General features: G+C 36.4%; 1 protein-coding gene and 2 non-coding genes across 9 annotated transcripts; 2 read left to right on the top strand and 1 right to left on the bottom strand.

Moving 5' to 3' along the window:
- The first annotated feature begins 104,533 nt into the window (after positions 1-104,533).
- LOC118893751 lies at positions 104,534-104,640 on the top strand. Its single transcript, XR_005019592.1, has one exon. It is a non-coding gene; the product is annotated as a U6 spliceosomal RNA (small nuclear RNA).
- Positions 104,641-155,439: 50,799 nt separating this feature from the next.
- Positions 155,440-283,753, bottom strand: CSNK1G3 (casein kinase 1 gamma 3). Of its 7 annotated transcripts, none has more exons than XM_036847133.1 (14): positions 283,406-283,750; positions 245,441-245,866; positions 236,848-236,888; positions 225,884-225,953; positions 205,217-205,365; positions 203,450-203,684; positions 186,876-186,961; positions 186,674-186,758; positions 184,288-184,436; positions 181,257-181,352; positions 177,476-177,571; positions 167,671-167,777; positions 167,119-167,142; positions 155,440-157,117 (listed from the first exon to the last, which is right to left on the bottom strand). In XM_036847133.1, exons 2-14 carry the CDS (start codon positions 245,616-245,618, stop codon positions 157,063-157,065), a joined length of 1,371 nt encoding a protein of 456 aa, XP_036703028.1. In that variant the 5' UTR covers positions 245,619-245,866; positions 283,406-283,750; the 3' UTR covers positions 155,440-157,062. The 7 variants fall into 7 exon arrangements, with proteins under 7 accessions (XP_036703028.1, XP_036703030.1, XP_036703029.1 ...); XM_036847135.1 differs by having other exon boundaries at positions 184,288-184,433; XM_036847134.1 differs by having other exon boundaries at positions 283,636-283,748.
- Positions 218,363-218,469, top strand: LOC118893752. The gene has a single exon (XR_005019593.1). It is a non-coding gene; the product is annotated as a U6 spliceosomal RNA (small nuclear RNA).
- Positions 283,754-288,358: the final 4,605 nt, after the last annotated feature.

The following is a 288,358-nucleotide window of genomic DNA, read 5'->3' as shown; positions in this document are numbered from 1 at the left end:
TGTCTATTACAGCTGAGCAATGAGCGTTCCTGTATGCTGTAAGTCACCTAAAATACCCACATCACGAGTATGCCAAATAATGAAATTTCCAGAGTATGCAAATTTAGCAATTTTAACAAGTACCGGCAGATCCTATTCCTCAGTAACCTGATGCAGTGTGAGAAGACAACACAACCATAAAAGAGAGACATTCAGGCAGTGCCTAAATGGATTAGGAGCAGTGGCAGAGCTACACTGGTCTCTCTCTTTAGTCAAAAACTCTCATTAAAATAAATGAGCCTGCTCACTTGAGAAGGAAAAAGAAAAGGTTTGGGGCATCGAGTTGGAAGAGCAGTTCAATTCCTGCTCATCAAAAGGAACAGAAATCCTTATCCTCCAACATCCACAGCTGCAGATCAGATTCAACCCATCTCTCCTTAACGTTCTTATTAAATGTATTCTGTCCCTCTGTGTTCAAGCTCATCTTTTCCATTCTGAAACATGATTTTCCTTTTCAGGTATGAAATAATTAAATTTGTTTACCTCTGGCTAACGCCAAACTGAGCTGAAAGCAGAGAATAAAGATTTTGGTGATTGTGGTCAACTAGTAAATTTAAAATTCTCATACACTGAACGTTCTGGCTGTCTGTTGCTCTTCCTTTATTTCCAATTCCAAAGCTCCCGGTACTGCTTGTATGATCTGATGCACTGCCAAGCACCACCTAAGATCTGCTTGCAATGTAAGAACATGTGGAGAAATTATGTGTTTTTGTCACACCCTATTAAATGGTATTCAAAACACAATGCCCCAGAAACTAAATTGATTGTAGGTTTTATAACCCTTTTCAGGGTAATGGAAACAATTCAGGACCATGAAAGAAAGCATAGCTAGTGCAGCTGTGGGAATCTCAGACTGCTCAGCTCAGCAGTCCTGTCTTGGCTTTGGTAGTTAAAGTTCAGTTGGATTCCATTCTTCTGGATCTTTGACAGATCATTCCGCATTAATAGCTACAAAGTTTTCCACATTTCTGATGAAATAAGTGTTTCTTTTGACTGATTCTGAATTGTGTTTGACTCTGGAAAATGTCCACAGGTATGAAGACAGTTGCAAACCACTATGATATTATTACATGTGTAACGTTTTTCTGCTCTTTTTACGTTCCCAGCTCCAGAGTTATGGTCAAAGCTCAAAAATCAAGAAGCACCGAGTTAAGGGAAACACTACTTTTACATTCCTCTAGGTCTCATACCGGTGTGACTCTTCCAGCTGTGGATATAAGGAACTACTTAAGCTGCAAGCCCATGACTCAGAGGCAATGGAATCACAGGGCTGGTTTAATGTTTTAAAAACAAAAAGGAGCATGTTCTCTCTCTGGGTGACCAGTAACCCCCCAACTCCTGAGCAGCCTGGCAAGGCAATGCCTTGATCCCGTCACCTATCATAAATGATCACTCACTCAGTCATTACCTGCACTGCATGCTGCTCCATCAGAAAAACATCTGTGAACATTATTTGACAAATTGATTGCTAAATGAGCCATTAGCTGAAGGGGCTTTCGGATTGCCTCTAGGAAGCCAAGTGAGGCTGCAGAAGAAAAATGCTTACAGATGCAAAGCAGTAATTACAAAGGGAGAAAGAACCCTTGTTATCAGTGCTCCTGGGAGGGTGAGGGGACCAGTGTGGGAAAGGGGGTGGAGAGGTGGCCATAAACCACATCCTGCAAGAAAATCCACCTTGTCTAAAGGAAGCTGTTTATTAGAAGCGGTAGTAAAACTGCTTAATTCCTCCCAGTGCCTCAAGGGAGAAATCTAAGCCTTTGTGAACTGAAGGAGAGAGAAATGTAGCCAGTGGTGTGCTTGTCAAGAAGAGAGAGCTAGGAAAACAACGTTAGTCATTTTACCAGCCCTGCTTGCCAAGAGCTGACAGGTGTGCAGTTTCCTATTGTTCTGACAGGCAGCCAGATACCACAGTTTAGTATTCATCCTCTCCTCCCATGTTCGGGAGAAAACAGCTGTCTCCCTGGCTCAGGATACAAGGAGTGGAGAGAGAGTCTGGAGAGACAGAGGGAGATGGCTCCTTCCTCATTAGCATAAGGGGCAAGGCTTTGTTTGATTCAACACTGAAAACACATGGTCTTCCTGAGAAATGCATTCCATATGAGTAGTTTCCTCACAGTGGCTCCAAAAATAGCCTAGGCACAATATATTGAAACTTAAAAGTAAATAAACGCAGAAAGATGCCTCGGTTAAATTATGTCAGACCAATAAGGAGTCATCACACACAACAGCCCTTAAGGAAATGCCTTTTATAAATTCTGCGGGTTTCATATTGCTGACAGATGTTTGTGATTTAAAAAATATATAATAATCCTTGACAAAAGAAAGCAAGTTATTCTGATCCAAAATGATGTGTTTTCCTGTCTGGCATGGAATGGAAGCTATTTCAGTGCCAAATTCCCTCGAGACGAGAAGGAAAAGCCCACAGGACTTAAGGAGTGCCAGATGCAGTAGCTGGGAGACTTTTAGACTGCAGTACTAAGTTTCCTTTCGGGGTGAGGTATTAAAGGCTCATGGTAACTGGATGATGCCGTGTCACCTGGTACACTCCCGTGACAGTCATAAGAACCAGACATCTGTGCTGAATCCAGGGCTCTCTGGATTGAAAAGTTGGTGAATACCAATAAAATCTATGCCGCTGATATTTACAAGGGAGAAAATGCGTCCATTACAACAACACATGAAACTTGAGAAATGCTGGCTCTCTCCCAAAGCCCAGGTATTTTTCTAATAAAATAAGCCGTGAACTTCAAACAACTCTAAACTCATGACATTAGGGTACAATCACAGACATAACCCCTTAGGCTTACACTGTAACACACTAACCCAATCCCGTAATAATAGCATAAGCCAGAGAGGTTGAATTACCCGCCAAACCAAGCCAATTTCAAGTTAAGAGCAGAGGGTCTTCCATCCGACAGCCTACCTTAGGAGCAACAAAGTTTAATCCACTTACTTCCTTACCAAACCGAGACATTACAATTCACATGCCTGATAAATATATTCTTATCATTTCACCTACTTTTTTCCATGTTCCGTGAGAGAGCGGAGGCTGGTCCTTCCACCGTTCACACAGAAAGGGCTCAACTGGCTCTTTCTAGCATTGTTTTCCAAGTCAATAAAGCACCAGGTGAGATGAGGAGAAAGGAGAAGGGAGGAAGCATGAGGGGCAGCACAAGCAAATCTTTTTCTGTTGTTGAAATAACTTCCTAGGCCCAAGATGGAGCGGCTTCTGCCCGTGGTGCCGCGTCAGCAAACACTTCCCTGTGCTTGTAAACGCTTCACGCGACCGGAAACGCAGTGTATGCCTTCAGCCAATCCCCAAACGCCAAGCCAACTCTGGGCGTTCTCACCTCAAACAAGGTTGACTACGTGGTCCCAGCCAATCAGATATTTTCTATCTGTCTCTTCCTTATTTTAAATTCCTTATCCTGTAAAAGTCTCCTGCTTTCCTCTCCATTTTGCAGTTCTCTGAAAAAAGATTGTCCACTTCATGAAGTGTTAAATAAAAAATTTTTGTATCACCTAAATTGTCTTCCTTAATCTTTTTTTTTTTTTTTTTTTAAACCACGGTAGAATGTTTAGTTATTCTATGTCTGCCTTGAATCTTTGGGGGCATTCTTTGTTTTCCTGATGTAAAGGGAAAGAAAATCTTTCTACATAATGTTTTCTCAGATGGAATTATTAGATTAGTTAAGAGAATGTAAATTATAAAAAGAAATAAATTGGGATAATTGCTAAATAAGCCATTGAATTGTATGTAATACTCTTTTAAATGGAAGCATTTACATGCTTTAAAACATTATCAGACATTTCTGCTCTGGGCCAACGTGGAATAACAGGGACCAGATACCCTATGTTACAATTAAATACAAAATGGAGATCGGACTTGAAAATTCCCGGAGCAGACAAAACCATTTAACCCATGTAAACAAAACTAAACCTATCTTATTGCATGAACATAAGTGAAACTTAGGTTATTTTTATAAATGTCTCTGACAATCATAAAAGAAATTTAAGTCATCTTCCTAAAAATGATTCGAGGTAATCACTTTTAACCTATCCCCTGCTGTCTGGAAACCCTCGTCGTAATAACCAATCATTGGAAAGGGTAAACAGCTTCCTCATTTTCACTTTATAAACCATCCTGTTACTTCAAGCCCCTGAGCTTCATATCAGTCTTTGAATTTGAAGGCTCCCAGTTTACAAAATTTTCTTATATGGACAATAAATTCTTACTAAATACTATTTATTGATTTGGTGGGTTTAATTTTGCTATTCCTGTATTTTTACAGTTTCTGGCATCAGAAGGAGGACCTGAAGGAAATTCCCAACGATTCTGAGGCCAGTCAACAACCAGGTGTCAGTACCCAATGAGCCCATTGACTCACTGCTTTCTCACAGACCCGGGAGTTAGAGGCTCTCTTGGATCTGAGCTCCACTGTCTTTGTGGGTTTTTTTCGGGGGGGGGTGGAGGGGTATTGTACTGCATTTTTATTTATTTATTTATTTAACATCTTTGTTGGAGTATAATTGCTTTACAATGGTGTGTTAGTTTCTGCTTTATAACAAAATGAGTCAGCTATACATATACATATATCCCCATTTCCCCTCCCTTTTGAGTCTCCCTCCCACCCTCCCTATCCCACCCCTCTAGGCGGTCACAAAACACTGAGCTGATCTCCCTGTGCTATGCAGCTGCTTCCCACTAGGTATCTATTTTACATTTCGTACTGTATACATGTCAATGCCACTCTCTCACTTCATCCCAGCTTACCCTTCCCCCTCCCCGTATCCTCAAGTCCATTCTCTATGTCTGTGTCTTTATTGTATCCTGCCCCTAGGTTCTTCAAAACCAATTTTTTTAATATAGATTCCATATATATGTGTTAGCATATGGTATTTGTTTTTCTCTTTCTGACTTATTTCACTCTGTATGACAGACTCTAGGTCCACCCACCTTCACTACAAATAACTCAATTTCATTTCTTTTTATGGCTGAGTAATATTCCATTTTATACATGTGCCACATCTTCTTTATCCATTCATCTGTCGATGGACACTTAGGTTGCTTCCATGTCCTGGCTACTGTAAATAGAGCGGCAATGAACATTGTGGTACATGTCTCTTTTTGAATTATGGTTTTCTCAGGGTATATGCCAAGTAGTGGGATAGCTGGGTTGTATGGTAGTTCTATTTATAGTTTTTTAAGGAACCTCCATACTGTTCTCCATAGTGGCTGTATCAATTTACATTCCCACCAACAGTGCAAGAGGGTTCCCTTTTCTCTCCACACCCTCTCCAGCATTTATTGTTTGTAGATTTTTTGTTGATGGCCATTCTGACTGGTGTGAGGTGATACCTCATTGTAGTTTTGATTTGCATTATCTAATGATTAGTGATATTGACCATCCTTTCATGTATTTGTTGGCAATTGGTATATCTTCTTTGGAGAAATGTCTATTTAGATCTTCTGCCCATTTTTGGATTGGGTTGTTTGTCTTCTTGATATTGAGCTGCATGAGCTGCTTGTATATCTTGGAGATTAATCCTTTGTCAGTTTCTTAGTTTGCAAATATTTTCTCCCATTCTGAGGATTGTCTTTTCGTCTTGTTTATGGTTTCCTTTGCTGTGCAAAAGCTTTTAAGTTTCATTAGGTCCCATTTATTTATTTTTGTTTTTATTTCCATTTCTCTAGGAGGTGGGTCAAAAAGGATCTTGCTATGATTTATATCATAGAGTGGTCTGCCTATGTTTTCCTCTAAGAGATTTATAGTGTCTGGCCTTACATTTAGGTCTTTAATCCATTTTGAGTTTATTTTTGTGTATGGTGTTAGGGAGTGTTCTAATTTCATTCTTTTACATGTAGCTGTCCATTTCCCAGCACCACTTATTGAAGAGGCTATCTTTTCTCCATTGAATATTCTTGCCTCTTTCATGAAAGATAAGGTGGCCATACGTGAGTGGGTTTATCTCTAGGCTTTCTATCCTGTTCCATTGATCTATATTTCTGTTTTTGTGCCAGTACCATACTGTCTTGATTATTGTAGCTTTGTAGTATAGTCTGAAGTCTGGGGCCTGATTCCTCCAGCTCTGTTTTTTTTCTCAAGAGTGCTTTGGCTATTCAGGGTCTTTTGTGTTTCCATACAAATTGTGAAATTTTATGTTCTAGTTCTGTGAAAAGTGCCATTGGTAGTTTGATAGGGATTGCATTGAATCTGTAGATTGCTTTGGGAAGTATACCCTTTTTCACAATGTTGATTCTGCCAATCCAAGAATATGGTGTATCTCTCCATCTGTTTGTATCATCTTTAATTTCTTTCATCAGCATCTTATAGTTTTCTGCATACAGGTCTTTTGTCTCCTTATGTAGGTTTATTCCTAGGTATTTTATTCTTTTTGTTGCAATGGTAAATGGGAGTGTTTCCTTAATTTCTCTTTCAGATTTTTCATCATTAGTGTATAGGAATGCAAGGGATTTCTGTGCATTAATTTTGTATCCTGCTACTTTACCAAATTCATTGATTAGCTCTAGTAGTTTTCTGGTAGCATCTTTAGGATTTTCTGTGTATTGTACCATGTTATCTGCAAACATTGACAGTTTTACCTCTTCTTTTCCAATTTGGACTCCTTTTATTTCTTTCTCTTCTCTGATTGCTGTGGCTAAAACTTCCAAAACTATGTTGAATAATATTGGTGAGAGTGGGCAACCTTGTCTTGTTCCTGATCTTAGTGGAAATGGTTTCAGTTTTTCACCTTTGACAATGATGTTGGCTGTGGGTTTGTCATACATGGCCTTTATTATGTTGAAGTGAGATCCCTCTATGCCTTCTTTCTGGAGAGTTTTTTTTAAATGGGTGTTGAATTTTGTCAAGAGCTTTTTCTGCATCTATTGAGATCATCATATGGTTTTTCTCCTTCAATTTGTTAATATGGTGTATCACATTGATTGATTTGCATATATTGAAGAATCCTTGCATTCCTGGGATAAACCCCACTTGATCATGGTGTATCATCCTCTTAATGTGTTGTTGGATTATGTTTGCTAGTATTTTGTTGAGTATTTTTGCATCTATGTTCATCAGTGATATTGGCCTGTAACTTTCTTTTTCTGTGACATCTGTGTCTGGTTTTGGTATCAGGGTGATGGTGGCTTCGTAGAATGTGTTTGGGAGTGTTCCTCCCTCTGCTATATTTTGGAAGAGTTTGAGAAGGAGAGGTGTTAGCTCTTCTCTAAATGTTTGATAGAATTCGCCTGGGAAGCCATCTGGTCCTGGGCTTTTGTTTGTTGGAAGGTTTTTAATCACAGTTTCATTTTCAGTGCTTGTGATTGGTCTGTTTATATTTTCTATTTCTTCCTGGTTCAGTCTTGGCAGTTTGTGCATTTCTAAGAATCTGTCCATTTCTTCCAGGTTGTCCATTTTATTGGCATATAGTTGCTTGTAGTAATCTCTCATGATCCTTTGTATTTCTGCAGTGTCAGTTGTTACTTCTCCTTTTTCATTTCTAATTCTGTTGATTTGAGTCTTCTCGCTTGTTTTCTTGATGAGTCTGGCTAATGGTTTATCAATCTTGTTTATCTTCTCAAAGAACCAGCTTTTAGTTTTATTGATCTTTGCTATTGTTTCCTTCATTTCTTTTTCATTTATTTCTGATCTGATCTTTATGATTTCTTTCCTTCTGCTAACTTTGGGAGGTTTTTGTTCTTCTTTCTCTAATTGCTTTAGGTGTAAGGTTAGGTTGTTTATTTGAGATTTTTTTGTTTCTTCAGGTAGGATTTTTTTTGCTATAAACTGCCCTCTTAGAACTGCTTTTGCTGCATTCCCATAGGTTTTGGGGCATCATGTTTTCATTGTCATTTGTTTCTATGTATTTTTGGATTTCCTCTTGGATTTCTTCAGTGATCTCTTGGTTATTTAGTATTGTATTGTTTAGCCTCCATGTGTTTGTATTTTTTACAGTTTTTTTCCTGTAATGGATATCTAGTCTTATAGCGCTGTGGTTGGAAAAGATACTTGATAAGATTTCAACTTTCTTAAATTTACCAAGGCTTGATTTGTGACCCAAGATATGATCTATCCTGGAGAATGTTCCATGAGCACTTGAGAAGAAAGTGTATTCTGTTGGTTTTGGATGGAATGTCCTATAATATTAAGTCCATCTTGTTTAATGTGTCATTTAAAGCTTGTGTTTCCTTATTTATTTTCATTTTGGATGATCTGTCCATTGGTGAAAGTGGGGTGTTAAAGTCCCCTACTATGATTGTGCTACTGTTGATTTCCCCTTTTATGGCTGTTAGCATTTGCCTTATGTATTGAGGTGCTCCTATGTTGGGTGCATAAATATTTACAATTGTTATGTCTTCTTCTTGGATTGATCCCTTGATCATTATGTAGTGTCCTTCTTTGTCTCCTGTATTAGTCTTTCTTTTAAAGTCTATTTTGTCTGATATGAGAATTTCTACTGCAGCTTTCTTTTGATTTCCATTTTCATGCAATATCTTTTTCCATCCTCTCACTTTCCGTCGGAATGTCTCCCTAAGTCTAAAGTGGGTCTCTTGTAGACAGCATATATACGGGTCTTGTTTCTGTATCCATTCAGCCAGTCTATGTCTTTTGGTTGGAGCATTTAATCCATTTACATTTAAGGTAATTATCGATATGTATGTTCCTATTACCATTTTCTCAATTGTTTTGGGTTTGTTTTTGTAGGTCTTTTCCTTCTCTTGTGTTTCCTGCCTAGAGAAGTTCCTTTAGCATTTGTTGTAATGGTGGTTTGGTGGTGCTGAATTCTGTTAGCTTTTGCTTGTCTGTAAAGTTTGTAATTTCTCCATCGAATATGAATGAGTTCCTTGCTGGGTAGAGTAATCTTGGTTGTAGGTTTTTCTCTTTCATCACTTTAAATATGTCCTGCCACTCCCTTCTGGCTTGCAGAGTTTCTGCTGAAAAATCAGCTGTTAACCTTATGGGGATTCCCTTGTATGTTATTTGTTGCTTTTCCCTTGCTGCTTTTAAAATTTTTCCTTTGTATTTAATTTTTGATAGTTTGATTAATATGTGTCTTGGTGTGTTTCTCTTTGGATTTATCCTGTATGGGACTCCCTGTGCTTCCTGGACGTGATTGACTATTTCGTTTCCATATTAGAGAAGTTTTCAACTATAATCTCTTCAAATATTTTCTCAGTCCCTTTCTTTTTCTCTTCTTCTTCTGGGACCCCTATAATTCGAATGTTGGTGCATTTAATGTTGTCTCAGAGGTCTCTGAGACTGTTCTCAATTCTTTTCATTCTTTTTTCTTTATTCTGCTCTGCGGCAGTTATTTCCACTATCTTATCTTCCGGGTCACTTATCCATTCTTCTGCCTCAGTTATTCTGCTATTAATTCCTTCTAGAGAATTTTTAATTTCATTTATTGTGTTGTTCATCATTGTTTGTTGCTCTTTAGTTCTTCTAGGTCCTTGTTAAATGTTTCTTTTATTTTCTCCATTCTATTTCCAAGATTTTGGATCATCTTTACTGTCATTACTCTGAATTATTTTTCAGGTAGACTGCCTATTTCCTCTTCATTTGTTTGGTCTGGTGGGTTTTTACCTTGCTCCTTCATCTGCTGCATATTTCCCTGTCTTATTTTGCTTTACTTACTGTGTTTGGGATCTCCTCTTCTCTGGCTGCAGGTTCGTAGTTCCCGCTGCTTTTGGTGTCTGCCCCCAGTGGGTAAGGCTGGTTCAGTGCCTTGTTTAGTCTTCCTGGTGGAGGGTGCCTGTGTTCTGGTGGATTAGGTTGGATCTTTTCTTTTTGGTGGGTAGGACCACGTCCAGTGGTGTGTTTTGGTGTGTCTGTGACCTTATTATGATTTTAGGCAGCCTCTCTGCTAATGGGTGGGGTTGTGTTCTTGTCTTGCTAGTTGTTTGGCATGGGGTATCCAGCACTGTAGCTTCCTGGTTGTTCAGTGGAGCTGTGTCTTAGTGTTGAGACGGAGATCTCTGGGAGAGCTCTCACCGACTGATATTACAAGGGGGTCAGAGCTCTCTGGTGGACCAATGTCCTGAACTCGGCTCTCCCACCTCAGAGACTTAGGCCTGACACCTGGCTAGAGCACCAAGACCCTGTCAGCCACATGGCTCAGAAGAAAAGGGTGAAAAGAAAAAAAATGAAAGAAAGAAAAAAATAATAAAATAATGTTATTAAAATAAAAAATAAAAAAATATTATTAAAATAAAAAAATTAAACAGTAACTTAAAAAAAAAGAGAGGGAGCAACAAAACCAATAAAGAAATCCACCAATGATAACAAGCACTAAAAACTGTACTAAAAATACAGACAGACAGAACCTTAGGACAAATGGTAAAAAACAAACCTATACAGACAAACTCACACAAAGAAGCATACACATACACACTCACAAAAAGGAAAAAGGAAAAAATATATATAAATATATATATATATATATATATAAAGGAAGAGAGCATCCAAATCAATAAACAAATCTACCAATGATAATAAGCTCTAAATACTAAACTGAGATAAACATAAAACTAGAAACAAATTAGACGCAGAAAGCAAACCCCTAGTCTACAGTTGCTCCCAAAGTACACCGCCTCAATTTTGGGATGATTCATTGTCTATTCAGCTATTCCATAGATGCAGGGTACATCAAGTTGATTGTGGAGATTTAATCTGCTGCTCCTGAGGCTCACAGAGAAATTTTCCTTTCTCTTCTTTGTTCACACAGCTCCTGGGGTTCAGCTTTGGATTTGGCCCCGTCTCTGCATGTAGGTCACCCTCTGGCATCTGTTCTTCACCCAGACAGGAGGGGGTTAAAGGAGTGGCTGATTTGGGGGCTCTGGTTCACTCATGCAAGGGGGGAGGAAGGGGTACAGAATGCGGGGCAAGCCTGAGGCGGCAGAGGTCAGCATGATGTTGCAATAGCCTGAGGCATGCCATGTGTTCTCCCAGGGAAGTTGTCCCTGGATCATGGGACGCTGGCTGTGGCGGGCTGCACAGACCCCCGGGAGGGGTGGTGTGGACTGTGACCTGTGCTTGCACACAAGATTCTTGGTGGCTGCAGCAGCAGCGTTAGCATTTCATGACCGTCTCTGGTGTCTGCGCTGATAGCCGTGGCTCGCGACTGTCTCTGTAGCTCGTTATGCGGTGCTCTGAATCCCCTCTCCTCGCACACCCCAAAACAATGGTCTCTTGACTCTTAGGCAGTTCCAGGCTTTTTCCCAGACTCCCTCCTGGCTAGCTGTGGCACACTAGCCCCCTTCAGGCTGTGTTTACACAGCCAACCCCAGTCCTCTCCCTGGGATCCTACCTCTGAAGCTGAAGCCTCAACTCCCAGCCTCCATCCGTCCCGGCAGGTGATCAGACAAGCCTCTCGGGCTGGTGAGTGCTGGTTGGCACTGATCCTCTGTGTGGGAATCTCTCCGCTTTGCCCTCTACACCCCTGTTGCTGCGCTCTCCTCCGTGGCTCTGAAGCTTCACCCCCCAGCCCATCCCCCATCTCCACCAGTGAAGGGGCTTCCTAGTGTGTGGAAACTTTTCCTCCTTCACAGCTCCCTCCCAGAGGTGCAGGTCCCATCCCTATTCTTTTGTCTCTGTTTTTCCTTTTTTCTTTTGCCCTACCCAGGTACGTGGGGAGTTTCTTTCCTTTTCAGAAGTCTGAGGTCTTCTGCCAGCATTCAGTAGGTGTTGTGTAGGAGTTGTTCCACATGTAGATGTATATTTGATGTACTTGTGGGGAGGAAGTGATCTCCACATCTTACTCCTCCGCCATCTTGAAGGTCCTCTCTGTCTTTGTGTTTTGAGCTCTCTGACTTTATTGTAAATTCCCATATTTTGTTTGGTGATACTTCTTGGTAAGTCATCCTATTCTGTTCAAAAGAGGAGAAAACATCTGATTCCCTGTGGTTGGGAACAGCTGTTGGAAAACTGGGCCCCTTATAGTTAAGACGTCTTAGGGAATTCTAAAGGCAAAATGGGTTCCACCTGGTCAAAAACTCTTTCTCCACCTCCCTCAAAACTCCTGCTTCCTATAGGTATAGCCACTAAGGACCAGGATATTGTGTTTTCTTGGAAAATGGGTAAACTTTTGGATCATTTGGAATTGCAGCAGCCACTTCGGGGAAACTTTGACTTAGATAAACCTACCTTAAGGAGCACCCATGAAAAGAGAAGATCTTAAACCCCTCGGACACAATGGAATGCCTTATTTGATTGGTATACAGATGCTTCCAAAAGAAAAATGACACCAAACATAGCTTATCTAAAAGAAGTGTGCCTGAGGTCTTGGACCCCACTGTATCAGTTAACCAGATAGTTTATACTAAAATGTGAATGCCTCTTTCTCTGGGCTTGAGGCCTTAGGCCATGCTATATCAGTTTGACCTGGGGGTGTGGGAGGGAGGAATGGGGGCAGGAGGACTAAGTAGCTAAGGTAAGTCACACAGGTGCTACATGCCTATGTGATTGACCCCCAATAAAATACCTGGACACCAAGGCTTAGGTGAGCTTCCCCAACTAGCAACACTTCACACATGTTGTCACACATCATTGCTGGGAGAATCAAGCATGTCCCTATGCAACTCCACTAGGAGCAGACACCTGGAAGCTTGTGCCTGGTTTCTCCTGGACATCATCCATGTGCTTTTCCCCTTTGCTGATTTTGATCTGTATCTTTTCTCTGTAATACATCACAACTATGAGTATAACAGCCTTTCTGAGTCCTGTGAGTCCTAGTGAGTCATCGAGCATGAGGCTGGTCCTGAGACTCCAAACTTTTGGAGGTCTATAGCCCTCCAAAAGTTTGTTCTTTAATTGGTTACTCATTCTTTAGAAAATACTTAAAGAAACAACAATACAGAGTGGTTGATTTTTCAGTAGAAAAAGAAAAACATTTAAATCATCATGAAGTAGAAATTAATTTAGTACACACTTATTTTTTGAACTGATCCACTTGCCTTTTAACACTTATGTTCTTACACTTCTTACACTTTGTTCCCTAAAAAAAAATATGTTTTGGCTACACCAGGGATTAACAATGCAATGTTGGCAAGCTGGTCTGGGGCCCTAAGCTCCTTTTTTTAATCTTCTTTACAACATGATTTCTTTGGGAAAATACATCCTGTAACAGAGAGGGAGAAAGGAATACAACAGGTCAAAGAACACTTATCTCCACGCACCTCCTCCCATTACAAATCTAGTAACTATTAGCCACCCAGCATCCATCAAAAAATAACTCTCTCACTTTTGGAGGAGGACTCTGATGCCACCCATTAAGGCTGCTGACCACCACATATTAGCCTGCCCAACATCACAGATGATCAGCCAGCAAGAAACAGAACTGTTTCTCTACATCCTTCTTCTTCTTCATGCCTCCAAAACATACTCCTTGCTTCCCAGTTCCGGGTGGGCCTAGGTCAGTCATTTCTATGTGTAGGTCAGATATGTGAAACTCAGATTTACTTTGAAATGCATGTCGAGCTAAACTTAATTTCAAAATATATATACAATGCACAGCAAAGGAAACCATAAACAAGAGAAAAAGACAATCCTCAGAATGGGAGAAAATATTTGCAAATGAAGCGACGGACAAAGGATTAATCTTCAAAATATACAAGCAGCTCATACAGCTCAATATCAAAAAAACAAACAACCTAATCAAATAATGGGCAGAAGACCTAAATAGACATTTCTCCAAAGAAGACATACGGATGGTCAACAAACACATGAAAAGATGCTCAACATCACTAATTATTAGAGAAATGCAAATCAAAACTACAATGAGGTATCACCTCACACTGGTCAGAATGGCCATCATCAAAAAATCTACAAGCAATAAATGCTGGAGAGGGTGTGGAGAAAAGGGAACCCTTATATGCTGTTGGTGGGAATGTAAATTGATACAGCCACTATGGAAAACAGTATGGAGGTTCCTTAAAAAACTAAAACTAGAATTACCATATGACCCAACAATCCCACTACTGGGCATACACCCAGAGAAAACCATATTCAAAAAAACACATGCACCCCAGTGTTCATAGCAGCACTATTTACAATAGCCAGGACATGGAAGCAACCTAAATGTCCATCAACAGAGGAATGGATAAAGAAGATGTAGTACATATATACAATGTAATATTACTCAGCCATAAAAAGGAACAAAATTGGGTCATTTGTAGAGACATGGATGGACCTAGAGAGTGTCATAGAGAGTGAAGGAAGTCAGAAAGAGAAAAGCAAATATCGTATAATAACACATATATGTGGAATCTAGAAAAATGATATAGATGATCTTATTTGCAAAGCAGAAATAGAGACATAGACATAGAGAACAAGTGCATGGATACCAAGGGGGAAAGGGGAGGGGGAGGGAGGAATTGGGAGACTGGGATTGACACATATACATAATTGATACTATATATAAAATAGACAACTGATGGGAACATACTGTATAGCACAGGGAACTCTACCTAATGCACTGTGGTAACCTAAATGGGAGGGAAGTCCAAAAGGGAGGGGATATCTGTATGTGTATGGCTGATTTATTTTGTTGTGCAGTGGAGGCTAACACAACATTACAAAGCAACCATACTCCAATAAAAATTAATTAAAAAATTTAAAAATATATATACAATGGAATATTATTCAGCCATAAAAAAGAACGAAATAATGCCATTGGCAGCAACATAGATAGACCTAGAGATTATCATACTAAGTGAAGTAAGTCAAACAGAGAAAGATAAATATCATATGATATCACTTATATGTGGAATCTAATTTTTAAAAATGATACAAATGTACTTATTTATAAAACAGATTCACAGACTTCAAAAACAAACTTATGGTTACCACAGGGGAAACATGGGGGGGGAGGGAGAGATAAATTAGGAGCTTGGGATTAACATACACACACTACTATATATAAAATAGATAACCAACAAGGACCTACTGTATAGCACAGGGAATTCTCCTCAATATTCTGTAATAACCTATATGGGAAAAGAATCTGAAAAACAATGAATATATGTATATGTATAACTGAATCACTTTGCTGTACACCTGAAACTAACACAACATTGTAAATCAACTATACTCCAATTTAAATATTTATATAGTACATATACATTCCCTCTGAGGGTTTTTCTTGCAACTAATTGACAACGCTGAAGAAAACTGAAGTCCATGTCCAGCTTTTGAGGCATGCCAACTTCTGAAGTTTCCCTTTCATTCTCCTCCAGCATTATCACTCAGGATCCGTAAGAGTTCATACCCTAGTCAATTAAAGATATTTTTCATACTATCTCCCTATGAAATGCTTATTACTCCATTATCCTCTAATGGAAGCAGAGATTGGATTGATGTGCTTTGGAGATGGAGGAAACGACCTTAAGCCAAGGAACAGAGGCAGCTACTAGGAGCTGAAAAAGGCAAGGAAACCTATTCTCCCCTCAGAGCCTCCAGAAGGAACCAGCCCTGCTGACACTTTTGACATTAGCCCAGTGAAACTGATTTCAGACTTCCGACTTCCAGAACCTCAAGAGAACAAATTTATCGTGTTGTAAGCAACTAAGTTTGTGGTAATTTGTTACAGCAACTGTAGAAAATGTACCATATTTATGGACCAAAATGTTCTTCTCTGTGGGAAGAAGCACAAAATTCTGTTGGGGGTAGGGGGCGGGGCTCCTCTGCAAGCACGTACATTAACTTCATTCAAAAGCTATTTTACACACAGCCTTCCTTTCTGAGTGCTTATCTTAAATTAGAGCTAAACTATCACAGGAAGGAAAAAAATAGCATTTGGTGAATTTTTAAAATTATAACTTATCTTAAAGATATTTGCCATGGCTAGAGACAGTCTTTGTGGGGCAATTGGCCTTTAAACAGAGAAAATAATGATCCAAGTTTCAGATTCCTGCATTAAGGTTTATTACATGCGATGTCTGGGTTATATTAAACTCCTGGAAATCAGGGTTTATAATGGAATGGCTGACATACCCTTAACTTTAATAGCCTTTCCAAGTACTGCAATAGTGAGCATTACTTTTTAATGTCATAAAATGATGGTTAAAACACTACAGAATTTTCTCAAGACAGATAAGCAGGTGTTCAAGAGAGCAGAACTATTTAAACTTCATTGATTTATGGTCTTTCTTATATTGAAGGCCAAAAGTTTTATTGAATTCCCACAGTAGATACTCTGAACTTAATTTTCTAAAATAGTAGGACTATTTCAGGGTTCCCCATATATATTAACTTCTTCTCTTTAACACTTGTGCTTCTGTATTTTTAAAGTTACTAGGCATAATGAAATAGAAGCTATAGCCAAAAGTGTCAGTTATTCTACGTTTTCTTTTTATTGGTTGACTTTTCAAAGTACATTGTATGTAGTAAAACCCAATGCATGGCTACTAAATCATATAATCTAGGAACACAAGCCCCTGACTAATCATTTAAGCTGCACAATATTTCTGTCACCCTTTAGCATTGTGAATATGACATAACTTCTTATTTAGCGTGAAAGAATGTCAAGGCATTTATCATCACTCCTTCCCTCCCAGTTGCTCTTTCAACCCACCCCTAACCCGATATCTCCAATCTTTATGCTGCCTGCCAGAAAGTAAAGTGGCTATCAGAAAAGCCCCAATAAACTATCAAACATTTTATATGATTTGTTAGCATTTTCTGCTGGTTTACATAAAAATCAATACTTTTATAACTCTAGGACACAACCCTAACGATTTGGTGAAACTGATGTTTACTGTGGAATAAAATAGAAATACCATTAGCTCTCAAAACCAAATAACATTAGAGAAAGCTAGAAGCAAAATAATTACTATTATTTAGATATGTGGATACCAAAGTATCTGAAACCCCAACTTGTTTTAGTACTGACTGTAATAGCAATAAATCCCTCTTGGGAGAGGAATAGTTGGAGGGTGAGTCAGGCAGTGTATGAATAAACTCACAGCTTATAATGCATTAACTCCTTTGCTTTCCTCTCTACGTTCCCAGGCTCTGATAACAAAATGAGTCAAAGCTAGGAAATAAAACAGTGTTAGAACTATGTCAAGAAGAAAATGGCAACACATTATCAAAAAATTTAAAACTTAGCCAGTAACAGTTCAGGGAACCTTAGAACCCACCTGGTTTAATCAACATATCTATGTAACTTCTACTCATGTGAACAATTTTGTTATAATCCAAGAACATACCAAAAACATGTCCCTTTAAAAATAGATATGGGGGAGAGATAAATTAGGAGTTTGGCATTAGCATATACACACTACTGTATATAAAATAGATAACCAACAAGAACCTACTGTATAGCACAGGGAACTATACTCCATATTTTGAATTAACCTATAAGGGAAAAGAATCTGAAAAAGAATAGATACATATATGTGTAAAACTGAATCACTTTGCTATACACCTGAAACTAACACAACATTGTAAATCAACTATACTTCAATTAATTTCTTTAATTAAAAAAATAAAAATAGATATCAATATGAGGTTGTTTTAAAATGATGGGTCCAACGCCAGAGCATACTCTGATATTCTTTCAACAAAATCGTTTTTATTATTTAGTCAAAATCAGTCTGCTTCACTGAAATTTCTCATGGCTCATTCAATTCCAAATACCAAGCAATTGGATTGAAAGGGAAGCCTTCATTTTTGAATAAATAAGAGATGCACAGAACAGTTTAAGTTTCTTCTTGGTCGAATCTGTAAAACATAAAGATTGTTAACTTATACACAGTTATTTTCATTGTTTATAAGATTGTGTCTTTGTTTTGTTTAAAAACATCATTCAAACAGAAGTATAATCAAATGGAACTTTCCTCCCATAAAAATGGTCAGGTATTTGAACAAATTCCCCTGTGCTTATTTCTCATCTGCTTTGTCAAGCAGAAGGTATGGAGCAGTGAGAAGACTAAAGGTCAGAGAAGCTGGAATTCTAACCCTCTTCTGTTATTGGAAAACTCTGCCAGAGGGCCAGTATCACTTTGCCACATAACAACATTCACTGTGCCCTGACTTGAGTTATAACAATTTTTCCCATTTTAACACCCCTTTCTTCTACAGGTAATTCCTATATTCAAATTTCCTAAAATAATCCTCCAGGTTCCGAATTGTTTTTGGACACTTTGTGACAATAGGGAGTTTTCTAGTTTAGAGAACTTTCAACATGCCTTTCCTCTGAAATGAAATTTCAGACTTTGATCGTATAAAGTCTCTTATTTCTTTAAGTTTATTGTGGCGTTATTAGGGATGGGAGAAGGGTTAACTTACCATTTTATTTTGAAAATATATATGAGAAAATAATGAATAGCCACATCTGGAATTTTTTTTAATTTGAGGAAGTCAGGTAATTATGTAATAATTCTAAAATTAACTAGTGAAATTATATGCATGTGCTTTTAAAGATTCTAATTATAATGTTGTCCCAGCTGATCTGTATTAATTAAAGTAAATTTTAATAGTAAGTACACAACAAGGATGACTTTCTTCTTTGGTATCCTTACCTAATATTTCCAAGATCGATAGATGGATGGATAGATAGATAGAAAGAAATATATGTATAGATACAAAAATGTTATTATTAACTATGGCTGTCATTTGAATCAATTGGCTGAGAAAGACTATGGTATTCCTCTAAGAGCGACAACTACTTTTCTGAATCAATTGGCTGAGAAAGACTATGGTATTCCTCTAAGAGAGACAACTACTTTTCTTTAGGAAACTACCTTAATAGACTATTAGCATCTGAAATATGGGCCTGCTATGCAGATGGAAGAAGTTTAGAAAAGGAAGACTTAAGTTACTCTGTGTGATGTAGTAGAGTATTTGGAGGTATCCACCAGTGCTTTAGGAAAGGAATTGGGACCCTGAAAGGGAAACTGGAAGAAGTGTCAAGAAAGAGGGAACCCAACAACATGGCAGGGCCAGATTACACAGCAGGGCATGGTCTTGCAGGAACTGTAGATACATTTCCAAGAATAATGTTAATAGATGTTTGCTATCTATGGGGTATGGACTCTCTACTATCCCCAAACCTTTAGCTAAAATCTATTTTAAGTAGGGACACTGGCAAAGCAAGCTGAGACCCAAGTGATGAATCCAGGAGAGTGGGAAAGGTAACGGAGTAAAGCAAGTGATGACCAGATGGAAGACAATCCCTCACTTCCCACATGGACAACAGGAATTTGACTCCTGCAGGGAGTGCATGAAGAGGAGGAGGAGGCTACATCCTGCCATCCAGAGCTGAGGTCCATTAAGTCAGCAGAAATGTAAGCGATGTTAGGGGAGAAGAAGGTCCCAACAAGAACCTACACTATGCCTCTCCCTGGAGTTGAGAAGTCTCTGGGTGTGTCTGGAAAACTGGGAATACAGGCATAAAGGAGTCAATCTGAGGATCTAGCATGCCTTTGACTTCTTGTCAGCATATAAACACATCTATACCGCCTTAACACACACACACACACACACACAGATACACATACACAATAAACACTCTATCTGGACTTTAATCACCATCTTGTTTCATTCCTTCTCACCAGAGTCCTATACATTAGAAGAGTTGTCTACAAAAGCTATCTCCACCTCCTCACCTTACATCCTCTTTTTAATCCATACCAATCTGCTTCCATTATCATTGCTTTCACAAAATTGATTTCAATAAGTTCACAAAATGACCATCTTTTAATTTTACAGTTAGTGAATACCATTTAGTAATTGTCTATTTTCAAATAAAGACAATTACTAAATGATATTCACTACAGTTAGTGAATACCATTTAGTAATTTTCTATTTCAAACAGAGACTCTAACAATTAATTTGAAAATGAAAGAGTTACTGATCAGTGGTTCCAGTTTAACAAGTAAAGACAATTTCTTATTTCACAGTGGGTTTCTTCTTGTAAAAACTAACTGGCACTTTTTCATCCTTATCTTACTTGCCCTCTCTGCTTCATTTGGCGCTCATGATCCCTCTACCCTATTTTGAAACTCTCTCTTCAACTTCCTCTTGTAACTTTGGGCTTTTCTTTTCAATTTCATAAGCCCCACTTCCACTGTACAGCTCTTGAATAATGGTATCAGAGTAAGAGAGAGCAAAATGCATTCTGAGTCCTGCAAGAGGCTCGGTACGACTAGATTACAGAAGGTGAGGTAGGGTATAGTGAAAGATCAACCGGCTAGGTGACGAGGGGTCAGATCATCAAGGGGTTTACAAGCCAGAGTAAGATGCTCAAGTTTTACCCTCAGATCAATAGACAGTCATTGAAATGGGTTATGATAAGTTTGGAATGATAAATGAGATTTTTCATCTTAGAAGGTCACTCTGGAGAAAGAACTGAGTATATAAAGACTGGAAGGAGGAAGACCAGGTAAAGAGATGCTGTGATCATTCAAATGGGTAATTATAGTGGTCAGGATGTACACATGTCTTATGGGAAATGGAGATAAAAGAAGTGGACAGATTCAAGAGGTATTCAGGAAGCTGAATTGATAGAACTGGATGGCTGATTGAATGAAGAGAAAAGAGTTGAGAATGACACCCAGGTTTTTGGCTTGGAACACCAAGTGGATGGTCAGGCCACGCACTGAGATAACATATATGGGAGGAAGAAGAGAAGGAGACTGGGAGAGGTGGGCTGATGATTAATTAAGTCTTGGCAGGTTAAATTTAAGGTCTCTCCACCCAAGTGGAAATGTCCAGTACACAATTGATATATACATCAGAATCTCAGCAGAGAGATTTGGACTGAAATATAATTTTGGAAATCATGAGAGTATAGAAAACAATTGGAGACATGAGTTTGATCATTGAGCCCCTCCTCTCCTGTATTTACCTCTTTCACATCAAACTGTAAGAACATAGCCATGGACTGATCAAACAGCTGGGCTGAGAGCTCTAACGCTTGATGAGAAATTAATTAAAGGGGCCCAACTGGAGGTTCAGAAGCTAAATCTAGGTTTTTTGATGTCTTCTACCTGGATCTGTAAACATTAGAAGAGAGAAGGGCCAGGATGAACAAAGAGAACAAGTGACCTCAGAAGAACCAAAGACAGTTCACAGTACAAAAGAGAATTGTTTAAAAACTCTCATTGGGAACAGCAGGGATTTGAGAGAACGTTATATCCATTACAAATGAAATAAAATAAAAGCAGAAGCTGCTATGATAGGAAATATCAGAGAACAAGAAAATAGTCCTCAAAATCAAAAATATTAGCTTCAAAATAAAAAATTGACAGAAATTATAGAAGAAAAATTTAAGTAAATGTCCCAGGGTGTAGAATAAAAAGGCAAAAATGGGATATATGAGAAAAAGCATTTAGAAGACACAGAATCAATTCAGGATTCAATCCAACATCCAGTTAGTTTACTCAAAGTGCATTCAGATGCTCAAAGCAGCTTCTTTATTTCTTATAGATAGGTAATCCCATGATCCTCCTGCATCCCCACCTGGTCAGCGGCAGAACCTGTATATTAGTCCAAAACAGTAAATTCAACCCAGTGCAATAATTTTAAAGCTCCTTTAGTAAAACTTCACCCTTTTGATTTCCTCTCCTTTCCTCTGCTTCTCCAAGATGGCAGGCAGTTAGGGAAAAGAAAAGTGTGACATCTGTACTTCAAGGCAATGTGATGGAGGGCAAAATAGAGTCCTTGGATCCACCAGCATTCCCCTGTTGTTCATCTCAACTACTGAGTACCAGGGTTGGGAGAGCCTGGGACTGCTAGTTGCAGTAGATCACCTCTTTCTGTCTCCAGGTGCTCTAGAATCTGCTCCCATTGTCTGTGCCTGGTATCTTTTGGCTGGATGAGGGCCAGCCCTGCTGGTGCTCCTGACTAGTGTGGCCTTACCCCAGTTGTTAAATGGCATGAGGAACTCTCTGATCCTCTTCTTTGTGCCCCACTTGGGTCCTAGCCATCATAGCTTCTGAACACCATGGCTTCTGCTGCTGGGGCACCTCACCACTTGCCACAATAGGCCAGAGCCCACTGCCTTTCAGCTCAACCAGCTTCCGTATCTCTTCTGGGAACTCAGGAGTGCTTGGAAAATAAACTCTGACTTCTTCTTCCTAACCAGGCTGGGCCACTGAATTTATCTTGGTGTCACCATAACCCAAATTGGTTCATGAGGCTTACAAACACCTTCTTCTACTGCCCCAGTCAAGGAACAAGCATTCCCCTTAACCTATTCAGCATGATCTCCGCACTGCAGTGGAAAGCCCAGAGAGTAGAGATCAAGTCACATCTGCCACTTTGGTCTCCTGTATCCAGCAACCACCCCACAGGAAGAAGAGGAGCAGGTTTGGAACATTTGCTCTCTCTGCTCTGGTCCTCCTTTGCACTACTTTAGGTATATAATTTGCTATGGTCTTATCCACTAAGCCTGCCTTTTGATGTGTTAGAGAGGTAAGTGAAGGAATTTGGGAAGTTTCTGTCTCTCTCAGAGATCGCTAGATTCCACGTCTATCACTTTGCTTTGAACTCAAGCATCCCTTGTAAGTATCAGAAGCTGAATATAGACTCTTTGAATTGCTACTGTAAAAATTCTAACCCTACTCCTTAAAGCAAAGTGATGCTTCAAGTTAACCAGAGAAAAGTCCATGTACACAGAACAGCAAAAGAAGAGGGAATATTAATATCTTTTAATATACTCTCCTGCATTAACCTACTCTCTTGAGAATCTAACATACTTTCTTGAGCTTTAATGGCTACCTCTGGGAGCATGGCTGTGGGAGTAGGAAGGAATGGGGAGCTAGACAGTTGGAATTTTTCCTATGTCTCATAATATGCATTATTTTAGTATTTTAATTAAGACTTTTGTACCATGGGGAATTACAAAAATACTTTTGCCCGTACTTTGGGAAGGAATATCTCTTTGTCCAACAGTGTCACCTCGCTCATACCAGAAAGACGGTGATAGCAGTAGAGACTGGCAAACAACCTCTGTGTTTAGTGGAATGTCAGTTGCAGGGGGCAATGAAATAGCGTGACGAGCAGGCCCAAGCTAAGCCCCACGGAGCCTCTGCTTGAGCACATATAATGTAATATCCTAGCCTCATAAATAGCTATGGGACAAATCTCAGATAAGTGTTTCTAACGTTCAAGCGGATCCGAGTTGGGGCTTCTGTAGTTTGACTTACACTTACACTCTTCCTCCTAGACAGCTCTTGAAGCCCCTTACTTCTCCTCTCCTTTGCCCTTATCATCATCCAACCCTTTATCATTTCTCACCTTAATCAATGGGCTTTTGCCATTTCATACCTTGTCCTCAGCTCTATGCCTGCTACCCTCGATAACTGTTTATTACAGTGAATGAATAAATGGATGAATGCCTGATTTTGAGTCACTGAAATCTAGTTGGCATCCTCCATGCTCGCTACCCTCCTAGTTATTTAATAAAGAAAAATAATTTTTGTTATAAAGCATTCCTTCAGTACTTGAAATGTTTCCCTTTTACAAAGGGAAATTTCTACTTAATTGATAAGATGTATATTTTAAATCATGATAGTATATTTTTGAGCCATATATGTGACATTAAAATATTTACTTAAGTACATAGATGTTTCTGCACCCTTTTCCTAATCATTAATTTCCCCAAATAATTCATTTGACCAATGAATACACAATTTTAATAAAGCAAAAAATATATTGATCTGATTTTTTAAATGTTGTGATAAATAAAACAGCTGCTCCTGAAGAATTGTAGGTAGTATATATAGGCTGCTATCTTGTTTTGAAATAAAATTATCCTTAAGTCCTTGTTAAATAGTAATGCTTTACAAGAATAGAAAGGAAATACTTTATAATAGAACTAGAAATAACTCAGTAGACTTCTGAATAAAAATTTACTTTGAAGGTGGCTTTGAAATTATTAAACTATATCCTGCTCCTCCCCACAGGCACATACATCACATAGAAAATCTCTCTCTCTCTCTCACTCTCACTCTCGCTCTCTCTATAACTTTTTAAGGTTCATAATTTGAAAACTGAAATTTCTCTGTGACCTTGAAAAAGAATTCTTGCCAAACCAAGGAGAAGGGTGGATTTGGGGAGTTGAGATTATTAATAATATTACAGGATGAAACATATAGAGATGCTTTCAGAGCTTAATCAGGCTGCAAAGTTAGTCACTAGACTTGCTGGCAAATTATGAAATCACTAAAGTCCTGATTCCAGTACACAAATATGACCTTATTCAATCATTATTCACAGAAAAGGGAGGGGCAGATGCTTTAAATTGCACTGGTGGGAAGTTTTCCTGTACTCTATTTAGTCTCAAAACAATACTTGGCCAACTGATCTTTTTAAATCTGCTAGTGTGATAGTTCTTATTTTTACAGGCCACTCTAATCATCTTTTTTGCCAGCCTGGGGATTAATCCCAAACAATTATCCCAAACAATCAGGATAGCTGACAATAACTTCAGGGTAATTTAGATGCCTTGAAATCTCTGACTTGTAAAACCATCAGTTCATCCAACTCTGACATCATTCAGATTATTCTTTTTATCAGTGAAATCACTTGGTTCTTTCCAAGCTCTGCCCTCCCAAGTTCTGCATAAAGTATTATTTAAAATGTATAAATTATTACCATGGGATATTACGAACAAATAATTAGAAGAACAAGCAGACTCTTATGCTCTGCCATGCCATGACTTACCCATTTTTGAATTAAGTATTGAGTCTTGTCACCTTCTTGGATTAGCTTTATATGAAGCAGCCTCTTCTTCAGAGAGGAAAATCTATTTTAGACAATGATATTTGCTCATCAATATGTGGCTTAAAAAAAAAAAAAGAAAGAAAGCACCTGAACCTTCAAATATAACTAAATAAGCTGAAGCCTGAAATGGAATCACCTAAAAGTAGGAATACTAATTCGTATTAAAATCCACTATGTTTAAAATTTGAGCTGAATCAGGTACATTGTTGTAATTTCCTGAGCATTTGTCTTGAAAACTAATTAGAAAATCTGGAGATAGTACTTGGTATTCCTAACATGTCCCAGAAGCCTTTGTGTTCATTCTTTCGATTCCAACCACCCATTTGGAAGCAATCCAGAATCTAACAATAAGACAAGCTTGACTCACCAAGATTCACTTTCTCAATGTATATCAGTCAGGGAGACTATGGGAACAATTACTTGGTGTATGAGTGAGAGACAAAAAGTAAGAAAAGGTCTTCTATTACAATGACATACAAAACAGCTCTCCATCAAGAGTACATTTAGCTCCTTATAAAACAAATGTGTTGTTTCTTTGCTTTTGTACACAGTTATGTCTTTAAACATGCAAGAGAAACCACACAGAATGAGGAACTGGAAATCAATCTTGTCAACATTATGCTCTGCTTATTTCTAAACCATAGGCTGGAATTGAGCTAACCTAAACTTCACTGAATGTTAATATAACAGCTGGCAACATGCTTTCTTAAAAAAGGACTCCAAGAGTAATGAAAATGAAAATATAGCCCATGACATTGATCTAAGTTTTGACAGACGTTTTTGGTCAGCATAACATATGAGCTCAGAAATGAAGTTCCAGCCATGTACGTTTCAGAAAAGACTTCCTCTATAAATAAAGTTGTTATAGGAAATGACTAGCAGCATCATACCCTAAGCATCTTGGCCAATAATAAATTGAACATTAATGGAAACTGACTATTCCTTACATGTCCCCATAAGCTAACAGACTAAACATCCAAGGCATCTGGAATTACTTGCCCTGTTATGGGCTGTCATACAGTTTATCATCTCAGGGCCTATTTGACTGGCTGGTGTTCTTAAAAGCCCCAGTAATTCTGCTGCAGAACTAAAATTCCATTTTGAGTAGCCACAGGATTTGTTGATCAACAGGACAGGTGGAAAGAGAAGGGGCTTGATGAGAAGGACTTATCACCCTCTAATAATATGCACACAAGAGAACGACGGGATGGATGCATTATTTTTAAATTGTGTCTGGCCAGCATGTCAGGACTGATTGAAGAATCCAGCAACAGTGAAAAGAGTCATGTCTGCCTTCAGACACGAAGAGCCAGTTATCCACTCTTATTTCTTGTCAACGGCTTAGATCAGTCTCTCATTTTTAGGACAAATAATAAGAAAAATCGTAAAGAAAATGTCAATTCCACCCCGCCATAAACTGAAGCAAAAATTTTTTTAACTAATAGCCTTCTTCCCCTTTCTGTAGAAAGGCAATATGGTGTGAAAATGTTTTCTCCTAAGTGATGGAATGTACAGTCATGCACCAGCAGCTCAACTGGGTGCTGAATATCAACGTGCCTGTTCTGGAAGAAACCGCTCTGGGGTTACAGGGAGCACACTGTTGGAAAGAGAGGCACTTCAATGCAGGAGGGGAGGCCGTGCATCTATTTCAGAAGATGGAGGTTTATCTTCCAGTGGAGGGCTTTGATACTATTCATAAGCTAACAATATCACCATTTCCTCACGGCACTCAATACACAGGGAATAAAAGACGTCATTTGCTGACATGGGGTGCAACACTTTCTGTCCAGCATACTGATCAAAAAATCTGCATTCAGCTTCCAAGGCGAAGCCACCACATAACCTTTAAATTGTTCTTTGAACACTTTAAATTTCCGGTCAAAATAATTTCCCATTTTAGAGAATAAAATGATGAAACAAAGAACTCTAACTGTATTTTCCCTCCGCTCCTAACACGTAGTTTTAGTGCCCCGAGGGCTCCTTTCATCTGGTCTAAGTGCTGGCATATGATGTGATTGTTAACAGAGCTGGCCACCAGATGAAGTGAATTATCTCAACTGCCAAAGCTCCCACTTTCTTTCCAATTTAAACATCAATTTAACACAGAAACTGAAGGGTATTATGAAAGCTTTAATATGAACCATTTCAGACATGAGAAAAAAAATACTGGAACGTTTTTTCAAACTACCAAACAAATACGTAATTTTTTGAACCTGAAGATGAGTCAGGAAAACGAGTGTAACAGCAGAACACACAGGATACGCGCTTTAACCGACAGCAAGGGAGAAGGACCTCTCTGTCTTAAATAAACATGCTTTTCAGAACAGGGAGGATTTTACTAAAGAAAATGAAATCGTGAGGTCATTAACTGAACACAGCGATCAACAGCAAAGAGAAGACTTCTGATTTAAAACATTTCAAAATGCATATCATCAACCTGGATGATCTGGGATGTTTTTAGTGGTCTCCTCTGGATTATTAGGGTCCTTTTCATTATACAACTTGCCTTTCTCATGGAAATTTTTTCTCCATTTGGATCACTAGCTGGTAACAGAATGTGCCAGCATATGTCCCAAATATCTCTTTGAAAATGAGACCACTTCATAGCTAATTCATAACAATAAAACTTGATGCTTTCTCACACAGCATAGAGCTCTTCCTAGTATATGCCACAAAAATTAAAACATATACATTTAAGTCAAAAGAATATGAATTATTATTTATCTTTAATCTTTTTTAAGCCTTCATAATGAAAATGGTATTAATATGCAAAATGTGTAAATAACTGTGTTCACAATTAGAAAAATTTGCCCTTGTGAAAATATGAGATTTGAAGAATTGAAATAAGATTTGAAGAGTCATATTTAAATAAGATTTAATAATATACAAGTTAAATACATATGATTTTGCTAAACATTTTGCTAGCCAAAAACATTCTTAAAAGTTAATAACATTATTACAGATTTTCCGCTGAAAAATACTCCTTAGAGTCAATTAACTACATAAATAAATAAATAAATAAATAAAGTTAGCCTTTTTACTATACAGAACTCTTCTAATCATCATTTCCATCTTAAAAGTATAATTTGGGAAGGTGCAAGACTAGGAAATATGTGTGCATTGATTGTACCATATAAGGATCGCATGACTGTTCGCATATGGAATGCACACAGAACATTATTGACAAATTCAGAACAACCATATGCAATGCTCAATGGCACTTCCAAATATAAAATACAAATACAGTATGTAATACACTGAGAGCATGCTGCATACCAAATGATCAAGCAATTTACTGAAGATTAGCCTTTAAGAAACAAATAACACTACAAATACCATATGCACCTGTTAATGATTTATTTTTCACATTGGTGATATTCATCAGATTGAGCTTAAGTTAAAAACAAGTTTTCACAGAATATTCCGGCCGAGCACTCTTTGTGGTAAATTAAAGGAGAATTATAGAACCAGTTTGCCAAAAGGGACCTTAGAGATCACGTAATCTTATTTTTAAATAGAAAACTTGAAACCTCAAAACGTTAAGTTGCTCACCCAAGATTACAAAGTCCATTAATGGCAGACTTCCAGGTCTCCTGGCTCTCAGGCCTGGCCCCAAATGAAAGCTACCCTAATTCGTTCATATTTACTCAAAACACATATATATTTGTAAATCTGCATAGGCTCATCTGGTTGTCCAGCACATCATCTGCAGGAACACCCAACTCTGGGGTCTGACAGGGCAACACTGTTCTATTCCCAGAGTGATTTCATTGACGATGACTCATACTTCCCTTGGATTTGCTGGGGAACAGAAGGAGATGCTGACCTCAGTAGAAAAACAGACATAGCTGCATGAAAGTCATAACAGAGCCTCAAATTATTTAATTCTGAAATGCGCTCTGCAGAGAATGCCTTCAAGGGGATGTTTTACTCTTCCTCCAGAATGCTTTAGGAAGCACACCAAATGTGTGTCAAACTTCCTCCCCCACTGCCATCAGCCAGAACTGGAAGGCAGAGAAAAAGCCTGAAAATTAAAGCAGAATATGTGGCCCCCAACTGCACACTTCAGCATTACACAGCTTTCCACCCCACCTCCCTCTACAGCCTATCTCCTTCAGGCACAGCAGAGAATAGCCTCCCCCAGACCTCACCACCCAGGAAAAGTGTTCAACCAAATCACTCAAGTGAACTTCCAGAAGTATACCTAGGTATAAAATACCAGCTGTAAGGAGATGTGGTCAATCACTCAGCAGCCACTATTTTCCCCAACAGAACCTTGGGAAATGTCTTAACACCGAAATATCAAACATCCAGACAGATTCTTAGTAAATTAAAACAGTGCAAAAAAAACAAAAAACAAACAAACAAACAAAAAACAGTGCAATAACTGTTTCTTCCTGAACATTATCTTTTTCACTTCCAGGCAAACACAGCTCCAGCCTAGACCATTCCCTCAAAACCAGGATTATAACAGGAATTCAGTGAGTTCCAACACAACACACTTGAACAATCATGCCAGAAAACCTCCAGTGTATATATGGGGGGGGGGGAGTTAATTTTTAAGACATTACCAAAACATACCATTTTTATGTCAATCACGGAAGTACTTGGTCTTTTATGGGTTGCAGAAATTGGGGATCCCTTATAAGACTTAAGAAGACTTGTTAAGTTTTAAAATCTTTCCCCAACCATCAAATTTAATAATTCAATGTCCAACATTGTTCATAAGGTTCTGAGCACTGTCATTAACCAGACATGATAGAACTCTCCTCCCAAGTTAATCACGCTACTTCCTTCCCAGGCTCAATAAACCCTCGCTCTTGCATCAATCCAATCATAGTAGAAATTACTGTGTGTTATTTTAACTTTCCATAAAACTTATTTTTAAATAGAGTAAATGCAGTACATGGAAATAGCTTTATGAAACAAACTATTTACTATCCATGTTGTCTTTTATCATCAGTTTCCTTAAAAAAAACAATAAACCTGGAGGTGTAGCAATTATATGACTAAAATATGTACCCACCTTACTGACTAATACAGTGCAATAGCTACACAAAACAAATTTAACATTACTCATTAGTAATGAGAGATCAGCTTACACGACAGTGGCACTGCCAAAAGTCACTGCAGTCTAGGTCCAAAGGTTTCACTGACTACTGATAGCTGTTACATCTATTTTTGATTTTGTATATGGTTAGTCACACTCTGGATTCTTTAGAATCAAAGTCCATAAGGTAACAGTGCAACTAAAGGTCTGCATTTAGCCACTCTGAGTAGAGCAGGTCAAGCAGTGTAGATGACATCATCCCTGATGGAGCTACTTCTTGGAGTCAGACACCTGGGGAATGGGAGAGAACCATGCTTTCATTAAAATGTGGTTACAAATATCTTCACAGTGCATTCTCCAGATTAGTTTTGACGCTCCTTCAGATTAACGATACTAAGGATTTCCTTGAAGAAGTATTGACCAATGATTACTGCCTCGGCACGGAGAATTGGCAGTTTAGAAACCTCCTCTGAAATAAGATCCAAGAAGAGAGCTGTTGTAGATGAACATTGATTCCCACCCATCATGTTTATCATCAATCTCTACTATGGTTTGATTGACATCATATTGCCTCGAGATAATTCATTCTGCATATTGTTATAATAATCGAACTTTTATTTCTGTAGACTATCATGGAATATAGAGAAGAGAATTTTTTTTGATTCAACAAATTTCTTAGCAAAAGAGAAAAATACTAGTTAACCCGGGTGGGCTGTATATAATTATCTAGCTCCTTGCTACTTGAAGTGTGTGTCCAGGGATCAGCACTGTGGCCATCACTGGGAATATGTTAGAAATGCAGACCCTCAGATGTCACTGGACCTCTTAGAGCAGAATCCATATTTTAACAAGATCCTCAGGGGATTTAGATGGACATTAAATTCTGAGAAGCACTAATATAGTTATGTTTATGATATTAGAACCATAGAGAAGAATCAAACCCAATGTATTCCCTATATATCTTTTCTGTAGCCCACGGAAAATGTCAACTTGCATTTGATATATACTGTATAAAGTCTCAGGGCTAAACAAGTAAAGGCCAATGAATCTCCTTGACCCCACTTGGGAAACATGATTTCTCAAATCTTTCAATCATCAAATATTTTGGAACAAAAAAATAGAAGGACGGGAGTCAACAGATCCAAACACTAGGTCTTTCTTGCCTGTGTTTGTGTGTCCTTTGGTAAATGAGTTTACATCTCTGTATTCATTCTACGCTCAACACTGTGGTGGGTTCTTGGGAGTCAACACTGGACAAAACAGACATGGTCTCTTTACTTCAGTTTCCTATGGATAAGTGGAAGAGCATTTTAGTCAAAAAGTAACACAGACATATAAAATTTCAAGCTAATTTTAAAGAACAGTGAGAGTGAGCAGTTTGTTCAGTGTAGGGGCGGACATGTGGATATGCTGGGAATAGAACATGACATGAGAAGAGCTATATGCTTTGTTTTAGAGTTTGGACTGAAGCAAAGGGGAGCCATCACAAGAGTTGGGAATGGGAATGACATGAGCAATGAATTTCAGAACTACTTCCCTGCCATCGATTGGAAGGATGGATTTAAGAGAGAAGGGGCTGAACACAGGGGCTCCTGTTAGGAGAATACTGAGTTCATCCAGTGAAGAGATGATAAGAACCTGAAATGGTAGAAGAGAGCACAGACAGAACTGGTATGACTTCAAAACTAAGGGAAGCGTGAGTGTGCCTGGGGGTGGGAGCGGGGGAGAAATAGACAGAAGTGTGACCAAGTCCAAAGTGTCTAGTAGGACAGTTGTTAAAAGCGATGAGGCTTTTAACTGAGAGAGGCAACATAGTGGGAGGAGTGAGTTTGGAACAAGGAAAGGAAAGAGATCATGAGTTTTATTTTGAGTTTATTGGGCTTGAGAGGTCTGAGGATATCTAAGTGGTGACACCAACTGACAGGAAGGAATGAGAATCTGTTCTTTGGACAAGATGACAGATTAAGGGCAAACTAGTAAACCCCTAGTATCAAAATGGAATGTGCTGACATTTTGAAGGACATACACATCCAAGGAGAGACTTCTGATGATAGTGTATGTGCGCAGACACTTCAGAAAGAACATTTAGAGGTGCAATCAGCATGGATTATTTTAATTCTAAAAACAAAAAACTATGGATCATTAAAACAGGGGAGACAGAGGAGACAAAATTGGAAGTATAGGGACAATTGCAGCGGCAGCAAGTAACTACTCAACAAACCGTAATAGAACAAAAAAATGTTTCATGGATATAAAGAGGGGTTTATAGAGAGGTTTTCATATATCTATAATCAGTTTGATAGAGATCTGTGGTTTTGTAATTTCTAGACTTAAGTGGTAATAATCGCAATGTGTCTCACCCTTACATGTTTTTATAAGTGATAAAACATGTTCAGAATACCTCAAACTCTTGTTCCCCAATAAAGTGCCCTGTTCGTTAGCTCTCACTATATTGATGGCCATATGTCCCTATGAACATTAAACACACATGGACCTCAGTGCATATCAATTACTGAAGGAGAAATGGGAGAGAACTGCAAAGTGAAGTGAGATAGGAATCCCTTCCATCTCTGGTCCAGACATGAACTTCTCCCTCACTATGTAGCTATGATAGGAGAGCAGAATATTAGAATAATTTACCTATTGGATTTGGAGATTCAAAGGTAAACCCACTTTAGATAAACCTGATGTTCTTTCTAGCTGCTAATTGCCTCTTTAGTCACAATCTTATGGTGAATAATTAAAAGTATGGCAGAGGACTAGAGCTGATAAAGCATTAAATGTACATTTTAATTTAAAACTAGCACTATAATCAGTGATCGAGAGTGTGTTTGCCTTTATAAATCAACTATCTAAATATGCTTGCCTCTGTTTGAAGCAGCACTGGACTCCCCGCTCCTCAGAGAGTGTAATGCACTCTCCTTAGACATCAAATCCTGACTTCAAAGACTTGTTAGAAATAAATGGCTTAAGTGGACTTTGAGAACTATGCCATGATTTTATCTCTTGCTTACCATCATTCAGGGCCTGCTTGGATTCCCAAGTAAGAAATGGATATGTTGTCACTCACCACAGAAGCACTGAGTATATTTCTGGTGGGTAATCTAAAGAAAGGACAGTGCAGTTCCTCTCTCTCTCTCTCTCTCTCTTTCTCTCTCTCTCTCTCTCCCCCTCCCCCCGTCTCTCTCTCTCTTTCTCTCTCTCTCTATCTCTCCCCCTCCCCCAGTCTCTCTCTCTCTTTCTCTCTCTATATGTCTCCCCCTCCCCCCAGTCTCTCTCTCTTTCTCTCTCTATATCTCTATCTCTCCCCCTCCCCCCAGTCTCTCTCTCTCTTACACACACACACACACACACACACACACAAAATAAAGAGGGGAACCACGGGAAATTCTGAGGGTACAACGGGAAATTCTGAGGGTACAACGTAAGCCAGAGTTAGCTGCTTTCACCTTTTATTCCTGAGAAGGAGCAGAGACAGTGAAGAGAGATAAGAGAAGAAAAGCAGGTTGAAAAGGTAACAAACAGTGCTGTGAAAGCGTGTGAGAAAAGAAGGAATGTAGCAATACTGGCAACCTGAACTGTAATTAATTCAGAAGCAAGGTCAACATGGATTAATGTAGAAGAAGAAAGGAACTGGAACCCGTTTAGATAAACACTGACTAAACGTGAAACAAATGCCAAAGTCAGCAATGAAACTGGTGGAAATCAATTCAACGGAGTATTTCTCAGAGTCTGACATCAAGCTAAGCAAAGGAGCCTCCCTCCTCACTCCGTCTGCCTTTGTCTTCCAGCAAACCTTGCAGGCTGGTCTGCTTCCAGCAGAGCCCTGAGAGAGAGGGTGGGGTGAGAATCAACAGTGGAAGGACGGCAGGCATGCAGAACTGGCCTGGGGTCCTGTCCAGCTCCTAACTAACTGCCAGACCATAGGGAACTAGCTCAGCCCTCAGCCTCATTTCCTCACTTGTAAAATGGACATGATTATGGTACGTTCGTTGTAGATTTATTGTGATATTTTCACAAGATAATGTAAATAATATTCAGTCCATTTTAACTACTCAAGCATCAATAGATATTATTGTTAAATATTGTTAATTATTATTAAAGCCACAGAAGGCAGAATCAGAATAATAATAGTTTACATTTACAGAATTCATCCTGGCAGAGTACTGTATACTGTACAGACCAGCGCTTTTGATCCTTAGAATGACCTTATCACAGATGAGAACTCTGAGGCACAGAGTGGGTAAGTGACGGTTCCAAGAATTTGAACATCAAGCAGAATCTTTGCTCTAAAAACTATGCTATATTATCAAAGTGTCCTTGGAACAAATCTGTTCAACTTTTGCATTTTACAGATGAGAAAACTGAGGCTTACAAAGGTGATGTCACCTATTTTATACTATACAGCCAGTCAGGCAATCAGCCCATTATAGGAATCTGAGAGCCTGTTTCAATGGGCAACACTCTCCAACCCCAAATGAATAATCCAGAGCCTTCTCTGAAGGTTGAAATGCTGATCATATTTCATCCAGTCACCTTCCTCTACAGAAAATGCAATGAATCACGTTATTTATTCATATCAGATTCCTAGTGGGAAAGGCATCTTTGTAACAAAACTTGATAAATTTGCAACTGGTGGTATTTGTTTGTACGATGAATGTAAAAGAATAGGGAAGAGAAGAACAGAACCAACTTTTATTAAGTAATCACTATGCTTGGCACTCCACACACTATGAAAATTGACAAGCAACATCTGATCCACACAGATACAGGATGGGCCCTATGGCCAGAATAATAATAGTTAGTAAGAATAAGATTCTTATTTTAGAAGCTATAAATAAAACATAAGCAATTGTACTGTTTAGCAACATTCAATGGGCAAGAGGGAGCTAAGATGAACCTTGATGTTGAAGTAGAACTCTGACTACCACAGCCTTTGGAATTCACTCAGAATTTGTTGGTATTAATTGATCTGGTAGTGATGAAGAGCAAGCTTCCTTGGTACATGGGCAAGTTTCTTCAGACTGAGCATCCTACCTCAAGCTATAGGAGCCCTACCTCAGACTGGCATGCCCCACCCAGGAGGTTCTCAACTTCAGCAGGAGAATTTGCCTCAGGTCTCAATGTAGGCAAAAGGACAGAAAGAGGAAACAGCTCCATATAAAGAGTTATCTGTCCTAAAACTACCCTTGGACAAACAATTCCAAATAAAGGATTGTCCTCTTCTTTAAGCCTCTTCTTCCCCCACGTCAATATAAATCAAGACCCCAGAAGAGTAGTGGTGAACTCTTTAAAATAAAAATAAGGATTCCACAAGACAGAGGCACCAAAATCCAACTTCAGAACTTCAAGTGATACGTCCTAAAATAAAGACTCCATGCTCCCTGAACAAATCTTTGTGGTGTCTTCACACTCAATAACCCAATCTCACCATTCATCTTCATCTGGGTCTTAAAAGTGTCACAATGTTGCAATACCATTTCTCTCTTTTTTTTCACTTAAAAAAAACATGAAGTATACTTGATTTACAATGTTGCATTAGTTTCTGGTGTATAGCAAAGTGATTCATATATATATATATATTATTTTTCATATTCTTTTCCATTATAAGATATTGAATATAGTTCCCTGTGCTATAGGTCCTTGTCGTTTATCTATTTTATGTACAGCAGTTTGTGTCTGCTAATCCCAAAATGCTAATTTATCCCTGCCCCTCCCCTTTCCCCTTTGGTAATCATAAGTTTGTTTTCTATGTCTGTAAGTCTGTTTCTGTTTTGTAAATAAGTTAATTTGTATCATATTTTAGATTCCACATGTAAGTAATGTTGCTCTGTCTTGTCCATTCACCTCAAGCGGACACTTACCCTCCACTAAGCTATCCATTAAAGCTTCTAGATTCCAGCTTCTGGGTAACAGTTGGGGTATGGTGGAAGCAAGATTATAGGAATATGATTCACCAATGCTCTAGGTCTCTACTAATACAGAGGTAACCAGTAGGGACCTCAGCAAGGAGGCCCAGCCGGGGTAAAAACAACAGGACAGCCTGATGGTGTGCTGTCTTTTGCACTCTTGGACCCTGTGTCTCCTACCATGACTGTTTGTAGTGTTTCCAAGTGCTGACTCTGCTGAAACTGAAGACCTCAGCAGGACAAGTGTTATGGAGAGTGATTGATTGAAATTCAGAGCACTTTGCAGAATGATTTGTTTGACATTCCCAGTAGGAAACTCTTGTTTGTTGAACTTATTATTCATTCATGTATTCATGAAAAAAATACAATAAATGCATAATCTCTGCATAGTGCCTCAATGATCACATTGAAATGAGCCCAGAGCTTTGCAGTGCTAAGCAAGGTCTTTAGTTTGCAACAGAACAGTTTTACATGGCAATATCATTAACTGTGTCTAGAGTTTACATTATGCTTATAAATCAGCCAGGGAAATTTAACCTGCATTGTAATTTAAGGTTATACAGAGAAACAGACATTAAAAATGCATATGCATAACAATAACTCCTTGTGTGACTTCGTTTTTTTTTTTTGGTTTTCTTCCTACTGAGTGATTTAACAATTACCATGTTGAGATGTAACTGAGTCTGTTCAGTTAGTATTTGTGTTTTGACTTTTTGACAACTAGAATATAAGCCAGGGGAAATGCAGAAATTATTTCCAACATCCCTGGGTAACTTGGGAAAATAGCTCTTTAAATAAGCTATTAGAGTAGGGGAAAACATGTTACATTATTTGGAAAACAACTGCTGTTAAATGCTGTTTTAAAACAACAGCTCTTACTAGGCTTAAAACAGGGAGGTCAGAGTGTTATAATGGCACAGCCTCGGACTGGACCTTAATGTTTACATTTACAGCTGCTACACAGTGATAGTCTCTGGCCTTCCTAGACCAAGGGCAGGGAATACAAGAAAGGACCATCATAGCATGGTGCCCTCCCTTCAAAATTGAATGTTACTGTTGATTATCAAAAAACAAAGGAATTCAAGAGCTATATCATTATTCTCTTGCCCCAGAGTTTTCCCTCATAAAGATGTCCTTTATTCTCAGATATCCCTAAGTAAAGCATATTAATCTCCCAGCATATTAAAAAAATTTTATTTACCTGACCTTTCTCCCACTCATATGGTAAGAATCTCCTGTAAACAACAGGACTCACTCTAATTTCAGGGTAGAAAGAAACTGAGAGGGGGAGGAGAGAAGATGGCGGAAGAGTAAGACGCGGAGATCACCTTCCTTCCCACAGATACAGTAGAAATACATCTACACGTGGAACTGCTCCTACAGAACACCCACTGAACGCTGGCAGAAGACGTCAGACCTCCCAAAAGGCAAGAAACTCCCCCCGTACTTGGGTAGAGCAAAAGAAAAAAGAAATAACAGAGACAAAAGAATAGGGACGGCACCTGCACCAGTGGGAGGGAGCTGTGAAGGAGGAAAGATTTCCACGCACTAGGAAGCCCCTTCGCGGGCAGAGACTGCGGGTGGCAGAGGGGGGAAGCTTCGGAGCCACAGAGGAGAGCGCAGCCACAGGGGTGCGGAGGGCAAAGCGGAGAGATTCCCGCACAGAGGCTCGGTGCCGACCAGCGCTCACCAGCCCAAGAGGCTTGTCTGCTCAGCCGCCGGGGCGGGCGGGGCTGGGAGCTGGGGCTCAGCTTCGGTCGGATCACAGGGAGAGGACTGGGGTTGGTGGCGTGAACACAGCCTGAAGGGGTTAGCACACCACAGCTAGCCGGGAGGGAGACCGGGAAAAAGTCTGCAGCTGCCGAAGAGGCAAGAGACTTTTTCTTGCCTCTTTGTTTCGTGGCGCGCAAGGAGAGGGGATTCAGAGCGCCGCCTAAACGAACTCCAGAGACTGGCGCGAGCCGCGGCGATCAGCGCGGACCCCAGAGACGGGCGTGAGACGCTGGGGCTGCTGCTGCCGCCTCCAAAAATCCTGTGTGCGAGCACAGGTCACTCTCCACACCGCCCCTCCCGGGAGCCTGTGCAGCCCGCCACTGCCAGGGTCCCGTGAGCCAGGGACAACTTCCCCGGGAGAATGCACTGCGCGCCTCAGGCTGGTGCAACGTCACGCCGGCCTCTGACGCCGCAGGCTCGCCCCGCCTCCTCCGTACCCCTCCCTCCCCGCGGCCTGGGTGAGCCAGAGCCCCCGAAGCAGCTGCTCCTTTAACCCCGTCCTGTCTGGGCGGGGAACAGACGCCCTCAGGCGACCTACACGCAGAGGCGGGTCCAAATCCAAAGCTGATCCCCAGGAGCTGTTCGAACAGAGAAGAGAAGGGGAAATCTCTCCCAGCAGCCTCAGAAGCAGCGGATTAAAACTCCACAAACAACTTGATGTGCCTGCATCTGTTGAATACCTGAATAGACAACAAATCATCCCAAATTCAGGAGGTGGACTTTGGGAGCAGGATATATTAATTTTTCCCCTTTTCTTTTTTTTTGTGAGTGTATATGTATATGCTTCTGGGTGAGATTTTGTCTGTATAGCTTTGCTTTATAATAGCTTTATTTTACTTCACTATATTATAGCCTCTTTCTTTCTTTCTTTCTATTTTTTCTCCCTTTTACTTTGAGCCGTGTGGACGAAAGGCTCTTGGTGCTCCAGCCAGGCATCAGGGCTGTACCTCTGAGGTGGGAGAGCCAACTTCAGGACACTGGTCCACACTTCCCAGCTCCACGTAATACCAAACGGCAAAAATCTCTCAGAGATCTCCATCTCAACATCAAGACCCAGCATCACTCAATGACCAGCAAGCTACAGTGCTGAACACCCTATGCCAAACAACTAGCAAGACAGGAACACAGCCCCATCCATTAGCAGAGAGGCTGCCTAAAATCATAATAAGGCCACAGACACCGCAAAATACACCACCAGACGTGGACGTGCCCACCAGAAAGACAAGATCCAGCCTCATCCACCAGAACTCAGTCACTAGTTCCCTCCACCAGGAAGCCTACACAACCCACTGAACCAACCTTAGCCACTGGGGACAGATACCAAAAACAACGGGAACTACGAACCTGCAACCTGTGAAAAGGAGACCCCAAACACAGTAAGATAAGGAAAATGAGACGACAGAAAAACACACAGCAGATGAAGGAGCAGGGTCAAAACACACCAGACTTAACAAATGAAGAGGAAATAGGTAGTCTACCTGAAAAAGAATTCAGAATAATGATAGTAAGGATGATCCAAAATCTTGGAAATAGAATAGACAAAATGCAAGAAACATTTAACAAGGACGTAGAAGAACTAAAGAGGAACCAAGCCATGATGAAAAACACAATAAATGAAATTAAAAATACTCTAGATGGGATCAATAGCAGAATAACTGAGGCAGAAGAAAGGATAAGTGACCTGGAAGATAAAATGGTGGAAATAACTACTGCAGAGCAGGATAAAGAGAAAAGAATGAAAAGAACTGAGGACAGTCTCAGCGACCTCTGGGACAACATTAAACGCACCAACATTCGAATTATAGGGGTCCCAGAAGAAGAAGAGGAAAAGAAAGGGACTGAGAAAATATTTGAAGAGATTATAGTTGAAAACTTCCCTAATATGGGAAAGGAAATAGTTAACCAAGTCCTGGAAGCACAGAGAGTCCCATATAGGATAAACCCAAGGAGAAACACACCAAGACACATATTAATCAAACTGTCAAAAATTAAATATAAGGAAAACATATTAAAGGCAGCAAGGGAAAAACAACAAATAACACACAAGGGAATCCCCATAAGGTTAACATCTGATCTTTCAGCAGAAACTCTGCAAGCCAGAAGGGAGTGGCAGGATATACTTAAAGTGATGAAGGAGAAAAACCTACAACCAAGATTACTCTACCCAGCAAGGATCTCATTCAGATGTGATGGAGAAATTAAAACCTTTACAGACAAGCAAAAGCTGAGAGAGTTCAGCACCACCAAACCAGCTTTACAACAAATGCTAAAGGAACTTCTCTAGGCAAGAAACACAAGAGAAGGAAAACACCTACAATAACAAACCCAAAACATTTAAGAAAATGGGAATAGGAACATACATATCGATAATTACCTTGAATGTAAATGGATTAAATGCTCCCACCAAAAGACACAGGCTGGCTGAATGGATACAAAAACAAGACCCATATATATGCTGTCTACAAGAGACCCACTTCAGACCTAGAGACACATACAGACTGAAAGTGAGGGAATGGAAAAAGATATTCCATGCAAATGGAAATCAAAAGAAAGCTGGAGTAGCAATTCTCATATCAGATAAAATAGACTTTAAAATAAAGACTATTACAAGAGACAAAGAAGGACACTATATAATGATCAAGGGATCGATCCAAGAGGAAGGTATAACAATTGTAAATATTTATGCACCCAACATAGGAGCACCTCAATATATAAGGCAAATACTAACAGCCATAAAAGGGGAAATCGACAGCAACACAATCATAGTAGGGGACTTTAACACCCCACTTTCACCAATGGACAGATCATCCAAAATGAAAATAAATAAGGAAAAACAAGCTTTAAATGATACATTAAACAAGATGGACTTAATTGATATTTATAGGACATTCCACCCAAAAACAACAGAATACACATTTTTCTCAAGTGCGCATGGAACATTCTCCAGGATAGATCATATCTTGGGTCACAAATCAAGCCTTGGTAAATTTAAGAAAATTGAAATCATATCAAGTATCTTTTCCGACCACAACGCTATGAGACTAGATATCAATTACAGGAAAAGATCTGTAAAAAATACAAACACATGGAGGCTACACAATACACTACTTAATAACGAAGTGATCACTGAAGAAATCAAAGGGGAAATCAAAAAATACCTAGAAACAAATGACAATGGAGATACGACGACCCAAAACCTATGGGACGCAGCAAAAGCAGTGCTAAGAGGGAAGTTTATAGCAATACAAGCCTACCTCAAGAAACAGGAAACATCTCGAATAAACAACCTAACCTTGCACCTAAAGCAATTAGAGAAAGAAGAACAAAAAAACCCCAAAGCCAGCAGAAGGAAAGAAAGTATAAAGATCAGGTCAGAAATAAATGAAAAAGAAATGAAGGAAACAATAGCAAAAATCGATGAAACTAAAAGCTGGTTCTTTGAGAAGATAAACAAAATTGATAAACCATTAGCCAGACTCATCAAGAGAAAAAGGGAGAAGACTCAGATCAATAGAATTAGAAATGAAAAAGGAGAAGTAACCACTGACACTGCAGAAATACAAAAGATCATGAGAGATTACTACAAGCAACTCTATGCCAATAAAATGGACAACCTGGAAGAAATGGACAGATTCTTAGAAATGCACAAACTGCCAAGACTGAACCAGGAAGAAATAGAAAATATGAACAGACCAATCACAAGCACTGAAATTGAAACTGTGATTAAAAACCTTCCAACAAACAAAAGCCCAGGACCAGATGGCTTCACAGGTGAATTCTACCAAACATTTAGAGAAGAGCTAACACCTATCCTTCTCAAACTCTTCCAAAATATTGCAGAGGGAGGAACACTCCCAAACTCATTCTACGAGGCCACCATCACCCTGATACCAAAACCAGACAAAGATGTCACAAAGAAAGAAAACTACAGGCCAATATCACTGATGAACATAGATGCAAAAATCCTCAACAAAACACTAGCAAACAGAATCCAACAGCACATTAAAAGGATCATACACCATGATCAAGTGGGGTTTATCCCAGGAATGCAAGGATTCTTCAATATACGCAAATCAATCAATGTGATACACCATATTAACAAATTGAAGGAGAAAAACCATATGATCATCTCAATAGATGCAGAGAAAGCTTTCGACAAAATTCAACACCCATTTATGATAAAAGCCCTGCAGAAAGTAGGCATAGAGGGAACTTTCCTCAACATAATAAAGGCCATATAGGACAAACCCACAGCCAACATTGTCCTCAATGGTGAAAAACTGAAACCATTTCCACTAAGATCAGGAACAAGACAAGGTTGCCCACTCTCACCACTATTATTCAACATAGTTTTGGAAGTGTTAGCCACAGCAATCAGAGAAGACAAAGAAATAAAAGGAAACCAAATCGGAAAAGAAGAAGTAAAGCTGTCACTATTTGCAGATGACATGATACTATACATAGAGAATCCTAAATATGCTACCAGAAAACTCCTAGAGCTAATCAAAGAATTTGGTAAAGTAGCAGGATACAAAATTAATGCACAGAAATCTCTTGCATTTCTATACACTAATGACGAAAAATCTGAAAGTGAAATTAAGAAAACACTCCCGTTTACCATTGCAACAAAAAGAATAAAATATCTAGGAATAAACCTACCTAAGGAGACAAAAGATCTGTATGGAGAAAATTATAAGACACTGATGAAAGAAATTAAAGATGATACAAATAGATGGAGAGATATACCATGTTCCTGGATTGGAAGAATCAACATTGTGAAAATGACTCTACTACCCAAAGCAATCTACAGACTCAATGCAATCCCTATCAAACCACCACTGGCATTTTTCACAGAACTAGAACAAAAAATTTCACAATTTGTATGGAAACACAAAAGACCCCGAATAGCCAAAGCAATCTTGAGAACGAAAAATGGAGCTGGGGGAATCAGGCTCCCTGACTTCAGACGATATTACAAAGCTTCAGTAACCAAGACAGTTTGGTACTGGCACAAAAACAGAAATATAGATCAATGGAACAGGATAGAAAGCCCAGAGATAAACCCACACACATATGGTCACCTTATCTTTGATAAAGGAGGCAAGCATATACAGTGGAGAAAAGACAGCCTCTTCAATAAGTGGTGCTGGGAAAATTGGACAGGTACATGTAAAAGTATGAAATTAGAACACTCCCTGACACCATGCACAAAAATAAACTCAAAATGGATTAAAGACCTAAGTGTAAGGGCAGACACTATCAAACTCTTAGAGGAAAACATAGGCAGAACACTCTATGACATACATCACAGCAAGGTTCTTTTTGACCCAGCTCCCAGAGAAATGGAAATAAGAACACAAATAAACAAATGGGACCTAAAGAAACTTAAAAGCTTTTGCACAGCAAAGGAAACCATAAACAAGACCAAAAGACAACCATCAGAATTTGAGAAAATATTTGCAAATGAAGCAACTGACAAAGGATTAATCTCCAAGATTTACAAGCAGCTCATGCAGCTCAATAACAAAAAAACCAACAACCCAATCCAAAAATGGGCAGAAGACCTAAATAGACACTTCTCCAAAGAAGATATACAGATGGCCTACAGACACATGAAAGAATGCTCAACATCATTAATCATTAGAGAAATGCAAATCAAAACTACAATGAGATATCATCTCACACCGGTCAGAATGGCCATCATCAAAAAATCTAGAAACAATAAATGCTGGAGAGGGTGTGGAGGAAAGGGAACACTCTTGCACTGTTGGTGGGAATGTAAATTGATACAGCCACTATGGAGAACAGTATGGAGGTTCCTTAAAAAACTACAAATAGAACTACCATACGACCCAGCAATCCCACTACTGGGCATATACCCTGAGAAAACCATAATTCAAAAAGAGTCATGTACCACAATGTTCACTGCAGCTCTATTTACAATAGCCAGGACATGGAAGCAACCTAAATGTCCATCGACAGATGAATGGATAAAGAAGATGTGGCACATATATACAATGGAATATTACTCAGCCATAAAAAGAAATGAAATGGAGGTATTTGTAATGAGGTGGATGGAGTTAGAGTCTGTCATACAGAGTGAAGTAAGTCAGAAAGAGAAAAACAAATACAGTATGCTAACACATATATACGGAATCTAAGGGGGAAAAAAAAGGCCATGAAGAACCTAGTGGCAAGACGGGAATAAAGACACAGACCTACTAGAGAATGGACTTGAGGATATGGGGAGGGGGTGGGGTGAGATGTGACAGGGTAAGAGAGTGTCATGGACATATATACACTACCAAATGTAAAATAGATAACCAGTGGGAAGCAGCCGCATAGCACAGGGAGATCAGCTCGGTGCTTTGTGACCACCTACAGGGGTGGGATGGGGAGGGTGGGAGGGAGGGAGATGCAAGAGGGAAGAGAAATGGGAACATATTGTATATGTATAACTGATTCATTTTGTTATAAAGCAGAAGCTAACACACCATTGTAAAGCAATTATATTTCAATAAAGATGTTTAAAAAAAAAAAAGAAAAAGAAAGAAAGAAGCTGAGAAAGCTATCACCTGAAAGTGCTTTCTGAAGCCTAGGGTAGCCAGACTCCTGAGGTCATTGGTGACCCTGATCATGGTCCAATATTTTATCCATGTCTCTAGAACATCTGTAGAACTTCTACACTTAAATATGTCACACTGACTATGCATCCTGAGCTGGTTCCATCCAGCCCCTCACAACATCCATTAGGCACCTCTACCCAATTTCATTATCACTATTAATTATACCACTTTCCAGTTCTCAAAGTCTTACCACTTTGTAATATTCTCTTTTTTAAAATTTCTCTTCCCCACCACTAAAACCACACACATATATTCACACATATATGCACCATATGCCTCTCAATAATCATTTTGGGTCTGTTATTCCATTTTCAAAACAACGCAGCAGACAATGTCTCACCAGACGTTCTGCAGCAACACTCCAAGAAGACGTCTCTCTCTTCAATATCTGCACATGTTAATATACACAAAGTTGATAAAAAAAATTTTCTTCAGAGTCTAGTTATTCTATACGCTCTGAAGCTTATAATCATTGCATTGTTTCTCATCATATACTGTTTCAACTCAGAAGTTTCTTGCCTAATCTTTACGATGTTTCTCAAAATTCTTCACCTCACCCCTTTCTATCTCATTATCCCACACAACTTCCTATTCTTGCCAGCATGTTTTTGCATGTGTTGTCCCTCTCTGCATATAATGCCATCTTCTTCCCTCAGCCCTCTCATTTTCCTAACTTTCACTAAAAATATTCACCTACTTTGAAAATATCAAAATGTATTATATAAAGACAAAATACGCAAAAATTCAGCAAATGTAACAAAAAAAGTTAAATTTTAAAACATTAGAAATGAGAAAGGATCATAAATGAGAAGTGGGGAAATTTTCCAAATGAGAGGGAATTATAGATATAAATACATAATGAGTATGCTTTAAAATATAGATGAAATGGAAAATATTTAGTAAAATAAAACTTAAAAAGAAGCTAGAAAATCCAAATATCATAATAATAAAATAATATATTTAAAAAGTAGTTCAATATGAAAAAGAATATATATATAATAGAATCACTTTGCTGTATACCAGAAACTAACAAAACATTGTAAATTAACTATACTTCAAATTAAAAAAAGTTTTTTTTAAGTCAATCCAAAATATCAAACCCCCTCTCTCTACCTCCTAAAAAAAGCATCTGGTACAGATATTTTCTTGGGAACTTAAGATACAATTATAAATTCAATGTTTTTAAAACTACTCAAGAGCATGGGAAAAAAAATTATACGTCCTAAATACATTTGCAAATTACCAGAACTGATACTAAAGTCAAAGTAAAAAAGGATTAAAGGAGGATTCAAGATGGCAGTGTGGGAAGACGTGGAGCTAGCATCTCCCCACAACTAGGGCACCTCCCGGCCACTGTTGGGGGACTCTGACCCCCAAGGAGACAGGAGGAACCCCAGCATGAACAGCTTGCAGGATCTTGATTCGCAAGCCCAGGGTCGGATGGAAGCTCCTGTGGTGGGAGCTCCAAGTCCGAACCACTGGACTAACAGAGAACCTCAGACCCCCAGGAATATTCATCAGAGTGAGGACTCACAGAGTTTCTCATCTCAGCACCAAGACCCAGCTCTACCCAATAGCCTACAAACTCCAGTGTTGGAACCCTCAGGACAAAGAACCAGTAAAACAGGAACACAATCCCACTCATAACAAAAAAAATGAGACGTCAAAAAAATATGTCACAGATGAAGGAGCAAGGTAAAAACCTACAAAACCAAATAAATGAAGAGGAAATAGGCAATCTTCCTGTAAAAGAATTCAGAGAAATGATAGTAAAGATGATTCAGAATCTAAGAAATAGAATGGAAGCACAGATTGAGAAAATACAAGAAATATTTAACAAAGATCTAGAAGAAATAAAGAACAAACAAACAGAGATGAACAACACAATAACTGAATTGAAAAATAGAAGGAATCAATAACAGAATAACTGAGGCAGAAGAACGAATAAATAAGCAGGAAGACAAAATGGTGGAAATAACTGCCGAGGAGCAGAATAAAGAAAAAAGAATGAAAAAAAGTGAAGACAATCTCAGAGACTTCTGGGACAACACTAAACGTGCCAACATTCGAATTATAGGGGTCCCAAAAGAAGAAGAGAAAAAGAAAGGGTCTGAGAAAATATTTGATGAGATTATAGTGGAAAACTTCCCTAACATGGGAAAGGAAATAGTCAGCCTAGTCCATGAAGCACACAGAGTCCTATACAGGATAAACCATAGGAAAAACACACAAAGACACATATTAATCAAACTAACAAAAACTAAATTCAAAGAAAAAATATTAAAGCAGCAAGGGAAAAACAAAAAATAACATACAAAGGACTCCCCATAAGGTTATCAGCTGATTTCTCAGTGGAAACTCGGCAGACCAGAAGGGAGTGACAATATACTTAAAGTGATGAAAGAGAAAAACCTACAACCAAGATCACTCTACCCAGCAAGGATCTCATTCAGATTTGATGGAGAGGTCAAAAGATTTTCAGGCAAGTAAAAGCTAAGAGAATTCAGCACCACCAAACGAGCTTTACAACAAATGCTAAAGAAACTTCTCTAAGCGGGAAACACAAGAGAAGAAAAAGACCCACAAAGACAAACCCAAAGAAATTAAGAAAATGGTAATGGGAATATACATATTGATAAGAACCTTGAATATAAACGGATTAAACGCCCCCACCAAAAGACACAGACTGGCGGAATGGATACAAAAACAAGACCGATATATATGCTGTCTACAGGAGACCCACTTCAGACCTAGGGACACATACAGACTGAAAGTGAGGGGATGGAAAAAGATATTCCATGCAAATGGAAATCAAAAGAAAGGCGGAGTAGCAATATTCATATCAGATAAAACAAACTTTAAAATAAAGACTGTTACAAGAAATAAGGAGGGACACTGCATAATGATCAAAGAATCAATCCAAGAAGATAAAACAATTATAAATGTTTATGCACCAAACAGAGGAGCACCTCAATACATAAGGCTAACACCCCACTTACACCAATGGACAGATCATCCAAACAGAAAATAAATAAGGAAACACAAGCTTTAAATGACACCATAGGCCAGATAGATCTAATTGATATTTATAGAACATTCCACCTAAAAGTGGCAGAATACACTTTCTTCTCAAGTGCACATGGAACATTCTCCAGGATAGATCACATCTCGGGTCACAAATCAAGCCTCGGAAAATTTTAAAAAATTGAAATCATATCAAGCATCTTTTCTGACCACAGCACTATGAGATTGGAAATCAATTACAGAAAAAAAACTGTAAAAAACACAAATACATGGAGGCTAAACAGTGTGCTACTAAATAACCAAGAGATCACTGAAGAAATCAAAGAACAAGTAAAAAAATACATAGAAACAAATGACAATGAAAACACAACGACCCAAAACCTATGGGACTCACAAAAGCAGTTCTAAGAGGAAAGTTTATAGCAATTAAATCTCACCTCAAGAAACAGGAAAAATCTCAAATAAACAACTTAACCCTACACTTAAAAGAACAAGAGAAGAAAGAACAAAAGAAAACCCAAAGTCAGTAGAAGGAAAGAAATCATAAAGATCAGTGCAGAAATAAATGGTATAGAAACAAAGAAAACAATAGCAAAGATCAATAAAACTAAAAGCTGGTTTTTTGAGAAGATAAACAAAACTGATCAACCCTTGGCCAGACTCATCAAGAAAAAAAGGGAGAGGATGCAAATCAATAAAATTAGAAATGAACAAGGAGAACTCACAACTGACACTGCAGAAATACAAAGGATTATAAGAGACTAGTACAGGGCTTCCCTGGTGGCGCAGTGGTTGAGAATCTGCCTGCCAATGCAGGGGACACGGGTTCAAGCCCTGGTCTGGGAAGATCCCACATGGTGCAGAGCAACTGGGCCCGTGAGCCACAATTACTGAGCCTGCGTGTCTGGAGCCTGTGCTCCGCAAGAAGTGAGGCCGCGATAGTGAGAGGCCCGCGCACCGCGATGAAGAGTGGCCCCCACTTGCCACAACTAGAGAAAGCCCTTGCACAGAAATGAAGACCCAACACAACCAAAAATAAATAAATAAATAAGAGACTAGTACAAACAACTATATGCCAATAAAATGGACAACCATGAAGAAATGGACAAATTCTTGGAAAGGTAGAATTTTCCAAGACTGAACCAGGAAGAATTAGAAAATATAAACAGACCTATCACAAGAAATGAAATTGAAACCATTATTTAAAATCTTCCAAAAAACAAAAGTCCAGGACCAGATGGCTTCACAGGCATCAAACATTTAGAGAAGAGCTAACACCAATCTTTCTCAAACTCTTCCAAAAAATTGCAGAGGGAGAAACATTCCCAAATTCATTCTACAAAGCCACCATCACCCTGATACCAAAACCAGACAAAGATATAACAAAGAAAGAAAATTATAGCCCAATATCACTGATAAACATAGATGCAAAAATCCTGAACAAAATACTAGCAAACAGAATCCAACAGCACATTAAAAGGATCATACACCATGATCAAGTGGGATTTATCCCAGGGATGCAAGGATTCTTTAATATACGCAAATCAATCAATGTGATACACCATATTAACAAACTGAAGATAAAAACCATATGATCATCTCAATAGATGCAGAAAAAGCCTTTGACAAAACTCAACACCCATTTATGATAAAAACTCTCCAGAAATTGGGCATAGAGGGAAGCTAACTCAACATAATAAAGGCCATATATGACAAATCCACAGCAAGCATCATATTCAATGGTGAAAGACTGAAAGCATTTCCACTAGGATCAGGAACAAGACAAGGATGTCCACTCTTGCCACTCTTATTCAACATAGTTTTGGAAGTCCTAGCCACAGTAATCAGAGAAGAAAAAGAAAGAAAAGGAAAAGGAATTGGAAAGGAAGAAGTAAAGCTGTCACTATTTGCCGATGACATGATACTATACATAGAAAATCCTAAAGATGCCACCAGAAAACTACTAGAACTAATCAATGAATTTGGTAAGGTTGCAGGATACAAATTAATGCACAGAAATATCTGGCATTCCTATACACCAACAACAAAAATTCAGAAAGAGAAATTAAGGAAACACTCCCATTTACCATTGCAAAAAGAAGAATAAAATACCTAGGAATAAACCTGCCTAAGGAGGAGAAAAACTTGTACTCAGAAAAATATAAAACACTGATGAAAGAAATCAAAGATGACATAAACAGATGGAGAAATAGACCATGTTCTTGGATTGGAAGAATCAATATTGTGAAAATGACTCTACTACCCAAAGCAATCTACAGATTCAATTCAATGCCTATCAAACTACCAATGGCATTCTTTACAGAATTAGAACAAAAAATCTTACAATTTGTATGGAAACACAAAAGGCCACAAATAGCCAAAGCAATCTTGAGAAAGAAAAACAGAGTTGGAGGAATCAGGTTCCCTGACTTCAAAATATACTACAAAGCTACAGTAATCAAGATAGTATGGTACTGTTTTTCTTGACAGCCACAAGAAATCCAAGGTTTCAGGACTTTTTTTCTTGTCTTCAATATATGAACTTTTTCATTTGAGTTTTTTTTTCTATGTTCCACAACAATACATTTGCAAGCCTTTGAGTATGTTTTTGCCTTGTGTTCCTCTTCTCATGGTTACCCCTGAAAACATAGCTTAGAACCATAGTATTCGACTATAGTCTTGATTTAAGACTGTTTAAAGCACTTTCTATACCCTGAGCAGACACATTTCTTCAGTGGGTTTGAGTAGGACTGACCAAAAGTTTGTGCCAGTTGACTATTCTTTTTTGAGATCCACTTTGTCTAGCCAGATACAGGCTTCGCCAATCAAGGTCTTTTTCATAAACTTCCCTCCATTGGAAAAAAGTAAAATCTAGAAAGAAAAAAAAAGATAGTATGGTACTGGCACAAAAACAGAAATATAGATCAATGGTACAGGATAGAATGCCCAGAGATAAACCCATGCACATATGTGCACCTAATTTATGATGAAGGAGGCAAGAACATACAATGGAGAAAAGACAGCCTCTTCAATAAGTGGTGCTGGAAAAACTGGACAGGTACATGTAAAAAAAATGAAATTAGAACACTACCTAACACCATACACAAAAATAAACTCAAAATGGATTAAAGACTTAAATGTAAGACCAGATACTATAAAATTCTTAGAGAAAAACATAGGAAAAACACTCTTTGACATTAACCACAGCAAGATCTTTTTTGACCCACCTCCTAGAGTAACAGAAATAAAAGCAAAACTAAACAAATGGACTTAATTAAACTTAAAAGCTTTTGCACAGCAAAGGAAACCATTAACAAGATGAAAAGACAACCCTCAGAATGGGAGAAAATATTTGCAAACAAAGCAACTGACAAAGGATTAATCTCCAAAATATACAAACAGCTCATAGAGCTCAATATCAAACAAACAAACAATCCTGTTAAAAATGGGCGGAAGACCTAAATAGACATTTCACCAAAGAAGACATACAGATGGCCAAGAGGCACATGCAAACATGCTCAACATCACTAATTATTAGAGAAATGCAAATCAAAACTACAATGAGGTATCACCTCATGCCGGTCAGAATGGCCATTATCAAAAAAGCTAGAAACAATAAATGCTGGAAAGGGTGTGGTGAAAAGGGAACCCTCCTGCACCATTGGTGGGAATGTAAATTGACACAACCACTATGGAAAACAGTACGGAGGTTCCTTAAAAAACTAAAAATAGAATTACCATATGACCCAGCAATCCCACTACTGGGCATATACCCTGAGAAAACCATAATTCAAAAAGAGACATGCACCACAATGTTCATTGCAGCACTATTTAGAATAGCCAGGACATGGAACCAACCTAAATGTCCATTGACAGATGAATGGATAAAGAAGATGTGGCACATATATACAATGGAATATTACTCAGCCATAAAAAGAAATGAAATTGAGTTATTTTGTGAGGTGATGGACCTAGAGTCTGTCATACACGAGTGAAGTAAGTCAGAAAGAGAAAAACAAATACCGTATGCTAACGCATATATATGGAATCTAAAAAAAAAAAAAAGGTACTGATGAATGTAGTTGCAGGGCAGGAATAAAGAGGTAGACATAGAGAATGGACTTGATGACATGGGGTGGGAGGGTGAAGCTGGGGCAAAGTGAGAGTAGCATTGACATATATACACTACCAAATTTAAAATAGTTGGCTGGTGGGAAGCAGCAGCATAGCACAGGGAGATTGGCTTGGTGCTTTGCGATGACCTAGAGGGGTGGGATAAGGAGGATGGGAGGGAGGCTCAAGAGGGAATAGATAGGGGACACATGTATGCATATGGCTGATTCACTTTGTTGTGCAACTGAAACTAACATGGTATTGTGAAGCAATTATACTCCAATAAAGACCTATTAAAAAAAAAAGACAAGATGTTGATAAAGGTAAAAAAAAAAATTAAAACATTATAAGCCAACCTCACTTGAGTACAAATACAAAATTCCTAATTAAAATATTAGTAAAAATTATCCAAAAATGTATTAAATGAGTAATATAAAATAGGGTTTTAAATATCAATGTTTGATGAAATGGGAGATTGGGACTGACGTATATACACTAATATGTATAAAATGAATAACTAATAAGAACCTGCTGTATAAAATAAATAAAATAAAACTCAAAAATTCAATAAAATAATATCAATGTAACTATGAGTAATGAAATTCAATACATCAACAGAATTAAAAACTACGAAGAGAATTTCCACTTCTGCAATGAAGGAATAAATGGTACCAGACCCGTTCTCACCACCATAAATAAATAGAAAACTGGATATATTACAAGAAACAACTGTTTTCAGACATTGGGTACCAGGCAGCATGTGATCCCTGAAGAGAGGGAAACAACTGAAGCAAGCCCTCTGGTCATACTGTCTTTCTGAAGGTATTTTTTTTGAGTCATAGTTCAGAGAGTGGGAATCCAAGCAAATCACAGTTAATGAGTAACTGGAACCTCTACAAAGCCAGGCGGCAAAGTACTGTAGGTGAATTCTAATCTAAACAGTCCCCAAGTTCACACAGAGCTGAAAGATACACATGTTCTGAAAAGTTATAGTAAAGAGACCTCATTGAGAGCCCAAGATATTGAAGAAAGATCTCAGAAGGGTTGTGCTTGAATAGCAGAGCCAAATCAGCTAAATAAAGACTACTGCAGGCCCATAATAACAAAGCATAAAATAAGCCTGGAAAAGATCAGGATGAAAACAAAAGTCCATACTTTTTAAAGGAAAACAAGAAAACCAACAACCTCAACAAAATTTCTAATATCCAATAAAAAATTACTGTACATATGAAGAAGAAACATGTGACAAATAACCAGGGGAAAAGATGTTCAATAAAAATAGGACCAAAGTGGCAGACATTACAGAATTATCAGACAAGGACTTTAAAACAGCTAGAATAAATATATTCAAGGATTTAAAGGAATATAAGAATATATGAAGAGAAAATAGAAACTATAAAATAAAATGACTAAATGAAGCTAGTACAAGTAAAAAGGATGATACCTGAAATAAAAACTTTAGTAGATAAAATTAGCAGCAATTTAGACACTACAAAAGAAAAGATCAGGAAACTTGAAAACATGGCATTGCTAATTATCCAAACTGAAGCACAGATGAAAAGTCATAGCCAATTATATACAGTCTATTTAAAATGATGACATTAAATAAAGTTATAGAATGATTAAAAATAAAACAATGGAAATAAATACATCAAACTTTACTAAAAAACAAAGCTAGAGTAGTAATATTAGACAAAATAAATTTCAGAGCAAAGGGTATTACCAGGGATAAAAAACATCATTTCAAAAGATAAAGTAGACAAAAATCAACAGGAATAACAATCCTAAATTTTCATGTCCCTGATAACAGAGATTCAAAATATATGAGCAAACATACATAGAAATGAAAGGAGAAATAGAAAAATTCAAAACTATAGACAGAGATCTCAACACCTTTTTCTCAATGACTGCTAGAATAAGTAGACAGAAAATCAGTAAGGATATAGGAGACCTGAATACGACTATCAATAAACTCAAACTAACTGATATTTAAGGAACCTTTCACCTAATAGCAGCAGAATATACATAGTAACCAATTGCACACAGAATACTTATTAAGATAGACCATATTCTAGACCACAAAATGAGTCTCAGAAATTTAAAAGGATTCAAGTCATACAAAGTATGTTTTCTGGCAACATGGAATTATATTAGAAATTGATAAGAAGAAATTCCAAAGTATTTGGAAATGTAATGACACATTGCTAAATAATCCATGTGTCAAAAAAGAAATCACAAGGGAAATTGAAAAGTATCTTTAACTGGATGAAAATGAAAACACAACATATCAAAATTTGTATACTGCAACTACAGCAGTGCTTAAAAAGTAGTTTATAGGGACTTCTCTGGTGGCACAGACTCCACGCTCCCAATGCAGGGGGCCCAGGTTCGACCCCTGGTCAGGAAACTAGATCCCACATGCGTGCTGCAACTAAGAGTTTGCATGCCACAGCTAAGGAGCTGGTGAGCTGCAACTAAGGAGCCTGTGAGCCACAACTAAGGAGCCCGCCTGCCACAACTAAGTAGCCAGTGAGCTGCAACTAAGGAGCCCACGAGCCACAACTAAGGAGCCTGTGAGCCACAACTAAGGAACCCATGAGCCACAACTAAGGAGCCTGCCAGCAGCAACTAAGGAGCACATGTGCCGCAATTAAGGAGCAGGTGAGCTGCAACTAAGGAGACTGTGAGCCACAACTAAGGAGCCCTCCTGCCGCAACTAAGACCCGGCACAACCAAATAAATAAATTTTTTTTTAAAAAGTAACTTATAGACATAAATGCTTTTATCAGAAATGAACTACTTTAAGAAAATAAAGAAGAATAAATCCAACACAATGTAAGCAGGAAAATGGAAATTACAAAGATAAAAGCAAAAATGAATGAATTAGAAAACAGAAAAACATAATAGAGAAAAATGAATGAAACAAAGAGCTGTTTCTTTGAGAAAATCAATAGAATTAATAAACCTTTAGCCAGGCTGATCAGGAAAAAAAAAAGAGAGAAAGCAAAAACTATCTATAGCAGGAAGAGAGAGGGGACATACCTACTGACATTAAAAAGGTAATAAAGGAATACTATAAAGAACTTTATGTCACTAAATTTGACAATCTACATAAAACGTACAAATTCATTGAAAACAAAAACTATGAAAGCTCACTTAAAAAAGAATAGATAAGTCAAATAGTCCTATATGTATTTTTTAAAATCAATTTGTAGTTAAGAACATCTTACAAAGAAAATCCCAGGCTTAGGTGGCTTCACTGATGCAGTCTACCAAACTTTTAATGAAGAAATAATATCAATTTCTTGTAAACTCTTAGAAAAATAAGAGGAGGTAACACTTTCCAACTCATTGTGTGAGTCCAGCAGTACTTTATTACTAAAACCAGACAACAATATTAAAAGAAAGGACAGTTACTGAGCAATAACCCTCATGAACATAGAAACAATTATTCTTAACAAAAACTTCGTAAGTTGAATTCAACAGTATATAAAAATAATAAGAAATCATAACCAAATGAGATTTATCATGGGAATGTAGAGTTGGTTTAACTAAATAAAATTAATCAATGTGCCTCACCATATTAACAAATCAAAACAAACATTATGTGATAATCTAAATGCATGAAAAGCATTTGACAAAATTCAAAATTCATTCAGGATAAAAACCCTCCAAAAATTAGGAATAGATGGGAACTTTTTCAACCTGATAAAGAGTAACTACTGAAAATTTAGAGTGAACATCACACATGATGGTGAAATATTGAACTATTTGCCCCTAAAAAGAAAGGTGTCCATATTTTATTAGAGGTCTCAACAAGATAATAAGGCCAGAAAAAAGAAATAATATGCATGGATAGGAAAGGAAACAAGTAAAATTATCTTTCTTAGCAAATAACATGTTATCTATATAGAAAATTCTAAGTAATCTCCCAATAATCGCATGAATGAAATACGGAATAATCATGCTAAGAGATAGCACCCTGAAGGAAGTAGAATGGAGTGCAAGAGATGAACAGGATGAGAGTGAGGAAGAAGGGCAGTGCTACTGCCTGAGTAACCAAGAAGACAGTCTCTGAGAAAGTGAAACCTGAAGTGAGATCTAAAGGATGAGACGAGACTTCTGGAAGAGGCTGGTGGAAAGTGTTCTAGGACGGAACAGCAAGCACAATGCCCTGAAGCAATATGAAAACCAAAGACACAGCAGAATAAAGATTTTCAACGGAAGAATAAATATTGCTGTGATTAGCATATTATGTGGTTTCTACCTGGTTAACCCAAGACAAACAACTTTAAAAAAATGATTAGAAGTTCTAAAAGGATTTAGGAAGATGCCCAGGGACATGACCATTGCACAGCTTAATAGTATAGTGGTTCAAGAGCACAGACCGTGGAGAAAGTCTTGGCCTTGGTTTAAACTGGTTCCACTTCTTCCTGGATCTATTATAGCTGTGGTATAGTTATTTACCTTCTCTATGCCTCAGTATCTTCATCTATAAAATGGGATTAATAATGGCACCCACCTCAGAGTTGGTTTGAGGATTAAATGTTTTAATATGTGTTAAGTACTATGCCTGGCATATGGTGAAGTCTATCTGAGTGTTAGCTATTTTCTCCTGAGTGTCAGCCCAAGGAATCAACAATTCAAAGATATTATGAAGAAAGCTACACTTTACAATGCCAACAAATACTGTATCATGATTTAACCCTAAATGCTAGAAATATGTGAAGAAAATTATAAAATATATAAGGAAAACTGTAACAATTTATGGAAGTTCATGAAGTAAAAACTGATTAAATTGGTAACTATATTTTAGATTTCAAATCTCAGCCTTCCAAAACTGTTAGTTTTCATCCAAATTTCTACAGCTCAGTGCAAGCCCAATCATAATCCCACAAGAATATTTTATAGGACTTGATACATTGATCCTAAAGTTCATCAAGAGGAGGAATGAAAAGAAACTTGCCCTACCAGATACTGTAATTATGACAATATTGTAGTAATGAAAACAGCATGAAATTGGCTCAGGAATGGAAAAATAAAATAATAAAACTAAATAGAGTGTAGAAACAGAGCTAGTATTAATGGTACATAAAAACATTTAAAATGTCAGAAAAACTCAATAGAGTTTGAGCTATCCACTTGAAAAAGAATTACATTAAATTTCTATCTCACATTATTCACAAAAATAAATTACAAATAGATCACTTAACAATGAATTATATACATACATATGAAAATAATATAATGAATTCACATATATTATATATTGAATTATATATAAATATTATCTAAATATATATTATTTATAAAATATGTGATATTTTATATATTATAATTATAATGAATATATTATTTATAAGTAATTTAATATATGAAAATACAAAGTGTTTTAATATTCTTGTGGTAGTAAAAGTTTTTGTAAGCAACACATAAAATCTAGAAAATTTAAAGGAAAGAGAGAGCTTTGACTACTTAACTTTTTAAAAATTTATCTAATAAGGGTGTGAGCAAATGGGCATTTCCATAGACCCTGAGTGAAGACATAAATTGGTACTGTTTAAAGATTAATCTGGGGGACTTCCCTGGTGGTCCAGTGGTAAAGAAGCCGCCTTCCAATGCAGGGGACGCGAGTTCAATCCCTGGTCAGGGAATTAAGATCCCACATGCCGCAGGGCAACTAAGCCCACGCACCACAACTGCTGAGCTTGCACAGCACAACTAGAGAGCCCACATGCTGCAACTACAGAGCCCACGCTCTCTGGAGCCTGCATGCTGCAACAAAAGATCCCAAGTGCTGCAACGAAAGATCCCATGTACCACAACTAAGACCCAACTCAGCCAAAAAAATAAATAAAATAACATAAAATAAAATTTTAAAAATATATTAAAAAAAAAAAGATTAGTTTGGTAGTGTCTACAAACATTTTAAAATGTGTATGCACTTTGAGCCAACTATTATACTTCCAGGAATCAATAATACAGAAATATTGATAGTTTAACATGTACACAATAAGGAGGGATTAAATTGAGGTCAATTATACCCAAGGACCTGCAGTATGAAAATTTTAGGTTCAAATCCTACTTCCAACTCTTGTTAGCTGTGGGATTCTGAGCAAGATGCAAAATCTCTGAACCTCGATTTTCTCATCTACAAAATAGAAATAATAATAGGATCTAGTTTACAAGTTCATTGGAAAGAAAGAATCAAATAATTCATGTGAATTGGCATGGCACCACATAAGCTTTCAATTAAAAAACTTTTCTTCATTCTCTGCTGTATTTCCCAGAACTTAAGACAGTGCCCATTATATCATAGGAGCTTCATAAAATACTTGTTGAATGAATTTCACATTATGATTTCGCCAGCAGGCCTCATTTCCTCTGGGAAATGTCTGTGATGGACCCTGTCATCTCTGTGATGTGTCTCTCAGGCCCCCCTTCAAGAATGAAGGACTTATTACTCCAGCATTGGGAGTGCCGCCAGCAGCCAGCACTCCACTGTCAACCCCCTTGGAAACTGCCTTAAATGAAGAGAGCCACCTGGTCCAAGAACACACCCCCCCCTCCCAGAGCAGTCTACATCAAGTGACTTGCTGACGTGGGGACTTAAAAGCCCAGACCCCGCAACCAAACTTAGTGGAGCTTTGAGGAGTCATCCCATCTTCAGAATTCCCGAAAGGATAACCTGAGGTTTCCACTGAGACAGCATTGCAACCTCTCACCCTGCCAAACCCCGCTTCTTTTCCTTCCTTCTTGGGTGTTCATCCCAAGAACATGCCTTAATAAATCCCCTAAATGCTAATCTTTGAAATGGCTTCTCAAGCAACCCAATCTGTGACAGTCTCTGAAACCTAAATATAAATTAGCACAAAATCATCTCTTGTAATACTCTATTTTTTATCACAATTTGTAAATAACAGTAATAATAATAATTTTGTGATTATTACTATCTCCATAACTAGACTGTAAGCTAAGCACAGTCTTAGTTATGTCTGCTTTTGCTTAAAATGTTCATATTTTATTCATCATGGAATTTTAAAATTAATTTTTATTTTTAAAAAATTATATTAAAATATTATTTATCCTGGTTACTCAGCTTTTTGGTATTGTCTTAAATTTTGTGCCTAAAGTAAGTGGCTCACTCACCTCATCCTGGTTCCAAATCTGGCAGGAACTATATATTTTTATTATTGTTTATTTTGTGTTTTGTGTTCATTTTTGCCACACCTAAGGCAATATCTGACATGTAGTAATCATAATAAATATCAGGTAAATAAATGAATGAATTATCTATAAGGATTTTCATTGCAGTTCTGTTTGTGACAGAAAAAAAATGTATCAGTAAATGAAAGTTTAAATTATGATACATCCTTGCTATGTAAAAATTTTCAAAAGTATAAGACACACATATATATATGCTAACATGAAAAGATCTCTAATACATATTGACAAGTTAAAAGCAAGATTCAAAATAATGTATATGGTATATCATACAAACATAGATGATAGATAAAGAGATATCTGAAGAGATAAATAGGGCATTACATAGTAAATGCTAACAGAAGTTATCTTTAGATAAGTTAGTGGACTTGTGTGTTGGAGGAAGGCTATGAAGGAAAATTTATATCCAGCACTGTATGTAATTCTGAATTATTTAAACTTTCAGAGCACTTGCAATCATGTAATAGTTTTTTAAGCTTTTTAAAAAATTTTTCAAAAAGGTTTACCACCTCTAGGAAACCTTCCTTAATGGAGTAGTATACTATTGAATACCGCTTTTCTGTGAGCTTCCTTAGCCTGGCGCACTGGGTCTCCACTTGTTTGCAGGGTGAACCATAAAGTTCCAGTAACTCACATCTACTTATATTCTACCTCACCCACCAGATTGAAAACTCCTTTGAGGATGAGCTGATACTTCTGTTTCTGATGCCTTTCCAATAATATAACTCAATAGTATTCTATCCAGAGTTGTATCTGACTACCTCAAAAATGTGAGGCCATGTGGGTCTTACTCATTGTATTTGTATATGGCATACAAATCTACTACTATGGGATTTCCTTTTATATACATTCAAGAAACTAGAATGAATACACAGGTGAACCAAAGCTATAAAAAACAGTTAACAAGCCATACTTAGACATTCTGAAGGTTACCTTCCCACAGAAGTTTCTATGCACCAATACTATTATACGTATGCTAAAACTAATACACTATCATAGGATACCAACTTAATGCCAAGCTTTAAGAGAAATGCTTCTGACACAACATTCAATCAAATAGGTTGTCAAACAATCTCTATTACTTATAAAATGTTCCGAAAAGTACTGAGTCAGATTAAAGAGACAACAATAACCAATGACAGATTTTTAGTGAGGTGTCTTATACAAAGATTTAATCTTTCTTCTTCTAATTCCTGACTCTGGAGATCATTTGACATGTTCCCTGGGATCCTGGAATTCCCACGGGGAGTGGATAAATTGACACCAATAAGCATGACTGTGAAGATTTTGAGAAGACAAAATTACCAAATGACCTGCAAAGAACCAAGTCCATGGAGGTTTACCATTACCTTTCTCTTTGTAAATTTCCTGCAGCTTCTACCTATATTGGATTACATTACAACATATTCAAAGTTGACTTAAGTTTGTGTACAGCCTGAAATGGATAGAGTAGGTCCTGACATGAGTTTAAATCTCTGAATGCAGAGAGATTCAATGTCAGTCTTACTATAATATTACCTGCTGACACTGCACTGAATTTAGAGATCAGTTGCATTTAAAATTTCACTGTTCTCATGCTTGCATTCAGATTTAGAGCCTAGTTTTCTTATCTACAGATTTCAAAACTATTTGGATTCTAAAATTTGGATTGGAGGAGGGGGAGGAGGAGGAGCATATTTAGAAAAAGTAAATGGATGTGAAGGAGGTTTGGGAATCTGACATCTGATAGTTATAAATTTTAAAAGCTCTTCTTAACTTCCAGCTAAAACTAATCATCTTTATTTAGTGTTCATATTAAAAATAAATGTGATGTAACTGCAAACATGTTAAGATTAACAGATACCTAGGAGACAAAAGACACAGTCACAGTTTTCTGGTTTACAACAAAATAAGGATGCTTCAAAGTCTTCTTTTTTTTTTTTTTTTTTTTTTTATTCACACACACACACACTGTATTTTATTTTTACAAGACATAAATAGACTGACACCAAGCATTGTACATGGATGACCACAACAAAAGCAACAATGATTGCAATTACCAAACATGAAACACACTCATACTATGTCATAATATTGACATTCAGTCCAGTAATCCTCCACTGTAACAGCTCCTTTACTTTGCAGTGAAAATTCATTTGTATATTCTTTGCCTCTGAGTCCTTGTGGGATTTTTTTTTTTTTTTAAATTCAGACAGAAAGTCACAAAAATTATACTCATCCTCATCAGTTCACTCAGTCCCATGTAATTAATTTTTTTTTCATCTTGATCTTTTGTTAGCACTTTTATGAGTTCATCAGTTTTTCATTAGAGTTCTGAAAATGCTTATTCATTCAGTTCAGCAGTACAGTCAGTTACCAGAAACCTGTACTTCTCAGAGTCTTTTCCATGAATTTCTTGAAGATGAAACCCTTTTATAGGAACATATTTGCAAAATCATCAGAGTACACCCAGAACTGTCTGTAAATGACAAAAGACTTAAAAATGACCACGGTTAAAGATTTGATGAAAGTTCATAATAATGCAGTTGACAAGAAAATTAGTTATTTCTGAGATATACATTTTAAAGTAATAACTAGGATTATTACTTATAACATTATACCAGAACATATAAGATTTTTAGAAATTTCATGTAATGTCTGAAACATTTATATTAACATATTTCCATACATATTTCCATACAAATACAAATATAAGATTTTTAGAAATTTCATGTAATGTCTGAAACATTTATATTAACATATTTCCATACAAATAACCCAATGAAAGTTTAGTATTAGTTGTTTTGTTTGTTTTTTTATACTGCAGGTTCTTATTAGGCATCAGTTTCATACACATCAGTGTATACATGTCAATCCCAATTGCCCAATCCAGCACACCACCATCCCCACCTCACCGCAGTTTTCCCCCCTTGGTGTCCATATGACCATTCTCTACATTTGTGTCTCAACTTCTGCCCTGCAAACTGGCTCATCTGTACCATTTTTCTAGGTTCCGCATACATGCATTAATATACGATATTTGTTTTTCTCTTTCTGACTTACTTCACTCTGTATGACAGTCTCTAGATCCATCCATGTCTCAACAAATGACTCAATTTCGTTCCTTTTTATGGCTGAGTAATATTCCATTGTATATATGTACCACAACTTCTTTATCCATTCGTCTGTTGATGGGCATTTAGGTTGCTTCCATGACCTGGCTATTGTAAATAGTGCTGCAATGAACATTCGGGTGCATGTGTCTTTTTGAATTACGGTTTTCTCTGGGTATATGCCCAGTAGTGGGATTGCTGGGTCATATGGTAATTCTATTTTTAGTTTTTTAAGGAACCTCCATACTGTTCTCCATAGTGGCTGTATCAATTTACATTCCCACCAACAGTGCAAGAGGGTTCCCTTTTCTCCACACCCTCTCCAGCATTTGTTGTTTGTAGATTTTCTGATGATGCCCATTCTAACAGGAGTGAGGTGATACCTCATTGTAGTTTTGATTTGCATTTCTCTAATAATTAGTGATGTTGAGCATCTTTTCATGTGCTTCGTGGCCATCTGTATGTCTTCTTTGGAGAAATGTCTATTTAGGTCTTCTGCCCATTTTTGGATTGGGGTGTTTGTTTCTTTGATATTGAGCTGAATGAGCTGTTTATATATTTTGGAGATTAATCCTTTGTCCGTTGATTCATTTGCAAATATTTTCTCCCATTCTGAGGGTTGTCTTTTCGTCTTGTTTATGGTTTCCTTTGCTGTGCAAAAGCTTTGAAGTTTCATTAGGTCCCATTTGTTTATTTTTGTTTTTATTTCCATTACTCTAGGAGGTGGATCAAAAAAGATCTTGCTGTGATTTATGTCAAAGAGTGTTCTTCCTATGTTTTCCTCTAAGAGTTTTATAGTGTCCAGTCTTATATTTAGGTCTCTAATCCATTTTGAGTTTATTTTTGTGTATGGTGTTAGGGAGTATTCTAATTTCATTCTTTTACATGTAGCTGTCCAGTTTTCCCAGCACCACTTAGTGAAGAGACTGTCTTTTCTCCATTGTATATCTTTGCCTCCTTTGTCATAGATTAGTTGACCATAGGTGCGTGGGTTAATCTCTGGGCTTTCTATCTTGTTCCATTGATCTATGTTTCTGTTTTTGTGCCAGTAGCATACTGTCTTGATTACTGTAGCTTTGTAGTATAGTCTGAAGTCTGGGAGTCTGATTCCTCCAGCTCCATTTTTTTCCCTCAAGACTGCTTTGGCTATTCGGGGTCTTTTGTGTCTCCATACAAATTTTAAGATGATTTGTTCTAGCTCCGTAAAAAATGCCATTGGTAATTTGATAGGGATTGCATTGAATCTGTAGATTGCTTTGGGTAGTATACTCATTTTCACAATGTTGATTCTTCCAATCCAAGAACATGGTATATCTCTCCATCTGTTGGTATCATCTTTAATTTCTTTCATCAGTGTCTTATAGTTTTCTGCATACAGGTCTTTCGTCTCCCTAGGTAGGTTTATTCCTAGGTATTTTATTCTTTTTGTTGCAATGGTAAATGGGAGTGTTTCCATAATTTCTCTTTCAGATTTTTCATCATTAGTGTATAGGAATGCAAGAGATTTCTGTGCATTAATTTTGTATCCTGCAACTTTACCATATTCATTAATCAGCTCTAGCAGTTTTCTGGTGGCAGTTTTAGGATTCTCTATGTATAGTATCATGTCATCCGCAAACAGTGACAGTTTTACTTCTTCTTTTCCAATTTGTATTCCTTTTATTTCTTTTTCTTCTCTGATTGCCGTGGCTAGGACTTCCAGAACTATGTTGAATAATAGTGGTGAGAGTGGACATCCTTGTCTTGTTCCTGATCTTAGAGGAAATGCTTTCAGTTTTTCACCATTGAGAATGATGTTTGCTGTGGGTTTGTCATATATGGCCTTTATTATGTTGAGGTAGGTTCCCTCTATGCCCACTTTCTGGAGAGTTTTTATCAGAAATGGGTGTTGAATTTTGTCAAAAGCTTTTTCTGCATCTATTGAGATGATCATATGGTTTTTATTCTTCAATTTGTTAATATGGTGTATCACATTGATTGATTTGCGTATATTGAAGAATCCTTGCATCCCTGGGATAAATCCCACTTGATCGTGGTGTATGATCCTTTTAATGTGTTGTTGGATTCTGTTTGCTAGTATTTTGTTGAGGATTTTTGCATCTATATTCATCAGTGATATTGGTCTGTAATTTTCTTTTTTTGTAGTGTCTTTGTCTGGTTTTGGTATCAGGGTGATGGTGGCCTCATAGAATGAGTTTGGGAGTGTTCCTTCCTCTGCAATTTTTTGGAAGAGTTTGAGAAGGATGGGTGTTAGCTCTTCTCTAAATGTTTGATAGAATTCACCTGTGAAGCCATCTGGTCCTGGACTTTTGTTTGTTGGAAGATTTTTAATCACAGTTTCAATTTCATTACTTGTGATTGGTCTGTTCATATTTTCTGTTTCTTCCTGATTCAGTCTGGGAAGGTTATACCTTTCTAAGAATTTGTCCATTTCTTCCAGGTTGTCCATTTTATTGGCATAAAGTTGCTTGTAGTAGTCTCTTAGGATGCTTTGTATTTCTGTGGTGTCTGTTGTAACTTCTCCTTTTTCATTTCTGATTTTATTGATTTGAGTCCTCTCCCTCTTTTTCTTGATGAGTCTGGCTAATGGCTTATCAATTTTGTTTATCTTCTCAAAGAACCAACTTTTAGTTTTATTGATCTTTGCTATTGTTTTCTTTGTTTCTATTTCATTTATTTCTGCTCTGATCTTTATGATTTCTTTCCTTCTGCTAACTTTGGGTTTTGTTTGTTCTTCTTTCTCTAGTTTCTTTAGGTGTAAGGTTAGATTGTTTACTTGAGATTTTTCTTGTTTCTTTAGGTAGGCTTGTATAGCTATAAACTTTCCTCTTAGAACCGCTTTTGCTGCATCCCATAGGTTTTGGGTCGTCGTGTTTTCATTGTCATTTGTCTCTAGGTATTTTTTGATTTCCTCTTTGATTTCTTCAGTGATCTCTTGGTTATTTAGTAACGTATTGTTTAGCCTCCATGTGTTTGTCCTTTTTACGTTTTTTTCCCTGTAATTCATTTCTAATCTCATAGCGTTGTGGTCAGAAAAGATGCTTGATATGATTTCAATTTTCTTAAATTTACTGAGGCTTGATTTGTGACCCAAGATGTGATCTATCCTGGAGAATGTTCCGTGCGCACTTGAGAAGAAGGTGTAATCTGCTGTTTTTGGATGGAATGTCCTATATATATCAATTAAATCTATCTGGTCTATTGTGTCATTTAAAGCTTCTGTTTCCTTATTTATTTTCATTTTGGATGATCTATCCATTGGTGTAAGTGAGGTGTTAAAGTCCCCCACTATTATTGTGTTACTGTCGATTTCCTCTTTTAGAGCTGTTAGCAGTTGCCTTATGTATTGAGGTGCTCCTATGTTGGGTGCATATATATTTATAATTGTTATATCTTCTTCTTGGATTGATCCCTGGATCATTATGTAGTGTCCTTCCTTGTCTCTTGTAACATTCTTTATTTTAAAGTCTATTTTATCTGATATGAGTATAGCTACTCCAGCTTTCTTTTGATTTCCATTTGCATGGAATATCTTTTTCCATCCCCTCACTTTCAGTCTGTATGTGTCCCTAGGTCTAAAGTGGGTCTCTTGTAGACAGCATATATATGGGTCTTGTTTTTGTATCCATTCAGCCAGTCTATGTCTTTTGGTTGGGGCATTTAATCCATTCACGTTTAAGGTAATTACCGATATGTATGTTCCTATGACCATTTTCTTAATTGTTTTGGGTTTGTCTTTGTAGGTCCTTTTCTTCTCTTGTGTTTCCCACTTAGAGAAGTTCCTTTAGCATTTGTTGTAGAGCTGGTTTGGTGGTGCTGAATTCTCTTAGCTTTTGCTTGTCTGCAAAGCTTTTGATTTGTCCATCAAATCTAAATGAGATCCTTGCCGGGTAGAGTAATCTTGGTTGTAGGTTCTTCCCTTTCATCACTTTAAGTATATCATGCCACTCCCTTCTGGCTTGCAGAGTTTCTGCTGAGAAATCAGCTGTTAACCTTATGGGAGTTCCCTTGTATGTTATTTGTCGTTTTTCCCTTGCTGCTTTCAATAATTTTTCTTTGTCTTTAATTTTTGCCACTTTGATTACTATGTGTCTCGGCGTGTTTCTCCTTGGGTTTATTCTGTATGGGACTCTCTGCGCTTCCTGGACTTGGGTGGCTATTTCCTTTCCCATGTTAGGGAAGTTTTCGACTATAATCTCTTCAAATATTTTCTCTGGTCCTTTCTCTCTCTCTTCTCCTTCTGGGACCCCTATAATGCGAATGTTGTTGCGTTTAATGTTGTCCCAGAGGTCTCTTAGGCTGTCTTCATTTCTTTTCATTCTTTTTTCTTTAGTCTGTTCCGCAGCAGTGAATTCCACCATTCTGTCTTCCAGGTCACTTATCCGTTCTTCTGCCTCAGTTATTCTGCTATTGATTCCTTCTAGTGTAGTTTTCATTTCAGTTATTGTATTGGTGATCTCTGTTTGTTTGTTCTTTAATTCTTCTAGGTCTTTGTTAATCATTTCTTGCATCTTCTCAATCTTTGCCTCCATTCTTATTCCGAGGTCCTGGATCATCTTCACTATCATTATTCTGAATTCTTTTTCTGGAAGGTTGCCTATCTCCACTTCATTTAGTTGTTTTTCTGGGGTTTTTTCTTGTTCCTTCATCTGGTGCATAGCCCTCTGCCTTTTCATCTTCTCTATCTTTCTGTAACTGTGGTTTTTGGTCCACAGGCTGCAGGATCGTAGTTTTTCTTGCTTCTGTTGTCTGCCCTCTAGTGGTTGAGGCTATCTAAGAGGCTTGATGGGAGGCTCTGGTGGTGGGTAGAGCTGACTGTTGCTGTGGCGGTCAGAGCTCAGTAAAACCTTAATCCACTTGACTGTTGATGGGTGGGGCTGGGTTCCCTCCCTGTTGCTGTGGCTGTCAGAGCTCAGTAAAACCTTAATCCACTTGACTGTTGATGGGTGGGGCTGGGTTCCCTCCCTGTTGGTTGTTTTGCCTGAGGCAACCCAACACTGGAGCCTACCGGTGCTCTTTGGTGGGGTCAATGGCAGACTCTGGGAGGGCTCACGCCAAGGAGAACTTCCCAGAGCCTCTGCTGCCAGTGTCCTTATCCCCACGGTGAAACAGAGCCACCACTCGCCTCTGCAGGAGACCCCCCAACACCAGCAGGTAGGTCCGGTTCAGTCTCCCCCAGGGTCACTGCTCCTTCCCCTGGGTCCCGATGCACACATTACTTTGTGTGTGCCCTCCAAGAGTGGGTCTCTGTTTCCCCCAGTCCTGTCAAAGTCCTGCAATCAATTCCCTCTAGGCTTCAAAGTCTGATTCTCTAGGAATTCCTCCTCCCGTTGCCGGACCCCCAGGTTGGGAAGCCTGACGTGGGGCTCAGAACCTTCACTCCAGTGGGTGGAATTCTGTGGTATAAGTGTTCGCCAGTCTGTGAGTCACCCACCCAGCAGTTATGGGATTTGATTTTACTCTGATTGCGCCCCTCCTACCGTCTCACTGTGGCTTCTCCTCTGTCCTTGGACGCGGGGTATCCTCCTTGGTGAAGTCCAGGGTCTTCCTGTCAATGATTGTCCAGCAGCCAGTGGTGATTCTGGTGCTCTCACAAGAGGGAGTGAGAGCACGTCCTTCTACTCCGCCATCTTGGTTAATCAAAGTCTTCTTTTAAAAAAGAAAAGTGATCCCTTGGCACTTACCATTTATTCATTATCCATCTGTCACTACTTCACTTACTATTTCTCAAATAACCATAATTTCTTGGTGCATTTTACATTCTTTTCCTGAAGGTCATTGACAGTACAGATGATAAGTCAATACACGCATTAAAAGCATAAAGAGACCAGATAGCATCTAACGTACTATTGAATCACCCAGGCCCAGTTTTACTTGGGACCCTTCAGACCTAATGTCAGCTCAGAGAAATGCTGATTCATTTTAATAAGATTCAGTGCATAATCAGGCTGGAAAGACAGAGGAATCATACCAAAAATAAGTGCCATATTAATTAACAAACTGAAGAAACTCATATCATCAAACACAAAGGCTGAAAGGACATGTTTTGGATGAATTCTGTTTTATAGGAGAATATTAAATTATTTAATTAAGGCTAGAGTCCTAGTTTAAGATTGAGGATCATTTCAAGTGTCTTTTTCCCTAGAAAATTTAAACTAACAACTGAGATATTGAAGCTCTCCACACATTGGGAAGATAATGAAGCCAATAAACAGATTTATAAATAATACAGCCTAGAAAATATTTGTGAAAACTTCTTCCTCCCTCCTTTCCTACGGAACCCTCAACTTAAATCCAGAGGAGTAAGGAGCGACATCCATCACATCACCAGAAATGAATTCTAAATGCAAAATAGTGTGTTTCTTGAACAGCAGTTCTCCCCCTCCACTTACGGAATTTGTTCTGGAAGCATGATGGCATCAGAAAAACATAATTCTTTTCTTTTCGTCTTCCTATTCTTCAGCCAATGATTTACCTCTGTTGAGCCTCAATTTCCTCATCTGTAAAATGGGGACAATAACACTTTGCTTAGGACATTTGAGGCTTAAATGAGATGCCTACACAGTAAAGCACATAACACATTGACCCTGTACATGAGGTTGCTCAGAAGGCCTACTTCTTCCTATTCTTTTCCTTTTGTATGATTGTGTCTTTCCACAATGTGGCATACTTTCTTCAAAACGAGGGCACCAGCAGTGTCTGCCATACTGGGAAAGTTTCACAGGCACTAAGCAGCATCTCAGATTACTACATTAATGAATTATAACTCTGAATTACCAAAGAGATGAACAAAATCATTCACTTAGTGAGGACTCAAGTCTTTGAGACCAAATTAATATTTATGTCTTTTAAGTAACTAATTGGGTAAATTGTCTGGGAATGTTGAAAGAAAAGAAATTGCTATTAAACAAATATAATTTGGATCAAATGAGCTAAGCTTTTATGATTTTTACTTTATGATTTATACAGAAATATACATGTCAGTGAATTAGTGCTAGGCTCCTTAACGTTCTATTTTGGAGACTTTTTTTCAAGTGTTCCTTCTTCACAAAACTCTGACTGATTTAAGCTTGGTGCTTAGAATGAAATATCAGAATGACAGTTAAAATATTGAAACTCTTCATATATTAGGAAGATAATAACTACCACCAACAAATGTATAAATAATACAACCCAGAAAACATTTCTGTATATTTCTTCCTCTTCCCATTCACACCGAACCATCAACTTACTTCCCTGAGGCATTTGAAAGAGTGATCAGAGTAGTAAAAATGAAAGTGTAGCACGGTAAGCAAAAAAGAGACAGCTGATTCCTCTGGAAGAAAAAAAGGTGTCAGCACTTACCAAAATATGTATCCCAATGTGTGCTCACAAAAGCAAACTTTTACAGGGTTCTTGGCTTTATAAACACTAAAGAAAGGAGGGAAAGTGCATATTAACCACAGTCCCCTCATTAAAAGCAGTTTGGCATAGAAAAGATGAGTTGCTGCTAAAATAGCAAATAAGACCTTTTCGGCTCAACACCCAAAGTCTATCTGACATGAGGGGCGACAGTATGCCACTTAAAATGATGTGCTTCCTGTCTAGGAAATGATATGGATGGCAGTACCTGACTGAGTGTAGCAGTAGTATAATGGCAGCCTCTGAAGGCTGCTTTATTTGGTAATTGTTTGGGAATAGGTCTCTATACTAGCTACATAATTTCTCACAGGGATGCTATATCATCTGAGGGCTTCAAGTTGTATTCACCTGGAAAAGGTAATCTACAATGAGGGGAAAAAGTATATAACAGCATGACTATGATGTCTCTACAAGGTGAAAATGCCTGCAGTAAAGAACAGCACACTGATTTAAGAGCTGCTGTCAACATGTGCTTCCCGTAGGCCCCAAGGACTAATACACTCTTGTAAGGAAGCAAATTTGGATCTTAGAGACAGACAAAGCTCCTAGAACTGATTATTCAGTCAAGTCCCTAGGAACTTTTAACACATTTCATATTTTTCAGGTTGAAAGAATGGTACTACTTATCTAGAAACCTCCTTTCTCCCAGAAATATTATCCATCAACAAAAATATGACATAAGCAAAAAAAAGAAAACAGAATTAGATGTCTTCTTATTTACTGTTTCCTTTACAGCATCCTATACACAAATATATGTCTAATATCCAGCAGCCTGTCAGAAAAATTATTACTCAGCCAAACTATTCGTGCTCATCCCAGTGAATGACTCAGTAAAATGTTGCTGAGTCGGGTCTCAAATTCTACCAATTCTGATGACCAGCTTCACAACAGAGTTCATCCCTGGACGTTTTGCTTTTAGAAAACTGATCAAAGAAAAATGCACTAAGAGAGATGGACATAAAAATTCGAGTTGTTAAGGTGGGTTTTAGCTCTGGTCACAAGTTCTGATATATTGGTAAATTTATAGTTTTCACCATGTCATTTGATATTATCACTAGTAATTTAACACTTGTTTTAATGTTATAAATTGTCCTGTTACTCTTAGCCAATGACTCAGACCAGGCCAGAGCTAGAAAGAGCCTTAAATAAATTGTCACTCTTTAAAACTGACATATATACCTAAATCTACCAATTTCTATAAAAATTCAAAATTCTGAAGCAGATAAACAAAAATGAAAAATTACACACACAAAGTGAGGTAAACCATACAAAGACAAATATATGATATCACTTATATGTGGAGTCTGAAAAAAGGATACAAATGAAATTATTTACAAAACAGAAATAAACCCACAGATATAGAAAACAAACTTATGGTTACCAAAGGGGAAAAGGTGGGGGGGAGTGATAAATTAGGAATTTGGGATTAACAGAAACACACTACTATATATAAAATAGATAAAGAACAAGGACTTACTGTATAGCACAGGGAACTAACTTCATTTTCTTGTAATAACCTATAATGGAAAAGAATCTGAAAAAGAATATATATTATATATATATATTATATATATATATATAATATATATATATATATAATACATATATAACTGAATCACTTTGCTGTACACCTGAAACTAACATAACATTGTAAATCAACTATATCCCAATTTTTAAAAAAAATTTAAAAACCCTACACATACAAATTGAAGTGAAAGGAAGTTGATGAATCATAGAACACTAGTCTGGATCATGAGAAAGTTGGTGTAGCCCAGCTGATTCAGTAGATCGAGGCAAGCTTCTATTCTATCTCATTTCACCCCACACTCTCTGCTCCATTGAAGCTCCAGATATTGTCCTAGGCCCACAGCTACAAGAGTGAATAACACAAACTCCTTATTCTCAAAGACCTCTCCATTTACTAACAGAGGAGATAAAACACAAACCTTTACATAATTCATAATAAGGGTACTAAGAAAGAAGCATCTGAGTAGATAGGGATGGAGAGAGGCAAGAAACCTGACTCTTCCTCCATATGACCCTGGAATGGTATGAAGATTTAAAGAAGTCTCAAGCACAGAGGAACTTGCACTTCTCATGTCATGTGATAAGTGAAGGTTCTGGCCTCAGAAAATTGATCAGGGGATCAAATGATGTCATTTGTTACAACAGATAGATAAATCGCTCATTGTTGACTTAAAACTTGTGAACACTTTAACACTATAACATGATCAGATTGCCTGGGAACAGGATAATTCATCCCAATCTGTCCTCTTCCTACTAGGTGGCCCCTCAAACAGGTGCATCACCATGTGTGGTCACCTTGTAATAAGGTGCCTCCTTTTATGCCACAGTGTACATGGAGGATGTACGTCTATGTGAACTCAGGGAAATGGAGGGTTCTATTGGCCAATCCAAAATGCCACTGAGAATATGATGCTGCAGGCATTAGACTCCTCATGAGATGCTGATTTCTCAGACGTCACAGCAGTAATCTCACAGGGTAGAGATGTGCAATGAAAGCAACTCCTTCCAACTGAAGTTATTGTTTAAGTTATTTATGACAAAACTTTCTTTTTGACTCTCCTCGATGAATGGCATTATCTGAACCCATCATTACTTTCCGTTCCTCCCTATGATTTTACACCAGTCAAAGAAGCCCTTATCAAATCATGAGCAGCAGAGTGTAACTCAAGAAAACCTTCAGTTCTAGACCTGAATGAAATCCCGAAGGACAATGTCCGTGACCTATAGGATTGTGACTGCTGCCATGGAGCACACTCATCACCCTACACTTCCCTCCCCACCTGCCAATCACTCCCTTCCAAGACAACCCCTGTAGTATTATGATCAATTACATTCCTTAAAAAATGAAACAGGAGGTGGGAGTAAAAGTCACATGATATACTCAACCAATCAAATTTCATCCTTTCTTTCTCCTCTCCCATTCACACTTGAATGTTATCACATAATACTTATATTTAATGGTCTATGTAATAGTTCCTCTGGTATCTATTACTGAAGTGGAACAATTTTTTCTTTTGACTAGAAAAGATTCATAAGGTTATTGTTTTCAAATGAGGTATTATAAAGTATCTGAGACCCTTCAGAGACATGGGCTGGGCTGCCTCTCAGAAAGAAGAGAGGAAAACACTAAAACACTCTTAAATCCCCTAATTAAAGTCCCTTTGTTGAGAAATCATGCTTGCTTATGTTCTACACCAGAAATGCCATTTGAATATTCATTCATTTACCAATAAATTTAAATAGCTACTATGTGCCAGGCACTGTCCTAGATGTTTAGGATACATCAGTGAACAAAAATGACCAAGATCTTTGCCATCATAGATCTTACATTCTAGCAGAGTGATACTGGGTTTAGGATAAAAGTGGCATTACAAAGAGAAGAATGGATAAACCTGTCAGTAGTGTTGGGACCATTGTGCCTCCATTTGGAATAAAATGAAACTAGATCTCTAGCTCACACTGGACATGAAAATCAATAATAGGTAGAAATATTTAGAATAAAATACAAAAAAACATCGGTAGGAACTTAAAGCAGAAAAGAATTTCATAAACAGGACACAAAGTAAAATCCATTTTGTTATATTTGGTTATATAATAAGTAAAAGCTTCTGCAAACAACAAAAATGAAGCCACAGTTTGGGAGAAGGCACACAACCAGGAAAGAATTTGTACCCAGGATTCACAGAACATTCCAACAAATTGATGGGAAACAAAGATTGAAAGCCTAGTTTTAAAAATGGGTGAAGAATATGACCAGCAATTCATAGAAGGGAAAATCTGGATAGCCAATAAACTAATGAAAGGTGTTCAACCCCTAAAGTTACAAGGAAAATGCAAATTAAAATATCAATGAGATACAATTTTATGCCCATTAAAGTAGCAAATATTTTAAAGTCAAACAATACCAGGTGTTGATGAAGTAGTGTAGCACTAGGACTTCTCATTCACTGCTGAGGAGAGAGGAGTTTGGTACTCATGCATTATAGAGCAACTTGGTAATACCTAGGAAACTTAGCTTGCATGCTTGCACAAGGAGACCTGCATGAGAATGTTCCTCATACTACTATGTGCAAGAGCAAAAGTTCAGAAACAAATTCAATGGCCCATTACAGGGGACTAGATAGATTGCAGCATATTCAACAATGGAAAACTGCAGCTATTAAAATGAATGCACTGGGGCCACATATAATTAACATAGAGAGTCTTCAGAAAGAACGTTGAAAGAAAAAAATGAGTTGCAGAAGGAAACACACAGTGTAATAATACATAGTTTCAAAATCCACAAGTATTTGTTAAACGTTTATGGAGGTTTAGATTTGTACAGAAAGTATTTTAAAAACCATCAACATGAAAGACATTAAATTCATGATGGTAGTTATTTTTGGAGCAGGGGCAGGGGAATAGAGTTAGGGAGGTGGATACTGTACCCTCAACTCTAACTAATTTTTTTTAATATGTCCAGTGAAGATGGCAAAAATCTTATGATTTAATAAATGTGACTGATAGACATGTAAGTGTTCACAACATTAACCGCTACAATTATCTACAAATGTAAAATATTTCATAATAACTGTTGATTTTTAAATAAGAGAAAAAAATAAAATAAAATTAGATGAAATTTTTTCCTTTGTACCTAATTAAGGCAAAAAGGATTTGAGACCATGGGCTCACATTATCTTCTCTGAAAAAAAAAAAAATTTAAAGAATGGGGCCATGCTCCTGCCATTTTCCGCTTCCCCCCTCCAAAGTGACAAAGGGACCTAGCTGTCCCTGCAGTGGTTGGCTGCTGGCTGCCAATTGTATGCAAAATCCCTTTGCCATTGCCCCCATATGTCACACCCTAGGATTGTTTGAAGCTGTGGAGAAGCCCACCTTCAGGAAGAGTCTGGAAGCAGGACAGGAAATACTCAGCCTTGCAATCAATAGGGAATAAACTGACAAAATTCATTGATCAATTTCCACCTTTTGGTATCTTTTTAAATTTCCACCTTTTTGCAATTAGAAAAAAAAAGGAATCAAAGTGTGATTTTGTCCAGAGAGAATAGACATCACTAATTTTGGCAGGCCATAGAATAGAAACACAAAGTAATAATATTAAATTATTATTCCCCCAACTTCTTCCTCTCAGGGATGTTTTTAAACCCTACCTTAAAGGTTTTTTTAAAACAATGGTTTAATTTATTCACTTGTAATTTCCATAGCTAATAAATTCATCTGTCATCTTGTTTTAGGCACTTCACACTGCTTCCATTGTGAAATGACCCCATCCTCACAGAGGCAAAGAATTTAGCACAATCTTATTTCCCACATTATACTGATCTTAGCCAATATAACCTAAGGGTTTAAACATAAATTGTTTTATTATACTTTTACATTATAGATCATATATTTCAAAGATGATTTTTAATGCTTAAGGATTATCTAGACAGCTCTATATGTTTAAATTGTATTAATGGATAATATAGTCTTTTTATAGTCAGACTTCCTCATTTTTTTACTTCTTATTTTTGAATTTTGATCAGTAAGAGCTGTGCTTTCCAAACTTTAATGTGCATATCAATCACCTAGGGATCTTGTTAAAATGCAGGTTCTAACTTCTGTAGTTCTGGGGAGGGGCTTGAGACTCTGCATTACTAACAAGCTCCCAGGTGATGCTGATGCACTACCTTTGATTAGCAAAGAGCTCAAGAAAATTTTTCAATGTTGTATGAGTAGTACTTTTTCTGTGTCTTAGCATATTTGAGAATGTTTTTCTATTGTCTATACATGTGAATAACATCTTCACTAGGAAGAGAACACTTGAAACACAGACATTTCTCACAAATCTCTTTGCTAGATGCTCTACTATCTTCCAGCACTTCTCATTTCAGGGAATATTGAGTTTCACCTTATTTCAGCCCCTTGAAATACAGCAACAATTTTTTTCATGCCAGGAAGTTTGCAAGAGATTTTCAATATCACATAAGTTCAAACTTTTGCCAAGAAAAAGTCTAGATGTATTTGTATTTATATTTAATTTGGTTAAAAAAAAAGTAAGCACTTTTCATTGGAAATTAAGAAGTTTTCCAAGCTTGTGAAAAATATTTTCTTTATCTTTGATTATGACATTTGCCCTATATTCTTATATTTATTTATCAAGAATTTTTATTTTCCTTAAATTGGATCATCTCCTTAATTCTCAATACCTACTTATTTCATCAGTTATAGTTGGAGATTTTAATACCCCACTTTCAATAACTGGTAGAACTACATAGAAAAATAGTAAGGATACAATGACTTGAACACTATCAACCAACTTGATGTAACTGACATTTATACAATGGAATACTTTACAACAATGAAAATGAAAGAACTATGGCTAAACTTGTCCATATCAATGAATCTTAGAAACAAGGTTGAGGGAGAGGAAGGCATTTTATAAAATAATACCTTCACTATAATACTATTTCTGTAAAAACAAGCAAAAGTAAATAATATGTTGTTTGAGGGATATGTGTATATATATACATATATCTATACATATCTATCTATCTATATATATAGATAGGTATGGATATAGATAGCTCATGAGAAACAAACAAAAGAGGAATACAACAAAATTCAGTTTACTTCTACTTCTTGGGGAAATGAATACACATACATTTAAAGTTCTTGAATGTTCTACTTCTTAAAATAGATAATAGATCTATTGTTTTATTTCATTATTATCATAATCATAATCAAATATTTAAAATTCCAATCACAGAACCAGCTCCTACTGAGGCTCAGAAACAGGTGGAGGGAATGATGGAGTGAGGACCTCTATAAATCTGTTCCTACATAAATGCAGTAAAAACCTAGCAAAATTTATGTGAATTAATTCAAGAATTAAAAAATAATAATAATAAATTCAGAACTCTAAAATTTAACCAAAGATTCTCAACAATCTTGGGAATCTTCATTAAAGAAATAATGCAGAATCTCAGTAAGAACTTTTGGCATTTTAACTTGACCTACTCCCAACCCCCTTCCCCAGCTCCATGGGAGCCTTGAAGACCAGCAGTCTTTCAACCACCAAGAGCCAACAATAGTCTTACAAAAACAAGAGAAGGAACACTAGGTTTGAAGAGCCTCAAAAAGCTACAGCCCCAGAGCATTGACACTATTTGACCTATTGCACAGCAAGTTGAAAAAGTGCCAAGTTGCAGTATTTTTAAATTATTTGACCTAATTAGGAGTTCATTCCAAAGAAAAAGGTCTATCCTGATAGTGTCTGTCAAAAACAATCAGTGACAACTGTTTACCATCACAGCTTCCTGGGGCTCTGATACCACTTTGGGCAACCAAGAGCCTGGCCAAAATTTTAAAAAGAAGATCTTGGGAATGAGATGTCCAGAGGGGAGGCACAAAAAGGCTCTGATATATTTCTGAGGATTTAGAAGAACCACGTCATGTGCAGGACTATGCACAAGCCCAGGAAAGACCTGTTCATGCACCTATCTCTTGCCTCTGGTTGACCTTGAGGGCTCTGTAAGCAGAAAATGAAGGCTAGGGTGAGAGTTGTAAGTTGAATAAGGCTGATGGTGTGGTCCAACACACATAGAACACCTCAGCAAAGGGTGGAAGACTTATTGCTCTAAGCCATTTAAGGAAATCTCTAACCAAACATTACCTGATTACTAAGTTAACCAAGCAAAGACTTCAGCACTTGCATAAAATAGGGAGTACATACTTTACAGAATTAGTCTAAGAAAGTCACTAAACAAACATATAAGCAACAACAAAAAACAAACAGCAAGGACCAGAGGGCAGACAGCAGAAGCAAGAAGAACTACAATCCTGCAGCCTGTGGAACAAAAAACAAATTCACAGAAAGACAGACAAGATGAAAAGGCAGAGGGCTATGTACCAGATGAAGGAACAAGAAAAAACCCCAGAAAAACAACTAAATGAAGTGGAGATAGGCAACTTTCCAGAAAAAGAATTCAGAATAATGATAGTGAAGATGATCCAGGACCTCGGAAAAAGAAGGGAGGCAAAGATCGAGAAGATGCAAGAAATGTTTAACAAAGACCTAGAAGAATCAAAGAACAAACAAACAGAGATGAACAATACAATAACTGAAATGAAAAATACACTAGAAGGAATCAATAGCAGAATAACTGAGGCAGAAGAATGCATAAGTGACCTGGAAGACAGAATGGTGGAATTCACTGCTGAGGAACAGACTAAAGAAAAAAGAATGAAAAGAAATGAAGACAGCCTAAGAGACCTCTGAAACAACATTGAACATAACAACATTCACATTATAGGGGTCCCAGAAGGAGAAGAGAGAGAGAAAGGACCCGAGAAAACATTTGAAGAGATTATAGTTGAAAACTTCCCTAACATGGGAAAGGAAATAGCCACCCAAGTGCAGGAAGCCCAGAGTCCCATACAGGATAAACCCAAGGAGAAACACTCCGAGACACATAGTAATCAAATTGGCAAAAATTAAAGACAAAGAAAAATTATTGAAAACAGCAAGGGAAAAACAACAAATAACATACAAGGGAACTCCCATAAGGATAACAGCTGATTTCTCAGCAGAAACTCTACAAGTCAGAAGGGAGTGGCATGACATATTTAAAGTGATGAAAGGGAAGAACCTACAACCAAGATTACTCTACCCCTCAAGTATCTCATTCAGATTCGATGGAGAAATCAAAAGCTTTACAGACAAGCAAAAGCTAAGAGAATTCAGCACCACCAAACCACCTCTACAACAAATGCTAAAGGAACTTCTCTAAGTGGGAAACACAAGAGAAGAAAAGCACCTACAAAAACAAACCCAAAACAAATAAGAAAATGTTAATAGGAACATACATATTGCTAATTACCTTAAACGTGAATGGATTAAACGCTCCAACCAAAAGACACAGGTTCAATGAATGGATACAAAAACAAGACCCATATATATGCTGTCTACAAGAGACCCACTTCAGACCTAGGGACACATACAGACTGAAAGTGAGGGGATGGAAAAAGATATTCCATGCAAATGGAAATCAAAAGAAAGCTGGAGTAGCAATACTCATATCAGATAAAATAGACTTTAAATAAAGAATGTTACAAGAGACAAAGAAGGACACTACATAATGATCAAGGGATCAATCTAAGAAGAAGATATAACAATTATAAATATATATGCTCCCAACATACGAGCACCTCAATACATAAGGCAACTGCTAACAGCTGTAAAAGAGGAAATCGACAGTAACACATAATAGTGGGGGACTTTAACACCTCACTTACACCAATGGACAGATCATCCAAACAGAAAATTACCAAGGAAACACAAGCTTTAAATGACACAACAGACCAGACAGATTTAATTGATATTTATAGGACATTCCATCCAAAAACAGCAGATTACACTTTCTTCTCAAGTGTGCACAGAACATTCTCCAGGATAGATCACATCTTGGGTCACAAATCAAGCCTCAGTAAATTTAAGAAAATTTAAATCATATCAAGCATCTTTTCTGACCACAATGTTATGAGATTAGAAATCAATTACAGGGAAAAAAATGTAAAAAACACAAATACATGGAGGCTAAACAATATGTTACTAAATAACCAAGAGATCACTGAAGAAATCAAAAAGGAAATCAAAAAATACCTAGAGACAAATTACAATGAAAACACGACAATCCAATACCAATGGGATGCAGTAAAAGCAGTTCTAAGAGGGAAATTTACAGCAATACAAGCCTACCCCAAGAAACAAGAAAAATCTCAAATAAACAATATAACCTCAAACCTAAAGGAACTAGAGAAAGAAGAACAAACAAAACCCAGAGTTAGTAGAAGGAAAGAAATCATAAAGATCAGAGCATAAATAAATGAAATAGAAACAAAGAAAACAATAGCAAAGATCAATAAAACTAAAGGCTGATTCCTTGAGAAGACAAACAAACTTGATAAACCTTAACCAGACTCATCAAGAAAAAGAGGCAGAAGACTCAAATCAATAAAATTAGAAATGAAAAAGGAAAAGTTACAACAGACACTGCAGAAATACAAAGCATCATAAGAGACTACTACAAGCAACTCTATGCCAATAAAATGGACAACCTGGAAGAAATCGACAAATTCTTAGAAAGGTATAACGTTCCAAGACTGAACCAGGAAGAAATAGAAAATATGAACAGACCAATCACAAGTAATGAAATTGAAACTGTGATTAAAAATCTTCCAACAAACAGAAGTCCAGGACCAGATGGCTTCACAGGTGAATTCTATAGAACATTTAGAGAAGAGCTAACATTCATCCTTCTTAAACTCTTCCAAAAAATTGCAGAGGAAGGAACACTCCCAAACTCATTCTACGAGGCCACCATCACCCTGATACCAAAACCAGACAAAGATACTACAAAAAAAGAAAATTACAGACCAATATCACTGATGAATATAGATGCAAAAATCCTCAACAAAATACTAGCAAACAGAATCCAACAACACATTAAAAGGATCATACACCATGATCAAGTGGGATTTATCCCAGGGATGCAAGGATTCTTCAATATGTGCAAATCAATCAATGTGATACACCATATTAACAAACTGAAGAATAAAAACCATATGATCATCTCAATAGATGCAGAAAAAGATTTTGGCAAAATTCAACACCCATTTATGATAAAAATCTCTCCAGAAAGTGGGCATAGAGGGAACCTACTGCAACATAATAAAGGCCATATACAACAAACTCACAGCAAACATCATTCTCAATGGTGAAAAACTGAAAACATTTCCTCTAAGATCAGGAACAAGACAAGGATGTCCACTCTCACCACTATTATTCAACATAGTTTTGGAAGTGTTAGCCACAGCAATCAGAGAAGACAAAGAAATAAAAGGAATCCAAATCGGAAAAGAAGAAGTAAAACTGTCACTGTTTGCAGATGACATGATACTATACATAGAGAATCCTAAAGATGCCACCAGAAAACTACTAGAGCTAATCAATGAATTTGGTAAAGTTGCAGGATACAAAATTAATGCACAGAAATCTCTTGCATTCCTATACACTAATGATGAAAAATCAGAAAGAGAATTTAAGGAAACACTTCCATTTACCATTGAAACAAAAAGAATAAAATACCTAGGAATAAACCTATCTAGGGAGACAAAAGACCTGTATGCAGAAAACTATAAGACACTGATGAAAGAAATTAAAGGTGATACCAACAGATGGAAAGATATACCATGTTCTTGGATTGGAAGAATCAATATTGTGAAAATGACTCTACTACCGAAAGCAATCTACAGATTGAATGCAATCCCTATCAAATTACCAATGGCATTTTTTACAGAACTAGAACAAAAAAATCTTAAAATTTGTATGGAGACACAAAAGACCCTGAATAGCCAAAGCAGTCTTAGGGAAAAAAACGGAGCTGGAGGAATCAGACTCCCTGACTTCAGACTATACTACAAAGTTACAGTAATCAAGACAATATGGTACTGGCACAAAAACAGACATATAGATTAATGGAACAGGATAGAAATCCCAGAAATAAACCCATGCACCTATGGTCAACTAATCTATGACAAAGGAAGCAAGGATATACAGTGGATAAAAGACAGTCTCTTCAATAAGTGGTGCTGGGAAAATTGGACAACTACATGTAAAAGAATGAAATTAGAACACTTCCTAACACCATACACAAAAATAAAGTCAAAATGGATTAGAGACCTCAATGTAAGACCACACAGTATAAAACTCTTAGAGGAAAACTTAGGAAGAATACTCTTTGACATAAATCCCAGCAAGATCTTTTTTGATCCACCTCCTAGAGTAATGGAAATAAAAACAAAAATAAACAAATGGGACCTAATGAAACTTAAAAGCTTTTGCAAAGCAAAGGAAACTACAAACAAGACGAAAAGACAACCCTCAGAATGGGAGAAAATATTTGCAAACAAATCAACAGAGAAAGGATTAATCTCCAAAATATATAAACAGCTCATGCAGCTCAATATTAAAAAAACAAACAACCCAATCCAAAAATGGGCAGAAGACCTAAATAGACATTTTTTCAAAGAAGACATACAGATGGCCAAGAAGCACATGAAAAGCTGCTCAGCATCACTAATTATTAGAGAAATGCAAATCAATACTACAATGAGGTATCACCTCACACCAGTTAGAATGGGCATCATCAGAAAATCTACAAGCAACAAATGCTGGAGAGGGTGTGGAGAAAAGGAACCCTCTTGCACTATTGGTGGGAATGTAAATTGATAGTCACTATGGAGAACAGTATGGCGGTTCCTTAAAAAACTAAAAATAGAGTTACCATATGACCCAGCAATCCCACTGCTGGACATATACCCAGAGAAAACCATAATTCAAAAAGACACATGCACCCCAATGTTCACTGCAGAATCATTTAGAATAGCCAAGTCATGGAAGCAACCTAAATTGCCACCGACAGATGAATGGATAAAGAAGATGTGGTACATGTATACAATGGAATATTACTCAGCCATAAAAAGGAACAAAATTGGTCATTTGTAGAGATGTGGATGAATCTAGAGACTGTCATACAGAGTGAAGTAAGTCAGAAAGAGAAAAACAAGTATCGTACATTAACACATATATATGGAACCTAGAAAAATGGTACAGATGAACTGGTTTGCAGGGCAGAAATTGAGACACAGATGTAGAGAACAAACGTATGGACACCAAGGGGGGAAACCGACAGGGGGTGGTGGTGGTGCTGTGATGAATTGGGAGATTGGGATTGACATATATACAGTAATATGTATAAAATGGATAACTATTAAGAACCTGCTGTATAAAAAAATAAATTAAATAAAATTTAAAAAAACCCCAAACAAACAGCAAGAAAAACCCTTGGGGTGGCAGTGGATGGGAATGGGGATCTGATTTCCAGAGTTACCACATTATATTATCTAAAATATCCAGTTTTTAACAACAAGGACAACAACAAAAATAGTAAGGCTTGCAGTGAAGCAGAAAAGTATGGTCTGTACACAAGAAAAATAGCAGTCATCAGAAATTTATCTGAAGGGCACCAAATGTTGGACTTATTTTATGAAACCTTTTATTATTATTATTATTATTAATTATTATAAGTAGTTCAAAAAATTTTAATCCCGGTATAAAGAATGATCAAGAGAATACAAACCAAAGACTAGGAGAAAATATTTACAAAAGACATATCTGATAAAGGAAATATATATCTGATAAAGGAATATATCCAAAATATACCAAGAACATTTAAAACTCAACAATGAGAAAATGAACATTCCAATTGCGATCAACAGCTGATTTCTACCAGAAATCAGGGAGACCTCAAGACATTGGGTTGACATAAATAACATGCTAATAAAAAGATTTTAACCAAGAATTCTATATCCTGAAAAACTATCCTTCAAAAATGAAGGAGAAACAAGACATTCCCAAATAGACAAAAAACTGAAAGAATTCATCACTAACAGACCTGCCCTATAAGAAATAGTAAAGGGATTCATTCAAGTTAAATGAAAAAACACAGGAGAGTACTTGAATCCAGGTGAAGAAATAAAGAAACACTGATAAAGATAATTATATAGATAAATACAAGAAGTACAACTGTATTTTTTTGTAACACTTCGCCTATCTGATTTATAAGAAAACCTCATAAAGTAATAATTATGAAACCATGTTGAAGCACTTACAATATGCTGAAGATGTAGTTTGTTTACCAGTAATCACACAAAGGAGTGGGGAGAGAATGAAATTATGCTAGAGCAAAGTTTTGTGTTCTACTAAAATTAAGTTGGTACTAAGGTAAACTAGATTGTTTTCAGTTAGGATATTAATTTTATTCCTAGGACAACCACTTAAAAATGCAAAAAATATATTAAAAGAAATAGCAAGGTTAGAAATTGTAGAATGGATTTTAAAAATAGTCTCTATATGCAACACACTTTAGACTTAAAAGACACAAAAAGTTGAAAGTAAAGTGGTGGGAAATAATACCATGCAAACAGGAACCAAAAGAGAACTAGAGTGGCTATACTAATATCAGACAAAATATACTTTAAGACAAAAATTGTTAACAAAGAACAACATTTATAATGATAAAATGGTCAGTCCATCCGTAAAATGTAACAATAATAAATACACATGCACCTTACAAAAGAAACTCAAACTATATGAAGCAAAACCGACAGAATTGAAAGGACAAACAGAGTTCAAGAATAATAGTTGAAGACTTCATACCCCACTTTCAATAATAGATAGAACAACTGATCAGAATATCAATAAGGCTATTAAATAGTTGAAAAACACTATAAGCCAATTAGACCTAACAGACATCTCTAGACCACTTCACCCAACAACAGCAGAATACACATTCTTCTCAAGTACCTGTGGAACATTCTCTAAGATAGATCATGTGCTAGGTCATAAAACAAGTTTAAATAAATTTAAAAGGATTGAAATTATACAAAGTAGATTCCCTGATCAAAATGAAATTAAATATAAATCAACAGCAGAAGAAAATTGGGAGAATTCACAAATATATTGAAACAACATACTCCTAAATAACCAATGTATTAAAGAAGAAATCACAATAGAAATTAGAAAATATTTTGAGATGACTTAAAACAAAACTATAATGTACAAAAACTTATAGGATATAGGCAAAACAGTTCTTAGAGGTAAATTTATAACTGTAAATTCCTATGTTGAAGAAAAATAACTACGTTAATATTTATGAAATATTAATCCTTGGATTGCTCTTAGTTTTTACTTTCTCCTTGGGTTTCCCACCACCCATTCCTCAAGGTAACCAGGCCATTCTGAATTCATCACCTTATCCTTATGAAATCATTTCATTATCACAACAACCCTAAGCTATAAGTACTATTATTAGTTCCAATTAATGAGTTATGGAACTAAATCACAGGGAAGTTAGGTAATTTGCCCAAGGTCGCAGAACTTATAACTGAGAGATGGGGAATGAAACTTCAAAGTCTGGCATCCAGAGATAGGCTGAAGTCAGAGAAAGGACTCAATTCTTGGCTACTGAGTTTCAAAATGAATATTTAAACTTCATGGTATATACCAGGACTTGGGAAATATCAGCCCATGGCCTGTTTTTGTATGACCTATGAGTTGAGAATGATTCTTAAATTTTTAAATGTTATAAAAATTTGAAGAAGAATATTTCATAACACATGAAAACTATATGAAACTATTTTCAATTCTTTGCATTTTGTCAGAATAGAAGCTGAATATACTCACTTGTCATATCATACAGCAGTTCCATGGCTTAGCAAGATAAAGTTTTATTGCTATTTTTTGAGCTCAAGGCCAAGATTGAAATTTTTCTAAATGAGAAGAATTGCCTTCAACTATGATTATCCAACACTGAATGGCTTTTGAAATTAGTTTTGCTGAAGACTCAATAATGTTTCTAGACTTAAAAGCTTTCCTTCAGATTTCTAGCTCTGGCCATGACAATGTAGACAGTACTGGACTAAACCTCCTGCTTAACATTGTTATGAAAGCTGGACAACATACTTTACAAATAGTTGAAGGCATATAGAGAAGCCAATGCAAGCAGTATATAAGAGGCTTTGTGTTTCTTCAGAAAAGGGAAACAGAGGAAATGAACTTTACAATCACCTTGGCTTTTTTTCCCTAAGAATATTTCCCAATTTACAGAGCTCAGGAATGAAGCAAGCCTAAACAAAAACAGTGGTCCTGCTGGGCTGGCAAGGCAGAGGTCCAAGTCTGGGCAGCCAAAGAGGCTAAAATGTAAGGGGCAAAGTCTCAGAGAGCAAGGAACCACAGTTCTTCTAAAAGATTTGCCAACAAATTCCTTTTTGGTAGTCAGCTGACAGCAAGGCTCTATGTGCACAGGATTGTAGTACACACACAAAAACAAACCCACAAACAAAGACAGCAGCTAGGAGGCTAGAAAGCTAAGCATAGAAGTGAGCAGCCTCCTGGTGCTAGGGAGACAGGGGTTGGAGTTCAAGGTCCTAGCCAAGTGAGAAGGGCTGGAATTTCTGCGTATTTGGAGAACTGCACTCAAGGTCTAAGGACTAACCTTAGGATTAAGGGAAAAAACTTGAGCCCTAACAAACAGCCATTTCTAAGATCAAAATGATTTGCTATACTCATCTCTCTGCCAAGAATATTAACCCTCTTTGGTTCATTTTTTAGCCCATGGTCTATTAACAATTGTGTGCAGGTAAATGTTTCACAGCTGGCTCTCCAAGTCCTGATTTATAGCATTTGCTTGTTTACATTGTGAACTTACTCCCACCATGGCCAATTTCAAGCTACCAGTGTGATATCACTGAACACAGATCCGTAAAGAGATGTGCTCGATTGACTCTCACCAGCTGGTGTAAGCCAGCCCCAGCACACTCCAGGAATCATGCAGCCCAAATCCTACCCTTTACACCTTCAAACTCAACAGAAAGGAAAGAATGACTTTAAAAACTCCAATACATGTCATAATTTAGCATTTGTTTTAGTATTTGAAAATGTTGAATTTATTTGAATAATTACCTGTTTTTAGAGATTTTCTTTTCTGTTAAGGTAAGACTTATAAGACGATATTATTCCTGAACATAATTTCTCTTTTGGGCTACAGCATGAGTCTCTCTCATTCAAAGACAAACAAAAGAAGTGGCTTGGACACCAATGAATAATTTTCCCATTGATATGCCTTAAACAGTTGTTGATTAAACATTGTTCGATTCAACAAATATTTATGGAGTGTGTACTCTATTTAAGGCACTCTGCAATGTAATGAAGGGTTTCTCCTGCCTTCAATGATTCTTATCAAAACAAATACTCAACAGCCTAAAAGAAAACTTATTGTAAGGGAGTACTTCTCAAGATTGAAGTGGGGTGGGGAGGGAAATACCCAAAGCAAAGAGCAGGAATATAACAGCACACATGAGATTGAAAGATTAGAAAATGAAAATACTATGATTCCAAGTCTCCATTACGTGTCCTTTTAGTGGTGTGGGAACTCAGTTTGAAGTCATCCCCACAATAACCCATGATGGAAAGGCACAAATTTCCATTCTGACTCCATAAATTTGGGATCTTATCACCTTTTTTTGTGGCTCTCCTTCTCTGTCAAGAGTCAGCCAAGTTCTTCTGGGCTGTTCACATATGTCTAAATCACCTGTTTTCTAGCACTTAGGAAAAGCATTCTTTTTCTTCCTAAAACCCTGGTCTGTTAATGAATTTACTCCACAACATAGTATCTCTTTGAGGAGGAAAAAACATATTTGATTCTCTAGAGGTGATGGTTTGACTTTCCTTTGCATCTTGATATATAAAAACATACATTCTAATATTGCATTATCTATCCTGCTGAAATGCAGTATTATGCTTGCCTTGGCTTATTTGATCCCACTTGTGCCCCCTTCTGCTTAGCTTTGTTAAGCTTAGTTTATCTGACCTAGTAATGTGGGAAGGTATATTAGTTTCCTACTGTTGCTGTAACAAACTACCACAAATTTAGTGACTTAAACAATACAAGTTCATTATCTTACAGTTCTGGACATCAGAAGTCTGAATTGGTCTCACTGGGCTAAGACTGAGGTGTCAGCATGGCTGAATTCTTTCTGGATGCTCTAAGGGAGAATTGTTCCTTATTTTTCCAGCTTCTAGAGGGTGTCTGCATTATTTGGATCCTCCCTCTTCAAAGCCATCAAAGACCAGTCAAGTCTTTCTCACCTCATATCTCTCTAACAATGATTCCCTTGGCTCCCTCTCTCACATATAAGGACCCCTGTGATTACACTGGCCCCATCAGGATAAACCAAGATAATCTCCCCATCTCAGAGTCATTTGGTCAGCAGCCTTAATTCTATCTGCACCTTAATCCCCCCTTGCTATGTGACATAACATATTCCCAAATATCAGGGATTAAGACATGCACATTTTGGGAGGGCCATTATTCTGCCTACTGCAGAAGAGGAGGGAGTAACAGAGAAAGGTCAAAGAGTATGCAAAACATTTTTACAAGTCCACTTGTTCTCAAAAAAAGCACTGGCACATTGTCATTCTAAAACTAAAATACATAATTTATAATGATCAATCCCTCTATCCTGTGTATGTGTGGTTGAAGCCCAAAGTTGAAGCATGAAAGCCACTCATTTCACAGTTTAAAAACTGAGGTCCAAAGAGGTGATATAATTCACCTACATTTTCACAGTAGGCAAACAAAAGACAGACTTAGAAACCAGGTCACTTGACTCCCAATTCACGACTCTTTTCCTACACAAGGCTACATACCAGTGACTGAAGGTCCTTGATAACTTTCTTATTGTCAGCATTAGGGAGAAGTTAATTGTAGAACTCATCACTCTAGGAAATGAAAATGAACCCAATCTCTCTGGTGATGAAAACCCATCACACTACCATCTGAATGGTAGTGTAAGTGCAGATACAATTTATTGCTGCAAGGAGACCAAGTGGACCATAACTTAGCTCCCAATGTTCCTCTGGCAGGCAACGGTGATTGGCTGACTCCACAGTTATTTCAAATCTTCTCACAAGAGTGAGATTAAAACATATAAATATTCATTTTTTCCCCCTAGCATCCAATGAGAAACAAGAACTCTGCAAAAGAGACAAAAGGTTTTCTGAGAAAGATTTTGCCTTCATGATAAGTGGACAGTAAGACCTAGGTTGTATCTTCCTTTTTATTCCTACCTGGGGAACAAGAACTTTTTTGTTTGCTGCTCTATCTCAATAAGAACAGTGCCTGTTTTCACAGAACTAGAACAAATAATCTAAAATTTATATGGAACCATAAAAGACCCAGAATTGCCAAAGCAATCCTGAGGAAAAAGAACAAAGCAGGAGGCAGAACCCTCCCTGACTTCAAACTATATTACAAAGCTACAGTAATCAAAACAGCATGGTATTGGCACAAAAACAGACATATAAATCAATGGAACAGAGTAGAAAGCCTAGAAATAAACCCACACACCTATGGTCAATTAATCTTCAGCAAAGGAGACAAGAATATAATATGGGAAAAAGACAGTCTCTTCAGCAAGTGGTGCTGGGAAAGGTGGACAGCCACATGTAAATCAATGAAGTTAGAACACTCCCTCACACCATATATAAGAATAAACTCAAAATGGCTTAAAGACTTAAATATAAGACAAGACACCATAAAACTCCTAGAAGAGAGCAGAGGCCAAACATTCTCTGACATAAGTCGTACCAATGTCTTTTAGGTCAGTTTCCCAAGGCAATAGAAATAAAAACAAAAATAAACAAATGGGACATCAAACTTACAAGCTTTTGCACAGCAAAGGAAACCTTAAACAAAATGAAAAGACAACTTACAGAAGGGAAAAAATATTTGCAAATGATGCAACTGACAAGGGCTTAATTTCCAAAATATACAAACAGCTAATACAACGCAACAACAAAAAAACAAACAACCCAATCAAAAAATGGGCAGAAGACCTAAATAGACATTTCTTCAAAGAAGACGTACAGATGGCCAGTAGGCACATGAAAAGATGCTCAAAATCGCTAATTATTAGAGAAATGCAAATCAAAACTACCATGAGTTACCACCACACACTGGTCAGAATGGCTATAATTTAAAAGTCTATGAATAACAAATGCTGGAGGGGGTGTGGAGAAAAGGGAACCCTCCTATACTGTTGGTGGGAATGTAATTTGTTTCAGGCACTATGGAAAACAGTATGGAGTTTCCTCAGAAAACTAAAAATAGAGTTACCATAAGATCCAGCAATCCCACTCCTGGGCATATATCTGGACAAAATTATAATTCAAAAAGATACATGCACCCCTATGTTCATAGCAGCACTACTCACAATAGCCAAGACATGGAAACAACCTAAATGTCCATCAACAGATGAATGGAAAAAGAAGATGTGGTACCTATATACAATGGAATATTACTCAGCCATACAAAAGAACGAAATAATGCCATTTGCAGCAACGTGGATGGACTTGGAGATTGTCATACTGAGTGAAGTAAGTCAGACACAGACAAATACCATATGATATCACCTATATGTGGAATCTAAAATATGACACAAATGAACCTATCTACAAAACAGAAACAGACTCACAGACATAGAGAACAAACTGGTGGTTGCCAGAGGGTGGGGGTGGGGGGCTGGTGAGGAATGGACTGTTGAGTTTGGGGTTAGTAGATGCAAACTATTACACATAGAATGGGTGGACAACAAGGTCCTACTCTATAGCACAGGGAGCTATATTCAATGTCCTGGGATAAACCATAATGGAAAAGAATATAAAAAGAATATATATATATATGTATGTGTATGTATACATGTATGTATAACTGAGTCACTCTGCTGTAGAGCAAAAATTAACATGACATTGTAAATCAACTATATTTCAATAAAAAATAAAGTAAAAATAAATAAAAAATTAAAAAACAAAAAAAGAACAGTACCTGCAATATACATAAATATTTATTGAATAAATAAATATTGTTGAATGATGCCAGGAGTTACAACAGCCACTTGAAACTTAAAGGTAAAATCAGGAGAATTCCAGAGACATCATCCTTGATATCATTGTGTCACTGAATTAATACCAACAGCTTCCTCCCTCCAGACACATTATGTGACAACATTTAACTCTACTTGATATTTACTGTGTGTCAGGTTTTCTGTTATTTGCAGCCAAAAGCAGTACTTACCTATAGAGTTGCTTTGTGCACTATGACTTTGTAAATCAGACATACAAAAAGAGCCCCCTCTCATATAGGGAAAATTTATAGGGTGGTGGTAATATTTAATATCTTGATAGGAGTGGTAATGTTCAGTATCTTGGTAGAGGTTCAAGCAAGCATTCTTCAAAACTCAGTAAATGTACACATTTGTTTGTGCATTTAATTATATCTAAATTTTAACTAAAAGAATAAAAGAACAAATATTGAACTCTAGTTAATGATTGATATGCATGCTTAAGTTTTCTTAAGGAAGAATGCTGATATCTGAAATTTACTTTGAAATGCAAAATATAAGATATGGATTGCAGAAGGATTAATAGATACATGATAAAGCAAGTATAATAGAATGTTTGAGGTGAGGAGGGTGACACATGGCGGTCATCTTCAAATATTTTTCAACTTTTCTGTAAATTTTCTGTAAAATAGAAAATGTTTATAGTAGTCCCATCTTATAAATATATACGCCAGACCTGGAGGAAATGATGGCTTTGAAATTTTTATTTATGTTAGAAAGAGTAGCTCTGTAGGGGAAATGGCTGGAAGACATCTCCTTAAACTGTGTAGCAATCATAGTACTAATCCACACATAATGAAATTCTCAGTGGCACTTTCTTTTGAACTTGACAAAATTAATATTAAATTTCCTTGAAAAAATGAACAGACAGTAACAGTTAAGAATTAAGAAAAAATGAGTAATAAGGAGGAATTTATTCAGCTGCATAGTAAACCAAAATAGGAAGGTAATAAGAAAGCATTTTCCCTGATTGAAATGTAATAACTCCATTTCTGGAATTATAGTATATATGATACATTTTTTCAAAACCTCCTGGAAATACTGGATTAAATATAACTAACATTCTTTTGCAGGGATAGTTGAGATGTGAAAAAAGTAAGGGAAGTCTCCAGAGGTCAAAACCCCAGACTTGAACTAAGAATCATTTGCCAACTACCCCCCGTCTGACATAGCAGAACACACTTGACTACGATAAAGTGTGAGAAAAGAGACAGCAAAAAGAGGAATTATAAAGACAAATAATTTCATTACGTAAGTACTATACCAAACATTTGAAAAACAAGGACAGCTTTATGGGCAAGTGTACAGATGATCATCTAAATAAGTAATCTCCAAAATATTTGCCATTATAGTTTGATCAGGAAAAAAACAACTGTTGATCATGATATCTGTGTTTGTCAGGGTTCTCCAAGGAAACAGAACAAATAGGATATATACAGATACATAGAAAGAGATTTATTATGAGGGATTGGCTTATGCAACTATGGAGGCTGAGAAATGATACAACCTGCCACCTACAAGCTGGAGGCCCAGGAAAGCCAGGAGTGTAACTCCAGCCCAAACCCTAAGGCCTGAGAACTGGGGGGCCAATGGTCTCCCAGTCCTGGTCCAAGTCTGAAGTCCCAAGAACTAGGAGCACAAATGTCCAATGGTAGGATAGCACGGATGTTCCAGCTCCAGCAGAGAGCAAATTGATCCTTTTTCTGCCTCTGTATTCTATTCAGGCCCTCAGAGGCTTGAAGATGCCCACCCACACTGGTGACAGCATCTTCTTTACTCAATCTAACAACACAAATGTTAACCTCTTCTGGAAACACTCTCACAGACACACCCCAAAATAATATTTTGCCAGTTATCTGGGCATCCCTTAGCCCAGTCTAGTTGACACATACATCCATCAAAAATCCCTATATGTTTATTTGTATATTATATACATGTAATAAGTGCTAGCATATTATGTGTATTATAAAACCATACACAGAAATGTGAATTTAAAATATGAGTTTGAGTGTGTGTGTGTGCATGTGTATGCATGTTCTAATATAGATTACCTTGAGTACCTCCTGAAATGCTCACCCACCTCCCTCACTTTGGAAACAAATGGTCTGTATGAGTCTATATCATATAAAGTGAGGACGAGGTGGTTAGAAAGTCCCACATCCTTCCTCTACCTCCTGGCGGATGACTGAATGTTTACTCATTTCTTTAGTTTTAGCCTTTAGCATAAATAGCTTCCAGATCCCTTCCTGAGAACACATTTAATTACAGAAAGTGGAGAGAGAGCATGAAGGCAGCAGCTAACTCAGGGGGAAACAGATCAATATGGAAGGCAGAGGGGAGGGCCAGAAGTCACAGAGGCTCAGATAGCAAACGTCCCTCTAAGTGACATGAAGCCATTTACTCAGAAAGAATTCACTGCACATACTTAATAAAACTGGAATATTCTTCAGTTCTTACAAATTTTGTATTTAAATGAAATGTTTAACAAACAGCCCACTTTCTTATTCCGGACAGATAAGCAACAAGCCACACTGTCTTCCACCCCATCAATCTGCGTGGCAGGATCTATGCAGCTGGCTGGCGTGACCAGCCACCTCCCACCCTCACCACTCACATTCTCCTCACACTGCACGCCTGGTCAAAGAGAGCAGGCCCCAGATGAAGGAAGAGGTTCTTTGGTAAAGAACTTCTGAGTATGATGCTTCTTTCATTCTAGTTGAATTGAGGACCTGGAATTTTTTTAATTCTGGAATTTTCCATGCTTCTAATCCTAATTATTAGAAGCAATCCTTTTTTAAAAAAAAATCTTTGGATCATTTCAAATCTATACTCTTGCAACTGTTTTAGTTACCTTCCACCCATTTTCTCTTGAAGGTATAGCTACTTTAGTGTTGAGTAAATGTCTTAAATAAAACTGAAAGTAAAACCCAATAATTTTTCTTAGCTTTTACAGAAAATGAAATTCTAGCTAACTGAATGAGGAAAGAAACTGGGGTGGTTTGGGTTTTTATCTAGCTATTTGTTTGTGAATATATAGAAAACTTCCATTCCTCTTTTCATGTGTGATCCTAAAGCTGTCTTCTTGCCCCACTGGCACAGGTCTGGGCTGGAGTTGGAGAGAGTGACAAACTCAAAGCTTCCATTCCAATGAATCCACACATCTGTAGATCAAATATGGCCCATGAGTTACAGTTTCCAATCTCCTCCTTAAGAAGAAAAAGCTGCTCAGGAAGCTAAGTTTTGCAGATAAAGGAGAATATAAAGCTTTGTATATCAAAAGGTTTTAAATTTTATTTACTTATTTGGTTGACAAACTTTCCAAAATTGATTTCATGTTCTTAATTAAAAGATAGCAATCAAAGTTGGACATCTTCTTGGTAAATTCAGGACAATCAGGATGAATATCAATTTATGTACTCACCCCAGACACATGTTCTTTTTGAGTTCATATTTACTTTCTATCTTGTTCTTGTCCCTTTCCTCCCCTACAGCTCTCACACTGAAGGCTTCTCTTGTTATGAAACTCCCTGTAGCCAATGTATCTGACTGCAGGAGCTCTTCTATCAACCAGAAATCTGCACCTTCCTAATTGACCAGAGCTTAGAAAACAGAAGCCATCTTATTCTAAGTGGTAATGTAGAGGTCTCACAGGAGAAGCTTAAAGATGTTCATATGAAAAGTGCAAGGTACAATGGAACACTACTCAGCCATAAAAAAAGAAAGAAATTTTGCCATTTGCAGGAAAAGGGATGGAAGTGGAGGGCATTATGCTAAGTGAAATAAGTTAGACAGAGAAAGACAAATACCACATGATATCACTTATATGTGGAATCTAAAAAAATAAGAAATTAGTGAATATAACAAAAAAGAAGCAGGCTCACAGATGTAGAGAACAAACTAGTGGTTACCAGTGGTGAGAGGGAAGGGGGAATAACAATATACAGGTAGGGGATAAAGACCTACAAACTATGGGGTATAAAATAAGTTACTAGGATGTATTATATGACACAGGGAATACAGCCAATATTCTATAATAACTGTAGATGAAGTATAACCTTTAAGAAATGTGGGAGAGACCTTCAAGATGATGGAGGAGTAAGACATGGAGATCACCTTCCTTCCCACGAATACATCAGAAATACATCTACATGTGGAAAAACTCCTACTGAACACTGGCAGAAGACCTCAGACTTCTCAAAAGGCAAGAACCTCCCCATGTACCTGGCCGTGTGGATGACAGGGTATTTATTGGTGCTCCAGCCAGGTGTCAGGCCTGTGCCTCTGAGGTGGGAGAGCCGAGTTCAAGACATGGGTCCACCAGAGACTTCTTGGCTCCACGTAATATCAAAAGGCGAAAGCTCTCCCAGAGATCTCCATCTCAACACTAAGACCCAGCTCCACTCAACGACCAGCAAACTACAGTGCTGGACACCCTATGCCAAACAACTAGCAAAACAGGAAAACAACCACACCCATAGCAGAGAGGCTGCTTAAAAATCATAATAAGGTCACAGACACCCCAAACCACACCACTGGAAGCGGTTCTGTCCACCAGAAAGACAAGATGCAGCCTCATCCACCAGAACACAGGCACCAATCCCCTCCACCAGGAAGCCTACACAACCCACTGAATAAACCTTAGCCACTTGGGGCAGACACCAAAAACAAGGGGAACTACGAACCTGTAGCCTGGGAAAAGGAGATCCCAAACACAGTAAGTTAAGCAAAATGAGAAGACAGAGAAACACACAGCAGATGAAGGAGCAAGGTGAAAATCCACCAGACCAAACAAATGAAGAGGAAATAGGCAGTCTACCTGAAAAAGAGTTCATAGTAATGACAGTAAAGATGATCCAAAATCTTGGAAATACAATGGAGAAAATACAAGAAACATTTAACAAGGGCCTAGAACAACTAAAGAGCAAACAGACAATGATGAAAAATGCAATATGAAATTAAAAATTCTCTAGAAGGAATCAATAGCAGAATAACTGAGGCAGAAGAAGGGATAAGTGACCTGGAAGATAAAATACTGAAAATAACTACCACAGAGCAGAATAAAGGAAGAAGATGAAAAGAATTGAGGACAGTCTCAGAGACCTCTGGGACAACATTAAACACACCAACATTCGCATTAGAGGGGTCTCAGAAGAAGAAGAGAAAAAGAAAGGGACTGAGAAAATATTTGAAGAGATTATATTTGAAAACTTCCCTAATATGGGGAAGGAAATAGTCAATCAAGTCCAGGAGGTGCAGAGAGTCCCATACAGGATAAATCAAAGGAGAAACACGCCAAGATACATATTAATAAACCTATCAAAAATTAAATACAAAGAAAAAATATTAAAAGCAGCAAGGGAAAAGCAACAAATAACATACAAGGGAATACCCATAAGGTTAACAGCTGATCTTTCAGCAGAAACTCTGAAAGCCAGGACGGATTGGCAGGACATGTTTAAAGTTATGAAAGGGAAAAACTACAACCAAGATTACTCTACCCAGCAAGGATCTCATTCAGATTCGATGGAGAAATTAAAACCTTTAGAGACAAGCAAAAGTTAAGAGAATTCAGCACCACCAAACCAGCTTTAAAACAAATGTTAAAGGAACTTCCCTAGGCAGGAAGCACAAGAGAAGGAAAAGACCTACAAAAACAAACCCAAAACAATTAAGAAAATGGTAATAGGAACATACATATCCATAAGTACCTTAAATGTAAATGGATTAAATACTCCAACTAAAAGCCATAGACTGGTTGAATGGATACAAAAACAAGACCCGTATATATGCTGTCTACAAGAGACCTACTTCAGACCTACCAACACATACAGAATGAAAGTGAGGGGATGGAAAAAGATATCCAGTGCAAATGGAAATCAAAAGAAAGCTGGAGTAGCAATTCTCATATCAGATGAAACAGACTTTAAAATAAAGACTATTGCAAGAGACAAAGGACACAACATAATGATCAAGGGATCAATCTAAGAAGAAGATATAATAATTATAAATATTTATGCACCCAACATAGGAGCACCTGAATACATAAGGCAAATGCTAATAGCCATAAAAGGGGAAATTGACAGTAACACAATAATAGTAGGAGACTTTAACACCCCACTTTCACCAATGGACAGATCATCCAAAATGAAAATAAATAAGGAAACACAAGCTTTAAATGACACATTAAACAGGATGGACTTAATTGATATTTATAGGACATTCCTTTCCAAAAACAACAGAATACACTTTCTTCTCAACTGCTCAAGGAACATTCTTAAGGATAGATCACATCTTGGGTTACAAATCAAGCATTGGTAAATTTAAGAAAATTGAAATCATATCAAGTATCTTTTCCAAACACAACACTATAAGACTAGATATCAATTACAGGGAAAAAACTAAAAAATACAAACACACGGAGGCTAAACAATATGCTACTAAATAACCAAGAGATCTCCGAAGAAATCAAAGAGGAAATCAAAAAATACCTAGAAACAAAAGACAATGAAAATACGACGACCCAAAACCTATGGGATGCAGCAAAAGAAGTTCTAAGAGGGAAGTTTATAGCAATACAATCCTACTTCAAGAAACAAAAAACATCTCAAATAAACAAGCTAACCTTACACCTAAAGCAATTAGAGAAAGAAGAACAAAAAAAACCCCAAAGTTAGCAGAAGGAAAGAAATCATAAAGATCAGATCAGAAATAAATGAAAAAGAAATGAAGGAAACAATAGCATAGATCAATAAAACTAAAAGCTTGTTCTTTGAGAAGATAAACAAATTTGATAAACCATTAGCCAGACTCAACAAGGAAAAAAGGAAGAAGACTCAAATCAATACAATTAGAAATGAAAAAGGAGAAGTAACAACTGACACTATAGAAATACAAAGGATCATGAGAGATTACTACAAGCAACTCTATGCCAATAAAATGGACAACCTGGAAGAAATGGACAAATTCTTATAAAAGCACAACCTTCCGAGACTGAACCAGGAATAAATAGAAAATATAAACAGACCAATCACAAGCACTGAAATTGAGACAGTGATAAAAAATCTTCCAACAAACAAAAGCCCAGGACCAGATGGCTTCCCAGCCGAATTCTATCAAACATTTAGAGAAGAGTTAACACCTACACTTCTCAAACACTTCCAAAATATTGCAGAGGGAGGAGCACTCCCAAACTCATTCTACAAGTCCACCATCACCCTGATCCCAAAACCAGACAAAGAAGTCACAAAGAAAGAAAACTACAGGCCAATATCACTGATGAACATAGATGCAAAAATCCTCAACAAAATACTAGCAAACAGAATCCAACAGCACATTAAAAGGATCATACATCATGATCAAGTGGAGTTTATCCCAGGAATGCAAGGATTCTTCAATATACACAAATCAATCAATGTGATAAACCATATTAACAAATTGAAGGAGAAAAACCATACGATCATCTCAATAGAGGCAGAAAAAGCTTTCGACAAAATTCAACACCCATTTATGATAAAAACCCTCCAGAAAGTAGGCATAGAGGGAACTTACCTCAACATAATAAAGGCCATATATGACAAACCCACAGCAAACATCATTCTCAATGGTGAAAAACTGAAACCATTTCCACTAAGATCAGGAACAAGAAAAGGTTGCCCACTCTCACCACTATTATTCCACATAGTTTTGAAAGTTTTAGTCACAGCAATCAAAGAAGAAAGAGAAATAAAAGTAATCCAAATTGGAAAAGAAGAGGTAAAACTGTCACTGTTTGCAGATGACATGATATTATACATAGAGAATCCTAAAGATGTTACCAGAAAACTACTAGAGCTAATCAATGAATCTGGTAAAGTAGCAGGATACAAAATTAATGCACAGAAATCTCTTGCATTCCTATACACTAATGATGAAAAATCTGAAAGAGAAATTAAGGAAACACTCCCATTTACCACTGCAACAAAAAGAATAAAATACCTAGGAATAAACCTACCTAAAGAGACAAAAGTCCTGTATGCAGAAAACTATAAGACACTGATGAAAGAAATTAAAGATGATACAAGCAGATGGAGAGATATACCATGTTCTTGGAGTGAAAGAATCAACATTGTGAAAATGACTATATTATCCAAAGCAATCTACAGATTCAGTGCAATCCCTATCAAAGTAACAATGGCATTTTTCACAGAAATAGAACATAAAATTTCACAATTTGTATGGAAACACAAAGGACCCAAAGCAAGCTTGAGTAAAAAAACAGAGCTGGAGGAATCAGCCTCCTGGACTTCAGACTAGACTACAAACCTACAATAATCAAGACAGTATGATACTGGCACTAAAACAGAAATATAGATCAATGGAACAGGATAGAAAGCCCAGAGATAAACCCACATACGTATGGCCACCTTATCTTTGATAAAAGAGGCAAGAATATTCAATGGAAAAAAGACAGCCTCTTCAATAAGTGGTGCTGGGAAAACTGGACAGCTACACGTAAAAGAATGAAATTAGAACACTCCCTAACACCATACACAAAAATAAACTCAAAATGGATTAAAGACCTAAATGTAAGGCCAGACACTATCAAACTCTTAGAGGAAAACATAGGCAGAACACTCTATGACATAAATCACAGCAAGATCCTTTTTGACCCACCTCCTATAGAAATGGAAATAAAAACAAAAACAAACAAATGGGACCTAATGAAATTTAAAAGCTTTTGCACAGCAAAGGAAAACATAAACAAGACGAAAAGACAACTCTCAGAATGGGAGAAAATATTTGCAAACGAAGCAAGTGACAAAGGATTAATCTCCAAAAAATACAAGCAGCTCATGCAGCTCAATATCAAAAAAACAAAAACCCCGTCCACAAATGGGCAGAAGACCTAAACAGACATTTCTCCAAAGATGATATACCAATTGCCAACACACACATGAAAGAATCCTCAACTAATCATTAGAGAAATGCAAATCAAAACTACAATGAGATATCACCTCACACCAGTCAGAATGGCCATCATCAAAAAATCTACACACAATCAATGCTGGAGAGGGTGTGGAGAAAAGGGAACCCTCTTGCACTGTTGGTGGGAATGTAAATTGATACAGCCACTATGGAGAACAGTATGGAGGTTCCTTAAAAAACTAAAAATAGAACTACCATACGACCCAGCAATCCCACTACTGGGCATATACCCTGAGAAAACCATAATTCAAAAAGAGTCATGTACCACAATGTTCACTGCAGCTCTATTTACAATAGCCAGGAAATGGAAGTAACCTAAGTGCCCATTGACAGATGAATGGATAAAGCAGATGTGGCACATATATAAAATGGAATATTACTCAGCCATAAAAATTAATGAAATTGAGTTATTTGTAGTGAGGTGGATGGACCTAGGGTCTGTCACACAGAGTGAAGTAAGTCAGAAAGAGAAAAACAAATACTGTATGCTAACACATATATATGGAATCTAAAAAAAATAAAAATAAAAAGGTTCTGAAGAACCTAGGGGCAGGACAGGAATAAAGATGCAGACATAGAGAATGGACTTGAGGACACGGGGAGGGGAAGGGTAAGCTGGGACGAAGTGAGAGAGTGGCATGGACATATATACACTACCAAATGTAAAATAGATAGCTAGTGGGAAGCAGCTGCATAGCACAGGGAGATCAGCTCGGTGCTTTGTGACCACCTGGAGGGGTGGAATAGGGAGGGTGGGAGGGAGATGCAAGAAGGAGGAGATATGGGGATATATGTATAGCTGGTTCACTTTGTTATAAAGCAGAAACTAACACACTATTTTAAAGCAATTATACTCCAATAAAGATGTTAAAAAAAAAAGAAAGAATTGTGAATCACTACATTGTACACCTATATATAATAAAGGAAAAAGTGCAAGGTGTTATTCCTTAATTTGGTTATTTATCAAACACTTGGTTATATCTAGCTTTCAGGTGTAATGCCAATACGTGAGTGCTGGGTAGGTAAAATATCACTTAAGGACTAATCCTCAAATATTTGTGTAACAGCCCAGAGTATATCAGTATTTGAGTAGAAAAACCAAGGCTCCAAGCAGAAATGTTTTATCCAGATGACATTAAGTCCATTAAGGTACTGAAAACTAAATTTCATTGTATGCTAAACAGATCTGTTTTGATTTGGAGGTTAATAGATACTCTAAATTCTGATTACATATTACTTAGTCCGCTAGTCTAACCCACAATCTCTCATTTCACTCTATGCCTTGGAATTTTATTCCATTAAGAGTTCCTCAGACATGAGTACAATGTCAGAAAGCCAGAATGAGTGCAGGTCAACCTTAAAATGGAGATTTAAGCAAAAGGGACAAAAAGCAATGCATACAACTAGCCAGAAATAATCACGTATCCTTGAAACTGAGTCTTTACTTTCAAAGATTAAAGCAATTTTTCCTTTGCCTGAGTGGCCAAGATCATAACTCCAATTCTTCACTTGTTTTTACTTTGTCAGATTTGGTCTCAGATTGCATGGTACTGATGTCAAACACAGTAAAGAGACCTAACATGAAATTCAAGCATCAGAAAAGCAGCATCACAAGTAACAAGCAAAAAGGAGCAAACAAAATGAAACAAAACCAAAAAACCCTTGTTATCCATTCCCAGGATTTGTAGGACATGAATTAAACCAGAGAATCCCCTCTATATGGTAGAACTTTTTTCTCTAGGTGATTTCCACACATCAAAATAACCCACATGACAAATCAAGAGGATAGAACCAGATTGCTAAATCCTGTAACAGGCAAGAAAGCATCAGGCATCATCTATGTCATTAAGTTGTGCAAGTTCTTAGGCCTGATAAATCTGAAGTTTGACAAATGTATTTTGTTATTTTCATCTCTTTAGTATTGTACTATGTTTCTAAAAAAAAAGTCTTGTATTTAACAATTTTGGAACCCTAGCTTCTGGAGTAGATAAAGCACCTCTTTGTTGTAGGAAAGCAGACTCTGAAGGGTATCCATTTACATAGAGAGGGGGCCTCAACCATAGGATGGAAGAACTGCCCATTGAAAAACATGTATTGTATTTCTAAAAAGGTGTTCCCACATTTTTTTAGAACAAATGTACTTGCAACTCTTTTCTGCATAGTCTTTGGTTCTTCTTTCACTGAACAGCACCATTACCCAGCTCCTCTTCCCACACTGCAATGATGAATACGCTAAATGTAAGAAAATCATATGGGAACAGACATGAGCGGGATCAAATAGGTCCAAGAAAGCACAATGGCTGCATTTCAGGAGGTTGGATAATTCAATACTAGAATATTTGCCTCTGCACACCAAGATGCAAAGAGCAGCCAAGCCACTTCATTCAGCGAACCAAATAAGGTCTTTCCTCCTCAAAGAGAGTCTATGCTGTGGGGTAAATGCATTACAAGATCAGGCTTTCAGGGAAAAAAAGATGCTTTTCCTAAATGCTAGAAAACAAGGTGGCTTATTCATATGTGAATAGCCCAAAAGAACCTGGCTGACTCTTCCCTGACAGAGGAGAGCTGTACATAACAATATTGTATTAACTTTGTATTGTGACCTGGTAACTAGACACAAACTGGAGTGCAAACCCCTTGTTCCTCAGGGAGAATGTCTTTTTATTATTATTACTATTATTATTATTCTGAGATCCATATCAATTGTCAGTCACCATGCTGGGGGTGAGGTTTTTTCTGGTAATAGCCTGTCCCTGCTCCTTCTATCCATTTCAATGCGACCCTTTTATCTTTTATTGTAGGGCAGGTATTCAGCTAGTATTTAGGTTCCTTTCAGAGGGAACTGTTTCATATGTAGTTGTATATCTGTTATGTTTATGGGAAGAGGTGAGTCTAGGGTTTTCCCATGCCATTATCTCACTTTAGTACCTAGGTGTAAATTTTGACCCTACTGTAATAGCTAGAATTTATTGAATGCTTGCCATGTATCAAAAACTGCCCTAATTAACAACACTATAATTCAAAAAGATACATGTACCCCAATGTTCATAGCAGCGCTATTCACAATAGCCAAGACATGGAAACAACCTAAATGTCCATCAACAGATGAATGGATAAAGAAGATGTACATATATACAATGGAATACTACTCAGCCATAAAAAAGAATGAAATAATGCCATTTGCAGCAACATGCATACAACTAGAGATTATCACACAAAGTGAAGTAAGTCAGAAGGAGAAAGACAAATATCATATGATATCACTTATATGTGGAATCTAAAATATGACACAAATGAACCTACCTATAAAAGAGAAACAGAATCACGGACATAGAGAACAGACTGGTGGTTGCCAAGGGTGACGGGGTTGGGGGAAGGATGGAGTGGGAGGTTGGGTTTAGCAAATGTAAGCTTTTATATATAGAATGGATAAACAACAAGGTCCTACCATATAGCACAGAGAACATATTCAATATGCTATGATAAACCATAATGGAAAAGAATATTAAAAAAAAGAATTATATATATGTATAACTGAATCACTTTGCTGCACAGCAGGAATTAACACAACATTGTAAATCAACTATACTTCAATTTTTAAAAACCTGCCCTAATTAAGCAAAATAAACATTATTTCATTTAATCTTGGTGTAGTCTAATTATCTTCATTTTACAGGTAAGGCAACTGAATCTCACAAATATGATAAAGCCATATCTAGAGCCAAGTAGCATTTCACAAATTATCACCAATGAATAATCAGTTACTTCAAGTGTTTTCTTCCTTCCTCACCCATTTGGCAGTCAGATACCACATAGAGAGATACTAAGGGTTGCTCTTTGCACTATGGGTGGGAAGGAAAGAAGAAAATTCATCTCACCAAAGCTGAGATTTTCTTCCCATAACTAGCGTTTGCTTTCCTTGCCTTTTTCTTAACAAAATTTCCAACTTTGTGGCAAGAGACACTGAATAGGAAAAAAAAAAAGGAAGGAAGAAAAAGAAAAAATCTATGTGTGTGAACCTGGACTAGATGGTAGTTTCTATAAATTAGACATTTCTCATGTCTCCTTCCCAGACTAATTCACTATGTGCCTAATTCACATAAAAAGGAGTGGCTATCAGATATTCTTCAACTCTTAGTTCTGAAGCAAGAATTATGAAATCAATATACACATTACTTTAAAAATTCTAATGCAATGTGATTTTGGTGTGCCATAAAACTTAATATAAAAGAACTTCATTTGCCTGCCATCCTTTGGGACTAGGCCTAGATTCATTGATTTTCAATGTTCTCCATTAGAATCCACTCAATCATTTCTACTCCTTCACAGTTCTGAAAAACTTTTGCTCATAGCACCTGAATCAGACCACACAGGATTATAGAAGATACCCTATGCTGGACAAACCCTGCCCCACCCTGTCATGGAAATTTCATTCTCTGGTTCTTTGACCAACAAGCCATCCCTGAAGCTGAGGAGGCAGGTCTGGGTGCCAGCCATCAGCTGTGAGTTGGAGAGCTAGAGTTGGCCCAGGCTCAACTGGGAGCCCAGAAACCAAGGTCCCCCCAGCCAAGCAGTGCCTAATTTCAGGCTGATTGCTTTGCTGAGAGTTTCCAGGGCACAGACAGTACCACTGAACAAATTCTGCATGGTTGTCTCCATAACTTGTGTAGCCATTGTCAGACTGATGAGCTGGGAACTTTTTCCCAGACAGCCAAAAGCAGATTTCACTCCAGCTACTTCTACATTTCTTTCTTCTTCTTCTTCTTCTTTTTTTAAAATTTATTTATTTTGTTTATTTTTGGTTGTGTTGGGTCTTTGTTGCTGCGCATGGGTTTTCTCTAGTTGTGACGAGTGGGGGCTACTCTTCGTTGCCGTGTGCCGGCTTCTCACTGCAGTGGCTTCTCTTGCTGTGGAGTAGGGGCTCTAGGCACGTGGGCTTCAGTATTTGTGGCACGTGGGCTCAGTAGTTGTGGTTCGTGGGCTCTGGAGCACAGGCTCAGTAGTTGTGGTGCATGGGCTTAGTTGCTCTGAGGCATGTGGGATCTTCCCAGACCAGGGCTCGAACCCGTGTTACCCGCATTGGCAGGCGGATTCTTAACACTGTGCCACCAGGGGAGCTCCTACATTTATTTCTGCATTCAAAAAAACCCACAGGAATTCCTTAGGATGTCTTATTTGCTTTTGTATACTCTCAATATAGAGCCTGAAATACAGTAAAGTACTCACTAAATGCTTATTGAATGAATGAATGATAGAAATAATCAGAAAAGCAAGGATAACCATGTAAAAATAGGTTAAATTTTAAAACAGCTATTCTTCAACCTGACGTCATTGTCTAGATGCCAAGGGATGATTCCCAGTATGTCTCAAACTTTAAGAACTTAAGAATCACCTGGGGATCTTGTTATAATACAAGTTTTGATTCACTAGGTATGTGATTGAGCCTGAGTTTCCACATGTCTGAAAATCTCCCAGGTAATTCTGTTGGCTTAGACCACATTTTGAGTAGCAGTTTCCTAATCAGCATCAACTAATTGGTCTTACCATCATTAGAATCTCAGTGAACTTCATGGGTCAGGCAAACTTATCCATGGTTAATAAAATAACATATATGTCTTGGCACACAATAAGCAATCAATTTAAAAAAATCAAATCATAATTTCATCAGAAAGAAAATTTACCTAGTAAATTTTAGGTAATTTACCTAAATTTACCTAGTAACTAAAGAAAAGAGTTACATGAAAAATCTTCTCATTCCCATATCTCAGAATGAATTTCAGAACTTTCTACCAAGTGAATATAGTATGGTCAGCTTTGAACCATGGCTTAAATTCACCAGCTAAATCTTCAGTTATAAAATGTCTTCAGATCAAGGTATAATTTTTCCAAATTTCTTCATGAACTTCATTCTCATGAGAAATGGAAAAACAGTGAAAACCTGATCACTATTACAGAGGAGTTTTAAAATTTTAACATTGTTGTTGATTTTAAAAAGGAGTAAGTGCTCACTTCGGCAGCACATATACTAAAATTGGAACGATACAGAGAAGATTAGCATGGCCCCTGCACAAGGATGACATGCAAATTCGTGACGCGTTCCATATTTTTAAACTAACACACCATTGTAAAGCAATTATACTCCAATAAAGATGTTAAAAAAAAAAAGGAGTAAGGAAGTAGAGAGCAAAATGGAACTTACATTGAGTAAAATTACAGATGAAGTTGTCTGTGGTTTTTCAGAAACTAAAGCCTTTGAGACAGAATGAAAAAGACAACATATCCTCATCAATAATTTAAAAGTGTGATTTTGGAAGAAGATACTCATTTGTTTACAGTGAGGACTTATATTGGTATACAGTGGCTTCTACAAATTAAATAATTACTGCAAAGTCTCTATGTAAAATTTATTTCTTAACAACCAATATTTAAAATAGTGGGTATGCTTAACTAGGAGCTAGCATGCAAGCTAGAATCTTCATAGGACTTAGAAAGTAAACATATAATCTAGAATGCAGAGAACTGAGTTGGTTGTACTCCAAGTTCATGACACAGTCATCGACTGTCCATGCAAGGCTTCATTGCTTTATTTTTCTTCTTATCCTCAATCTCCACTCCCAATCCACTCCTCCACCTGTAGGGAATTACTCTAATATGTTTAGCACCTTTCCTGAACATGCGGGTATATTTGAAAAGAGGTAGTTTTGTTGTGTGTTTATGTTTTAAATTTGCCAGGTAAATCATGTTACAGATCTTTTGTTATCTTACTTTTTCCTCTCAACACTATGTTTGAAAGACTTCTCCACGTAACTCTATCTTTAATTTGTTACCTCTGTGAATATCCACAAAATTTCACCCATCTGCTCCCCTAGAATTAGATACCTATGTTGTCTACAATGTCCTGCTCTACAAATGATGTGTAATCAAGCATTCTTACACATGCCTCCTTAGAAACCACAAGTTCCCCTGGAGTGGACTGGATGGGTCCTGGGACCTATGCATATGAAATTAAACTAAGTATCTCCAGACTGTTTTCCAGATTAGCTGTTGGAGTCTATAATAGATTCTGCTTTACCCATTGATCTGTTTCCTCTTTTTTTAATAAGCGTTTCTTAAATATTCTAGATATTATCCCTTGTCAGTTTTTTTTTTTTAAAATAATTAATTAATTAATTTATTTATCTTTTGGCCGTGTTGGGTCTTCGTTTCTGTGCGAGGGCTTTCTCTAGTTGAGGCGAGCAGGGGCCACTCTTCATCGCGGTGCACGGGCCTCTCACTGTCGCGGCCTCTCTTGTTGCGGAGTACAGGCTCCAGACGCGCAGGCTCAGTAGTTGTGGCTCATGGGCCCAGTTGCTCTGCGGCATGTGGAATCTTCCCAGACCAGGGCTCGAACCCATGTCCCCTGCATTGGCAGGCAGATTCTCAACCACTGCGCCACCAGGGAAGCCCCCCCTTGTCAGTTTTTGAGCTCTCAGATAACTTCTCTCAGCCTATTCCCTGTCAGTTGACTTTACTGATGGTTCCCTTCACTGAATAGAAATTCACAGTTTTTTATGTAGTCAAATTCATCATTTTTTATCTTATGCCTTGTACTTTTGGGGTCTTATTCAATAATTTTTCTGCAACTCAGAAACACAGAGATATTTTTCTGATGTATTTTTATTCACTTTGTAGTTTTACCATTCATTCTTAAGCCTGTGATTAATCTAAATTGTGTTTTTGAGAACTAACTTTATTTTTCCCGTTATAGCGGCTTGTTTTTCCACTGTCATCTAATGAAGAAACCATCCTTTTCTATTAGGTCCATTTCTACATCTATCAGGTTCCCACGTAAACATGGACTTGTTTTTGAGGACTCGATTCTGTTCCACTGATCTATTTATGTTTCTGCACCATATTGTCTGTCTCATTTCTATGGCTTTGTAGTAATCTTCTGTTTCAGGATTTACTTACATTTTTCTGAAATAACTCAACTACTTCATCACGTTTTTTTACTTGCTGGATTCAACTTACATTTGGGTAAGAATTTTGGTACCTATAATTCTAAGAGTCACATAAAATTATTCTTTCTTGAACCATTTGTAGCAGATATGATTCCCCTATTTTTTCCTGGCTAAAAGAACATAGATACTGTAGCACACATAGATCTCTGATTTCAAGGAAAAATAGGTCTCTCTCTGACCTAGAAGATGAATCATGATTGATTTAATCCAGACATAGGAATTTCGCTCTCCTCTACCAGTGATTTCTCTCTGTATCTGTGTGTGACACACTCCTGGCCAAAGAAACATCATAGGACAGACACATGCTTGGGAGCTCTCCTTCCCCATATATAAATAGCCTCACTTAGGGAAAGCCTTGCCCAATCCTCTTCCTTTCCTTGCAAATCTTGAGATTGTGAGGCTCTAAGTTATAGCATGAGGTAACAACCATGAAGATAAAAAGGCAATACTAAAGATGGAAGAGAAGTTAGAAAAAAGCTAGGTTTCTGCTGGCATCACTAAGCAAGTGAATTAATTCTATCAAATTTAAGCACTATAATTTTTGTTGTGTGAGAAAAGTAAATCACTATTTGTTTAAGCATGGCCAAGATTTTTTATGACTTGATGCTATATTTATCCTGTATTATACATTCTCTGTCTGATACTAGGTTTTCCCAGAAGCAAACAGTAAGATAAGGATTCAAGATGTAAAAATACTATATAAAATATTAGCAAAGTGCAAAGATATTTGAAAAGGACAATATATCAAGATCAAATTTGGTTCATTCTAGTAATACAAGGCTGATTTAAGATCTGAAAATCAATGTAATTCACTACATCAAAAGATTAAATTAGAAAAATCACATATCATCTCAGTAGATGCAGGAAAATGATTTTATTAAATTAAGCATCTATTCATGATAAAAATTGCTACTATAGTAGAAATACATGGGACCAGCTTATTGCAGAAAAACGTATCTGTGAATCCTACTGAAAAAAATCATACTGAATGGTAGAATAATGAAAGCTTTAACTCCAAGAATAAGGACAAGGTATGAATGTCTGCTGTTACCAATTCTAATCACCCCTGTCCTAGCTATTGCAATAAGGCAAGGCAAGAAAAACATAAGAAAAAGATTGGAAGAAAAAAACAAAACTGTCATTTTTCCAGATAGTATAATAAGTATTCAAAAAATCCAAAAAATTCTACAGATTAACTATTAGAATTAATACATGAATTCAGAACAATCACAATATTTAAAATCTATTTTATGTCTAGATACTAGTAACTAACAAATAGAATTTAAATTTTAAAAATTTAAATTTAAAGAACATTTATAATAAGATTTTAAAAACACCTAATAGCTTAGAATAAATCTAATGAAAACTATGTAAAAACTTTATAAAATATTACTAAGAGAAATTAAATAAGAACTAAATAAACAGTGAGATGTAGTAATGTTCACATACTGTGAGTTAAAATTGTAAAGATGTTAGTTTTCATGGTTCATCTTATAGATCCAATGAAATTCCAAACAAAATTCCAGCAGGGTTGTGTGTGTGTGTGTGTGTGTGTATGCATGAAAACTGGTTAACTTAAAAGCTATATGGAAATTTAAAAGGTCAATAGCTCTGACCTCTTGAAAAAAAACAAATTGGAAAACTTCCACTACTGGATATAAAACTACTTTAATTAAGACAGGGATGCATTGGTACAAAAACAGACAAAGCCAAGATAACAATAGAGAATAGAGAGCAAGGTGGCAGAACAGGAAGCCCCATATCCTCTTTCCCCCCATGACATACTGACACAACAATACAGGAACCAATTCCCTTTGTGAGAAACCTAGAAACCCCTGTACCCCAGACGAGCACAAAATCAGCCGCATCAAAGTGGGTAGGAAAACTCACAGCACTCACCATAATTCCTCCCCCTACTCAACGTGGCACAATCAGGAGAAAATTCCCAGATCTTAGCTTCTCCCTAGTGAGAGAAAGAGAAGATTGAAACATATGTCTAACATTTAGACTTTGGGTGGCAGGGGGGCAGGGGTGGCTGCCTGAAGGACTGGTCTCTGTCTTGCCTTAATCTAAGCACTGACAAGAAAGAGCACCAGATTGGAAGCCACTGAGAACAAAAGCAACATTTTGGAGCACTCACTCGCCATAGACCCTTCCCCAGCTCAGTGGATCAAGTAGGAGAAAACCCCCAATTCTCTACTTCTCCCTGGGGAGGAAAAGAGTTGGAACATATATCCAGCATTCCGTCTTTTCTGTGGGCTGCCTGAGGACGGGTATCTGTCTTCTGTCTCAGAGCACTGATGGGACGTGGTATACTCTAGATGTCCGGGGGTTGCTGAACAACAGAAAAGAGCTTGGCAGCTCGCTGCTGCCCCAGAGGGCCTGCGGAACAGCATACAGAGGGAGGCTGATATAGCTCCACACCTCTCCCTCAGGGGAAGGAGAGGAGTGGAACATGTGTCCAAAATTCTGACTGAGTGCTGAAAGAAAACTGTCAACCAAGAATACTACATCCAGCAAAATTGTGCTTCAAAAATGGAGGAGAAACAAAGCTGAGAGAATTCATCATCACCAGACTTGCCTTACAAGAAATGCAATTTCATTTTCATTTAGTCATCCAAGGAAAATTTGTACCTACGTGCACCAAAAAAAAAAAAAAAAAAAATCACAGGAAAAAAAGAATTTTCATGGCAATATTATTCATAAAATTTGGGGAAAAAAATCAAATGTCCATAAAGAATAGAATGGATAAATTACAGTCTATATGATAGGATATTACAAAGCAACAAAACTAGACAAATTATTGCTACATGCACCATCATGGATGAACCTCATTAATGTAATGTTGATTTACAATAGCCAGACACAAAAGAATGATTTCTGTATGATTCCATTTTTATAAAATTTGAAAACAGGCAAAACTAATCTATGGTACTTAAACTCAAGGTTATCTTTGGAAGAGTGACAGGGAGTAGTGAAAGGAAGGGGCACAAAGGGAGTTTCTGGGGTCGGGTCATATCCTAGTTCTTAATCTGAGTGGTAGATATGTGGGTGGGTACATTTTGTGATAAGTCATCAAGATATAAATTTATGATTTGTGAATTTTCCTATGTCAAGAAAAAGGCACATACTAAATGTATCCCTGCCACTACTGACTCTTATCCACTGGGCAATCCAACCCAGGGTAACCACATTTTTCTTTTTATTTGACCCACTCTGTGATTTGTTGTTTATGTTTTTTAATTAAGCTTTTTGTTTTGATGTAATTTTGGATTAACATGCAACTGTAAGAAATAATACAGCAATATCCCATGTACTCTTTACCCAGTTTCCCCCATTGGTAACGCTTCGTAAAACTATAGCAATATCGCAACCAGGATATTGACATTGATACAGTCAAGGTACAGAACATTTCCATCACAAGGATTCCTTATGCTGACTTTTATAAACATATCTACTTCCCTCCTGTCCCAATGCCTGGCAACCACTAATCTGTTCTTCATTTTCATAATTTTTTCATTTTAAGAATGTTATATAAGTGGAATCATACAGTATGTAACCTATTGGGATTGGCTTTTTCAGATCGGGACAATTCTCTGGAGGTGCATCCAGGTTGTAGTGTATTAGTAGTTTTTCCTTTTTACTGTAGAGTAGCATTCCTTGGTATTGATATTCCACAGTTTGTTTAGCCATTCACCTGTTATTTCTAGTTTAGGGCTATTATGAATAAAACTACTATAAACGTTTGTGTACAGGTTTTCATGTGAACATAAGTCTTCATTTATGAGGTTTAAGTCTCCAGGAGTGTAATTGTTATGTCATATGGTAGTTGCATGTTTAGTTTTTTAAAGAAACTGCCAAACTATTTTCCAGACTGGCTGTACCATCTTTCATTCCTGTCAGCAATGTATGATTGATCCAGTTTCTCTGTATTCTCTCCAGGATTTGGTGTTGTCACTATTTTTTATTTTATCCATTCTGATAGGTGTATAGTGATATTATCATGGTGGTGTTAGTTTGAATTCCCCTGTTGTCTACTGATGTTGAACATCTTTTCAAGTGTTTAATTTGCCATCTGTATATCTTCAGTGAAATGTCTATGCCTTTTGCCCATGTGCTAATTGGATTGTTTGCTTTTTACTGTTGAATTTTCAGAGTTCTTTATATATCCTAGATACTAGTCTTTTGTTTAATGTGTGGCTTGCTACTCCTTTGTCAGAAACATGTGTTTCTTCCCATTCTGGAGCTTGTCTTTTTATCTTCTTAACAGGGTCTTTCACAGAGCAATTTTTAAAATTTTAATAAAGTCCAATTTAGCAATTTTTCCTTTTGTTTGTTGTTCTTTGGTGTCAAATCTAGGAACATTTGCCAAGTCCTAGATCCTGACATTTTTCTCTTCTGTTTTCTTCTAAAAGTTTATGGTCTTATGTTTTACATTTAAGCCTGTGATTCGTTTTAACTTTTGTATAAAGTGTGAGGATTAGGTTTAAGGTATATTTTTTTAACATATGGATGTCCAATTGTTCCAGCACCATTTGTTTAAAATTCTATCTTAACTCTATTAAATTGCTTTTTCACATCTGTCAAAAATCAGGCATGTTTGTGTGTATTTCTGGGTTCTCTATTCTGTTCCAATGTCTATATGTCTATCCCACCACCATTACCACATAGTTATGATTATTTTAGCTATAATAACTCTTGAAGTTGGAAAGATGGATTCCCTCCCACTTTATTCATCTTTTTCAAAATAGTTCTAGCTACTCTAGTTCCTTTTTCTTTCCATGTAAATTTTAGAATAATCTTGTCTGTATCCATAAAAAATATTGCTTGGATATGTATTAAGCGTGTTCATCAATTTGGGAGAATTGAGATGTTGAGTCTTCCAATATATAATCAGATATTTCTATTTACATAGATATTTAATTTCTTTCATCAGTATTGTATACTTTTCAGCATACAAGTCCTGTACAAGTTTTGCTAGATCTACACTGAAGTTTTTCATTTTTTGAGCGATTGTAAATGATATTTTAATTTCAGTGTCCATGTGTTCATTACTAGTATATATACATAGAATTGATTTTTATATGTTTGTCTTGTATCCTGCAACATTGTTGAACTTAGTTATTAGGTATTCTCACATTATATTTGTTTAATCTCATTCTTTTTCTCATTTTCTTGACATTTAAGTCCTTAAGAATCTAAAATATGCTACTTTTATAGTATAAATTTCACATGAATTATATCTGAACTTCTTGAGGGTCAAATTTTACTGGCCACTGATTCTTACACATGCTTGATTATTTCCATGTGTGTTTTATATTTTGGAGGTTATGATCTCTTTAGTGACACATTATTAGCAGGAACTCAACATAACCTGATTTATGCTGTTTGTGTGATTTTACATTTTCTTCTCAAGCACTCAAGGGATAGTATTATCTTAGGACTGATTTTTATGTCAACTAAAAATGTATAGATGCATTAGGGCATACCCACAATTAAAAGTTATTTGAGAAGAATTTTTTCTACTATGAAAAAAGAATTTTTTTCCTTCTACGCTGATGAGATTAAAAAAGACTGGGAAAATGCCAGAATTTTTCTGGTTGATTTTGCACACAGTGTATAGTTCTTTGAGGGTTTAATTTCAGCATCTCTGAGTTCAAATTTCCTACCTCCTATAGCCTGTTTTGTTTGACCACCAAGACCAAGTCCGTTGGTTAGTGAAACTAGTATCCAATCTCTAAGACAACCACAATATCAACTCATCTTTGTTTTTTTGGTGTTCAACATTCCTACCCCACCCCCCCACCCCCCCATTTTGGATCACTACTGATTTCCTTTACTTTCTTAGAGTTCAGTTATACATTTAAGGTGATTCGTTATACTTTTTCCAACATTTCAGGATATTTTGTAGTATGAAGGTTTTAATTCTATTTAGACAGACATAATGTCAGTTAAATTATTTTCATTAATATTTTACTTAAAATTTATCACCTAGGCTTATAAGTGAAATGGGTTTATAATTTTATTTCTTACACTTTTTATTTGGCTTTGTAACCAAGGTTATAGCAGCTTCTAAATGAGTTGGGTGGCTTTAATATTTTTCTAATTTCTAGAACAATCTGTATAATATAGAGAGATTCTATTACTTAAATGTTTGGTAAAATTCTCCTATAAAATATTCTGGGTCTGAGACTTTACTGGCAAGAGGTCTTTGATCGCCATTGCTGCGTTATTTTTAGTGATTATTGGTCCACTCATGTTCTCCCTTTTCCTCATATGAATTTTGGCATTTTCAGAATTCACCCATTTCATCTATGCTTTCAACTGTATGCATATACTGCTTCATAATATTTTTATTATTTTAAATCCTTTGCTACCAGTAATGATAGCAAGTTTTTTCTTTATTTTTGTCTTCTCTCTTCTTGTCTAGTCTAGAGCAGTCTTGGTAGAGGTTTGCCTGTCATAAAGCTTTCAAACCAGCTCTTGATTTTGTTCTGTACTGAAGAACTTTAGACACAAAATAATAAAATTAATGTCTTCCAGGCATTTTGGCTATAAAGATGTTTTCTACAGCTATAAATTCAAAATATCATAAAGCAAATCAAGAATTTATTTACATCTAGATACTGCTCAAAATCAATGTTTTTTTCCTATTATGACCAGTATTTTCACTTGTCTAGCCCTCCTGCACTTATCACCTGAATCTTATCATCCGTAACACCCATTGTCATGATGAACAAATCACTAGAACACTCAAAGCACCTGAGTTGCTCAGGCAACAGCTTTACTCCAGCAGTTACCACATCATGACACATTGCATCTTCCATAATATAAATCCTGCTTCCTAAGAAAACAAAAAAGTCATCTCCACTTACATTGATAAAAATGCATGCTGTGGGAGAAGGCCCTGCGATTACTTTTTTAAAAAAGGTAGAAAGCAAAGTGAACTCTTTCTGAGTTTTTCCATAGGGGAACTGAAACTAAGAACCACAGGATTTTAAAATTAAACGTGACCATAGCAGTCAAACCGTTTATCATCCTCATTTTGCAGGTGAAGAAGTCTTGGCCTGGAGAATTGACATATACTAGATGACATGTGAAAACCAGAACTCAGTCAGATCAATGACTACAACCTGATAATGAAATGAATTTTTTTCCCTTACTGCAATATGCTAGAAAAGGAGCGAAATTCCCAGGAACTACAAACTTGATCATGATGAAGGGAGGATGGAGAATGGGAAGTGCAAGAGGGGAAACAGAACTTAGGGAAGAGTCCTACAAAGCAACTTTAATGAGGACAGATGAATTTGAGAACACTAATTAAGTTACCATTTGCTAATAAATGAGAATTGACCTTTTTATTCATGTCACTTCTGTAAATCAAAGCCAAAGGTCCCATTTGTGTTTTGTTACTCAAATTGGTATTAGTGTTCTCACTGTTCAAACAATGACTGAATATTTACCTGTAAGTTATCTTTGCAGTTATGAAGGATGGGGCAACAAGAAAGATGGCAAACAGAAAGCAGACATCAGTGTTTCTTTTAGTAGAAAATGCTAAGCTGTGCCAGTATTTCCTGTCACATTTGCAATCTAGGAGGAAGAGGAAAAAACATATTGCAATTTAATTTAAACTCAGAGCCTAGTCATCAATGACCTTTAAACTCTGAAACCAGTGTTACTGCCCACATGGTAAATGCAATTATGAAATTTGATTTCCTATATGTTGTAAGCAATGAAACTGTTTTGACACTGACAAATATATTTGTAATACAAATATATTTGTAATAACTTCTGTATAAATTAAAAATCAATGCCAATTTCAACTCTGGGTAATTTTTTACTGAACATACAAAAATTTCACAGGGGCCAAACATTTGCAAACAGCAAGACAACAAATAAATTTGACACAGAACTCAATTGTTCTAAACCCAGAAATGGTATTTGGCTACAGGGCTTACCAAGCCCTTTAAGCAAACTTGCAAGATCTAAGTTTGCTTCATAGTTCAGGGAGATTCCTACAAGGTTATGGCAGGTAGGAGCCCCTCAATCACTTCAGCCATTTCTCCACTCTTACCCTCAGACTAAACCAGCACAGTCCGCTTCCTTCTCTTTTCTGAAAGCCTTTTGTTCTGCTTTAAATGAGACACAGCTGAGCATAATGGAGCCACCCTCACTGTAGTCAAGCTGGGTACCTGTATTCAGAGACCTCACACTGTTTGAGATGGGTTACCCCTCAAACACTGACCCAGGTTCCTGTGGCCAGGCTTTGACTGAACTATGCTAACTAGAAAACACAGCATGCAAGTTTGAACACACATTCATGCGTGCAAGAACACACACACACACACACACACACACACACACAAGTAATTGGTGAGAGGGCTGCAGTTGAGACTGCTCTGACTTCCGGTTGGTATTTCTGGGCAGGCAGTTCAGAGCACCTTCCATCACCAATAAGGGAGACAGCACTGTGCTGGGGCACTCAGCAGTTCAGAGCACTGGCAAAGTGAAAACAAGGCTCTCCTGAAAGACAACCAGCCCCTTTCTAGTGCAGCCACTTAAGCACGTCCTTCCTTTCTAAACCGCTGGCTAGAACTGAACAGCACTTTACATACAGCAAAGCCTGCAGATTGGGAAAGCTGTCAGGGTTATTATTTTCTTTTTCTTTTCTGCATTGATTTCATCTGAGACTGAAGATCACAGCAATTATGCCTGTCAGATCTAGACCGTAACTTCCTATACAATTTTGAAAGTGTCCCTGTTGACATCAGGCCATCTGGAGTTGGGTCTTCTTTATGAATTTCCATATGTATGCAATCAGACCTGGTGGGTCTGACTAGAGTGGTATCACTTAAATGTTCTTTTTCCAGGGGTCCAAACCAGGTAGCATGTCTCATAATGATAAATATAAAAATGAGGATTATGTGCTTATGTTAAAAAGAAAAGGAATATAAGTGAATTGTGTAGCAATAGAAATTGTGTCTGGCTCGGTTGTGAAAACCTGTACAAGACTAATGTGTGACCCAATTCCTATAATATTTTCGTATTTATTTGCAATATATATATATATACGTATATATATATATACATATATATATGACTATAACACTCAAATAATGGCATGGTAAGATATTATATGTTTTTATTTACTTTTCACGTACCTATATTTTATAAGTAATCTTGCATTACAGTAATCTTGCATTACTTTTATTATAGAATCTTTTTTAAAATTTTAAACTAGCATAAGATTAGTTACAAGAAGAATGTATACGGAACATAAGTCTCCTTTTATAGACTCAGAATACCCAAGCATATATAAACAAAAGGAAATGTACAATTGTATGTAAGTAAACATACATAGAGCTCAGGAAAATAGAGTTGAGCTTGTGAAAATAGCAAAGCTGGAATCGCCTCCCCAGAATATTTATATACACCCACAAAGATATTTATATAAACTCGCCATCAGTCCAAGACTTCCCACGTTACTTTCTTGCCATTTATGCAGCCCTGATGGTCCAGCAGAGCCTCTTTACAACCCTATATTGAGTACCTTAACCTTACTCTGACATATAAATTCAACTGGCAGGGAATTATAATATGGGGAATCTTCTCTGGTAAAAGCTCAAAAAACAGAAGCCCACCAAACTTTTCCACATGCCATGGTTTTTTTTTAAGAGAAATAAGGGACCAGGGGAAAACAGGGGATGGTTAAAAAAAACAAAAACAAAAAACAAAAATACTATTCCTTTCTTTCAAGCCAAAAGCACTAAATCGTAACTGCCTTGTAAATCTCTACCAATTTGTGTTCCATGTAAATCTCAAATGGGAGTTCTCTTAGTGAACCCTCCCCTAGAAAGTACCTGCCGGGATGTTTATACAATCATTACTGGTAGGTTTTTCTCTGCAGGAAAAAAGTCACGGCTGCAGTTTCAATCTTTAGGGGGTACAAAAACATATTTCAGGAGGCAGTAAGCCTTTTCATTAAAAAAAAAAAAAAAGACTTTAGTTCCAACCATAATTATATTCTCACAAAGAAATTGAGAAATGGGATTTTCTTTTTTGGTAGATCAATGGCTTTATCCAAGCAACAGCTCATGAATAAATCTCTTTTTAAAGATCTAAGATGTGACACAAGCTCATTATTAGAAAATATCCAAATAACTAAGTATATAGATATAAGGGGGAAAAATTGTGGTACAGTATTCTGAACCAGAGCTGCATTCTCAATCATGTATCTTTTTAAAAAAAAATTATTGGGAAAGTATATTTTTGGTTAGATTAAAGTGTATCTTCTCTGAGATCACTTTCCCTACATATTTCAACTGTAACAAAATAATGCAACACTAATCTGTAAGACTTTTTTCAGTAATAGATGTTTTTCCTCAGTAAATCAATGCAAAGGCTAATTGGGGTGGAAGGTGACTATCTCTCTTGGTTATAAATACATTTGCATTGCTATCAATCTTTTCCACTACCAATGTTAAACGAGGCTGAACAACCTAGAGAGAAAAAAAAAAGTTCAATGTTAACACATAACATAACACATAACAGCAGTAAATGCTGCCATCAAGTGGCTCAATAGAGAGTTGCTCTAACAAAAAATAAAGCTGTCAACTAAATTACTAACACAAGGTTTAAAACCTGGAATCAATCTTACTTAGAGTTTGACAAGCATTTTTATCATAAAGAGGGGTTTTAAAACTACTACCGTGGGCCAGATGTGCCCATGGTATATTTCTGTACAGCCCTCAAGATAAAACTGTGGCCCACAAAGTCTGAAAAAAAATTACAGTGCTCTGCAAGTGAATATTCTTTAGTTTGGGTAGCTTGTTACTAAATCATATTTCCTTACCCCAAAGCCTATCTATGATGATTTATATGTTAGTGACATTGAACTTGAACTATTTAATGTTAAGTCATTGAACTCTATTTTCTCACATTTAAAAAAATATATTTTATCTAATAATCTTAGGACCTTAATACATGCAAACTTTATTTTAATAATTTCTACTGTTCATTGCTTAGAATTAACTTTGAAGTAGATAGGGTATGTCTGAGAAATGAGAAATGGCTTCCCTAGAACACAGCATGATACTTTCACATATTGGGCAGTGGGAGGTACAGGTTTTTAACTTATCAAAGATTGGCCCCCACATCTGTATGAATAATTACAATGTTAACTTATTTCCATTTTGCATGGCAGGGAAGAAAAGTATGATATAAAGATGAGAACTTTTTTTTTTTTTTAAATTTATTTATTATTTATTTTTGGCTGTGTTGGGTCTTCGTTTCTGTGCGAGGGCTTTCTCCAGCTGCGGCAAGCGGGGGCCGGCCACTCTTCATCGCGATGCGCGGGCCTCTCACTGTCGCGGCCTCTCTTGTTGCGGAGCACAGGCTCCAGACGCGCAGGCTCAGCAGTTGTGGCTCACGGGCCTAGTTGCTCCGCGGCATGTGGGATCTTCCCAGACCAGGGCTCGAACCCGTGTCCCCTGCATTGGCAGGCAGATTCTCAACCACTGCGCCACCAGGGAAGCCCAAGATGAGAACTTTTTAAACATACAATTTTTTTAATCAACAGATTTTAATGATGCACATGAGAAGCTGATTTTTTCTTTCATTTCCGTAATGGCAGATGTGAAAGCACTGAGCCCAAGTTAGGATGTTTATTCTCAAAGACATTCTAAGTGATGCAGGTAATTAAATAGTTTATCATTGCTCAAATAACAAACACATTTTAAATATACATTTCATAATCAATAGAATTTTGCAAATGGGAGCTGGTTCTGAGGTTTTCAAAGTTCTAATACAAAACCTATGGTGTTAAGTATTTCTCAAAGCATGGTCAAGAGACCACCCGCAACAGAATCATATAAGATACTTATTAAAAAATCAGGTTCTTAGATCTTGGACCTACTGAGTCAGAATTTCAAGGGAGAAAGAGACAGGATTTGAATGTTTAACATCTCATAGGTAACTTCTATGACCTTAAAGTTTAAGAACCTCTTCATTTTAGTAAATGAGAGACAAAAGTAAACTCATCTTCTTAAGATCACAAAACTAGGATTAGAAGCAGAAATAGAAGACTGTCTTCCTGCCCTCCAGTCTAAAATTCATTATCCTTTACTATATAAACTGGAAAAAGCTTTCCCATTTCAGGTCTCAAAATCCTTGCACTATGATTGGGAGCTATTAACTACATACAGGAGAGTCACTTCTTAAGTTACAGCCTATTGTCTTTAATAAGTAAAAAATAAAAGGTGCTATATTATTATAAAGAAGGTATATTATTATTAATTACCATTAAAACTAATAATAGCTGACTTCCTATAAAGGCAACAGTGTAAAACTGTCTCTGTTCCTTCCTTTACCATTAAACCAAATGAAAACATGGTCAAGAAACATAAATCAAAAAACGAATCACAACGTTTTAGATTGTTTGCTCAAAGAGCTAAATTCCTTCTATAACTGGATGACAATTACAGTGTGACTTTGCCACCTCTTGAAACTGGATTGGTCTTCTGACTTACTTCGATTAATGGAATGCAGCAGAAGTGTTGCTTTGAGACTTTCTAGTCTCTGCCATGAGAGGTTTTGAAGCTTCCTACCCTCCTGGAACCCTGAAATCATCATGCCATGAAGGTAGCCAGGATGAAACCATGTGGAAAGAGAGGCCCAGACATCCCAGCTGTCTCAGCCATTGCAGATGAGCCACCAGCTGACTGAAGCCAGGTAAATGAACCCAGATAAGATTGGCAGAACTGCCCAGTCACCAACAGAATTGGGAGAAGTAATACATTGCAGTTGACTGAAGTCACTAAGTTTTGAGGTGCTTTGTTACATAATAGTAGATAACTAATACACTAAGAAACAACCATAACCACAAACCGTAACATATGAAGAAACAACCACAATGCTAAAGCACAATGGCTGCCAGGTACAGTGAAAATAATACAAAGACAGAGGAGGGCTCCACAAGAGACAGAAGCCACTACAGGCCCTGAGCACAGTGAGGCATTCACCACAGTAGGTGGGATATACCAAGACAAAAAAGAATCTCTCTTCACTTGAATGGCCAACTGGGTTTCACGCAGGAGCTGTGGAAACCTCAGTAAATCTTACTTTGTACCACAGAGTGGCAGATATTGCCAAGCTGAATATGAAAGCATACAGACATGTCATCTTCCCAAAAGAGTTGCTGTGGGTGAAACATGGTGGTAGAGAAATTATCAGTGGAAATAGTCCTGCAGACAAGCAGGAATAAAAGGAAGAAAGGAAGTGGGGAGGAGGGAAAAAGGGAGGGAGGGAGGGGAGGGAGAGAGAGAGGGAGAGAGAAAGGAAAGGGGAGGGGAGGGGAAGAGAGAGGAGAGGGAAAGAAAGAAAGAGAGAGAGAGAAAGAAAGAAAGAAAGAAAGAAAGAAAGAAAGAAAGAAAGAAAGAAAGAAAGAAAGAAAGAAAAGAAAGAGAAAAAGAGAGAAAGAGAGAAAGAGGAAAGAAGGAAGGAAGGAAGGAAGGAAGGAAGGAAGAAAGAAAGAAAGAAAGAAAGAAAGAAAGAAAGAAACTGTGGCTTCACTAGGTGCCAGAAAGACTTCTAGGTAACACAGAATTGGTTTACTATATACCTCGGGTAGAATATTCATGGGAATGTGTTCAAAAGCCATGGTCTAAAATTCAAACTTCCTGCTGCATTCTACCTAACTCTCCTCTATATTATCCATCACTGAATAGCTGATTCAGGTATGTATTATAGATGAAAAATAGAAAAAATCAGCTGGGACATATGTAAAAATAGTACTAAAAGTCTAAGGAAAAGAATATAGCAAGCAGAAGGCAGATAAAAAATTCATAAGACTATAACAGAAATCAGGCCAAAAATTATGAAAAATATAGTATTCCTTAAATTAAAAATTATTTTAAAAATCACAACCCCTCTGAAACAAGAATCCAGATAAGACATAGTAGGACTCAAGGAAAAAGATCAGAAAATAAATGTAATGAAAAACGCTGTGTCAGAGTCAAAAAATAGAAGAGAAAATGAAACTATTACATTATTAAAGGTCACATTAAAGGTATCAGAAGGAAAAACAAGCCATTTCTAAAAACACATACATATAGAAGAACAAAGACTTAAGTATTTGAAAGAACATTACTGTTATAGAGCCAAAGGAGATCCAATGTGTATATAGTTGACATTTCTAAAGAAGAAATATAAAAAATATCCAAAGATATAATAAAAGAACATTTCTTTGAAATAAAGGAAAAATCAAGCATATAGGTAAAATGAGTACATTGTATACCAGGAAAAGTTGCTATAGAATGATCAGCACATAACCTGAGAAACTTTCTGGAGTTTAATGATAGAGCATCTGTGGGGGGGCAAGAAAGAATCTATTCTCCCATAAGAAAGAAAAAAATTTGGTTGACCTCAGACTTAAAAATTACTGTAGAGGGCTTCCTTGGTGGCACAGTGGTTGGGAATCTGCCTGCCGATGCAGGGGACACGGGTTCGAGCCCTGGTCTGGGAGGATCCCACATGCTGCGGAGCGGCTGAGCCCGTGAGCCACAACTACTGAGCCTGTGCGTCTGGAGCCTGTGCTCCGCAATGGGATAGGTCGCGACAGTGAGAGGCCCACGCACCGCGATGAAGAGTGGCCCCCCCACTCGCCGCAACTGGAGAAAGCCCTCGCACAGAAATGAGGATCCAACACAGCCAAAAATAAATAAATTAATTAATTAATTAAAAAAAAAAGAAATTACTGTAGAAGGCAATAGAGCAATATCTACCACATCTTTGGGAAAGGGAAATATAAACCAAAAATGTTAAATCTAAACCAGTTATCATTTCAAGTGTAAAAGTAATTGACAGATCATACGAAACATGCAAGAAATCAGGAACACACCTCCTTTGAGCTCTTCTTTAAAACAACTATTACAGTACGGTATCCTATAAACTTAGAGGTAAGTGGAGAAATCACTGTAAAGACACTACTCAACTATGAGAGTTATAAGTAGAACAGAATGTAAATGTTATAGACCACAGTAATTTAGAAATAATAATATAATCTGCCTCTGGTGATAGAAGAGAAGGGGAAGTAGGTTAAAGAGAAAGCATACTCATATCTGTATCTCCTAGAAGAGGAGTCAAATAGATATTGAATCTTAAAGGGATAACTCATTAAATCATGACTTAATTATATAAACACTTGGAAAAATATGAATATCTCAGATCATATAGTAAATAAAAATGATTAAAAACTAAAAGTATATCATAAAGAGTGACAGGTTTAAAACAAAAATGGTTGCCAAAAAACTAAATACAAATGAGCAAAAAAAATCCCCTATAGTTCTATATCTAAAACCTTCAGATTATATTATAAAGAAAAAAACCATCTGCTATATAAAAGGGTGATTCCGAAAGGCCTGAAGAAAAAGAAAAGGCAAAGATAAACCAATAAACAAACAGACCTGAAACTGCTGGTCAAGGAGGAGCCAGAAATCCAACAAGTTTCCTTGTAAAGACAGGGGATTTTACTCTTCCCTCATCCATGACGAGGACAATGAAGCCCATTCCTGCCTGCAGGAGGTATACCATTTAAAATGGGAAACCAAAATTCCACAAATAATTATAATAAATCATAGTCCCATTTCAAGACACCTCACTTATCTCATTCAATATTTATTCAACAGCATTAACAATTTTTAAAAGCCTTTTAGGTATTTGTATTAGTAAGTCATTTTAAACTGAGAATTTAGATGGGTCTATTCTAAATTTTTTAAACATTGCTTCTTTCAATAGCTGTGTTTTAGGGTTGCTTTTACAAAAACAATACTTCCCTCTTTTCATGTTGTGTTTTTTTAAAAAATATCTTTCATTTCACTGGCACAAGGGCCAAAAGAGAGGAGAGAAAAATGAAGTTTATCTGAAAGATGATGTTAACCCATTGAGTTCGATAGTCTTCTCTTCATGTATGCATAACTCTCACAATATGCGTCAAATGCTTCTTCTCAATGAATTAAAGTGGCTTGACAGCCCCAGAAAGCTGTGTCATCGTCCTCTAGGAAATGATACCCCCACTTTATTCCAAGCAGCTTAGAAGAACTGTAACACTCATGGAAACTATTAGCTGTTCCTGACACTAAGAGAATCACAGGACAATCAGAGACAGCGATCTCATTCTCCACCAACAGAGGAGGTGAGAAATAGAGATGACAATCTAGGTCATAACTTAGAGCCAAAAGAGGAAGCCACCAAGATATGAGCAAGGAAATTTTCACAGGGAGGTGGCAAGTTTAAAAGACACTGTGACTATCACAGGGCTGGACATACTAGTGAAGAAAGGAATCCTTAGCAGAGAATACCAAATACCAATATGCACCATACGTGCCCAAATAGAGGAGTACATAACCTCAGTTGATTTAAATCAATAAGTAAATAAATATTAAAGTTTACAGATACCTGATTGTGAGCTCTTAAAATTATTTCTAGTTAAGCTGTAACATTTGAAAGTGGATTCACTTTAACCTTTTCACTAAAATGGATCAACCAGGTTTGAGATCAGTGCTTGAGCCAATGAAACAAGGGTAAATCACCAAGAAAGCTGCTTTCTTAGGTTCTTCTAATAAGATTATTACCTAGTAATCACACGACTTTCCTGAGGTGATCAATCATATATAAACAAACTTTTAAAATGCACATCTTGGGTGTTATCATGTATGAGATTAGCTGGAAACCTGGCGGCCCTTGTCTCTGGAACAACTGACATAAGCAGTGTACTTATGGAGGATGGTGGCTGCAGAGCGAGTAAGGCAGAGACAGGAAAGAACAAAAAGCTCAACACTGGATTAACACTTTACTTTTCCTTATAGTCTAGATGTGCATGGGGCCAACAATTCACTTTTTTTTTTTTCAGCTGCGGCGGGTCTTAGTTGCGGCATGTAGGATCTTTACTGAGGCATGTGGGATCTTTCATTGCAGCGTGCAGGCTCTTTGTGGTGGTGCGCGGGTTTTTCTCTAGTTGTGGCGTGCGGGTTTTCTCTTCTCTAGTTGTGGCACGCAGGCTCCAGGGCACGTGGCCTCTGTAGTTGTGGCGCGCGGGTTCCAGAGCGTTTGGGCTCTGTAGTTTGCAGCATGCAGGCTCTCTAGTTGAGGCGTGCGAGCTCAGTAGTTGTGGCATGCAGACTTAGTTGCCCCATGGCATGTGGGATCTTAGTTCCCTGACCAGGGATCGAACCCTCGTCCCCTGAAATGCAAGGCAGATTCTTTACCACTGGACGACCAGGGAAGTCCCACCAACCATTCACTCTTAAGCCATTAACTCTCTTAGTAGAATCACCTGTTTGAGAAATTACCTATACCTTAATTTCATGCAGCTCATTACACAAAAATGAGAAGGCTAGCTGGATTTCATGTTCATAGGTTTCAGGACTTCCCTGACCTCAGGAAAGAGTTAAGAAGCTTTTGTTTTTAAATCCTAAGGAAAGTGGCCAAAAGTGATCATAATGAATACTTACTTACAGTACCTACAAGTGCCAGGCTTCTCACACACTCTCTCATGTAATCCTCACGACAACCCAGAAAGATAGGTGGTCCTATCATTTCTCAATATTTTACAGAAGAAGAAGCAGGCCCAGAGATGAAATAACTTCTGCACTCCCGTCAAACCACACCTCTTTCAAGAAGTTTTTCCTGAATTCCTGCCCGTCCTCTAATCAGACGGAGTGGTATCAGCTGGGCTCTCTCTCAACTTCAGCATTTCTTTAGCACTCCGAACCGTAACTAGCATACATGCTTGATCACCATGCCCACCCTCTCGAAACAGTGTTGAAGGCAGTAACTATGCTTCACTGACATCTCTAGAAGGGCAGCTGGTATATAGTTGGGGTTCAATTAATGTCTGATAAATTTAAAGATTAAGTAAGTATGAAATTCCCCAAGGGCTGAGGCAACGTTGATGGCTCATCCATCAGTTCAGGTGTGATATTAGGGATCTTCTGGTCCTCCTACAAGTTCTTACGGCCCCCTCCAGTCTTCTCACTAGGGAATGAGCCTAGGCAGTATACCTCAAATCCAGGAATCAGGCAGAGATTAATATAGATATATATATATCTCTGATTCTTACCTCCAGTTGTTTTTAGCTAATATTGTTAAAATTAGTTGTTTTTAGCTAATGTTGCTGAATTCAAAATTACATAAATTTGTCTTCCTAAACTATCCCATAATATCTTGCATGTTTATCTCAGGGAAAACACACCATTTCTAGATAAAGTACTTACACTATTTTTTTGAAAACCTACCATGTTGGTAATGTTTCTAGTCATTAATTTCAGATTGGAGGAAGAGAGAATTCAGCCATTTTTCATAGTCCTGCAAAAATCATCCACAGCTCTGCTGAATCAAGCACAGGATAAAGCAACAAGATTCACTCAACTGAAACCCATCACCGCAGCCACCATATGTTACTAACTATTAAAACAAAATAGGAATCGGGTTTTCAACCCAATAGTTTACCTAAAAGTCTCTCTTAGGCAAGTCTGACCTTTACAATACGAATTCCATTTTGTTGTAAGCTCTTACATTTCTATTACTGCTTAACAAGCACTCTTCATAGAGATCTGCCCTAACAATTTCTAACTGTATTTATTCATGCTGAGCATTCTGCTTAACTACTTGCCTAAAATGCAGTACAGTTACCAGAGAAATAATATTTCCTGTTATTTCAGGACGGTGAAGGTCAGACCAGTTTCATGCAAAGGGAAATGAAATGTTTTGTGTCTTTAGGCTGTGTAATTTCAATGCTTTTCTTGCTGTTTATGGTAGAGCCTTCGACTGTTCCTCATTTTACTGTGATCACCATTGTTATACCCTGCCCTCTATCTCATGCCGTTTTAAATGAGCAAGGTTATTTCTAACATTCTACCACCTATAGGAATTGTGTATCATGCACAGCATTGAAAATTTAACTTAAAAGCAGCCTTTGTTACCAGAGAGCAAGAAGAATTATATTCTTGCTTATATTATATTCTTATATATGCTTATATTATATTCTTTAATCAAGTAATTAATCCTCTGGATAAAGTAATGTATTTCATTCTCTACAGTATTTTGAGGAGTCAGATGATCTCATAGAGATTGCCTGTTGTGGGGTTCTGTTAAACTTGCCCACAGTGGTGACATAAGCCCATCCCTGGTTCAAGTGGCTGCTTTCCAATGGAACCTTACAGCATAGTGGCTACACGCTTGGACTCTGGAGTTAGAAAGACCTGGATGTGAAACTTAGTTCTACCAGTAACCTGCTGTGTGAACCTAGGTAGGTTGCCTAACTTCCTTTGTTTTGCATTCAACAAATTGGGTGCCCATTGTTCTATTATTACTACTCCTTGCTTACAGAACTACAGCAAAATGAGCTTAAGTACAATGACAGAATTTGCAAGCATTTTCTTCATTGAAAATGCAGTATGCACTGAAATCATGCCAGGACCCTCACAATATGGCTGAGAGTGGAAGGGGAAGTTCTACAGAACCAGGCAGTGTGTCAAAGTGTGGGCCCACATAGGGTCAGCAAAGTAAAATGCAAAAAGAACAGAGCAAGTGTAGATGAGGTTGGGACACATGTCAATGTCAGGAGAGTTCAACCTTGTGGGTGAGGCACAGCAAAAAGTAAAATCCTGGCTATACACAAAGACAGGCATTTAAGTGGCCTTATAATCATCCACTGATTTTCAACTACCACTGCAACAGTTCACTGTTATGTTAGAGGTGAGCAGGCAGGAAGGAGGTGGGGTTGTAGCTACCTCCTTGAGAATCTCACATAAATCACAGCTTACAATTTTCCTATATATCAATTTATTACTGATGGACTATGTCTGTCATACATGAGAATGTTCTCCAATACATGTTTTGTAAGTGTAGAGGGTTGAATGCCTGCTCCCAAAATATATATCCACCCAGAACCTGTGAATATGACTTTATTGAAAAAAAAAGGGGGCGGGGGTCTTTGCAGATGTAATTAAGGATCTCAAGATGAGATCATCCTGATTAACCAGATGGGCTCTAAATCCAATGACAGAGTCTTTGTTTCAGACAGAAAAGGAGAAGACAAAGGCATAGAGTAGAAGGCCATGTGAATACAGAGGAACTGCAACAGGGCCCCAGATGAGTAGCCAGATTTGAAGCCTGACTCCAGTCCTAGAAGGGAATCAAAGCATTCATTCATTCAGCAGTTATTTTATGGAGGGCCAGAATTTGATGGGTATAGTCCAATCATAAAATATAAGCTGGGTAGTAGGAAGGTATTTCTGCAATTTGTCAGCCACCTGAACACCCTGGGCTTACCCTTGATCTGTGGACAGCACTGCTAATTCCAGGTCTTACCAACCAATGAATCTGGGACTGTTAGCATCTTGCCTTGTTCAGAACTGTCTCAGGAACCAAGGAAGTACAGAGTCATTAGGAGAATGCCAGTGGCTGTCACTGTGAAAGTCAGTGCCTGGAGCAACAAGGCAACACTTCTTCCCTCGTCAATTTCTTCACCCTTTAGGCAGCTGCCACTCATGCTTCTCCAGCACTTTCCCATGCCCTTCAAAACATGATAAAAATAAATTTAGACTCCAGTGTTTCTGACTTAAAGTGTCACCATGTCATTAACTCAGTGTCTTCATTCTAGAAGGTGATTGACAGTGAGAGAGCAATGCTTAGTCCAGAGGAATGGCTTTCTCATATGACCATTTCAAGAAGTCTAGTTAATATGGCAAAGCCTAGGCTCTCTTCTTTGAAACAGACAAAACTACAATGTGAAGAAAAATGGGAAATATGAAATAGAACTAGAAATATGAAATATAAATGTGTATGTGTATGCAGCCACAATGAGGAACCATACTTTAAGAAGTTTGTCAAAGAATGCCTGCATGTGGATAACTGAGTCACTTTGCTGTACAGCAGAGATTGGCACAGCATTGTAAATCAACTCTACCTCAATTAAAAAATATGTATTTAAAAAAAAGAAGTTTGCCAAGCATGGTGAGTATTAGGCCTCATTAAGAAAGAAAGCTGAGAGTGGATTATGCATATCTCTGGATTACTAGAGGGCACCAGATAAGGAGTGAAATCCACAACTCCTTACTTGCAAAGGTAAGATCTGGGTGCATGGCAGAGCACTTGAGAGCAATGAAGCCAAGAAAGGGAAAACTGACATACTGAAAGAAAAATTCACCTGTTGGGTGAGAGGTGAGAAGAGAGATGGAGGACAGTCACCAGTTCTTGGCAAGGTAAGAGCTAAACACTAAATCAGTACACAAGAAATCCTGAAACACAGGAATTTTCAACATGACCCAATAAGAAGTTCTACTAGGTAACAGCAGAATCCAACCCACAGATGAGGTTTTCTCTTAATTTATAAAGCCTACAAAGACAATTAATTAATCCAGTTCACTCTTGAAGCTCTTCCACTATACTTTATCTTCAAAAAAAAAAAAAAGCTGGTCCACTAAAAAATGGCTTTCCAAGCCTATTCTACTCATCATTGACTATGTTTTCATGCTGTCTATTTTATCTTTTGCAGCATCTAATGTTGTCTTCATTTCTGTTATAATTTTGTTTTTCCCTCCCATTTCTTTTTGAGCTCCACAGTTCACTATTCATTTCTTTCTGCTGTCTTATCCTTTGTTCTTTGTCTTTTGTGCTTTTTCATCTCTTCTCAGTGCTCTTATTTCAAAGGATCATATCTTCTGTTATTTCGACAAATGACTCAGCTTTCCCTCCCCCTTTTTTAAAAGCCTTAATTCTAAGATGAGTAATAACTATAAATGAACCATCATGAAATATGTAAAAAGATACACCAAAGGAAAAAACCCACCAAAATATGTAAAGAAATACTTGAAGAAAAAAATTAAGACAGCCAAAAATTACACCAGGAAAACTATATCACAAAACATATAAAGAAAGCAGATGAAGGTCATAAGGAGCTTTTACATAAAACTAATGAAATAAAATAAACAGAAAAATAAAATCATGATTTAAATGAATGAAACATTAGAAGCATCAAAAAAGGGGCACTGATACTACTGAAAGCAAGGCCATGAATATGGAGAACAACATTGATAAAACTGAGCAAAATAAAATGAAAAAGAGAAAATACTTCACAAATAGTAGACAGAAAATGAAAGAATATGACAGACAAAAGAGTTCCAAAATAGGCATAACTGACATTGCTGAAAAAGGAAACAAAACAAATGAGACAGAAGTTTGCTAAAAGATATAATAGAAGAAAACTTTCCTGAAATAAAAGATTGAAAGATAAATTTTCCCCTCCAAAATTGATATAAAACAATCAACCCCAAAATTTCAAAGATGGACTTAAAAGATATTATGAGCACCCAAGCCAAAAAATCAATCAAGTCACCTATTGGTGTGTGGTGCATAAGAACCTGAGTTCACTTTCCATGAGAACTTTCATTGCCAGGTAACAGTAAAGCAGGTCTAGAGGATCCAGGTGGTAAAAGGGTGATGTAGAAATTTCATTCCCAGCCAGATATTCTTCACAAATAAAGGAAAATAACATCTCAAACATGAGGGAACTCAAGAATAATTGCAAAAATAATAAAGGACTAATGGAGTAAATTGATTCTACTTGAATAAAAAAGCCATGGAAATTATTTAAGAGTAGAATTTGGTGAAAGAATAGAATATAAATGCTGTAAATAATAAATATGTTGAAAAACAATCTAATTAATAAATATTGAGAGGAAGAACAAAGGAAAGAATATGGTATAAAGAATATAAGCACACTGATTTTTCTAATTTTGCAAGGCAGATTATCACTAGATATTGTTTAGAGCTGATAAATCAAGCAATGGAGATAATCTTATTTTAGAATATAAATGGAAACACTTAAAGATATACAAATAATAGTAAAACCATGTAAACTAAAATAATATGCATGCCCTTTTATTACATAAGGAGACACTTAATGATTTTAAATCTCCATAAATCAATCCAAACTGTTTGAGGATTTCTTTTTAAACTTAAAAAAAACGAATTTTAAGGATTAGATCAAAAAGCAAACATACAAATGTAGGTGACCAGCCTATTCTGATATTAATATAAAAGCTATGGTAATTAAAAAGATGAATAGATTAGTTGACTGACAGAATAGAGAATAAAGTCTAAATATATATATACATATGGAATATATATATATATGGAATTCCATATATATGGAATTTAGTATATGATAAAAACTATGTATGTTGGAGTAGTAGAGAGAGATTGATTGGTCAGCAAAGAATGTTGGGGAAAACTAGCAGCCATCTGGAAATGGATCAAGCTAGATCCCTACCTTAACTCCTATCAAAATAAATTCCAAGCAGACCAAAAGTTTTTAAAAGTTGTAAATACACATGTTCTTTGATCAAGCAATTCCAATTCTAGGGATATATCCAATTTTTATATTTGCTAATAAGTAATACTAGTGTTAATATGGAATAATTTCTAAGATCTATTTTTAAACAAAGAAGCAAGTTATAAAACAGCATGTCCAGTATGTTTGTACTTACACAGCATTACACTGTATGATATATATATGTGTATATTTAACATTTAACATTGTGTACATGTGTATACATGTATATTTTAAAATTTAACATTTATATATAAATATATATATTTTATATATGTGAAGTTTACACATGCACAGAACATTTCTAGACAATATATTCAAGAAACTTAACAGTTGCCTTTGGGGAGGAGGGATTGGTGAATTGCATATCTGGCATCAGGAGGAGACTTTCCTTTCCTTGCATAACCATCTATATCATTTGGATTTCTACCATTGGCATATATTGCTCTTTGGATGAATAAAAAGATATTTTAAAGCTCCAGGTAGCAGAAGTAGTCAGAGAAGCTCTGCACGGAACTGTACTTCCCAGGACCCAGGTATCCCAGTAACAATGGACTTACTGCACAAGTTACAGGCAATATTGCTGCAAGTTATAAAATACTTGATTAATTATAAAAGATGAATGGAGTCAGAATCAATATTATACACCTGTAGTATATCATTTATTCAAAGAGTTAATTCTAGAATCACTGGCCTAATATCTTAATACTCGGTTGTGAAGATAGAAAAGTTATATTCATTACATATATTCTAGAAAAACTAAATATGGTTTAAGAAATTATGGAAATTAATATCAAATCTGGTCTCCTTTACTTGAGGGCAGATACTTGGATTTCAAGGCATCACTAGAAAAAACTATAAAAAATATCTGGTGATGTTTGAGGACCACAAACCTGAGGGTCACAGTCAAAATAATTCTTTTGTGAGCCAGTTTAATATGGAAATTTTATCTATATTTTTCTAATCAGTTTACAGATGCTGCATGGAAAAAGATCTAAGTTAAAAGGCAGAGCTTTGTCAAATTCTTGGTAATAACTCCTTCAGTTTCAGCATTCCAAAAGTGGACTTATGCCCATAATTTCACATGAAATTTATTTGAGCCAGAAAGAAAGAAAAGCCCACAGAGTAGCTCACATGAGAATGACATACTCATTTACTCATGCCATTTTGTTCTGAAAACATTTTACAGTTGAAGAGTACATTTTTAAGGTATGTGATGATGGTACATTCAACTCTGTGAAAGGTAAGTAAAGAGGACTTCAGGGTATCATTGCAATTTAGATGTAGTTAATACATCAAGAAGGCTCCTGAAAACCTGTCACAAGTTAACAACCTGTCATTTCCTAACTGAACTACAGGTTTCATTTACTATCTTTACAAAATGGAGAGAGAAGTCAATAGCTTCAGAAATGCATTTAGTATAGAGATTCTAGGGGTTAGATGCTATAAAATTAACAGAAATTAAAAAGCATTTCACTAAATAGTACTAGGTCTACTATATAATGTTACTTAAAATTAAATTTATCAGAGTGGTCCTTAGCCTCAAGTAACCAAATAAAGATATATAGACAATATGAGAACCGTTTTATACTGCAAAACCCTTAAGAAGCTGGTGTCTTGGAGACACCAGGAAGAGGACTCATGGGTGAGACATGAATTAAAAGCAGGGAAATGGTTTATAAGTTAATGTAAGGAAGAGATGTCACCTCTCTCACCACCAAACATACAACACTAGGAGCTAGGCAAGTACACTTCTGTGGGAGAGATGAAATCTTCTCAATAGATATTAAACAATCTCAGAAGACATTCACATGCCAATAAGAAAGAATTCCCTACGTAAAAACAAACAAAACAAAACAAACAAAAAACTAATAAACAGAAACCTCAATTAAATAGAGTCAGGAGACCAGAAGAGGGAGCTCTCATGCCCTGCAACAATAGCAGAGCCCAAAAGGAAGAAAGACTCCTCTTCTTTCCCAGCAAGAGCTCAGTCAATGAAAAGCCATGGACTCTTTGTTTACTCTAGTCCTCCCAACTTCCTTTTCCTCTCAATAAGAGCACTCTCCTTCCCTTTGCCCTGTTGGGACTTGCAGGTGGCTCACTACGGTAACCAACCCCAACTTGCAATTCTCTGCTAATCTCAAAGAACTGGCAGTCTATTTGTTTTAGGTCAATATTTTGGTGGCCTTTAGGGGGACCAGGGAAGACTCCTGATGGCTCCGGGGCTAGTGAGCAAACAAGTGAGATGTCCACAATTGAGTCCACTTGTCACTCACTTGAAAGGCTTTTCTTGCCAACCCTGGAGTTTGAAGGTATATCTTTCTCTGGGATCTGAGCTTCTGCCCTCTTTGCATTTGAAGCTCTCCAGGCTATATTCAGGATCTATTTTAAGGTTTTTGTCCTTTCTCGTTAAGGTCTTGTTCTGTATACGAGTATTCATTCGGCACTTCAGTCTGATTTGGGATCAGACTGTTTCAGCTGAAACTGGCCAAGAAACCTTCAGCCCATTCCTTCAGGAACAGGGGGTGTTTTGATATAACTGCACTGGTTTTCAGCCTTCAGCCCATTCCTTTGGAATAGGGGCTGTTCTATGGGAACTGAAAGAGAAGCCTTCAGCCTGGCTCCTCCAGGACCAAGCTGTTCCCTTAGAAAAGCCTGCAAGTCGAGCTGTTGGAGCTGTTTAAGCTGTTTGAATTTCAAGCTGTTTGAGCTGTTTAAAAAGTATTCTTTTACTCTAGAGAAAAATCTCTGAGAAAGGAGATCCCAGTTATCTAAATATTTTGAGGGTGCCCCGCCTGCCCTACAGGGACTGCAGCTTATGTCATATTTCAAAACTGTGGTCCTTCCTCATGCGCATGTCTAACCAAATGGATTGGCCTGACCAAAGGCAATTTAGAATATCAATGGCCATTACAGGGAACTTTTGAAATCCCCAATTTTCTTAAAATCAAATTGAACTATGATAGCTCCAAACTTTCTAAAACGGAATGGAATGCCTATCTTGACTGGTATTTTGAGACTTCCACATGTTATCAGGAGCCTAAAATTGCCTCTCTGCAAAATAAGATTTTAAGATTAACTAAGGCAAATAAAGAAAGATAAAATGGCTCCCAAAGCCTCAGGCTCTTCTTCCCTGGCCTCTGTCTCAGGTTCTGCTTCCAGCACCTTCTTGTCTGCCTCCCTCAGCTTCTCAGGCTCAGGCTCCGTCCACCTCTGGCACCATCTTCCTGCTTCCCTTCTATGCCACCTGCACCTCCTCTGTGCCCTCAGTGGCCCCATACTAATTCTCCCACCCAGCCTCCCCTTCTCTGTGAAACTCTCCCCACTCCCTTTTCCTCTGAACTTAGCAGAACTGTCCCTTCAAAATTAAGCCTTCTGAGGGTCCAGACGCTAAACTCTTATTAAATTCTAATATTCTCTGGACTAGAGATGAACTGCCAGCCATAGTCAAAGATTTTCCCAAAGTAACGGAAGACCCTCACAGGTGTGCTGAGGAATTTAATCCAGCCATTCAAATGTATCAATGTGGTTTCTCTGACTTACATCAACTAGTGCATATGCTTGTTGGTGAAGGCCTGGTCCAGAATTGGGTGAAAACCACTAACTGGGAAAGGTCTCTAAAATTACAACAGGGAGAACAGCTTGCTAACTTATTACATGATCAGGCTTGGGCAATCACTAGGCCACTTCACAGGGCAATACCTACGGCTTTTCCAAAGCCTGTTGATTGGATCCAAAATCAGGCTTGCACACAAAAAGCTGATGAGCTTGTTCATGACTACTATCACAATTGACTTCAGATTGCTTTTAAAGAAAATTCCGGGCACTTCCCTGGTGGCACATTGGTTAAGAATCTGCCTGCCAAAGCAGGGGACATGGGTTCAAGCCCTGGTCTGGGAAGATCCCACATGCTGTGGAGCAACAAAGCCCACGAGCCACAACTACTGAGCCTGCGCTCTAGAGCCCGCTGGGCCACACCTACTGACATCCGTGTGCCTAGAGCCCATGCTCCACAACAAGAGAAGTCACCACAATGAGAAGCCCGTGCACCGCAGCGAAGAGTAGCCCCCGCTCGCCACAACTAGAGAAAAGCCCGTGTGCAGCAACAAAGACCCAACACAGCCATAAATAAATTAATTAATTAATTAATTTAAAAAAAAGAAAGTCTGGTCTCCCTTCAGATGTTGATTCCACCTGGGTAGCTTTTAACTCTGTTTATCACTGGGCTGAATGAAACCTTTCTCTTCTAGTAAAAAGTACCAGTATGGAATGGGAAACTATGTCCACTCCAGATTTAGTTCATCTGGCAAACCAGCTCTCTCATACTCTAGATGAGCCACCTCCTAGGAAGGCCGTGAAAATTCTTAATCTTTAACTCCAGCAAATGAAGGCTCCTAAACAAAAACAAAAACCCTCCTAGTTTCTGCTACTATTACAAAGAGCCAGGACACTGGAAAAGAGAGTGTTACAAATTCAAGCACTTCAGGTGCCTTCACCCCTCTAACCAGCCTTTCCAACGTCCTCCCAATTCTTAATGACAGGTCTCCAAGGAACAACAGGGGCTTTTCCCAATCCTCCCTCTTAGTCAGCTTGAAGAAGTATTTCTGCAAACTGGGGACGAATATCTTCCAGTCCTGACACCAGAGCCACAGTCTTGGTGCTCAGCCCCACTACTATAAAACAGCCCCTGCCTCGGAATACTAAAACATTTCAAATAGTGGAGATCTTGATGAGCCTCGAGGTTCCTGTCTCTGAACCTATTCCCTTTTGTTTAGGTCCTTTGTAGATACTCACCCTTTCCTCCTTTCTTCCTCCACCCCATCCATTTATTAGGCTGAGACTTGTTAAAAATATCATGTCAAAATTCTTTCTCCCAAAAGGGAGAAATAACTCTAGAATTTGACAGTAGTCATCAAGTAACCAACCAGGTGAATCATGTGACAATTTAACATCTTTTATTTGTTCCATCCCTGATGGTACTAGAGCTGAAGCTGCAAACACTGGTCATTTGTCCCTATTGCATCAGCCACCATCCTCCTTATGGGCAAAATCTCCAACTATTTTTGGCAAAATTCAAAGCAAGATTTTTCAGATCAAGATTCAAACAGATCCTTTAAAACCTCTTCCCAGAATTAACCAATATTCTAAAAGTAAAGAAGCCCTTCAAGACATAAAGCTCAAAGTATATTACAAGGCTCAAGGCCTTATTATCCCTTGTACTAGTCCCTGTAATAATCCTATTTTACCAGTGAGAAAACCTAAGAGCCAAGGCTGGAGGTTGGTCCAGGACTTCCAAGCAATAAACAACATTGTTATCCTTCAACACCCTATCATTTCTAACCCTCATACTTTACTAACATCCATTCACCCAGAAGCAAATTCTCTACTGTAATTGATTTATTACATGCATTTTTTAGCGTTCCAGTTGATGAATCTAGCAAACACCCTTTTTTACCTTCACTTGGGAAGAAAAACAATTCACCTCCACAGTAATGTCTCAGGGTTTTACTGTTGAGTCCTTCGTATTTCTCACAAAACCTGAAGGCTGATATGGGTGATATAAAATCCCCTAGGGGTTCTACTTGTTGCAGGATGTGGATGATTTGCTTCTTTGCTCTCCATTTCAAACCTCTTCATAGGAAGAGAGTATCCACTTGCTGTAACTTTTAGCCTTAAAGGGACATAAAGTCACCAAAGAAAAATTGCAGTCTGACCAAACTCAGGTTTGATATTTATGGCCTCTGATATCAGAACAAGGGCAACACCTAGATCCAGATAGGCTTCAGGTGCCCTAGGTTTCCCCAAATCCAAAACTAAGCGCCAACTGCAAGGTTTTCTTGAGCTAGCTGGTTAATATTGAAAAATGGATTCCAAATTTCTCTCTTATGGCCAAAGCTCTGTATGTTTTACTAAAGAAAAACAACCTCAACTCAATCTTATGGTACGAACTGGATGACATAGACTTTCAGGCCTTGAAGGAGAGTTTGATGTATACAACTTCCCTTGGACATCCCAATTATCAGACTCTGTTTTACCTTTTCGTTTATGAAAAGGAAAGGAATGCTCCTGTTGTGCTCACTGAAACACAGCGGGATCACCATCAACCCATAGGGTAATATAGCCAGCAACTGGACCCCGTGGCATGGGGATATTCCCCTTGCATTAGAGCCATTACTGACACTGCCCTTTTGGTTAAGGCCATCAGGAAAATCATTGTGGGATCCCCTTTAACCATTTTTGTACCTCATGCAAGTAGAAGCCCTCCTGAACTCTCATCATACTCAACATTTCTCAGTCAGCCACCTCACCTCCTATGAAGTCCTTCTGTTAAATGCTCCTCACATAACTCTTTTACAGTGTAATAACCTTAACCCTGCTATTCTTCTCCCCCATCATTAACGAAGTCCCTCACGACTGCTTAACACTGATGGATAACCTTCTGACTCCTCGGGATGATCTGCAGGAAATCCTTTGAGTAACACTGACTTCTCATGGTTCACTGATGGTTCTTTTTAAAAGGTGACAATGGCAAATACCGTGCTAAGTATGCTATTGTAACTCCTTTTGATGTTGTTGAGGACCTATGATTACTTTGGTCCAACAGGCTGAAATATATGCTCTTACTTGCGCTTGCACTTTAGCCAAGGGCAAAACTGCCAATATTTATACTGAAAACATATATGCTTTTGGAGTAGCTCATGATTTTGGAATGTTGCGGAAGCAATGTGGCTTTCTTATTTCCAGCAGAAATAAAATTTTAAATGGCCCTTATGTTCAGGAATTACTGGATACAATATGTTTACCTTTAACTTTAGCTATTGCTAAGATTCTGGGGCATTCTAAATTTGACTCTCTGGAAGTTACAGGAATTCACCTTGCTACCATTTCTGCAAGGAATGATGCCTTTAAAGGAACCAACAGGCACCATGTCTCTGTCATGGTCCAAAGGGATATTTCCCCAAATGATAACTTAGAAAAACTGGTTAGAGAACCCAATAATTGGCCCTAGAAAAGGAAAAATAAGACTGAAAATTCAATAATTGCTGGTTTGATAAAAAGAAAAAGCTCTGGTTTAGGCCAAACAACAACTCAGTCCTACCAGAGACTCTTACCACTCCTCACCACTGTACATGCATTAAACCATTGGTCTACTAAAAAAATGATTGCAGTCATGAATCAGTATTGGTTGGGAAAACATTAACAAAAAGTCCCTACCTCACTTGTCCCACTTGTTTGAATTACAACCCAGGGAAGCCTGTTCATACAGTTCCTGGACATTTTAAACTGCCTAATGGACAATTTAGGGCCTGGCACATAGATGTCATACAAACTCCTCCCCTAGTGGATATAAATATATTTTAGTCATGGTCTGTATATTTCCACATTGGACTGAAGCCTTCCCTTGCAGACAGGTTACTGCCTCTTCTGTGGCTAAAGTTCTTTTGAAAAAATATTATCACTACCTGGGTAACTCCTCTCAAACTTCCTAGTGATTGAGGAACCCATTTTACTGGCTAGGTACAAGTCTGTGCTGTTTGGCTGGTTTTACAACACTTTCACTTCATTTACCACCCTCAATCTTCTGGTTTAGTAGAACACACTAATGGCATTATTAAGACTCATTTGGTAAAATTTGTAGAGGCCCTCTAAATACTTTGACCAAAAGCATTGCTTCTAAATCTTAGATCCACCCCTTTTGAAACTATAAACTCTCAACCCTTTCTAATAGTCACAGGATGCCCAATGCACTTGACTCTTGCCTCTTTTGACCCACAATTGACAAAAAAAGAGATAATCCAATATAGCAAAGGCCTAACTGCTTCTATTAAAACTAACCATGTTTTGGGACTTCCCTGGCACTCCAGTGGTTAAGACTCTGTGCTTCCACTGCAGGGGGTAGAGATTTGATCCCTGGTTAGGGAACTAAGATCCTGTATGGTGTGTAGTGTGGCCAAAAAAAAAACACACCAAGTTTTGGTAGAGCAATCTTTTCACAGTGCACTCTTGGGAGACTTAAGCATCACACCTTGCAACCTGGAGATTTCCTTTATTGGAAAAGACACCTCCAGAGAGACTCCTTTCAACCTTATCAGAACGGCCCTTATCAGGTATTGCTAACCAACCCTGGTACTACCAAACTCCAGGGAACAGACTCTTGGATTCATGTAACACACCTAAAGTAAGCACCAAACTAGACTGGAACTGCACATCATCTGGTGACCTGAAAATAGAGATTTCCTGGAATCAAAGCAGACAATAATTGATGAAATGGCTTTCTCAAAATATCCAGACCAGGGCCGCTGGAAGATTATTGCCAAAACTCTGATGATGACATAACACTTCAGATGATCTCCAATGTCTATAATCTTGACAACATGTGGACTTTAGATAAAAGTGTCTGAGAGTTTTCCCTCTTAACCCTCCTTGTTACTTGAATGTGACCTCATTAGGTTTCCAATCTGACCACTTACCCATCCATATGAGACACTACACCCAGGAAAGGTCTTTCCTGGTATTGATGTGTCCCTCAATACTCAGAAGCCTCTAACACTGGAAAACCTGACTCTTACTCATGATGCTTTTAGGGAAAGATCTTGATCAAAAGGGGGAAATGTAAAGAAATTAATAAACAGAAACCTAATTCAAATAGAGTTAGGAGACCAGCAGGGGAAGCTCTCATGCCCTGCAACAATAGCAGAGCCCAACAGGAAGAAGAAAGACTCCTCTTCTTTTCTGGCAAGAACTCAACCAATGAAAGGCCATGGACTCTTTGTTTATTATAGTCACACAACTTCCTTCTCCCCTCTATAAAAGTGCTCTCTTTCCCTTGCTGAGTGGGAATTTCCATGTGGTTCACCATGACAGCAGACCCAGAACTGCAATTCTCTGCTGATCCTAAATAAATCCATTTTTGCTGGAGAAATAACTGGTAGTCTATTTGTTCTAGGTCAACACCTAGAGAAAAAATGGCCTCCTGCCTGGCCACCCTAAAAAGAAGGCTAGGCAGCCACAAGACAAAAACAGGTTTCGACAATTAGAGATCCACATGTAAAATTAATTTGGACCCTCACACCACATACAAAAATTAAATCAAAATGGATCAAAGACCTAAATGTAAGAGGTACTACTGTAAAACTTTCAGAAAGATACACAGGTGAAAATCTTCTTCACCTTGAGTTAGACAATGGTTTAGCAAAAGCACAAGGAACAAAAGAAAAAATAGATAAATTGAACATCAAAATTTAAAATTTTTGTGCATCAAAAACATTATAAATAAAATAAAATAGAACCCAGAATGAGAGAAAATATTCAAAAATATATAACTGATAAGGGTCTAGTATCCAGAATATATAAAAAACTCTTACAACTCAACAACAAAAAGAGAAATGACTCAATAAAAAATGAGCAAAGGACTCAAACATACATTTCTCCAATATACATACAAATGGTCAATAAACACATGAAAAGACGCTCAAGACCATTAGTCATTAGAGAAATTCAAACCAAAACCACAATGAGATACCACTTCATACCCACTAGGATGGCTCTACTTTAAAAAATTATTCTGAATAATGAAAAGTAACAAGTGTTGACAAGGATGTGGAGAAACTGGAATCTTCATATATTGCTGCTGGTGGGAATGAGAAAAGTACGATCGCTGTGGGAAAGTTTGACAGTTCCACAAAATGTTAAACATAGAGTTACCACATGGCCCCGAAATTCTATCTTAGAAATTTGAGAGCCTAAGTCTACACAAAAATTTGTACACCAATATTAATAGCATCACTATTCATAATAGACAAAAGGCAGAAACAATCCAAATGTCCCTTAACTGATGAATGGATAAACAAAAATGGTACACACATGGATAAACAAAAATGGTACATACATACAACAGAATATTATTCAGCCAAAAAAAGGAAGGAAGTACTCTTACATGATATAGTTGGATAAACCTTGAAAACTTTAGGTTAAATGAGAGAAGCCAGTTTCAAAAGGCCATATACTGTGTAATTGGATTAGATGAAATGTTCAGTATAGGCAAATCAATAGAGACTGAAAGTAGATTAGAGGCTGCCAGAGGCTGGGGTGTTGAGGGGGAATGGGAAGTGCCTGCTTAATGGGTACAGGGTTTCTTTTGAGAGTGATGAAAATGTTCTAGAATTAGATAGTGGTATTGGTTGCATGATGTACTTAATGCCACTGAATTGTACATAGTTAAAATAGTGAATTTTTATGGGAACTTGATCTCAATGTTAGATAGAAGTTAGATAGAAAGAATTCTCCATCTGTGCTTACACGTAGTGAAAACACACAAGAGTTTGCTTATTTTGAGGGTTTTTATTTTTTTTAATTAGAGAATAATATCTTTTCAATGATAACATGCCTACTAGGAAAGAACACTTTTAGATTAGCAGTTGAGAATGTTGCTGATCTGCATTCATATTCTTTTTGGCCCCTAATCTTTATTTAGCAACACACACAATTTATTCACTGTACCTATATTGTGAAAGCACAAAGGATGGAAAGAGATAAGTAAAATCTAATTTTTCCTGCTAGAGGAAGAAATGTCTTAGGTGAATTGATATATAGACATAACTGCAAATAGAACTTACATATTTATGTCTAAATCATCATAAAGACTCAGACCTTAGCTGGTTAAAACTTTATTTTGTTCTGAAATAGAATTTAAATTTATATTTTTAACCAATCTGACTTGGGAAAACTTTATCCTTTGTATATCATACCCCATGTAAATATATAAAGATTATAACTTATGGTCTATACATATCTGAAAGTAAAACGTTGAGTTGCATTAATACTGAATTTTTAGATCTTGAGCTAACTAGATTTCTATATCTATACCAAGAACAATGTAGTCTGATTAATACGAAACATTCATAAAATGTCAACTAAATGCATAATACAACTGATATTACCAAGGACTCCTTAAAAGAGCAACTTGCTTATGAAACACTTCTTATATGAAAAGGTCTTTTTAAAAGTAGATTATTATCATAGCAGCAGGTGAAGGCTTTCTTTCATTTTTAACTACTATATTATTATTCAATAATTTTTATGTCATTAACTATACATTGCCTAAAGAAAAACTGAAGGTCATGGGTAGCAAATATTATAACAAAATTAAGTCTGAAATAATTGTGCTTGCTCTCTGACTTTTTTCAGAACCACCCCCAGTGTCTTAATGGTTCCATTTTCTCCCAGATAAACAGCAACCCACGGGCAGGCAGCCTCCTCTCAGGCTCACGTATATCTCAAGTCAACAAAGACGCTATAGCCGATCACTTGAATGACTTTCTCACTTCCCTCACACATATCATCTCTACAAAGCCCAACTAGCCCTTTCTCTTTTCCACTTTCCCCTTTCTTTGGAATCCTAGCTCATTCCCCCAGGGATTTCCTTTCCTCCACATCATTCTCTCCAGCAGCTTTTACCTCATCTTCACTGATAGATTCTTCCCCCAGTAAACAAACACATTCAAGTTGCTCCAATCATAAAAACACAAGCAAAACATCCAGTTATTCCTCTCTCCTTTTCTCTCAGCCAAGCTTCCTGAAAGAAGAGCCTGTATCCAAAGTTTCTGTTTCCTCATCTTTCCACTCATTTCATTGGTTTTAAATTTTCATTTGCAAAACACTGGAAAAAAAATCTAAAACATTAAATTCACTCACAGTCTCACCACTTTTAAAGAAAAATTATTTAAGTTAATAAATGAAAGTTTCCCCTCTTCATCTAGGCCTATCTTTGTCAGGGGGCTTCTAGAAAACTCGGCCAAGGTTTCTTGGCCTCTGGCCAAATGGCCATTCTTCCTTCCTCTGGGATAAAAATGAGCCATCTCCTGGATATCAGTGTAACACAAAACATGCTCTTTTGTTCCCCAGGATTAATTTATATAGCTTTTAACCAGGGGAGGAAACAACCCCAAGCAATCATTTTTAATCATTTTATCTTTCTCTGTGGCACGAGAACTTTTGAATATTTTCATTTTTGAATATTTCTATTTGAGAAGAGAGGAAATCTACTTCTCATTGTCTTGTGAAAGGTTAAATTGGGCTTGAATATCATTATTGTTGATGTTCTTTGGTGTGTTAAAAAGGGAGGAATGACCAGATTACATCATGGAGCTTAACCACAGACACACCTCTCGTTTGGCTGTTTTCACTCTTTAGGCTTTTTGAATAATTCAAGGAAAGAAGCTACATCAGGAGAGAACTGAGAAACTGGTGAGGACAATATCTAATAACCACTTTATATTAAGTGGAAAATAAAAGGGTCTTTGCTGAAGAGCCAGAATCTGTCCCTTGGTATTCTGGACCTTTCACTCACTGTCTTACGAAAAGAACCTATTAATTAACCTGGGACCTGGTCAGGAGAAGGGTTTTAGCCAAAAATCCCCCTAAATGTCACACTACCTGACTTCTAACAGTTTTTAAATTTTTCCTTACATCTGTACATACTTAGCTATGGATGCTCACAAAACCAAAAAAAAAAAAGTATTTCAAATGAAGTAAATACTATAGCTTTTACCATTACAGTCCTGGACCTCAAAGCAGACCACATAGAGGCTGGGCCTGGGAGGGTCACACAGTGGTAATGTTACACATTGATTCAGGCACTGGAATATTATAGGACAATATTGTAACTCTTCTTTCAAGACGCTTGGCTGAGCGAAAAGAAGAAAAATAGAAGAATAACTGGATGGGGGAGCATGATCAACGGAGAGTGTTTTGTTTGTGTCTTTGGGGTTGGAGGGGCTTGACTGTGTTTACTGAGGGAAGAATCTAACAGGAGACTGGGCAAGTGTTGGCCCAGGTCTGTGGAGAGAGGCCAGTCAGGAGCTAAAACACTGAGTGGAGTCAGAAAACAATGGTCTAGGCTGTGAGTCACAGGGCCTTACCCAACCACAAGCGAGCAGGAAGTATAGCACTATCATGTGATTGGACAAGGGGAGAACCAGAAATACTTGCCGAACAGCACTAAGAGTACCATACCAGGGAAGAGGGTATTTTAAAGAGACATCTCAGTAGTCAACTCTCAGAAGTTTACCTTATTTAAGTCACCACCTTCAAGGACAATTTAGGAAGGCTGTTTCAGAGTAATGCATCCCAAAACTGGTGCTACATGAGAATTTTTAGAGGAGTTCTTTAAGAATAGTTTCTCTTTTCCTCCATCACAATGCCTAGGAGTAGGGCCCAAGAATCTTCTTTGAAAAAAAAAAAACAAGAAAAAAGTACTATCTATAAGTGACTCTGACTTCCAGGTAGGTGTGGAAATCCCCACTTTAGAGATCACAGTGTCTTCCCAATGTATTATTTCATTTGATTATCACATTCTTGTGAAGATGTCAAAGGCTAATAGAATCATCTTCATGGAAACTTTGTTAGTTTTCTCAACCAGTTTCTGTATTAGTCATCTCAGGCTGCTATAACAAAATACCGTGGATTGGGTGGCTTAAACAATAGACATTTATTTCTCACAGTTTTAGAAGCTGGGAAGTTCAAGATCAAGGTACCAGCAAATTCAGTTCCTGGTGAGAGCTCTCTTTCTGGCTTGCAAATAGCTGCCTTCTCACTGCGTCCTCAGTGGTGGGGGGCAGAGAGAGAGCTCCAGTTTCTCTTCCTCTTCTTATAAGGACACTAATCTCATCATAGCGCCCCCCCTCCCCCAGCCATGACTTCATCTAAATCTAAATACCTCCCAAAGGCCCCACTTCCAAATACCATCACATTGGGGGTTAGAGGCTTCGACATACGAATTCTAGGGGGACACAAACATTCAGTCCATAACATTTCATCCCCAGAACTCATGTCACTCTTATAGGCAAAATATATTCATTCCATCCTAACAGCCCCACAAGTCTTAACTCGTTCCAGCATGAATTCTAAAGTCCAAAATCCAGAGTCTCATCAAAATATCATACAAATCAGATAAGAGACTTGAGGTATGATTCATCCTGAGGCAAAATTCCTCTCCAGCTATGAACCTGTGAAACCAGATAAGTTATGTGCTTTCAAAACACAATGGTGGGCCAGGCATAGGATAGACATGCCCATTACAAAAGGCAAACTGGAAGGAAAAAAGGGGTGACGGGTCCCAAGCAAGTCCAAAACCTAGCAAGGCAAATATGATTAGATCTTAAAAGCTCAGGAATAATCCCCTTTGGTTCAATGCTCTGCCTTAAGGCCACTGGCACAGCAATCTCACCTGTAGCTCTGCCTGATGGGTCACAATCCTTAGGCTCTGGGCAGCCCCACCCGCAAGGCTCCAGGCAGCCACTGTCTGACCTGTTGAAACTGAGGTGATGGCCCCAACCTTAGAAAATATGCAGGCAGCTCTTATGATCTCTGAATTGCCTTCTGGATCATTCTTTCCTTGTCTTGAAGAATAGCATATGTTCTAAAAAAGAATGAAATAATTCCATTTGCAGCAACATGAATGGACCTAGAGATTATCATACTAAGTGAAGAAAGTCAGAAAGAGAGAGACAAATACCATATGATTATGACTTATATGTGGAGTCTAAAATATGACACAAATGAACTTATCCACGAAACAGACTCACAGACATAGAGAACAGACTTGTGATTGCCAAGGGGGTTGGGGGGTGAAGGAGTGATGGATAGGGCGTTTGGGATTAGCAGATGCAAACAATTATATATAGAGTGGATAAACAACAAGGTCCCTGTATAGCACAGGGAACTATATTCAGTATCCTGTGATAAACCGTAATGGAAAAGAATATGAAAAAGAATGTATATATCTGTATAACTGAATCACTTTGCTGTACAGTAGAAATTAACACAACATTGTAAATCAACTATACTTCCATAAAATAAATTAAAAAAAAAAAAAAGAATAGCACATGTTCACAGCTGGATAGTTGTATGATCCAGTCCTGTAGGATCTAAGAAATCTGACAGCCTTCTTTCACTTCATCCCAACTCTGTTCCCTTCAGTTCAAAGTGGCAGTGTTTCTCCTGGGGTAGTTGATTTAGTCTGTGGTTCACACCCATATTAATCTCCTTATCAAATTGTTGTTCAGCCACACTCTTAATGTTCTCCTCAGAACAAGCTGTACCAGTTTTTTGCAATATGGATAGGCTGAGAATTTTCCAAATCTTTAAGTTCTGGTTCCATTTTGCTTAGCAATTCCTTCTTCAATTCATCTCTGTCCTCTCACATTTTACTCTAAGCAGTCAGGAGGAACCAAGCTCCTCCTTCAACACTTTGCTTAGAAATCTGCTCAACTAAATATCCAATTTCATCACTTACAAGTCCTACCTTCCACAAAACACTATAAGACAGTTCAGCCAAGTTCACTGCCCCTTTGTAACACGAATCACCTATTTTCCATTGTCCAATAGCCTTTTCCTCATATCTGTCTGAGACCTCACTAGAACAGCCTTTACTATCAATTTTTCTACCAACATTTTTTGCTGGCATAATTTACGTATTCTTACTCTCTAAGGAGATGGAGGCTTTCTCTACGGCTCTCCTCTTTTCTTTCTGAGTCCTCACTAGAATCACCTTTAATAGTCCCATCACGGCAATCTCAGTTTTATCTAGCATGTACCTCAACATTTTTCCAACTTCTACCCCTTGCCCAATTCCAAAGCCACTTTTACAGTTTTAGGTATTTGTTACAAGAGCATTCCATTTTTTGGTATCAAAATCTGTGTTAGTCTGCTTAAGCTGGCAAAACAAAATACCATAGACTGGGTTTCTTAAACAACAGTTCTGGAGGCTGGGAAGTCCAGGATCAAGGTGCTGGAATGTCCAGGATCAAGGTGCTGGAATGGCAGATTTGGTACCTGGTGAGAGTCCTCTTCCTTGCTTGCAGAGGGCTACCTTCTTGCTGTGCCCTCACGTGGCAGAGAGAGAGAGAGAAAGAGAACTAAGGTCTCTCTTCCTCTTCTTATAAGGACACTAACCCCATAGTGGGGGCCCTACCCTCATGACTTCATCTAATTACCTCTCAAAGGCCTCACCTCCTAAAACCATCACACTGGGTGTTATGGTTTCAACATATGAATTTTGAGGGGATACAAACTTTCAGTCCCTAACAGTACCCTTAGAGATGAAATGGATACCCAGAAAGATTGACAAAGCTAGTTAGGGGTTAATTCCTGAACAGAACACATTTCTAATTTCCTATTCCAGTCCTCTTTCTCTGAAGCCAATGTGTCCCTGCTGAGGTGGAAGAGAAGAGAGAGAGGGAACATATGACACTTAGTCACTGGAATCACTACCATCTCTCTCAGTAGTCTTTTTTTCTGTTATCTCCAAAACAAATTTAATTTCCCCATTGATTTGTTCCTTGCCACAAACGCATCATTCACAAATATTTGAATTACTACAAACATATGCCTCAGTTTCATGCTAAGTGTACAATCGAGGTTTCCATCACATCATCTTTTCCTTGGTAATTTTCTGCCCTGTACTGCTTAAATAATAGCCAATAACAGCTACTATTCATTGAGCACCTACTATGAGCCAAACTTGGCTACAATTAACATATCACATCTTCCTCACCAAAACTTAGTAAAATCAGTGTTATTAATTTCCTTCTTGAAATGAGGCAACTGAGGCTTAGAGAGGTTAAGCAGTTTACCCAAGGTCATAGAGCCATCAAGTGTCAGAACCATGACTTAAACACAGGTTTATCCAACTATAAAGTCCAAACCTTCAACCACAGCACGCTAAGCCCTAACGGTGCCCAGTTTCTCATTGCTACCTTTCCTTCAGGGTCCCATATCCCCCCAGTGGCTGAGACTCTAGCTGCCCAACACCACTGATAATAGTTGATCCTTCTGGGAGAGACCTAAAACTCAGAGCTGTTTCTCTTAAGATGTGCACAAAGGAGGCTTAATCTACTTTGCCAAGCAGGCCTTCTTGAGAAATGAGTCGGCACAAGTAGATAGTCTTGACCATGAAAGCTTTGTTGATCCAGGTGTCAGATCTTGTTTAATACATTAGGATAGAAATCTTCCTATATACTATTAATATATAGAATACATAGTTTTCTGTTTTCTTAAGTACCACATAAGGAATGAATATAATATTCCCCGATGATTTAGGGCAGTACTTTCCAAATATTTTTTTACATTAAAATCCATTACTCAAAAAAATTTTTTTCCTAGGACCTCAATGTATCAGTCAGCTTCACAGAAGGAGAGAGAGAACACAGAGTAATAGAGAAAAACGTAAAAAATGAACTATTTACAATGGTGCAGCAGGGTTTAGGGAAACCAAAAAGGCTGCTAAAACCCCTGGGGTGTGTCACGGGAGGAAGGCTGCCTTTCAGCAGTGTGGCCCCTGGAGTGAGGCACTTCTGCTCAGCTGTTGTCCGTAAACGTGGGGCTGTCACTGATCTGCTCCGCTTCAGAAGGCTGGAGTCAGGTTGCTGTCGACTTGCTCATTTTCAGAAGCAGGGCCACTGCAGTGATACTGTCACTGATTCACTGTCAGCGCTTGTGAATTGATTGGAAGTTATCTTGATTAACAGTGGTTGCTTGTTCGCAACTTGGGACTTTGACTAAAGAATAGTCTTAAACCTTTCTTGAATATGAAAAATAAGTACTTTCAATTCTTAGTCCTCTCTTTCGGTCTTCTACCAGCCAAACCTGTAGAAGAGACCATACGGTATTGTCCGGATGTTAATTTGTCAACGTACTATTTTCAGCTGTTGTTGACATTTAAGTAACTTAAGCACCAATTACTGTGGAGGAAAAATAGCTCTAATTGCCAAATTTTTATAATTCATTTTATATATATACATATTTATACACAGTTTATAATATTAAATTCCAAAAAAAGCTGACTATAGAATATTTAGGGCATCCTGACAAAGTCAGTATGGGATTCTGGACAAAATACAAAGTACAAGAAGGAAGTAAGTGATTTTCTTGCCCATATGATATTTTTAAATGAGACTTTAATTTCCAAGGCACAATTTAAAATGGGTAGAATGTCATCTCATGAGATATTGGTATGAGTATATTTGACTTGTTAAAGAGATTTTTTTAACTGAATGAGGAGGCGGGTGAAAAGATAGATAAAAAACAAGAAAGTGGCTGTTATATACACCATCAGGTTAGAGATGGCCAAGTGATTCACTCAAGAAGAGAACTTAAGTGGGAAGTTTGAAAACAACACCCAGCAGTCTTCACACTAATGTACAGACAAGAGCTATAAACAACAAGACTTAGATAAAAACAGGGCATGGTAGATATGACACAGGAGTTACTGATACTGGGTATGGCGAGATTCCTGATTGGAATACACACAAATGAGAAGAGAGGTATAGGGAAGTATCCTGGACTTATAACACTGAAACTTGGACACCCAAGGTAAAATGCACTGTGGAAAATATGTGGGAAAAGAAGACAGGAAAACATCAGGATACAATTATGAAAATACATTACAGAATGCCAGGCCAGAAAAAGAAAATCAGATTTAAGCACACAGCCCATTGCCTGAAACAAGGTGTTAAAAAAAAAAACTAGTTGAATACATAAACCTTAATTTAAAAAGCCCAGAATTGGGAAACAAAATCTAGTCATTATAGAGAGCTCCAATTGTCCAAACAACAGCTCTAACTCTTATTTTAACATAACCAGAGCATCTGACAATTCTTTATATGCCAAAAAAACTAGTCTTCCAGAAAACAGAGATAGCAAAAATTGAAGTTACTACTCTGGACCACCAAAATGACCAGCAAGAAGGAAGTGATTGATAAAGTGGTAGGGTCAGGAATCTTGAGAGAATGTGATCATCTCATCTTAAGATTGGTGATACCTAGTGAAGGGAACTCAAGACTGTGATTCCAGTTCTGCAATTAAAAACGGCTCTGATAAGGGGGGAAAAAAGGAGCAAGCCTGCAAAAAATGTCTCTTCTGACAAGTTTGACTCTTAAAAGACTGGAAATAAATAGAGTGTGCATAGCAAATGAATATAAGAAATGGTAAAATCTTTAAGCACCCCCCCCAATTAGCTGATGATTTCTTAAAAGGAAAAAAAAAAAAGCTAAAGTCAATAAAAAAGGGTTTTATAAACTACGTGTAGAGCCAAATGTAAGGAAAGGGTTGAGGAATGACAAAAAGAATGTAAGACTTAGCTTCTTTAAAAATTTTCTTTTACCATCTTTTTTTTAATCAAGAATAATCTTCAGTCTAGAAAGTTAAGTGGGGGATGAGGGGAAAAAGCAAGAAGGAAATGAAGCCCATCACAGGTACAAATATTTTCAAAGAACAACTAAGTCTCCAGACCTGGACAAAAGCCATCCTGAGAGACTTGGCAGGTGGTAAATGGAGCAAGGCAAAAAGACTAGACTGGAAATGAAATTCCTATTTTAAAAAAAGAAAAGGGTAGATTATACAGCTACAGGTTGGTAAATAATGTTGATTCCAAGTAAGATTAGACTGAATTAGTTAAAAGGCCATTTGTAATATGAGAAATGGTGATCTTTAGAAGTAAACATGGATTCACTAGGAAAAGACATTGCAAACTAAATACAGTTCCTTTTTCAGACGGGATAATGAGAATGGGAGGGCAAAGAAATGGACTAAATGGTTCACCTAGATTTCAGAAAAACATAAATAGCTAATGGTAGTCAAGTGGTGGAGAAGGATTAGAGAGACCACTTAGGTATCGTGTTATGCGTTCAGTGGATTGATATTCACCTTAGGGCAGGATTAGAGTGACTTGATATAGGGTTTTGCCCTTGCCCTCTGCTGTTTGTTATTTTTATCAAAAAAGGTATAGAATTAATGATTTTGAATTTATCAATGCCATTAATTGAGTCAAAATAGTCAATTGTGCAATGCGACAGAATTAGGGTGCAAATATTTTTAAACAGATAGGAATGACAGCTTCAATCTAAGACACAGTTTAATAAATACCAGACCTTATTCTTGTCTCAAGGAGCAGAAGCATACACTCTGTGTGAGAAATAAAGGTGCTGCTCAGTTTTCAATGATAGTTTATCACGAAAGTAATGGTAAATGGCAGCTGGCATGGAGAGCTATTATAAATATCATTGCTAAACTTCAGAGACATGCTGCAAAGAAGGCATTACTCCAATCCGAGGTGAGGAAACTGATGCTAAGAGGTCAAATAACTTGCCACCGTTCTCACAAGGAAAGTGAAGAAGCTGAGAATCAAATTAAATTTGTTTGGTCCCCAAATTCATGCTCTTTCCAAGACCATGCACTGCTTCAACATCTAAGTTCATATGGGAGCTGGAATTATCTCATTTATTTCTAACTCCCAAATGTGCTGTGACGCATTTTCTTTAACATTATCATAATTCTTGATGTTACTTCAAAATGACCCTTCCTTTTATAAAGTGAAGAAAAGTTATCTTTTGATAAGTTGTGTCACTCAATTAGGTTAAAAAAAATTAACCTCCAACATCCAAATATTTCCAACGTGGTCTAGAACAGAGGTTGGCAAAATACAGTCTACAAGTCAAATCCAGCCCACCTCCTGTTATTATTTGGCCCACGAGCTAAGAATGGTACTTACATTTTTAAATGGGTTAAAAAAAAAAATCAAAAGAATACTTCGTGACACATAAAAACTATATGACATTCAAATTTCAGTGTCCATAAATAAAATTTTATTGGAACACAGCCATACTCATTCATTTACATATTGTCTATGGCTGCTTTCATGCTACAAAGGCAGAGCTGAATAGTTGTGACAGAGACCATATGTGGTGCTCTCACTGCTTTACACTGCTGTCCAACACACTACAAATCTCAGTGATGCAGTTATAATTTGACAGCATCTCAAGTGCCACACATACTGTCATACAGACATTTTATTATTTTTATTACTAATGAATATTAATCATGTAAAAAAAAAGTAAAGTGAACTTTGAGTGTTACGCTTTTAAGGCACAGTTGAATGTGGATTATTTTGTTATACAATTATATGGCAAAGCATCATGTTTATTATGCAATGACACTTCAGCTGTGTTAAAAGAATACAATTTATTTTCACATTACCAGACTAAGCACTCATCACAATATCCCCAACTCACAGAAAAGCAACAGTAAGAACAATTAGAAAACTTTAAAACAGAATATCTCATCACAATAGAATTTATTCAAACACACAAAAAAATGAGAATGAGGGTGCAAGCCACTTACTTTCCAAGTGGCTCATTTGTTAGCCAAGCAAAGAATGCTCTTTATTGATGGTGAGTTCAAGTTAATTGTGTTTGACTGCAGCAGCTAAAAAGTGTGTCCAGAGGAGAAAAACATGTTGAAGACCACTAGCTTTTTAGCAAGGACAGTTGCTTGAAGACTTCAATTGCCAGCTAAAAGACAAGGCAAAATGATTTGGCTTTTGATGAGTCAATAGATGTTACCAATACTGCCAGCTATTGATCACTAGGGAAGTCAATACTGAGTTTGAAGTGCCTCAAGAAGTACCCTCTGTGAACAGTCTCCATGGAACAACTACAAGAAAGAATATTTTAAAACAACTTGAGAAAACATCAGTGCTAATTAAAGTAGAATCTGCTAAGATGTGAAGTAACTTAATGGTGGTAAAGACATGTGGAGCAGAAAAAGGTTTACTGGGCAAATTTACAAAGCTTGTGAAAATGTAAAATGTTTAAAGTCAATGTTTATGCTTTATATTATTCATCAGCAGGTATTTTGTGGGAACTATTTGAATGTCATGTTAATGAACTAGTAAAGTCAATGGTGAATTTCATTCACTCTCGCAGTCTTAACTATCATTACTTCCATTTTTATTAGAAACAGAAACTGAATATCCTGACTTGCCCAACTACACAGCAGTTTGATAGCAGTAATAAAGTTTTATTGCAATTTTTTGAGCTCAGGACCAAAAGTGAATTTTTTCTGAATGAGTATCACCCTCACCTATTATTAACGAACACTGAATGGATTTGAAAATTAGCTTTTGCTGCAGATTTGAAAATGTTTCTTAATAACTTCAACTTAAAAATTACAAGGCAAAACAGCACTTATATGTGAAATTTATACTGCAACAAAGTCATTATGATGACAACTAATGCTGTTTAAATCGCAAGTTATGTCAAGCTGCTTTATATACTTCCCATGCTGTCTAGTTAAAACGAGCAGCAAGATATCCATTCCCACACAGTGGATGTGTTTTCCAAACTCAACTGCAGTTCCAGCTACATTTTTGGATCTCAATCCAAGTGCACAGGAAATTTCCATATTTCAAAATCCACTTAACTGTATAAATAAGGAGCATCCATCTAACCTTTAAAAGGAAGTAATTGGGCTTCCCTGGTGGTGCAGTGGTTAAGAATCCGCCTGCCAATGCAGGGTACACGGGTTCGAGCCCTGGTCTGGGAAGATCCCACATGCCGCGGAGCAACTAGGCCCGTGAGCCACAACTACTGAGCCTGCGCATCTGGAGCCTGTGCTCCACAACAAGAGAGGCCGCGATAATGAGAGGCCCGCGCACCGCGATGAAGAGTGGCCCCCGCTCTCCGCAACTGGAGAAAGCCCTCACACAGAAACGAAGACCCAACACAGCCAAAAATAAATAAATAAATAAATTTATAAAAGGAAGTAATTAATCTGCGGTGTAATGATATGTCAAAGGCAAATATCAAGAGCAGAATCTAATGGAATTCTGTAAGCACCTTCCAAATGGTGAGTATGCTCAATTAACATCCACACACTTGTGGATTGACAACAGTATTTGGTAGTATCTACCTGTATGAAGACATTTTCAAAGATGAAATACGTAAAATCACATTACAGATCAGCATAACAGATGAACATTTGCAATCGATTTCAAACCCCAATTAAGTGAAATATTATCCTCTCAAAATAACTTAATTTTTACCATTAGACCTGTATTACAAAAAATTTGTACTCAAGTGTTCATATATATTTTTAATTTCATCAATAAAAAAGTAGTGGAAATTTGTTTTCTTTCTCATTACACAAGTATATAAAAGCCTCAATTTTGCCTTTTGGCCCATAAATCCTAAACTTTACAAAAAAGTTTGCCAACCCCTAGTCTAGAGCAGTGCAGGAGTGTTCTTCAATTTGAATAAAATCACAGTATGGTAAACACTGCTGTGAACAACTGTTCCTTCTAAAACCATTTTCATATCCCAGCAGTATTACCTGAGAATACTTCTATATGTAGTTCTTTCCTTGGTTACGATCCATGCATTCTTATGAAGTAAATTTCCTAAGAAAATAATATGTGGGTCTGTATTAGAGATGGTCAGAGAAGAAACCAGTTATCCCAAACATCAGCAAAGCTTTATAATCCCATTTATTTCTCTTCTAGAAGAAAGGTTAGCTTTTAACTCTACTAATCCAATTCTATCACAAAAACCTTTAAACAAAAGCACATCAAATAGGGTACTTACGACCTCTGTTTTTACCTGAGTCCAAAACATTTTTCAAATGTATTCATTCACTATATTAGTGATTTCCAATAATATATTCACATTAATAAAAGTCTCAGTAATAACAATGTTTTCTAATTTAAAACAATTAAGTTTGCCTTTATACTCTATTTTGTTTTTCTCACCATGACTGCAGATATCTAGATTGCCTGCGCAGAATCCATTCACTCTCCTTCTGATAACAATATCCTCATTTCCTTTTGCGGAACACCCCTTCTACCTTATTTCTCAGTTCAGTGTGTCCTCTGAAGATGGGAGAACAACATTCCCTGGGTCACAGTAGTTGGCTCAAGGGTGGGCATGTGAACCAATGAAGGAGTAAATGTCAGTCTTAGGATTTTGTTGGAACTGTTGAGAGAAACTGTCCTTTGTTTTGGCTGAGATTATGGCAGAAGTCTGAAGCTGCTGGGTGGTCACTTTACCATCACACATGAAGAATCTCCCTGACAATGAAAACAGCAGGGTAGGAAGCAAAACAGAGATAAAGAGAAAAACAGACTCCTGAACTTTGCACCAGGATCAAGCATGCCTGAAGCTACTCCTATCACTGGACTTTTCAGTTAAATGTAATAATGTGCATGCCTATTGCTGAAGCCATGTTAAGTTTCTGTCACTTGCAAAAGCAAAGGGTGCTAATGCAACTATAGTCATTCAGATTGAACTCTAATCTTATGTCAGATATTTCTAGACAGGGCCTTTTAACCCATGCTTAACCTGTTATGTTTCATCTCTAGATCTTATTGTTTCTGAATGGTGGTGCTTAATGGACACACATGGGCTTAGTGTGTGCTGCTTTGACTTATCTTACCTTTGGCATCTTTCAGTAAACAGAGCACCATTTTGTAAAACCCGTTAAAGCACCTAGCACAATGATGAACTGTGAGATACTGTCAAAGATATACGCTCTTCATCTGGAATGATATTAAAGTCATTCACTTAAAATTGGATTTAATAATATTTCATTTCTGTGAACATCATAATATGACTTCATTTTTGAAAAGTGATGAAATGATTCAGCTTGTTTCCCTCAGTTTATTAGTGGCATTAGTTCTAATTAATTGCTCTATTAAGGAGTTCAGAGAAGTATAAAAAAATTTTTTTTAACTTTCATTAAAGAAAGCTTAGATACTTCCAGGTATGTACTCTTTACAATAGGGTTCCAACAAAGCAAAACAAAATCAAAAACACAAAAGAATATTCCTTTAGCTCTGCTTTTCACATTTAGTAAATTAAATAAACTGAATTTTTAAAATTCCTATCTTCAATTAGTGAGTGGCATTATTTTACCCATATTAGAGGAAAGGGGAAAGAGCAAGTTTAAAAAAACTACCTTTATTTTTTATTTCTTTTTCAGTTACATACTTTTAAACAGGGATGTGTTTCATTATTCAGACATTCAGGCAATGTTGACTTCATTAGTGTTGACAGAAAAGAAGCATAAAAATGCAAAACATTGTTGGCTTAACCTGAACATACCTGCATTACCTATTATTGACCAGTTTGTGTTGCCAAAAGACTTATTCCTTGGCATTAAAATGGAGCACTTAAAAATATTGCTAAAAAGCAAATGTCTACACACTGGTCTTTGCAGCAAATAAGGGTATTTATAGTTTTAAAATATTTTAAGTCCATAATTGGATTAATATACACACCTTCTTATGTATAAGGAGTTCAGATCATATAAACACTGTACAGTCCAAAAACCCTACTGAGAATAAAACTAAACAGGCTTATGATAAGAAATACAGATATCGCATGTATTTACAAATATCATAGACACACAAATTTGGTCAAATACTGTAAAGAAAGAAGTGGTTTCACATTATAATGGCCAAAACATCCATCTACCTTGCTCAAAGCAAACAAAAATAAAAACTCAGTATGTAACTCCTGTAGTTTTAAGACATCATGACAGTATACAAATAGATAAAATGGAAACTGTTGACCAAATTATACAACAAGTGTTTTCTAGGCTGAGTGTAGGTCTTTAAAATCAAGAACTTATAAAGATCATTCATAGGATTCAGAGCAACAATGATAATGTCCTGATTTGCGGTATTCATATGGGTGCCTAATTCATCAAAAACAATGCACTGAACTTTTGGCTAATAAGAAAAATAAATTACAAAGTACAGTTAAATTCCTGTAAATGCAATAATGAAGTCAAAAATGTAGATTTATTTACTTTAATTACATATTTTAAATGTTACCTTGAGACAATAAAAATAAATAAGCATGCCCGGAGGCACACACTGAAAGACAAAAAGAAGGGGCTGAGTGGAAGGAGTAAGCAACAAGTTCATAAATGAAAGGTGAATGTGAGATTTGAACAACATAATTATCTTTCTAGCCAGAGTTTTTGTCTTAACTCTCCTTGCAAATTCTGGCTAGTAGAATGTGACAAAAGTATACCTGTGTCTTCATGGCTTAAAACAAAGCATACTTGAAAAGTGGAATGGGTTTCCTTTTTTTACAGAACCATTACTTTGTTCATATGCAGGCACTTCAAAAGACTATGGGGACAAAGCACCTGACCCATCCTCTCCAAAATAGTTTTCAATCATCAAAATTATGCTAAAAAGTAGGAAAATTCCAGAGAACCAGCAAAGTTGAATACAAGAGACTAATGTGCACAGAGGGCAATAGAGTGACCCCGTTTTTATTGCTGCGGGTCTTTTTTTAAAATCAAAGGGCAAATAATTAATAAACAGACACCATTGTGTGGCACATCCAAAGTTTTCTGCTTAAGGAGAATGTAATCGTTCAGCAGCAGGTTTCAGTGGGATCTCCTTAGACTTCAGCCTCATATGATGCGGTGAGATTCACATTTATTCCTTCTCCTTAGTGTATTTTTCAAAAAACTCCAACATATCTCATTTCTCAAAGTATTCATTTCTTGCTGTCTAACATACATTATTAACTGGAAGCATAAAGTTACATTATACAAATATTTTGCATTTTTAAAAAATAAGCGCTTTTGCCACTTCGGCAACACTGTACTTCACATAGTGGTGCAACAAAAGCAGAGCTCATATTTACCACACTACTTGTGATTCATTTTACCACTACCATCTACCAAACCCATAGAGCTTTTTCCTCAGTACCTCTGGGCAGTAACTGTACCATGATTTCACAGAGAGAATGTTAATATGACTCATGAATAGCAGTACCATCAGTAACAGTGAAATCAATGCAGATGTCACACAGATAATGATCTTCTCAAGGGATAACTTCTTTTAAATATTTGGGCAACTCTGTTTTCTCTGTTGCATTATCCACTGGGGAGAAAATTCCTCTTTGATTATTCTCTTACAGAAGTTATAAAAACCAGATTAGGTATATAACTGGTTGACATTTAAGATACTGTACTGCTTTCTACAACAGGAGGAGAGCTTCTGAAAAATGTTCTACAGAACTGTAATTCATCAATATCACCTCATTGGTCCATTCCATTCAATGATGGGCAAAGCACTCATGTTTTGACAAAACTTTAAAGCTTCCATAAAAGTTAAATTAGAAAAAAATACGAATGTAAGACAACCACAAAATGAAGTATGAAAGTATGACATTTTTGTTTCTAACAGTGAGTCCTTGAAAATATATGTGGTCACTACAGAGATGATTTTAATCACAAGACAGCAGATGAACACGTAAGTAACTCCCCATGATCTGTCTGTGTCCAGAGTCATTTGTGGCGCTGTATGGTTTTCCTTTTCCTTCGTTTGAAAAAACAGCAGCACCTGCAGATGGAGGGAAATACTCCTTTTATTATAAAAATACTAAAATGTTTCAAAGTAAGGCTGAATCTATCATATTAACTTAAATGTCACAGAAAGCCACGGGCTAGTGCAACATAAACAGTGAACATACTAATGAAGCATATATATTAGTGAAACGATGGCAGAGTTGTTACTATCATTTCATCAGTGTGCCTTTTTAGAATAGCAAGACATTCTATGCAACATTAAAAGGAGCCACTAAACTGAAAAGGCTCTGCACGAAGACTAACTAAAAAGCCATAAAGTTCTGAACCCCAACTGACCCATCACATTCTATTTTAGATACTAATTTCTGGCAATGGCATGCTGTTATATAAAGTACATCTTATGTATTCTTTCCCTTTTTTCCTGGTATTCATATATGATTGTTGAAGCCATTGTTAGAAAAGCAATAATGAGCCTAATCTGGGGATTTTATTTTCACTAAGAATTAGTTTAGATTCCAAAACTAAAAAGATAAATCCCCAAAACACTCTTCAACAAACATTTTCCATCATATTTACGAAGTGGAAGAGAGAAAATACATTAAAGAGAATAAGAATGCTAAGATTGGCACTTTTAATTCTTTAGAGGTTAAAGAAGGTCAAGTTGATCATAAGTTATTTTAATTAAGGTAAAAATATGCTTAACATTTAAAATAGTATAATCAAGATGATTCAGTTTTGCAATTGAAAACTGATTCAGTTTTTGTAGTCTATTTAAGAAATATCTGGTTTTTACTCCTAGGCCGAAAAAACGTAGACATGATCCCTGAGAGAACTAGTTTTTCTCACAGTAAATTCTCCTAGTCATGAGAAAATGCAACACATGTAGAGCAATGCTGAGGTTGGTAGGAATTGAAAGTTAAATGAGAATCACTGATCAGCAACTAACAAAACAAATACACACACATGTAGATATATTCTAAAAGTCTAGCATTCCTTCAAATAAAGGTCTGGCCATTTTCCCCTTCCATACCTAAAAGAAAGTCAATCTATCAGAATATCAAGATGACAGGTACCACATATAGAGAGGCTCCTTTTTTTCCCCACTGAAGTCCTTACAAAGATGTTCCTTTAATTCTTACCAGTCCACCTTCATAAAACAATATTAACTCAACATTTTCAAGCTAAGCGTAAAATAAAAGAGACCATGTAGCTTCAGGTGTCCTATCCAGCAAAAGATCATGGAAGATGAAATAAAGGCTAGATATCGTTATTTCTGTGAAATAAATGTAAACAAAAATCCACACTGTCCAGTTAAATTACATACTCTCTCCACTCACATTATCTTTAGTCAAAAATAATTTCAGACCATTTATTGTGATTTATGCCATAATTATGAAATCACTATGGGGCATTCAAAACCAAATTACACAATTGCATTTTTAAATTGCATTCAAGTAGTACATAATGACTAGACCATGGAATGTGAGTAATTCAAAATTGTATATATCAGCTGATAAAGATTCAACTAGAAATATGTGCCATTATCAATCCTGATGGGTTTTACTCTTACTGAGGTAACTACCAGAAAGAATGGAAATAAATTACCCAATCAAGGGCCTTAAAAAGAGACACCACTGTAAAAGAAGACTCTAGGCACAATACATTTTTCCTAGACTTAGAGAAGTAAGTCAAATTTTTCTAACTGTTAAGTACCTAATACTTTCTCAAATCTGTTATATATATTTTCTAAAATAAAAAAGCAAAACAAAAAACTACTAGGAGATAAAAATCATTATTCTAAAAAGAACCTTTCAATTAAAAACTTAGAAAAGAGTTAGAAAATGTCCATATTGTAAAAAAAAAAATTAAAAAATTAGTATTTAAAAGAAAGACCAAATAATTAGAATATTAAATTTAAGAATATGGTCATATATCAATGGAAATTTATTGTTTAATATAAAGTTTTATTAACAATATTCACTGTTCCTAAATAATGTCATTTGTCTTTTCAAATTCCTAAGTATATTCTTTTAAAAAGTTTTCTACTAAAAAAGTGTTGTAAGGTATACATAAGCCTTTTGGAATGGGGAATTGAATATAATAGATGTTTTGATGAACAAGTTCAAGTCTCAGCTTTACCACACTTGAATTAGTACTTCACCTTGTCTGATTTATTTTTTACCATTAATCTGCTTTCAGTTCTGAGAGTTGAGTGCTTCCTATTTCCTAGGTAATCTTTCCTTCCATTGTGTAAGTATTGTTGAACACAGAAAACTACTCCAAGCATTTATTTAAGATTAAATAAGATCTTCAAATGCATTATAATTGTAGAGACCTTTTAAAATCAAAAGCAATCTAAAAAAGACATCTATTTTTTAGAAATAAATCCCACTGAATAGAGTACACCCTTGAAATAGATTTGCCATTTGCCTAAGTAGAGCTGGCATGCTATTAAACTGACTACCACTAGAGGACAGCATTACTTTATGCGATATGAATGCATCCAAGTACAGAGAACAGAGATGCTCTCAAAATATGATATACTCACAGCAGTTAAGAAGGAAATTGACATTAACCTTGCGGCTGACTTCTTAAAAGTCATTATCAAAACAGCTGATTTATAGTCTTAGTGATTAATGAATTAGGTCTCATCTCAATTGCCCTGAGCACTGAGTCTAAAACACTTTCTCGCATATGGCCACTCTGACACACGACTGTGTTATTTTCCACAGTACATAGTACTAATCTGAATTGATTTTATTTATTTACTTACTATCTATCTCCACATAGAATGTAAGTTTCCTAAGGTCTTGCTCACAGATACATCCCACAAATGGGCACAAAGTTGGTACTCATTTAATACCTATTGAATTAATGAATGATTTGCCTCATAAATGCAACTAACTTCTAGAGTAAGAACCTGGTCAAAACTCTAAAGCATGTTCTAAAGCTAAAGTTCTTACCCTTGGGCCACAGACCCTAGTGAAACCTTACAAAATACAGATTTTAGTGCCCGTGGAAGCTTTTCTGGAGAGAGATGATTTGCACCAAATTATTAAAGGACTCTGAATTGCAAGGAGCACTGCTTTCTATATCCAACTGCCAGGTCACCCTTCTGCGTCTCCATTTCAATGAGGCCTCGTCCTGGATGCAATAAGCTGACCCCTGGAGATACTGAGTGGACACCATGTCATCAGTTCACACGAGAGCAGGCAAATGCATAAAAAGAAACCATGTAATTTTAACTTGGTACAGTTGGGGGGCGGGTGGTATTGAAAACAATAACTGCAAATAACAGCACAGATTCCGGGAATCAGCATATACAGAAGTTTTCACAGATGACGTGAGCAAGTTATTTTATCAATAAATTATCTGGTATTAGAAAATAACTCACACCTTTACAATTTTCAAGGATATTTTCTCTCCTTGCTGCTCAGTGGCTACATTTTCTTATCCACTAGTTCATACCTCATGTGGGGTCTCCTCAGATCTAGGCTATTGACAACTACCTTGGGGAAAGAATAAGCTGACCAGACATTTAAATCATGTTCTTGTCAATGATTCTCTTTTTCTTGGCTCTTTCTTGATTATTCCTTGTGTGGTTCCAGTGAGCCAGTAGGCCCTCACAAGTCAGGTTCATGCTTCTGACCTGATCATTTGGTGGCTAGCCTAGAAGCTTTGAAGCCACATCTCTAGTCTTAAATCCTTTGGGAATAAATGTTAAGTTCTGCTTCTGATTAACATTAAGGCTGTTGCTTGAAATACTGTTTAGGTAGGAAACAAGAAATCATAATGGGTCAATGTCCTAAATTCTGTAGAAAACATAGATAATAATAGCCAAGGTTTTCCTATTGACATCACACCACCATTTCCCGTTATTGATTGCCCTTTTCTTCTTGGAGAACATGGCTTGTCTTCCTGGATTTATGTCATATACTTTCTTCTCAAAAGTCTACCCAGAAACTGAAGCATGTTCCTCTGTCTGGATCTGAAGTTCTTTTTTTTTTTTTTAATTTAAAATAAAGTTTTTTCTTGATTTTACATTTTTTTTTAACATTTTTACTGCAGTATAATTGCTTTCCAATGATGTGTTAGTTTCTGCTTTATAACAAAGTGAATCAACTATACATATACATATATCCCCATATCTCCTTCCTCTTGCGTCTCCCTCCCACCCTCCCTATCCCACCCTTCTAGGTGGTCACAAAGCACCAAGCTGATCTCCCTGCTTCCCACTAGCTATCTATTTTACATTTGGTAGTATATATAAGTCCATGCCACTCTCTCACTTTGTCCCAGCTTACCCTTCCCCCTCCCCGTGTCCTCAAGTTCATTCTCCCATTCTCTACGTCTGCATCTTTATTCCTGCCCTGCCCCTAGATTCTTCAGAACCATTTTCTTTTTTTAAGATTCCATATATATGTGTTACCATATGGTATTTGTTTTTCTCTTTCTGACTTATTTCACTCTGTATGACAGTCTCTAGGTCCCTCCACCTCACTACAAATAACTCAGTTTCGTTCCTTTTTATGGCTGAGTAATATTCCATTGTATATATGTGCCACATCTTCTTTATCCATGCATCTGTCGATGGACACTTAGGTTGCTTCCATGTCCTGGCTATTGTAAATAGAGCTGCAATGAACATTGTGGTACATGACTGTTTTTGAATTATGGTTTTCTCAGGGTATATGCCCAGTAGTGGGATTGCTGGGTCATATGGTAGTTCTATTTGTAGTTTTTTAAGGAACCTCCATACTGTTCTCCATAGTGGCTGTATCCATTCACATTCCCACTAACAGTGCAATAGGGTTCCCTTTTCTCCACACCCTCTCCAGCATTTATTGTTTGTAGATTTTTTGATGATGGCCATTCTGACCGGTGAGATGATATCTCATTGTAGTTTTGATTTGCATTTTTCTAATGATTAGTGATGTTGAGCATCGTTTCATGTGTTTGTTGGCAATTGGTATATCTTCTTGGAGAAATGTCTATTTAGATTTTCTGCCCGTTTTTGGATTGGGTTGTTTGTTATTTTGATGTTGAGCTGCATGAGCTGCTTGTAAATTTTGGAGATTAATCCTTTGTCAGTTGCTTCATTTGCAAATATTTTCTCCCATTCTGAGGGTTGTCTTTTCGTCTTGTTTATGGTTTCCTTTGCTGTGCAAAAGCTTTTAAGTTTCATTAGGTCCCATTTTTTAATTTTTGTTTTTATTTCCATTTCTCTAGGAGGTGGGTCAAAAAGGATCTTGCTGTGATTTATGTCATAGGGTTTTCTGCCTATGTTTTCCTCTAAGAGTTTGATAGTGTCTGGCCTTACATTTAGGTCTTTAATCCATTTTGAGTTTATTTTTGTGTATGGTGTTAGGGAGTGTTCTAATTTCATTGTTTTACATGTAGCTGTCCAGTTTTCCCAGCACCACTTATTGAAGAGGCTGTCTTTTTCTCCATTGTACATCCTTGCCTCCTTTATCAAAAATAAGGTGACCATATGTGTGTGGGTTTATTGGATCTGAAATTCTTATCTGTCCCTACAATGACTCACTGGCTCATCTGCCGGTTGAGGGACTGTTGGTACCTGCCAGACCCCACCCACTTAGGACTCCAGAACCTAGCCTCTCCTCGTCTGGTTGATGAGTATACAGAAAATATCTTTCATGACATCTAAACTTTAGTTCATTGACAAAGGATTTTTCCCCTGAAAACTTATACTTGAAATGTAATTTCATTTCTCTAGGTCTCTCGATTATAAAAATGAGAAACTGTTTGGTTAGGCAAGTAAGTTTAGATCAGAGAGCAAGACCACATAACTACTCTAACTAAGAACCTGCAGACCCATCCTCACCTTCAATTTCTTCCTCTCCATCCACGTGCAATTAGTTCCTCAAGTCTGAAATGACTTTTAAAATCTCCCCACCCTCTCATGCTGGCTTAGTTCATAACTTCTTGCCTCCACCATTAAGAGCCTTTTAACTAACTTCTAGCCTAAGACCCTCCTCTCTCCAATCTGCCATCCAAACTTCCCCCATCATAATATGGCCATGCCCTTTTCCTCTTAAATCTCAGCAATGGTTCTTCACTGTCTGAGGCATTAAGTCCACACAGCTTTTAAAATTTGGTTCCAACCTATTTCTATTCTCCTCTCAGTCTCATCCTCCATCAGCCTTCCTTACCAGGCAGCCTGTACTTTAGGAGGAAGGAAGGAAAGGAGGGAGGAAGGGAGGGAGGGAAAGAGGGAATAGAGATTTTCTGCGATCTGAGGAACCCCAGGAAGCAACATAAGTCTCAAACTGCTGCTGAATTAATTTTCTTAAGATTCAGTCTGATTATACCATTTCTTGGCTTAAAACCCACAGCATGCTTTCTTGTGCTAAGAAAGATAATGTCCAATTTATTTATATTTTACCTTGCTACTAAAGGCCCTTGAAGATTGGGCACTTAGCCTATCTCAGTTCCCAATATATTCACACTCTCTATGTGCACAGGTTACTACTCAAACTAACCCATTCTTTCCTTGCTCCACATTGTTGCTCAACCTCTTCTTCTCTCTGACCCCCATTCCCTTGCCAAATCATACTCATCTTTGAGAACTAGTGCAAATGTATCCTTACCCACAAAGACTTCCTGATCTTCAGCTAGCAGTGCATACTCCAGTCTCTGAACTCCATACTGCTAATCCTATAATACCTTGCTTTAGACCAGTGATTCTCAATCCTGGTTGCTCCTTAGAATTGGCTTAAAGGCATTTAAAAAATACTGGTAACCAGACCCTACAACTCAGAAAGTACAGCTTAAGTACTGGCATATTTTTAAAACTCCCCAGATGATTGTGATATGAAGCCAGGGTGAGAACCACTATGTAAAATTCACTGGTGTACGTACTATCTTCTCTAATGGAACAAAAGGGCCCTGACTTATCTTCATAATCATCATATTACCAAACACACAATAACTGTTCAGTAAATGATGGAAAGCGGGAAAAAAAGAGAAACAGAGAAACAGGAAAAAAGATGACTTCACAGTACTTAAAAACTCAATAACTAAACTTAAAAGAAGCCTTGTTCTCCTAAATTCCTGGAAGAAATGATGAGGGTGCTATCATTTGTATCACCTGCCTTAAAAAAAAAATTCTCTGCTACAGTAAAAAAAGGTAAGGCAAAATCTCATTACTAATGAAGGAGCCACTTTATCTTGGGGGAAGAGACTATTTTCCATCACTTGGAAATCATACATTTACCCCATGAGGTACTATTCTAGGAAACATGAGACTCTAAAATATCCGTTGTAGAATACATTCTAGTAATGAGATGGGGTGAGAGGGATCTCTGCCAATCAGAGGTAAGAAGAAAAGAAGGAAGTAGTAAACAAATTCTGAAAAAGAATTCTAAGCAGGTCTCTAGCTACCCATAAAATGGTGGAAGAGAGAAGAGAAGCATTAGACGCAATTTAGAAGAAGAAATCACGCTCACATTTCTTAATCATAGACGAAGAGGATACAAGGAATGCAATAATAAGCCTGTAGGAATGTCAGAATAACCCTGATTAAAGACAAGACAAGATGCTGTGTGTTTTAAAGGAGTTTTTAACTAGTGAAGAGTTGGGGAAGATCTGAGGATCTCTGTAGCCCATCTGGAATAAAGCTTCCCTGAAATCATGGATTGCTATCCATTTTTCTAAATAACTGCTTTTTTCAGATATAATTCACACATCATTAAATTCACCTTTTTAAAGTGTATAATTCAGTGGTTTTTAATGTATTCAAAGAGTTTTGCAGCCCGCATCGCTACTTAACTTCAAAACATTTTCTTCACTCCATAAAGAAACCATATAACCTATCAGCAGTCACTCCCATCTTCCTCAAAGCTGCCCTAGGCAATCACTGTCTATTTTCTGTCTCTATATATTTGCTTATTCTGCATATTTAATGTAAATGGATCATATAATACGTGGCCTTTTATGTCTGGCTTGTGTCACTTAGCATCGTGTTTTCAATTTCATTTTTTATATTGTTAACTGATAGCCCATTGTATGGATAGACTACATTATGTAGTCAATTATTTAGTAATAATTTGTTGAGGTCTTGGGGATCTTAAGATAAAAAAGACCTTGTTTTTAAGAAATCCAAGAAGTTTCAAGAAGTGGGAGATAGATAAAGAGAATAACATATCAATGGCAGACTTAAGGAACTGACGGAACATAGACTTCAGAATGGAAAATGAGGCTGGGAAAGACAGGCAGGAGCCAGACCATGAAAGGCATGAAGGGTGCCTTGCCAAGTGATCTAGACTTGACACTCTATGCAAAAGAGAACCTCACTTCAGGAAGAGTCTTCCCACCATTTTCCTTTTTCTCATCTTCCAACACCTACAGATAAAAACCCAAACCATAAATATACACACTCACGCCCATCTCAGCTAAATAAATTACTACTCATTCTTCAAAGCCCCCTCCAAAAAGCATTCTCTGATCATCTTGTCAGTAAACACTCTTTTTCTTTACAAGCTCTAACGGATTTTTCATACCTTTTTCATAGTATTTATCATACATTGATAAATGCTAATACAACTGCAATCACCCCCACTGGAGTATGATCTACTTAAGGGCAAGGATACTATCAGATATTTCTGAAATCCAAGCATTGTAACTGTTGAATGAATACATGGAAAAATGTAATAGATTTGGTGGAAAGCAGGTCTCTCGGAGGATGCGAACACAGAAGAGCCAGTTTCAGTGAAGAGTGGTGTGGAGGTAAAAACACAGAATACTGACGGAAGAGGCACAAGCCTGGGAAGAGCACAGATGAGAGGTCACTGGCAGCCGGAAGCGGAGAAACAGATAGGGGTGATAATGGCAACTGAGCACCTGCCATGTGCCAGACAAAATACCTGTGCTTTATCACATTTAATATTCTCAACAACCTATGAGGCAGATATTATTAGCCTCATTTTACAGGAAAAGAAACAAGCTTGAAGGAAACTAACAGTGGCAGAAGTAGGATTCTACAACCTATGTTTAATTGCAAAGGCCATGTGCATTCTTATCTGCCACATGCCACCCACCTTTATAACCGTGCTTAGGATTGCACAAGCACATATATACTGTTGCTTTTATTTTTGACATAAAAATACAAAAGTATGTAGCTGACTAATTATATCCTGAAATCCACCAAACTAAGTCATACCGACTATGAATTAATTCCACAGTCAAACTGGTTAAAATGGACATTTGATTATTACTCTTTAAAAAGAAATATCCACAAAAGTTTCCTCATCTTGCAGCCAGCAAATGAGCATTTATGTAAGGTTCCCTTTGGATATGAGTAGATGAGTAAATGTTCCAAAATTTACTAATTTAAACAACTTTCTTTATTCACTCCAAGGCTGACTCAAAATTTGTCCTGAAATTGAGAGAAGCATTTTAAACACAGCATTATGACTAAAGGCAAGGGCAGGAAAATAGTTTAAATTCAACATTATTGCAACAGATAAGAATATTATTTTTCATAATATCTGTAATTAGCAGGAACTATTTAGATGAGGATTTTTCATAACACTCTCTCACTATAGTTTATCATGAAATTTATCAATGTATACCATGTGTATTCAATGGCAATATAATTAGTAAGTGAAATACTGGTTTAGTGATACTATTGCTATGTGTATTTAACAATTACAAACAGGAAAAAAAGAAAGCTTAACTCAAAAACTTGCCTTTCTATTTAAAATAGCAAATAAAGCCTTGTGTTACAAAACAAATGCATAAGCGCAAGCAAGGTTGGTGTATCATCTACTCAATAAAAAAGTGCCCCCAAATCTATGTCACTTGAAGCAAAAAAGTTGCAGCAGGCAAAAGAGCTCCTCAATTATTTCTTGCTTTTCAGAGCTAATGTAAATGACATCAAATACTTTTGGACAACTTTTACCAATTATAATTTCTATGTTGAAAAGTTTGTTTTTAAAAAACACAAAATGGTGCTAAATCTTTGAAATAACAGTCAACGGAGCTATTTCTGCCTGCCTACACTTGAGAACTCACCACATGTTCAACACTTTCTGGCAGCTAAACACAAAAAAAATACAAGGAAAAAGAGAGAGAGAGAGAGAGAGATCATCAGAAACTGCCCACATTGAAATTATCACATTGTTTTTCACGCTTAATTTTTTTCCAAGCAGAATTATTATAATTTACTTTAACAAAAAAAAAGTAACTTAAAACTAATACTAATACATGCAGCATACTACAAAATTAATAGTTATTTATTCTTATGTTTACAGAAAAAAATGAGCATCTATATAGTGTAGCAATAACTTTCATGCATCAACATTCCTAGAAATAAAAAGCTAAAAATATGCTGTTAACTCTAAATAAGAATTTGAGCATAGTTCTTAAATAACTATTTTTGTATTATTAAAACATCTACTGAAATAGCACTATTTTAAACTTAGTGATTAAAATAAACATACCACTTGTTTTGCATGCATCTATTCCTTGAAAAAAATTTCCTTAAATAACTGTAATGACTATAAATCTCAAACATGCACAGTTTAAGAAAAAAAAGTTACTAAATCAGGCAAAACCAATACATACTTGGTTTCATCCATCACTTCTACTTCCGTAGGGGCTGTGATAGGTGCATTTGAACGTCCTGCAGTAGGGTCATCTGTGTTTAATTCTCCATTTGTAGAACTTACAACCTGCAAAAAAGAAAAAATACACATACACACACACGAAGTAATAGGTTATACAATGATAAAGTATTTAAATTAGAAAGTTAATATGAGGAACACAAAACAATTAGTATGCAGTTGTTCATAACTGAATATACTAATAGGTCTACATTTTATTAATGATAAGGTCACTCATTATTTGCTTTGCAACTTGCTTCCTTTTCATCTTGAAATCTGTCATTTGGTTTTTAAGGCTAATGCAATCAGTTCCCTCTTGTGTGCCAATATCTTTTGGTACCTTGCTACATCATGAATTACTTCCTTTGGAAACTTCAATATTGTTCCTTCCAATGGATCCTTCATTTCAATCTGTAATCATGCTCAGGTCTCACTCTCATGTTGCCCATTCATTCACCCAGTTGTTCAAGCTCCAAATCCAGAAGTTACCGTGATTCCACTCTGACTTAAACCATCAGCAGATCCTGTTAAATCCTCCCCTGACACACACCCCAAACCTAATTGGTCCTCCCCACTCTATGACTACCAGATCTGCAGTCCAGGCCACCATTATCTCTTGAGTGAAGAAGAGCAAAAACCTATTAACTGGTCTGCTTTTACCCGTGTCCACCTCCCATTAATGGATTGTCTACACAACAACCAAGGTGCTCCTTTTAAGATGTAAATTAGATAACACATAATTCTCTGCTTAAAGCTCTTCTAATGTCAACTTCCTGGTTTCATTTAAAATAAACATCCATACTCTTTACTCCAATTTACAAAGCCCCACAAGATCTGAATCCTGCCTACCTCTCTGATCTCGTAACACTTTCCCTTTACTCACTAGCCTCCATCCAATGTCAAGGTTATTTCCACCTTAAGGCCTTGGCACTATCTATTCTCACTCCCTGTAATTCTCTTCTTGATTATTGTCTGTCTTCTTACCTTTCAGATTCTCAGAGAACATCTCTAAAACAGGACTTTTCCAACATACAATCTAGAACTTCCATGCAGACACACTCTTACATGTTATACTTCACTTTTAACTCTTTGTATAGCATTTATCCATGTTGATGTTTTTCTGATTGACTGATTGATGTGTTTCTTGATACCCACCCCCATCTCCATTAAAATTAAGCTCCGTAACAGCAAGAGCCTTGTGTTGTTCCCCAAGAGATCTCCCCACTCTATCTGGCACAGAATAGGCACTCAATAAATATTTGTTGAAATAAATGAATACATGCATGCATGTATGAAATCTTAAAGCAAGATAAAAACCATAACAAAACTCCCAAATTCTCTTGGTCCTACAAAGTCACCTTACTGTCTTATCTCTTGTTTTCCTCCAAACTTCTTGAAAACTATTGTCTTAATTTACCACTTCCATTTTTATAAAATTCTCCATTTATTCCTTAACTCCTCCCAATCTACACTCTGTCCCTATATCAGAACTCAAACAAGAGTTTATTTGAAGGTTGCCAACGATTCCTAGAAAATATGTTAATAGTCTTTGTTCAGTCTTCATTTGCCTGTACATCTCCCTATGACTTGGCACCAGCTAATAACTTTGGAGTAAGACGAATCTAGATTCAAAACCTAGTTCTACCACTTACCAGCTATGTGACCCTGGAAAGACATCTTACCTTGCTAAACCTCAGTGTTCTCAACTATGAAATTGGAAACAGAAGTATCCATTTAATAAGGTTGATATCAGGATGAAATGAGTATATAAAGTGCAGTGACTGGCATATAGTAAGAGTTCAACAAATGGTGGCCATCATTATTACTGTCAGTCTGACCTAAAGTGTGGCTTCAACTGTCATCTCTATGTAAAGGATTCCCTAAGCCTAACCACTCACCCACATGGCCAGTTAGCTAGACCAAGTTTGGCACCTCACTCAGTATTTCTAAAACCAAATTTATCATACTCCCTTTTAAATCTGTTACTTTCCCTATAGTTCCTATTTCTATTAAAGCCCTAGCTTCTTCCCAGACCTCCAGGCTCAAAATCTAAGAATCATTTTTGATGCTTTCTCTACCTGATCTCTTTATAATGTAACAAGGGCCTAAGCATCAGAGTTGACAGGTGACTACTAGACTTAAGACTTCCATTTACAGAAGCCCATATTTCTAAAACTTAAGTTCTAAGAGGCTACAACACGTCAGGCACTGCTCTAGGAACTTGGAATACCATAGTAAACAGAGAGACAAACATCCCTGCCCTTGTGGACTTAATAGTCTAGTTTGGAGAAATATGCTCTCTCTCCACCAACTCAAGAAAAATAACCAGAAATTAATCAATGTATCTAGATTAAGTCATGATTTATATATATCCTATATGGAACAAGTACTTAGAAATGCATTTGTGCCTACAGCTGAAAATATAAAATTGCCTTGATCATCTTTAGAGGCAATCCAATGGAGGAATACTCCTATGTCTAAGTCGCCCTCTCTGCTTCTGTGGCACCTGCTTCCTCCTTTCTGTCATTCTATTGATCTCTGTGGCTCTGTGTCAATTTTTTTCTCTTAAAATTCTCCCTCTTTCTGAACACATTAAAAAATACTTATTTGTTCTAATTACTGAATATAATTGGGCTCTTTATTCTTAATTTTTAAAATGTCAGAGCCTCTGCAATGAACTGGAAAGGAATTAGAAAGCAGAATTCTTATCCTATACTTTTGTATTCTCCACCACCTTTAACTAGCAGAGTGCCTCGCATGTAGTGGATAATCGAAACAGTTCACTGAACAATTTCCATTGTTCTTTCCTTAACATAATTATTCAATGGGTTTCTTTTCCCACTTTTGTTCAATGGCCCTAAATAGGTGGAGGGAGACTTACAGGCAGCTCCCCAAAAGTGTCTTCCCCTACTTAAGCAGCACAAATGAGAATTTGAAACTCAAGTACTCTAAATTTCCAGCAACAGTAATTATATATGCATTATAATTATAAAATCTGATTTATGTCACTTCACACACAGTAATAAGTGACTTTAATAGTCTTTATTTTAGTGAAATGTTTCAAGTTTCATTCTTCCTGGCTGATCAGAACCAGATCAAAAGGAAGTAACATCTGACTTTATGAATTTTTTTAATGTAATTTTCCCTGGGCTTCCCAAACTCCCTAACCCTCTGAGTAAAGGCCAATATCCCAGGGTCAGAAGAGAAGCAATGTGGTGACGGAGTTCTGTGAAGCTGACCCACTTAAAAGTAGTGATGTGAGAATGTATCACAGCATTAAAATTGTTTCCACTTAAGAAAACTAGTGGTCTTTTTGCAAACAGATTTTAGAGGAAGAAACAAAGACATAATATTATAAATAATGTGTCAATATCTTCCTGGAAACCAAAATTTGGCTTATTTTTGTAAGCCAAATTTTGAAGAATGATTCCATTTAGGTAACATTTCTAGAATTATAACTCACACTAGAACATAAGAGTCTCTGAAATATTAGTGTTTATCAGGCTCCTTAACGAAAGTATATCTAAAAATCACAGATGCCTTGAGGTTTGACATTTCAAAAGAAAATTCAGGGGTTTTATTGCTGCTGTTCTTGTTCTTAAAGAAAATTTCTGTTATTCCCACTTGATAAGAAACTTAGTGCAATTCTTGTTTTAAGAGGTTTATAAAAAAGGCAACTAGGCCACAGTTTTACTATCACTGTATCAGAGTTGAAGGGGAGGCAGTGGGGAAACAGCGTGCAGCTAAGCGTGGGAGAAAAACAATGGTCCATTTAATGGCTGCCTGCCCAATCTAATTCCAAAAGAAGTCATTCTCAAGGACTTGAGTACAAAGATAACACATGGTATCTTTGTGATCAACCATGTCAAACGGCCAATTAATACAGTTTCCAAATATAATGAATTCAAATTAGTTATACTACTATCTTCCTAATTTGGAGTCTTGTAAGCATGTTACCAAGTGCTCAGTAGAGGCACAATATATTAATTAACCAGATCTTCATCTATCCAATAAATATATTAGAAACATTAAAAGATTATCTATTTTACTTTCCCACTCAGCTTTTTCTAAAAGTCATCTATAAGAAAGCACACTAGTAAATAAGATATAGTTAAAAGAGTGACTTCCAAAGAGTTTATTGGACCTGTGCTAGGGTTCACATAACTATAGGAAACCAACTTTCCAACATATTCTAAAAGCTATAGAGTTACAATTAATATTCTTGACATTCCAACTGATAATCCAAAGGCCCAGTGACACACTCACTGACTTTCAACAAAGAGAAACCAAAACGGATTCTCAATCTAATGTTCACTTACAGAAGTATTAAGCAGAGCACTCTATTCTTTGAGTATTTCAGTCTTTAGAGATGTTACTGTAAATGTTACAGGCAAAGTGCTAAATTCCTTAACTTGAGATATCTGGTTTTCTTTAATTAACAATAATCTTCTGATGTTAACACTACCTGCCCTTTGTTGCAAAACTCCTATTTATCCTAGCTCCCCCCATCACCTCCTTGGAGCAGTTCTCTAAGGGTTACTTGACATGCTGCCTTCAGGGCCTGACATCCTAAAACTTCCTGCCGAATTAAACATAACTCTCAACTTTTAGGTTGTGAATATATATTTTTAGTCGACAAAACCCCAGCATTTAAAAAGTCTTCTGCCTTTTGTTTTGGGAAAAGCAAGCTCAGTTTACACTATATTCTTTTCCCTACTATAGTAGTTATTAAAATCTTTCTTTACTGCCAGAAAAAAAAAAAATATCGAAACAAATGCGTAATGCTGATTTACCCCAATTATAACTAGACAAGGAATTCCCTAAACTAAATAAAAAAGATGAACTGGAAATTATTTATGTAATAAAGGCAGTAACTACTCCCCTTCCACAACCTCCTTCTCTTATTCAGACTTCAGTACCCCTGAAAACAATGAATAGAAAGATATGACTGTTCTAGTCACTCAATTCTTTTTCTTGTTAGTACCTCAGTATTTTCAAAGATTTGATAAAGAAAACTGAAACTGGTTAGCTGAAACATTTTAGAAAGGTCTGCATTAACAATTAGCATGATGGAGAATTGACTCAGATATGACATCTATTACTCCTCTGACTTTTAATCACATATGTTTTCTTACGTTTCACGATACATTTGTCTAATTCTTTTTCTGTTATCATCACCTGTATCTGTATTTCTGAAGTGACACTGACTAAAATATCAGACTGCTTATTACAACAATTAATGTTATTCTTATATTTCATAATGTTATTCTGGCTGCATAACACATCTGCACCACTTGTGATTCTGTCCTTTTTCCCCCAGTGTCACATTGTTCCTTAAATGCAAAGCAGAGGAGTTTTCCAAACAATCAGAAGGTATCCCATACCATGTAAAATAGTAGTGCCCTTAACAGCTGTCTTCTTCCCTCTGCTTGCCATGCCCTCTCAGCTTTTTTTGGATCAGATTTTTAGTTAGCATCGAGCTCCATGGACTGTGTTACAGTGAAAGGCTCAACACAGTGGAATTAGAGACTAGTACTATCTGCTGCCAGCGGTACATTTTAAAACCTAATTTTGGAAATCCTGATTTGCCAGGTACTGACCCCTCCCTTTCCCTCAACCCCCATACCCAACTAAATTCTATCTTCTAATTATCTTTCAAGTCCTTTTATTTCTCTTCATCTCCACTACCCATCATCTCTCCTCAGCTGTGGACTTTTGAGAGTTGTGTCCTTGCCTTAGACTTGTCTCCCTTCAATCTAGTCTCCAGCAAAAGTAAGCTTTGTAAATACTAACCTAATCAAGTTAGTTCTCTATCTAATTCTCTTTATGGCTACCCAATACCCTCAGACCAAAGTCCAAATTTAATAACAAGACCTTTTAGGTCCTTCGCGATTTGCCTCCTGCCTACCTGTCAGTCTCATTTCTCAATACGTACCAGCTTGACCAAATTGCATTTAATTCCTCAATCTGTCAATCTCTCCTCCACAGTCTTAGGTATGTTGTTTTCTCTGCCTGGTACACTCCTTTCTTAACCCCTTCTACCTTCTTCGACTGCTAAGCCCTACTGATTCTTCATTGAAAATGTATGAAAAAATAGAATATAAATAATACCATTTTTTCCAGGAAAACTTAACCCACTAAACCCAAGTTAGGTGCTTCTACTATACATTCTCATAGCACCTTGTACTTTCTCCACTTATCACACTGTCTGTTTATTAGCCTTTCCCATTAACTGAAAGCTCCACGGGGACAGGCACCATATTTGTTATTCTCCCTTTTATTCAAAGAACCTAGCACAGTGCCGAGCACCTAGTAGACATTTATACATATTTGCTGAATAATGAATAGCCAAGAAACTGAAAGTGGTAGGTCTAAGCTTCTCAGCCATATTTATTACCAGTGATTCTAAGGGGAGCAGGAGGGGGCATACTTGTTCCCTGAAGAGCTTTTCCAAAACACATAAAAGCCAAGAACAGATTCAAAATAAACTCTTTAAGGTATTTGAATATTATTCGTAGTCTCTTAAGTGGGAAAAGTTTATCAAATGTATAGCATTATCCTTCTGGTTAGTAAATTAACATGATTTCACTAAAGAGACAGAATAAAATTAGATAAATCCCATTTCACAATGCATTCGTTTGGCTGTATCTCTACACTTCACTTCTCAGAGGTGGATAAAAATACTAGTCAAGTTTCTTAATTTGCAAAAGCAATAGATTCTACTATTTAGTACTTCCTAAGCCTCAGCCTCTATGCTAAATACTTTAAAAAATTCTCACAACAAAACCATGAGGTAGAGCTATTATTATCTCCATGTCACTGATGAATAATCTAAGGTACAGAATTTGAACTTATGCTGCTCACCACAATTAAATCAACTTGGTAACCTATATGTCTGATCTGTAATAATACACATAATAATTGTGAAAAGATAAGGAGTTCAAATGTAGACTCCAACGTGCAGTTCCTATTAAAAGAACATGTGAAATAATGAGTATCCGAGGATTTTTCTGTAGGTCCAGTCAAAAAGACAAGAGGTGCTGGTATACATTTTATTAACAGATACCAACCTACTTATTTTGGAAATGTCTTTCCTGAGAAACTATTTGATGATATGCCCTTAGTATTTGTTGAGGATAATTTTTTTCAATTGCCATTTAAAGTCTTTATATTTCTTGCAAAGCTAATACTTGAAACTTCGTCCAACAGGTGGATTAAGAACCATAGAACAAAGAACCTCAAGGCAAATTCTACTCATACTTTTGTATTAGGAATAAGATTTTTCTCTTTATCAGATAATGAGAAAGAAAGAACACATTGTTTTCCTTTCTTCCTTCATTCAAAGTCAAATATAGTATTCAATTATCGTAATAATATTAGCTCAGATTTAAGGCACTTTTATTTCCTCTATTATTAATTTTTAAATTACGATTTCATTAGTCCAATTATACCAGTGTCATATTATAACTTTTCAAATTTTGAAAGTGGGTAGGATAAAAATTATAAATAAATTCAACATTTTGGAGTGGGGCAAGATTCAGGCATGATCTTACTTAGGCTGCTAGCAAATTCTTCATGACAGTAAAACTACCTTAATGTTCATCACATCAAGTTAGTTAATTCAGGAAGTAAATGAAAAATAGTGTAAAATTTTTTGTCTTACTTATGTATTACCAGAATTCTAGTAAGTAAACTGATCACTTACAGAATATTATAATGAAGCCAGATGTAATCTCTACAAGGCAGAAAAGTTTTAAAGAGATGATGCGAGATAGCAGAGTTGAAATATATCTTTGAGAACATGTGAAAAAATAGAACAAAGTTTTTGAGTGATGAGCCAATAATCAAACTCATTCACCCTTTGATAGTCCAAAGAGATCCCATGAGCCATCTCTGGGAATTCCAAAACTTAAGAAAAAACTAAAGGTAAATTTGTGGTAATGGTACAGAAGTGGTAGGAAAGCTTTCTAATAGTGCCTTAATTGTTACAGATTTCCCTGAACACTGAGCAAGACATCTGATATAAAAACATACAACACTTAGAAACATGTAAACGTATACAGATACATACACAATCCAGTTTGTGTTTATGGGAATTAAACATAATTTTCTCAATTAACTTTCCAGTGATATGAATTTGGGTCACAAAAAATTTTACAATTTAGGCACCCTTGCCTCTGAATCCCTCACTCTAGACTTTGACAGCGCTATTCAAATACTTCTGTTACACACGACTGAAAGTTCCATAGACTACGAAGTTCTTTAAAAATATTTGGTTTCACAATTTAAATTACCTCTAAAAGTTAAAGATGGGAAAAACATGATAACTAGTAAGAACTGATCTTTTAGAATTCAAATCAAGAAAGAATAAAACCCAAGCATAGATTCAGATTATGTATATGTGTGTGTGTGTATGTGTGTGTGTATATATATATATATATATATATATATATATATATGTATGTATGTATATGTATATATACATACTAAGAAAAATGCAGATTTGGTAAAACATAATAGAAAATTGTTCAAGTGGAAATATGTGGAGGAAAAAAAATCAAATCTAGGTTCTAGATTGAAATGGATTGAGATAACATTTATCATCTCAATTACTTTAAACCAGCATTCAGATTACCTTAAACTGACATTTTTAAAAGAAATAAGAGACTCAGTAATCTTTTTCTATTTTTATAATACATACAAAAGGTTAAGATTTAGGGGGGCATGTGAGGGCAGAATATAGTAGCTATCTCTAAATATATAGAAAAGGGGGAAAAAAGGAACACATCAAAAAGAATAAGGGACAGCATTAAATTTTTGTAAATATCCAGAAAATTGAGGGAAATATTTTTTTTTTTAATGGAAATGCTTATTTCACCTTGAGGATTATGTGTGGATCTTTTTTTTTTTTTTTAAAGTATTTGTTTTTATTTATTTATTTATGGCTGTGTTGGGTCTTCGTTTCCGTGTGAGGGCTTTCTCTAGTTGTGGCAAGCGGGGGCCACTCTTCATCGCGGTGCGTGGGCCTCTCACCATTGCGGCCTCTCTTGTTGCGGAGCACAGGCTCCAGACGCGCAGGCTCAGTAACTGTGGCCCATGGGCCCAGCCGCTCCGCAGCACGTGGGATCTTCCCAGACCAGGGCTCGAACCCATGTCCCCTGCACTGGCAGGCAGATTCTCAACCACTGCGCCACCAGGGAAGCCCAGGGAAATATTTAATAAATACTTGTCCTTGAAATTACTTTCTCCATGTGCTATTTTCTCCAAGTACAAACAAAATATATCATGATAAAATTAGGGTCATGTTTATTTGACCAATTAATCAGAAAGTACATTCTAAGGACTGAGGATGAAAAAGTTAGATATCTACTTAACTAAGTTTGAAGGAGGCAAAATCAATGAAAGGGAAAAGATATAAAAAATGTTCTATTACTTAAAGCATGAAAAAAGACTGAGCTTATTATTGGAAAATCAAGTTTAACACATATTTCAAGTAATACATTTTGTTTTTCTAACCTATTGTGAGTATAACTTAACTTAAATACTGTTGCATATGCTTGCAAAAATGAACAAAGGCAAAATCTTAGTATCCCTGGTGGTCTTGCTAGACCATGTTAATTCTGTTTTTTGGTTAAATACAAAGGAATAGAATTATGGAGGTTCAGCAACAAGTTTTTCATTAGGATATGAAATCATGCCATGAGTTCCAAAAAGGGTTAGTTGTATAAATTTGGGAAATAATCACTCATGCAAAAATCAGAAAATACCTGTACCGAGCCACCATGTCTGTCTGCTGCAAGGTGAGCTCTCAAATGATGGGGATTTGCCTGCTGGGAGTCCCAAGCTGCCCTGTGGTCTGCCGACTGCCATTTATTTAATGCATGTGGCATGCATGGAAGAAGAGAAACCCAAAATGTTAAACATCTCATCCTTATAATATAGAAAACAAACGTATAAAAGGAAATTTAAAATACCCTGACTATTCTGAGTCACAGATGCAGTTATCTTTGCATACTGAACATGGAGAGATTTCAGTTAAAATGTTACAATAATGTAATGATCAACCACAAAAATAAAATAGAATCACAGAATTTTAGAAGAGAAAGGACTTTAGATATCATAGACTCCACTCGCTAACTTTATAAAGTTAACAAAAACTAGAGAGGTAAAAATGACGTGGTCAAGAAAGTACTCCAAATAAACCATGAAATGTTTTAAAAAGCCATCCACTATATTTTCTTACAGTAGAGGTCCCCATTAGTTTTCTGATGAGGAACTACTTCCAGCAAGGTGAAAAAAAAGATAGTACTCAAATAGCCATACTTAGGTCCCAGAAAACTTTTCTCTTCTTGCTTAGTACCCTGTTTCTGATTGTGAAGATAATACAAGAAAACAGAAAAATTCTTCAAAAAGCGAGAAGTGCTATATAGAATACCAAGAGGATATGGTAAACAATTTTTTTAAGTGACAATCTTACATATACGAATCTCTTTGCCTCCTTGATCTTTTTATCTGGTTCAAATTAAGAAACCCATTTCCATGAAATAGGCTGATAATTCTTGAAGCTTTTAGATGACTTGGCAAACTTGTATGGCAATAACCACGAACTAATAATAATCTACTAACAGAATTAGGAGTTAACTGCTTAATAGGGGTCAATTTCTATGTTTCAGGAAAATGTGGACAGCACTAATAAGAAGAGGGGGAAGGTATACAATATTTAAGTTTCTATTACATGTTTGGTTCTGCATTAGCTGCTTTATATGTGTTATCTCATTTTTGAGATAGATAGTATCACCCTCATTTTAGTGATGAAGACACTGAAACATTAAATACTTCTCTAAGGTCATAGAGGTAGCAAAGAGTACACAAAGGATTCAAACTGAGAGCCTACTGCTCTTCCAATATTACTACCTAGCTCCTTATCACAATTACATTATGTTCTAAAGACTTCAGGGCTCTTTTCTTTCTTTTTCAACCAAAGTAAGGAAAATCTTGCCACAAAGTGCCAAGTACACTGGGCTATTCGGAGCCTAAGCATATCAGGAGCCAGAGTAACCCTTTAGGGGAAGAGATGTTGAAATCAAGTAGACACAAAGAATAAATGTTCCAGCACTAAACTTCCTAAATTAAACTGTACAACGAAAAACTACATTCTGTTGCATGAAATATGTCATCAAAACAATTATGACAGTTCTATAATATCTTTTCATTAAATCCTCCAAATTTATCACCAGAATTGAGCAGATTTGTAGGTTAAAGTGAAATAAATTAGACAAGGCCAAATCTTAACAAGATGAAAGAATGAAAATCATACTAAAAGAGAGACAAAGATCTAAATGTTGCCTAGGACAGCAGGCAACATTTGGGAACCATGGACCTTTTAAGAAGACAGTAAGAGCTTTGCAACCTCGCCTCAGGATAAACATTTGCACGCACCCAACATTTTCTGTAAAATTTCCAGATTCCCTGAACTTCAACCATTGACTCTAAGTTACAATTGTTTATCTAGGGACATTATGAAGGTTTCAGACATTTAAAGAATTAACCTTTCTTCTTTTGGGATTGTGAACTATGGGTTTATCACACAACTTAAGCTGTTTACTGCATCACAGATAGTTAAGAAATTTTTTCTAGATATACAGTGTTTCTATCATGGTAAGAATCTGCATGTCCTGGTTTCAAATTCAATATATAAGCTATCCTAAAGGATTTCCTGATAAAAAAACTGACTCCCTACATTTAGTGCAACAAGGACTACATCAACAAAATATGGTTCCCACCCTCAGTGAGCTGGCAATCGAGCTAGCAAGATATATCTGAAACATGTAGAAAGTTAAACTTTAAAACATTTAAATCTATTTCAACAAAAATTTAATTCAACAATAAAAGAAGAGTTTCACTTATTACAATACCTAACAGCTCAAGTGGAGATCTTCACAGAACATGAATTACTGATCTTCTTCCACATACATTTGAGAAATTAACTTATTTATAAAACACAAACTCCCAAGTTTTGATTTCTCCCATTTCTTTCTATATACAGCATCTTATCAGAGTACTCAAGCTATCAACAAGTTGTAATTTATATTGGAAGTAATTTATATATAAGACCCTTTACTGTCCCAATTTTTCTAAGGTGAAATTATAAAACTAATCTTTTAAAATTCTCTATACTTTAAAGCATAATGTTGTTAAATATTTCTTAAATGCAGCATTTTATTTGGCTATTATTTTTAATAAGTTGTGCTTTTTCTTTGATTTCATTTCTTATTTAACCCTCACCTGAACCCTGATGGGATACAAAAAGGATAAAACACTATCCTTCTCCAAAAAGGGTTACAACCAAAAATTCTAAAGGCCCTGTTTAACTCAGGGTGACAGCAAAACTTTTTATGTCAAAAGGATTCAATAAAGCTTCTTTATACAAAAATGAGAAGAGTGAAAACGTTGCTCAAAAGTTTCAACAGCTTCCAATATACCTTACCCAGGAAATACAAACTCTTCAATGAACCTTCTATGCCTTGTCTTGAACCTACTCTCTGCTCCAAGCCAACTGCTTATTTCTCCTCAAACATATTCTACATTTTTAAACTTCTGCTTTATATTTTTTACTGTTCACTCTCCCCAAAATGCTCTTATTCCTTCACCTGCCTTTAAAAATTCCATTCATTCTTCAGGCTCATCTCAAAAGCCACCTTTGCCATAAAATCTTTATAGATCCTACATATTCCAATGATCCTCCTTGGCACTTTATTAATGTATTTCCTATGGTAGAGTTTATTCTGCATTGTAATGTAGTTATTTGTGAATTTATTGTAATAATGATAACAGTAATACCAGCCACAAGAGTTGAGACTTAATGAAAGCTTACTATATGCTAGGAATTAAATGCATTATTTCTATTTTATAGATGAGAACTGAGGCTTTGAGTGAATGAGTAAACCGCCCAGGGTCAAGCCATATCCAGGTATGACTGATTCCAGAGGCTGAGAGAGGTCTTAGCCACTGATTACAAAATCATTTCTTACAGGTTATATGTTTTCCTTACTTCTGAATTTCTGCAATGTGGAGAATAGTAGCTTTCAAATAACAGGAACTCAGTAAATAATTTAGTACACTAAACTACACTATAGTTAGAAAGACCAACCGCTATTACAATTCATTCCAACAGGGTATCCACATACTTCCATTCTAACAGAATATCAAACATTGCTCAAAGTTTATTATACTAACTTACACCACTAATTTGGATTTATGATTAAACATTTTTAATGTGAACATTAGGGGAAATAGTCTAGCTATTGAAAATATATGCATTTTCTATCCTTAATATGTGTGTATATAGTCTGCTTTATAAAATAAAAAATATGTGTTTCAATCCTTCAATACGTATATACAAGTATGTATAGACACACATGCACACGCAAATACATACACATATAAAGCTGTCACCTGTGCATGATAAAACACCAAATATATTTATAAACTGTGAGAAGGTAATACAGAAGCAAATTAAGACATTTCATATCTAAAAGGGCAGCAAACCTGATTTTTGGATTGTTGTATCTTATCTCTGTGTTGATGTGCTTCTCTGTTTGATGACAGAGCAGGATCTTGCTGAACTGCACCCACTGGAGTAGGCTACAATACAATAACAATTAAAATCAATGCATTCTATTTCAGAACTCTTATTTAAAATTATTTAGCTACTTAACATAATCAAGGAAAAAAAATAAAAGACACTGTTAAATAAAGTAAGGCCTTAAGAAAAGATATCTTTCCTAAAATATGTTGTTAAATACAACAAAGAGATTATAGCTACTTTTTAAAGTATTTTCAAAATATTTAAATACTTTATCAAGTATTTATTTTTATATCAACAAACGACCCTCTAATACTGTCATTACTTTTAGGTTACTTTTTCATATCAAAAAATGAAAGTGTATTTGTTTATGTTTCTCATTTCCAAAGCCAATATATAAACAGAAAAAATTATTTTAAGAAAATTAAGGGAATAATTTTTTAAATAAGCTAATAAAATTGTTTACTGTCAATATTTTAACTCAGAAGAGGCTTATATAAAATTTAAATTTTCAAATATAATTCAAAACTTCATATAAATACTTTAATCAAAGTATATTCAGATTTGCATTTTAGATACCATATATATTCAAATCACTTTGGAGTTAAGAAAAATACAGATTAAACGCTTAAGTAAGTCAGTTGTTCAAAAATACTTGAATCTGAGAGTTCCGCAGTTCCAAATTTGGAAAAAAATTTGCTAACGGTGAGCCATAATTATAGAAAATTTTGTAAGGCATTCTTACTTATTTAAAAAAAAAAGACTAGTGAGAATACATATTTGATTTTCTGGAAGTCGTCTCTTCAAAGAAAGAATTTAATGATAATTTCATTTAAGTAATGACACCCATCCCACAGTTATGATCAAGACAATTTTTTTTTTTAACTATGAAAACTTGGTACAGTTTTAAAAACCTAAACATGCTCCAATATATAAGTATCAGTCTATTCCAAGATAACCTAAAACTGCTAGAATAATTAAAACATATCTTAAAATTACAAATGTTTTGAAAGATGACTAAAGGAAAAAAACTAGCTAATCTTTTAAAAGTAATCACTAGAATATTATATTTTTAAAAAGTATATTTGACATTAAGAACTAAATCAGAAGTAAAAAGTTCAAAATAACTCATCACTCTAAAAAGTAGACTCCAAATGTAAGGTTTTTACAAAATTCAAAGAATAATTTTTATATTATGCTACCTGAAACATCCATAAAAAAGAAATAAAATCAACCCTTTAAAAATTATTTATTCTCAATCCTAAAATGTATATGGAACCACAAAAGACCCTGAAATGCCAAGGCAATCTTGAGAAAAAAGAACAAAGCTGGAGGTATCACACTCCCTGATTTCAGACTATACTACAAAGCTACAGTAATCAAATCAGCATGGTACTGGCACAACAACAGACACATACGTCAATGGAGTAGAACAGACAGCCCAGAAATAAATCCACACACTTATGGTCAATTAATCTATGAAAGAGGAAGCAAGAATACACAGTGAAGAAAAGACAGTCTCTTCAATAAGTGGTGATAGGAAAACTGGACAGCTACAAGTAAATGAATGAGACTAGAACATTTCCTAACACTATATACAAAAATAAACTCAAAATGGATTAAAGACCTTTATCTATGAAACCATAAAATTCCTAGAAGAGAACATAAGCAGAACACTCTTTGACATAAATTGTAGCAATATTTTTTAGATCTGTCTCTTAAGGCAGAGAAACAAAAGCAAAAATAAACAAATGGGACCTAATTAAACTTAAAAGCTTTTGCACAGCAAAGAAAACCATCAACAAAATGAAAAGACAACCTACTGAATGGGAAAAAATATTTGCAAATGATATAACCTACAAGAGGTTAATATCCAAAATTTATAAACAGCTCATACAATACCAAGAAAAACAAAGGACCAACTTAAAAAATGGGCAGACAACCTGGATAAATATTTTTCCAAAGAAAACATACAGATGGCTAACAGGTACATTAAAAAATGCTCAACACTGCGAATCATCAGGGAAATGCAAATCAAAACCATAATGAGATATCACCTCACACTTGTCAGAATGGCCATTATAAAAAAGACAAGACATAACAAGTGTTGGTGAGGATATGGAAATAATGGAACCCTTGTGCATTACTGGTTGGAATTTAAATTGGTGCAGCCACTATGGTAAACAGTATGGAGATTCCTCAAAAAACTAAAAGCAGAACTACCATATGATCCAGCAATTCCACTGCTGGGTATATATCCAAAGAAAATGAAAACAGTAATGCATCCCAATGTTCATAACAGCATTATTCACAATAGCCAAAATATTGAAGATATGGAAGCAACCTAAGTGCCCAACGGATGAATGGATAAAGAAGATATGGAGATGATACAGATATAGGTATAGATATATACACACACACACACCCCCCCACACACACATATATGAATATTACTCAGCCATAAAAAAAAGAATGAAATTCTGCTATCTGCAACAATGTCGATGGACCTAGAGTACTATGCTTAGTGAAATAAGGCAGACAGAGAAAGACAAATACTCTGTTATCATTGATATGTAGAATCTAAAAAAATAAAACCACCAAATGTACATAACAAAATAGGAACAGACTTACACATATAGAGAACAAACTAGTGGTTACCAGTGAGGAGAAAGAAGGGAGGAGGGGCAAGACAGGAGTATGGGATTAAGAGACAAACTACTATGTATGAAATAAATCAGCAATAAGGATATACTGTACAGCGCAGAAAAATATAGCTCTTATTTTGTAATAACTTTAAATGGAGTATAATCTATAAAAATATTGAATCACTATGTTGTACACCTAAAACTAATATAATATTGTAAATCAACTATACTTCAAAATAAAAAATTATTTGTTCTCAACTCTTTTCAAATAAAGGATCTGTACTATGAAAAAGAAGGTTAAGTACTACAAATAATCTTTTATTTTTATTATATAGCCTAGAGTACTCACCAACTGCTTACCAATCCAGTCATATTCATAATCAAACATATACCCTTTTCGATCAAACAAGTCAGTAAAAAGTTTTCTTAGGTAGTCATAGTCTGGTTTTTCAAAAAAATCTAGCCTTCTTACATAACGAAGATATGTTGCCATTTCTTCTAGAAAGGAAATAAAAATTTTCTCTCATTAAACTTTTCTAATACTCATTAATAATAAAATTATAAATATCTAAAAGCACAGGATATTACAAAAACATGAAAAAGTAACAAAATTCTACTAAAATTTAAAATATTATGAACTTAATAACAATGAAATTAAAAGCGGGAAAGAAGGGAAGAAAGGAAATAGGGACAAAAGATAAATCAGAGATTTAACAAACATTATTTTTGCTTCAATTCATTAGGAAAGGCTAAAATTTTTATTTTACATTATTTTTAATAGAAACCTTGGACAGTATTCAAGGTTGAAATAGAAACTTAATAATGCATAATTATTTAATCACAAAACACCATACTAAGCTCATATTTTTAAAAAATTATTTTAAATACTCATAGGAATTGATTTATACATGAAAGCATTTGCACTACCTTGCTGGATTTCCTTTAGAATCAGTAACACTAACTGACCAATAGAAGATTCAAATTCTTAACCTTGGCTAAATGGTATTCTAATCAACTGACCTAGCAACATAAAGCTAAAACAGATTCAGGAGGACGGTTTAATTTTTCTCTTAATTTCTGGTCATAAATGTAACAATTATTTCGTAATACGTAAACCTTTGCATGCTATTATAATTCCCAAATATATTAGAGATATGTATTTTTTTAAAGGTCATATTTTCCAGAAGTAAAAGAAAGAAAAAGCCATAAAAATCAATAAGCAAAATGGTCAGCAATTAGTAAAACAGTGTTTAACCGTCAGAGCACATAAAAGCACTATCATAAGAGATGGTAGGTTACACCTAGCTGCTTTTTTGATCCCATTTATTCATGGCAGCTAATAAGAAAAGGATCACCCATAGCCTAACAGGCATGAAAGTAGCATCCAGTGACCCAGTCACATGGTGACTCTCCCACTATTCCACCTTCTAGCTAATCACCTGGCTAATTTACTTTGGCACCCTTATTTTTCCTGTAGAAATTTGTATAAGCTTCTTAATAAGGTATAGCCAATCTGCCTACACCTAAACTGTTAGTACTATCAACCGATTTTTTCTTTTAATCTTCCAGTTCTAGATGTTATAGCAAGAAAGCAAAATACATAATTAAAGTTTACTGTCAATGAATAATAAAAGCAAACTTGAAAAAGGGCTACCTGAGATTATGCTGCTGATACTACAATACAATACAATACAATAATAATGCCAGCACTGTACAGGAGAACCTGTAAATACTGAAGTGAGATATAAGCTCCATCTTCTATCTTCAAGTTTGGTTCTCATTTAATGTTATTGCATAAATCACAACAGGTATTTTAACACATTAGGGACACATTATTCTTATCCCTTAATTGATTTAGGAATCTTAAAATAAATTTTTGTTGATTTCACGTGAGTTGCCAAAAATCTACATGAGAGCAAAGCTATCTTCATAAAGCTCCCCAATACAAAATTAGCCTAAAAGTAGTAAGGTTAGTAAGATTTTACTGTACTTGGAAAACTAGACTAAATCATACATCACATACCTCCTTTGAGCTTGACATTGAGACTCAAATGACTAATATTGGATACCAAAACTTTAGTTAGTATTTCTAAGCAAATATTTCAACTTATTAAAAGTATTCTATTGAAGAAAATATTAATTTAGCTGGTACTGGTCAACACTATTAAAAGATGAATTTTCTTCCATTAATACCATTTTACAAAAGCAAATATACACATTGCCCTGTGGTCTGTGTATCAAATGCTGACATCTTTTTTTTTCTTTTTTTAATTAATTAATTAATTTATTTATTTTTGGCTGCTTTGGGTCTTCGTTGCTTCACGCAGGCCCTCTCCGTGGCGAGCAGGGGCCACTTGTTGTGGTGCACGGGCTTCTCATTGCAGCGGCCTCTTGCTGTGGAGCATGGGCTCTAGGCACACAGGCTTCAGCAGTTGTGGCACATAGGCTCAGCATTTGTGGCTCACAGGCCCCAGAGCTCAGGCTCAGTAGTTGTAGTGCATGGGCCTAGCTGCTCCACGGTATGTGGGATCTTCCCGGACCAGGGATCAAACCCATGTCCCCTGCATTGGCAGGTGGACTCCCAACCACTGTGCCACCAGGGAAGTCCTGCTGACATCTTTTGAATCATATTTTTTAAGCATGAAAAAGGTACTTATCAACTTAAGCAATGAAAATGAACAGTTCTAGTTTTCTGTGTATAATAAGCACATGTATCAAGCAGCATTATTCATTACCTGGAAAATTTTCACATAACACTTCTATTGGTGTGGCTCGTTTTGTATCTCCAATTTTCTGATACCTCTCTTTTAATGTGTCAGCCTAAAACAGAAAGAAAAAGAATCTTGAGACATAATTTTAAAATTAAATATGTGGAAGCGAGTATCTTAATATATTAACAATTTATGAAATTCAATAAGGAAACACAAAAACAATTACCTTTAAACCTTGCCAAGGAAGACTGCCTCTCAGAAAATACATGAACATATGACCTAAAGCTTCTAAGTCATCTCTTCTACTTTGTTCTGAAATATAAGAGAAACATAAATTTCATTTTCCTTTCCCAGTTTAGGATGCAAGAATGGAGAAATGATTCTCTCCTTATATGTAAATTAATTCCCCAAAGCTCAGCATATAAATATAAAATACAGATCTGGTGCTTACGAGAGAGAAAAATCATGTTTAAACAATAATGTTTTACATTAAATTTATCATGCATCTTTAAAACATGCCACTATGATTTTTTTAGATACTACTGGAGATTTCTTTCTTTCCTTAAATATCTATTCATAGAACTATAAGGCAAGGAGGAAAGGGTTTCCATGATCAAAAAGAGAGTCACTGTGTACTACAGCTCCATCTTAAAAGATTCAGAATGTAACATATTAAAAGTTTTGAAAATACCTAGAGCTAAAAACGTTTAACTTTAGCTCTCCATTTCCTAAACTTGTATGAGCACAAAAATTCCACCCCACATACTCTCTATTAATATCAAATACAATTAGTATATTGTGTAACATATTTTTAAAAGCGCTGTGTTTGACACACTCCAACAGTTAATAACTCCTCTGACAGCACCAAAAATATGCTGCCAGAACAAACTGCCATTTTCTAGTTGCTATTGTTGTTCTAGTAACAAAATGTTGTATAGCATATAACTGAATGATAATCACAGACCAAGACTCAGGGAGGTACTTATAAATATTTGCTGAGTGAATCTTTTTTCAATTTTTTGTCACTTAAGTTAAATATTTAAGTTTTCTTAGTATTTTAAAATAATACAAAAATGCTAACAATAAGAGGAGAAAATAATACTTTAATATGGGGATGTTCATGTGCAAGTTGTTTCATCCAAATGAATACTTATACTACACAAGCAGTACTAAATACTTTAGAAAAAGCACACTTTTCAAAGGATGCAACCGAACTAGGGTAAAAGGGTCAAAAAAGGTTTTAATTTTTACTATGTAATCTTACAACATTCTATAATTGTCTTCTGTAACACTTGCTACAGTTTTAATATATATGTTTGTGTTTTTATTTAATCAACATCTATCCTCCCATCTGACAACATCACAGGAGAGCAGGTATCTCTTTGGCTCAATAGCCTCAGGGCCTAGTGTAACGGCTCCCACAGAGCAGGCACTCAACGCATACTACTTAAATATATAAATGACTATTTAAAAACATATAAAACTAGATTAGAATATATCTCTTTTCTATAAGCATAGGGAAATATCTAGAAAAATATGCATCAAATCATTAGTAATTAGGGGTATGAGACTGGAGGACTAGACAGGACATTTCAATAGCTCATTTCATATACTCAAAAATGTGATATAATGGGAATTTTTCTTATATTTCATATTTTAACAATGTAAGCATATGCTATTAAAAATAGCAAACTTTCAAAATAAGTAATATAAAGTTCTTCTAAAAGCCATTACTGAAAGCAGGATGTGAAAAACATGAAAAAAATCAGTAATGCCTTTTATAACTAAAATTTCACTTTATTAGGTCCTAGGAGTCTTAAGAATGAAAAGTCATGGAAAGAAAAAAAATTATTTTTGAAGTCCCACTGAGAATCAGAATCACCTCTGAAACTGTTAAGAACCTCAAATGAGCAGGCCTAATGCTGAACATTGATTCTTTGGGTATGACATAGGGTAGAAAAATGTACACTTTAAAAAGCTTAGCAGATGATTCTGAAATACAACCAGATTTGATAATCACTAAACAAGAAACTTCTTTTACTTTAGTATAATTTTACATATAATAAAATACACTTATTAAAGGGTACAGTTTGATAAATTTTGACAATACACACAACTAAGTACTGCCACAATCAAGAATTATTTCCAACACTCCAAAAGATTCCCTTTTACCCCTTGCCTGTTATTCTCCCCCTCCTCTGGTCTCAACCACTCACCTGTTTTCTGTCACTCTATAGCAAATTTGATTTTTTTACAGAGTTTCACATGAATAGGATCATACAGTATGGACCCCAGTGTCCGGATTCTTTTGCTTCATTCCTGTTGTTGTATGCATTAGTACCTCATTACTTTTAACTGCCACAATTATTTATCCATTCGCTTATTGATGGACCTTTGAGTAACTTCCAGTTTTGACTTAATGTGAATAAGGCTGTTAGGAACGTTCTTGTACAAGTCTTTGTGTGGACATATGTTTTCATTTCTCTGGGTAAATATCCAGGAGTGGGATTACTGCGTCATATGGAAAGTGTAGGTTTAACTTTATAAGAAACTTCTAGGGACTTCCCTGGTGGCACAGTGGTTAGGAATCTGCCTGCCAATGCAGAGGACACGGGTTCGAGCCCTGGTACGGGAAGATCCCACATGCTGTGGAGCAGCAGCTAAGCCCCTGCACCACACCTACTGAGCCTGCACTCTAGAGCCCGCGAGCCACAACTACTGAGCCCACATGCCACAACTACTGAAGCCCATGTGCCTAGAGCCCGTGCTCTGCGACAAGAGAAGCCAAGCAATAAGAAGCCCGCGCACCACAATGAAGAGTAGCCCCCGCTCGCCACAACTACAGAAAACCCATGCACAGCAACAAAGACCCAATGCAGCCAAAAATAAATAAATAAATTTATTTTTTAAAAAAAGAAAGAAAAGAAACTTCTATACTGTTTTCCAAAGGGGTTGTGCCATTTTATATTTCCACCAGCAATACATGAGACTTCCAGTTGCTCCAGAGCCTGTCAAACATTTAGTATGGTCACTCTTTCAAATTTAGCCATGCTAATGGCCATGAAGTGTTAGCTCACTGTGATTTAATTTGAATTTCACTGGTGACCTTTTTTGAATGTTGTTTCATGTGCGTTACTGGTCATTCATATATCTTTTTGTCGCATATCCAAACATTTTACCCATTTTTTAAAAAATTGTACTATTTGTCTTATAATAAATCTGTAAGAGCTATTTGTATATTTTGGATATAAGTCATTTTAAGATATAAGTTTTGCAAATACTTTCTCTCACACTGTAGCTTGCTTTTTTCATTTTCTTAACAGTATCTTTCAAAGAACAGAAGTTTACACTTAGATGAAACCCATTTTTTGGGGTTTTCCATTGTTGTTTTATTGTTTATGCTTTTTTATGTCTTAACCAGAAAATCTTTGACTACCCTAAGGTCACAAATATTTTCTCCTATTTTTCCTTCAAGAAATCCTATAGTTTTGGTTCTAACATTTAAATCTATGAATCATTTGAAGTATTTTTTTTTTGTTTGCTTTTGTTGTGGGGTAAGGGTTTAGATTCCTTTTTTTCCATATTGATGCCTAGTTTTCTCACACAGTTTCTTGACAAGGCTATCTTTTCCCCTTGAATAACTTTTGCACCATCCTCAAAAATCAATTGAGCATCTATGTATGGGTCTATTTCAAGACTGTATTATGATTCACTTATCTATGTTGATGCTAAGACCATCCAAAATAAGTAGAAGGAGAAAATAATGACAAATCAGAAAACCAATAATCAGAAAATGGACAACCGGTAGAAAAAATTTTGAAATCAAATGCTGGTTATTTGAAAAGTTCAATAAAATTAATCCTCTCATTAGGATACAGGAAAGAAAACACAAATTACTAATATCAGGGGCAACAAGGGGACATCAGGACAGAGCCTACAGACATTAAAAGGATAATAAAGGAGTATTACAAACTAACATTATGCCAATACATTCAACAACTTAGATGAAATGGACAAATATCTTGAAAGCTACAAATTACCAAAACTGCCTCAAGAAGAAAATGTGAATAGCTCTATACCAATTAAACAAAATTTAATTTCTAATTTCTGATCTCCCCATAATATAACCCTAAGCCCAGATGCCATCACTGGTGAATTCTATTAAACATTTAAGGAACAATACTATTTCTACACAAACTCTTTCAGGAAATAGAAGAGAAGGAAACCCTTCCCAAGTTAATTCATTACACCGTTACCAAAGCCAGACAAAGGCATTATAAGCAAAGAAAACTACAGGAAATATCTCTCATCAACACAGATGCAAAATACTTAAAAAGATAGTACACCATGACTAAGTGGGGTTCATCCGATGACTTTAAGGTCGGTTTAACTTTCAAAAAGCAATCAACGTAATTCTCCATAATTAAAGAAGAAAAGATATAAATCATAAGATCATCTCAAAAAACACAGAAAAAGTACTTGAGAAAATCTAACATGCATTTATGATAAAAACTCTCATCAAATGAGGAAAAGAAGGAAACTTCTTCATTCTGACAAAGGCCTTCTATGAAAAACCTTCAACCGATATAATTCTTACATGAGGAAAGGCACCCCTAAGATCAGAAACAAAGCAAGGGTGTTCACTCTCACATTTTCTATTCAATGTTGTACTGGAAGTTCTTGTCAGTACAAAAAAAGCAAGAAAAAAAATTAAAAGATATTCAGATTGTAAATGAAGAAATGAGGGCTTCCCTGGTGGCGCAGTGGTTGAGAGTCTGCCTGCTAGTGCAGGGGACGCGCGTTTGAGCCCTGGTCTGGGAGGATCCCACATGCCACGGAGCGGCTAGGCCCGTGAGCCACAACTACTGAGCCTGCGCATCTGGAGCCTGTGCTCCGCAACAAGAGAGGCCACAATAGTGACAGGCCCGCGCATCGCGATGAAGAGTGGCCCCCGCTTGCCGCAACTAGAGAAAGCCCTAGCACAGAAACGAAGATCCAACATAGCAATCAATCAGTCAATTAATCAATCAATCAATAAATAAATCTTTAAAAAAAAAAAAAAAAAAAGAAATGAACCTATCCTTCTTTGCAGACAACATGATCTTTTATGTAAAAAAATCCTAAAAAAAAAAAAAGTCTATTAGAGGTAGTAAATGAGTTTTAGCAAGAATATAGGATACAAGGTCAACATATAAAAATTAATTGTATTTCTATACTAGCAATGAACAATTGGAAAATGAATTTGAACAGCAATAAAATTTACAACAGCATCAAAAAACATGAAACATGTGGGGACAGATTTATCAATTACAAGCAAGATCTGTATATTATAGCATATGGTTTTAAAGCTAAATGCTAAGTGATATATAAATATAGTGAGCCCACCATATCTATGGGTTTTACATCTGTGGATTCAACCAACCACAGACTGAAAATATCCATGAAAAAATAATTCCAGAAAGCTCCAAAAAGCAAAACTTGAACTTGCCATGGGCTGGCAGCTATTTACAAAGCGTTTACATTGTATTAGTTATTATAAATAATCGAGAGATGATTTAAAGTATACGGGAGAATGTGTGTAGGTTATATGCAAATATTATGCGATTTTATATTAAGGGCTCGAGCACCCCCGGATTTTGGTATCCTCAGGGGGTCCTGGAACCAATTCGTGGATACCGAGGGACAAGTGTACTGAGCCCTACAGTAGGATTCTTTATTAAGGAAAAGAATTCACCATAAAGGCAATTCTTTGAATTCAATCCAAGGGGGGGCTTTAGTTACCACAGTGACAATAAGCCATGATCATAAGGTGATCTTGCCTACATGCTTGTCTCAGAGAACAGTATTAGTCTCATAACCTACACAGAACGTAAAAATTCAAGCCACAACTATGAGCTAGTAAAATAAATGTACTACTGAAACTCAGTCTGCTAATGCTCCTTACCCTCATAATTCCCTTCTTTGTGTTCTATCACCAACTGACAAATTTGGAGGTAAATTTTGCCAAGAAATATAAGTCACGAGGAAGGCTTTCTCTTTGAAACATAGTAACTAAAGAATACATCCTTCTGGTTTTTAACAGTTGTGTTAGATGAAAAACATTCTCCCAAAGGTAATTTGGCCCTTAGTAAACCCTGTTCACATTTTTAAAGCACTTAACTACAAAGGCCTGTTTGAAAATGGATGTTTTTCCCAAAGGCAAAAATCCTTATCATAGGAACCCTTGCTTTAAGCAATTAAAACATTAAAACGTGACAATTTTCTTTACAACAGGTACCATTAAAGATTATTTTAAATAGGTTCTCCAATAAATTTTAAAGTTATGTAAAGAGTCAATTAAAATTTTGCTCCTCAGGAATATATGTATCACATAAAATATACAACCAACACATATTAATAGCCTAGTATGTGTCAGTGCTTCCTACAGATGATCTTTTAAAACTGTAGCTATTCCATGACTTCAGACTATACTACCAAGCTACAGTAATCAACACAGTATGGTACTGGCACAAAAACAGAAATATAGATCAATGGAACAGGATAGAAAGCCCAGAGATAAACCCACACACATATGGTCACCTTATTTTTGATAAAGGAGGCAAGGATGTACAATGGAGAAAAGACAGCCTCTTCAATAAGTGGTGCTGGGAAAACTGGACAGATACATGTAAAACAACGAAATTAGAACACTCCTTAACACCATACAGAAAAATAAACTCAAAATGGATTAAAGACCTAAATGTAAGGCCAGACACTATCAAACTCTTAGAGGAAAACATAGGCAGAACACTCTATGACATAAATCACAGCAAGATCCTTTTTGACCCACCTCCTAGAGAAATGGAAATAAAAACAAAAATTAAAAAATGGGACCTAATGAAACTTAAAAGCTTTTGCACAGCAAAGGAAACCATAAACAAGATGAAAAAACAACCCTCAGAATGGGAGAAAATATTTGCAAATGAAGCAACTGGCAAAGAATTAATCTCCAAAATTTACAAGCAGCTCATGGAGCACAATATCAAAAAAACAAACAACCCAATCCAAAAATAGGCAGAAGACCTAAATAGACATTTCTCCAAAGAAGATATACAGATTGCCAACAAACACATGAAAGAATGCTCAACATCATTAATCATTAGAGAAATGCAAATCAAAACTACAATGAGATGTCACCTCACACCAGTCAGAATGGCCATCATCAAAAAATCTAGAAACAATAAATGCTGGAGAGGGTGTGGAGAAAAGGGAACCCTCTTGCACTGTTGGTGGGAATGTAAATTGATACAGCCACTACAGAGAACAATATGGAGGTTCCTTAAAAAACTAAAAATAGAACTACCATACGACCCAGCAATCCCACTACTGAACATATACCCTGAGAAAACCATAATTCAAAAAGAGTCATGTACCACAATGTTCACTGCAGCTCTATTTACAATAGCCAGAACATGGAAGCAACCTAAGTGTCCATGGGCAGATGAATGGATAAAGAAGATGTGGCACATATATACAATGGAATATTACTGAGCCATAAAAAGAAATGAAGTTGAGTTATTTGTAGTGAGGTGGATGCACCTAGACTTTGTCATACAGAGTGAAGTAAGTTGAAAGAAAAAAACAAATTCCGTATGCTAACAAATATATATGGAATCTAAAAAAAAAAAAATTGTCATAAAGAACCTAGGGGCAGGACGGGAATAAAGACGCAGACCTACTAGAGAATGGACTTGAGGACACAGGGAGGGGGAAGCGTAAGCTGGGACAAAGTGAGAGAGTGGCATGGACATGTGTATACTACCAAATGTAAAACTGCTAGCTAGTGGGAAGCAGCCGCATAGCACAGGGAGATCAGCTCGGTGCTTTGTGACCACCTAGAGGGGTGGGATAGGGACGGTGGGAGTGAGATGCAAGAGGGAGGGGATATGAGGATATATGTACATGTATAGCTGATACATTTTGTTATAAAGCAGAAACTAACACACCATTGTAAAAAAAATAATAATAATAAAAAAATTAAAAAAAAAAAGATGGAGCTCCAGTCATCTGAAGGCTTGACTGGGGCTGAGGATCAAAAAAAACAAAAACAAAAAAACACTGTAGCTATACTCAAAGTGTCAGTAATAACCCAATAAAGAAACTAAGGCTCAGAATGGTTGTGACTAGCTCAAAACTATGCAGGATTTCAGACCACGTATCTGGAATTTTTTCCATTTCGGAAAACAAGGTAGAACCAATCAATTAATCAAATGTTTATTACAAACCTCTGCAATCCTTTTCTATTTAAAAATTCTACTCTTGCTTCTCAACATTATTTTTCTCTTTTTTTAAAATAAATTTATTTATTTATTTATTTATTTTTGGCTGTGTTGGTTCTTCGTTTCTGTGCGAGGGCTTTCTCCAGTTGTGGCGAGCGGGGGCCACTCTTCATCGCAGTGCGCGGGACTCTCACTGTCGCAGCCTCTCGTTGCGGAGCACAGACTCCAGACGCGCAGGCTCAGTAGTTGTGGCGCACAGGCTTAGTTGCTCCGCGGCATGTGGGATCCTCCCGGACCAGGGCTTGAACCCCTGTCTCCTGCATTGGCAGGCAGACTCTCAACCACTGCACCACCAGGGAAGCCCTATTTTTCTCTTTTTAAAACTGATTTTATACCTCATTTACCTAGCACTGTTTCCATTTCAACTGAATTTCTATTCAATTTTCAACAACAGAAAAATATTGTTTTAAATGAGCTAAAATTTACCTCTCCGCCCCCCAAAAGATCAAAAGCCTCACTTAAAAGTGGGAAACTTTCTAATATACAAGTGTATACTGGCAAAAATAAATTTACTACTGCATTTCCCTGCAAAAATAAAAAATGAGGCCAAAAGACATGTTAGTTAACTAAATACAGGCATGACAAGAGAGTTGAACAACAAAAATTCTCACTGAAGAAGGTTTAAATCATTATTTATATGTACCCAAAACAATAAAAACAAAAATTACTATAAGCAAATAGAAGTTTCACTTTATATTTCCTTCTAAAATGTTAAAAGGTACATTTCCTTGGCACCTCACAAAAGAAAAAAAAATTTTTTTCCACAAGATTCACTGAGCTCATTTACATTTTTCAAAATGACATAATTTGAGTTTTTTAGAAGTGAGAACACAAACCCAAAAGAAAAAAGCACTATTATGGAAGACAATTCACAGCAATAACCCAATAATCCAGATACCTAATCTAGCAATATCAAGAACTCAGAAAGAAAAAATACATTTCTGAGCAATGGAACTCAGAACATGCATTCATCTGATTCCTCAAGAAGTCCTCTTGAAATCTAGTTCTCTTAATTTAGATATAATTCCAGTAAGTTTGTCTATCAGGTCAGAAGAAGCAAATCAAAAGATGAGAAAGTGCTGCCAGCAGTAATAACAAAAAGTAAGCAAAAATACAGTTGAATGGAAAAAAATCTGTTAAAAAATACACTACTTCAAGACTTACTGAAAAGCTACAGCACTCAAGATAGTATGGTATTGGCTAAGGAACAGACAAATAGATCAATGAACAGAACAGAGAGCCCAGAAATAGACCCACATAAATATAGTCAGCTGATCTCTGACAAAGAAGCAAAGGCAATACAAGGGAGCAAAGATAAGTCTTTTTAACAAATGGTGCTAAAACAACTGAACATCCACATGTAAAAAAGTTAATCTAGACACAGAACTTACACCATTCACTGTTCAAAAATTAACCAAAATGGATAAGACACCTGAACGTAAAACACAAAATTACAAAGTTCCTAGAAGATAACATAGGAGAAAATCTAGATGATCCTGGGTTTGGCAATGACTTTTTAGATATAATACCATAAGCACAATACGTGAAAGAAATAATTGATGAGTTGGACTTCATTAAAACTTCCACTCTGCAAAAGACACCATCGAGAGAATAAAAAGATAAGCCACAGGCTGGGAGAATATATTTGCAAAAGACACATCTCATAAAAAACTGTTATCCAAAATAGACAAAGAACTCTTAAAATACAACAATAAGAAAACAAACAAATTGATTAAAATGGGCCAAAGACCTTAGTAGACACCTCACCAAAGAAGATATGCAGATGACAAATAAGCATATGAAAAGATGCTCCATATCATATGTCATCAGGAAATTCAAATTAAAACGAGGTAACACTACACACCTATTAGAATGGTATAAATCCAGAACACTAACAATACCAAATGTTGGTGAGAATGTTGAGCAACAAGAATTCTCATTCATTGGTAGTGGGAATGCAAAATGGTATAGCATTTTGGAAGACAATTTGGGGGCTTCTTACAAAACTAAACACACTCATACCACATGATCCAGCAACAGAGCTCCTTGGTATTTACACAGAGTTGAAAACTTATGTTTATACAAAAACTACACAAGGTTGTTTATAGCAGCTTTAGTCATAATTGCCAAAACTTGGAAGCAATGAAGAGGTCCTTCAGTAGGTGAATGGATAAACAATCTGTGTTATCTCCAGACAATGGAATATTACTCAGCACTAAAAGAAATGAGCTATCAAGCAATTAAAAAACATGGAGGAAACTTAACTGCATATTACTAAGTGAAAGAAGCCAATCTGAAAAGGCTACATACTGTATGATTCCAATTATATGGCATCTGGAGAAGGCAGAACTATGGAGACAGGAAAAAGACCAGTGGTTGTCAGGGGCTGGAGAGAGGGAGGGATTAGGTAAAGCATAGAGGACGCTTAGAAAGTGAAACTACTCTGTAGAACACTATAATGGTAAATACATGTCATTATAAATTTGTCCAAACCCAGATAATATACAACACCAAGAGTGAACCTTAAACTATGGACTCTAGGCAATAATGATGTGTCAGTGTAGGTTCATCAATTATAACAAATGTACCACTCTGGCGTGATAGTATGATAGTGAGCACGTGTGGGGACAGGGGAGAAACCTCTGTACCTTCTGCTTAATTTTGCTGTGAATTTAAAACAGCTCTAAAAATAATGTTATTTTTAAAAATACACTACTATTCAAATGCATTTTTCTCTAAACTTTTTAAAATATACATACTAACACTCTCCAAATGACCTTGAAGGTATCACTATATAATAGTAATCATACAAAAACTATAACACTGAAATACCAAGAAAACATCAATTAGATTTATCATACTTTATTTCAAAAAGCAAGGAATTGTGTAATACATTTTTAAACTGTTAAAATGTAATCATAAAATGTAAATACATGGTTTTAAACTGTTAAAAAGCTGTTTGGGAGGCTTAAAGAGTAGGCCTCAGGATTGGAGCAATTAGCTGGAAATTATATGAAACACATCACAGAATGATAGCACAGAAAGAAGGCATTTTTGTAACACCATAATTCTGTGATTACTTCTCTCCCACTCTGAAAGCTTACCACTTAGGGGCTTGAAATGTCATTCTTCTATGGAACACAGATTTTTCTTGACACTTACAAAGCAACTGGCAACTTATTCCTCAAATCCTAGTCTTTTTATTCATGAATACTCAATAATATTTAAAAATAAAAGACCATTTTATTTCAAGACACTAAAGAGAAATACATTTCTCTTATTTACTTAATTTCAAATCACTTCAATTAAGACATAAAAGAAAAAAAAGTAATCCAAAGGAAGATTATAAAATGAGGTTGAAAGCACTTGACAAAAAAAAAAAGCCTTTAAAAAGATATTAAAAAGAAGATACTTGATGAGACACAATTAAAAATAACAATTCAACCTGACAGTACTAAAGAATGCTTCCATTAAAGCAGACCAAGGAAATCCACATCTGTCACATGCAGCTTTATTGAGATTTCATCTTGATCAGTGACTTCAGGAGGTATATATGAAAGGTGTACAAATGAATCACTACATCTGCCTTCTGAACAGAAATCACCTAATTAAGATCAATAGACACACACCACAGGAATAAAGATGCTAAATTCTACAATGTGATTTTACACTATTCCTCCTTATTATTATGTTAAGGGACAACTCGTTCCTTTTCGAATCTGATACAGTGTCCATCTACACAAGGAAAAATACATATAAACCTGCACAAATGTTCCTCTGACCAAATTCTCTATTTTGAAAAGTTCATGTGAGTAGGAAGTCCTTGAATGCACAAAGAGTGAATGAATAAATAAGAAGGCTTTAAAAGTAACAACCAAAGTTCAGGTGAAGCAGGAAAGGAAGAAATTATACATACACAAATTAAAATCAGCACTAAAAGGTCACGTTTTCACTGTTCTTTTTTCTTAATCTCTTCCTGATTCCTCACAAAGCCAAGTGCTCTAAGCTCAAAACACCACTAAATATTTCATGTTCACAGCCATCTCAAACTTACAGAATACTTTAACCCTTTAGCACTCAAACTCACTGTACATTAGTTTACTCTTAATTTTAGAAAAAGGGAAATCATGTAATCTGTCAAATTTTCTATTTTTACCCATCTACTCCCAAGTTCTACATCAAAACTGAGAAGCAGGGCTTTTACAAATGAGAGAAAGTAAGGATTAAAGCTTTTGTTCTTTGCAGTACTTGCCAAAGAAATAATTTTTTGTTTTCTTCCTGAAAGAAGAGTAAAAAGAGATTATTACAATAGTTAAATGCCATTTCCCAAGCTCTGAAGGCTTTTCCTAACAAGGACAAACATATCAGACTTATTTTGCCCTTTCTACAAATAGAATGCTGTTACATTTACCATTGTTCAGATAAAGAACACCAGGCCAGATGGAAGTCGTGACTTCATGGCTCACAATAAAATGGTGGTGAACCTTTGTTAGTTGTTATAAAACAGTCTTAACAACTACCATGAAATGAAAATTTCTCAGACACTGTTCATATAAACACAGATATGCCTGGTTTTAACAGAAGAGACAATCCTGAAAGTTGTATATCTACCCAATCATATTTTAAATCTATCAGGAAAGTTTGCTATTGAAACGCACTTGCCCAAATGCCACCTGAAATGTAAATACTACTGACTTTTCTTAAAGAAAGGCAAACCTATATTTTCAGGTATTTCAAACACCTGAAAAAATACCATGAGCCTACTATCAGGTAAGCCATCAGGGGAAGATGCCAAGTGCTATTTAGTTCTGATTGAGATGCAGAAGCAGGGAAACACAGTGGGCAGCAGATAGGTCTGGGGAGAATGGTTAGAGAAGAAGCTAAGACTAGGAGTTATAGGTTGGATTAGATGACTTCTAAGGTTCTGGACAAATTGTGATTGTACTGTAAGGTACATCTGAGCAGTGACAGTGGATAAGTACTGATCAGTTTACATTCCTGTCTATTCTCCCTTGTAAGTGAGATGTTAGATATAGAATCTAAAAGCAGAAAATTAAGTTATTAGACTTCCTGTGATATAAAAACCAACCATGGCTTAAGACTTAGGAATAACCTATTGTAAACACAACCTAGAACTGATTTTTTTAGGAACACACAAAAGTAATTTGATGGGAAAGAATATGATATCATAAAAAGAATATCTCAATCCCTATCTCACACCATACAAAAAAAATGAATTCTAGATGGCAGAAGAAAACACAAAATGTTCTCATTACAAGGGGTAAAGATTTCTTAGGATTTAAAAAGTAGTAATCATAAAAGAAAAATTTGATAAATTAGACTTCATAAATATTTACAACTTCTGCTCATCAATTGTCAACACTAGGAAAATGACTAGACAAGCCACAGACTAGAAGACAATGTCCACAGAGCATGTATTTGCCAAAGGACTTATATCCAGAATATATAAAGAATTCCTACAAATCAACAATAAAACAATGTGCACAACACAAAAGAAGACATACAAGTGGTCAATAAGCACACGAAAAGCGCTCACAATCATTAGTCACAGTAAAATACAATACCACTACACAAATTCACCAGAACGGCTAGAATGAAAAAGACTGACAACACCAAATGTTGTCAAGAATGTGAAACAAACAGAACTCTCATTCACTGCTGGTAGAAACAGAAAATGGTATGAATGTTTTGGGGAACTGATTGACAGGTTCCTATAAAGTTAATACCTACAATATGACCCAACAATTCCAATCTTAGGTATTTACCCAAAAGAACTGAAAACATATGTGTGCTGGAAGATTTGCAAGGATGCCATAGCAGTTTTATTCATAATAGCAAAATACTGTTAATAATCAAAATGCTCATCAACGTTAGGATGGATAAACAATTTGTGGTATATTCATATTTATGTAATGGAATACTACTCCGTTGCATAGGAACAAACCCTAATCAACTTAGATGAATCTCATACATATTAGACTGAACAAAAGAAGTCATATGATTTCATTTATAAGAATTAGAGTCAGCAAAACTAACCTATGGTGATAGAAATCAGATCAACAGTTGCTTTTGTAGACTGACCAAGGAACAGCAAGAGGGAAGTCTAAGGAGTGATGAATACTGTTCTAAATCTTGGTAGACTTGTGGGTTATATAGGTGTATACATTTATTAATACTCATAAGTTATACACTCAAACGTTGTGTACTTTACTCAATGTATATTTTACTTGAGTCAATTTTATTTCTTTATTTCTTTATTTCTTTATTTATATTTTTGGCTGTGTTGGGTCTTCATTGCTGTACGCAGGCTTTCTCTAGTTGCGGCAAGCGAGGGCTACTCTTCATTGAGGTGCACGGGCTTCTCATTGCAGTGGCTTCTCTTGCTGTGGAGCACGGGCTCTAGGTGCGTGGGCTTCAGTAGTTGTGGCACGCAGGCTCAGTAGTTGTGGCTTGTGGGCTCTAGAGAGCAGGTTCAGTAGCTGTGGCGCACGGGCTTAGTTGCTCCGCGGCATGTGGGATCTTCCCAGACCAGGGCTCGAACCTCTGTCCCCTGCATTGGCAGGCGGATTCCTAACCACTGTAACACCATGGAAGTCCTACCTGAGTCAATTTTAAAAAGGACTCTTCAATAAAATAAGAATTACAAACATCGCAATTCTAGTAAGCTTGCATTAACACAGTGTTATCAGTTACCAATTCTGAAACTACATTCTGAGTATCCTGGGCTTCTAAAAATGAGTAAATATACTAGAGTAGTGGTAGCCAGATCTCTCAATGTTGGCAAAGGAAGATATAAATATAGAAAAGGGAAGGGAATTACAAATATGAAAAGGAGGGGATCCTACTTTGTGCTGTTAGACTGAAATTAGAAGTGTCAGTATAAACTCATAGTTTTTAATAGATAGATTATTAATATATGCATATAAGTGCATACACATGTGTAGGCATATTTGTACGTGTACATAAATGTGTGTTGTATATACACACAAATGAGTATATATGTGTATGTTCACACACACAGACATATACACATTTCCTAGTTCTGCTACAGAAAGGCCTTAGAAACAATAACATACTAGGAGCAATAAATACACCTAGTGTTCCAAAATCTTGGTTTCTACATACCATTATCCAATAAAAGGAACCAGGGCTTCTTAGAAAAATGTTGTATCTGGGCTAGAGCCAAGAAACTGTAAGATGAGCCTGGAACAACTTGTTGCACAAGAAAAGAGAGAATTTTTCAAAGAATCATGAGAACATGCCAAAGGAACAGCCGAACCAGCTTGATGGAGCAACCAGTAGCCAAATCTGGGACAATCTGAGCATCAAAATAAATAATGATAGTAATGGACTATAATACATCCAATTAAGAATCCATGAGTCTATGAGTCCATACTGATGTAAGTTAATAAATAAGGGAAAGCTTTTGCCTACACTAGAATGAAACTAGTAAATTCATAAGGAACGATGGAGTTAGAAAATGATCAATTGATATTAAATCTAGTGCGTAAAAATTTGATGAGAAACAACATATTTACATAATCTCAAAAACTGACTTAGAAAATATTTTCTAACTACAAAGGGAAAATAAGAAACTTTTAAGTGGAGAAACTTAGCAGTCACTACCCTAAGCAAGTGATCAAAGCTACTTGGAACCAAGTGACATGTGCCTTCTGACATGATGCACTGAGAACACATCACTTCTATGATACTTGTGCTAAAACTGGATACCCAAATATAATCATTAAGAAATATCAGACAGCTTCAAACACAGGACATGCTACAAAACAACCCATACTCTACAAAAATATTAAGTTCATTAACCATAAAGAAGGCAAGGAACTGTCCCAGATGAAAGGAAACTAAAGAGATAGGATGATTAGGTGAAATATGTGATCCTGGATTGGATCCTGGACCAGGAAAAAAAAAAAGCTATAAGAAACCCTGTGCAATTGATATTGTACCCTTTTTACAAATAAGGAACCCTCTTAAAAAGGTTGAATAATAGCTAGTACAAAGTAAACAGTACCTGTAAGATATGTATTCTCAGTATTCAATGTATTAGGCAGGTGGCTACCACCCTGGCCAGCTGTATCAAAGAGTTATAGTCTCAATCAAAAATCTTTACATACATTAAATTCAGTTAAAATTAAGTACTCTATCACATTCTTTAACAGAAATAATCAAATGGATCACCCTAAGTGTATCAAAGTTGAACATTTCAAGTAAAATAAAAAAGATATAGTGACTATAAGGATATCTGTCATTCATTTATTTTAAAGCCACTTACTTTAAAAGACTTATTAAATGTAAATGAAAGTAAACTCTAGTTAGATGTGTAAAATAAAAATTACAATACAAGCGATTGTAACCTGCAAAAACTGAACCATAATAACAAATAAAAACCCACACTATTAGCGTACTGAGTTCAAACTTCCATACTTACAAAAGGTACACATACCTTTTCCTAAATGTGTGTTTATGCTCATGTATCTAGCTGTTCCTGTAAGGCTCTTATGTTCTCTGTATGGTATGTGTTTCTTTGTCTCTGGATCAATATATTCCTTTGCCAAACCAAAATCTATAATATGAATAACTTGCTGGGTTTTGTTTCCTGGTCGTCCTATTAAGAAGTTCTCAGGCTTTACATCTCTGTATATCAAGTTCTTTGAATGGACATACTCCATGCGAGAAATCTTGATTCAAAAAAAAAAAAGATACATTTTATTTTAGGCTTTGACTAGCATAAAATAGTATGATAGAGGCAAGACAATTTTTACAATGAAAACAACATTAAGAAGAAAAAATCAGAAATTGTTTCAACCCTTTAAAAGCAACATGATATCACTCTATAGTTTCTTAAATATATGTCCAATTATGATTAAATATCTTTGCTTTTTACTATTTTGGTCACTTATAAAGGAAAGTGCTTGAATTTTATGAATTCCTTTCTTATCAGGAAGCCTGATTCAATCAACACTTTCAGATGATGCTACCTTATAGAATTAAAAAGATTTACTAGTACAAAATCTTGAACTCAAAAATATAAACAGATATATTCACAAAGTTGCAATTTATTCTTCCTTATCAGTTCAATAATGGAGAAAGTTTTACAATTACACTAAAGAAACTTAAAGAATCTAAACTGTTAAATAAAAAGAATTAACAGAGCACTTTGTTATCTTTTTTATAACTTGTTTACTTTTTTCCTTAGGTATTAAACATTTAAAAAGATCTTGAGACTAGAAAACTTTGGAATTCAACTCTAATAATAATATAAGACATTTTTATTCATTGCTTTACACATTCTCAAATAATGTTCATTGTATAAACTGTCAGAAAATAGAACATTACAAAAAATAAAAGTGCTTCATTTAATGATATTCATGGTTGATAATACAATGTAAGTGAACACAGTCACTCAAGCCATTTTAGTTTGTTAACAAATTTTGGATCATATAACATATACTATTCTATGACCTATACTTCTCATTAACAATATATTATGAGCATTTTCCAGGTCATGAAACATTCTTTTAATATATACTTTTTAGTGGCTGCATATTATTTTATGGCTATTAATAATTTATCCAACTAACACTGTTATTTCTGTGCATTCGGGTTGTTTCCCACTTTATTATAGACGTCTTTGCACAAAAGGCTTTAAGTACATCTGAATACTTCCATTGGATAAATCTATAGAAGTAGAAGTAATGAGTCAACAGATAAAAACAATTTTAAGACTTCTGCAGCATACACTTATTGGCATTTATTTCAAAACTGTCTTAAAATTATCCTCTAAGTTACTTCCCCATAGGCTCCCTGAAATTTAAATGATTTATATGACTTTCTCATTAGTTTGTTTCTTCTTTTTCTAGACCATTTTAATTTATTACCAAGATTAAAAACCCATGTTTCTGAGGGTTCTCTTCTCTAAGTATTCATTTTCGACATGAAAAGAGTGCTGGAAACAACTTAATTCTCAAACTGAGCATTCTGACCTTAAACTAGAAAGATATTAATTTTTTCATACAAATAAAATACACCTGATTCAGTTACTTTAAGTTACAGTCATCCTAAAAGGACAATGATATGAAAAGCAGACATTTTTATTAGGTCAAATGCTGTGGAAGATAATGTCACAAAACTTTAAACTTTCCGTGTAAATTAGTGACCAAACGAACCACACAATTGTTCAAACAGCTTCAAAACATCCTGCTTTACTTACCAGTTGGATAGCTATCATGAGAACCGTTTTAAGAGAAAATGTTCTGTCACACAAATCAAACAAATCTTCCAAACTAGGTCCCAGTAGTTCCAGCACCATAGCGTTGTATTTCCCACAAGGGCCAAAATAGTAAACTTGAGGTATACCATCTGGAGGAAAAGAATAACAATAAACAATTTTTTAATAATTTTGTAGCTTCAAGAACTGCAGCAGTATTTTTATTTTTTCCATACAAACAATAAACTTCTCCTGACCCAGCCTCCTCCCTCCCTATACCTTCTCCTTCATGTTCACAGAGTAGCCTGGTTACACTTCTACTGAACCTGCATTACTGAAGTACATTATAAACAGTGCTTCATTGTTGGTCTCCACCAACCTCACTATAGAAAGGAACTGTGCCCTTGAGCCTTGTATTTCCATGGCCTACAGAAATGCTTGGCACATAGGAAAGATCTTATTTTTATTGAACAAAGGAATTACTGCACTCTTTCTTAACCCTGTGGTAGGCATAATGCTAAGTTCAACCCCCAAGACTGCCATCCTCTGGTGTACACAACCCATATAATCCTTTCCCCCCAAGTGTGGGCAAGATTCCCAGACTTCACTCTTGTCATTAGATTATGTTATACGGCAAAGGTAACAAAATTAAGATCCCTGTTAGTGGAGGTTAAATTAATCAAAAGGGAGATTATTCTGTTGGGCATGACTTAATCAGGTAAGATGTTTAAAAAGCAAGTCTAGAAGTCAGAGATAATCAAAGCAGCAGAGTAGTTCTCCTGTTGACCTTAAAGACACAAACTACTATGTTGTGGAAGAGGGCCACATGCCAGGGAATGGTGGGCAGGCCCTAGGAACTGAGAGCCTCATCACACAGCCATGAGGAACTGAATTCTAGAAATAACCAGTGAGCTTGGAAAAGGACTCAGAGGCTCAGAAAAGATTTCAGTCCAAGCTTACACCTTGATTTAAGCCTGGAAAGACCCTCAACAAAGGACAAAGCTAAGCTATGCCTGGACTCACGACCAATAGAAATTGGGAGATAATAAAGTCTCTTATTCTATGTCACTAATTACTAAATAAGTCATTATGCAACAACACAAAATAATACAAACTCCAAATATAATGTCTAAATACACAGAAATCACCTGTATTTTATTTTTAAAACTAACAGACTCCCAATAAACTAACATATAATAGGGGGTCATTTTATCTTAACATTGTATCTATTTATTCGTTATGAGGAAATGAACAACTTCCATCTTAAATGTCTCAGTTTTACTTACAAGTATTTTTTGTTTTGTTTTGTGTAATGATTTTAGAAAGGAAAAAAACTTTCTAAAATATACTAAAACCTTCCCATCCTTTTTAAAATAAAGAGTATGGAAAACATAATTTCACTCTGTTGTTTATTTTATCATTTTGCATAATAATTATTGCATGGGCAAAACAAAACATTGAACTAGAAGCCAGGATAACTAGGTTCTTAGTTTGGCTTAATACTAACTATTCAACCTCTCAAACAGACTTCCGTTTATCTATATTAGTAGTTTAGATAAGACCAGTTTTTCTAAAATGTGAGTATGAGAAAGGCAGCAGAACAGCTGAAGATAGGAAGGTAAGATAATATAATCATGATAGGGGTAGGGGAAGGAGACAAGTTCAAATTGTGTACATAGTCCCCTCCCCAAAAATATAGATTCTCATACCCCCAAGTGTACACATCACCACCCTGTACCACACCACACACACACACACACACACACACACTTCCCCCTGCCACTGAGAATCATTATCTTAGCATAAGCCACTATTACTAGAGCCACTCATATCATATTTGAGTCATATCTACCCCCATTATGAGTAAAAACAGATAAAAGGCTTAGAAATAGTGGATGAGAGACTCTAACATTTATTCAACTCTGAAATACTGATCTTAGTATGCTATATACATCAAGAGCCTAGAGATGCAATTAAGACTTACCAACAGCTCTCAGCTACTAAGTTTTAAAAAATATTTCTACAATGCTCTTTCCCCCCTCTATTCCACTGAAAGTGCTAACTTTTATGCTCTTAATTTAGCAATCTCTTAATAACCCATTTCCACTCTTTAGTTTGTTGCTTCTTGGTCATAAAGATGTTCACCGAACTCAGGAGGAGAATGGATGAACACAGTGAGAGCTTCAACAGGGATTGAAATATAGGAAAGTACCAAAGAGGTTGGTAAATATTTCAATTGAAATATTTCAATTGAAAAATATACTAGAGGAGTTCAACAGTAGACTGGATGAAGTAATGAATCAGTGAGCTGCAAGACAAAACAACTGAACTCATCCAGACAGAGAAGCAAAATGAAAAGGAGAATTTTAAAAAGTGAAATTAATTTAAGAAACCATTGAGACAACATCAAGCAAAATAACATTTGCATTATATGGATCTCAGAAGAAGAAGAGAGAGAAAAGGGGCCAGAAAAACTATCTGAAGAAATATGGCCAAAAATTTCTCTAATCTGGGGAAGGAAACAAATATCCAGGTCCAGGAATCCCAGAGAGTTCCAAAAAAGATTAACCCAAATAGACATACACCAAGACACATTATAATTAAAATGGTATAAGTTAAGGATAAAGAGAGGATCCTAAAAGCAGTGAGAGAAAACCAACTTGTTACATACAAAGTAAACTCCATAAGACTCTCAACAGATTTTTCAGCAGAAATTTTACAGGCCGGGAGTGAGTGGCATAACCTATTCAAAGTGCTAAAAGGAAAAAAACTCCCAACAAAGAATTCTCCACCTAGCAAATTTATCATTCAGAATTGAAGAAGGGATCAAGAATTTCCCAGATAAACAAAAGCTTTTAAGAGTTCATCACCACAAAAGTGGCCCTACAAGAAATATTTAAGAGATTTCTTAAGCTGAAAAGAAAAAGTACTAATTAATAATAAGAAAACATATGCAAGTAAAAAATCTTTCTGGAAAAGGTAAATATATAATAAAGGTAGTGGATCAATCACTTATAAAGCAAACATGATGGTTTAAAGACAAGAAGTAGTAAATTTAAATTAAATTCCAATAGTTAGTTAAGGGATGCATAAAATAAAGAAGTAAAATGTGTCATCAAAAGTATAAAACATTGGGGCAGGGGGCTGGAGTAGTAAAAAGATAAAGCTTTGGAATGTGTTCAAATTTAATTTGCTACCAGCTTAAAACAGGCTACTACTTACATAGGATGTTATATATGAACCTCACAGTAACCACAGGGAAAAAAACTTACAGTAAATACACAAAAGAAAATGGAAAGAATTTTAAATATAACACTGAAGAAAACCACCAAAACACAAAGGAAGAGGGAAAGAGAAGAAAGGAACAGAGAGGAACTACAAAAACAACCAGAAAACAATTAACAAAATGACAAGTACATATTTATCAATAACTACTTCAAATGGACTAAAAATAGCCAAGAAAAAGACAGTGAGGGACTGTTTGAATTAAAAAAAAAAAAAAAACAGATCCATCTCTATGCTGCCTACACAAGACTTACTTCAGGAGAAAGGACTCACACAGACTGAAAGTGAAGGAATGGAAAAAATTTCAATGCAAATGTAAATAAAAAGAAAGCTGGAGTAGCTATACTCATATCAGACAAAACAGACTTTAAAACAAAGACTATATTAAAAGACAAAGGGCAAACATAATGATGAAGGTGTCAATCCAGCAAGAAGATATAACATTTATAAATGTATATGCATCCAGTAGAGGAGCACTAAGATATACAACACAAATATTAACAGACTTAAAGGGAGAAATTGAAAGCAAAACAATAATAATAGAGGACTTTAACACCCTACTTACATCAATGGATAGATCATCCAGAAAAAAAATCAAAAAGAAAACATCAAACTTAAATCACACATTAGATCACGTGGACTTAATATATAGAACATTCCATCCAAAAGCACCTAAATATACATTCTTCTCAAGTGCACATGAAACATTCTCCAGGATAGATCATATATTAGGTCACAAAAAAAGTCTCAATATAAATTCAGAAAGGCTGAAATCATATCAAGCATATTCTCTGGCCACAATACTATGAAACTAAATATCAATCACAAAAAGAAAATAGTAAAAACCATAGAAACGTGGAAATCAAACAACATGCTACCAAACAACCAATAGGTCACTAAAGAAATCAAAAAAATACCTAGACACAAATGAAAGCAGAGATACAACGTACCAAAATCCATGAGATGCAGCAAAAGCAGTTCAAAGAAGAAAGACCATAGCAATATAGGCCTACCTCAAGAAACGAGACAAATCCAAAATAAATAATCTAAATTTACACATAAAGGAAACATAAAAAGAATAAATGAAGCTCCACATTCGAAGAAAGGAAATAATAAAGATCTGAGCAGAAATAAATGAAATGGACATTTAAAAAACAACAGAAAAGATCAATGAAACTAAGAGCTAGTTCTTTGAAAAGATAACCAAAATTGACAAATCCTTAGCTAGACTAACCCCCCAAAAAAAAGAAAAAGAGGGGACTCAAACAAATAAAATCAGAATGAAAGAGGAGAAATTACAACTGATACCACAGAAATACAAAATATCATAAGGGATTACTATGAACAATTATACGCCAACAAATTAGACAACCTAGAAAAAATGGAAAATTCCTAGAAACATCCAAGCTTCCAAGACTGAATCATGAAGAAATAGAAAATTTGAATAGAACAATTACTAGTAAGGAGACTGAAACTGTAATCAAAAGCTCCCAACAAACAGAAGTCTAGGATCAGATGGCTTCACTGGCAAATTATATAAAACATTCAAAGAATACCAATCCTTGTCAAACTCCTTCTCAAACTCTTCCAAAAAATTAAAGAGGGGGCTTCCTTGGTGGCGCAGTGGTTGAGAATCTGCCTGCCAATGCAGGGGACAAGGGTTCGAGCCCTGGTCTGGGAAGATCCCACATGCCGCGGAGCAACTGGGCCTGTGAGCCACAACTACTGAGCCTGCGCGTCTGGAGCCTGTGCTCTGCAACAAGAGAGGCCGCGATAGTGAGAGGCCCGCGCACCGTGATGAAGAGTGGCCCCCACTTGCCGCAACTAGAGAAAGCCCTCGCACAGAAACGAAGACCCAATACAGCCAATAAATAAATAAATAAATAAATAAATAAATAAATAAATAAATAAATAAATAAAAATCAACCCTATTATCCCCAAAAAAAAAAAAAAAAAAAAAAAAAAAAAAATTAAAGAGGAAGAAAACCTTCCAAACACATCTTATGAAGCCAGCATTACCCTGATACCAAAACCAGACAAGGACACCATAAAAGGAAATTACAGGCCAACATCCTTGATGAACAAAGATGTAAAAACCCTCAACAAAATATGAGCAAACCAAATCAAGCAATGCATTAAAAGAATCATACACCATGATCAAGTGGGATTTATTCCAAGGATGTAAGAATGTTCAACATCCGCAAATCAATCAACATGATACCATATATTAACAAAATGAAGGATAAAAATCACATGATCATCTCAATAGATGCAGAAAAAGCATTTGAGAAAATTCAACATCCATTTATCATAAAAATTCTCAACCAAGTGGGTATGGAGTGAACATACCTCAACCTAATAAAGGCCATATATGACAAAGCCACAGCTAACATCATACTCAATGATGATCAGGAATAAGAGGATACCCACTCTCACCACTTCTATTCAACACACTACTGGAAATCCTAGCCGTAGCAACTAGGCAAGAAAAATTAATAAAAGTGATCCAAATCAGAAAGAATGAAGTAAAACTGTCACTATATGCAGATGACATGATACTATACATACAAAGTTCTAATGATACCACAAATAAAACCTGTTCAAACCAATAAATGAATTCAGTAAAGTCACAGGATACAAAATCAATATACTTAAGTCTGTGGTTTTTCTATACACTAAGAATGAACTATCAGAAAGAGAAATTAAGAAAATCCCATTTACCACTACATAAAAAAGAATAAAATACCTAGCAATAAATTTAACCAAGGAGGTGAAAGACCTATACACTGAAAACTTCAAGACACTGACGAAAGAAATCGAAGAAGACACAAATGAATGGAAAGATATTTCATGCTTATGGACTGAAAGAATTTATACTGTTAGAATGTCTATACTACCCAAAGCAATCTATAGATTCAATGCAATCCCTATCAAAATTCCAATGGCATATTTCACATGACTAAAACAAACAATCTTAAAATCTGTATGGAACCACAAAAGACACCAAATAGCAAAAACAATCTTGAGAAAGAAGAACAAAGCTGGAGGTTATCATGCTCCCTGATTTCAAACTACAGCAAACCTTTAAAAAGCACATGTTTGAACTGCACTTACCCACAGATTTTTTTCAATAATAAATACTAGATAGAGTACTACACAATCTGAGGTTGGTTTAATCCAAGGATGCAGAACCATGGATATGGAGGAACTGTGTATACAAGGGCCAACTATAAGTTATACATGAATTTGCAACTGCATAGAGAGTGGCAACCCTAACCTCCATAATGTTCAAGGGTCAACTGTACACTACAAAGCTACAGTAATCAAAACAGTATGGAACTCACACAAAAACAGACACACAGATCAATGGAACAGAACTGAGAGTCCAGAAGTAAAACCACAAATATATGGGCAATTAATTGACAACATAGGAGCAAAGAACATACATGGAGAAAGAATAGTCTCTTCAATAAATGGTGCTGGGAAGACTGGACAGCTACAGTCAAAAGAATCAAACTAGACCACTATCTCACACCACACACAAAAATTAACTCAAAATGGATTAAAGACCTGAATGTAAGACCTGAAACCATAAAACACCTAGAAGAAAACATAGGAGGTAACTTCATTTATATGAGTCTTAGAGATATTTTTGTGGATCTAATTCCAAAAGCAAGGGAAACAAAAGCAAAAATGAACAAATGGGACTACATCAAACTAAAAAGTTTCTGCACAGTGAAGGAAACCATCATCAAAACGAAAAGGCAACCTACCGAATGGGAGAAGATATTTGTAAATCCAATAAGAGATTATTATCCAAAATATATAAAGAACCCATACAACTCAAAAACAAACAAGGTGATTAAAAAATGGACATTTTTTAATGAATAGACATTTTTCTAAAGAAGACATACAGATGGCCAAAAGGTACATGAAAAGATGTTCAACATCACTAATTATGAGGGAAATGCAAATCAAAACCACAATGAGAGATCACCTCACACCTGTCAGAATGGCTATTAGCAAAAAGAAAAAAATTATAAATATTGGAGAAGATGTGGAGAAAAGGAAACCCTTGTACACTGTTGGTGGGACTGAAAACTGGTGCAGCCACCATGGAAAACAGTATAGAGATTCCTCAAAAAATTAAGAATAGAACTACCATCTGACCCAGCTATTCTACTTCTAGGTATTATCTGAAGAACACAAAAACAATTTGAAAAGATATATGAACCCCTACGTTTATTGCAGCATTATTTACAATGGTCAAGATATGGAAATAACCTAAGTGTCCATGGGTGCATGAATGGATAAAGAAAATGAGGTACATATACACAAAGGAAAATTACCCCACCACAAAAAAGAATTAAATTCAATCCTGCCGTTTGCGACAACATGGATGGACCCTGAAAGTTTTATGTTAAGTGACGTAAGTTAAGCAAAGAAAGACAAATACCGTAAAATTTCACTCATGTGTGGAACGTAAAAAAACAAATGAACAAACAAAATAAAACAAAAACAAACTCATAGATACAGAGATCAGATTAGTGTTTACCAAAGGGAAAGGGAGTTGGGGGGAATGGGTGAAATGGGTAAAGGGCGTCAGCTGTATGGTGATGGATGGTAACTAGAAATGTGCTGATGATCACGTTGTAGTGTGTACAGGCATATTTAGGGGATATTTTGGGTTCAGTTCCAGACTACCACAATAAAGAGAATACCGAAATAAAGTCACACGAATTTTTTGGTTTCCTGGTGCATACAAAAGTTATGTTTACACTATACTGTAGTCTATTAAGTGTACAGTAGCATTGTCTAAAAATACCATGTACATACCTTAATACCTTAAAAGCACTTTATGGCTAAAAATGCTAACCATCATCTGACCCTTCAGTGAGTCATAGTAGTAACATCAAAGATCACTGATCACAGATCACCATAACAAATATAATAATGATGGAAAAGTTTGAAATACTGTGAAGATTACCAAAATGTGACACAGAGACAAGGTGTGAGCAGATTCTGTTGGAAAAATGACATCGAAGACTTGCTCACTGTAGGGTTGCCACAAACTTTCAATTTGTAAAAAAAAAAAAAAAAAATGTGTGAAGCACAATAAAGCAAAGCACAATGAAACAAGGTATGCCTGTAGAGATGTCAAATTATAATGCTGCACACCTGAAACTTACATAACTTAAAAATATTATTCTGGGACTACAAAGAAAAACTTGAATTGGAAAAAGATTTAGACCACATTTATTTAATCCAAGTATTAACTATAACTGAGCAAGTATTTCTCAAACACTCTCCCTAATATTTAAAGTTACAGAGCCTTACTTCTACTCTTAACTATTAACTTCATTTTGGAGCTACTCAGAATTAAGCAAAGTAGAGTTGACCCTTGAAAAACACAGGAGTTAGGGGCACTGACCCTCCATGCAGTCAAAAATCCATGTATAACCTATAGTCGGCCCTCCATATACATATTTCAGTTCATCTGTGTCTGTGGTTCCAGATCCTTGGATTCAACCAACCTTATATTGTATAGTACTGTAGTATTTACTATTGAAAAAAATCCATGTATAAGTGGACCCACACTGTTCAAACCCACATTGTTCAAAGGTCAACTGTGTACTATTCAGACTCTGTCGCCCTATAAAATAATTTTGGCTTCCTCTCCCTTCCTACCATACCTCCTTAACAGAAGAAATGGATCAATCCTAGGGCTCAGATTTACTCTGCCTTACTGTTTGAGCTTTTCTAAGGCTGCATTTCAAATTTTTCTACCACAGTTCTGCTATCCAAATTGCCAACTTTTCCTTTTACCCAACCTTCAAGTCTCCTCTTCTCAAACTTGTCGATTAAGCATGACTCAAAATTCATAATTATTCACACAGAATTTCTCAGAGTTGAAGAGATATAAGCATAAGTAAATCTGCTCTGCTGTATTTCATATAAGCCAACTCATTGTTGAGAGAATTACTGTGTACCTAACATGTACATTCAATCAAGCTATACACATAATATAACTTTGGGTTTCTAAAATAACACCAAGAAAAAGATCAATAAAGGGACAGATGAGAACTGCTTCAATTTTCTCCAAAACTTCCTTTCTTTAATGGTTTCAAAGTGTCTCAAAAATATTTATCTCTACCTTACCCAAGATGGCTAAATTCCATAAACAGCATTACATTTCACTGAGTAAATTAAACAGACATTTAGTCTCCAATCCGAATAAAAGTACCTCAGCTTTATCACGCAACATAATTTTACCTTAAAACATGACTCAGCACAGATCTTTGGTGAAAAAAAAGACGATCTCACTCTGATTCTTTGAGATACATATTGTTTTATGAGTCAATGAATGCAAAAACTTCTTACATAACTACTAATGTATTTCAACACATATTTTGTCATTGAAGTATAGGATCAAGAGTCATATTTTTTTTTAAATCAAGAATATAAAGCAAACACTGTAAAGACCAAACTAAAATTTCATTTCCCAGGACAAGGCTAGGCAGTTTTCTAACACTGAGCAAACAAATGAAACTGTTATGAGTTAGGAAAAGTTGCAACTAACAAACAGGGGCTGAGGAGTATCCTAAACAAACACCAAACAAAACAACCACACCAATATAAATATGATACACAAGAAAGAGGGTTTTTGAAAGTGGGAGAGGTGAAGGACAAGAGGGCAAGAAAGAGAGAGGCTCAGAAAGAAGGCTGAGGACAAAGAGTAATGAAGGTTTTAAGTTACTAGCTGCGTCTCTTGATCAAAGTTTTTGGCTACTGAACTGCACGAATGCAATCCAACTCATGGGCAAAAGCAAGCTTTTTTATTTGTTCTTACACCCAGTGAATTTTCAACTATAAACTTATACTCCACCCAATTCCAATTGTTCTAAGAGTATTTTTGAGACTACTATAAAAAGTCATTGATGGTGAGGTGATGAAAGTTAGTCTGATAGCTTCAAACACCACTAATTTTCAGTGATGCTTATCAGCATCCCCAATATTCAAGACAAGTATATTTTTTCCCAAGAAAAGCTCAAGAATTGGCAAGAATACAAAATTCACATATTGTATGAAAATACAATCTCACCATCACTCTCCCAAAATTAATTTAATTGAACACTTCATTTTATATTTCAGCATTCCACTTAAGTGACAAAACAACATTAATTAAAGTCACAAAATAACACTTGGAGGTCTAATACTCTCAATACTGCTTGGTACTTCAGTTCCTTATAGGTGGGCAACAGTTAAGCATGTTATTAAAAGAAATATTATCATGATGTTTCTTTCCATTTTCAGGTCCAGTATTGTTCATGTAGGAAGGATTAGAACAACAGTATTAACATTCTTAACAGGAAATTTAAACTCTACAGATTTGGTCAAGAAAAACTAAAATCTGGGACTTCCCTGGTGGTCCAGTGGTTAAGAATCCATCTTGCAATGTAGGGGACGCTGGTTCGATCCCTGGTCGGGGAACGAAGATCCCACATGCTGCGGGGCAACTAAGCCTGTACGCCACAAATAGAGAGCCCAAGTTCCACACTACAGAGCCCATGTGCTCCGGAGCCCATGTGCCACAACTAGAGAGAAGCCTGCACACCGCAACAAAAGACCCCATGTGCTGCAACTAAGACCATTAAAAAAAGAAAGAAAGAAAAACTAAAATCTGATTAGAAATAACTAAGTACAGAATTATCACATAGGCTATGTTCTTTTCCAAGGAAGTTTTGCTTTCAGGCATTCTTAACCTTTAGAACAAATGCTTATACTTCTAGCTCAGCAGTTTTCAACACATGGTCTGGAGACACTTAGGGACAGGGGTAGGTGGTCCATGAGACTCTTTCAGGAGGGCAGTGATATCAAAATTATTTTTATAATAACACCAAGATGTTATTTACCTTTTTCACTCTCATTCTCTCACAAGTGAAAGTCAAGTTTTCCAGAGGCTATGTGAATGTGACATGGCAATGGATTGAAGGCAGAATCCATTGTTTTTTATTAAGCCATACATTAAAGAGATGTGCAAAACATGTAAAACAAGGCCACTTTTCTCACATTTTTTTAAATTTGGAAAATAGCATCAGTTGTGATTTTAAAATACTATTGTTGTTATTTTAAAATGAATTAATATAGCAATATTTTTATATTTGTTTTAATTTCTCATATGGTAAATATCAATAGCTATAACCCACAATAACAAAAGCCCTCTGGGATCCTCAAAAAGTTTTAGGAGTCTAAAAGGATCATTTGAGACCCAAAAGTTTGAGAATTACTGTTCTGTCTGATTAGGAAGCCCTAATATGAACAAATAGGTGCAATGAGTTCCAGACTTGGTAACAGTCATTCCATTAAAACACCATATCACCCACATTTAGTAGTAATATTCTAGCAATTAACCCCAAATAAAAGGAAAAGCCACCCCACTGTAAAACAGAAGAAAAGAGTCCTTTCAGTGATAATTCTATATTTACACATTTAAAAATTAGTCTTAATTTCAAAGAACATTAAAAATAACATCACCTACAAACAAGTAATGTTTATTACAATATATGGAATATTGAATAAATATTATATATTATATACTATTCAGTTACTATCCTCTTTAGGCATAAACAGTTAAGAAAAAATGGATTCTCTCTTACAATTTTACCCTCAATCTGCAAGCTTACAAATCTGTTCTTCTCACAATATGCTTCTTTATATTTAAATCAAAAATAAAAATAAAACATGAAATCATATTATTTTTCAAGGCTTTATACTTCTTATGATTACATAGGGAATTACAAAAATGATGCTGTATTTCAGAATATTAAGTCCTTCATCAACATTTAGTTATACCCTATTCAAAAATAAGGTCTGTTTTTTATGTAAGATTATTGTGTGATTAATTAATCACTGAAAATATTAATAGTATAATTACCACACAACATAAACTATCCTAATACCTGGACCATATAAACCAAATTGAAACCACTATCTGTTAACCTTTCCTTCTTATATTGATAATGCATAGCATTCTTTAAACACACACATTCTCCATAAACTACAAATGTAACAGAAAAACTTTGTACACTTCTATCCAACAGTACCAATATACATATTCACATATAAATTAGTAAAAGTTTAGCAATGCATAACTTATAGAAATTCCCATACAGAAAGGCCTCTATAAAGAGACAGAAATATTACATATACTTAAGATGTCTTCTAAATGCAATTAAGCTAATACAGAAAAAGGAAGTCTAAGAAGCTGCTACATAAACTGTTGGTTATTTAGGCTGAAATAAGTCTACACTAACTACCACCTCACCTGTATAGTATTCTTCATTATTTTTGTTAATACCAAAATATAATAGGTAATGTTCTAATTATTTTATTCACTTAACTTTCATGGTTTTGACAATATTTTCTTTCTTTTTTCTCAAAAAGACACTTATAAGATATACAGAAAGAGCAGAATTTCTTAAATTCTTAAAACATGGTCAGAGAAACTCTAATCTGGCAACTTAATGAATAAAAGAAATTTTAGAAATTATTTAATGCATATACCCACGTTTAAAAGGCTTATACTATTACCTACAACCTTTCTCCAAAGTGAACAGTATGATAAAGTGTTCATACAATATGGAATCACCAAAGCCCACTTAGCTAGGAGACAGGGCTAAATAAACCAATAAACAAGACATAAACCAAGAAGCCAGAAGGGTCAGTATAAAGAATGAAGAGAAGTTTTTCTAATTCTTTGAAGACAATACTATGACGAGTGTTAATTTTAGAAACAGCCACTGCTGCTATTATCAAATTATTCTTTAGAAGTACATAGTTCAGGCAACATCAAAAAGTCAAGCCGTGCTCACTTCGGCAGCACATATACTAAAATTGGAACGATACAGAGAAGATTAGCATGGCCCCTGTGCAAGGATGACACGCAAATTCATGAAGCGTTCCATATTTTTATACACAAAAATAAACTCAAAATGGATTAAAGACCTAAATGTAAGGCCAGACACCATCAAACTCTTAGAGGAAAACATAGGCAGAACACTCTATGACATAAATCACAGCAAGATCCTTTTTGACCCACCTCCTAGAGAAATGGAAATAAAAACAAAAATAAACAAATGAGACCTAATGAAATTTAAAAGCTTTTGCACAGCAAAGGAAACCATAAACAAGACCAAAAGACAACCATCAGAATTTGAGAAAATATTTGCAAATGAAGCAACTGACAAAGGATTAATCTCTAAAACATACAAGCAACTCATGCAGCTCGATATCAAAAAAACAAACAAACCAATCCAAAAATGGGCAGAAGACCTAAACAGACATTTCTCCAAAGAAGATATACAGATTGCCAACAAACACATGAAAGAATGCTCAACATCATTAATCATTAGAGAAATGCAAATCAAAACTACAATGAGGTATCGCCTCACACCGGTCAGAATGGCCATCATCAAAAAATCTACAAACGATAAATGCTGGAGAGGGTGTGGAGAAAAGGGAACCCTCTTGCACTGTTGGTGGGAATGTAAATTGATACAGCCACCATGGAGAACAGTATGGAGGTTCCTTAAAAAACTAAAAATAGAGCTACCATACGACCCAGCAATCCCACTACTGGGCATATACCCTGAGAAAACCATAATTCAAAAAGAGTCATGTACCAAAATGTTCATTGCAGCTCTATTTACAATAGCCAGGACATGGAAGCAACCTAAGTGTCCATCAACAGATGAATGGATAAAGAAGATGTGGCACATATATATGATGGAATATTACTCAGCCATAAAAAGGAACGAAACTGAGTTATTTGTAGTGAGGTGGATGGACCTAGAGGCTGTCATACAGAGTGAAGTTAAGTCAGAAAGAGAAAAACAAATACCATATGCTAACACATATATATGGAATCTAAAAAAAAAAAGAAAAAAAAATGGTCAGAAGAACCTAGGGGCAAGACGGGAATAAAGATGCAGACCTACTAGAGAATGGACTTGAGGATACGGGGAGGGGGAAGGGTAAGCTGGGACAAAGTGAGAGAGTGGCATGGACATATATACACTACCAAACGTAAAATAGATAGCTAGTGGGAAGCAGCCGCATAGCACAGGGAGATCAGCTTGGTGCTTTGTGGCCACCTAGAGGGGTGGGATAGGGAGGGTGGGAGGGCGGGAGATGCAAGAGGGAAGAGATATGGGGACATATGTATATGTATAACTGATTCACTTTGTTATAAAGCAGAAAGTAACACACCATTGTAAAGCTATTATACTTCAATAAAGATGTTAAAAATAAATTAAAAAAAAATCAAGCCACTCACTTGAGAAACAATTATTTAACAATTTAACATATGCACGGTCTCAAATAGTATATTTAATATCATTTCCATAGTTAGAGATCTTCCAAGAATAGTAATTTATGACAGGAAAAAAAAAAGGTTATTTGACTTTCTGTGATGAAGTATCAGCTGATAAAGAAATTCCAAGGAATAAATGATTGCAAATTAGGTCAATATGGCCTATATAAACCATCTGATGTCAAGGAAATAATTTAAGACACAGAAGCATTATTCGGAATCACAGATCTTCAAAAAAATTTTCCCCATAAATTGCAAAATCTGTCCCATGCATTTTCATGAAGTGTCATATCAACAATTCAACTAAACTTTTCTTCAAGTAAATAAAAAAAAAACTGAATTAATTCTAATAATTAAAACCTATGCTTCTCTAGAAAGTGATTATTTTTAGGCACCTGAATTGTACAGTCAGTTAATTAAATAACTACCTGCATATGTCCTTGGTTTATCGTTTCTGATCATTTAAAAATTACTCATCACTGACTTTTTTTCCTTCTATTTCTGGACCTCTAAAATTAAATTTACCTAATCATAGGGTGATACAAATGATATTAATTAAAATAAATAAGTTTTTGAAATTACATGGTTATGTCTATTTGTCAAAAGTGGAATAAACTCAAAATGTAATAATATGATTTTACATAATATTAATATATCAAACTTTAAACATACGATCACAAAAGTTAAAAAGCTATAGGAAATATTGGAGATTATGTACTGCAACTTCACATCTGATGATAGAAAACAGTCTACTATTCTCATTAAAGAATTTACCATTTCAACCATTTACCAAGGGCCCACAATCGTCAATCATTCTGCTCAGTTTCAAGGATAAAAATATGATTCTCACTGCCCTCAAAAAGTTCAAATTTTAATGGAGGAGAGAGACATAAGTAAATAGAAATATAATATGGTATGATGAAAGAAAAATGAAGATATATTCAAAATAATTTCAGATCAAAGAAGAAGCTTTGTCTGGAACGAAACAGATACCAGAAAATGCATTGCAAAAGAGGAGACACTTCAGCTGGGGACTGAAGAAAGAAGAAATTCATTGAGAAAGAAAGACATTCCAGAAAGAATACAGATATATGAAAATAATAAGATCTATTCAGAGAACACTAAGTTTAGTGCAACTAAAAAGTGGGTCAAGTAGAAAGAGAAAGAAATGTGGACTTTATACTAAATGACAAGTCTCTAAGAGGAATGGAGGGAAGAAGGAAGTGAGATGCACAAAAAGAAGCCCAATTCAAAAAAAAGGTGACAATGAAGACTGGGAGAAGAGAATGAAGTCAAGAGATCTCTTAAGAGACGTAACTGACGTACCTTTTTGATGATTATCCCAAAAAGTCAAAATTAAAGGCACCTAACACTTTCAGCTCGAATGGGTGAGCCACTAATGGAACAAGATAATCCAGAAAAACAAACAGGTCTTTTGGAAGAGAGAGAAATCATTGGAGAAGTAAGGGGAAAGAAGATAGGGAGAGAAATTCTGGGTATATAGAATTTCTGATTCTAGTAGGGACATACATGTATGACTAGATTTTAAGAATGAAGGCTAGCATAAAGAATGGGAAATTATCCTTATATAGATAGTAATTTCATCCTTTCCTTCCTCCCTCCTGTTACAAAAAAATCCAGGATCATAAAAATGAAAGCCACATACTAAAAACAGAAGGAAGAAGCTAGAGTGAGCCTGATTGCTTACTTCTGTGTAGCCATATCAATCCTACAATTGTCTACTTCAGGACTCCTTGTTTATTTTTCCTCACATAACATTGCTTTACTTGTTTAAGCTACTGCTGTCATGATTTTTGATACTGACAGTCAAATTTATTCCTACCCAATCCAGTGGTCATCATGGTTTTGCCTGTGTTCCTCTTCTCTTGACACTCTCTACACTCTCCTATGGGAGACCTCATCCATTCCCTTAGCTTTAAAAACCACCTATGTGTTGATGACTCCCAAATCTAGATCTTCATTTTACTCAATAAATGCTGAGTGGATATTACAAAACAAGACCATTTGAAACATTAAATTTTTGCTATCAGAGAAAGTGATAATGGTATAAAACAATATTCTAATCCTATGGAAAGCTATAAATAATATAAAGAGTCAACCCTCATATGCACACTGCAGTAAAGCTGTACAGTCCTACTGTATATATGTAACAGATTCAGTGAACAAATAAGAGAGAAAAGTGAGATACTGCCAGGGAGGTTAGATAAGGAGAAAGACTTACAGGAGAATCAAAACCTAGAGAGTAGAATTAGATAAACTGTATATTATTTCACAGATATCTCAGTAAATAATTCTAAATAAATCTGTTTTGTTTTTGCTGTGGCAAAATATAAATAGAAAATTTATCATTTTAACCATTTTTAAACGTACAGTTCAGTGGCATCAGGTATAGTCACACTGTTGTGCAACCACCACCACTATCCACCTCCAGAACTTTTTCATCATCCCAGACTGAAACTCTATAACCATTAAACAATATTTTCCCACTTCCCTCTCCTCTCAGCCCCTGGCAACCACCATTCTGCATTCCGTCTCTATGAATCTGACTACTCTGGATACCTCAAAAAGTGGAATTGCACAGCATTTGTCCCTTTGTGACTAGCTTACTTCATTTAGCATAACGTTCTCAAGGTTCATCTATATTGTAGCACGTGTCAGAATTTCCTTCCTTTTTAGGGCTGAATAATATTCCCTTCTATGTATATAACCACACTTTGTATATCCATTCAAAGTTGTTTACACCTTTTGGCTATTGCAAATCACACTATGAACATGGGTGTACAACTATCTGTTTAAGTCCCTGCTTTCAGTTCTTTTATGCATATAATTAGAAGTGGAATTGCTGGATCAAATGGTAATTCTATGTTTAATTTTTGAGGAACAGTCGTACTGTTTTCCACAGCAGCTGCAGCAATCCACATCCCCACCAGTAATGCACAAAGATTCCAATTTCTCCACATTCACACCAACACTAGTTGTTTACTGGTTTTTGGTTTGCTTTTCCTTTATTCAGTTAATAACAGCCACCCTAATGGGTGTGAAGTGGTATGTCTTTGTGGTTTTGACTTACATTTTCCTAATGATTAGTGATATTCAGCATCCTTTCATGTGCTTATTGGCCATCTGTATATCTATCTTCTTTAGAAAAATGTCTATTCAAGTTCTGTGCCCACTTTAAAGTTGGATTGTTTGTATTTTTGTTGTTGAGTTTTAGGACTTCTTTATATATTCTGAATATTGATAAAATATATCTATTTTTTAAAATTTATTTATTTTTGGCTGCACTGGGTCTTCATTGCTGTGCGCGGGCTTTCTTTAGTTGCGGAGAGCGGGGGCTAGTCTTTGTTGTGCTGCGCGGGCTTCTCATTGCGGTCGCTTCTCTTGTTGCGGAGCACGGGCTCTAGAGCGCAGGCTCCGTAGTTGTGGTGCACGGGCTTAGTTGCTCCGCAGCATGTGGCATCTTCCCGGACCAGGGCTCAAACCCATGTCTCCTGCACTGGCAGGTGGATTCTTAACCACTGTGCCACCAGGGAAGCCCAGTATATCTATTTTTAAAGAGAACACTAACAAGCAAGTTGCTACTTAAATGAAACTTACAATATCATAAAAGAATTATAGATTAAATTACTATGAATGCCCCACTTATGATTAAGAGCAGTCTGAAAATACAACCCTTTCAAGTAGCAACTCCAAAATCAAATCATTTTTAAGTCATCAGTCTCTCCTCAAAACAATTAAACACTCTTGTTTTTCTATAAAGCTCATACGAGTACTCAAAAATGTTTTTAAAATTCATGATTGATAAAAACACTAACAAGGAACTAAAATTCACATGATTCACATGAAACACTCAAAACTACACACACCTGTCAGAGTTTCAGAGCCACCATAACACACACCTTCAAGCAATAACACTCGTATTTCAATTTATGTAAGTGCTATGCCCTGGAGTACAGGGGAGCACCCTTATATATGCAGACTAAATGGCGGTCCCTGGAGTCGTGGGGCACAACAGCCCTTTGGCATTCAAGTGCTAAGAGATGTATGTTCCACTTTATTATTACTATCCCTGACATAAATTTTAAAGTTAAAAAAAGTAAAGAATATAATAATAAAAGTGCACTATGGTATTCAATTCAATGACTCCCTAAACTCTAAATTAACTTATTCATTCTTATCCAATTAAAGTATTCAATCCTATTTTTCCAAATGATAGTTTTACTACTTAAGTAGATAGATCTCTTATTTTCATCTCCCCAGCATCCAATCTTCCTTCTTCTGGTAACACCCCAATTTCCCATTAGACAACACCTCTCCCCATTCTCAGTCCCTGAACTTCACAGGTAGTGCCTGAGATGAGTAAGTCTGGGCAATCAAATTCAGTGATTAAATCATTAGACACAAAATAAGACAGTAAGATTCAGTCCTAGAACTTTTGCTGAAATTTTTAGTTAACAGATACTTTTAAAACTGCTAAGCTGGGCTGTTGGTAAGCACCTCTGCCGTCTCATAAGAAGGGCCAATCAGAGAACAAAGCTTACACACACACAAAAAGGCAGAGCATAAAGACAAACTCAAGAATGTCCCTGATGACAGTATTGCAATGTCTTATAGATAAGTCCTTTCCCTGAATTTACAGTACATGAGTTAATAAACTCCTTTTTTTTTTTTCCACTTAGCTTCTCAGGGCTTTCTGTCACTTGCCAGTCCTAACTAGTATGTATGGTTTCACATATAATTAGTTGTGTCCCCTTATCATTTACATCTCAGTTGTCAGTGATAATTTTGATAAGTCCGGGAGGCCTGTCTGTATCAGACTTAAACATGCACTATAGAACGTTTATAATGATAAAAACATTATTACAAAATGTCAACTTATTGTCTCCACGATGACTACTCATTCGGAAAGTATGCTCTTAGAAAAAAAAAGAATGCAAAACTGATAATGTATTACAAAATGTACAACTCTAACAAGTAGAATGTAAACATGTGCTTACAAAAAAAACACATGAAAAAATTCCATTTTATTAAATCTGGGGAAACAAAATATCCCTACTTAATAAGAAACTGTATGTATAAAATCATTACAGTTAGAATAGTAGTGAACAGAAAAAGTGGAGCTGAGAGAAACGTTAACATAAAGTAAATGCAATGTAAACTGGGAAATTTTCTCATTAGTTTTTTCCAATGGCACAAAATATCCATTCTCATTTAGATTTAGAGTTTATGTAAAAATATATCTGTGTTAATTTCCTACAGCCACTGTAATTACTACCCACCTGTGGCTTAAAATAACAAAAATTTATTTTCTCACAGTTCTGGAGGCCAAACATTTGAAATCAGTTTCAACAGGCTGAATCAAGGAGGTTCTATAGGACAATCCTATACCAGGTTTCCATGGCTGCCAGCATTCCTTGGCTTATGGCTATATCACTCCAACCTTGGCCTCTGTAGGCACTTTGCCTTCTCCTCTTCTGTGTATGTAAATGGTTCCTCTGACTCTCTTTTACAAAGACATTTGTGACTGCATTTAGGGGCCACCCAGATAACCCAGAATAACCTCCTGATCTCAATATCCTTAACTTAATCATACCTGTGAAGTCTTTCTATAAGGTAACATTTACAGATTCCAGAGATTATGATATGGATATTTTTTATGCAGCCATTTTTCAGCCTACCACCATGTCGTAAGTCATTTCAATAACTATAATACCACCAAAAAGGCTAAGCATCTGGAAACTATATGCACCTTATATTCTCAAATTAAATTTTTTTACAATGTTCTCTACTTATATTAGTACCAACACAAAAAGCTCCAAAAATGTCATATTTAGAATAAAAAGGGAAGACTCTAGTAAGAAAATATCTACTAAGCATTGCCTTAAGAAGTGATTAATATTAACTAAATTTAACATACTATTCTTTGAAACTACTGAGTTATTATCATGACAATCTATTTTATTACAAATTTAAAAATTAATATAAGACTTTACCTCCAGATCCTAACTGCTTGTAGAATCTGTATTCCAAATGTAGCTGTGGTGCTCTGGATTTCATGGGCTCCTAATTTAAAAAAAAAAAAGCAACAACAAAAAATATTTAAGTTATTAAAATATCACTAGGCCCTAATTCCGAATTTATAAATCTTGGTGTCAACTCTTCCTTTTTTTTTTTTTTTGGTATTCCAAGCATTGTTCCTTATAATATTTCAACTTTTTGCCTTGATTAAAATACAATCTGAGACAGAGTAAAACGGTGTTCAACAATTTCCAGAAATACATATACTATCCATACATATGAAAAGACCCACCTCAATAAAGCAAAATAATATTTAATATTTCAAACATTCAGAAGCATATGAATGCATTAGAAAAGATCTTTAAAAGCTACATAATAAACCAGTAGTTAACTCAGGAGAGGGATCTAGGTTTGAGTAAGGTCAAAGGTGAAGTTTTAATTTCTGTTGATTTTTTTTTAAAGATCAAATATATATATATATATTTCTTTTTTTTTTTAGACAGTACATATGGTCTGTTTTTGCTTCTTTCCAATAGAATACATTTGATCATATTTTTTTTTATATAGCAGGTTCTCATTAGTCAACCATTTTATACACATCAGTGTATACATGTCAATCCCAATCACCCAATTCATCACACCACCACAACCACCCCCCCGCTGCTTTCCCCCCTTGGTGCCCATACGTTTGTTCTCTATATCTGTGTCTCAATTTCTGCCCTGAAAACCGGTTCTTCTGTACCATTTTTCTAGGTTCCACATATATGCGTTAATATACGATATTTGTTTTTCTCTTTCTGACTTACTTCACTCTGTATGACAGTCTCTAGATCCATCCACGTCTCAACAAATGACCCAATTTCGTTCCTTTTTATGGCTGAGTAATATTCCATTGTATATATGTACCACATCCTCTTTATCCATTCATCTGTCGATGGGCATTTAGGTTGCTTCCATGACCTGGCTATTGTAAATAGTGCTGCAATGAACATTGGGGTGCATGTGCCTTTTTTTTTTTCACTTTTTTTTTTTTAACACCTTTATTAGGGTATAACTGCTTTACAATGGTGTGTCAGTTTCTGCTTTATAACAAAGTGAATCAGTTATACATATACATATGTCCCCATATCTCTTCCCTCTTGCATCTCCCCCCCTCCCACCCTCCCTATCCCACCCCTCTAGGTGGCCACAAAGCACCAAGCTGATCTCCCTGTGCTATGCGGCTGCTTCCCACTAGCTATCTATTTTACGTTTGGTAGTGTATATATGTCCATGCCACTCTCTCACTTTGTCCCAGCTTACCCTTCCCCCTCCCCGTATCCTCAAGTCCATTCTCTAGTAGGTCTGCATCTTTATTCCCGTCTTGCCCCTAGGTTCTTCTGACCATTTTTTTTTTCTTTTTTGTTTTAGATTCCATACATATGTGTTAGCATACGGTATTTGTCTTTCTCTGTCTGACTTACTTCACTCTGTATGACAGTCTCTAGGTCCATACATCTCACTACAAATAACTCAGTTTCGTTCCCTTTTATGGCTAAGTAATATTCCATTGTATATATGTGTCACATCTTCTTTATCCATTCATCTGTTGATGGACACTTGGGTTGCTTACATGTCCTGGTAAATAGAGCTGCAATGAACATTGTGGTACATGAGTCTTTTTGAATTATGGTTTTCTCAGGGTATATGCCCAGTAGTGGGATTGCTGGGTAGTATGGTAGCTCTATTTTTAGTTTTTAAGGAACCTCCATACTGTTCTCCATAGTGGCTGTATCAATTTACATTCCCACCAACAGTGCAAGAGGGTTCCCTTTTCTCCACACCCTCTCCAGCATTTGTTGTTTGTAGATATTCTGATGAAGCCCATTCTAACTGGTGTGAGGTGATATCTCATTGTAGTTTTAATTTGCATTTTTCTAACAATTAGTGATGTTGAGCAGCTTTGCATATGTGCTTCTTGGCCATCTGTATGCCTTCTTTGGAGAAATGTCTATTTAGGTCTTCTGCCATTTTTGGATTGGGTTGTTTGCTTTTTTAATATCAAGCTGCATGAGCTGTTTATATATTTTGGAGATTAATCCTTTGTCCGTTGATTCGTTTGCAAATATTTTCTCAAATTCTGAGAGTTGTCTTTTCATCTTGTTTATTGTTTCCTTTGCTGTGCAAAAGCTTTTAAGTTTCATTAGGTCCAATTTGTTTATTTTTGTTTTTATTTCCATTACTCTAGGAGGTAGATCAAAAAAGATCTTGCTGTGATCTATGTCAAAGAGTGTTTTTCCTATGTTTTCCTCTAAGACTTTTATAGTGTCCGGTCTTACATTCAGTTCTCAAATCCATTTTGAGTTTATTTTGGTGTATGGTGTTAGGGAGTGTTCTAATTTCTTTCTTTTACATGTAGCTGTTCAGTTTTCCCAGCACCACTTATTCAAGACATTATTTTCTCTCCATTGTATATCCTTGCCTCCTTTGTCATAGATTAGTTGACCATAGGTGCGTGGGTTTACCTCTGGGCTTTCTATCTTGTTCCATTGATCTATGTTTCTGTTTTTGTGCCAGTACCATATTGTCTTGATTACTGTAGCTTTGTAGTATAGTCTGAAGACAGGGAGTCTGATTCCTCCAGCTCCGTTTTTCCCCCTCAGGACTGCTTTGGCTATTCGGGGTCTTCTGTGTCTCCATACAAATTTTAAGATTTTTTGTTCTAGCTCTGTAAAACATGCCATTCATAATCTGATAGGGATTGCATTGAATCTGTAGATTGCTTTGGGTAGTATAGTCATTTTCACAATATTGATTCTTCCAATCCAAGAACATGGTATATCTCTCCACCTGTTGGTATCATCTTTAATTTCTTTCATCAGTGTCTTATAGTTTTCTGCATACAGGTCTTTTGTCTCCCTAGATAGGTTTATTCCTAGGTATTTTATTCTTTTCGTTGCAATGGTAAATGGGAGTGTTTTCTTAATTTCACTTTCAGATTTTTCATCATTAGTGTAAAGGAATGCAAGAGATTTCTGTGCATTAATTTTGTATCCTGCAACTTTACCAAATTCATTGATTAGCTCTAGTAGTTTTCTGGTGGCATCTTTAGGATTCTCTATGTATAGTATCATGTCATCTGCAAACAGTGACAGTTTTACTTCTTTTCCAATTTGGATTCCTTTTATTTCTTTTTCTTCTCTGACTGCCGAGGCTAGGACTTCCAAAACTATGTTGAATAATAGCGGTGCGAGTGGACATCCTTGTCTTGTTCCTGATCTTAGAGGAAATGCTTTCAGTTCTTCACCATTGAGAATAAGGTTTGTTGTGGGTCTGTCGTATATGGTCTTTATTATGTTGAGGTAGGTTCCCTCTATGCCCATTTTCTGGAGAGTTTTTATCATAAATGGGTGTTGAATTTTGTCAAAAGCCTTTTCTGCATCTATTGAGATGATCATATGGTTTTTCTTCTTCAGTTTGTTAAGATGGTGTATCACATTGATTGATTTGCGTATATTGAAGAATCCTTGCATCCCTGGGATAAATCCCACTTGATCATTTTGTATGATCCTTTTCACGTGCTGTTGGATTCTGTTTGCTAGTATTTTGTTGAGGATTTGTGCATCTATATTCATCAGTGATATTGGTCTGTAATTTTCTTTTTTGTAGTATCTTTGTCTGATTTTGGTATCAGGGTGGTGGTGGCCTCATAGAATGAGTTTGGGAGTGTTCCTTCCTCTGCAATTTTTTGGAAGAGTTTGAGAAGGATGGGTGTTAGCTCTTCTCTAAATGTTCTATAGAATTCACCTGTGAAGCCATCTGGTCCTGGACTTTTGTTTGTTGGAAGATTTTTAATCACAGTTTCAATTTCATTACTTGTGATTGGTCTGTTCATATTTTCTGTTTCTTCCTGGTTCAGTCTTGGAAGGTTATACCTTTCTAAGAATTTGTCCATTTCTTCCAGGTTGTCCATTTTATTGGCATAGAGTTGCTTGCAGTAGTCTCTTAGGATGTTTTGTATTTTTGTGGTGTTTGTTGTCACTTCTCCTTTTTCGTTTCTAATTTTATTGATTTGAGTCCTCTCCTTCTTTTTCTTGATGAGTCTGGCTAATGGTTTATCAATTTTGTTTATCTTCTCAAAGACCCAGGTTTTAGTTTTACTGATCTTTGCTATTGTTTTCTTTGTTTCTATTTCATTTATTTCTGCTCTGATCTTTATGATTTCTTTCCTTCTGCTAACTTTGGGTTTTGTTTGTTCTTCTTTCTCTAGTTCCTTTAGGTGTAAGGTTAGATTATTTATTTGAGATTTTTCTTGTTTCTTCAGGTAGGCTTGTATAGCTATAAACTTCCCTCTTAGAACTGCTTTTGCTCATCCCATAGGTTTTGGATTGTCATGTTTTCATTGTCATTTGTCTCTAGGTATTTTTTGATTTCCTCTTTGATTTCTTCAGTGATCTCTTGGTTATTTAGCATTGTAGTGTTTAGCCTCCATGTATTTGTGTTTTTTACGTTTTTTCCCCTGTAATTCATTTCCAATCTCATAGTATTGTGGTCAGAAAAGATGCTTGATATGATTTCAATTTTCTTAAATTTACTGAGGCTTGATTTGTGACCCAAGATGAGATTTATCCTGGAGAATGTTCCGTGCGCACTTGAGAAGAAAGTGTAATCTGCTGTTTTCGGATGGAATGTCCTATGAATATCAATTAGATCTATCTGGTCTATTGTGTCATTTAAAGCTTCTGTTTCCTTATTTACTTTCATTTTGGATGATCTGTCCATTGGTGTAAGTGAGGTGTTAAAGTCCCCCACTATTATTGTGTTACTGTCGATTTCCTCTTTTACAGCTGTTAGCAGTTGCCTTATGTATTGAGGTGCTCCTATGTTGGGTGCATATATATTTATAATTGTTATATCTTCTTCTTGGATTGATCCCTTGATCATTATGTAGTGTCTTTCCTTGTCTCTTGTAACATTCTTTATTTTAAAGTCTATTTTATCTGATATGAGTATTGCCACTCCAGCTTTCTTTTGATTTCCATTTGCATGGAATATCTTTTTCCATCCCCTCACTTTCAGTCTGTATGTGTCCCTAGGTCTGAAGTGGGTCTCTTGAAGGCAGCATATATATGGGTCTTGTTTATGTATCCATTCAGCAAGCCTGTGTCTTTTGGTTGGAGCATTTAATCCATTCACATTTAAGGTAATTATCGATATGTATGTTCCTATGACCATTTTCTTAATTGTTTTGGGTTTATTTTTGTAGGTCCTTTTCTTCCCTTGTGTTTCCCACTTATAGAAGTTTCTTTACCATTTGTTGTAGAGCTGGTTTGGTGGTGCTGAATTCTTTTAGCTTTTGTTTGTCTGTAAAGCTTTTGATTTCTCCATCGAATCTGAATGAGATCCTTGCCGGGTAGAGTAGTCTTGGTTGTAGGTTCTTCCCTTTTATCACTTTAAGTATATCATGCCACTCCCTTCTGGCTTGTAGAGTTTCTGCTGAGAAATCAGCTGTTAACCTTATGGGAGTTCCCTTGTATGTTATTTGTCATTTTTCCCTTGCTGCTTTCAATAATTTTTCTTTGTCTTTAATTGTTGCCAATTTGAATACTATGTGCCTCGGCATGTTTCTCCTTGGGTTTATCCTGTATGGGACTCGCTGTGCTTCCTGGACTTGGGTGGCTATTTCCTTTCCCATGTTAGGGAAGTTTTCGACTATAATCTCCTCAAATATTTTCTCGGGTCCTCTCTCTCTCTCTCTTCTCCTTCTGGGACCCCTATAATGCGAATGTTGTTGCGTTTAACGTTGTCCCAGAGGTCTCTTAGGCTGTCTTCATTTCTTTTCATTCTTTTTTCTTTAGTCTGTTCCGCAGCAGTGAATTCCACCATTCTGTCTTCCAGGTCACTTATCCGTTCTTCTGTCTCAGTTATTCTGCTATTGATTCCTTCTAGTGTAGTTTTCATTTCCGTTATTGTATTGTTCATCTCTGTTTGTTTGTTCTTTAATTCTTCTAGGTCTTTGTTAAACATTTCTTGCATCTTCTCAATCTTTGCCTCCCTTCTTTTTCCGAGGTCCTGGATCATCTTCACTATCATTATTCTGAATTCTTTTTCTGGAAGGTTGCCTATCTCCACTTCATTTAGTTGTTTTTCTGGGGTTTTATCTTGTTCCTTCATCTGGTACATAGCCCTCTGCCTTTTCATCTTGTCTATCTTTCTGTGAATATGGTTTTTGTTCCACAGGCTGCAGGATTGTAGTTTTTCTTGCTTCTGCTCTCTGTCCTCTGGTGGATGAGGCTATCTAAGAGGCTTGTGCGGTTTTCATGATGGGAGGGACTCTCAACTCTTATATAATGTAATACTCTATCAGTCATCTTTGTCTCCCTAAGGTTAAATCCAGATAGTCAACTTTAAGTGCAGTGTAAAATAAATTAATGCCATAAATGTACACAAGGTTAAGTGGCTATCAGATCAAGCATTAGGGAAATCTGTGTTTGACTCTTTGACCCTGAAGAAGAGTATACTGTGAACATTCATGACTAGAATGGTGGCCCTGATTCTACTTCTCCTGTTCCCAGGAATTCACCTCTAAACTATATATTTCTAATGTAAAGAGAAGTAAGAAATTACAAAAAAGTAAGAAAGAACAAAGACGGAGATAGGAAAATTCTGATAGTAGCAACAATATATATTTTTTTAATTTTTAGCTGGAGTACAGCTTACAATAAAACACACAGTTCCTAAGTATTAGGCCCATGAGCTTTGTAAATTGTATATATCCCTGAAACCACCATCTCAAAAAACCTTTAGCCTCTAAAGTTTAGAGCATTTCAATCACCCTTCTCTCAGAGATAATCACTTTTGGACTTCTATCACCTTTTGATTTGTTTTGTCCATTGTTGGATTTCATACAAATGACATTATACAATATATGTTTTATATGTGTCTGGCTTTTTTCATTCAACATAATGTTTTTGAGATTTTTACACACACACACACACACACACACACACACAGAGAGAACATAAACAGAAGCAAAATAGATTTAACATATAAGAAATAATAAATGTGTGAAAATATTTGCAGGAAACAAAACTATAACCAAGTAATAACACAGGAAAATTGAACAAGATTCAAGAGGAAAGTACAGCAAGCTAACAAAATTTAAACAAAACCAACAAAACTTCAAGAAGTACAAAAAAACTACAATAACAAAATTTAAAACTAATCTACCAGCACATTAACACAACAGAAAAGAGAATTTGGAAACTGGGAGATAGAAAAATGTCTAAAGAATGAGAAAATTTTGTAGACTGCATCTATATAAAGTATACAAAATACATTATGAAGGAAGAAAAATAGAAAATATAGGAAAAAGATTAGAGTTCTGGACAATATAATGAGAAGGTCTAATATGCATTTGATAAGTGTCTCGAGAGAAAAGTGAGCAGAGGGAATAACTGAAGAAATAAATGCAAGAACTGATGAAAGATAAACCAGAGATTCAAGAGGAATGTGAATCCCAAACAGAATAACTAAAACATTTATACTAAGATATATCGTAGTGAAAGAACCAACGACAAAGACTTCAGATAAAGAACCTGTAAAATCCCAGTGGAACAATTATAATCATAAAGATTATTATAAGAGAAAACAATCAGCTTAGTTCTTGAAAGGCAGAATGGTAGGGTACAACTCTAGTTAAAAGCACAGGCACTGAAACTAAATTGTATTGGGTTTGAATTCTAAATTCACTACTTACTAGCTGTTGTAGAGACTCTGGCAAGTTACTTAATCTTTTTGTACTTTTCAGTTCCCTCATCTACGAAAGAGGGATAGAATATTCTTTCTCATTTTGTTTATATACACATATATATGACTTAAAATAGCGCCTTCCACATAGTGGAATTCTTCAGTTAACTATATAAAAGTATATAACCATAAGATATAATAAAAGATGCCCACTCAGGAAATCACAAGTAAAACTAAATACATAACTGGGCTTCCCTGGTGGCGCAGTGGTTGAGAGTCTGCCTGCTAGTGTGGGGGGGCGCGGGTTCGAGCCCTGGTCTGGGAGGATCCCACATGCCGCGGAGCAACTAGGCCCGTGAGCCACAACTACTGAGCCTGAGCGTCTGGAGCCTGTGCTCCACAACAAGAGAGGCCGCGATAGTGAGAGGCCCGTGCACTGCGATGAAGAGTGGCCCCCGCTTGCCGCAACTAGAGAAAGCCCACGCGCAGAAACGAAGACCCAACACAACCAAAAATAAATAAATAAATAAAATAATAATAAAAAAATACATAACTTATTCAATCACTAATATTCCGTAGGTAAAAACAGAAACTCAGATCTAACTTAGTTGAGTCAGTTCAACTTGATTCCAATACTTTACTAGCAGTAAAATTTTATTGTGCCACCATATAACAAAAGTCACCTCACCACAGGATGAATTTTTCATTATTCATGAACGACGGGTTACTATATAACTACAAACAACAAGATATGAGGGTGGTGGCTGAGGTCAAATTTAACAAATTACCTTGAAACATACTATCAATACGAACTAGGGTAACATTAAATAAATGTGAAAACCTTTATAGGAGATAACAGAGTTAAAAGTAGTCACTGAAGTCTGCTCTCTGAACACCACTGTCAACAAATAATGCCTTTATTTGTACCAACGTACAAAAATAAGATAGCACTGAAGGTATACAGACATAACATTTTCAAGTGGTTACTTTTTAGGGAGGTTCTGAACAAAATTATATTATCTTCAATAAACAGAGACAATAGATACAAACAGATAACATAAGATACAAAAAAATATATAAGAACACTTTATATATATATAATACATACCCATACACACACACACACACACACACAAATATTTAGTAAACGAAGTACCAAACCCTGGTCCAACAGTTTATGTGAAAAATTTTCTGCCCTGCCAATATATTTTTTGGATGAATCTGAGGCAAGCATGACTCTATACCATACTTCAACCTCAAAGTACCACAAAGAGATCCAAAAATATTCCCAGTTCTCCCAAAGAATACCGAATAACCACAATTATTATATGTAGTCCTGATCACTGTGCTTTAAAAAGGGATAAATCAGAGCAGAAAAAGAACGTCCGCCCGCCAAAAGAAAGAAGAAAAATAAGGGGATAGTGATATGGCATGAAGGTAAACTAAAAAAAGTGACTTATGTGTGTATACATAAGAAGGCTAAAAGATGACATAATACATGTTTACTAAGGCATCAAAGATGTCAACAGGGTAAACAAGTTCCAAATCTGAAAATAACAGGACCTAAGGGTCACCAGTTAATGACTGAAATGGACAAGTAAAGGTCAGCCTAGAGGGACTCCTATTTTGACACAACGGTTTATTTGCCCTAACATATCAGTTAAATATCTGAAGCTACTCACTACGGGCCATCAATAACACAGAATATGGGTGTTGCCACACTTCCATTCTGGTGTGCCCCCCCAACTCCCAACACCGTACAACATCTAGATCCCAGACCACTGGCCTAGAACATGGGAAAAGAAAGAAATCCAAAGAAAAAGTCAGCAGTGCCCATTCCCTGCATCCTGGGCCTCCCTACTGTGATTCACACAAACTAACTCCCCTCGTCCTGATTTCACACTCATGAGGGAACCTTGTAATTTTAACTTAGCATTCTATGTATATCAGCCTACAGAAAGAAAGCATATTATTTATATTGATGTCGGCATTCTGGACCCATAATAGTAAAATACCTCACTGTAAGTTAGAAATTAACTCTTCCTAAATATTTACACCTCTGAGAGCTTGACTGATTGCATGAATTAATACTGTGAATCCACTTCTGATTAACAGTGACAATCTTAATGAGACAACCTAACCAGGTTTTCTGTCATAAAGTCAAGGACCAGAACTTAAACCTAGGTGAACTCATGCCAGGTAAATGCCAGTCCCAACTCACATGTCAGCCAGCTAGTCTCTCCTGGTGGCACCACAACCCTTCCGTACATTTTTATTTCCCAGTAAAAGTAAACAGCATTTGTTGCAGTGAAACTTGGTTTACACTCACAGGACACTTGAAATTAAGTAGCACAGTTTTCTATCTCATCCCAAAAGTTTTTTTTTTAATTTTTTAAATTTCTCCCACTTGCCTCTTCCTCAAGTAGTCTCTCCTTCTATATTAAAGCACATTACCCTAATAACAGTGGTTATATTGGCAGAGACAAGATTGAGACTAGCAGGCAGGCTGGGAAAACCAAGCCATGCTCAACCTCAGGGAAACATGGCTGGCAAACCAGATAGAACAGATGTGCCAGAACAAAGTTATATCTTATGAAAATTCCCAGATCCCAACTATTCAAAAAAAAAGCTGCCTTACAGCTGTCATACCAGGCACATTTGGGACTTCAAAACAGTCCCAGGGGAGTTTGCTTGCCTGGGTATCCACCCACATCAAGAATTTCTGAATCCTAGAAGGTCAAGCAATAGCCAAGTTTTACCAAATATAAAAACATCAACAGAAAATGAGATTTTGGAAGGTACCTCAAATACATTTTCAAATAATGTAATCCTGAATACTAAGGACACCTTTGTCCAAATGTTTGAATCAGGAAGAAAAATCTTGCATTCTAACTTTTATCTAATTAAAAATGCCAATACGCCAGCTTCCTTAAATTCAAAATTTTTAAAATTCAGTTCTATAATGCTGCCAAAGTAAAGGGGTTAAGTTTTTGTAACACACAAAGACACAGATATCTTATATATACATTATCATACACTTGAGGGGCATGATGATGCTAGGAGCTTAATAGCAAAAGATCAGTTACACCTACCACTTTCCCAATAAACACTCAAGTTAAAATGATATGAAAAAAAAGTAGTGAAAATGCAACTTAATCATTAAAGAAATAACAAGAAAATAATTAAAGAAAAATAAGAAACATGAACTTACCAGTTTAATTGCCACATATTCATTTGTGTATAAATTTTTCCCTTGAAAAAAAAAGAAAAATGTCAGATTCTACCAGCAATGAATTTTTAAAGATACCTTATGTAAAACTGTACTCTGGGGGGGTCGGGGGAAGCACATAACACGTTTAAATGAAACATAGGTTTTTGCTTCCAACTGTTTAGCAGAAGTCTCAATAACAAGGAAATATTTAAATTTATGATCAACTCCATAACATATTTAGTATTTCACCTGGATTCAGAGTAGAAAGTAATACTAATAAATACTTTAGTCCATTTATTAAAAAAAAAAAGAAAAATTCTTGTTTTGTTGGAATACTGCATACAATTTACAAAGTAATCAGTAGGCAAACACATGCTAAACTAAATTTCAAAACTAGAACCCTATATAGAAACAGGAGTACAAAATTCCTTTCTCGATCGCCACCTCATTTTAAATCCTTCATTATTATGGGATGTGATCTTAATAGGGCTCATATGCAATCTAGTAAATAGATCAAATATATAGAAAAAAATCTGGAATATCTTTAAAATAAAATTTTAAAAGTATTAGTCAATAATTGGCTTTGACAAACTAGTTAATTACTCTGAGGGGAAGAAGGGTTATTAATAATTTGCCTTATAACCAAATTAAATTCCAGGTATTTTAAGAGTTAGATATAAGCCATAAAACAAGAAAAAATATTTATCAGGCCAGTATATAGAACCCTTTTTGAGCATTAAAAATAAATGGGAAAAGATTAAAAGATCAGAAGATTTTATACAGATTTGATAGCTTAAAATATTTTAAACTTTTGTAAGTTGAAAAAAACTATTATATACAAAGAACAGGTGAAAGACAAATCAGAATAAAGATTTAATATAATTAATATGTAAAGAATTCAAATGAATTACAGTAATCATTGGCACCAGCAAGTTGAAAATAATCTAGAAAATTCCAAGGGGTCAACATCTGTAGTTCAAGTAAAATACTATGGAGAATTAAGTATACGAAGAAAATCTGATACAGAAATTAATGTGCTTCTTTACAAGTACAGTTCAAAGAATAAAAAACAGAATATTTGATTTCTGGATTTCCAGTATTCTTTCAATAAGCATGTACTATTTTTATAGTAAGAAAAACAGAACACTGATCATTGTTGTTTTTAACTGTGATAGTAACTGGCCCTGGTCACACTGCTAGTTAACACAAAATAGGTAATCATCAACTTTCACACATGTGATTTTTCCAACATAATACTCCTAACTTCATTTTATACAACAGCTAATAAATGGCAGTAAAACTTCTAGACAAAATTTCAGTCTTGGATATGCTGCCACAGTGAGCAGTATTTTCACCATAAGAATCTTTGCCACAAGCAGTATCGCAGCACAGCTAATTGCCCATGAGGCAATTTTGCTGGAAAAGATAAAACAATGAAAATAAAATTAAAAATGAACATTAAAAAGGACACAATGACACATGAAAGACTAGTAATAAAATATTTTAAAGATTCTACTGTGCAAAATGAAAATACAAAAAATATCTGAATACATTTAAAACGTGTATAGATTCATGATTATAGTTGTATTATGGTATATCTGAGAAAAGGTGACACTTCCTTTGTCAAAGTCAATCATTAAGGATTCAGAATCTCATGTTGGACCTAAGTTCCCTACAACATAAAAAAACTAACTCGGGCTTCCCTGGTGGCGCAGTGGTTGAGAATCTGCCTGCCAATGCAGGGGACACGGTTTCGAGCCCTGGTCTGGGAAGATTCCACATGCCACGGAGCAACTGGGCCCATGAGCCATAACTACTGAGCCTGCGCGTCTGGAGCCTGTGCTCCGCAACAAGAGAGGCCGCGAAAGAGAGAGGCCTGCGCACCGCGATGAACAGTGGCCCCCGCTTGCCGCAACTAGAGAAAGCCCTCGCACAGAAACAAAGACCCAACACAGCCAAAAATAAATATAAAAATAAATTAAAAAAAAAAAAAACTAACTCTAAGTCTCCACAGATATCCCTGGAAATAAAATGAACAATCGAGGGATGCTCCTATTTATTATTAATATATGTAACCTATATAACTGGTAGTAAATCTCTAGACTACATTTAAATGTTCCATCACATGACCAGTCTTTATGTTTTATCAAATCATCTAAGCCAGATTCTGTACCAAATACAAAAATTCTGTCTCCATAATGTTCTCCACTATCAAAGAGCAAAAATTTTCACCATTTTCAAGAAACTTACACTCATCAGGAATCACGTAACCATTTCTTTACGGGGAATAGGAAGAGCTTGATTCTTCTTTTGCCTCCAACTTCTAATATTGCATGATAAATCTGATAAAGACAGCATTAGAGCGCAAGCTGTTGTATCTAAATTAGCCAAAGAATTGACAATGCTCTGGATGACTGCTGTGAGTTACTAGCTGCTTCTTTATATTTGCTATAGCTTGGTAAGCTTTTGGTTTGAGGTGTGGCAGGGATGACTGCATTCCCTGAAGGATCTGCAAAGTGATGTTCTCATTTTCTAGTATTGTATGCAATCTGGCTTTTCACGCTCTTATGTCATACCTCTAGTAAGTTTTCTTATCATTTTATTTTCTATCAAGTCAATATATGTAGTTGTTTTATTCACTATTTTAAGACCACCACGCTACTCGTTGCTATTTAGACCATTATGAGGCCTAAGATTTATATAAAATAAAAATATAAGGAGGTTAGGAGGTTGGGATAGACACACTACTATATATAAAATAGATAATCAACAAGGACCTACTATATAGCACAGGGAACTCTACTCAATACTCTGTAATAACCTATATGGGAAAAGAATCTGAAAAAGAATAGATATACATATAACTAAATCACATTGCTGTACACCTGAAACATAACACTGTAAATCAAGTATACGACAATATAAAATAAAAATTTTTTTAAAAAAATGAAAGCACTGCATCAGTGGAGAAGTGAAACCAAACTGTCAACCAGTCAAAACCAAACTGTCAAACCAAAATGTCAACCAGTTATTTTATCTTTTACAGCATTGAAACCAAATTGTCAATCATTTATTTCACCCTTTACAGCAAAACTGCCTTATGGCCAATGAGTTGTATGGCCAAACAGTAAAACTGCTTGCAGCAAAGACTTATGGCGAAAATACCTAGAACCGTTGCCACCACTGTACAGCAGTGTTTGTTCGTATAAATATTATAATGCTTTTCTGAGTTTTGTCCTTATTTTATAAAAATTAGTGAAAAAAAAAGCATTCATTCTAATGCTAAACAGCATGAGTCTCATAAACCCGTCACCCTTATCATAAAGATGGAGCTCAATAGGAGTACCCAAAGTGGTGAATGCTAAGCTATAGTGAGGTACTCACTGAGCCCATAAATATAAAAAAATTTTAGAAAACATACCATATTTTTAGCCAGTAAGTTCAGCATTTAGATGTGCCTTCATATATAATTTCAAGAATGCGTTATGTATAAAATTGTAGTCTTCCTCTAGTAAGCTTGAGGTGAATAATTTAATGGTACAATGAAAAACTTAATCTTGAGGAACTGGTGTCTAACAAAGGAACAATTGTGTTTTGAGTCTAAATATGGAATTTATATTTCCTCAAGACATTATCATCTTTTCATAATTATCCTGTATATGATATTTATTCGCAAGCACACAGGGAAAAATATTCATAGGACAAGAAGTTAGGTTAAACACAAATTCCACAGAATCAAAATAAACCATATACTTCTAAAAGTACTGTTTTTGTTGGCATTTACATGGTCAAATGTCTACTTTTAAGTTGCAGCAGAAAGTACAAAATCCTAAAAGCGTCACCTTTTTTGAACATAAGAGATTTTGCTGAACTTTGAGGGTTATATTTATAAAGATGAACATAGACTGAACAACACTACCAATGCATTTTTGTCACCTTGCATAGGCACAGCCTTAAATAATTGGCTTTCAATCGATATTTGTTATATATATGAACTAACACTGCATAGAATATGTGTTTGTGGGTAAAATACGAGCGAAAGAGAGGGAGTGTATGTATAGAGGGAATGCAGTTAAGAGAAGGCTCCAAGTAGACTGGTTCCAGTTAACTGATGTTTTAAATCCAATTTCAAAAGACATTTCCAATAGAGCTTTGTGCCACACTGAACTTGAAAAGATGGTTTTACCAATTCTGTGGCATTTGGGTGGTCATTATTATAAAACTATGTTCTACAGAAACTACATATATGTTTATATCAGGGATTACTAATTAACCAAAATATACCTGTGCCCCTTCCCTAATAATAGAATGCCCAAGTTTTAAAATGGTTGTCCAGCTAGACTAAATTTCTAGCCTCTTTCTCAGCTTGGTGTGGCCATGTGATCAAGTTCTGGATATGAGTCAATGTTAAGGTATGTCGCTCCCCACTTCCAAGAATGAACATGTGCTCTTCTGGCCCTTTTTCTTCTCCTTGCTGGCTGGCTGGCTGGAAGAGAGACTGAAGCCACATACTGAGGATGCAGAGATACCCTGACAGCTCTGGGTGCTGTCCTTCTGGTCTGTGTTATGTGAAAAAGAAAGAAACGATTTTGCCTAACACCACTATATTCTAGGTTCTCTTTGTCATAGCATCATAGTCTATTCCTTATTATTACATTTTTCAGATAATTTTTAAGCTTCAGTTAGTAAAAGTAGAAAATCAATAAACATTCATAAAAATGATGAATCCACTCAAATCTGTATATTTACTTGATATATACTGTAAGGCCTGCAGAATTTTCAACAAAACAATTCTTAAATATAAACAATAAATTAAGAAGAGTTATAAGCTATACAGGAACAAGAGGAGAAAAAACAAAAATAAAAGAAGTTATAAAAACTCCTGTGGTCTACTTAATTATATCAAAATTTACAATATCTTATTTCAGATAATGGGAATTCATAGACAAATATGTAACACCCTTGTTCTGTGTTCCTTTGCGTCATGGTCAGTCAGGTGTAGCCACAAGAGGGGACACAGAAGAAGCTCAGGAAAACAAAGTTTATTATACTCCAGTTCCTAGAAAGGGGGTCACAGAAGAAGCATCATGTTTTGGTCAGGTGGTAGAAGACAAGAGCAAGGGAAGAGCTTAGGCCAAGGCCTTTATTGGTGTTTCTGCAGGAAAGGCAAGGCAGGGCAGGGTAAACAGCTTAGGACTAGGTAATTTGAATAATTCTGTTAGCCTTTGGTGGGCAGGCTCTAGTTGTCTTGTACTTGGCCATGGGATGAGTTAAGGAAGAGGAAAATTGCCTCCTGGAGTGTATGGGCCAGAGAGGAGGTATGGCTCCGGATTGGTTAGTTTGCAGATCAAGGCATGCTCCCAGTTGAGTCCTTTGCTATCTTTAAGAACTGGCTAGCCTGTAGAGGAGCAGTCTCTCCACAGCTAAAAAGGTTTTGAGGTTTTTTTGTTTTTGTTATTAAAGCAATGTTATGTTGGCTGAACTGTAAAGCAGAAAGGTATTCCATATATTCTGGAATACATCTGCAGTAAGAGGTCTCACCTCAGGTTTTTTTTTTTTTTTTTTTAATTGAAATATGGTTGACCAGAAAGGTTTTTTTAAGATGTTAAAGCATCATGGGAAAATAAAAAATATATACAGTATAACCCCACATTTTAGCTAGCTTTGTTTTGTCTCATTCAGTGCCTGTTAAAAGCATTTCTAGGGGTTTTGGTTGACTGTCTAAGCTAGAAATACATCTAACATGCAGCAGGATGCAAGCCTTACCACAATACAAAGATAAAATAAAACCAAAAATATATCAATTCATCATTTAACAATTAAAAATACAGATAAAAATGATAGTAAATACATTTACTTAAATTTAATTTTAGATTATTTCAAAAGTTCAACAATTTTTTTTTAATCTCAAGGCCAATTTTTATGTCCAACTTTCTTTTTTTTTCCTGTACTTTCAACAGAGGGTAATAGTGTCTCTCCTTGGGGCATTTAGAAATGGCAGTGGAGGTTGGGGGAAGGGCATTTGGGGTTGTATGTGGAGATGCAACTCCTATTTAGTGTCCAAGAAGTCTGAAGTTCTAAACACCATGCAGTGCACTGGACAGTCCTCTACAAAAAACAACAACAACAAAAAACTGTCCAGCCCAAGGTGCTAATAGCATCTTTGTTGAAAATCACTTACCTGTAACATATATACCTTATATTCTTTCTTACCCAATACTAAGCACAAAAATTTCAGTGCCAGAAATCAAATGTCTATTAACATGGTTTTAAAGAAAGCACCTTAAGAATTCAAACCAGCTTTTAACATTAGCATGCTTATCCAGGTACAGAAAGAATGATACTTATCACAACTTTTTCTGTACAGAGAAATCACTTGGGACCTTTAGAAAAATGAATAAAACGTCCCTTTATTTAGTAGTCTATCAAGAAAGAAAAATATGATTAAATTAGTTCTGCAAGTGTATATGTTACATGTATCATAAGTGCACATAAAACACAGTTACATGTATAGATAATACATTTAAATAAATAGATGTACACAAATATATAATAAAAACCCATAGATAGATTAGGTACAGAGAGATAGATAAATAGATGATGGATGGATGGATGGATGGATGGATGGATGGATGGATGGATGGATGGACTAGTAAGTCATCTTATGCCTATTCCTGCTCATTCACAGACTGCAAAAGAAAGGGTTATTTTGCTGTTTTTTCAGTACATAGCATATATAGTTTCAGTATATATGGGTACATATAGTTTCTCATATTGCCCTAGTTAAAATGCTCCACTAGATTGTTTTGTGTGTATACACACACACACACACACACACATATATACATACATGCACACACACAGATGTATATATACATAGTTATTTTGAAATAAATTACATGAAACCAATTTTGAATAAAAAAAGGCCGAAGTACTACGGTACTATAGTCATATACACAAAGAGAGATAGAGTGACAGGTGAAGTACAAATATTTATATAAGACAAAATATATAGCTATAAAACTAATTTATATAAATAAATTTAAATAAATATACATATAACATGCTATAATTTTAATTAAAAACAAATATCTTGATATCTTTTAATGGAGCAGAACAATCATTGTTTTCCTAAAACAGGCAAGTATAGTGCTGGTCCTTTTACACTATTATCTAAATTTAATCTTCACAATAATTTAGGAAGTGGAAATAATCCCATTTTAAAGTTGAGAAATCTGAAGCCCCACATAGTTAAATGACTTATGTATTCCATAATGGCAGAGACAAATTTTATATTTTTCTAGTGTATCATCAGTGCCTAATCATGCCTCATACATAATACTGTAGACATGCGATAAATTTTGAATGGATAGATGGATGTATAATAGTTCAAGGTTGGATAAGTAAACAACCCGGTTTTTTTTCTAATGCCAAAATCAGAAACAATTTAAGAATTTCAAAATATCTAATTCAATATCCTTCAAAAAATAAAACGTAAAACATTCACCCTTACAAATATTTGCGTCCCTTCTAAAATGCAGAAGAGTCTGTCAGACACATCATTTAACAGCAATGTACAAAATATGTCATTGTCTTTTATTTCCTTGCTTCATTCAAAGATTTAATGTACATTAGCCACATAAAACAGTAATAAAATGAAGGAATAACTACAAATTAGAGTGTTTTACAAGATGAAAAAGGAGAAGTCGAGTAGATGAACATACAATTGCGTATATTTCTAACACTAGGGTTGAATCTAATGAAAATTGTGAAGCCAAGTTTTTTCTTTTTATTTCCGAAGTTTACACTCTTGCATTGACCAAAGAGCCCTCAGGGTACCTCAATACTGACTCCCATAAAACTGTGCTACCCTCCTTCTTATTTCTCTTCAGTGAAGATAGCCACATCTTTATTGTACTAGGAGTTAAAAATGTAGATTTGGATCACGAGTCCATCTTAAATTGTTGTGTGACATTTGGCAAGAAACCTTCCCTCACTGAGTTTCAAATGCCTTAAATGTAGAGTTAGGAGGTTTAAATTAGACCAGTGTTTCCCAAACTTACCTGATTATAAGAATAAACTGAGTCAGTACTTTGTGTCCCTTATTAAGAATATAGATTCCTAAACTACCCTGGATATACTTGGGGGAAGGGGAGAATAGATTACAGCACTGTAAATTTCACTGATTTTTGATGCAGTTTCAGCATATTACCTTGACTTTAAGCCATACATATCCTCCTAAAGTAACCAGTTACTAAATGTTTTCAAATCAGAAAAGGTAGCCTAAATATCATTCCTAAAAAATACATTGCAAAGGCTTTCCTGGTATCTATTTCAGCCTGCTGGGGCTTTTAAATTTACTTTCTTTTTTCTCATATTCTGGATGGTTTATCTCAAGTAAACAGACATTGTTATACTAGGGAATTACTGACAAATGAAAATAGAAGTATATTAGAAATTCCTAATATCTATATTCTTTAAAATTACCACAATTAAACAACTAAACAATTAAGTAACTAAATCATTTCATTAAAAAGTATCTTTCATTTTAAAAAATGCTCCCAACTTTATGGAATAAACAAAATAGTCTTACCTAATCGTAATTCTCCAAAATTCCCACATCCAATTTTTTTTCCGACTCTAAAGTTAGGTCCAACCATTAAAACTCCAGAGGATGAAGAACCAGTTCCTCGAGTGTTGTGTCCTGACCGACCACTGGGTCGTGCCATTCTATCATCTGATTTGTCCTTGTCTTTCTTTTTATTATCCATATCAAGTTTGCGGTACTCCACTTTGAATTATTTAATCAAGACGAGCACACTGAAATAGGGTATCGTGAGAATAGGTACATCACTAAGTAACTGTACCAGGTGGGTAATGTTAACATTCAAATTGCAGTAGGTAGTCAATTAACTGGTGCGTGTTCATCCCATTCGTAAAATTTTTCTCAGTTTTCTTTTCAGCAAAACATGTCTTCAAAATTATCTTTTCAATGATGTGAGCTAATATTGATAGTGACCTAGAATAGTAAGAAAAGAAAATCAGTCAACTTAGAGAATTAAAAAACATATGTTTGGGAAATTAATAACATAACCAAAGTTTAGGCAATGGACTATTACTATTTGTTGATGCCCACTGAAATCAAACCTCAGTAGACTCTTAATCATTACCCTTTATTCCTATACTTTAATACCAAAGGGATCACAAAAACGTTTTAAAACCAAACAAAGAAATCAGGGATTTGGTTACTTCTTTAAAATAAATAAAAGTAACAAAAATGTATTGAGAGGGACTTCCCTGGCGGTCCAGTGGTAAAGAATCCACCCTCCAACGCAGGGGATGCGGGTTCAATCCCTGGTTGGGGAACTAAGATCCTGCATGCCATGGGGCAACTAAGCCCGCGTGCCACAACTACTCAGCTCACACGCCTCAACAAGAGAGCCCACATGCCGCAAACTACAGAGCCCATGCACTCTGGAGCCGGTGCACCACAACCAGAGAGAGAAAACCCACACGCCGCAACTAGAGAGAAGCCTGCGCACCACAACGAAGAGCCCATGTCACAACGAAAGATCTCGCATGCCACAACTAAGACCCAACATGGCCAAAAAAAAAGAAAAATAAATAAAATCACTGTTTAAAAAAAAATGTATTGAGTGTTTCATAAGCCAATATACATTCACTAACCAAGTCCTTCCAACTTAAAATCATTTCAATTAAAAAAAAAATACTCAAAGAATTCCAGTAAGTCAATATAAGATTTTCAATTTAAATTAAAGCAAAAAAAGAGAATACATTTCGCAAATTAGTAAAAGATCTTAATAAAAATATCTTCCACATATTCATACACTTAATAATTTTCAAAGACTTTTCAAATATACATTCTAATTTGGTCTTCATTTATTCAAATATTTATTACCCATTAAGTATATATTATTCATAACTATATATGGGAATGGAGCAATCATAACAAGGGTTGAAATAAATAGTATTTTCTGATCAGCTTTTAGCAACCCACCAAATATGCAATTATTCCTAACACCTAATCTATTTATAAAGTTTCTTATTATATTTGTTATACTCAGTATTGCAGATGAAACTATAAGCATCTGTTTGGTATAAGTAAAATCGAATCATTTTTACATATACTGTTTGCTCTCTTTCCAGCTATAATAGAGTAACTAATACTAAACTTCCCCTCTTGCTATAAATAATTATGAAACTGGACAAAACATATGAAGCACCTGTTTTCAGGGACTGGATAATAGGCAGTATAAGAGAAAATAGAAACACAGAAGGTGATTTCCACCATCACCCAAGATCCCCAGCTAGGGACAATTTTCTGACTACAGCACAGGGAAATGGAGGCTCAGGCAGTGCACAGTGATCATAGATCAGAGTTTGGGACTGTTGAAGCTAGTGGAATTTGCAGGAATTCACAGTACTGAAGGTGAGGCAGTTGTACAGTTTTAGGGATAGGAGGTGACAGGGCAGAAGCTAGGATAGCAGACAAAGGCTACTATGGGGTTAAATAAAGAATGGAGATACTAAAGGCTGTGCAGTGCTAGAATATCTTAAAGTTCCTATCTAGTCATGGTGGAGGAACCTCATTAATATCTCAGAATTCAGCTGAAATACCAGAAAGACCAAGTCTTTAGAATAAGGACCATACCCTAGAGTAAGGACTACTATACACTGGCCCAACTAAAGCCTAAAACCAAGCCTAGATAGGATTAAGAATACCTCCAATTACACTAACTACATTCCAGAATGAAACTTGACATGCTTAAAAAAACAGAGGAAAAAAAAACCCAAAATCAGACTTCCAACAATGTTGAATTCATAATGTCCAGACATGAAAATGAGCAGTAAATGTGACATGCAGCCAGGAAACAAAGCCATCAAAGGAAACAGACTCCAAGATTACCCTGATATTGAAATTAGAAGACAGGACTTCAAAATTACTAAATAGCTGTTAAAGTCCTATTACATTAAAGAAAGAGACTGGAGCAGAAAAAAATATTTGAAGAAATAGTGGTTGAAAATCCCAAATTTACTGAAAAACATTAACCTACAAAATGAGGAAACTCAGCAATCCCATAAAGGATAGGTACAAGGAAAATTAAACCTAGGTACATCAAAGTGCAAAAACCCCAAAATAAAGGGAAAATCTTGAAAGCAGACAGAGAAAAACTACACGACATACAGGTGAACTTCTAACTTCTTATCAGAAACAATGGAGACCCAAAAGAAAATGGGAGAATACGTTCAAAGCAATGAAAGGAGGAAAAGAACTCTCAACCCAGAACATGACATCCAATAAAAATTAGTCTTTAAAACTGAAAGTGAAAGAAAGCCATTTTCAGATGAAGGAAGCTAAGAATTAGTCACCAGCACACTTGCACAACAAGAAATACTTTTTAAATAGTGCATTAGGCTTAATTAAATCACATGATACCAGATAGAAATCTGAAACTTTAAGAAGAAATGAGGAACACTAGAAATGGGAAATGCATGTGTATTCATTTCCTTAAAAGATAAATTACTCTTTAAAGCACAAATAATTTCTTAGTGTCACTTATAACATATGTGGAAATAAAATATATGTATAACAACAGAAATGGCAGGGGCAGGTAGTAAATGGAATTATATTATTTTAAGAGTCTTATATTTGTTAAGAATGAAGTGGTTCAGTATTAATTTTAAGTAGCCCATGACAAGTTAAAAATGCATATTGTGATACCTAGACCAAATACTAAAAATTAATTACAACAGAAATATCTAAAAAGTTAACACAAGAAATAAAGTGGAATGACAAACATTTGATTAAAACAAAAGAAGAGAAATAAGAGATATGAGACAAAAAGGAAAACAGCAAGAGAATAGACTTAAAAACACACATATAGGGCTTCCCTGGTGGCGCAGTGGTTAAGAATCTGCCTGCCAATGCAGGCGACACAGGTTCGTGCCCTGGTCTGGGAAGATCCCACATGCCATGGAGCAACTAAGCCCGTGAGCCACAACAACTGAGCCTGCGCGTCTGGAGCCTGTGCTCTGCAACAGGAGAGGCCGCGACAGTGAGAGGCCCGCGCACCGTGATGAGGAGGGGCCCCCACTCGCCGCAACTGGAGAAAGCCCTTGCATAGAAACCAATACCCAACACAGCCAAAAATTAATTAATTAATTAATTTTAAAAGACAAACAAACAAAAAAACACACACATATAATGAAAATGGATCATATTTTCCTAATAAAAGGCAAAAGGCTATATTAAAAAATCAAGATCCAACTATATGCTGTCTCTAAGAAACAACTTTAAATACAAAGACACAGATAGACTGAAAGTGAAAGAATAGAAAAAGAGGGCTTTCTTGGTGGCGCAGCAGTTAGGAATCCTCCTGCCAATGCAGAGGACATGGGTTCGAGGCCTGGTCTGGGAAGATTCCACATGCCGCGGAGCAACTAAGCCCCTGCACCACAACTACTGAGCCTGTGCTCTGGAGCCTGCGAGCCACAACTACTGAGCCCGTGCACCACAACAAATGAAGCCCACATACCTAGAGCCCGTGCTCTGCAACGAGAAGCCACCACAATGAGAAGTCCGCGCAATGCAACAAAGCATAGCCCCCGCTCACCACAACTAGAGAAAACCTGCGCACAGCAATGAAGACCCAAGGCAGCCAAAAATAAAATAAATAAAATAAATTTATTTTTAAAAAAAAGAAAGAATAGAAAAAGAGATACTATGCAAACAGCAAGTATAATAAGCTTGAGAGGCTATATTATCATACAAAGTAAACACCAAAACAAGGGAGTATCTCCAAAGATACAAAGGTCCACTTCATAATGACAAAAATATCAATTCAACAGAAAGACATAAAAATCATTATAATGACATAAAAATGAGCAAAATGAAGCAAAGACTTTAAAAAACAATGATTTGTTTGAAATGATTGTTTGAAAAAGACAATCATAGTTGAAATGTTAACACTGTTGTTTCAATAACTGATAAAGTAGAAGACAAAAATATCAGTATGTATACTGATACAGGAGATCTAAATAATACCATCGATTACCCTGAACTAACTGACATTTATAAAATACAATATCCAAAACTGAAGAATAATATTCCCTTTCAATGTTCATCAAGAAAGATCATATGCTGTCATTATTTAAGTCTCAAATAACTCAAACATTAGAGTATACTCTCTGATCAAAATAGAATTAGATGAGGAAACAATAATTATATGATATCTAGAAAATCCCCAAATATTTGAAATTTAAACACACTTTTAAGTAACTCATGAGTTGAAAAATAAGTCAGATGGGAAACTAGAAAAAATTTTTCACAGAATAATAAGGAAATATAACACATTAAATTTTGTAGGTTGCAACTAAAGCAATGCTCAGAACAAAATTAGAAGCTTTAAATGCCTACATTAGAAAAGAAGTTTTTTTTTTTTATAAATTTATTTATTTATTTATATTTATTTTTGGCTGTGTTGGGTCTTCGTTTCTGTACGAGGGCTTTCTCCAGTTGTGGCAAGCGGGGGCCACTCTTCATCGCGGTGCGCGGGCCTCTCACTGTCGCGGCCTCTCCTGTTGCGGAGCACAGGCTCCAGACGCGCAGGATCAGTAGCTGTGGCTCACGGGCTTAGTCGCTCTGCGGCATGTGGGATCCTCCCAGACCAGGGCTCAAACCCGTGTCCCCTGCATTGGCAGGCAGGTTCTCAACCACTGCGCCACCAGGGAAGCCCAGAAAAGAAGTTTTTAATCAATGATCTAGATTTTCTCCTTACAATGTCAGAAAAATTAGACATAACTTGAGGAGGTACTTTAATAGCGCTATTGTTAATATTCCATAGGCTTACATGAAAACATAGTCTTAACAAGTGAAAACATTGGAATTCTCGGCAGATAAATAGGAGAATATCAAAGAAACAAAACAAAACAAACAAATAACCGAAACGCTAGAATAAAAAGGATCATATCTGAAATGAAAAACATCATTGGATACACTCAAAAGTAGACTGGATAAAGCAGAAGGTATCAACAGACCTGAAAGGAGATCTAAATAAATTATCCAGGGAACAAAATCAATACAACAGAGAAAATAAAGCCAAAGTTTACTCTTTGAACACAGTCAATAAAATTGGTACTGCCTAGTAAAAATGATCAAGAATAAAAAGAGAAAATATACAAATAACCAGTAATAAGAATGAAAGGAGGGATATTACTAAAGATCTTATAAATACTATAAGAATAAAGAACTATTATGAGCAACTTTATGACAATAAATTTGATAACTTAGATGAAATGAAAAAATTCTTTGAAAAATCCAACATAGGGATACAAGATGAAACAGAAAATATCAATAGTTCTGAATCTAAATTGAATTTCTTAAAAAAAAAAAAAATATTCCCATAAAGACAGTATCACTGGTGAATCTATCAAATATTTAAGGAAAAAAATAAGACTATTCTTACAAAAACTCTTTCAGAAAAAACAAGAATAAGGAATACCTGTCAATTTACTTTGTGAGATCAGCAGAACTCTGATAAAAAGCCTGGCTAACACTTGAAGCAAAGAAAATTAGACCAGTGTTTCTCATAAGAATAGATACAAAAAGTTCTTCACAAAATATAAGCAAATATATAAAAAGTTTAATAAATAATAATCAAACAGGGTTTAATACTAGAAATGTAAGACTTAATATTTGAAATAAATTCACCAAATTAGTAGGAAAAGAAAATATCTCGACAAGAAAATACATTTGACAAAATTCAACCCGTTAATGATTAAAACCTCTCAGTAATCCAGAAAGAGAATCAAACTTCAACCTAATAAAAGGGTTTTTCCTACAAAAAAAACTACAGCCAATATCACACTTAAATGGTGAAACACTGAACTCTTCACCAAGACTAGGAGAAAACACAAGAATGTTTGCTCTCAGATCTTCTATTCAACATTGTACAGAAGAACTAGCCTGTACAATAAGGCAAGAAAAGATGCAAAGGCATGAAAACTAGAGAGGAAAAGGCAAAATTGTTGCTATTCAAAGACATCATGATTGTGTGTGCAGAAAACCTTATAGGGTGACGTCATCAAGAAAGCAACACAGGTCATTCCAAACTTCAGTCCCCCCTCACAAGAAGACCAACTAGCAACTATCCACCGGCAACACTAAAAAAAAAAATCCCAGAACCCGGGGGTAAGGCTAAAGCACCCTCCTGGACCAGAGAGACAGAGAAGGGTAAGAGGAGTGGCTATACTCTGACCACACTGTCCCTCCCCCAAGCCTGGCACAGCACCACACCTACAGGGCCCCCCAAGCCTATGGTTTCTCCAGCAGGAAAACAAGAGTCCAAGACGGACATCCAGCTCCCCAGGTATGGCTGGATGCTTCCTGGGAGGCCCACTCAGATCTCGCCTCATCAGGATTACTGAGGGAATCTGTGGGAATCATTAAAGAAAAAAAAAAAGAAAAATCTCAACAGAACAATAGCAAGTAAGGATATTGAATCAGTAGTCAAAAACCTCCCAACAAAGAAAACTCCAGGCAAGAATGAGGAATAAATAGAATTCGCAATTCCTGATGGAAATATAAAATAGTACAACTTTGGGGAAAAGTTTGATAGTTTATTGTAATTAAAATATATACCTATCCTATGACCTAACAATACCACTCTTAGGTATTTACTCAAGAGAACTGAAAACATATGTTTAGAGAAAGACTTGTACACCAGTATTTATAGCAGCTTATTCGTAACAGCCAAAAACTGGAAACAATCCTAATGTCTATTAACAGGAGAATAGATATATAAACTGATATATTCATTCAATGGAATACTACTCAGTAAATAAAAAGGAAAGAACTGCTGATACATGTAACAACATGGATGAATCTCTCAGATATGAGATTGAGGTAAGTCAGGCACAAATGAGTACATATTATATGACTCTTGTTATATGAAGTTCCAGAATCAGCAAAAATAAGCTGTGGTGACAGAAATCAGATCAGGTGTTGCCTAGGGTGGTGGGAAGTTTGGAAAGTGGCATAAGGGAACTTTATGGTGGGAAAGGAATGTTCTATATCTTGATTGGGAGGGGATTACACAGGTGTATACATTTGTCTAAACTCTTCAAACTATACTAAAAATCTATGTGTTATATTATATGTAGATGATGCTTCAAAACATGACTTTTAGAAATAACCCACACCAAAAATAAATCAAAGCTATATCTCTAAGTTCATGTTTTTTCCCTATTACAACTTTATCATAAAACTCACCTGAAAACACTACAGTTTTTTAAAGTTAATGAACATACACATATTTTATTTTAGACTGTTTTCTTTAAAATGGCCCTTCTACACTTTTTCTATTTAGAAGTAATTTCCCATTTGCAATGTTTCATGTTATTTTCAATATATAGCTTTTTGTTTACCAAATATCCAAAATACATTCTACATGTTATAAGAATTCAAATAATACAAAGTAAAAACACCCTTGAGATGCCCATACCCCTTGTCCCTCATTCCGCTTGCTCTACTCAGAGGTAAACATTATTTTCCATTTGTTTTGTATGGTCCAGACCTTTTTTGTAATATATTTATGTATAGCAGTATTTGTAAGTCTGCTTGTTTGTTTTACAGAAGAGGTCAGTGTAAAGCCTCTGAAGAACCAAAACTTCCTCACAAAAGAAACAGCATTTGAAAGCATATCATACATTGAAAAACTTTTGCCTTTTCCCTTTCACACCCCACCACTCCACATGAACCCTGGAGGAGCAAGGGCCAGCATAATGAATGGCTGAGGAGGCAGGAAGAAAAGTCAAGAGACAATGCCAAATTCCTTCCCCAAGAGAAATCCCAGAACCAGTGGCCAAGCCTGAAACTAGGAGGTGGGAAAACAGAAGCAGGAAGAAGTGATCAATTAGCTTAAAATTGAACTTCAAATATGGCACAAGTGGGGCACGCCTTCAAGATGGTGGAGGAGTAAGACGTGGAGATCACCTTCCTCCACACAAATGCATCAGAAATACATCTATAGGTGGAACAACTCCTACAGAACACCTACTGAACACTGGCAGAAGACCTCAGACCTCCCAAAAGGCAAGAAACTCCCCATGTACCTGGGTAGGGCAAAAGAAAAAACAAAAAAAAAGAGAGACAAAAGAATAGGGATGGGACCTGCACCTCTGGGAGGGAGCTGTGAAGGAGGAAAGGTTTCCACACACTAGGAAGCCGCTTCGCAGGCAGAGACTGCGGGTGGTGGAGGCAGGGAGCTTCAGAGCCACGGAGGAGAGCACAGCAACAGGGGTGTGGAGGGCAAAGCGGAGAGATTCCCGTACAGAGGATAGGTGCCGACCAGCACTCACCAGCCTGGGAGGCTTGTCTGCTCACCCGCCGGGGTGGGCGCGGGCTGGGAGCTGAGGCTCGGGCTTTGCAGGTCAGACCCCAGGGAGAGGACTGGGGTTGGCTGCGTGAACACAGCCTGAAGGGGCTAGTGCGCCACAGCTAGCCGCGAGGGAATCTGGGAAAAACTCCGGAACTGCCTAAGAGTTAAGAGACCATTGTTCCCGGGTGCGCGAGGAGCGGGGATTAAGATCATCGCCTAAACGAGCTCCAGAGACAGACGCGAGTGACGGCTATCAGCGCGGACACCAGAGATGGGCATGAAACACTAAGGCTGCTGCTGCAGCCACCAAGAAGCCTGTGTGCAAGCACAGGTCACCATCCACACCTCCCCTCCTGGAAACCTGTGCAGCCCGCCACTGCCAAGGTCCCGTGACCCAGGGACAATTTCCCCTGGAGAACACACTGCGCCTCAGGCTCTTAATAATTTTTTCTATTTTAATAACTTTATTTTCTTCCTTCCTTCTTTCCTTCCTTCCTTTTTCTCCCTTTTCTTCTGAGCCGTGTGGATAACAGGCTCTTGGTGCTCTGGCCAGGTGTCAGGACTGAGTCTCTGAGGTGGGAGAGCCAAGTTCAGGACATTGGTCCACCAGAGACCTCCCGACCCCAAGTAATATCAAATGGCAAAAGCTCTTCCAGAGATCTCCATCTCAACGCTAAGACCCAGCTTCACTCAACGACCAGCAAGCTACAGTGCTGGACACTCTATGCCAGACAACTAGCAAGACAGGAACACAAACCCACCCATTAGCAGAGAGGCTACCTAAAATGATAATAAGTTCACTGACACCCCAATACACACCACCGGACGTGGTCCTGCCCACCAGAACAACAAGCTCCAGCCTCATCCACCAGAACACAGGCACCAGTCCCCTCCATCAGGAAGCCTACACAACCCAGTGAACCAACCTTACCCACTGGGAGCAGACACCAAAAACAACGGAAACTACGAGCCTGCAGCCTGCGAAACAGACACCCCAAACACAGTAAGCTAAACAAAATGAGAAGTCAGAGAAACACAGAGCAGATGAAGGAGCAAGGTAAAAACCCACCAGACCAAACAAATGAAGAGGAAATAGATAGTCTACATGAAAAAGAGGCAGAGTAATGATAGTAAAGATGATCCAAAATCTTGGAAATAGAATGAAGAAAATACAAGAAACATTTAACAAGGACCTAGAAGAACTGAAGAGCAAACAATGATGAACAACACAATAAATGAAATTAAAAATTCTCTAGAAGGAATCAATAGCAGAATAACTGAGGCAGAAGAACAGATAAGTGACCTGGAAGATAAAATAGTGGAAATAACTACCGCAGAGCAGAATAAAGAAAAAAGAATGGAAAGAATTGAGGACAATCTCAGAGACCTCTGGTACAACACTAAACGCACCAACATTCGAATTATAGGGGTCCCAGAAGAAGAAGAGAAAAAGAAAGGGACTGAGAAAAATATTTGAAGAGATTATAGTTGAAAACTTCCTCAATATGGGTAAGGAAATAGTCAATCAAGTGCAGGAAGCGCAGAGACTCCCACACAGGATAAATCCAAGGAGAAACACGCCAAGACACACATTAATGAAACTATCAAAAATTAAATACAAAGAAAAAACATTAAAAGCAGCAAGGGAAAAGCAACAATTAACATACAAGGGAAACCCTATAAGGTTAACAGCTGATCTTTCAGCAGAAACTCTGCAAGACAGCAGCACGTGGCAGGACATATTTAAAGTAATGAAAGGGAAAAACCTACAACCAAGATTACTCTACCCAGCAAGGATCTCATTCAGATTCAACAGAGAAATTAAAACCTTTACAGACAAGCAAAAGCTAAGAGAATTCAGCACCACCAAACCAGCTCTACAACAAATGCTAAAGGAACTTCTCTAGGCAAGAAACAAGAGAAGGAAAAGACTTACAATAACAAACCCAAAACAATTAAGAAAATGGTAACAGGAACATACATATCAATAACTACCTTAAATGTAAGTGGATTAGATGCTCTAACCAAAAGACAAAGACTGGCTGAATGGATACCAAAACAAGACCCATACATATGCTGTCTACAAGAGACCCACTTCAGACCCAGGGACACATACAGACTGAAAGTGAAGGGATGGAAAAAGATATTCCATGCAAATGGAAATCAAAAGAGAGCTGGAGTAGCAATTCTCATATCAGACAAGACGAAGAGACAACCCTCAGAATGGGAGAAAATATTTGCTAAAGAAGCAACTGACAAAGGATTAATCTCCAAAATATACAAGCAGCTCATGCAGCTCAATATCAAAAAAACAACCCAATCCAAAAATGGGCAGAAGACCTAAATAGACATTTCTCCAAAGAAGATATATAGATTGCCAACAAACACATGAAAGGATGCTCAACATCACTAATCATTAGAGAAATGCAAATCAAGACTACAATGAGGTATCACCTCACACCGGTCAGAATGGCCATTATCAAAAAATCTACAAACAGTTAATGCTGGAGAGGGTGTGGAGAAAAGGGAACCCTCTTGCACTGTTGGTGGGAATGTTAATTGATACAGGCACTATGGAGAACAGTATGGAGGTTCCTTAAAAAACTAAAAATAAAACTACCATATGACCCAGCAATCCCACTACTGGGCATATATCCTGAGAAAACCATAATTCAAAAAGAGTCATGTACCACAATGTTCATTGTGGACATGGAAGCAACCTAATTGTCCATCGACAGATGAATGGATAAAAAAGATGTGGCACATATATACAATGGACTATTACTCAGCCCTAAAAAGAAAAGAAATTGAGTTATTTGTAGTGAGGTGGATGGACCTAGAGTCTGTCATACAGAGTGAAGTAAGTCAGACAGAGAAAAACAAATACCGTACGCTAACACATATATATGGAATCTTTAAAAAAAAACCAAAAGGTTCTGAAGAAACTTGGGGCAGGACAGGAATAAAGGTGCAGACGTAGAGAATGGACTTGAGGACACGGGGAGGGGGAAGGGTAAGCTGGGACGAAGTGAGAGAGTGACATTGACATATATACACTACCAAATGTAAACTAGATAGCTAGTGGGAAGCAGCCGCATAGCACAGGGAGATCAGCTTGGTGCTTTGTGACCACCTAGAGGGGTGGGATAGGGAGGGTGGGAGGGAGATGCAAGAGGGAGGAGATATGGGAATGTATGTATATGTATAGCTGATTCACTTTGTTATACAGCAGAAACTAACACACCATTGTAAAGCAATTATACTCCAATAAAGATGTTAAAAAAAATTTTTTTTAATGCCAAAAAAAAAAAAATGGCCCAAGTATTTTTAACACCCCAAAATAAGTCTTGCCAAAACTGAACTTATTCCTATAAATATGTGGCAAGAATCAATGGAAACTGACCAGGATATCATTTATGAGTGGGGGAAAAAAGAATAATCGAAGTATAGAAGTAGTGGTTAGTGAGAAATGAGGCTGTTTCGTATTTTACTCCATCCTTTTTACCACATTCAAGAAACTGTTCAAAAACTTGTCATACTAGATTTTTTTAGTTTTTAAAATATATTTAACAAATTGGATTTTTGATTAAAATACTTTTTATTAAGGATCTCAAAGAGTGCTAGTACTTTCCCTGTTGTTGCACCTATCAAACAGTATTAGTATCGACAAGTTTGTCTATAGCCATGGTCAGCAAACTCCAGCCTGCAGGCTAAATTCAGCCTATTGTCTATTATGTACAGTCTGCAAACTAAGAATCGTCTTTATATTTTTACATATTTGGGGAAAAAATTAAAATAATATTTTGTGACTCATAAAAATTATATGAAATTCAAATTTTGGTGTTCATAAATAAACTTTCATAAGAATGAATCCATGCTAACTCATTTATGCATTGTTACAGCTGCTTCATACTACCAGAGAAAAGTAGTTTTGAGACCATATGTGGCACTCTTATCATTTCACAGTGCTGCCCAGAGCATCACAAACTGCAGTGATTTTCATGCTTTTAAGGCACAGTGAAGTCTGGATTATGTATTTCCAATTATAATAGATGGCAAAGCACTGTGTTTATTATGTAACGAAACTACACTAAAGAATATAATATACTTGGACATGACCAAAAGTATTAGTTTTCTATTGCTGTGTAACAAATTACCCAAAACTTAGCAGCTTATAGCAGTACATTTATTAGTTCACAGTTTCCGTGGATCAGAAGTCTGGGCACGGCTCAGCTGAGCCATTTGCTCAGGGTTTCACAGGCTTCATTCAAAGTATCAGCTAGACTACATTCTTATCTGGAGGCGAAAGTGGGAAAGAATCTTCTTCCAAGCTCCTTCAGATTGCGGGCAGAATTCATATCTTTGCAGTGTATAACTGAGGGCGTCAGCTTTTTGCTGGCTCTCACAGGCCACCCTCAAGTCCTACATGGTATCTACAGTTCCTAGAAGCTGCCTACAGTTCCTTGCCACATGGATTTCTCCAACATGGCCACTTACTTCTTCATGCACCTAAGAAAAATCTCTAGCTCCAATCTTTTAAGAGTAAGTCTTAAATAAGGCAACATAACCTGCTCTCACAGCTAAATCCCAATCTTTGTACCCTGCTCCAATACACCAGTTCTCCCAGGTCTTGGAATCCCTGCCATCTGCTTCCAAACCTCTTTGATGCTGCCTGCCTGTCTATGTACTAGAAAGAGCACTGGATTAGAAAAAAGAAGTCTTAAGAGTCCCAACTACTTGTGAAGCCTTAGGCAAGGCTTAATCTGTCTAAGCTTATTTTAATAATTATAAAATACGAGGATTAGACTAGGAGATTTCTGAGGATATTTTTGTATTATACACAATATTATAACTGCCTGTTGCATTTGATGACAAGGACTCTTGTTATATGTAACTTGGTGATCTCTGAACCTAGCACACTGCCAGGCACCTAGGACAGTCAATAGATATTATACATTAAGAAATGAGTTTTTTCTATCTCTAAACATTTGTAGGTTTTAGTTGCGTGATTCCCACCTAGAGCTCTCTCAGTTACATATCACCACACCCCCTAACATCAGTCTCTTCATTCACCTGAAGCACATCGCTGAACCTCACCAACCAGTGTAATACTCCCAAGTACTCCCAAGAATTTCCTGTATGTGACAGCATTCCCTTGCCTGAATTACTCTTCTAATACGGTCTATGTTTGTGCCTTCGGTACTGATTCATCCCAACACCAAAGAAAAATCAGCTCTGAAAACTGCAGATATTCTTTCAGCTACAGCTAATACCAGTACATCAGAAGTCACAAATCCAAATGCCCAGAGACGAGGAAGGTAACATAAAGAGAGTGAATCAAACTGAGTATGAGACAATAAAGAGTACTAGGGGTATGGCAAACTGGAAAGCAAATACCCCAATTAAAAAAGGCACCTACTACTCAGCTGTAAACAATTGCTGCCATTCAGGAACATCAGATGTTCAAATTTTTGAAGAAAATCCAGAAACCTGGATTTTACATAAAATCTCTCTAGTTGCTATTTGCTGAGCACTTACTGTGCTAAGTATTTTAAATAGATTAACTCATCAGTTCTCACAGTTATAAGATACTATTTCAATCCCTATTTTTACCAATAAGGAAACTAAAATTTAGAGAAGTTACACAAGTTGACCAGCATCATAAAGTCAGTAAATGGTATAGTGAGAATATGATTACAAAGAGTCAGACTCCTGAGTTCATATTCTTACCCACTTTACCTCTGGTGATGTTTTTGCTAATTCTCTGACCTCCCGAAGTTTGAACTGTGCCTTTCTCTCTGGATCAGCACCGTCGCTCTGTCCCTTCTTGCCAACCTATACTGTCTCTCCCTACAATACCTCAACGTCGCCAGACCCTAATTTGAGCCAACATAGGAGATGGGAGGGGGTACTCACCAGTCAATAAGCCCCGTGCATGTGCACAGGGCTCTGAGACATTTATGAACAAAAAGACAATATATATACACAACAGCAAAAGAAACGTTAACCCACAAAACTGCAATGTGTTTCCTTACTATGATACACCCTCCTGTGGTGATATTAGATTTTTTTGAGTTAACAACTGCAACTTTGTATTTCCCTATCAATAAGAAGGCTTAAAGGGAGACAAGAAATATTAAAAAACTTCTGGAAGATGGGAAGAAAAGAAGCATATATATTTTTTTTTTAATAAATTAATTAATTTATTTATTTTTTTGGTCGCACTGGGTCTTCGTTGCTGCACACAGGCTTTCTCTAGTTGCGGTGAGCAGGGGCTACTCTTTGCTGCGGTGCACGGGCTTCTCACTGCAGTGGCTTCTCTTGTTGCTGAGCATGGGCTCTAGGTGCGCGGGCTTCAGTAGTTGTGGCACGCAGGCTCAGTAGTTGTGGCTCGCGGGCTCTAGAGCACAGGCTCGGTACTTGTGGGGCACGGGCTTAGTTGCTCTGCAGCATGTGGGATCTTCCCGGACCAGGGCTCGAACCTGTGTCCCCTGCATTAGCAGGCGGATTCTTAACCACTGGACCACCAGGGAAGCCCAGAAGCATATACTGACAGATGAAGCAATGAAGGAAGCTAATGCCCAAACTAAGTACTGGAGAAGACCACATCAGAGTAAGGAGCTGATCTGCCAGACAGGCTTCCAAAAGTCTTCCTAAAGGAAGTTAGGTGAAAAGGTAATAAGCAGGAGTGAAAAAGGGAAGGGAGGCAGGGACAAAATGGGGGGAGGTGGATAATTGCTACTAACTATTGTTACTGTCTCCTATGTAAAAGAACAACACAAAACAAAAAGAAAAATAAATCTCTAAAGAAATCAAAGGAAGTTCCAAAGAAGTGGGGAGGGGGGAGTATTTGCTGGCATCACAGAATAAAACCTGTCCCCATCTGGCATTTTAATGTATCTGTGGGAAGGAAGGTGATCTCCGCGTCTTACTCTTCCGCCATCTTCTTCTCCACCCCAATCTGGCATTTTAAAGAACTCTTTGCCTAAAGACTAATTCCCTGAGTGCATACCTGATGTGGAATGTGCCAATCAGTAAGCCCCATCTGTGTAAACAAGATCCAAGAGACTGATAAAGAAAAAAGCAGCAAACAGAACGACAAAGAAAACCCAAGCCATTTACGCAGAAATATTAACCTATCACTCCTTCACAAATATGAACTGACAATCAAGAATCGCTAGATTTATGAAGAAAGGTAACAATATGAAAGAAAAATACCCCCCAAAAAGCAAATTTTAAAAAATATGAAAACTAAAAAAAAAAAAAATCCTCAGACACTTTTGAGAAGGACAATAATATATACACAGAATAAGAAAATCATGCTATATTATATGGAATAATCAAAGACAAGGTGGGAGAACGATCCTATTATGTGAAACAAAAATATAAAGAAACAAAAAATAAAGGAAAAGAGACAGAAAGAAGCAATCCAATACCTCCAACTTCCAAATAATAAGAGAAATTAATGTGAAGGACAGAGGAAGTTAAGAAAAAGAAATTTTTCCTGAGCTATAGCAAAAACAGCCCAGAGAGCTAATCAAGAAAGAAAACTAACCCTGGCATTCTACTGTAAGTCCTAAAAGTGTAAGCAAGCTTAATTGATTTTCAGCTTTTAGAATCAATCTTATCCCCCCAAAAAGCAAGATAAATGTTACTGAAGAAAATATAAATTTTTCCAACCTTAACAGTGTTAAAATAACACTACAACTGACAGATGCTCAGCTGTTAAGGGGGAGTAGAAGAGGTAGAGGGAAAGACAGGGATATGAACATCTGCACCTTACTAAATTCAGATTAAAGAGATAATGTAAAATTTGCTAGAACAACAACAACAAAAAAAGGTGAGCAAAAGATGAAATAAACATAATAACTATCCAAACATTTAAACACAGAAGGGGAAGAGGTAGTATGTGAGCTAAAATCTCATCACTCAGTAGACAAAAGATAATGCATCTGCAAACACAGACAATTTTACTTTTTCCTTTCCAATTTGGGTACCCTTCTTTTTCTTGCTGAATTGCACTAGCTAGGACCCCCCCCCAGTATTATGTTCAACAGAAGTGGTGAGAGTGGAAATCCTTGTATGTTCCTGATCTTAGAGGAAAAGCTTTCAACCTGTCACCATTAAGTAAGATGTTAGCTGTAGACTTGTCATATGTGGCCTTTATTATGTTGAGATACATTCCTTCTATACCTAATTTGTTAAGAGTTCTAGCATAAAGGGATGCTGAATTTTGTCAGATGCTTTTTATGCACCTATTAAGATGATCACACAATTTTTATCCTTTATTATGTTAATGTCATGTATAACATTTATTGATTTGTGTATGTTGAATCATCCTTGCATCCCAGGGATAAATCCCACTTGATCATGGTGTATAATCTTTCAGATGTTCTGTTAAATTCACTTTGTTTATACTTTATTGAGAATTTCTGCATATATATTCATCAGGGATATTGGCCTGTAATATTCTCTTCTTGTAATGCCCTTATCTGGCTATGGTATCAGGGTAATACTGGCCTCCAGAAGTAAGTCTGAAAGTGTTCCCTCCTCTTCAATTTTTTGGAAGAGTCTGAGTAAAACTGATGTTACTTCTTCTTTAAATGTTTGGTAGAATTCACCAGTAAAACCATCTGGTCCTGGGCTTTTGTTAGTTAGAAGATTTTTGATTACTGTTTCAATCTCCTTAGCAATTACAGGTCTATTCAGATTTTGTTTCTTCCTGATTCAGTCTTGGTAGGTTGTATGTTTCTAGGACTTTATCTATTTCTTCCAGATTATCCAATTTGTTGGCATCTAATTACTCACAGTAGTCTCTTAGGATTCTTTGTATTTCTGTGGCATCAGGTGTAATATCTCCTCTTTTATTTCTGATTTTATTTGAGTCTTCTCTCTTTTTCCTTAGTCTAGCTAAGAGTTTGACAATTTTATCTTTTAAAAAAAAACTCAGTTTCATTCAACTTTTCTATTGTTTTTCTAGGCTCTATTTCATTTATTTTTGCTCTGATCTTTGTTATTTCCTTCCTTCCTTCTAACTTTTGGCTTAGTTTGTTCTTCTTTTTCTTGTTCCTTGAGGTGTAAAGTTAGGTTTGTTTTATTTGAGGCCTTTGTTTTTTTCTTAATGTAGGCATATATCGCTATAAATGTCCCTCTTGGAATTGCTTTTGCTTCATCCCATAAGTTTTGGTACAATATGTTTCCAAAGACTCTACCAAAAAACTATTAGATATAATACACAAATTCAGTAAAGGTTATAGGATACACAATCAACATACAAAACTCAGTCGCATTTCCATACACTAACAATGAATTCTCTGAAAGAGAAATTATGAAAGCAATCCCATTTACAATCATATCAAAAAGAATAAAATACTTAGGAATAAATTTAATCAAAGAGTGAAAGACCTTTACATTGAAAACTGTAAGACATTAATGAAAGAAACTGAAAAAGGCACAACTACATCAAAAGATATCCCATGTTCTTGGATTCGACGAACTAATATTGTTAAAATGTCTATACTACAAGAAGTGATCAACAGATTCAATGAAATCCTTAAAACTCCAATGGCTTATTTTCACAGAAATAGAAAAAAATCAAAAAAATTCAGATAGAAACACGAAAGACCCCAAATAGCCAAAGCAATGATGAAAAAGGATGAATGAATAAAGACAATATGGTCTATTCAACAGAATATTATTCAGTCATAAAAAAGAAGGAAGTCCTGCCACTGTAACAACATGGATGAGCCTGGAAGGCATTATGCTAAGTGAAATAAGCCAGAGAAAGACAGATACTGTATGGTATCACTTGTTTGTGGAATCTTAAAAAAAAAAAAAAAAGTCAAACTCATAGTAACAGAGAGTAGAAGGGTGGTTGCCAGGGGCTTGGATAAATGGAAGATGCTGATCAAAGGATACAAACATTCAGTTATAAAAACAATAAGTTCTGAGGATCTAATGTTCGGCCTGATGACTATAGTAAATAATACTGTATTGTATACTTTAAACTTGCTAACAGAGTAGATCTTAACTGTTCTAACCATGGGGGGAAAAAAAAGGTAACCATGTGACATAATGGATGTGTTAATTAACTTGATATTGATAATGATTTCACAATGCATACATACACCAAAACATCACAGTGTACACTTTAAATAGATACAATTTTATTTGCCTCAAAAAAGCTGGAAAAATAAAGTTAAAATTAGTTTAAAAAAAAGAATGCAAAACTTGACACAGAATCAAAGAGAAAATTGTATGCACATTATTTTAAGTTATGTCAGTAACCACCTGAAGCATTTAAAAGTGAAGTAATTAAAAGTGGTTTCAAACATGCTCAGTCTTAGAGACAGTTTAGATATGGAGTTTGGGAGACAGGAAGGAATCTAGAACAAGACACTGGAGAGTTTACAATCTATATACTTAAATATTAAAGTCTGTGAAAACAATAAATTCCTTTTCACTTTAGAGTACTCTGAAAAATATCAAAATGACCCATCCTTTAAACATCAAATTTTCTTCTGTCTAGGATCCTGATTAAATGGTCCTATTCAAAGTAGTGTTCTTTTCTTCTTTTATCATCTAATGACAGGCTTTTAATATTTCCTCAAGAAAAAAAAAAAGTGGTTTCATCTACTGAAAAATTCAAAGACATGAGGCAAGAGACTATTAATTTATACATCTTTCTGTATTATTTTAATATTCTACCATATATAGGCATTAACTTAATAAAAAGATTAACTCTACTATGAACAGGTAACTTTCATCCTAAAATAAATAACTAAAACATACTGTCAGAATTTGATAAGAAAGTTCAAATAACTGAATAGTAAAGTATTAAGCCCTTCTATAAATTAGTTTTTGTTTTGATTTGGTTTGCCCTGCTTTTGCTTTGCATGATAATAGAGTCCACCAATACTAAAGACAGGTGAAGAGTTCTTAACCTGAAATCCATGGACCTCCCTAAGCATTTTCTCAATAGAGAATCCATGGCTTTCAACAGATTGTATGACGCTAAAAAAGTTAAGAACCACTGAAAAGTACACTGTTATTTTCTCACTGTATTACTTTATAAATATATTCTTAGAAACAATTTATCCTAAAATTAAATAACATTTGTACTTAATTTAAAAGCCAACCTTGTTATAGAAAAGTATATAGGGCAGTTCACAATACACACACACTACCAAAAGACTGAGAACAGTTTTAAGTAAAGAAATCAGGAGGGAAGTAAAATAATATTAGAAATAAAACTATGTAATACTAACAGGAAATGGATAACATGCAGTTCAGCACCCATACTTAATTTTTCCACTTTCTAGTAGACAAGCAAAAACAGAAATATGAGTAGGTAAGATTCAGAATGTCCATTAAAATTATACCAGTTGATAAAAAGCCCACAATTAATCTTAGTATTGTATTATATCTACAGATTCAGTCAATAGTAATAACTGAAAATTTCTCTCAGAAGCTTTAAATTCAAAAATTACAAGGAAGAGAATAGAAAAATACAGCTTGAAAACTTAAAAATTAGACAACCATAGAAATAAAAACTATTGAGAAAAGACAGTTTCATAGAAATATGCCTGGCTTACAATTTCTGATAACATAAAGTAGTGATTTACAGGGCTTAAGGATATTTTAATTTTTATAAGAGATATTACCTCTTTAACTGAAACCTTAAACATTATACAACCAAAAAGAATAAACATGTATTTAATGTGATTAAATTGACATGAATGCACACAAATGGTAACAAAATATTTAAAATTATGTTTGATTCTATCATAATTCTCAGCACACTGACTTACTTAAATATCTATATTAAGAAGATGGAATTGATCAAAAGGATGAATTTTCAAATTATCCTCGAGAATAGATGAATAATCAATTACTTTGCTTTCATAAACAATTACAATTTTGATGGAGTATCATCCACTAATAAAGATAAAAATGAGCTGCTAAATACAGAAAACATTAGATATAATCTGATTATATGAGTAGAAATGTAGGCCACAGGCATACTTCTAATTTGATGATCACTGATGAATCTTCAAAACAGAAAACAGAAAATCAGATTCTTTAATCTGCATGGCCCAATAATTTAGGACATTACAGAGCCAACTGACCTCCTTGAAGTTGCAACTAGATAAATCAAAGTAGTCTGAGAACATATTAGTATGTATGTTCTACTTCCACCACAGCTAGCTAAAGCTTTCAAGTAAACATTAATGAGCAGTTCTAAATTTTTAAAAATAATTATTAGTACTCTACCTATCTTCCAAAATATTATTGCAATCAATATAGAATTGTTTCATGTACCTGTGATATTAAATATTAAAAGTTTCTATAGGTATCTTTTCATGTTCAGCATGCTATTCAGTGTCCTTTGTAAATAGAAAATCACAAGGAATGGAAATTTTTAAATTAATTTTTTTCACAAGTTACTTGTCACAGCATTGATTTCTCACTGCTTTGTTATCTTAAATTAAAAAATCCATTTTTAATACACGAAAGGAGCCACTCAGTGTTTCAAATGCCTTATGCAGTCTCTATAAAAATGACACTACAATACATGTCTACAAGCTTCTCCAAAATTTAAATGAGTAAGGATATTTGTGATGTGACGGCTAGCCGTTACATCACATGCTTCTATTAGCAGCAAGTGTCCCAGTTACTGGTTTCTGGCATGAGCTCAACTGTGGTTGTCTAAGAAAAGACTAAACACTTATTTTTAAAAGCTAAATCATTAACTGTAATGTCAAAAATGGAGATCAATTTTTCTAATTACATACTAGGGAAACTTATTTTGTCTCAGAAATGTTTAGTAACTATCATCTACAACACTTTACATTTTTGAAACCTGATTTCAGTGATGTCCCTTGTAGATTCCTACTAAGAGAGCAGTGTTCTCCAAACTGTGGACTATGATCCATTATTGGGTCTTTAAACCAACTTAATGGGTCTTAAGCAACAGTTTTTTAAATAAAATAGTATCAAAAAAAGAAACAAAATGGAGTGCATAAATGTAGTAAGAATAGTTTTGTTTAGTGAGATTGTGTTTTGGTTCTTTATATGAATACATAAGTATCACTAGGTCACAATGTAAAATATATTTCTGTAAGTTGTGGTAAATATATTTCGATGAGTTGTAGTCAAAAATATTTCTAAGTTTGAAAGCTACTGTATAACACATAATAGCAAAGGAATAGCAAAACATACTATATTATAATCAGTTATAACTAAGTCAATTTTAAATAGGAAATTGTATTAAAAGCTAAACTTTCTTAACATACATAAATATTACTGAAAGTCTAATTAAGTAAATTTTCTAATTATCCAGGTCTGACTATTCTCTAGTAACTAGGATATGACTGTTTCATTGGTCCTCAAAATGTCTTTTTGTGCCTCCTCTTTTCAATTTCCAGGTGAATTTATACTCCCATTGGTAATATCCCTTATCATAGCTAATGAGTCTCAATATTTGGAAGAGAAGGGAATGTTTAATTTGAAAATGTCCAGCCCCTTAAGCACTTATAAATACGAGAGAAGCATAGATCACCCTCATCTCCTACGTGATGGAAATCAAATATCAAGTAGACATCATACTAAATTTACATTACTGAAATACTCCCAATATCAATCTCTAAGAGTAGGTATCTCACTACCTCTAAGCACAAACTTGACTGCAAATCCCAATCACAGGAATGATATTAAATTTAAACTCCAAGCTGTCAAAGAAAATCATGTTCTATTTGGCCGCACTTACTTACATCCAACAAATATTTATTGAGTATTTACCCTGTACCAGGCACAGAAATGACCCAAGAAGCAATGAACTTCCCCAGAAAAGGTCTCACCAAGCCTCTTAATGACTTTCTACTTACATGACTTCCAACTTTCTGTAGTATATTTTTTACATCAGTTAAAAAAGGATATTCTTCTGTACCTCAGCAAAACCAAAAACAGTTGATTCATAGTTGTTAATGTTTTATAAAGGTTGCAAACACTGAACCATTGCTCCTACGAAAAATACAGGGTTAGGTTCCTACAATCCTCTGGTCACAACATTTTCATCAACTGATCAATACATATCCTTGTTTTATGTGTGATTCTGTTTAAAGACACCTTATTTAATATACAGCTGACCCTTGAACAACACAGGAGTTGGGGCACCTACCCTTCACGCAGTTGAAAATTCACATATAACTCGTGGGTGGCCCTCCATATACACAGTCCCTCCCTCACCCGATCCGTGGTTCCGCACCTGCAGATTCAACCAACTGGACATCGTATAGTACTGTAGTACTAATACTGAAAATAATCCCAGTATATAAGTGGACCCACATGGTTCATATCCCTGTTGTTCAAGGGTCAACTGCATATTGTTGAGTCATTAACACTGAACTCACAGCCAACAGCACTGTAACTCATGCCTGAACTAAGCTCATCTAATGTATTTTCTCCATAAGGCATATCACAGCCTTTTTGGGTTTAGGAACACTAGACAGCAGTGCAGCACTACACTTGGGGGCCAATTTAAACAGTAAAATCACCCAAAAAGCACTAAATAGGCCTTAAAAAACAAAACAAGACAGCAGAGCACCTAGTTTGACTTCAGCTGGGAACATGCCCCTCCAGTGACTCAAAGTTTTTGCCACTCTACCCAAGCTCATGTCCATTAATGAATGGCAAAGCACAAGGGATACTGATTTGGGGGTTACAAATAAATTTTAGCAAGTAGACAAATGTGCAAATATGGAATCTGGGAATAATACCAATCAATGCTAATTGATGAAGGGAATTTTTTTCTTTAAATGTATTCCAGTCTAATAAAGTAAGAAATGATAGAATTCAAATCTCATCATTATGCAACTCCTAATGAATTAATGGAACTAGGCAAGGATCATCAATTGCCACTAACATCACAAAAAGAAAAAACAACCTTTGATCTTCCTGATGGAAGAAAAAAATTGAAACTGAATCTGATCAAATCTCTACATCTCACAACCAATTTACAGGGAAGACAGGGGACAATGTTTTTACTCTTTAATTTTAAGATAGCCCATTTTTTAATCTGATGTCCTCAAGGACAGGGATCATAATTTATTCGACTCTGTCTCCCCATTATCTGTTATAATACATAGCACACAGCAGACATTGGTTAAAACTTTGTTGAAGAAACAAGTAAATGAATGAAGGAACAAATGAACTGTCTTAGAAGTTTAAGAATGTTAATTTATATGATCATCTCTTTTCCAAATAAAGAAGGAAAGAAAAAGGTATGGGCAGGCAGGCAGCAATTTATAGGTCTGAGAGATACTACAAGCAAGTGGAATACCACCTCACAAATCAAAGGTCATTTATACTGTAATTTCAACTCTCCAAGAGCTATGAATCAGAAGAAAAAAATTCACTACAGGAGGTCACAAAAGGCATATTCTGTTCATTAAATAAGAGCCCCTAAACTCCATTTTAATTTTAATATAATTCTAACAAGTTTACATTGGAAATCAAACTTAAAAGAGAAAATATGAGGTGAATAGTAAAAACATGAGAGAACAGGAAGAAAACAACCTTATAGACCTCAATAAATTCATAGACATCTATGCATAATAGCATACTTTATAAGTGATGTTCAGAATGAGAGCCCTGCATCAGCAAGATCTGATATGTTTAGAAAATACTGAGAAAACAGTACTACCGTGTAAAGTTTACCATTTAAAAAAATTTAAATAAGAAAATATTTAAGTATAAATTCAAGCTCCTAATTTATCTAACAGGTTGTTCCCTAATAATGCCAGATAAATGAGAAAATACTTCAGGAACCTCAGTAGCTGTTTCATGCATGGTTCTCATAACAAAGTTATATCCTTTCTTCTTAACTACAATGCTTATTTCTTAATTTATAAAAATATATAATTAAAAACAACAGTCTAGTATAGGCAAAGGCCACAGACTTAAAACAGTCATTCAAGGGTATTAGCATTTGGAAATTTCAGTTATGAAGCTAATATTGTCAACTCTCAACACAGAAAGGACTGAATAGTATGACTGACAGTAAACCATGAATAAGCAAGTTGACTTCTACAAAACTGTGGAATGAAACATGCAACAGGTGACAAAAATAAGCTGAAAGTACAACCACTTCTCCACAGGAAGGATTTCCTTCTGCCCAGTCCAAACGACAAGAATCCAAAGTAAGTGCTGTAAACCTGAAGACAGATAACACAGAATTGATCCAAAGGCACCTTAATCCCCAATATGAACCAGGGTTAGTTAAGGCCTAGTTTTTCTTACAAAGATCAGGGCTGCATGATCCCAGCAAGAAAGAACAGTTCCAAAGCATATGGAAGACTGTATTCACTGAAAAGTGAGGCTCCCCTAAATTACATCTCTGTCTGACAGATCTACAGCTATAAAAATATCATGTTCAGATCTAATATTATTGTCAAGATATTCTGGTGTGCAATCAAACCAACGAATTACTAAAAAGTAATTCAATATAGCCAATTTAAATTTTACGAACTGCTTATTACTAGAACTCTCCCACATTAGTGGTGGGAATGCAAAATGGTATACCTGCTTTAGAAAACAGTTTGACAGTTCGTTATAAAGTTAAACATACACTTGCCATATGACCTAACAATTCCCCTAGAAACTTACCCAAGAGAAATGAAAACTTAGATTCACACACAAAACAAAAACTGCACACAAAGGTTTGTGGCAGCTTTATTCATTATCACAAAAACTAGAAACAAATACTTCAACTGGTGAATGGATAAACATGCTGAAGTACATCCATATAATGGAATACTGCTCAGCAGCAAAAAGAAAGTACTGACACACACTACAGCATGGATGAATCTCAAATGCATCCGGCACAGTGGAAGAAGACAGATTCAAAAGGCTACATACCACATGATTCCTATAATTTATATTATATTCATGATTCATTATTCCTATAAGTTATATGATATCTGGCAAAATTATAAGAATAGAGTAGTGGTTGTTAGGGGCTAGAGTGGGAAAAGGGGTTGGCTACAAAGGAGCAGCATGAGGGAATATTTTAAGGTGATGAAATTGTTTTCTAATTTGATTGTGAGGGAGAATGAATTTTCCTGTGTGAAAAACAGAAAAAAGAGAAAAACTTTAATATAAAAAATATCTTACAACACAATCACAGTTAACTGAAACGTTCAAAAAAACAGAATATTTCCTCTAACTAAATTTTCTGGATAGCCCATGAATGCATTTCATTTCAGAAATATTTCTATAATGTGTTTCTCTACTTTTAAGCCTGAGTAAATAAGTCACAGGCTTGTGTTTATCCTTTTATTTAAATTAGGCCCAATTTATTTGTTTGAAATTTGTCTCATACAGCTGTGATGATGCCAACTAAATTGGTCTGGGATGAGCATGGTGCCTCAGGAGGCATTTAATCAAGGTTCTTCCATGTTAAAATTCTCCCTAACAGAGATGAAATGATTAATCTATTCATTCAACAAATTAGTAATCATTAGAGGCCTATTATGTACCAAACACAGGAAATACAAATGGCAAATAAGACCATTGTAATCCCTGACATCACATAGCTTAAACAAACAATAATACAAGGTATAATTTGTCCTACAAGAGAATTATAGTGCTTTCAGAGCACATAGCAAGTGCACATAACCTAACCATATAAAGTCTAAATTTCCCATCAGGATCTATACCTTAAAGTGCCTGGAATCTTGGTAAACACAAAAATACATGTACCACAGTGCTCACGACCCATTACCCTTCAGTATTTAAAGATGTAAAGAAGGCAAAAACCATATACACAGAACACTATCACTGAACAAGCAGTACAATAATCACTCCCCTACAAAAGGTCCTCTTTACGGAAATACCGGAATATGCAGATTTACTTCTGTCACCTTTCCAGCAAACATTTTTCTGTATTTTTCTGATACAGAATACCATAAGTATGAACTTCTCTGGCTGAGGAATATTATTTTAAAGGGGGTGGGGGCAGGGAAGTAATAAAAGAAAAAGAGAAAAAGAAACAGACAGGATAGGGAAAAAAAAAAGAAGCCAGAGTAGGTATAAAGATTTTTGCAGTGAACTCTTAAAAACAAATTAAGGAAGTTTAAGGAAACTAAAATAGAGGCACTGCAACCACACCCCTTCTTTCTGTTATGAAAAAGGAAGCCAAGATACGTAAAAAGAGGGCTGCCTGCAGGTGTTGTGGCATGAAGTTACCACGTACAGAGGTAAAATTACATAACCCCAAGGACTAAAGAGTGTGATGAATACTCAGCTATTCCAAAGTTACCCGAAACATTTTCCATCTCAAGAATCCTAATTACACAATGCTTCTGGGACCACAGTGGGCCACACAAGACATAGTGTCAAAACACCAGAAAAACTTTCAACTGCTAAAGAAATAAACACAGATTAAAATAAAGTGCCTCTTGGTATATACATATTTACAAGAGTAAAAAGCAAAAGAAATTTACCAGGATCTTACTCAAACTCCATCTCACAGTACTAAGATGCTGAGTAGTTTCTATCAAGAAATAAATGGTAGAAGCAAATTAATGCAGTTGCACAGTTCCTTTTCCAAAGTTCCTACAGTTAAACATTTTGGAATTCAGAATTTCAGGGCATTTTTGACAGGTGATACAGTGTGTAAACACCATATACTTTTGAACACCCATAGAGAAAGCTGTAATGGCACAGAGAAGTCTGGGACAGCACACTATGATTAAACATTTACTATTTTTGCAGTGAAACCTACAAATACATGAAATAAAGACAAACAGTTCACAACAGGTTTTGTGAAGAAAACCAATTTGTGCCAAACATACAAAAAAAGAATTTTGGTTTTCAGAGCATTTTAGATGTCAGAATTGTTGATAAGGAATTGTGGTCCTACAGAACAGTACCCATTACTCTATTACTAATTATATGTGCAAAATGTAACTGGTAACCTCTTTATCATGTGCTTTCATTGTAGTATTTTGATGAACGCAAAATAATTCTAAAAGTCTCCCAATGGTTCACACATAATATGCCCTCTACACTCTATCTACCCTTAAATTTCTCTAACACAAATTCTCCTATCAGGGCAGTTTACAGAAATCTAACCCTTGAAATTTATAGAAGAAATGCAAATCCAATTTTGCCACCATGCAAAAAATGTTCATTGAATGGAATTTAATGTATTGAACTCATAAAATGGCTTGCTCTTATGTTGTCACAAGAAAAATGCTAAAACTGGTAAGAGTGTTCCTGACCTAGGAAGCAGTAGCAAATGAGTTACCATGGACCCTGATTTGCCATAAATGATAAGACACAATAATCATAAAACCCTATCATCATAGTGCATTTATATGTATACATTTACTGACTACATACAATATAAACAATATACTACACGCACAATATACTATAACTGAAGTACTAAACTATTTCTACCGAGGGGAAAAACAGAGACAATACCTCATCAACAACGGTATAAAAGAGAGTAAAGCGGTAGAAGTACAGTTATACTAAATAACCATTAAGGCCCCTTCCATCCTTACGTTCCATGAAAAATACAACTCAATGATACTGCAAATATGATAAATATAACTAATAAAATATGATAACTAAAACTAATCAAATTTTGATGAGCAACATTCTTATACTAACTTTAAAGATAGGATTGCTTTCATCACTTAGGTTTCTTAAGATTCCTAGGAGCATCTGAATTGGTACCTTAATTTATTCTAGATAAATTTCCCTTTAACAAATTTTCCAAACTTCAAAACTCCTCTAATTTTGGTGCTATACTATTCAAAAGCTGCTAATGAACAAGGAATATAGTAGCTTCACTAAGCATTCTGAGTATGAAACCCTGAAGAGAAGTCATTTCATTAACCTGGTCCTCTTGCATATATTTTCTATGCATTTCTATCTCATCTTCACACCTCCATCTCCGATTAAAAAGAGAATTTGAAAGTATAAGGAAGACATTTTTTCAAAAAAAGCTAATAGATGTGTATAAAAAGAAGGAGAAATCAGTCATTTTCAACCCTGAAGCACACTGGAATCACCTGTAGAAATCCTAAAATAGATCAATGCCTTGGCCCCATCCCCAGATTCAAATATAAAGTAGCATGGGTAGAATCCCAATATCTGTAATTTTTTCAAGCTCCCCAGAAAATGTTAATGTGAAGTCAGGGCTGAGAACCACTGGTCCAAGCTGCCTTCTCCACAAATCCTTTTCTCTCATCCACTAGTAAGTTAGCACTCCCAGCCCTACAGCAAGGATTGAAAGCACTGTCTTTAAAATTGCCCTATTTTGTTCTCTCGTTTACTCTGTCACAGAAAAAAATTTACTAATTTTCAGTTGGAAGATTTTTTTTAAAGTGGGTACGGTAAAATTTATTTTAACTTATTTGAAATTCTCATTCCCAGTGCTCAGGATTTTATTTTTCAATCAGCCTTCAAAAAACAACCTTCATTAGTAGAGTATTTAGATTAACAGTATACAATAAACACACAATACACATTCCAGTTATCAACTTTCAACAGACTATCAGAAAATACTCAAGGGAATGAGTTTAAAGAGCTGATTACATTTTGATATTTTAACTACAAATATTTTCAGAATCTCAAATATATAAAGAAATATTAGCCATAATATGCCCTGACTCTCATATGATAGAAAAAGAACTCAGTAAATGATCTACCACTTTTTAAAATAAAAACTGGCATTACAAGATTCCACATCTTTAAGATTTACACTTTTTTGGGGGGGGGCAGTGTTCATGTTGTTTTCAGATCCTTGGAACAAAAGGAGAAAATAAAATAATGTTTTACAAAAATATGCATCTACAAATACCAGTTTCTTTTTCAAATGTCACCAACAACTGATACCTACTAGTTTCACCTCCAAAACAATGCTAGGTTATTTTTGCACACCAAATTAGGATTTTATGAAAAGGCCTTATAGCCATGTGTACACACACTGTAAGACTAGTGGAATAGTCTTACAGGAATTTTCTCTCCCTATAACATTACCTACTATATTTGCCTGCCATTTGAAAGTATTCATTGCTAGAATATATAATAAGTATTTCACAGAAATAGAAAATAAACATAACACAGACTGGGTGTAAGGGAAAAATAACATTTTCACTTCCTTTTTTACTATAGGAAACTCTGACTATAACTTTGACTCCAATATATCATACTGATACCTTGCCAAGTGTACCACTTGAAGTCAAAACCAGTTAAAAAAATAGATAACACAATTAATAATTAGAAAAATTCAGAAGTCCACTACTTTTATAAAATATACTTGTATCAAATGGTATCATACGACCAATTTCAACTTAAAATTTTAATATATATAATTTGTAGTTAAGTCCAATTTTTAAAATAAATACTATTACAAAGTATCAGTGCATTCAAGGCACACTCTATTCAAGGTAATATACAATGAAAGCAGAATTATATGTTAAATTCTAGGTTGGTACAAAACATCCCACCCCAGAATTTTATTTTCTTCCCTCAAAAAAAAAAAGTAATACTTTTTTCCAATGGTAAAAATAATGCACAATCATACCTGAAAATCCAAACACTACAGAGAAGTATAAAAAGTATAAAAATAAAAATCATTCCAAATCTATAAATATCTGTCATTAACGTAAATATCCTTCCAGGGCATGGATGGATTTACTCTGTATATTTATAGCAACACTGCAACAATTAGAATTACAACAATTAATTCTGTGTATTAATTATGTATTTATACATACATGTATCTCCATGTATGTCCCCATACACACACACACACACACAATTTTCTTTTACATATACTGAAAACAAAGAAATCTTTAAGATAACAACTTTCTTGAAAATAAAAATATATGAATTGTTCCAAGCACTCATTCTGCTTCTGCATTTTCGTTTCAGCAGTCCAGGTTTGAGGTTACTTTGTGTGTGTGTGTGTGTGTGTGTGTGTGTGTCTGTGTGTGTGTGTGTGTGTCTGTGTGTGTGTGTACGCACGCTGTTTTTGTCGACTGCTTGAGAGAAGATTAAAAGATTTGTCCTTTTGCTTGTTTTACTTAAACACGCATACACACAGACACACACACACCAACACTGGCTACAATTTTCCAAACCCTGAGAACCCAGATATCTGTATTAAAGGTACTTGGCTGACTGCTTTACGTAACTAGCCCATGGTCCTGAGCAAAACTGCAAAGTAGACAAAACTTTTCATGGCCTCCACCTTTTGGTCAGAAAGAGCACTACACTATCAATGAGGATAGGAGAGTTCTACCAACCAGGTGTGTGACTTAAGCATTTCACTCAACCGTCCCACAATTCATTTCAATTCTAAAAGTCTGTGATTCTCCCCTGCCCCTATTCCCCCACAATTTTTATTTATTTTTTATTTTTTTGCTGTATTCAAGATATGTAACACCTATCTTTCCCTCCTACCTCAATCAGATTCCTTGATGCAAAATAAACCATTTCTCTGACTGATAAATTCCCATTTCCCCAAGGCATCTATTCTCCTCCAGGTATGACAAAGAAATCTGATGAGATCAAAGATGTGGACAAGTTTTGTCCAAGATGGAGGGTAGCAACACAGAAAAAAATTAAATAAGTTTACAAGTACAAATGTTTAATTTAAAGTTAAAATAGCTTTATGAGTTCCATGAAAAAAAGTATAATCTTTAACTGATTTTACTGACTCAAAGTTAGTCAATAAGAAAACCAGCAGTGATTTCAGTTCCTAAAATATTCATACCTGAGCATATTTAAGAGAGTCACATAGAAGCAGCTTTCTAATCTTTCATCCGTTACATTGTACAACACTTTAAAGTTCAAAGTGCATTTAGATGCATTATTTATTTTCATCCTTAAAACAAGTAGCTGTGTAGATGTGGTGGTCACTATTGATTGCCTCTCTAACAACCGTTTCCCCCATATTCCTCCTTCCCACAATTTTTAAAAATATCCTCCCTCCACCATGTAACTCAGGGAAATGTGACCCCATCGCCAATTGCAAGGGTATATATCCTGATTGGTAGAAACTCACTATGATAACCCTGTCCCCCTTGTCATAACTGGTTTGGAAGTGTACGTGACCTAATTCTGGTCAATAAAACATGAAGGGGAAAATATGCTGGTAGGCTTGCGCAAAAGATGTCCTGGCCAGTGCACCAGGATCTTGCTACCAGTCTGAGGATGAATCCAACACACATGGGAAAGCAGAGCCAAGTAAATTTCACAGAGGCTAACCAAAGCTCTGAAAAACGAACCCTGCCTTCATACTTAAGCATTCCATTTCAGGAGCTACTGCATTTCAGGCGTTGTAATGTGGTGACACCAAGATAAATAGTATACCCCATCTACCTTTCCTTCTCCAACTTCAACCTCCTTTTTCAACACCTATAAGCTTTCCTTTGCCTTTGGGCTGAGCTAGACAAGAAAGGCAAGTAGTTACTGTAAGCTGTTAGACCAGCACCCTTTGCACCAAGCTCAACTGCTCCTGGGTATGGCATTTCCTCTACCAAAGGACAATTTCCTCTACCAATTCACTCCTGCAGTCCCTACTCAGGTTGAGGAGATGGTGGAATTACAAGAAGGCTCTCTCCAACACTGATGCTGTAATAAAAGCTGAAAGGTAACATACGAAATCAGATGAGGGATCCTATCAGGAAACATGTGGGAACCATGTGACCTGATAATTAAACAATTCACCCTAACGTATGAATGACTATATGTTCAGGAATACCAGTATTTCTCTTTTTTAAAAGAGGATGCTGTTAAACAAATCTCTATGAGAGAGTATAAACTAGGTGTTACTTTAGAAGTAGATACCCCTTTAATATATTATTATTAACCAAAAGTCCATAACTTAGTTAAAAAGGGGAATCATAAAAGAATCTACCTTAAACATTTTAATGCAACTAAAACACAAAAATATACAATCACAAAACAGTCTTTTAATGCAGGGCCAAGGCCTTTCCTTCAAGCATGAGTCCACGGATTATAGTTCTACTTTATCTTTCTTGCAAAAACCACACCCATAGTACATCACCTGTGATTTCCAGTTTGTTTCTTAAACATGGAAAGACATCTCACAAACACTTATAAGCAATTTTATTGCAGAATCTTATTGCAAAATCTACAACTTTTAGGGTTTTTTCCCTAGTCTTTTAATTTCACCTACACCGATTTTAACTGTAAGTGACTTCAGCTACTCACCTGTTTCCAAAGCAGCCACTGGCTCTCATACAAACACCTTTTCGCCTTCATAGTTCACTGAATAACATCTCATTAAACTATGTAATTACAACAAGTACAACGGCCATTAACAATTTGTTGGGTACACAGACAAATGATTCTTGGTAGGTATACACGGTATACAATAACCGGTGGGAATAAAAGTTCAAGAACAAACTAGAGGATAGTCTACTGCCATTTAATGTAGCATGGACATCAAGTAGTAAATGAATGAAGAGTAATAACTTAATCTTTTGAGTGGGTTAAAGAGAGGTGAGCTCAGAGATTCTCCTGTAATAGGCTATCCCCAAAAGTCTTTGCTCATTCTACGCACCAATCAACACTCTGATAACTCATATAGATCAGCAACTCCTAAATTTAAGAGAAGATTTGCATAGTGCCTGCTATGTGCCAGGCATCACATCATGGCACTTTATATAAATTTTCTCAATCGTGATGAAGAATATAATGGCAGAGAAACCCTCCCCCCCGCCCCCTTGTTTTTCTAACGTAGCTATCAGCTAAGGAAAGTAGTTCAACACAAAATCAACTGAATATATGTAATAAATTTGAATACAGTTAAAATCTGCATTACCTCACTGAAGAAGAAAGCATTAGAAATTTGTGTTTAAGAAGAAGATTATATACATCATGAGATTTTACTAATTACAGTAAAAGCTATAAAAAATGTGGACGTGATATAGTCATGTGGACATAGATTTTAGCTATAGATTTTCATTTAATTAAATTATAACTATGTGATATATCATTAGTAAAGAAAATGATCAAAACGTGTGTCTTATCTACCAAATACACAAGCACTTCAAGTTCACTGTTAAGAATTCTTCCTCAGAACTAGGATGATTGGCAGGGAGTAGAAGGAGAGAACATAATATAATAGAGCTTAAGAACAAATCACTATGCACCTTCCATAGGTCCCATTATAGAAGGAAACCCAAACATTTATAGTTCCTAAATCTCAGCTTTGAGAAGGGAGCTAGAAAAAACATGGCTAACAGCAGTCTCCACTGTGTCTCTAAAACTTACCCATCCCCGCTTATCTGTCCCATTCCATGTTTTCTGACTAGTTCAGAGGCTCTCCAAAGTCACTTCACATTAATAGACAATACACACTTGATTTCCATACATTAACAATCTCATGTATGGTTCTTTCCTACAGATCAGCACAAAAATGATACTCTGAGGTAGCTTACTAGAACCATATCTTCTGCTCCTAGAGACTAACTACTAGTAGAGAACTACAGATATCCCAAAACCGCCATTTCCAAAGAAATTATATCTTAAAGAACAAGCACCCAAACACATACTAACAACACCAATCAATACCACTAAGTGCCAACTGCATGAGAAAAGACAAAAAGGAAGAAGATGGAAGATTAGAGAGGACATCATTGGTCTAAGACTGTGAAGTCAGAAAAAAAAAGAAAAAGATTTAAATATGCACTCTGCTACTTCCAAGATATATCTTAAACAGGTTGCTTAAATTCTAGAAAACTCTGCCTTCTACTGTCAAAAGCAAGGCGTACACCACCTAACTCACAGAGTCGTCTTAACAGTTATCATTTATGGTCCTTAGACAAAGTGGGCACTTAATAAATTGTAATAGGTATTGTTATTATCGGGAGGTTCAAGATACAAATTCAGTTATAATGTAAATCCTTATTGAACACTAAGAGGGGAATAGTCAGTAAAAAACTATCAAACAATCTCCCGTGTTACATGACTGGATGATTAAACAATGGTGTCATAAGGGTGATATTTTTCTATGCACTCCTTTGATAATGATTAAGTTTGGGATTAAATTTTTTAGAGTCGTCAATATTTAAGATGACTAAAATCCCTGTATATATTTATCCATAACTGTGGAAGTTTCTCATGTTGTCATCTTACTGGTATAGTCAATTCTCTTCCTATGTAGATTCTTCACATTTCACTTTATCCAGAGCAAATCTCACCTTAAAGTGTATTAACAATAATATAACTGTCCAGTGACCTGTATTTTGTTATTTATTGTTTCAGCATTCCCACTATTTAGTTTGATACATCCTTTTGGGAAGCCCTTTGAAACTAAACAACTACTTGTTCCATTCTGAAAAAATCTGAACTAATAAACCACACCAGAATGATGGTCTATTCCCAGCATGAAGGGGATTACAGAGGGGACCCAGAGAAGAAGATGGAAAGATTCCCATTTCTTCCCAAGTCATATGTTTAAAATCTAGATTTACTTCATATAAAACCAATTACCAGGTTACCACACACTCATATCCAAATGCAAGCAAAGAAATATGACAAAGCCATGCAGGAACTGTTTTAGATTATATACTCTTCTGCTTTCCTCCATTAGCATGAATGATAACAAACTGACTATTCTAATTTGTTTCCTTTAAACTTACTAGCCTTATTTGCCTACCTACTTGCTATCAGCATAGAATCTATACACTTGGACCTTCATACTTTAAACTGACTCACTTTTAAATACAAAGCATTCTAGATGTCCATGGACTGATCTCCACCTAATTTTACAGCTTCAATTCCCACAGAGACCTCCTGGCACAGCAGCCTTAGGTCCAGCTCAACAGGCCCCATGATACCAAACCAGCATGCCGGTTCTCAACTGCTCCCTTCACCTACAAAACTACCCACACCACCCCACACACACACAGACCCATTTTGACCATTAAAATATCTTAAGCCCCAAATGGGGTATTACTAGCTCTAAACTTGTTTATAATTCCCCAGTCAAAACTGGTATCTCACACACACACACACACACACACACACACACACACGCATGCTTCCATACATTTCTAATAAACCCCACAGGAGTCCTGTGTTGCAATTACTTCTGTGCGTGTCTGCTTCTCCCTTAAAGGTAGCTACTGGGTGTTAGTCCTCCTCATGTTTCTACCACTCCTCCATCCTCACCACACAGTAAAAGTCGCCTGCACAAAGTAAAGGTTCAGGTTGATCTAAACTATTCCTTTGTTCTAATCCTAGTTCTTTTATTTGAAGGAATAAGTGACTTCTGTGTGCTGAAGATTTTGTTAATAGTTAATGCTTGCAAATCTAACAATGAAAATGTCAATAATTATATAATGCATTAGTTTTTAAGTTGATGAATGTTAGAAGAGGTCAGTGAGCACAATAAACCATCAGAAAAGATAATCATTTTCCAAGAGTCCCCCAAAAGTCTCATACATATCAACATTAAAATTAAACTTTCTGTCCCCCATTCTAACAAGAACTACTTACTCCTTATACCTGAGGCATATCCAGAAATGCAAGCACCCTGAACGCAAAAGTGTCTATAGACTCTGCTACAAATCTATACCAAAGCCATGCAATTTATTTTATTACACCTTTCTTCCAATTCCCATAAATATGATTTTCATCTTTTGTGCAACTATAAAGGCTAATGTATATAAAATAAGAAAATAATTGATCTTAGCTCAGAATACAGTTGGAGCAAAGTTTGGGAATAATTACAAAATACACTAAACACAACTCTCCACTCTCCTCTGCCAAAAAAGTTATTAAGAATGTCACAAACCAGATCTGATTTTTGGTGGGAAATGTTTTCTTAAATTGGCCTCACATCTTATAACTTTTGTGATATTTTTCTTTCACAATCTGCTTATTTACAGGAAAAGCAAATATTCTTCAAAAATATATACATGGCTTTACTAATTAGATATTTTTAATTTTAAAAAGTATTCCAACTCAGATATAGTCTAACCTCTTTTACTATCTGTGGGCAAATGTCATTCCTATCACAAGAAGTAATTGCAAACGTAAAAGAAATAAGTACTAACTTCTTTCCTTAACTTATTAAAAATCAGTAGGTTTTTAATTGTCCAATTAAAGTCGATGTTCTAAAACCAAAGGTTAAAAAAGGGTCACTTGCTGACCAGCCTTGGTACTCATTACAACAGAGTTAAAACTAATTCGCACAGTGTAGCAACAGTAGCCATCTCCCACACACACTCCCACCCATTAACTTTTCCTCCTTCCCTGGGAGAACTGGAATGATCGTAACACAGGCCTAACTACCCACCCCAGGAGCAAACACACATCTCCATCACCACCCCGCAGAAAAGAAACGCGGGGGCTGTGGACCAAGAGAGCCGACGCTCCTGTGGGTCACTTCCCCTCTGCAAGTGGGAGAAACAAAGCAGCACCCTAACAGTAACCATCAGAGTAATTTTGAGCCCCCGATTAATGCCTTGGATAAGTTCTGAGCTAAGTCAAAAGCTCTATCGAATAGGTAAATCCCTACCCACCCCCCCTTAAAACAAACACCCCATCGGGAAGTTTCTCCCAGAAATGAATGCTGGCCCCTGACACCTCCTCCAGCCGACCGACGGCTCCCTCCCTCCTGCCTAAAATCCCCACTCTGAAGGGCCTGCCTAAAATCCCCGCTCCGAAGGGAATTGTCTAGACACAATCGCGGGGCGCTGGTGGCTGCACTCCCGACCTCTCAACCCTACCCCCCAAAGCCTCTGCCTTTTCCCAGCTCGCCCACCTCCCCGCCGTCCCCACTCGCTCCGCACCACTCGGGCAACTTCTACTGCCAGCCCGGCCCGCCGCCCGCGGACCCCTCCCTGCCCAGCGAGCCCGAGGCGCCCTCGCCCCCCGGCCGCGGCCGTCTCCAGCCCGCGCCTCCGCGCCGCCCGCCCGGGTCCTCGCCCACCCCTCTCCGGGGCCCGCGCCGGCGGCGCCGCCCCCGCCGCACCCCACCCCACCCAGCCTGGGACCCCAGCCCACCCAGCCCCACCCGGGCAGGAGGGCGCCGCGGCCGCGCCGAGGCAGCCGCCGGGCCGGGGCCTCCCGGCCAGGCGCCAACGCGAACGGGGCTTTACCTCAAAGGCGCGGCCGCAAGTGGCGGGTCGGTCCCGGGCGCGGGCGGCGCCCCCCGGTCCGTCAGTCAGCGGCGGCTGGGGCAGCGGCGGCGGCACATCGCACCCGCCGGCGGCCGGAGGAGGAAAGCGAGGCACGCAGGGAGGGAGCGAGCGAGGTAGGGGGGAAGGAACGAGCGAGGGAGATAACGCAGCTCGGACTCGGTCCCCGCACTACTGCCGGTGCGTCCTACCGCCGCCTCTGGCCGGAGAGTCGCCGCCCGGGCCGCGGCTGTCGCCACCAATGCAGCCGGGAATGAATGCACAGCGGCGCCTCGCTTATCCGGAGGTCAAACATCCTTCTGCCTCGGGCATCCGGATCGGCGCCGGACCCGGAAGTGAACGCTTGGAAAAAAAATTAAAAAGGAAAGCGTCTTTCTAGCGGCGGCGGCCACTCGAGCTGCCCGCATCAGCGAAAAGAGCCGAGTAGAGCCGAAGGTTACACCGACTTGCTCGGATTGGTTGGCTCGCCGACCGGAAGAAAGGCAGCACGCTCATTGGCTGGCAAGGCTTATAAAGGCGAAGCCACGCCTCCCTCCCCACCTCCGCACCGGCGGTGAACGTAGGGAGCGTGGAGTAATTGTGGATGCGCGATGTCTCCCTGGGTGAGGCCTTGAGAGGAGACGTTTGGCGAGGTCTGTGGAGACAGCTGGGAGAAAACGCTCCCATGGTTTAGAGGAGCTACGAAAAGTTCCCCGCTGCTTGAATGAGCAGAGAGCCTAAGGGCGCCATTGTGCCAAGTCAGGGTGCCGAGGCTTTTCCGGGTGTGCAGAGCACAGCCCTTCAGGTGCCAAAGAATTTTAGGGCCCGGCCAGAGGGAGTGACCTCACTGGGTTGACGTTTTCCCCCACTTTCTTGTAAATCCAGGGCTGTATCAGCGATTCAGCTGCTTAGAAATATAAACTGTGGCTCACGTTTGCATTCCATTTGCTGTCTATAGAGAACTTCGTTTGTGAGTTGAGGTAACCCTCTCGACTATATAATGTGGTAGCTATTATCTCGGTTTTTCTAGTGAACCTCCTAAAGTTCCTAGAGGCCAAACATCACTCAAGTCATCAAATTGGAGACACAAATTGGAACCGATGTTTTCTGACTCTACTCTCCAGTCCACTCTGCCCACAGAGGGGAGGCAGAAGATTACATTCTTTCTCTTATGGTTGGTTAACTGGGATGAAGATATGTTACTATGGAAGACCTGTATGGAAATCGATCCACCATGAAGGCATTGTAGAAGACTCTGAAACTATCATTTTTTTAAAATTGTGTCTAAAGACTTTTCAAAAGTCAGACATAAAGGTGTGCATGAAGAAAAATCATAGTCTGGTGCTATGTTTAAATTTTTATTTATCAAACATATTTTTATATTTTCAATACACTTGCTGCATCAAGGAAGTCTTCAGTCTCTTCTCTCTCCCTCTATCTCTTTCCCTCTCTCTCTCTCTCTCTCACACACACACACACATACACACACACACACGAAAAATTTGAAAGGCTCCAGTGAAACAAATGCACTTTAAAATAATTGAGGATTTATCTCATTCTCCATTTCTACTTTAGCAGACTGATGATAGGGTCGATGTGTAATCTGCAGGGGGTAGTTAGTATGGAAAGATGCCATTTTTGTTTTTGTAATACAACAGTGCCTTTTTTTAACTCTCTACTCTCATGCTTTCTCAAACTGGAGGTTATGAAGTGACTGGTATCACCCATCTTAGAGGAAAGTGATAGTAAAGACTGCTTCTGTGTTTACCACACTACCATCTTTCTGTTAGAGACTCAAAAGCAACTAAGATTTGTGCATGCTCAGGCTTGAGAATAATTTGCCTAATAAATAAAACATCTCCACTTTTCTGATATATCCCAGGACCCGATACTAGACAAGAAACAAAGTTAACCCTATCTCACTAAATGGAGAAGAAATGTCTGCAATACTGGGAACTCTAAATATTGTCATCAATGACCAACAAACCATTTTATACTCTACACCTCAAAAACCTCAGTTTAGATCAAGAACACCTCTACTGACCCCTCAAAGTTCTGATAAATGTTTAAGAAATACAAGCATATAAATAGATCATCAAATCACATTTTTAAATTATATATGGATAGGAATAAATATTTATGTTTTTAAACACCTCAGTAAAGACTGCTTTTTGTTAAAATTTGACCTAGAAGCTCCTATAGATTAAAATTCACAGGTAGCCTAGGTAGGAAGCCAAAAAAATTTCATGTCATTCTATTAACTTGTAAGGAAAAAACTGGCAATATGAAAACAGCCTGTGTTAAAGAGGGAAAGACCAAATTACTTGCATCTCAATCAAAACTCTTTGTTCTGTAGCGTGATGTCTCAGCATAAGCAGACAGATCATAATTTCCATCTGCTATATTGTACATCAGATATAGTTAATTTTTTGTGTCACCCCATATTTCCTAGCATTTGCTACTCTTCAAGTGTTTATATACTATTAATATGTTTTCATGTTTCCCAAAGCAGTGTCATATTTTTTATTACCCAGAACTTCATTCTGTTGAATTTATATCTCTATACATATAAGTAAATATTTGTCCCAACATTTGGGCATGCAACAACTGTTATGATTACTATGAAAAACAGGATAAAAGCAAAAGAAGCTTTACTAATATATTTCTATTAAAACAAGCGGGGGTGGGAGAGTTACTTCAAAATAACTTCAGTCTAAAACTATCATGAATTCCTTAGGAAAAAACAATTTATCAAGTGGGAATTTGAAAAGGGAAGAAAAAGAAAGTAAAATTTCTGGGTGCCTTTAATTTCATATCTGAGATAGTGTAAGTGTTCCAATATCTCCCTTACATCTTTTGATTCTTTACTTCTGTTACTATTTCTCTTCTTCTCACCCTTCTGCACACTCACTGTGGTTGCCCAGCCATGCCAACATACACACATAGACACACCCATACAAACAGAGTGGAGAGACTGTAGGAATAAGATCTTCAATTAGAGCAGGAAAACTATTCCATTTCTTTCTTTCTCCCAGTTGAAATGTTTTTTTTAAAATAAATTTATTTATTTTATTTATTTATTTTTGGCTGCACTGGGTCTTCGTTGCTTCGTGCGGGCTTTCTCTAGTTGCAGTGCGCGGGCTTCTCATTGTGGTGGCTTCTCTTGTTGCAGAGCACAGGCTTTAGGTGTACAGGCTTCAGTAGTTGTGGCTCACGGGCTCTAGAGCGCAGGCTCAGTAGTTGTGGTGCGCAGGTTTAGTTGCTCCGCGGCATGTGGGCTCTTCCCGAACCAGGGCTCAAACCCGTGTCCCCTGCATTGGCAGATGGATTCTTAACCACTGCGCCACCAGGGAAGCCCTTGAAATCTTACTGCTTACCAAAAAAGAAAAAAAGACCAGCTTTACTTTCCGCAAAATATACCTACCAATCTCTCTCTCAAGCAAAGCACTTGTAGGACATGAAAAGAAAGCATTTGTCAAAAGAGAAATTTGATAAATATAAGTTTCCAGGGTACCATTAAAGATTATGAGCACTAACACATAGATTTGTGTTATAATCATTTTCCCCTCCACCCCTCATTCATACCATTAAAATACCCTCCTAAGCCAAACTTGTTTTGCACAGATTGGTCAAGAAATACCCTAAAAATACAAATAAGCACCAAAGACTAATCTACACTCAACTATGTGGCCAATCTGGCTGAGTTAAATACAGGCAGATATTTCCCAACTAACAATGTAACAACCAACATTTGCACAAACTCTGATTTATATGATTCTGTCTGATTCTGACAACAACCTATGAAGTAATATAGCAGCCATTATTATTTTTTCCCTGTTAGGAAAGAGGAAGGATGGTCTCAAAGTGATGAATTGACTTGCCCAAGATGATATAAGTGATAACCTGTTAAATGTAAAATACAAAATTATGTGATTAAAATCTTTACCAAAACTTTTCAAAATAAAAACAGAGGAAACGTTCATTCACCTGGAGGACAGATGTAATTAGGAAAAAGTAAATGGTCTTACAACTGGAAGTTATAGGATAAATAACTGCTAGGGAGGTAATGTACAACATGATTAATACAATTAACACTGCTGTATGTTATATATGAAAGTTAAGAGAGTAAATCCTAAGAGTTCTCATCTCATGGAAAAATATTTTTTTCTTTTTATTTTGTGTCTATATGAGATGATGGATATTCACTAATCTTTTTGTGGTAATCATTTCATGATGTATATGTAAGTCAGATTATTATGCTGTACACAATGTTATACAGAGCCCTATGTCAATTATATATCAATAAAACTGGAAGAGAAAAAAATTTTAAGGTATGTGCCCTCAAAAAATTTTATTTTTTTAAACATTAAAAAAATAATAATAATAAGAGGAAAAGAAGAAGTAGATAGTCAAGTAGAAACAGGAAGAGTGCAAAATGAGACACTGTAACAGTAGCCAGAGCCTGGGAGCAAAGCAGCATATTTTACTCAGACTAGGAAAATAACCTCTTCCCCAGTCAAGCCTGCAGTCAGGAGAGGCAAAGGAAGGATTCTGGGAGAAAGCCAGTCACAGACAGCAGCTAGGTCAGGTTTGGGGAAAGCTGTCACTTAGCAAGCTTTCCTTCAGATTGTTACATGAGTAAAGCCAGAAAGGGTCAAGACACTGTTTTATACATCCCAGGAAGGATGATTTTAAGTATTCTGTAGTTGGCAAAAATGAAAGTAGAAGAATCACAGAACTTTTCTGAGAGGATTTATCATATTTTATTATCATAATCTCCAGTATTGTATTTTATAATCGCATCTTTAAGACTCCTTGTCTTAGCTCAGGCTGACATAAAATATCATAGACTGGGTGGCTTAAACAACAGAAATTTATTTACTCACAGTTTTGGAGGCTAGAAGTCTGAGATCAGGGTGCTAGCATGGTCAGATT

Source organism: Balaenoptera musculus, chromosome 3 (assembly GCF_009873245.2).
Source record: "Balaenoptera musculus isolate JJ_BM4_2016_0621 chromosome 3, mBalMus1.pri.v3, whole genome shotgun sequence".
NCBI lineage: Eukaryota > Metazoa > Chordata > Mammalia > Artiodactyla > Balaenopteridae > Balaenoptera > Balaenoptera musculus.
This window is presented reverse-complemented; position numbering and strand designations above follow the sequence as displayed.

Excerpts from the sequence above, each read along its gene's own strand:
- CSNK1G3 (XM_036847133.1), bottom strand. The coding sequence starts at position 245,618 with ATGGATAATAAAAAGAAAGACAAGGACAAATCAGATGATAGAATGGCA. Across the intron at positions 236,889-245,440 it reads TTTTGGAGAATTACGATTAG|GGAAAAATTTATACACAAAT; the intron begins GTAAGACTATTT and ends TTTTTTTTCAAG. Across the intron at positions 167,778-177,475 it reads GACATGGTGGCTCGGTACAG|GTTGTAAGTTCTACAAATGG; the intron begins GTATTTTCTGAT and ends TCTTTTTTGCAG.